General features: G+C 36.5%; 1 protein-coding gene across 4 annotated transcripts; it reads left to right on the top strand.

Moving 5' to 3' along the window:
- Window positions 1-8278: 8278 nt before the first annotated feature.
- On the top strand, window positions 8279-206247 carry TTLL7 (tubulin tyrosine ligase like 7). 4 transcript variants are annotated; one of them, XR_010622468.1, is made up of 23 exons: window positions 8279-8319; window positions 16572-16786; window positions 16958-17086; window positions 18708-18829; window positions 19264-19331; window positions 22942-23100; window positions 24374-24590; window positions 27334-27498; window positions 28271-28429; window positions 34259-34353; window positions 34556-34703; window positions 34781-34854; window positions 36724-36859; window positions 37443-37529; window positions 40281-40476; window positions 41228-41508; window positions 43793-43927; window positions 45596-45676; window positions 50301-50461; window positions 53338-53511; window positions 53867-53906; window positions 56803-58596; window positions 206231-206247. XR_010622468.1 is itself a non-coding variant. In XM_065740900.1 (22 exons), the coding sequence occupies exons 2-22, from the start codon at window positions 16762-16764 to the stop codon at window positions 56890-56892; spliced, it is 2742 nt and encodes a 913-aa protein (XP_065596972.1). In that variant the 5' UTR covers window positions 8279-8319; window positions 16572-16761; the 3' UTR covers window positions 56893-58601. The 4 variants fall into 4 exon arrangements, 1 of the variants encoding a protein (XP_065596972.1); XR_010622469.1 differs by lacking the exon at window positions 53867-53906; XR_010622470.1 differs by lacking the exon at window positions 206231-206247 and having other exon boundaries at window positions 53867-53985; window positions 56803-56891.
- Window positions 206248-243793: the final 37546 nt, after the last annotated feature.

Below are 243793 nucleotides of genomic sequence, written 5' to 3'. Positions count from 1 at the left end.
ATTTGTAAGATGTTCTCCATGCCCTAATAGGTATTTCTTAGTGCTAGTTCTATTTACAGTAATTATTCCGGCACGTGTCATCTAAAGGGCATCAATGTTCAGTATTTGAACTAGCTCAATATTTAAGCTGCAACTCTATTTAATGTTCTTAACCAAGCATATGGGTATTTCATACCCCAGTGGAATTGCATGCTAAATTCTGTTAGCTCTAATATTTCAGCTCAGAGGTGGGGAGCACTGCCTACTCTGAGTGATTTACAATTTAGTTCACATTTTAAGAAGTGAATATGATCTGCTTCTGAGAAACAACTAAAAGCCCATTCTGGAAGAGACTCTGGAGATGAGAAAAAAACATTACTATGGTACTAAATACTCTGGTATTTGCTGAGAAGTTGTGCCATAGGTGGTGATTTTTCAGCTGAAAGCAGCATCTGTTTGCACCAGCCCTCCCAGGAATCAGAAGGATGAGCTGTACCTTGGAAGTGAGGCAGCTGGAGCTGCCTCCTGGGGGGGCATGGTTATACTGAAGGGCTCCAGGTTTGCCCAGAAGGTATAACTGACAGCTGGGTACAGCTTCCTGTTACACACTGCCCCTGCTTATATAATGTAGCAAAGGTATGCCTTCAGTTTGAGGTAGGGAGACCTGGCTTAGGGTACAGAATGGGAGCATACACCTGAAACAAAGACAGGACCTGATGTAGATCTAAAGCAAGCTCTGATCTGGAGATTACATACAGTGCATGCAAGCCTTTCAGATTGCTTCATCTGCAGCCCATGGCAACATCCAAACAGCTTGAATGGAAAGAGAGCCAAACCTTTCCTACAAGTGTCCTGTAATGGCTGTGAGAAAAACTGAGAATACTTTCCTGGAGACAGACTGGGATTGTGTTGCCTCTGCTTCTATGTGAGATTTCTTTCAGTAAAATGTAAGCCTGCCCCTACAAACAGTGACCAAGACAAAAAACTATATGGATTTCAATGAGATTGCACATTTGTGAGCAGGAATAGTACTCGTTTGTTTTTTGATAAGCCTAGCAATAGTTTCAGCAGCAGATAAATGATATTTTTCTGCATATTATTAAAGCCACAATATAAGCTCTAATTAAACCCAATTAAAAAGACTGTATCTATGATAAGTGAGTGTTGCTGCAACTGCACAGTCTGCACTTTCACACTGCAGGAGATGTGTGACATCTCCCCAGTGTTCCCTGGAGGGTTTGTTTTGGGGCCTTCTGTTTGTACAGCCTGGTGTGTACCAGAAGTCTACAATCTGTTTCTGTTCACTCATCAGCTTCCTTTACAGGATGTTAAAGTAGAGAGAAAATATAAAACTGATAACTCACATTTTTAACCAACTTTACTTGCTTTGCATCGTTTTAGCAAATTTCTATTGTTGCTGGGTATTAAACACATTATTCTTCAAAATCCTCGTGTGACGAATGCTCCTCCATTTTACTGATCCTTAATGAAGCATTTATCTCCCTAGGTGCGTGTCTTATGCTAGGATGCACAACGTCTTAGAAAATGACTGACTTTCAGAGTGGCCAACCGCCATCCCGCACACGTGGGTTATCAAGCCAAATAGGAAGGAAAAAAATTAATGTCTGACAACTGCTGGAAATCAGCTTAGCGGAGCACGGACATGAGCGTTTCCGTAACGCCGCTACCGTCGCTCCGTCCCGTTCGCGACCCCGGGCAGAGCCAGCGAGGGTCGCTCCCACTCCGAGTGGGGGGTGGGAGCGGGCGGTGCGCTGCGGGCTCTGATCCGGCCCTGCACCGTCCGCTCCAGGCGCCGCCCCCTCGCGGGGAATGGTTTCTCCCGGCCTCGCAGCCGTACGCTCCCGCTCCTCCTCCCGCTAGTGCCCGGCTCGGCGGGTGCTGGGGCGGATGCTTCGTTCCGGTGGGGCGCCGCTGCACTGCCCGCGACGTCCCCTGGGAGGACCGCCGAGCGCCGTGCCCCCCCGCCCGGCAGGTAACGGTGGGGCAGTGCGGGACGGCCGCCCTCGCTGCCGCTCCGGGGAGAGGCGGCGGAGCGGCTGCCCGCCGTGATTCAGCACCGCCGCTGAGGAGGAGGGCGGCGGGGAAGGGCGGCCCGGGGCTACGGACGGAGGCGTTGCTCGGCCCGGGGGTCTCCGTGGCAGGAAGGGGAGCACCGGCTCCTCGCTGCTCGGCTCAGAGTGGGCTGCCGTGCTGCTCGGCATCCCCGTGTCCCGGCAGGGCACGCGGAGCGCAGAGAGCCGGCAGGCGCTTCCCATTTACGGGCGTTCGGTTTTCTCGCTCGGAGTTCGCGTGCAGCGTCATTTATCTCGGGTGTGTGGCCGGGCCCCTTCAGAGCCAGAGAAGGTTAAAACGGTGCCGTTGAAATCTGCTGACAGTGGTACCCAGCAGAGCCCAAAACGTAGACCGAATTAAATCTCGGGATGTGAACTTCAAATGTCCTCTCGTGCTTCTGCTGTTAGCTGAAAGCTGCTATCTGCCGGCTTTCTGTCTGTTTCTGGTGTTGAAATGAGGTGTAAGTGTATGCACCGGGGAGCACACTTGGTGAGTGTTCTGCACAGAGATGTGGATGCGTTACCGACTCTGAAACTGGTGAAAGGCCTCGGCTCTGACTGCAGTTTTGTCTTACGATGTATTTGCAGTTTGAGTACTGAAAGTAGAATGTGTTACTTGGTTATTACTTAAAAACGCAAACCAGCTGAGCAAGAAAATCCCGATACAGCATTGTTTTCTGCTTAGAAGCTTAGCTGATTTACATAACTGGATGTTGTTACTCATGTTAATAGTAATTGGAGAAATCAGATTTTTTGTATCTGGAAGGTGAGAAGTGCTGTTCTGTGTGAGTGATGGTGGTCCCCTGGGCTCTGTGAAGTTATCTCCGAGTTCCTTGGCTTTAGTAGAAGGCTTTGCCATTGATTCAAGTACTAAGGTGTCATTTTTCATAGGAATAGGAGATATATCAATGCTTTCTTAAACAAAAGTGAGATAAAAACAGTTAGATTACCAGGGGCTTTTCCTAGAAGACAAGTAAACCCACCCTCTATGCCAGCCTAGGAAACTACTGCCTTTGAAGCCAGATTGCCTGAAGGCAAATTACAATGGTTGAGAAAACTGCATCACACAGAAGATGGGAATTCTTTTTTTAAAAAAATATCCCCATTCTGTAATTCGGGGAGTTGGGATACCTGTCACACACTGCCCATCACCTTGGGAGTGCTAAGGAGGTCGGGAGATGGGGTTGTCAGCACTTTTACATGGCCATCATTCCACTGAGCCCGGAAGCAACTCAGTCATCGGAGGCTCAGGTTTGTGCCCAAGCGATGGTTTGTTCTTCCTCTCTTTCAAAGTGAATGGTGGCACACAGGCAGCACAGATCAAGCTTGAAGAACTGGGAAACAGAGTGGTCAGTGAGCAGATAGGTGCTACACCATCCTGTAGTCTTTTTTATAACTGTGATTTTTTTCCTAAGATCTTTATATCTCCTTGTTTACCATGAAAGCCATAAATATATTTTTGAAGATGAAACATGGCAGACGAACGTGCCTAAGGAAGGACCCTGCTTTGAACTGTCAGCATCAAAGGACTAAAATTTTCATTGTCTTTAAATCTCCATCTGTGAATATTTATTATCTGTTTAAAAATGTCCGTAGGATACATATGGCAAATGAGTAATTTCTTGTACATCCATGTTCTCTAATGTTCAATGTTTTCCTTTTTTTCTCCTACATATAATAATAAGTATTAATAGATAATTCCATATATATATTAACATAAATTAAGAACATGTTATGGATTTAATTTTCATTCTTAAATTACTGGAGACACTGAAATTATATTGATAGGGTTTGTATTGGTCCCTGAAGAATAATGTAGCCAGTGGGAGTTCCTTGTGTTTGGAAAGATGCAAAGGATTTTCTTAACTTTGACTGTTTATACATAGGTATTTTCAGAGGATATTAGGTTGTTGGTTTTTTTTTCCTCCTGTGAGCTATTTATCCCTTTTATTTTCTGCACATTCTGCATATTTCTGCAAATTGCACTTTATGAAGTAGGAGGAAGCTCTTCACAGCTCCATTGATGCTCACCTAAAACCCTGCCAGAATGGGACAACTTCACAACTGTTCCTTTTGCAGGCATTATGGCTTTCCTTTAAAGATTATTAGAACCTTTCTAACATTAAATATTTAAAGTATTAATGTATTTGAAATTTGGAACTGAATTCTTTAATCTTGACTACAGTGGTGGATAAGAGAAATTAATAATTGAGAGTGGATGTGGGAGAAAAACACTGACGTACTGAATGGGCAACCTCTGTATTGGATATTTGAGCAGATCTTCCTGTTCTACAGCAGTTACCCTTCTTAGAGCTGAAAGTTTTTTTAAGATCAGGAGGTTCGCCTCTGCCATCTACCAAATGCTTATCTCTCTGGTGGTATATGCAGGAACCCAGAGATTCTGAAGGATCTAAAATCTTTGCTTTTCACTTGTCCCCTAAGTTACTGCTTGCAAGAGTCTAAATTGCCTGCTGTTCATTTACATGCTAAAAAGCAGTGTGCCAACTACCACATTAATTTAGACCAATTTATAGATACTTTTCCTCTTGCCTTAAATTCTTTACAACAGGAAACAAGCTGTTGCATAATAAAATAATTTTTTGGTAGTCTTTTAAAGGACAGGCATAGTGATACTTGCTTTCAATCTCAGTTTTAATCCGGATACGGGATCCTCAAAATCAAGATGAATGTTCATAGTTGTAACTTTTCACATTCTAATGGTATAAGTTCAAATAGCTTAAAACATTAAAAACATAGGTATACTTTTTAAACAGCTTTGCTTCAAAGGTAATAATAATAATAAGAATATATCTACATGTTTTTTTTCATCCCTGGGAACACAGGAACAGTACTTTTTTTACAGTGAGCCCAAATGAGCAATAATATTGAGAGAAATAAAAAAGAAAACACCTTTCTTATTTAGGACTATTTTTTCCACACTTTTCTTTCTGTGGAGTTAGTGGCATGGCAGTTCTCATTTATGCTTGTGTATTGTTTTGAAAGCATTCCAGAAAGAATCCTCATATGCACCGCTGCTCAAATGTACTTTGGATGGTTGCAGTACTGTTAGTTGATAGAAAAATGGATCCTGGATGCTGTGCTTCACACTGCAATTCAGAATGTTCTTCCTGGTTCAGCATTACTAACAGTTGCTTTTAAGAAGAAAGAAAAACTAAATCTGCCTTTTGCTTATAATAAATGCTACAGAATTGAGTGGGGTGTGGGCTTCACAGTTAGACACAGCTATGTGTTGACAAGTTTATTTTCATCCTTGCTTAGTAGCAAAATGCTAAATATATTCTTCTTTAGTTACATTAAAGTATTTTCCTTCCAACTTTGTCCTTGGGTTGACATGTGTTTGTATTATTTTTAGCACATGAAAACCAGCATGGTAATATCCCTATAGGGTGCAATGAAAGCATTGGAGTATGTCAGAAGGAAATGAAATCAGATGCTTCATACTGAATTTGTGTGGGTCAAGAAGCAAGGATCTAGGTACTAGTTATGAACACAAAAAAGAGTGGACTAGCAGAGCAGAAGATTCTGAAATTTGTTGGGAAAATTGTTCTTTGTTATTTGCCTAAAGTGGTCTAAAATGTATAGCAGAGCTATGTGATGGAGGTGTGTGTGCTTTCTTTGATTTTTATGGGTAGTTACCGTGTGTTGACTGAATGTGAAATTTCTGTTGCTTCATCCTTTGAAGCTTTTCTGGGCTGAGAAGGTATGTTCTAAAATGCATGACATTAATTATTGATTGAAGAGGTCTTAAAAATATGCTGGTTTTTTCACCCAGGAAAAAACACCTTTCTAAATAACGTTTTATTTTGTGTGGCTTTTTTGAGGGACATAACGTTACTGTAATTTTTATCTTTTTGCCAGTCTTCAAAAGATTATGAAATACTAGCAAGCATTAGCAACTGTGCATTAATTTGAATTAAAAAAAATCAGAGTTATTTGAGAACATGACTTAGTTTGGTACATTTTGTACCATTTTCAAAAAAGAAGCATATGCTGAAAAGCATATTTCTAGGGATGGAGAGGATATATTTATATATATTCAGTGAGTAGAAGTGTTACTGCATGAGGAGACAGGAATCGCTGCTATTTTTGGGCTGTTGCAAGGACTTTATTAAAGTGGAGCATTCATATATTGCTCTATGTCTATATCCTGCAAGTAAAGAAATAGAAGAAAAATAAAATAAGAATACAGATTTAGATTTGACATTTTGTATACCTGCTGAAAGATGATGCAGTTAATGACCCCAGTCTCTTAACCTCTGTGTGTATTAATTTCCACTGTTGTTTTTAGGTCTAAAGAGAAAATGAAAGGATATGCAGCAAAAATGCAAAAACATAGAAAGCAAGTTTTCGATGTTTTCTGAGAAAATGAAGAAAGATATATGAGAAATGAAAATAAGAAATATATATTATCTTGAACAGGTCTTTTGGAATGTCTGATGCAGATAGCCTGCGTGCCATTTAGTTTCATTGATAAAGAAGATTCAGATTCCAGTCAGTCATGGGTCACACACATGCAGTGTTGTTGCAGCTATTGGAACATGTGAGATCCTCAGTCTCATTGAGGCTGGCTGTCTGTATCAGCTAGCTGTAAGAAACTGGGCACTGTGACAGTATGTGAAGCCACTGGGAGAAGTCCTCTCTGTAAAGGAACTTCAGGAAAGATTCCCGAATAGGAAATTGTACTCAGAGGCCTTTCTGACACTCAGAGGTATCCCTGAGGCACCTGCCATGTCTCTGCTCATGTATCTAGGGGCTCTGCAGAGGCCCAGCCTAGGGCTTCAGCCACTGAATTCAGCACTTCAATTTTGGAAGATGTACCTGTTCAATCGTAAGTAGAGGCCTTAATTATTCTCCTTCTCTCCGTTTATTTTTTCCCCCCAAGCAGAGAAACATTTTCATACTGAGCAACTTGGATGGGATTCCAGCACTGGCCATCCAGTAAGCTGCTTGCGAAGGCAGCCCAGAGGAATTAGATCAAACATCTACACTGTAGGGATCAGCAGTTACACAGATAAGTCCACCATTCTGCCTTCATATTTAAGAAATAAATGTTATTGCAGTATAACCTGTGGGGCTTCATTACAGTGTTTTTACCTCACGTGAAGGAGAGAACCATGTTCCTTTTGAACTGGGGAAAATAGCAACAAACTGTGATAGAGCCATTAAATTTTCAGAGCCTTATTTCTTTGTTCCTGTGGTGAAAATATGCATACTTGTTTGATTTTCTGTATCACTTGAATGTGCAAGAAGAAAGAAATTCTCTTTGTTTTAGAGAGAACATCTACTTTTAGAGTTCATAAACTGCATGGAAGCTGTTCCCAGCTTTGTTCTGCATGCATAGCATATAGGATGGCACAACAACCAGGACTACAAGCTCTTTATGTGTATGCCCCTCTCAATCACACTAGAATCTGACTCTGCAATTCTCTGTCTTTGTGGAACAGATATGGCAGAGTGTTGGCCTTGTCTGGTCCAGCAGTCTGTCATAAGGGACTTGAATGCTCTAAAACTGGCTCAAACATCATGTCATGTGGAGAAATGGCACTGTTTCCAAATTGTCTATGTTACTGCTTGGGATTTTCTCACTGAAAGGTCCTTTGTGAAAGCTGTAGTTTATTGTGTGTTAATATAAGTACACTGCCAACGTGGATAATCCTAACATTTGGGAAATTGTCAGTTGTTCTTTTGGTAACTTTAGAAATCTGTCAGTATGAAGCAGGAAGAGAAGTAACTGTTTTTCTTTTAGCATATGGGCTATTTGTGTTAGCTTGCTTCTCTGCTGCTGTTTTGTGTTACTGTGCTCTTGACCTCTTAATTCTACATTTGGAGAAGTCATTGTTCTTGTTCCTCGTGTCTTTGCTATAACTCCTTCCCGATCAGTGAGTCATTTTCTGTTTTTAGATTTAACTTCACTTTAGCTTATTGTTATGATTAAATCCTACTGACTTGCTTCCCACAGCTCTTGTCACACTCTAGGTGAAGTGGAAAAATATTGCATTCTTTTCTTAGAACGTGTATCAGCCTTTCTCTTTTCTCTCAAAACAGAGAGATAATACCTAAAAAGGGTTAAGAAATACATCCCAGAAGTGCTAGGGTGAGGCTAAATGGGAAGGAGCTGCTACTGCAGCATGTTTTTCCCTGGTGTATGAGCACTGACTGAAACTGTATCATCTGTCAGTTATTGATAGAAAAATCTGTTTCCGCAGGGTTGACTCTAACAACAGCCTCAATAATGAAACACGAACAGGTAAGTGATTACATTTTGCTACTTCTATTGTAGTATTATTTTAAATCATTTACCATTTCAGTGGGAGGTCCAGGTATGGCTTTATTTGCAGGATGTAATCTTGTTGGTTAAATTCATTATAAGTAAATATTTTTTGTTCCTATCAGTAATTTGTGTGCACACAAAGGGCTGCAAGGGCTGCTATGGTTTTTTTCCCACTATTGCTTTCTATTGCAGGCTATGTTAGGTGACATAAGCATTCAAACTGAAGCTACTGAATGTGTTTTGTACGTATTTTGGTTTCAGTTCACTTCTAGGATTCTTGTTCTTTTCAGGTGCTCTTTATTCTTTTTTCTCAATTCCTCATACATCTAATAGCTGTAGTTTATCTTTCTTTACAATAAAGAGATAAATCCATGATTGTCTTCTGAATACAGTGAAATTTTAACCATTAACTATGAAAATTATCTTTCTGGACAGCATCATGAAGCTTTTCCTACACACCTCTATGGCTTTTCCTGTATATCTGTATGTTAGAAGGAAATCCTTTACTTGGAGGCTGGTGAGGCACTGGAACAGGTTGCCCAGAGGAGCTGTGGATGCCCTATCCCTGGAGGTGCTCAAGGCTGGGTGAGGCCCTCGTCAGCCTGAGCTGGTGGGTGACAACCCTGCCCGTGGCAGGGAGGTTGGTGCTGAATGGCCTTTAAGGTCACTTCCAACCCAAGCCACTCCATGGTGGGTGACAGTGTTGATTTTTCCTTTAGTTATATACTTGAACTGTGCTTTCAGGGCAGTTCTGGAATTGAAACACTGATTTTTAAGCCCACAGCATTCAATAGAAATGCCTGCATTTACTTTATTGGGCAATATCCTGTAACATGTAGCTTATTTTCATTTACACACTGGACTTGAGACAAATATTGTCATAGGCACAGAAGAATAAACATTGTAATTTTCAGCCGAAGATTGTATGCTGAATAAAAAAACTAGAGCACTTTTCAAACGTTTTAATTCATTGGGAGTTTTATTATAGCATAATAAGAAATGACTAAAATTCTTCATTTTGAGTATTTGAAAACCAGCTAACTTTGAAGCAAACATGTATTTGCCTGTGTAAATTTATACCCTTCTGCTTCACTAAGACTATGGCTTTCAAATTTAAGATTAAAGCAATGAAAAATCAAGTTGAACCTTGCAAATGTATTTAATACCCCATGGCTCTAGCCTCTGACTGAGAATTGTTATTTCAGTACATTTCTTGAGTGTAGCTCTTAACCAATACACAATGGCTTTTTTGCTGCTTAAACAACACTCCAGAGCCAATTGCTTTTAAGTGTTTCTTTTGGGAGCTGACAAAGATGGATGAGGACAGGGCTAACTGTGATATTGTTCTAATCTTGGATCTGTGCTGCTGCTGTGATTCAAGTTGTGAAGGGAAATGGATGTGTGCTTTAGTTACCTACCTCGTCGGATTTTTAGGTATTTTAAACTACAATAAAACCTATAATACCATTGCTAATACAGCCCCTGTTTGATAAATAAATTGTTCAGTACTTAAAGTAGGGTTGAGGTTATGATTCAGAAGGTATATTATTCTGAATGTCTTGGAAAACTACTTTTTGGTCGACAAATCTCATAGTTGGTTTATTTATTTATTTTTTCCTAGGCAAAAAATTAAAGGTACTGTGTGGGACATCTGGTGCATGTGGTTTTTCTTCTGGTCATTCCAAATACTCACTTTATGTTTGAAATTTAAGGCCTGTTATTCTAGGCTTTCTGACTTCAAGCTTTATTTCTCTGTAGGTGAGCAATACAGATGCAAAACATTCCTATAATAGGATATTGGAGTCACATCTCATTATTGATAAAGACATGAATTCTTTTTAGATCACCTACAATGAATTAAAGTAGCATAACATGGGGTTTGTAAACAATTCTGCCTTGAAAGGAATTTTTATAAATCAGATCCATTGTGGTTAGAGAAGCTTCTGAGGATTCACATCCATTCCCAACTGGTGTATTTCTCCCTCTTTCATTTATAAAAAAAATAAAAATAAAAAATCAAATTAGTGGTACCACATTAAGGCCCAAATATTCAACTGTGGGGAAGAAATCTTGTTTTTGCTTATTGTTTTGTAGCTTATGGAGTTTCTCACCAGTTTATCAGCTGTTTGAAAAGTATCACTTCCACTGACTGCTGTTGCAGTAGTCTTAGTGAGGTTGTTGGCCAACCTCAGGTATTTTTCGTGTATCATGTTCATTACTGGAGGTCAGTTACCAGTCCTCATACAGGCATCTTGGTACTGCCAGTGAAGCTGAGGAAACTGAACAATAGTAGGAAGTGATAGTGTAAAATGATAAGTCAGCGATCATGTAAGAGCACATTTCTCGTACTTTCATGGTTGAAGAGAGCTTTGAATAGATGCCTCTTCTGAGTACTCTTGGCAACGTATTCAAGTCCCAATTTTTGACATTAGGTGCTGAAATTGCAGGCAGATGTCTACCAATTTATATTTCAGACTGCTGTGGGAGTATCATCCTTGTTGCTAAACATTCTTTTGTGACAGTTTGTCAGAGTATTTGTGGGCTGTGTGTGATGATTGCAGTCTGCCTTCATAAATGCTGAAATAGGTTGATGATATGTGGGCCTGGAAAATGTGAGATGCAATAGGGCAGACTTCATGTGGGGTTAAGGTGTGGCTGTCGAAATACACAGAGGTCTGTAGAAATGCCGTGTGTCTGAACCTGAGGCCAATTTCCTACTAAGCCAACAGCACCAACTTGAAGCAAATACGTAATAAGTAGGAAAACCTCTCAGTACTATGGTGAATACAGATCCAAGGGAGCGAAAAATCTTAGTTATTTAGGTCGAACTGAAAATAAAGAACTCTGATACTTCCTTGTTTTATGCTCAGCAGTCTGCTTTCACTTATTCTTTTCACGTTTCTGTGAAATTTTTGTTATTTCAATTTCCCATGTAACTGGGGAGCAGGGAGGGGAGCACTGTGCTTTGTCCTTCCGTATCTGTGGTCATCTGCCAAGTGGTGTAATTGCATCTGAAGTGCATCTCCATTGCAGGGTGGAAGCTCCTTGTGTCAGGACCTTAGGGGATTTCTTCTGAGATACTGTGTATTTCCAGGTGCTTTTGACAACACTGGGTAAACTGCAGTGATGGACTCAGATGAAAGCAGTCTGATAGTTTCAAAATCTGTATAAAAATATCCAACTGTTGGTGAGTGATTATTTTATGTAGGGAGCCCAGTAAATTCAAATAAAACTGACAATCCAATTTTTGTAGTGCTTCACCTCAGTAAATATAGGAAAAGATAGAACAGTGAGAAACTTGAGAAATGCCAGTTGTATTTGAGTTATTGTCACATGTACCACAACTTGAGCTCTGAAGTCAAGGTTTCATTTTTTATGTGTAAAGCCAGGCGCATGCATGGCCTTGTAGCTTTTCAAACTGGTTACCAAACATGGAATGATTTGTTAGTAAATGATTCTACCATTCTTAGTGCTTATTAAATCTATTAAACTGCATCTATTTTAAGTGTGCATATGCAAACTACACTCTTTTTATTTGGGCACACAGTAGTGGTTTGATAGTGATAGGATCTTCATTTCCTTGCAGAATATCACCGATTTTGAGTGCTTTTTGGAATAGATTCTCAAGTTGCACTGTTTTATTTTAAGTTTGAATTTGATTCCCCAATCTCTATTTTGATCTGATTAAGTCAACAGTTTCCTGGGATGCTTGCTCTTTTGGAAAAAAAGGGGCTTGATGATGTGCAAGATACTATTTAGAGATGGAAAAATAACCTTTTCATCTCCATACTGCATCAGGACTGAAAAAGAAGGATCATGAAAGGCAGATGTCATGTGGAAGCACTGTGGAACAAATAACTTGGGAAATGAAAGAGTGGTTTGTTCAAAAGTGCTTTTGTGTAATCTAGACTAGAAGAATATCTTTTGGGGAGCTTAGTAACTGTTTTTTTTTTTTGTTGTTTTGTTTTTTTTTTTTTTTTTGTAGTAGCAAAAAAGATCCTTTTCTCTCTCTCTCTCTCTCTCCCTTTTTTTTTTTCTACAGTGGATTACAAATTTTAACCTAGGAAACATGCAGTATTCCATAAACTATAAAACCTGGTCTTCCCACTGTACCCGGGTTTGCACCCTGGCATCCTCCTAGCCTCTGTCACTATTACCTTTGTCCAGTTTCTTCTCTGTATGTTCTTCAAACTGTTCCCTTTGATGGACTCAAGCATCTGTTCTGGTCCCTGTCTAAGTGCAACATTATTACCCCTCTAGCAAGAGTACCTGGCCTCAGGGAAGGACCTCCTTAATTCCCTGGCCTTGCTCTCTTGTTTGTTGGCTTTTTTTTTTTTTTGTGTGTGTGTGTATTTTTATATTAGTATAAGTATTCTCTCTCTCTCTCTATGTATGTATGTAGGTTGGTCCAAAACTAATGCCTCCTATTTATTTCTGTAGCAATTACAGTAGCTACGAAGAGCACAATAGCACTGTTTGACAGAGCAAATTCTCAGCTACAAAACACAGTTTTTCAAAACAGTCACGACTGTTAGCTGTGCATTTTTGCCAGGAATGAACAAGAGTCTGCATGCTGCACTCTTAACTATTTGCACCAGTGGAGGTAACCCACTGTTTTTGTCGCCACTGCTGAAATGCATGACCTACCACCTCACTGTGCTCATATCCACTGCTTGGTCTCCATAAAGTGTTCAACAAGCATTGCTGAATAGCAGTGAGTGAAGTTTTTTTTCTGCACAGAGAAATTCAGTGATGCATTACTTCATCTGCACTTCCATGACACACTGCGCCTCTGTTGCCATCTGTCCCACGGCAACAAAATGTTAATAGGATATTGATGGCAAAGTTCAACCTCTACTGCTGTACAAATACTTGCCTTTCTCTGGCACTGTGTAATCAAATAGGCATTGCTTTTGGAGCAGCCTTTGTACATGTCTTATATGTTTGTATGTGTGTATATGTATATATATTCTTCTGCCTCTTTCTAGGACAGGGCTGTGGGCAGCCTGGCTCTCTTGCTGGCTTTCTCACACACTGCCAAGCAATTATAAAGATAACATCTCATCTTTTAGAATGAGTACCCATTTGTATAAGAATGTGCTAACCTGATGCAGATGTATTAATTTCTTCTTCACGAGACTTTGTCCATTTATAGGTTAATCATTTTCATTCAGCTATTTCTAAATCAACACAAGTGAGCCACAAGCCTTCACCGATTTTTGTGTATCATGATTTCAGAAGGGAAATCGTATATGGTACGAATTACAGTCCTTTTCTGTCTGAGCACAAATGCTCAGATAGGTAAGTTACAAGGGTTAAGTGATCTCTGTCTGTCCTGGTTTGGAAACAGAATATTTTATTCCATCATATTAAAAGAAGACTCTCAGGTAGGTTACTAGAGAGATATGCTTCTGCATTGTTGTGACTGAATACAAGTTAGAGCTTCTATTTATTTTATTACTACAATATTTTATTACTACAAGCATAATTACAGGAATTGACTCAGATTTTAATGTAATCATAGTCCAACAGTGTGCAACAGTTACCTGTGTGTGAACTGGTGGGTCCCATTAAATATTTTACGCAGTAACTGGGAATTTGGCTTGGAGTGGTGGTGGTGGCTGCCCACAGCAGTGCCACTTGGGCCTTCCTCCCTCAGCACATCTGGGCTGGCTACTCTCTGGGCTAGAACCAGGGGTGCAACTGGGCAATAATTACATATCCAGAGATGCATTTAGAACAAGGTGCCTGGGGTGACCTGGAACAGAGAATGAAGTAACTTGGATGTGATTTCCTATGTATAAAAGTAAAAAAAGAGTTCTAGGCTTTCAGTCCCTACAGAAATGCACTGTTGCATCTCAGTGCTCTGTCTGTGGGCAACCATCTCCTCCTTCTATCTGTAACTCCTCAGTTCAACTTTCCTGGAGAACCAACATAAGGTGGTGCTTGCGAAAAGTCAAAATCTTGGAGTGTTTGAATATGGAGTAGGCTAAGTTTTGCTCTTGTTCTTTAAGTTTAAATTAGGATTTAACAAAGAGATGTATCTCTAAAAGAAGTTTTGACATCTATTAGGGGAGCATTCAGCTGTGATGATTAAAACTATCTCATTCATAGTCCTGTCAATAGAAGAGCAGCTACTTCAAAGATCAGTTTGCAGAGATTTTTCTGAGAATTGCTCAATCCAGTCACTTTCTTTTACAAATGGCCTAAATAATTGTCCTCCAAGTACTCCAAAGGTCACCATAAATCTTTTCCATCCACTTGTGTATATGTGCCAACAAGTTGGTTGGCTGGTAGTCAGTAAGGGTGGGAGCTGAGAGTTTCTATTATGGTATTGAACGTTGAGTCTGTAGATTAAACATTCTTGCCTGGCTGTTTCTGGTCCCTATTAAACAATCTGAAGAACAATCTACTCTAAAGAGTATAACATATAAAAGAACAAGTTAACAACGAAGTGTACATTTGAGCAGTTGGTATGGACTAGTTTCAGAGTATCTTGATCTTATAGAAACTCTGGGCAGATATTTTCCTCTAAGTTGCATCAGCTCTGCAAGCTGCTTGATTTTTATTGCTGTATCATAGCTTGTAAATTGTAGTAAAGGCTGCTATTTCTAACAGGGAAATTTTAGTCATTTTGACATTTTTTCCAAATTGAAAAGTTTTTAGCCCATACAGCTGTGGGACAACTGCTAGGAAACTGTATATATGCATACAAGTCCTTAATTGTCAAACAGACATACTTCAGTGTTATTTCCAGGAGCTAAACACGTCTTGTACTCTTGTGGCATTCTTAGCTTGAGAAACAGATAATGTGCAGCATCCAGTGAGTCATTGTGTCCAGTGCTGCTCTTCCTTAGCAGTGCTGGTAAAGAGGACAGGTGCTTCACTTTCACCATCTTTGTATCTAATTTTAGCAGGAGGACTTTCAGGGCACCTTCTCAGCTGAGGATGTCTGAAACATTAAAACCTGCCAGTTTTAGTTCAATTTGTTCTCAAACGCTGTATCTACCTCTAAGATTCAGTCTGTTCTTACCTGTTGGATAAATGCAGGTTTCAGGGTTAATTTTCACAACTCTGAACAGAGATGAAGGTGATGTTTTTTGTCTTCTTTTAAAGCAGAAATCATAAAAGAACCATTATGTATTGCATTAGTTAGCTTTTAAGGATAGCTTCTGTCTTGAAATGAAGAAAGATCTTGTAGCTCAGAGTATCTGCTTCTACATTTTCATACCACAGATGTGACTTGTCCAGAATATAATTGTTATTCTCTCTTTCTCTCAGATAAATATGCATGTAAGTAATTCTTTGATAATTTTTCCAAAGTATGTCTTGCCCAAACTTATGACAAAATTCATTTCACATCATAAGTCATGGCTAAATTTGATTTTTTTTTACAGCAATTTTCACTATATATAGCAGAAAAAAAATCCTCATGCTCTGTATGAAGTTATTCTAAGTAAGTTTTGCCAACACTGCATGCAGTAGTGTGAACTCATCTAAAGCTTGGATAAGAAACTTTAACCGCAGCTCTGTGTTTAGGCCAGTGTTTCATTCCTGAGTGTTTTTCTGATGTTCTAGTTTGTTGTTGTCATGTGCATGGGGTTTTCACATGCTGAAGTGTATTCTGAGTTAAAAAATGTGAATATTTTCATCAGTAGAGTAGATGTGGGAAAATAGCATTTCATACAAATGATTTAGAGACTAACTGTTCATAGCCTTGACAACCCAAACTGTCTTTTAAATTTCATCACTTATGTTATGAAGTGTCCTGAAACTGTGATATTACAGAGTGATTACTGAAATATCATTTCTAAAAATGGTGAAAAAAGAGAACATGGAAAAAGATTATGAAAATAATTTAATTTTTTTTTATATATCTTAAGATTTATAATGCATGGTGTCTGATTTCTTTTTTTTTTAATTTAAAAATGGTTTTAAATTCTGATAAATTCATTGAGATTTGAAGAGACAAAAATGTGCAGTCTCAGTTGAACTCAGTATTGCTTATTTTCATCCCCAGTCTTCCATATATAGATGAAAATAAGACAGTGAGATGGTATGATTTTGTTTTGTAAATGAGTACTGCAACATTATTTTTCCCAAGAACAGAATCATTGAACTACATTAAAGTTGTATATCTGCAGTAGCTTACTTTATCCCTACAGTGTTACTTTAGACATATTACAAACAGTTCCATAGTTTTCCACTGTTTACATTTTTTTTTTCAGGATTTATATAAAAGAAAGTTTCTTGTAACTTTTAACACAAATAACTATCCATTCCAGAACTAATATTTACTACAGCCAGAGACCAAAATGGTACGACTAGAGCGTTAACATCACATCATTTTGACAACTCCATCATTTTCTGAGAACCTGGAACAGAATTTGGGCTCTGCTTCTGCACTCTTAGATTATAATGCCATCCTTGCCTAATGAGGGAGGTATGCAGGTTTTATATATTTTGTCTATTAATTATTTCTCTTGGTTTGTACCTATAAAGTTGCAGTGAAGCTGTGACCAACTAGCTTAGATGTTACTTGATTTTAGTTCATTTGTATGCATTATTTAAGATGTGAATGTAATGTTGATAGTTGAAACATTATTTTTCAAAGATAACCATGGAACCGCTCCTGTGAGTTTGCGGCCGGAACTACCCTATCAAAGCACAATTAAAAGAAAAGTCAGAAAGAAGAAGAATGGAGTCATCACTGCAAATGTTGCTGGCACAAAATATGAAATTGGTAGGAAGCTACATATCTTGTTTTCAATATAATAGCCATTGATGTGAATGAATTGCTAACTAATGGGATAAATTAATGGACTTAGTAGATTGACAGTGAGTCAAGTCCAAAGGATTTTATTTTCTAAGAAACCTTATTTCTTTTTTTTTGTAAGTTTTTTGTAACATTGAATGGATGGCTTTGAATACTGTATATCTATTACTCATGGAAGTGCTTTGAAATGCGGAAAACCTAATTAATCAAAGTGGTTGTGGAAAAAAACATTTTAATTATGAATCAGATATATGTTCAGAGGTGTACTTAAAGCCTTGGAAGATGAACAGTGTAAATGCAATGTTGAATACCCTTATTATTATACAGAGGCTTCTCAATAACTCTAATAATGTTTTACATTTTAATGCTTGGGGCTACTATCACACTAAGTTTATAGTTTGTATTCTGCTGTAGAAGGAAAAAAAAGTGGAATACAGAATAATGTAATTTGGCCTGAGGCTTTTAAATAGTATGTTTGTAGGATCAACATTGTTTTTTTAGCTTTTAGTGGAATAGCAAAAGAGAATCTGGGAAGCAGCACTAATGCTGATTTTTGATTAAGAGCAAATTATAACACTAAATATAAGCACAATGATTTTGCTCTGGTAGTTGTCCAAAAAACAAAACAAAAATAAGAACAAAAACCCCTAATGGCAAAGAGTGAAGATGTGTTGCTTATTCTTCTCAAAAGGATAATTATTAGCGACTGAAGACACTTCTAGCCTTGTCTCCTTCCTACTGTGTAAATATTTCAACAAATTTTTCAGAGACTGCGGGGCTAATAATTATTTCAGAGACTTTCAGTGGCATATGTGAAGCTTCAAAATGAACTATCTAGGTGGGAAGCCAGAGGAGAATTTCTCACAGCTTCAAGTTTTGAACCAGTAGTGACAAACTTTCAAACTACGAACTCACAGGGTGCTCAAATAGAATTGCTGATTCTTACCATGTGGGGAAAATGTAAAACCTGGAGTGACTTCACTAGAGTGGTGATATTGGAACAAACTTGTTACACAGATAGCTGAATGACTAACTTAAGGCAGAAAAATATCTCTTTCTAATTGTTTTGTTTTGTAAGTTTTTCAGAAAAATCTTTTCTCTTAGAACCTGTGTTATGCCTGGCACATAATCAGGTTTTTCTTTTTTTTTTAATCTTCAAATAATGAGCGCATGTGCTTTTGTAACTGCAGTATCCTTGACTAAAGAGGCCTTGTCCTGTCTGCAGTGATGCTTATACTCACCATAGTTTTAAATTAACATATATGATGGTCAAGATGATGTCTAAGAGCTGTGTAAGTGGGCTTTCACTAGATCATTGTGGAATACCTTTAAGTTATTTGCAGTTTTCCAACAGTGATTGCTCTCTGATTTAAGCACTAGCACAGAATTCTGTAATGTTGTAATTACAGATCTGAAGTAAACTAATGAAAATATTTCAAGTTAAATAAGAGCTTGCATTCTAATATTGTTTTCAGACAAAGGGTTGAATATTACAAATGTTCAAAATCTTGATTATTTTCTTCAAGCTTTGAAAATTAACGTGTTTTAGATAACCAAAACATTCCATGAATATGTGATTTCCCTGTAGTACGCATTGTGATACAAGAAATGGGATTTGTGAAAACACGTGATGAAGATGAAACAGCTAATCTCATTTGGAGTGATTCTGCTGTGCAGCAGGAAAAGATTGCTGAACTTCGGAACTATCAGGTAGAGCCATAGTTGATACTTCAGATGTGTTTCAGTAAAGCACTTTACTCAGAGTCCTTCAGTAATACATCACTTTTGGTCAACAGCATGTGTATAGAGAGTAAAAAAAAACCTAACAAAATAAGGGACAGCAAAGCAATACTAGGCAGACTGTAACAAGGCTACACCACTATATATTTTTAAAATATATCTCTTTTCTGTAGTTACTTGTTCATACCATTTGAAATCTGTTTTTTAAATGTTTGGGGGGGCTATTCTTTCAGTCTGTCCATGAATGGTCATGGTTAATAGAAGATTTTCTTGAATGATTCATGTGTAATAGTGATTACATTTGCCTGAGCGTGGAGTTGAATGTTTTAAGTGATTATTGGTATTGGTTTTACTGGAAAAACTAAAATGTACTTGTTTACTTTCTCTTCTTACTTCTCCATCAGAGAATCAACCATTTTCCAGGAATGGGAGAGATCTGCAGAAAGGATTTTCTGGCAAGAAACATGACTAAGTAATTTTTCTTTTAATATTAAGAAGTTTCTCAGTGATATAATGCAGTAAAATGCTGAATTATTGCAAGGTTTGTTATCTTTAAGAAGAGGCTCTGAGAGGACCAAGAGTAAACTCTGAAGTTCCTTTGGCTTTTTGATATGTTGTATCTGTCTGGGCTATATTGTATCTCTCCAGTTGGCCTGAGTGGAAAACAATTTGGTTCAGTTTTGTGTCTACATGCTGCAGAATGCCTGAGGCAGCTTGGAATTATTATGTAATACATGCTATGCATGTTACACCCAGAAAAGGTTCATGTAATGCTAGAAAAGGATGAATGACAAGTATGTGAATAGATATTACTTGTTTCAAAGTAACCAATGATTATATTTTTGTGTATTTAACATTAACAGTAAAACACTTCGTATCTTTAATATAAGAAATAAGTTAGATAAACTAATTTGTCTTGTTTATACATTTCCCTTCCTCTAGTGAAATAACTGAGAATTACATTAGATTAAAATCTGTAAGACCTGTGAGAAAACAATAGTAAATGATGATTCATCATCTTAGTAATTAGAAAGAGTTTAGAGAGAAATATTTTCATTATTCTTACCTAAATAAAAACAATTTTAAAAAGTTAATCTTTTTGGCCCAAATTTTCCCTCTCTATATTTGCTCTTAGAATCCCTTTATTTTATTAATGTATTTAATGAGATATCTCCTTTCTTTTGTCCTCTCTTTCCCTTTCTGTTTTGTAAATGGTACATATCTGATATAGAATGTATGCAGATAGCACGTGCATTGCTATGGTGCTTACAGACCAGGATCTCCTTGTTCTGGTTGATCAGTACCTGCTGCTGAAGCACTTCTCACTGCCCCTTCCAGACTTCAAGTAAAAACATACAGATAGATCATGGATGCAAGCAGATGTTTGAAGACTTCTTTGAAGCAATTGAACAGTTTTGTTCAGCTTGAAAGACAGCACTATCCTTGTGTATTGCCACACTTCTGTGGTTTAAAACATGCAAAATGGGCAAAAGGTTGATGCTATCATGCATATGTTGTTTTCTAATACAGTCTCATTATGTGTCTCTCAACCTACTGAATTCAGAGTTTGAAACAGTTTAAAATTACACATTGCACATACTAGAGATGAGGTTTTCATTTTCTTCAGACTAAATCTTTTTTCTATAAGCTGTATCAGATGCAATTTACTCATTTGAGTGATGAGTGTGCTAATTGAGTGGATGCATTAAGTGTGGGAAGAGGTGCGCAGGTGGGATGGAAAAGGGATTAGAGCCATGTATGAGATATCCTTTTATGCAACACTTCTTTTGTTTACATGTTTACATTTAAATGGCTTGTGAACTGGTTGTGGACAAAGGACTTTCTCAGTCTAACTTTCTTTCAGACTTGAAAAGTGGGAAGATCTTGAAACACTGGCAGTAGAACTTGTATTATTTGATTGATAAGTAACCTACATTTTGTACAGAGCACCTTTTCTTTTGCATAGAAGGCACCTGGAGAAACGAGCAGGGTCTGATCAGATCTGTGAGTTAAACAGCACTCAAAAGAACAATACTGGCTTTTTAATTCTCAGACCTCCTAGTAAGGACTGCAAGGCTGAAGGACAGAATAGCACAGTGAGGAAACGGTTAGCAACAGTAGTAGATAACGGATGTGCTAAAAAATAGAGCTATTGTAAGAAGATAGGTCTTTGTTTGGAAAACTACTTGATGTTCCTATGTCGTTTGCAAACAGGGCCAGGCAGGAAAGAACAGAGCTGAATTCTTCTGTCAAAGGTTCCAGTGAGCACCAGAACTTGTAAACAATGATGAGTATTCAGCTTCATGTTATGAAGTGTTTGTAGTCTACCCAGATGTGTAAGATTACAAAAAAAAAAAAGCATATAGAAGTCATGTAATTGCAGTCAGAAAGTAATCTATAATACCATCAAGTTACATTCATTTAGTATTGAATTATGTGTATTAATAAAGTAGCAAGTTTTTGTAATGTAACTTCAGGATGAATATAAGAAATTTGCAGAGGAATGTGAACAGATGCAGAAGTGGCTTTTTGCCTAAATATAGGATAATTAAAGTATGCATGAATAATGATTATAATATTTTTTTCTGAATATTTATTGGCTTTCATCAGGTTAGATTTAAAAAAATGATTGTTACATTGAAGCTGCAGGAGCACTGAATCTCATGCAGTACTTCAGGACTACTTTAGCTATTGTGGTTTCTGCAGCGCTTTTGTTGGGTTGTTAGCTGAATAAGTTGGTGACAGTCTATCTATTATACCAGTAGGTCTTGGCTACAGTCCTAGTCTTACAGATGCAGTTGGCTGTTCTATTTCTTCTTGCTAGTATTTGAGTCACTTAAAGAGAAAGTGGAGGATTATTGAGTAGGTTCATAGTAGAAATGAAATATTGAAACTATATTGTAAGTCTCCTTACCACTAAAATTATACTGATGCTGTTAGCTTGTATTAGAAAAGAATAAGTATAGTTAAATCTGTAACTAATTAAAAGGTATTAAAATTCACCATAGTGCCATTTTTAAAAACTAAAGACTAGGCAGTTTGCTTTATCACTTCAGCTGGAAGCTGGATGCTTAAAAAAAAAAAAAAAGTGATCTGTGGATATTTGTATTTTAGATGTGTTTACCCACCTGGGTGCTTCCCTGTGCAACCTGCTTTAGAGAACCTGCTTTAGCTATGATTCCCCTATGATTTTGTGATTCTAAATGAATTCTCAACTGTTCTTCCTCTTCGATTTCTCTTTGCATTCAGACAGCAAAGGAATGAAGTCAGACATGATCATGTCCCTCTTGTGCTGGGGACCCCAGGCCTGGATGCGTTACTCCAGATGGGGCCTCACAAGAGCTGAGTAGAGGGGGACAGTTACCTCTTTCTCCCTGCTGGCCACTCCTTTTTTAATGCAGCCTGGGGTACAGCTGGCCTTCCAGGCTGCAAGTATGTACTGCTTTCTCATCCACTAAGACCCTCAAGTCCTTCTCCATAGGGGCTGCTCTCCTGAAGTTCTTCCCCTAGTCTGTATAAATGCCTGTGATTGCCCCAGCCCCAGTGCAACACCTCGCTCTTAGTCTTGTTGAACCTCATTAGGTTCACGTGGGCCCACTTCTCCAGCCTGCCCAGGTCCCTCTGGATAGCTTCCCTTCCCTCCAGTGTGTTGAGTGCACTGCTTAGCTTGGTGTCGTCTGCAAACTTGCTGAGAATGCACTTGTTTCCATTGTCTGTGTCATTTATAAAGATGCTGAAGAGCACCAGACCCAAGACTGACCCTTGGGGGATGACACTTGTGACAGGTCCACCCAGACCTAGAACCATTCATCAAACCATTGCTCTTAAAGTATACATTCCTGCAGTTGGTTAAGAGTAGAGTTTTGTGACATACATCATCATGGTTTTATAATTTTTGTTATTGATATTCCAGATCAATTCCATGTCCAATATTGATATTCCAACATTTTATTTCCTTTTAAAGTATTTTGCTAATAAAATTTCCTTGTCAGGTTATTGTAAATGCTGTTAAATGAGGAGGCTTGCATCCATCAAAGTAGTTAATTTTTTTTTCAACTCAGCAACTTTCAACTTTTTTGCAGAATGATTAAGTGTCAGCCTCAGGAGTATACTTTTATTCCTCGAACGTGGATTTTCCCTGCAGAATACACACAGTTTCAGAACTATGTAAAAGAACTGAAGAAGAAACGTAGACAGAAAACTTTTATAGTCAAGCCAGCTAATGGTGCAATGGGGCATGGGTAAGTTGCATGCTAATTTCAGTCTTCTTACCCAGAAAAAGTGAAATCTAGTTCTATTTAAGTCGTTAATTGAAGTTCTTTATTAGAAAGAAGTTTGTTGTTCAAGTTGTATATCAGCATAAAAAGGTCACCTATTGGAAAAATGCTTAACAACAAGAAACAGCTAAAATATAAAACTAAATAGATGTGGTATTTTCATGTCGCTCTGAATGTGGCTTAATTAGGAAATGCATTTTCTGATGATGTTCATGTAATTCTTAAGATCAAGACTATTTTTAAATTACTCAAACAACATATTTATTAATCTATTATGCTTAAACTTAGAGAGTGAGATCATACTGGGCACAAATGGCAGGGCTTCAAGTGGTTGCAGGGCTGTTTGTGTGGAAGACGACCAGGATTGTCCTTTAGCTCTGAAACCATTCCAAGTACCCTACTGCATGCCAAAATTGCTACACAGAAGTATTTTAGAGCAGCAGCCTCAAGGTATAGGAGGAATGGAGGAGACGCTGTAGGGATGCAGTTTGAGGTATGGTTTTGGAAGGATCTGATGCATTCCAGAGGAGGGGGGGGCACCCTTGAAAAGAGCAGCAGCTGGGTTGAAACTGTTCTGCCTGTGATAGGTCTGCACAGAGAAAAATGAGATGATATTAAATATCTCAATTTATTCTTAACTCTGTTCTTACTTTTACCTATTTGAATCACAGATTTTATTGCTTTAATATCAATTTGGTACTATATAGTATAGAGTTTCTCCTTGTCCTAAGTTTTTATTCCTCTTAATAAGGACAAAGATGAAAAGTAGCAGGTATTTCATGGAAAATATGGTGAAGAAAAATCGTGGAAGCTAGAGACAGTGGATTCTGCCAAATGATTTGTAAGTGCAGAGGGAATTGATGATTACTTTTTTTTTTAAATCAAAGTACAACTCCTTGCACTGGACCATTATTGAACCTCATTTGGTTTATGTAGGCTGATTTGTTAAGCTTTTTCATGTCCTTTGGGCTGGTGTTCTTTCCATCTGTTGTTTACAAAAAAACCCAAAAACATACAAACCAAAAATCCCCAAATAGGTCAGGTACCAGCTACAAGACAGGGAACTGAAAGCCATCTAAGTAAATGGCACTTTTTCTATACCCTACAAATCAGCTCTGTAAGGTCTTTCTCCCCATAGTCTTTAGTCTGATTACTGGACTGGGTGACCATAGTAATGCATTTCAAAGAGTTTTGTCTAAGTCCTACACTTTATAAATAACTTCTGTTTTTTAACTAGGATCTCTTTAATAAGAAATGGAGAAAAGTTACAAGCTCAGGATCACTTGATTGTTCAGGAATATCTTGACAAACCATTTCTCATGGAAGGCTACAAGTTTGATTTACGTGTATATATTCTTGTAACCTCCTGCGATCCATTGAAAGTATTTTTGTATCATGATGGACTGGTGAGAATGGGCACAGAAAAGTATCATCCTCCCAGTGACTCAAATTTGGTAAGTTGGTGTTAATTCCAGTTTATTGCTTATGTATGTGGGATTGTATCTGAGTAATGTTTGGAGGATTAAAAAATAAAGTGGTGGCATAAAATTTTCACTTGGTATTTGCAGTGGAAATGTTAAGTCACAGCCTGAAACAGTGACTGAGCACCTGGTGGGAAGGCAGGGCAAATCCAGGGGAGCTCAGGTGCATGCAATGTACCTGAGTGACTGGAAGGGGTGGAGCCAGGATCCTCCCCTTCCCAGACCTCATTTAAGGGTTGGCAGTGAAGGGGAGGGTATATCTTGATGGAGATCCCTGCTTACCTGAGGCCTTCTGTATTTAAGCAGCTCCTTCCTTTCATTTCTGCATCTGTGTTGGCTGTGCTTGGGCTCATTCTCACTTGCTGTAGCCAAGGATTCTGCCACCCCACTGTTGTTGCAGTACTTTCCATCCCATTATAGCATTACTGTATTTATGTGACAGAATTTTTGGATCCTCACTGAAGATGAAGAAAATAGTATTTAACTAACATCTGTACTTGTGACTTTCATAAAGAATATGTTGCTTATGAATATAAAAACACTCTTCTGACTTATATATAGGCTAGAGTTTAGATTTTTCCTGAAAGCAACGAAAAGTCCATTATTAACATTCAACTCAACAAATGGATTTATGAAAGTAACTTCAGGAACAAGTTATGTTGTTCTCAGTTTAGCAAGATGCAGGAGGAGTTACGCCTTATACCATGATTGTTTTTCAAGTCCCTGAAGTGTAAAGCTTCTCCTGAGGATCCCACAAGGTTTCAGCCATTGTTCTAGGAGCCTATTCAGGAAATAGGGCAAAAAAAACCCAAAACAAAACAGTCAGAGACGTGATGATCATGCCATGAGAGTGGTTACTAAAATCCCCAAACATCAGATAATCTGCTGATATTTGTAAGTGACCGCTGCTTCTGCAGGGAAAGAAGCATGAAATTACATCACCCGCTTAATGTTTATGCAGTACACTTGCTAATTTTAGGATGATGCAGCAGAGCTGCCTATAATCTTGCAGAGAACCAAGAAAATAGTAAGGGATGTGCTGAAAAATGCTTTAATCCTGTGCTATTGGGAGGTGCAACCTTTCCTTCTGGCACCGACCAAAGTACAGATGGCAGTAAAGAGAGGACTCAGATTTTATGCATCCAGGCATAAGTGGATTTAAATTTTTCATACCTCCCTATGTACTCTATTGCTTCTTTATCTTTCCTTTTCCAGAATGATAGATTTTTAGAACTGATCTAGTGTGATTATATGATAGAAAATGTATGGTGAGCCTTTTACTTTGCTTGTCACTTAAAACAATGTTCTTCTGAATAGTGCAGATATAATCTGAATCCCAGTAGAAATGTTCCATTTGGAGAAGTTCCAACACTATATTCGGAACAGTTTGCTTTTAATGGTTTTTATTGTTACTAGTCTCAGTATTATTGGCACTGAAATATGCTCCAAGTCTATAAACAGAGTGGCAGAACAAGCACTTTTCTCTGTGATCTTACAACTGTTCATATCTGTCTATTGTATGGAATGTCATTAGCAATAAGCCAGGTTATTGTTCCACCTGTTCTAGATAAATGCAGGCTACAGAGTAGTTTATATATTTAATTAATGTTCTAAAAACGCTTTACTTTTTCTTTTTTTTTTTTTGGACTCCAGAAAAGAATTTAATTTTCTGAAATTTAGCTACGTGGAAAGGCTACTGAAAACCATAATAGGTTTCAGAGTTATTCTAAAAGCAGAAATTGGAAGCTGTGTGAGAAATACATTGCTTGTAGTGCTGTTGTTAACTAGCCTGCACCTATATTGCTTGATTTTGTTAATTTCATTCATTTTTCTTAAATGTACATATAGTGAGATAAACGTCAGCAGGAAGGCTTGTGTTGCCTATTGTCTGTCTGGTCAAAAAGGAATTGAAACAGAAAGCTTATGGCCAGATTATAATATCAACTATTACTCAAACAAGGAATGAAATATGATAGACAACAGTGGACTGTCATCATGATAGTGTACGTGGAAAGCTGAGTTAATACAGGCACAGTAAAAGATGTGAATGTATAAATAATGATTTATAAATTGACTTTAAAAGGTTGTGTTTCTTAATGTAGCAATGAATCAATCGCTGATTAAATTTTCTTACATAAAGAAACCACAATGTTTATGTAATGTATGTTTTGAAATTTATTCCCCTCTAATGTATGGCTGCAAGCTGCTCAAAAATGAGCAGTTCTGGCAGACAGCAACATGACAGATGAATTTATATGTAAAAGATATTTTAAACCATTACCATAATGAGAACACTTCTCATAACTAAACTACAGAGAAAAATTAAATGTGGGATTGTCTATGAAACAGATGCTAGAGTGTTTTTAGTGCTTCAAAGTACCGTCTTTATTCTTTGCTTTTTGCAGAGTGTAATTTTTCACATTTTTATGGAGTTGTTTACATACACACCTGTAAAAATGCTGGATATGTTGTCTAACCAGATGTTGAATTGCACATCTACTACTACTGTTATTGGCTTAAGTGTAAGCCCAGGTTTTGTTATAACAAGGATACAACTGTTAGTATATGAAATCTTTGAGAACAGGAAACACTAAATCTGCACGTTCTGTATTTCCAGATTTGAACTGTTGGACTGTTGTTAACTTTTCTTTTAATATTATTCTAGAATGGACAATTCTGAATCATTTTAAGTTTTTTCTTTTCTCTGTATTCTTAGAGCCAACTGTACATGCATCTGACCAACTACTCTGTGAATAAACATAATGAACACTTTGAACGGGATGAAACAGAAGACAAAGGAAGTAAACGCTCCATAAAATGGTTTACCGAGTTTCTAGAAACAAATAATCTTGATGTCTCCAAATTCTGGAGTGATATTTCAGTAAGATAGAACTAATACACTTTTTGATATTTTGTTTAAGGATAATTCTTAGAAAATGTATTGCTTCTACCATGGCTTTACTCAGAATCCAGTGTTATTTTTGAAACATTGTTAACCCTGACCCTAATATTAAACAAAAGACACCACAAATGGCATGCTGTTTATAATAAAATTCTGTATTTAATCTTCATTAAGTTAATATTGGACTTCTTATGTTGGAGGGACAAAAGTCCTTTCAAGCAGTTATTCACGTAAATAATATCATACATACAAACAGTCCTATTGAAATTCTCAAAGGTTTTCCTATCTCCTAAAGTAAATTTTATGTGAGAGAATGTGCAAAACTGTACTGAGCATTGCATATATCAGTAGATTGGAACCTGCACCGTTCAGATTGGTGGGTGTGTTACAGACATTTTAAGTAAAGAACTGGACTGAGACTGAGAGTTTAGGGTACTTATCTGTAAATATGATTCTGAGAATATTTATTGGAAAGTAAATCGTGAAGTGAAATAAGTTTGGCTACGCTATGCCTTATCCCCAACGTGGCTTAACCATTCAAACTACTGCTTAACGTAAAAAGAAGTTGTACTATGGAAAGTATACCAACGTATTTTCTAGCTATCAAAAGTATCTGCTATTCAGTATGAACATTTATTTGGTAATAAAAATCTTCTACATTGTACTAAAGCATCTATAAAAGTGTAAAATATGTAAATGCACTATATACTGGTGTTGCATCTTTGATAAACTTCTCTCAAAACCCCTACAGGAGTTAGTAGTGAAGACTCTCATAGTTGCAGAGCCACATGTTCTTCATGCTTATCGCATGTGCAGGCCGGGACAAGCACCAGGAAGTGACAGTGTCTGCTTTGAAGTCCTGGGATTTGATATTCTGCTGGACAGAAAACTAAAACCATGGCTTCTAGAGGTAAACTCCTTTAAACAAATGTAAAGCAAACTTAAGCAAGCCCCAGCTGAATTATGTCTATGTAAAGCTTCCAGAGAAAATCTGTGCCTTGCAGAACATACTGGTTCTAAGTGAATACATCATGCTTTTTTTCTGCAACAGCTGTATGAGAACACTGTTTTGGAGTGATTTAGGTGACTCAGGTAAGGTTGTTTTCCTGGAGAAATGTTGTATTTTAAATCTTTCTGAACATTTTTATGAGAAATGGGTTGTCCAATTGTACTGGGTGCACTGTAGCTGAACTTCATAAATTTCCTTTGTAAGAATGGCTCTGGCAACTTCTCTGACTGTTTGGTCCTAATCTCCTTTTTTAAGTATCAGTTCTTTTGTTTTCCTTTGGCTTTAAAAAAATGCCTTCAGAGGAAACTAGTTCACTACCTATTTCAAGCAAGTTAATTATGTTAACTGGCTGGAAATGCTATACAGCTGGTGGAAAAAAAACAAAACCAAAATGTGTTTATTGGCAATAAATAATGAAATAAATAATGAATATGACTGGATACTGATGAGCAAAGTGTGCACAATTAATATACTGAATTATAACTTTCTCAGGTCGTTAATACTGTCAACAGTTGTCATGATTATTTCTTAAAATTTCAGTATAATATAAATTCACTGTCTGCCATGCAGATACAGAAATATTTGATGGCTTTGATGTACTAGCTAAAATCAACACATTGCATGAACTTCCTCTACTTCTCTTTTTGTCAAGCAATGCCTTTGATTTAACTCTACATTTTATAGATTAGGCACTTGTTTAAATGCAGACTCAAGTTGCTCATTTCATCTAACCTTGCAGCAAATCTCTCTTCTAGGAGAGATGATGAATCGAACTTTGGTAAATCCATTATGAAGGAGACTCTTCTATTTCCTTGGATGTCTACATGTAGTATCAACATTTGGGGGTTTTGGATTTACTGATTATGTTATAGGGCAGTCTCAGGAGAATTCCTGGACTCCTTGTTTGTAAAGGAGGGATCTGGCAAAATAATAAATGCTGCTTTTTCATTTTGGATTGCTGTAGAATGCTCCAGGACTTGTAAAGTGTACTTGGTTGCTATTATTTTTTAAAATATAGGAGTTCATTGATTATTTACTTTTGATAACCCAATGGAAACCTTTAACTTATTTTGCCAGGTGTTGATCTGAACTAAAAGAAATTCTGAAATTTGAGATGTAGTCCGTTTCTGCACTCATCCACAAATTTTCATGGCCTTTGTTTTTTGCAGCACACATGCATACATCCTGCATGTCTGTTTCGTGTGCAGGTGTGTGTATCTGTATATATATATATATATATATATATATATATATATATGCACATAACATTTGCCATATATACAAAATGTACGGTGTAGTATAGAACAAAGGTGCACTGAATATGTATGTAGTAGATATAATAATGTATACTCAGTGTATGCATGATACATATATAATAAGTGTGATAGTATTTATATGTAGTATGTTTTTCTAGAACAGTTCTGGCTTTTCCATCCTTCCCCTCTTACCTCGTTCGACCATTTCCCTATTGCCAAAACTCCCCCAGGAGATGTGCTCTTCCTAGCAGTGGGAACGTGCACTACTCATAAGGCTCTGAACGTTCCCAGTGAGTGGGAAAACTGCCAGGACAAGATCAGGACGGCCAGTCCGCTGTCTGCTTTTCGTAGCTCACGGAGCTGTTCTGTTGCGAAGTTAGCTCGATTATTAAATGAAACAAACTGTGCAGCGCAACGACGACGGCTTTCCTGGGGCGACCCCTGCTCAGGTTCGCCGTTATTCCCATAGCACTGCCGCCCCCTGATGCTGCCGAACTTCCGGAACCTTCCACAGCAGTGAGCGGAGGGAAACGCACCGCTGCCATCTGCTGGCGCCGGCCGGCCGTGTGCCGCCCGCGGCTGCCGCCCCTCCGCGCGTTCCATCCGCTGTTCCATCTCCACAGCGCGCACTGATGAATGCCAATGGGCGCCTTTTTTTCGGTGTGGAGCAATTCAGTGACACCCGTTTGCTTTGTCTGCGCTCCATTCTGCCAGATCACCCCTCTGCTGCCATCTGTCACATGGCAGCAGTGTTTAATGGAGCACTGATGGGAAGTTTCAACCTCTACTGCCATTCCATCAACATCTACCTTTGGGTTATGGGCCATTGTAGTGAAATGGGAGGCATTACTTTCAGAGCGGCCCTCTTCTCCTAGAAAACTTAAGTTTTACTAAACTTGACCAGAATTTCTTAATCCAGGTTATTTTGTGTAACTGACAAGGTGATACTTTTTACATTCTTGGATTTTAATGTTACTCCCTAAATGAAGATCAAGCCTCTGGCTTTTCTTTTTGGTCTTGCATCCATACTACAACTTGAGTGCAGGGTACCAAATCCCATTTGTGATCTATATAGGTGAGAGAAACTTGCCTGGTATACGTATCTGTACAGTTATTATTTAGCAAGACTAATCTACTAGCAAAAACTTCTCAGAACTTATCAGTTTCAGTCCAGTTCAAATGTCCTTGGATGTCTAGGCTAAATAAAGCAATGATTAGTAATTTCTATTAAAAAGTAGTTAAAGTTCACATTCCAAGTTTTATGATGTTTTTTCTTTTGCATGCATCTTCCCCTGGAGACCCAAAGGCCTCCCCCCAAAAAAGAAAACAAAACCCGAAACTGACAGAGGGGGTCTAATTTCCATAAAAAGGTGGGGTTAGTTGTTATGGCAAAATGTCATATAGTGGGTTTTTCCACCAGGAAGAATACACTACTTGTAATATTCCTGATGTCATCTACTTATTTTTCATTGACTGGCCAGCTGTTCACATTATTTCCCAGTTTTACTGTAACTAGTTTGCTTTATGTTTTACAGTTTCTGCTCTGTTCTTTTTCTGTCTCTAAATTCAGCGTTATCTAGTTCACAAGGTTTCATAGTGAACACTACTTGGCTGCAACAATTGATATGTATATTTGCATATATCTATGTCTCTGTATTTTTCAAGGTTTTTTTCCTCCACTTTTTAATCATTTGCTTGTAATTTTGGTGCCCCTTATACAGTCCTGTGTTTTTTGTTTGTTTGTTTTTGTTTGGTTTTTTTTTTGTTGTTTTTCTTTTTCCCCAATAGCTTCAAGATGTGGCTTCCTGATAAAATTGCTAGTGTTTTATTAACACAACCTAATCATGTATATGTCCTGGTTCTTGGGTCATTAGGCACTAGATAATAATCTTTTAGAAGATGAATGTACAATGCCTTGGCAGCTAGTTATTTTGAAGATATACTGTGATTGAATCACTGTCAAATCATCACGGTTTTTACATCACTTATATCGCTCATGTCTTGCAGATTAATCAGCAGTTCTATTTAATTGTAAAGCAAAAGTTGAAGATATCAGTTGGGAGTTATAAAACTTGTTGTGTACTTAATTCTACTATTAATACTACTGAAAGATCTGGGAGCTAAAACTGTGACATTATAAAAAATGTATGAGAAACATTTTATTCAGTAGTCTATACCAAGGGATACTGTGGTTACAAGGCAGGTGATTTTTTTTAATTTTTTTTTCCCTTGTGTATTGTTACATGCAACAGATTAGAGATTTTGAAGTTTTGATGATAGTTTATCCAATAAACATGGTATAAACTTAATACATGATGCAGAATAGGAATATCTTGTTTTTATACTGCAGCATGTTCAGAATCTTGGCCTTAGAGACTTATTTAACCTGTATGGAAGCTGCATGAAGTATTCAGATTATAGTCGCTGGGTGTGCGTGCTTGGGTCCCTCTGGAAGAGCCTAGCAGAAATCATTTGATCTTAGAAATGTCTCATCTTCTATCTACACTGGGTGATGAGCAGGCTTTTTACTTAAGGTCAGCTGTCAAGACTGCCTTCTGAAGTTTTCTGATGTGAGAATGGAGGCGTAGTGAACGGGCGAAGAAAGCTAAGAGGTTTGTTAGTACAGCATCCTTGCATGTAGATGTACTAAATCAAGAGGTAGTTCAAATATCCACAGACATTGTGAGCATGGGATAGCCAGTGAACTTTAAATTCACACCTGCTTTCTCTGTATTAACTTTCTAATATACTCAGATGCAGCCCAACACAAATAAAAATCCAAGCATCTCCTGCTGCACTAAGGCGAGTTTGCAGCAGCCATCCAGAACTGGATCAGTTTTTACTGTCCTGGTTACACTTTAGGACTGAGGTTACAGTAGGGTCAGGATTTCAATCTTTCGTCATGAATTGCATGTTTAAAAAAACAAACACAACAAATTCTCAGCAAGTCACAGATTAGTGCTCCAGTTCTAACTGTGAGTACAGTAGCATTTCAGCTTCTTAATTGGAGTGATAGTGTAATGCTTCCCAATAGTATTTGGTTTCATAACAGCATTTTAAGTGTCTTCTTACATCTTTCCAACCCCTACCTTAATTTTCTGCTTAATAAACACAGACAACACGGTTTTGTTCAGAATAGCTGATTTTTGGCAACATTCAGTCCACAGGAAAGAGACTAAATTTTATACTTTTCAGAGTGTACTTCAGAGTACTTTTCAGAGTTAACTTTTATCACCTACAACAATTTTTGTACATTTCAGGTCTGTGTAAGTGTGTATCTAGCAGCTCTGTGGGTTCAGTATTAGACTAACTCAGCATTTTACATGTTTCAAATAATTTCTCATATCTAACTGTATTATAACTTAAGGATTCAGAGTGCTAATTCTAGTAAAATATTAGAAATTAACTGGTAGGCAGTTTTAATAGCTGTATTTCTGTCTGCTTACTTGCTTTTGATGTGTGAAAAAGGTATTTCAAATCCAAATCTTTCTGGTTGCTATATGTTACTATGGGGACAAAAATTCAATACAGAATATCATATGATAAAATATCTAATAATTGAATAAGAAGTTGGGGCTTGATTTTTGCATTTCTGGTTTCATTTCAGTGAACTACTTGTGTATTTAGGAATTTGTTGGACTGAATCCGAATCATAGCACTCCATGTTGTATGGGATACAAGGCATTCATTTTCACTTCTGAAGTGGTTTGTCTGTTCCTTCCCTCACCAGCACTGCTCACTGACAGTCAGGATGATTCCTGCCTCTTATTAGCACCCATTGCTCCTGTATACTTTTTTATAAAAGCCTGGAAGGTATTCCTAGAGACATTCACGTGTTTACTTTGTTCTCCATCAGTTTCTCCTGAAAGCTATTCTTCTGCAGGGGCTCCAAAGCTTGGCTTTGATTAGATGATGCTTGGTGGAGTCTCCTCATTTTGTTTCCTTTCTTCCTCTGTATTTATAGTAATGTTGATGATGTCATGCTCTGCACTTATCCTGTTACTTATTTTACATTTTCATACCATGTACTGATATCTGTTTTTACAACTTAATTTTCAGAGAACTGTATTCCAAGTTTTTTCCAGACTAGGAACTAGGAAAGAGTTTTTTTGTACTAGACTCCTGTAGCATGGCACATCGTTATAATGTGCTTAACAGCACTTCCTGTGGTAGATTTCTAGGCATAGCAACCAAGAATGCATTAAACTTGAATTTACATTGCCAGAATTTGAATCAGGTTCATTCTGAGTGTCCAGATAAGTTGGTGTCTGAGGGGTGCATCTCCTGGCTCCTGGTGTCTGTGATGATACTTGATTCTCTAATTACTGAAGAAATACAAACCAAGATGAATATTTCAACATGTATTCTCTTATTTTCTGTGACATTTGAAAGAATGTTTTTTCTTGTTACAACAGACAAGTCACTATTAAAGCTGAACATTCCTTTTTTTCTCTTTTTGTTTTTCTTTTCCCAGATTAATCGTGCACCAAGCTTTGGAACTGACCAAAAAATAGACTATGATGTAAAAAAGGGTGTTCTGTTAAATGCATTAAAGCTTCTCAACATAAGGTAATCTTGTCTTCTTCAGTCTGGCTCTCTTTCTGTTGTTTTTTTTTTTCCTCATATTTAATTGAATGTGCTGGATATATTCTGCAATGTATTTTGTTATAGAAGGTCTTTAATGTTCTCAGAAGAGAGAATAAACCTTTTTCTCATTCTTATTGAAGTATTGTTTTTGGATTGACATACCTTAATATCACTTGTGTTTCAGGACAAGTGATAAGAGGAGAAATTTGGCCCAACAGAAGGCTGAAGCTCAAAAAAGACTGTATGGTCAAGGCTCAATGAAAAGACTGTTGCCAGGTTCTTCAGATTGGGAAAAACAACGTCACTCACTGGAAAGGAGAAAAGAGGAACTGGTAGGAAAGAAAAATGATGTTTCTTGCTCATGACTTACCTTCTCTCTGTTTAATTATCTTATGTTCTTAATTTATAGAAGGAAAGACTTGCACAAGTACGCAAACAGATTTCCAAAGAAGAGCATGAAAATAGGCACATGGGGAACTACAGGTAACTGCGTGAACTGTATCAGTTGGAAGACTTGATGCATTCATTGTTGGGAATAGTGGGAACAAGTATTTGTGGTAGATGGTAATTTTATGACAAAGATGTGTAGGCTTTGATTGAAAACACATAGATTAGACCAGGTGGTAAAGTTTTTTTGTTAGTTTTTTTGAGGTCTTTTTTCTGATTCTGTATTTTTGCATGCATCTACTTCATAAGTTCATAAGTTCATAAGGTTGGAAAGGACCTACAAGATCATCTAGTCCAACCATCCTCCTATCACTATCTCTACCCAACTACTAAATTAAATCCTTTAGCACCTCATCTAAACGCTTCTTGAACAGCGCTAGGGATGGTGCCTCAACCACCTCCCTAGGCAGGCCATTCCAGTGCCTGACCACTCTTTCAGAAAAGAAATGCTTCCTCAGGTCTAATCTAAATCTTCCCCGGCACAACTTGTGGCCATTCCCTCTCGTCCTGTCGTTATTTATCAGGGAGAAGAGGCCCACTCCCTCCTCACCACAACCCCCCTTCAGGAAGTGGTAGAGTGCAATAAGGTCTCCTCTGAGCCTCCTCTTCTCCAGACTAAACAATCCCAGCTCCCTCAGCCGCTCCTCATAAGACTTGTAATAAAAATAGTGTTTTGTAGCTGAGAATTTTCCCTTTCAAATAGTGTTACTGTGTCTTTGTTTCTGGTGTAGAATGGAAAATAAATGCATGGAAATAAATAGGAGGTGTTACTTTTGGAGAGACCTACACAATTGTTCTATGCTACTTTTTCAGCAGTGGAATCAACATCATTAAAATGTTGACTACAACTAGATTAGAGTTCGTATAGTTTGTGTTATCTTATGGAAACTGGAGCCACCTTCAGGTTGTCTAATGAGAACAGTCTTTTACCATTGCTACAAAATCATACTGTAAAACTCCTTTTCAATACGTTTGTAAAGCAAAAGGAGAGAGAGCATTGTAGAAATTCCATGAAAAATCCACCAAAACACACAACTCACACATTGACAATGAATATATAAGTAGTAGTTATTCTGCCTGCACTGTGCAAAGCATTAATTTGAGTTATTAATTGCAATATGTTATAAGTTAGTCTCCCATCTTCATTGTTTCTGTTCATGTTTCAGGCATTCATAACATGAATTGGAATGGTTTTTTTTCAAAAGCTGTTGTTGCTTGATGAGCGTGGATAAACTACTAAGCCCTCTTTCTTAGACTGTGACAGTCTCCTTCCCTATGGTAGTAGAGAATAGTGGTGTAGCTGCTGTATTGAAAAATCTTTAAATTTTTATATATTTATACCAGAAAAAAATCCTTACAATATGTATTTCCTCCTGTCTTTTATTTTAGAAGATGTAACATTCAGGTGAAGTACATGTTCAATGTTTATGTCATGTCCATTATCTCAAATAATTGTTCAGATTTTCACTTTTTAGTGTACTTCTGTTGCTAATGCAAATTATTTTGTGTCACTGAATTTTACCTGTGATACTTTGTTAATACTTCGTGAACCTTTTACACCTGGATGTATTCAGACCGACTGAAATTTTGGAGAGTATTGCAAAGCTGTGTTTTTGTATGTCTCTAGAATTAATTGCATGGGATTTTTTTTTTTTTTTGACTGGCTAATTCCTGGTTTAAAAACATGTAAGTGTTTACTAAGTTAAAATTAGATTTGGAGAGCATTGCTAGGGGCATATGTTTCATGATATAGTATTATAATAATTACAGGTGGGATACATGTGCATTACCACAGAGTTCGAATTAGCTGCATGACTTTTGTTCCTAGTCTGATAAGTAGCTCAGAAGATAGCATGCTTATCAGTAGAAGATACTATTTAAAATCTTTTTTTTTTCCTATTTCAGGCGAATTTATCCTCCTGATGATAAATCATTACTTGAAAAGTATGAGGGTTTGTTAGCCACTGCTTTCCAGACATTTCTTGCTGGGAGAGCTGCTTCACTTCAGCGGGAAATGAATAACCCTTTAAAACGGATGAAGGTACTGATGCACAGAAGTCTTGTCTTGAAAGTTATTTTTCTTGAATTCACATCCTTACAGATTACTTTCATTATATGATGTGTGGTGGGTATAAAATAACATTTGATAACGTTTCTACCATCTTATTATTATTCTTTGTATAGCTGATGGGCTAGATCCTTGAATTTGGATGAACTGTAGTGGACCCAGGGTGGGGACAGGCTCACTGACTTAAAGCTGCTTTTCCATTTCCCCAGTCTTTATTCTTGGTCAAATCAGAGGTTGGCAGAAGCTGCTTATGAGCTGGTCACTGCATCTTTCTTCCTCCAGTAATGTCCCCAGCCTATTGTACATTTGTACAGACTAGAAAAAGTGATATCATAAAACCAGCTCTGCTACTTCAAGGCATCCCAAAACTCATCTTCACTATCTACTTACCCAGTCAGAGATTAACAGTAGGAGAATCCTACTCTGGAGGCATTCATTGTCTTATTTCAGAAATTAGTAATCAAAGTACCTTCAAATTCCTATCAGCTGGCACATGAATTTTGGATGAATAGGATATGTCATGCTTTGAATTAATCAGGGAAATTCCCATTTGTAGGAGGAGGACATTTTGGATCTTCTGGAGCAGTGTGAAATAGATGATGAAAAACTAATGGGAAAATGTACCAGGCAGCGAGGACCTAAGGTATTTGACTTTTAGATGCCTTTTTTCTATTGCTCTCTATAGAGAAGTAATCTGGGGATTTTACTTAGCTGATCCTGGTGGATGCTTTCTTTTTTATGCTCCCGTAGGCCTGTGTATTTTGCCATTTTTTTTTGTGTGTGTGTGTGTGTGTGTATATAGGATAAATAAAGAGAATGATAATTACCTTTTGTCCAACTGAATCTCATTTAAAATTTTTAACTCTGTGGTATTCTTTTTCTCTCTAAGCTGTTTTGAGGAATTGTTGGGCATGGCAACAACTGTTCTACAAGAGACTGCTTGATTTCAGTGTGTGAAATAATCTTTTATATCCATAGTTTATCTCAAAAGAATGCTTTGATCTTTAGTCAATTAATGCCACTGAGGATTTTTGAGATCATGGGATAAAGGGCACTATGGAAGCTCAAAGGATTATTTATGATTATGATGTATCTGCAGCTTGCTTACTTGCTAAAAACATCATGCGATACATCTTGGAGCCAAAATCTGACTTTAAAGTGAATGTATGTTATTTTTAGCTTAATACTTTCTGGTTGTGCTCACAGTTCAACTGAGCCTTTGCCTTAAACACATTCTGTATCTCTGCAAACTGGCAGAGATTCTTGAAAGACATGACTTCCCTAAGCCTTTAGTGCTCAGGAAATTAGGCACTTTGCCTTGGGCACACTCCCTTCCTTGAAGAAAGATGCAATTAGGACTCTAAACAGCTGAAATAATTAGGAGAGAGAGAAGCATATTCCTCCTCATCTTCCTCCATATACATACAAAAAGCTTAGGAATGGAAGTTTTGTGTTTAATAAATAATCTTTGCATGTAAAAACAAAACCATATTTACTAAGAATTTGTGTCTTTTTTTTTATTTGAATGCAATTAGGAGCTCATGCTAGAAATCAAACTGAGAATTTCCCAGAGCAAAGGCAATTTTGTCTGCAATTAAAATGTTATTAAATTCTACTTAAATTGAGAAATATTATTTGGAAATGTCTGGTTGATTTTTGTCCTCTAGAGGGCACCTTAGACTTGCATACTGTGAGGTTTATGCTGCTGTAATACTTAATACACTGCAACTGTTGCATTTGAAAAAGACCTAAGGAAGTAAAATATATGCAGATATTTTAGAGGACATTTTATTTTAGTTCTTCTGATATAAAATCAAGTGACTTCAATCAAACAATGTGGTTAGGGGAAATTCAAGGTGGTAAGAATTGCTAAGCAATTTACTATTTCTTTTAAGAGGTTGCTTTAAACTCAGATCTGGATTTTATTTGTCATTACTTCTTTTTGTAATTTCTTTGACCTTTCTTTTTATTCTTCTTAGTTAATTGATGTGAAGTCCTGTCCAGGCTGTTCTTAACTATTTTTTGTATAGAAAGTATTAGGAATATGCATATGCAAGTAAGTGCAAGTAAGATCTACTTTAAAACCCATGTGATTTTTTGATTGAAAATATATAACATCAGGAATATTTAATAATAAACAAGGAATATCTTTCCATGATGCATATTATTTCACTATTAGGATAGCTATTTCTGAGAAATCAGTAGGTGTTGAGACACCTTAATTTATCTTTTTGGCAGGTAGATAGACATCATAATACTCCTGTGTAGTCTAAACAGTTGCCAGTAGCATTTGCCAGTGGAATATACCACTTTATACTTAATATTTCTTTAACTCTTCCTTATCTGTCCACACAGATTAAGCTTGCACTAACATATTGTCGCTATTATGTTAGTGGCAGAAATCTCTTTCCCTCTTTGTCGGGAGTAGAAGTTTAGGTAGCTTGTGTTTAGATATTAGATATCCCCCTTCATAGTTGATATCGGTGCATTACATTATATTCAAACTTAAATTAATCCTGGGAGCTTTTCTACTTTATGCTGATCGAAACTATATTTGGAAATTACACTATTTTTTAACGTGAGATGTAATTGTTGTCCATTAGGCAACTGGGAAGATGAAGCCACCAGCATAGCTTCTTACAGATAGAAGTTAATGGACAGACAGCATGGAGAGAGAGGAAAAAAGGGATCATATGAGACTTTTTAGGTTGATAGATATAACAGAGGACGTTTACACTTCTGTTGACTGCCCCATGATTGACTCTCCTACTTCTTGCTCTTTATCACACGTTACCCTTGGTAATAGCATGAGATTAATTACCTAATGACACTGAATCCCATATACATATGGGATTCTAAAGATGCCTAACATAGCCATAGTATATCCCTGCAGATTCTGCTTTCTATAGGGTGTTTAATCACTTTAACTTTCAGAAGCATACCAGCTGAAGTTCCCTGATGTACTTCATTACCTCAGAGCAATTGTAGTTAAAATATTTCTTCATTTATTGCAAATACCAGTAAGGGATTGCAACTGATTGTAAATGGCATTCTGTATCATTTGATTTGTGATTTTGAACTATAATTCAATGTGTTGGGTAGTAAAAATTATACTTGAAATAAAATAAAATGAAATTTTCACCTTACTGTATTATGTTGCTATTTGTGTGGGGACGTTTGAGATTGTTGTCATTAGTTTAATGAGCTACTTAAACTTTCACTTAAAAATTAAGGAAAAACTTTCAGTCAAATTAGGGAGAGTTTAAATATGTACAAATGAACCTCCCTCTCTCACAAATCTGGAGTTATAGTGCAGTGTTCTTCTTCTCTTCTTGGATTATGAAGAAAATTAATTTCTTTTTTTTTCTTCTGTGTATGTGTTGTTTTGCTTTAGCCCTTGTGTTCTATGCCAGAAATTGCACAGCCCTTAAGAAAATGTAAGAACTACAATAGTGATAGCAGCTGTGATAGTGGTAGCAGTATGTCAGGGTCAGGAGATGAAACTGAAAAGGAAGATCACAATGAGAAAAAAGAGAAAAAAGTATCATATGATCTTGAAGAAAATAAATATAAACCCTCAGAACGATCAGGTAAGTTAAATTATCATGTTTCTAAGCAAGTCTGGCATACATGAGAAATTATATAAAACACTTCAGTTATTTCAGAATATATTAGCATTCATAACTCACACTTAAGTACTGCTGTTTTTTTCATGTCATCTTTAGAATCTTTTCTAAATTAGTGAAAATGTTTTATTATGTCATCTTCTTTTGTAATTTTTTTAATTACAAGATTGCTAAATGGAAAGATATGCCTGAGTTAGACTTGGAAATGTTGTAATTGCTCCTCTTTACTGTTAGATTGCCTTGAGAAGAATTTCATCACGTACTTACACAAGTATTTCTAAAAATTTTCATAGAAGCATTCTTTATTTAGACTGAATTAAAAAGCTTTACAGTTATGTAAGACCAGATGAGGGAAACTGGGTCTACAGATGTGTCCTCCAGCAGCCGAATTCTCTTTTTCACATTATTCCATTCAGGAATCCTGAAGTAGCAGCCTCACACAATTTTTAACCTGTAAAGAATATGTGCTCCATATTAAATCTGATGCAGTTTATTAAGGGCTGAGTCAACCCGATGAAAGCTGACTAGGAGGAAGAAATAAATGTTCTAATAGTTTATAAAGTATGCATTATTAGGAGATCTGATGTGAATGACTACTACATATAAAGTATGTGACACTTTAGCGGGTGTGCACATCTGTTAGTTGTATGTTAATTACTGGTGGAAAAATGAATATTAAATGATGCAATTACTTAAATTTTTAATTTGTCTACAGGTAGAATGAACTGGAAACCTTCAATTAAAAATACAAAATCTCCATCGTGTTCATCCCCAGCCTCATCTGCAGGTCCAATAAGGCGTTCAGTAAGCTGCCCTCGTTCAATATCAATATTGTCTATGCAGTCACATGCAGCTGAGCAGCGTCCCTTCTCTGCCAAAGCATCTCTGCAAATCCAGCGTGCATCCTCAGTGAATAGATCTCGTTCTTTAAATTGCAGCCCATCATCATCAAGAGTCTGTCAGACATCCAGCTTGGGAACTGTGAACTCTTCAGGGGTGAGATAACATTCTAAAAATGTTCGATTTCTCCAAAATTCAATAAATACGTCACTAATTTTTACAGTGTCAAAAATCATGATGCATTGTAGTCAGTTCTATTTTGACAGATACTCATGAGTATAAGATCTCTAAACTTGTGTATGTCTTTCATTTTGAAGCCTGTCCCTAGTTAGGCAAACAAAACGTTTACTCAGGTGGTCCAACTAAGTCATGAATAGAAAAAAATAGATTGAAAAATTTTAACTGCTCAGTAGAATATGTGTAGCTGTAATGTAAGTGTATTTCTGAACCATACATTTTTGGGGGAATTTTTTGTTTCAACTTATACTTTAGTGCCTGGTCTGTACGCTTCATCACCTAAATAATCTGGAGATGGGGCAATACAAATTGGCACTTCTAACCCAGATTTGCGGCCTTTCTCTCCCGTGGTGAGCTTTGATACGAAGAAATCCTTTTGTAATGCTAATTAAGTTGCTTCACAGTATTTACTATCTCTGGTAGAGATGCATCTGACAGAATACACATTGTCTGTTTTTCCTGTGAGGCTTTGTCTAAATTATGAAAAAGGATCCTTTTAAAATAGTGTGCTGGCACCTCATGAAATACTCTTTAGCATGGTTTTCTATCTTTTAAAGTCAGCTAATAGAATTGGAAAGGCATTAAGACTGTGTCTTCACCACAGCGTGTTAAAGGTATTGTTTTATCACATTAGCTATCTCAAGTTTAAAATGTACTCTTTTATCATCAAGATGTATTCTGAAAGCTAAGTGAGACAGGCCTGATATAGATTTTTCTACTCGCATTAACTCTATACCAAATACAAATTAATGAAAGATTAAAACTAGTCTGTTGCCATATTATGTAAAAAACGGGTTGCTCACTTAACATTAGCAGGAAACTATACTTTTTCACTGAGAAAGCTCTTGTACAGAAATGATCTTGATATGCAGATCAATTATGTGAGGTGATAGAGCTTAGGTCATGTTTCCTATAATAATGTGAATAAAATTACTTACAAAATGGATAAGAACTACTGATGATTTAGCACTATATTGTGAATGGAACTCTAACCATAATTATTTTTACAACTAAGAATAATATACTATATATTACAGCTATAGTAAAAATGAAATTGATAAACTAGAACTTAGTAAGAATAAATCATTTGTCCATGTTAAATTAGTTTATTGATCCTTCATGCAAGAAAAGGGAGTACAATGTCATTTTTGGAGGCTGGTAAGATTCAGTAGTACTAAACATGGAAACATAAGTTTAGAATGAGCCATCTGGAGTCCTGCATTCAACTCTGGGGCCTCAGTGTAATAAAGACATGGACCTGTTGGAGTAGGTTCAGAGGAGGGCCACAAAGATGATCAGAGGGCTGGAGCACTTCTCCTAAAAAGACAGACTGAGAGAGCTGGACTTGTTCAGCCTGGAGAAGGGAAGGCTGTAGGGAGACGTTATAGCAGTCTTCCAGTACTTAAAGGGAAAGATGGGAATCTTTAACAGTGATAGGAGGAGGGTAATGACTTGAAATTAGAGTGGTGATTTAGACTAGACATTAGCAAAAAAAAGTTCTTCACAAGGATGGTGGTGAGATACAGCACAGCCTGCTTGGAGAAGCTCTGGGTGCCCCATCCCTGGTGGGATGTGTTCAAGGCTGGGTTGGATGGGGCTCTGGGCAGCCTGTTCTAAGGGGTTGGAAACAGATGATCTTCAAGGTTCCTTCCAACCCTGTGTTCTGTGATTTACGTTGGGAATTACAGACATGTTATTAAAGCAGTTACTATGAAAAGTGGATTTGTAAATTTTAAGCAATATCCTAGAAACCCTGAGACCAGAATGTGATTAAAATGTTCTTGCTTCTTGATGTTTCCTTGAAAACTTGGCACAAAGTCATAATTGGCAGTTTCTGTTGAATATTAATTCAAATTTGTTGCTGTGCAGACCTAAAATGAAGTTTTATAAGAATTATATTGAATTTAATTTCCAAATCCATTATCTTACATTTCAAGTTTATATTCTAAGTGATAATCATGATGAATATCATATATTTTCTTATCTTGTGACAAACTTGGCTTTTCTAGCATCTCTCAACAGCTAAAATAACCTTGATGGGTTAATGTACAAGGTGTCAGATATGTATCAGACATTAGATCTATACACTTCTGAAGTATATCATGTCTTCTTGTTTAGAATTATTTTTATCAAGGAAATATCTTTATTACCATCAGACAATCTAATATGCTGCATTTTTTCCTCTAATTAATATTGTTTTTAGAGCGAATCCTTACTGCAGCAGAAAACTAAAGAGCAAGAAATTGCACTGACAAAAGAGACTCTACTCGTTTTCAATGACATGAGAATGAAGTTCCCAGGAAAAACAGATGAAGAATCAGAATTAATTATTGAAGAAGTAAGTATCTCTAAATATGAAAGAAGAATTACAGGCTGAAAGTAGATAGTTAAATTTACGATTCATCGAAGTTCTAAGGCCACAGGAGCTCATAACTCAGGATAATTCAAAGATTTCAAAGCTCACAGGTTTGCATACTTTCTGACTTTAAAAGAGCAGCACTGAAAACAGTCTTATGCCTTTATAAAGATAAGAGAAACTATCAGAAAGGTTAGGAAAAATCAGTTTTTCATCGTGGAGGAAGTTCAGACTTTGAAATTAAGAAGAATGTTTTGTTTAATTAACAGTTTATAATTTATCTGTGATTGTTAGTGCAGATCTTGACGTGTTTAATTTGAATATGCTTACTGGAGAACTCAGAGAGGTATGCTGGGAGGTTGCTAGTCATAACGATCAGAATTCATGCTCTTTTTTTGGCTCCTGTAGCTTGCTATCTTGCATTTTCTCACATCCAGTGTTGTTCTGAGCCTTACCACTTGATATATGAAACAATCTTGATTTAAAATTGATTTAAAGGCGAATTAAAAAGCAGCCTCTAATATTCAGCTATACGAGAAAAAATATATGGTGCTTAAATCTCTTATAAATACCTACTGCAAAGAAATTAACATAAGCTTGGAGAAGAAAAAAATGGATACGTTTTCTCCAATCTAATAGGAATCTAATAGAGGGGTGTGGTTACTTAAATTAACCCCTATGTTCTGATGCAAGTAAGCAATCCATGGTCTGTTGGTATTCATCAGACTAATTCATTATCCAGTTGGAAATGTCCTTTGTTCTTGTTCTGTGAGCTTTTATAATCTTAGAAATATGTTGATTAAGTCTCCAATCATCTGTGCAAACACACAGTAGAAAGGAATTGTCCTGTATTGATGATTGATTCCGGTGATTCTAGAAGACAGCATTCATAAGTAGCATGTTTGGATTCTTTTCTCAGAAGTAGAAATAAAATCCTTCATTGAATTTCCTCTCTCAGAAATGCAAGAGCACATGTGTATTTATCTACATGTGTGTGTTTGTAAATGTACTCCATCTAGTGGTGTATTCTAATGGAGCACTGGCATGATTGTAATGCTGCTGCTTATTGCAGAGTTCTCTTAAAAATTCATCTGGCTTTAATCAATTTCTGTTGGTAAATATTTCATTATGGAGGTGAATAAGTAATTGTATATTAGTTGTCAAGCAGAACTGGTCATAAGTCTGGAATAGAACACAAAGATAGAATAGTAAAAACATTCAGTTTAAGCTATTTTGTTAATAGATGTCTTAAAAGGAGAATACTGCTCACCCACAGTGTTCATTTATAGGGAACGTGTATCTAATGTTTTTTATGAAACAAAAACTGTTACGTATTGTGGAACTCATAATGTTGTTTTGAAGGAATCACAACTGTGTCAGTCAAGACAGGCTTCTATCTGCTTTGTAGTGTAGGGCTGTCAAAATCCTGGTACTAAAGATGGAAGGATTAAACTGAACAGGTATCCCTGCAAATGTCTCCCAACATAAATTTGAATATACTTTCTATTTATTTTAGAGAGAACCTTTTTACATGCACAAAATCTTTAATATAGTCCACATACTAAAATTGTGAATATTTGTGAATGAAATGTCAGATTTTGATTATTTTTACATACATTTCTTTTTTCTTTTATTTTTCTTCAACTACAGATAATGGATAATTGGAAGCACCATAAAACAAAACTGGCATCGTATTGGTTAGTAAAACTGGATTCTGTAAAGCAACGAAAAGTGAGTGATATAGATCTCATTCTCTCAAGATCATCAGGTGTAGACAAATGGCAGTGTGCCTGCTGTTGGTTAGAAGTTTTTGAAAGTGACTTGAGATGTTAAAATACTGGCTAATTTCCCTTATACATATTTATTAATTCTACTACAGGTAATGATGATGCTTTGTATTTAGACAAGTGTAATTAATCTTAAATGTAATTGCAAAAACAATTTCTTAAGCTAAGCTGCTGAAAGAAAAGCAAAAAAAAAATAGCACACCTATCATTTTAGCAACTGTTCTGAGAATTGTATCGATTCAGCAGATTTGATTGATAAGGATAAGTTAGTCAGTTTCGGGCTAGGCATGTTAAAACTCCATTAGAGTTAGTGATATTGCACTTTGGTTAGTTGAGTCTTTGACCCACAGTGTTACAACAGATCACGTTAAAGAAAAAATAAGCCTGCCAAGCAAGGATTATTAACATCGTTATGATGTTCAGCTGTCTACTTTAGTCTTAGAAATGAATAAATAGATTTATTTGCCATTCTGTCTTCACTCATCTTCTGCTTAGGCAATATTGCTTTACATAGCTCCTGAAGAATTTTAATCTTTTAATAATCTGACACAGTATAGGATACCAGTCATATCTGAGTGTCATAACATATGTCATAGTCATCTTCCCATACAATATTTATTTAACTTAACGTAGAAGAAATTTTTTTTGAGAGTATTGTTGGTATTTAGGTGACCCTAAAGCAGTATTTGGGTCTTAGTTTCAGTCACTGACACGATATGTGGATTGGCATATTTGTTCCAGACATTTAATTTCTGTATTTCTCAGTTTCACATCTATTTTTATGGACCATAAAAGTAAGCAACTTAATAAAAATGCTGCACAGATGATAAATATTATCATTGGAAAAGCTTGGTTGATTGTTATGGAGGAACAGAAGAACAATTTCTGATCCTCTTCTCAACTTTTATAAAATCAGCCCTATGATTCTCAGGCTTTCAAACTGTATTTTATTGAACATTCCAATAAATGCTTGTTTTTTGTACTGGACCAAAGAAACGTGAACTTAATGTGATATAATTTGTCAGAAATATCTATTGACTATTCAAGTCAAATTATAAAGTTCAGATATTAAATTGAATGTGCATCCATACAGCTTTTAAAAATTAAATTAGACGTAACAGACTTTACAACATAGGAAGCTATAATGTTACTAGAATTCTTCTTTAACCATGTCAAATGCCAACACTATAACTTAGCAGACTTCTTGTGCCGTTGTCAGAAATCAGTAGAGCAACCATCTTCATTTGCTGAAATTGTGTAACTTTTTTTATACATAGACTTTTTCTGCTGAATATTCATTTGTCTTAAATCATCTAATTTCTTTCCCGCTACAGGAGTAAGTATTGCAATGCCAATAGACTTTCACATAGGTCTTCTCCACTGTATGCATTTGGTAGCTGTAGCCTTTCGTGCAAATCTAGAGAGAGGCTTGGTGTGGACTTGTAGTGATATGGAGGAAGAGTTGCTGGGAGGATGGGGGGATGGACAGATATATAGGCAACAATATCCTAAATTCAAGCTGTTGCTGCTGCATCAAAGATCACATTTGCAGCAGAATTCCAGGGGGCAGTTGGCGATAGTGGGGATTGTTTGGCCAGAATTGCTTCCTTTAGTCTATGCAGCTATGAGTATGGATAGGGGTTGTCAGGGGCCCATAACTGCAACTGAGATACAGGGCTTTCACAATGGACTAGTTAAGGTGATTTGTTTTTTTCCTCATCCCCTCTGCTTATTTTTTTCTCCTCCTTACCCACCTCCTTTTCTATCTTCAACACCCCCCCATTCTCGTTTTTTCCTTCTCCTTTTCAGAAGCGTTATTAGAATCATTTCTGAAAGCCTACAATGAAAGTTAGTTATGCCCTTTATTTGGCTGGCAGTCATGTAAAGCCAAGGGCACATTTACTACGTCAGAATGATACAGGTTGATGTGCTAGGTCGTTATTGGTAAAACTGCACAACCAGAAATGTGTATGTCTTTGCTGTTCTTTTGGGGACATCATTTGCTACTTGGGAGGCTAATGATTCCTGAAGCACAAGTGGGCCTTTCATCTTTGGTTGCACTGGAAATAATTTTTTTTTTCTTTACTGCTTTTAGCCTCAATCCCTTCAAGCTATCAGATAGTTATTCTTGGAAGGGTAGTTCATAAAAATGGATTAACTTTGACAATGACATTGCAGCTCAGGACTGCCAAATGTAAGCTTTTGTTGATTTGAAAGAAGTGTGTTTTATATTCCAGTGGGGTGGGTAAAGCAGAAGAGAGCTCAAGGTGAAGCATATTTATGCAAGTAAGGAATCTGTCTCAAAGGTACTTTCTACAACTTTGTGAAATACAAAACAGAAACTCAGTCCTCTTAACTATACTTCAGAATTACTGGGAAGTTTTAAGAATTATGAGAGGAAAATACCTGGGCAATGTACTAGATTTCACTATGCTTGTCCCTGACAGATGTATTTTCTTAAATATTATTCTATATAATGTAGAAAAATTAACCTCTTGCTCATATTCTTGCCTTCTAACATTACAACACTACAGCAGAGTTAAAGGAGGCGTTTAGAAGTTATGAAATCAATATGCACTAAAATGAAATTTAATCTCCCAACACTTTTAGGAAAAAAGAGACTTCTGTATGACAGGAGTTGTGACTGCTTTGTGTTACATCACTTTACAAAATTTCTTTAAAAACTGTTTTGATGGTTACCAGAGGGTCTGTTTGTCTTGTTATAAAAGAATATATTCAAAACATCTTGTTCTGTTACTCTTAGATAATTGGCTATGCTGATGATGTAAATTGATGTAAACAGAAAGATGAAGGCAATCTAGGGAAGGGAAATTAGCTTAGAAAAATGGAGATGTATGCTCCACAAAGTTCCAGCCCTTGTGCAATGCCTTGTCTCCTTTTCTTAAGTGGATGATTGAGACTGTGTTTGCAAATTAAGGACAATTAACTGTGATATTTTCCACTCTGGCGTTTTGGCAATGTCTACACAGCAAAAACAGAACAGGTTTTGTGTTTGTTTTTTTTTTTTTCTCCTTAGTACCTGTAAGTCTGTAGCTTGCTATAAGATGCAAGGCTCTATCCTTAGTTTAACTCCAGATGCTAAAGAAAAGGTTATGGAGTGGCATCTCATCTTTCTATTTCGCTCTTGGGGAGCGTCTCTGAGTGAATGCAGTGTGGTTTTTCCAAATGCGTTTGTAAAGATTCTGAGCAGATAGGACAGCATTGTGTTCCCATTGGGTAACTGTGCACTGGATTAACACAACACCTTTACACACAATCCTAGATCTTCAAAAAAGAGCTCAAGTAACATGTAAGTGACACATTTTTTTCCAGGTTGTTTTTGTCAGACATCCATAAGTATTTTTGTTTGTTTGTCAAGTCTGGTAAGACTATAAACAATATTTTGTTATGCAGATCTAAAAAACTGAAATTCTACACTGTGCTTCCATATTTTGTCTTTATTAAATCTCCTTCACTTTTTGAGACCCAGATATTTAGACATACACATCAGTCTCTCATACATGTTTGAAAGTTGCCTGAGAGAGTATTGTATCTTCTAAATTTCAAATTTGCAACATCTTATACTGAAAGAATACCTCCATCAGTTCACTACCGACTTGAAAGTGATGTGTTTTTTGGACATGATATTTTTATGAAGAGGCAATGAGGGTGCCTACATTATGGAAAATTACATGTGTGTGATTTTTTTTTTTTAATGTACCATAGGCTCTTTTAAGCACTGTTTACAGCTTCAATGAGGGGCCAAGATACTACTTCAGTACTCTGGAAGTTTACTGCTTCCTATTCCTGGTTTTATTGACAGTATCTAAATAAACAGATGTCATGACGTTCTTCAGCTTGTTTCCCTCTGGTGTGTATAGAGGGAACTTAGACAACTGACCTGAAAGAACTTACATATGTAGAAACAGTCACAATGAATCCCACTTATATATGTTTATAAAATAATATAATATCTATGTAAAATAAATCTCTTTCATTGCTACAAACATTGCTCCTTTAAATATTTCCTATTTTCTTATTCACTAGCCTATTTCTCAACTGAAAGATAAATTAAAATAGTTTGATTAGTGTAATGCTGAATTTTAACAAATTTTAAACAAAAAGCAGATTTTTTTAGTTTTTTTTCAGACATTCAATTTCTTTCTAAAGTATATGGCATTTTAAAAGGGAGGGGAAAAAGAAGAGAGAATCTTCAAGTATATAATATTTGGGTTGTTAATTATGTTGCTTCTAGTCTCTAATTGCATTCATTTTCTTTCTCTTTGAATGCTTTTTGTCATTTAATTAGCTAGTATTCAATAGACTGAAAAAAGGGGAAAGAACGTTTCTGTAATAAAAATAAAATATTTTGATTTAGTTTAGCAAAATTTTATTGACAGAAAAAGCATCTCATAAAAGTTTGCTGCTGAATGCACAGAAATAAAATGTAGACATCTGTGGGAATTTATAGCTATGCAGTCATCTGTGTGTGCAGTGAATCAGAGAACAGTTGTTTTTAGATTTTGCAATATGCCTTTCTTTGATTTGCTTCAAATACTCTTGCCTAGATTTTGGATATCGTCAAGACAAGTGTTCGTGCTGTCCTCCAGCATGTCTGGAAGGCTCCAGACGTTGAAAATCTACACCTGTACCGTCTCTTTAACCGTGTATTTAATCGTTTACTTTGGAGCCACGGTCAAGGTCTGTGGAACTGTTTCTGTAATTCAGGGTAAGCCCATTTACTTATTATCTTAATCTTCTTAATAACTTCACAACCAATGCAGGCATACTTCGTTGCTCATTTTCGTTCAAGAAAATGTTTTAATACATTGAACTCACTTTAAAACAATGTAAAGATATAGCGTAATTAGAAATCTAATAATCTAGACCAACTGTTTCAGACATTAAGATTTTTACAAATATAATAATCTAAGGAAATAATCTAATTTTCAAAATTGCTGAGCTTTTGTTCATTCTTTTATTTGGATAATCCATGATTTTTAGGCCAGGCCACTGTGGGGAGCGTGGATTTACTCTCTAAATGTCTTTGCTGTCCCAAGATTTGCAAGAGAAGAATTCAATCACAGGTGCAACTATCTCTTGCCAAAAACAATCTCTGTTCTGTCACATACATATAATGGGTCAAAGTTTTAGTGCTTGATTATGTTTGCTGGTTCACACGCAAGTATGTGTAGAATAGGAAATGTGCACACTGAGGTAAGCAGATATGTTTGGATTTCAAATAAAAAAATTCTAGAGGAGGAAGAGCAGTCAGGCCATATTTTAAGAGTTCGATATCCTATACTTCAAAATCTACATTCCTGAAATTAATGGCATTCGTGTGAGGATTGCTTTATATCTGTGGTCTGATCCTCCAAACTTCTTAATAAAATGAAAATGTGCAAGTATGAGATACACTGCATACAGAAATACATTTTCTCTATAAGTATATAATGTTGAAAAAAAAGGGATTTCTGTAGATTATGTAAGATGTTTTAAGTGGTATACTGAAAATGAACAACAAATGTAGTATGCTAATAGATACTGTGTGTACAAAAGAATCAGCACAACATATTCTTCTCTTACAGTTATTTGTTGTATGTAGAGAACACATGTACTGCACTTGTTAATTATTTCCTAACAATTGAAGAATATGCTAACAAGAATGAGGGATCTAAGAGAATCCAAAAGGTCATCAGTTTTGTTGTTGTCATACAATTATCTTCTCATTGCTGAAGGTTTGTTGTGTGAGCTGTTATCTTTTTTTTTTTTTTTTTTTTACAGTCTTAAGACTTGTTATAAGTAGCTGTTGGGAATTTAGGACACTCAAGAAGTTAACACAGAAGCCTTTTCTTTCTCTTGTTTTTCCAACCTAAAAGACTTCTTTTGCATAATCTTCAACAGCTAAAGAGTCCCTTCTTAATGGCAGTAGAGGTGTGCAAATTTTTGAGTCAAAACTCAATTTTTGCTGTCAGTAAAATATTATGATTGTTCCCTTTCAGTAATTCAGTGTTATTTTGAATCTTTTAGTATGCCCCTTTGCAAATCTTCTAATATGCATGAAAAATATTTTATGATTTTTTTTCCTTATAACTAATTCCTAATACTTAGAACTTTGTTTTGCTCCTTTTCACCAGATGTCACATGGTAGAGGAAATAATAAACACAGCTAGATTAATTTTCTTGCATTGGTAAATGTAAAAATTTCATGGTCAGGAAGCCATATTGAGAAAGGTACATTAAGAAAAGCAGTTCTTCAAAGAGTGTAATGATTCTGCTTATTAAATAAACAACTTTGCCTTGAAAACCATGTTTCTTAATTCATTATATGGATAAGAATTCATGAGAGAAATACTAATGTCACTTGAAAATTACATGTGTAGTAGAAAATGTGTAGGACTGAATGGTTTCAGCTTGCACACATCATTTAGACTGTGAATCCAGGCTGAAAAGTCAGGTATACGTAGTTTGTTTTACTCATTAATATTCATAATTGCATCCTAATACAGTGCAATTAAAAAATAATAATCTCATTAGGCTGAAGTAGGCATGCTGTCTCTTTGATTTGTACTAAAATTCATTGTTTTAAGAACAAGCATCTTACCTTAGGGATGTGAAGTCTACTACTGATCTCAGTGGGACAAGGCTAAATCATCCTGAATGCCACATTGATCCACAGAAATAGATGCAGCAAATTTTCCTCACGCTCTGAAGTGCTTATTTAATAACCAAGTTAAAAAAAACATCAAACTTAGAAAGCCATCTGTGGTACTGGGAGATATTTTGATGAAAAAGTGGCCTCAATAGCGACCACATCACCTTTAGAGTATACTTAATGGTCTGTAATCCAATCACATTTTTGCATGGAGCATAACAAACACAAGTATTAATGTATGTACAAAAGCTGTCATCTTCTGCGATAAAGCATATATGTTTATTATTTTTGTTATTATTTTTGAAAGACAAATGTCTTTCTTAAGAAAACAAAAGCAGGATGGTCTGCATTTAAAAAAGGAAGCTTCTGTACATACACCTCATCAGTTGAACTTAATTGCAGCAGACCACCTCCATGTGGCCAGATGGGATAAGTAGTATTTTAATGACTAATAAACTTTCTTATTTGGACAAGAAAGCAGAACATATGCTAATGTTCTTTTAGTGTTTATTTCATAGTATAATGAACTTAAAGTATTATTATGCCATGTAGAGATTTAGAAATAACATATTGCTTTTATTAATTTCACAACAGATCTGCATTCAGCTGGTAGCCTAAGCAATAGCAATTTTTCTTATTCCTGCCATAAGACATCATCTACAATTACTGACAGTGAATCTTTATGTGCTAAACCTAAGTAATAGCCCTACAAATGCTTGAGGAACATACTAAATGAAAAATAGATTTGGGAGATTTCACGTATGAAAATTACCTTTTTAATGTAAGATTTGGACTCTCAGCATCTGAATTATTTGTTAAATAGTATAGAACTTTTCTGTAAACAGATAAGTTAACACACTTTCTCTTGTTCCCCTACTGTTAAATCTGCTATAAAGGAATAAAGCTCTCAGATAACAGAAAACATGAAGTCATATCTGTTTCCCTAACAGGAACTCTTGGGAAACCATATTCAGTAAAAGCACAGAGGTGGTGACTCCTGAGCAGCTTCAGTGTTGCCAGCGAATAGTACAGCTTTGTAAGCACTGCCTGCTAGTGGTGTACAAATATTCATCAGACTCGAGAGGATCCCTGACTGGAATTAGTCCTAGCTGGGATGATACGAGGTATGTATTTCAGTATTCTCTTCCTAAACTATAATGATCAAAGATAACACTGGGACAGATTTAATATTATGCCACTACTGCCTCACTTCCTTTTAAACCTAGTTCACTAAATATTAAAATAAAAACAAAACAAAACAAAAGGCCAAAAACAAAAAAAAAAATCCAGTTCCATTGATCTTGATTTTTCCATCATTCTAAGCTCTCTAGCTCACTCATGAATTGCTTCAAAAAAAGTTAGGTATTTAGATTTTGTATGAAACTACACTTATTAAAGTCTGGGTTGCCTACTGCTCAAGTAGTTGCAGCAAGGCTTTCTGCAAAGTGAACTGAAAATTTCATTTCTTCCCCTTCTCAGATCCCTCAAAGTCACTGATTCCAGATTTGCATTCCTAGAGGTATCCTAACATGTATGATACTTCTGGCTTGACATCCGCAGTGGGATGCTATAGGGGCTCAGCTCCAGCCAAGGGTCAGGTAAGTGCCACCTGATTTACTGTATTGCATAGTTTGGCAAAGTTGATATCCAAAGCCTACAGATTTCAAGTTTTATTATTTCATCTCGCAGAACATAAATATATTTTCAAACCTTGCAAAACAGCATCATTAAAAAAAGTAAAAAAATCCGTAAAAAAAATATAAAATAAAACAAAACAAAACCCTCTTTGGCACTTACCCGATTCTCCATTGGCTGGTTTAGTTTTCCAACTGGATACAATAAGGATCATATTGTCAGTATGGGGATCACTGAAAATACTTCCAATGTGGGATTCAATGATCTGTAATTTAACAACCTTAGATGGAAAATTAAACATAAGTTTCAAATTACTTAGGTTCCAAATTCTATCCATAATGGCAATTTGAATTATTATGTATAGAATCTTAAAACAACAAAAAACCTCACTTTGTTTATAGGAAACATTACAAACACTATGTTGTAGAAGGGCTTTATGAGTTAAATATCATGTGAAAAGCAAATGTTTGATGTATTTTCTGTTAAATGTATTTTATGACTTAATTGTGTACTTGGTACGTCTAAGGCCAGTTATTCAATACACTAAACTCATTTGTTATTGTCGTATAAATCTAGACACGATCTAACAATTCAAAACCAACTAAAAACTAAATTTGTTTGGTCACGGCAAAAGTAGAAGTATCTTAGCCACAAAACAAATCATATTCAATACTAACATCTACTGAGCTGCAGCCGGAGTATGGTAAAATAATTTGGTTTAGTTCAGAGTAGAAAATGTTCAGGCTTGAAGTTTTTATTGCTTTTACTGTTAATACCGCAGAAAATTTTTCATCGTAACCAATCACGAACTATTCAAACTGATCGGATTACTCTGATGTACTGCATCTAACAGTCTTGCAGTTGGAAAGACATGGGATGGATGACCCAAGAGAACTTTTTTCATCTCAGGTTTCCTTGACACTGGATGAAAGTTTTGAATAAATTTTTGCAAGCTAGAGGAATCTAGGATCTTTTAAAGCAATATGCTAGTTAGCTGTAATATTCTATGTCTGTGAAATGGAAGATACGTATGGGAACAAATGCTCTTGCCCATTATGCCCCACAACATGTAAAGCAATGAACTATTATTTCTAGAAACACAGTACTATTTCACTGTTCATCTAAGTTTCTGTTTTTAAATTATGTAAGAAGCTGTACTACCGCTAATAATTTTTTATTAATAGTTAAATTTTGAAGGTGCAAGAGATCAGAGCTTAATTTAATAATGTACATCAAGTTCATTGTTACAAGATTCTAAAAAATCTAACTTGAAGAACTTTCTTTGTCTTATTTTTTCTGACCAGAAAGCTATTTTTTGTTTTGTGTTGATGACCAAAGCTTTCCAAGTTAGCAAATACTCCTTTATTTCATAAAATCTACTTCTACATTGAGAAAAAAGGTGTAATGAAAACAGGAAGGATTCTTCTTTCCATTTTTACATTTGTATTCATTTTTACATTTCCATCACAGCTTCTAACTCTATATCCACTCTGTGTGATGAACAGAATGAATAAGAGTACTAATGCAAATGGGCATTAATGCCTTTTTTTCCTCACAAAATTAAGTGTAAAGAAAATAAGAATACTCAAAAGCTATACCAAATCCTCCTCAGATAATAGCTAGGAAATAAACTGCATATAGTGCCAGATGTTTTAGATTTTGATAAAATCACAGATGTTAAAATATTTAAGAAATGTGACGAATACTAACTATTGCTAGATCCTTACAGCTTGCTAAGTGGCATTATGACATGCTTTCTGACAGGCATTAGAGCTGTTCTCTGTATCAACGAGAAAACATAGAACTTAGTCTGGTGTGGTAGTGAGCTGTGAAACACATCACCAGCCCACACCAAATCAGTCTAGAAATCAGTTGGGTTTTTTTTTTCTGCAAATTGAAAATAAGATTTTGATAATAATGTAATTCATAAGATCAATCCTTTAACTTATTCATCATTAATCATCAGTATGATTCAGTAGAATGATGCAATGATTTTTAAGAAATAATTTATATAATGTTGTGTTAATCCATCCTAACACTGACATAATTCATTACCAAACTCTGATTTAGTGTGGATGTTGTTTCTTCAGTTACTGTGCTCATCTAATTATTTCTGCAGCTATTAGTAAATGATAAAATCAAACAGATTTAAGAATGAGTATTAGACATGATAAATCATTTTTATAGCATTATATAAAATACAAACAATTTAGCAGTATGAATTTAAAAGGGTATAGTCACTCATGTGTCTTACAATGTTGTAGCATCACTGTTCCTTACTTTATAGAATTGTGATGATAGCATGCCAATTTTTAGGGAAGGAGAGATGGAAATCAAAGCTGAGAAATTGTTATTTTTTTTCTTTTTTCCATAGTAAACCTTTTTCAAAACTAGAAAATTAATAATCTATTTAACATGAACTGTAGTTTTTACCCAGTTTACTATTGAACAAGTAGTACTATAATAACAGAAACAATGAGTGAAATGTTAAATTTGGATGGCAGTGTTGCAGGATGCCATTGTTTTTATTTACCTTTTTGCTTTAAACGTAAAGAACTGGCAAAATGTTTTATTTTCATTGGTAAATTGTCCCTGATCTAAGGATCTGTTTCATGAGTTACTTATTGCCTAGTGCTCCTTTCGTTTTATAAATAGTGCTTACTGTATGTGTTTTCCTGGTTGTTACGATTGTAAATTAAGCAAATGAACAACTAATTGTTTCAGTCTTGAATGGGAGTTTTACCTCTAAATTCTGCCATATTTTTTCATATCATTTCTAGGTGTTTATTGCCAGGACCATCACAGTTCATCCTGAAATCATCCTCGTCCAACCTCAGCTGCAGTCCATCTGGAATGCCTCCTCGCCCTAACATTTTGTTCACACGCAGATACAGTCACTTGTGAAGGGAAAGAAAAGTTACTTTTCATTGTAAATAATGGCACTCCTTTTTTTTTTTTCAAATTAGATTTGTGATGGAGCTAAATACAGCACTGTTACATATAATATACTGTATTACGATAGCATTTAGCTTAAAACTTACTGTAAAAGCAAAGCTTTTCTGAAAGCATCATAAACCTTGTTAAGTTTTTTACACACATGCGAATGTGTAGATCTTGCTAGGTTTATAAGTAATTCCTTCCTACTAGAAATGTTATTTTTGCTGCAGAATATATAAGATGGAGTTGATATCCTATTATGGTGTTATATTATTTTCTACGTACAATACTTTTGAGTTGAATATTATTTATTGTAAAGTTATACTATTTATTGTTTCAGATGTAAGACAAGATCCTTTAAAAAGACAGAAGAATAAAGAAACTGTAGTCGAACAATAAAACTAATTATTATTAAAAATAACCTTACCATTTCTTGGACATGTTTAAAATAATCCCCAAAACTCTGTAAGCCAAATGTTTCTCCTCTGAAATTACAGGCTCTGCTTAAAGCTGTTACTATGCCATGTTCTTTAAGAAAAGCATCTTTTACAAAAAGCGAAAAATTTCTGTATGCAAACAGTAAGAATACCAGCTCGGGCATTCTGTTTCTAATTGGATTTTTGTAATAATACAGAAGCCGATATTTGTTATCAGGCTTTCATTCATATTAACTGTGGCCTGTGCCTTTGGGAGCAAGCAGCTACCTACAACTTGTACAAGCATGCATAGTGTGTATTTTTTCTGTTTTACTGCACAAGTGGTAAAGCAGACATTTTTAGGAAATACTGCAGCTATAATATATTGTTTCAATCTTATATTAATTGGTTTGCTGTAGTTTTTAGCATACAATCCAATACATACTGCAGAATGTATTGTTTATCTAGACAGTATTTTCTAGACTTGTGACACCTTTACATGTTGGAAATATAATTCATTAGAAAGCTCTCATTCAGATTCGGGTTCCTGGGCCTGGCTGAAGGGCACTGAAAGAAACTGAACCAGAGCATGGATGTAGAATTAACAGGGCATGTAACCTGGAAGCATCATTCAAGTTTTCTATGTAGACCCATTCATCTCATGCAGCATTGTGCCATATAAGCCTTATTCATTATATAAGTAATTATTTAAAATGAGTTAATCTAGATTTAAAAATGAATTAAGTTTTTTAACTAAGTAAAGAACAAATAGGTATTTACCAAAGATATGTTTACTTTCCAATAATATAAACTGCAAATGTGTTTGTAAATTGCCAATGAATGTTATGTAGGTTGCTCTGAAAGTAATGCCTCCTATTTATTTCCATGGAAACTGCAACAGATACAAAGAGCACAATAAATGCTATAGATAGAGCAAATTTTCAGCTACAAAACACTTTTTTTTCAGTGTAGTCACCACCATTAGTTAATCACTTTCACTGGTGATGAACATGAGCCTGCATGTCACACTCATAGAAGGCTGCATGGCTGTGCAGAAAGTGGCTTGTCTTTCATGTTGCTGTCACCATTGCTGAAATGTGCCACTCACTGCTTTGCTCTTCTCATATCCTCTGTCTGGTGTCCATAAAGGTTCACCAAGTATCAGCAAATGTCAGTGGAAGTCAATTCAGTGACACACCTTTCCATCATCAGCACTTCCATGTCAGATGCCATTCTGTCAGACAGCAACAAAATGTAATGGGATACCTACTGGGAAGGTTCAACATCTACTGCCATCCCATCACCACCCAACTCTGATATCATGGCCAACATCATAAAATAGGAGGCATTACATTTGGAACAGCCCTCATATGTGTATACTAAAAAATAATTAATGGTGGAAGCTGTCCTCAGGAGCAAGTGTATTAGAGCTTTTTGTATATCCAGAGATTTAAGAGACTTAAGAAATTTGAGACTTAAAGTTGCCTGGAATTTAATGTTTTAAACCTAGTCATAGCATGTATGTCAGGTTGGCAATTTTGGTAAGATTTTTGATGCCTGTGGTGTTGTCCATCAGTTCTTGAACTGCAGGATACAATATAGCAAAACTATTTGTAAACAATTAACAAACCTCTGAGATAAACCAGATATATGTAGTCTAGTCTGGTAAAAAAAAATCTTTCATTTTCATGGTAATACTAGTTTAGTAATTTAGCTTATTCACAATAATTGTATATTTCTTAAGATCCATGCAGTGACTATTGATAAAGCTTACTATGGTTATCTGTAACACAATAAAAGCTGTACATTCTCTCTTCCTGGAGGAGGCTTCCACTGTATTCTGCTGTTGGTCACAATAGGAAAACCAGCTTCCAGCCAAGCTCGCCATGCTCAGACAGAGCCCTGTGACAACAGGCTCACGACTCTTTATTATTTTTTAATTTTCATTTTGTTGTTTTGTTTTAAACCTCTTTTGATCAATATTCTCAGCGGCTGCTGCTGGGACAGGTCAATTTGTACAGAGTGCTCTGATAGTGGAAAGAGAACTCCTATGGGCAGATCTAGAAAAAATAACACACTTTGTATGTACAAAATTGGGCCGGATACTTGGTTTATGTTTGATGTTAATTTGTTTCTGATAACCTTTCCTAATGCGGTACTGTGTTCCTAACAATGTAGGAATCCATACATAAAATAAGTGTCATCTCAGCTTTTCTTGCCAGCTTCTGAGAGCGAGCGTGCACAGCCCTCATGGGAGAGCAGGCTGGCTGCACCTGCAGTCCAGTCAGACGGCGCGAAGTGGGGAAGCGCTGCTCTCTTCCTCCTGCACGCGGTTCTGACCCTGGGCTCGTTTGTAGCTGCACGACAACCTCGGTAACTAAAAAAAAAGTCCCTGTGGCACGAGAGGGGCTCTCTGTGGCTCACGGCTGAGCCGCGGGCTGGGCTGCTGCCAGGTCCTGGGGAACGCTGGGCAACGAGTGGCTTCCCTAGCTAAACTCCATTAAGGACCTCATCTCCAGAAACCCTCTGACACTTATTCAAAAAACCCTTGCCTGGTATTACGCTTCCCTCGGGGCTGCCCGGCAGCAGGGGCAGCATCACCCGCCCGGCCTCGCGCTGCCCCTCCGGAGCCGCCGCGCGGCGCTGCACGAGGCAGCAGCCTGCCCGGGAAGCGAGGGGCGGCTGAGGGCGGCAGCGGGTGAGGAGCGAGTGCGGGCCGGGGGGGCGGCGGCGCGGAGCGAAGTGCGGTCGCCGTAAAAGCACCGAAAAAACACCGAAAAATAGCCTGTCCTGCTAGCTGGGTGTCCAGTCCAAGGTGAGAGCTGTGTAGGTGCGTGCTGTGAGCAGGGCACCTGGGGGATGAGCGGAGGGCATGGCGGAAGGCATGGCAGGAAGCTGCTGCTGCAGGGCTGGTACAGGTCTGTTCTGTGCTGCCGGGCACAGGAGCTTCGTTTTCTGGCAAAAGAAAGAGCGTATAAATTTGCTACTTTGGTTGGTGGTAAGAAGCTTGGGATTCCAAATATGCAATCAGAGCAGCGAAGAAAGTGTATCTTTGGAAGGATTGGTTTGGCAAAGTAACTTTCAAGAAAACACTGTTGCGTAGTAGTGCCCATTCTGTGGGCCTCGGCCTCGGGCTGGCCTTGGCCTGTAGGGTTTCGTTCTCTGTGGGAATGCCAGCTGCTAATTGCTGATTCTCTGTCCAGGAAATTAAACAAATTCACATTGTCTTTTAAATCTACATCTGAATGACTTTTCACTGGACTAGTTGCTGTAGAGTACATTCATTTTTTTAACATACAAACACAAATTTACTTTTTTTCGCTTTTCCTTGAATCTTCAAGTGGAAGGTTTGAATGACATTGACAGTTATGTAACATCCAATTTAGGTGTTTGCAAATGTGAGCGTTTGCAAGTTAGCTTTGTATGCAGTGTTAAAATGGTTAACTTGGAGCTGCTGCATTTATTCCCATTTTCAGGAGAAGATCATTTGCTGTTAAATCATGTAGCTGTTGGAAAATCTTTCACTCTGGCATTTGCTGAAAACGTTTGTAATGTGTTTTTTTTTTTCTTTTTTTTTTTTTTCTGCATGTGGTGAAATTCCCATGCATTAGTTGTTATTCCTCCTCTGTGTTCTTTGTTCTCTGTCAGCCACCTCTGTGCAATTTCCTACGTTGTTCAAATGTTTTGTTAATGCAGAAGAGTCTTTGTTGGTATGTAAATAGCTGTAGCACTTAGGACTTTCAAGGAAACCAGCAGTAATTTTACCATTTATGTGTATGGAGCAAGAGCAGATTATACTTGTGGGGGAGCAAGACATATTCTTAGTGTTGTGTATATATATATATATTTTTTTTTGTGTGTGTATGCGTCCTTGTTTCTTCTTTTAAAACAAAAGGCAGCCTTTGCTTAGCAAAGAGAACTCTTATCACTGCACTTAGAACTCCCCTTCTCTCACAATGAGTGATAGTGACCATTCTACAAAATTAAGCACTTAAAACTGATTTGTATGCCCTTTAAATGCCCTGTGAATGAGTCTATCTGTTCTTAGTGACACAGAGCAAAATGGAGCCTGCTTCTGGCTGAAATGGTGGTTGACACCGAGCTCCAGAACCTGCTTTATATTCCACATCAGCTGCACAGCGGTCGGTCACCTCTGCACCTACCGCTGTCAGGAGTTATCAGCCTCGTCACAGGGGGCGGCAGAGTGCAGGGAAGTGACCCGTGCTTGCCTTGACTGCTGCACAGTGATCAAACAACTGCTCGTGGCTGCTGGAAGGCAGTTCTGCCAAGTGCTGTTACACAGCTTGCTGCAGCAGGGTGAAGGGATGCGCAGCTCGCTTGCTGCTAAGGTCTGAATTTGAAAGCTGCGAGTTGTGGTCATGAAGTACAGTGAAGCCCAGAAGGGCTAAGAGGAGTCAGGACATCTGGTAGGAAAATTCATTATCCTGGAGCTAGTTTTGCATTGAAGGTTTTCCTTGTGCCCGTTCTTGTGGAAATGATTTGCTCTGTTGCAGCAGAACAAAAGATTGCTTCGTTAAATGCTATCTGAATTTTCACTGATGGAATGGTGTCATCTGACTATTTATGCTCCTGGTTGTTCCTGCCATAATTCCCCACAATCCACTTTGTAGAAGTTTCTCAGAAGAGAGAATACAGTCCTATTTTATTCCATGAGAAGACAAAGGGAGAAAATGTCACAGTATTGAATGTTTCTGTGTATTTCTGAGCATTTCTTAATCTGACTCAGATATCAGACACCGCCCGATTGTCATTGTGTAAGGATTTGCCATGGGAGTAATTTGCTTTGAGAAGGGAAATACAGCTGAGGATACCTGTGTGGACTCAGCAGTCTGGTACGAGACTGGACAGAGGTGAAAATGCTATATGTGTTTTCATGAGGATGCACCTGCAGCATCTGCACCACCGAAGCCACTGCTGAGTGCTGAATGTTCTCAGCTTTCACTGAGGTCACTTCCCTGTGGCTCTGTCATTGCTCACTGTGCTGGGGACTTGCTGTGTGCCACAGACAACTGTGGGCTTTGTTGGTACAAGATTGTGTTTGGTAAAATAACCAATATTTAATAGCCTTTTCAAATGCAGTAAATCAAGCAACTAGGCATTGCTAATGAGAAGCAGGATGGATTATGCAGAGATCTGTACTTTCTCTGGAACCTGAATTAGTAGGTGACATGCAGCGTGATGTATTTTTAGTAACAAATGCCCTGGGTAAATGGCTAGCAATCTCAAATGTATGTCAGGTGGGAAAGAGCTGCAGCAGCTGCAGCTACCCTTTCCCTTTCAGGCCCATTAGGTGATTGCTGGCTTTCTACTAAGCAGGATAATTGGGAATTACAACCTCTGCTTGCAGGGTTTGTGCTGCTAATAGGAGTAATCCCTTCTTTTACACAATCATATAGGACTCCAGCCATCTGATTTCTTTTATTCTAATTCAGAGAATGAATAAAGTACCTGCATCGAGATGACACAGAACTAGAAAATAAGCTACAGGGCAGTTTAAGTACAGTCACATCATTGTCGATTGCTTCGGTGTTCAGTATGTTATGCCACCAGAGGCAACAGAGAAAGCTTATCAGCGTTGTGAAAAATAAGTTCTTCTGACACTTAAAATAATTTCTACAAGTGTTGGTGAGCTAGGCCTGACAGCCTTTTCCAGTAGTTAATTTACTTAACTTGTGGGAAGATCTGTCAGAATGCCCAGCATGAATTCCTGTAGCTGTGCGGTTGGGTTGTACTCAGGGTGCACTGAAGTTCATTGTATTGCACACCAGGCACGGGCTTTGTGTATGTCTTGAGTTTTGTATGCAGTTATATTGGAGGATGTGTTCCTCGCCTGTCACTGCATCCCCTGGTTTTGTTTTGAAATGTGTGACATAAACCAGAGACAGCTCTCTTCCTTCCTTCAGCCTTTTGGCATACCGAGAAATGGAATGCTTTGCTCCACCGATATGCCACTGAGTCTGACAGTGCTGGTCACAATTGCTGAATAATGGAAACATGGATTGTAATAGAATTTGGGGGGGAAAGTGGTGTACAGTGCAGCAGTTTCATACTCACATGTTTCCAAGATGTTGGTATCTCTCTTGCTCACATTATTAAAGCTTTCAGAGTAGTGTGGCTGTTCAGTGTGATAGGGGAAGGCACTGCTAACACTCAGTGTTCCTTCTGAAGTGGAAAATTTAGCAGTTATTCCTCCCTACTTTCCCCTTCTCCCCTCCAGCCCGCCCCCCAATCAGGTTAAGGAAACAGTAAGTACTGTACATATTACAGCTTCCAAACCCTAACAAATCTGGACTCGAAGCAAAGGTTTAATAGCTATATCAATTAACAGCTAATGTGAATCAGTGTTCAAACCATCCCAGTATGTGTTCTAATCTGCATTTGAATACAAATGTTCCTATACGAAATGCGTTTGAATTGTCCAAACACTATCCAATTAATGTACTTTGTAACATCCCTGGATGTTATATATGCATGGGAATCTTCATTCAAGTACACAAATACATGTATTATTAGTGGTAATAGAAAACCTATTTAGGATTAGAAAGCTGAAGTAATTGGATGGTTACTCTTCCTTTAGAAGCACCCAAATTTCGAAGAAGCTTGGCTCTCAATCAAGCTTTTGGAACGATGGGGTCTATTTCACAGTAATTTTCTTCTCCTGTACAGATTGCAACAACACGATGGGGATAGCTTTACTGGCTATTACAGTCAAGTCAAGTAGATAAAATTGCTATATGCTTTTGTTTTAGTTGGCTGCCGTATAACCTGTTCTCACATTGTAGGAGGACAATTGTATATCTTCTTTTGTATCAACAACGATAACATCCAGTAATGCTAATATGCATATTGTCATGTCAGCATTTTCATTATTTGGGAATTTGTATCTCACTTGGATTGCAGTTTAGCTTGCAGAGCCTCTGCAGGAAATATAACACCATACTGTAATTATTTAATCAACAATAAATTGTACTTTCCTGTGTTGTGCCAATGTGCCTTGTTTTTTTAAAGAAAATATATCATTTGGAAGCAACTTTTCTTTCATTGCACATCTGCTGGTGAACCATCACTCTTCAGAGTAGCCCCGTAATTGGTCTCTTGCAATGCTCCCTTTGTGCATCCATACCTCTACAAAATTTACTATCAAGTTCTGTTATTCTGCAGAGAGAAATGGTTTCACAGGTTGGTTGTGCCTGTTGTAGGCAAGTGAGAGCTAAGAATATTTCTAGCTCTGGGAAGTGTGTGTGGGAATCTGAAAGTGACTGAGCCATATGACGAAGCAGATATACTGCAGAGACACTGCAGATCGTGTGCTGTCGTGCTTAATATGCAGCGTTCCGTGGCATCGCAGCTCCTCAGCAGACTTTGGTAATGTCACCAGTTGCAGTGAAGTCAGTAATCAGCATTTACAATAGTGAAGGTGTTGATAACAGGGTCTGCAGCAAGCAGAATTTTCAGCTGCAGGGTGTTCTCTCCTGTGTTGTCCTTGTGTTAATGTCAAGAGAAGGTGTTCATGCATTTTTTCCCGTTTTGCCTTGCTGATGGTTCAGCCTGCTCATTTTTATCTTTTGAGGAAAACTAACACTAGTTATTTTTGAAGCTGAATAAGTGATTCTTATTGAGGAAGGTGAGGGCAGCGGCCTAAGGGCCGGGCACTGACGCTCCCAGCTGCTGTCTGCTGAGAGGATAGTTGTTTCTCTGATGCAGTTTCTAGAGAGCAAATGTGTCTGTTACCCGAGTGCTTCCAGCACTACCCAGAGAGCACTACAGGCAGTGTAGCATTTGTGCCCTTGAGGTTCCATCCTGTTTCCTTAGAGCCAGCCTGGCCCAGGTCTGTGTTGTTTTCAGTGAGGAAGGTAACACTGTGCCTGGCAATGCGGCAGCTCACCCACTGAACAGATGTCTAGCCAAAAGTACTGTCATTTAAAACAGAAAAATCTATGGGTATCTTAATGGAAACAGAGCTACTTTTTCTCTCTTTTTTTTTCTTTTTTCTTTTTCTCCAGCCACAATCATATGTACTTTTTTTTTTGTTTTGTTGTTGTTATAGTGATTAAACTTATGAAACATACAACAGCAGCACTCCAGCCAGAACCTAAGCAGAACCAGGGACAGACCCAGGGACTGCCTGGTGGGCCCTTAAGCATGCAGTCTCTGTTGTCAGTCTGGAGATATTTTTCACTTGCAAGAAGTCCCTGCCTGTGGCCCCTGGAGCTGGGTTCATTTGTGCTTCAGTTCTGTGACTGCGAGTAATCTTACAAACAGCACTTCTCCATTATGACAAGTGAGGTGTAGCTCAGCCTGCAGGACATGCTTGTTCAAAACACGGCCAAATAATCGTAAATCAGCATAAAGGACTGAGGTTTTCTGCCACAGCAATCAAGGAATTATTTCAGCACTACTGATGATGATTTTTCTGAATTATTATAATTATTAGAACAGTTTTCTGCAAAACTGCTGGGGAAGGGAGGGAGATTTTTCACAGCTGAACATTTTCTTGTTGCCAAAGTTGAGTGAGTGCATGGTCTGTGAATAATTGCCCCTGCCTTTTTGTGCTGCAAATTATTAGTTAGTGGGATTTTTAATTTTTTTCTGAATTCCTGTGGACGTTCTTTTTAATCAAGTAGTGCAAACTGCCCTACCCCTGTGTAACTAGGGAATGGCTCTTAAGCTAACAGTAGTTTTCTTTTCTACAAATTAACATCAAGTATCTGCTTTTCTATCTTACGCTTTTAGCAGGTGGAATACAAGAGATGGCACTATTCCTGCAATCAGATACTGTCAGGCTGTATTTCAAGAAGCATTTGCCTATGGGAAATATGAGATGCAGGCACACCCAACATCCAGCAGGTCTGTGGTCTGGCAGTCCCTTCCTACAGGGGCACACGGGGGCACAGGAGCCCTGTTGCAGGTCTGTCCCTGTGTGCCTTTACAGGACCCCAGTGGCCTTGTGAACTACGGTTTGAGCAGTGGCAGAGGATGGTGGGAGTATCAGCATTAGTCTGGGAGGGTGCAAGGTGATGCTTACTGGAAAAACCATGGGCTCTACATGGCTATAACGTTTCTCAGGCTGAGTGGTTGCTGATGTGGGGCATCCTTTCTTCATGCGATAGACAATGCTTTTCAGGATCAAGTCTCTAACTGTCACATACAACAAATTCAGCTCATTGATGACATCCTAGAATTTACTTATTTTTATGGGATTTGGTTTACCTACGTTTTTTGAATTGCATGGCATCACATGAAAATTCAATTTTTGAGTATCTCTTAATAAGACAACATAAAATATCGGTGTTACTGAGGAGTCTGAAATGTCACTGATGTGGGAAATGTTTGTATGAATGGGATTAGCTCGCATATGTAATTCATGTAACTCTGGGATCTGGGAAACCTGCAGTTGTTTGGAAGAGAAAGTGGTGGATTGTCAGATGTATAGAATAGCCAAGTATTCTAATTACTGGGGTAGTTAAGGAAGAAAAACCCATACTCTCCCCCAGAGGAATTCTCTAGTTTAAACTGATAATTGCAATTAAGAACTTCAAGTAAAGGAATTATATAATGTCTCTCCATTTTGCTATTCAAAGCTTTAACTTTTTCTCAGAATTGAAAGAGGAAAATGAATCTCAAAAGGGCTTAATTAACTACTAAACTTGGGTGTTTATCAACTATAAATATTATTTGATTTCCTTAGCAATAGGAAATATATAAACGTAGAGATTTAAAAGATCAAAGTCAAAATAATTAAGAAAACAATGACTGACTATTTAATTATTTATATTCTTATGTTTTTGTTTGCTTGTTTGTTTGTTTGTTTTTAAGCTTGGCATTTCAGGATTCCCCCTCCCAGTGCTTATTTGGGTTATTAGGATTTGGTATTTAACCTTGCATTTATTGGGTAATCTCTAAATTAAAAGGCTAAATAATGGATGTGACCTCTAAAAAGACTTAGTGGGAAAAAGTTGCTCTCTGATCCATCAGGTCTGGAAGCAGGGAGTTTCTGCCTTCAGTTCATGTTTGGACTCAACTGTAACTGAAATAGCTTAAGTTCAGGTGTGGCTCAGGTCAGTAGCTGTGCCTGCAGCTTGTCCTGGCAGACCCAGCGGGATGCACAGACCTTGGCTTGCACAGGTACAGCCTACTTTGCCCTTCCCTGGTTCTCCTGCTGCTCTGCTTCCCTCCATCTCATGGAGACTTGTGCAGGGCTAGGGCTGCTGCACAGCACGGTGCAGGGGCTCACTGAGGGGATCACAGAACAACTGATGATGTAGAAAGTTGAAAATAACCTTGCAATTTCTGGGGACTGGTTTCCAGAGGGGTACAGCGGTGGTGGAGTGCTGTCATCTTTCAAGTGTGGGGCAGGACGACCTGGTGTAATTGTGAACTGTTCTCTTTTCTGCAAGTGGGAGACCTAAACCTGTAGCAAGTTTTTGAATGATCCAGCTCTTACATGCAGTGCAGTTTTGGAACGTGCTTGCTTGGTTTGTGGTTGATTCTGCAGATGATAAGTCTGTATCTGAGGGTAGCCAAAAGCCACAAATGTTTGATCTGCAAATAGCAGGAATTGTTTAGAGTAGCACTCATGTTCTGCCCGACTCCTGGCTGGGCACAAGCCTAGTCCAGCTGCTGGCAGGCAGCATTCAAGTGAGAACAGTTACAACCTGATAGGAGATTGCAGGAGTACCCAGAGAGAGCACAGTGAAGCTGCATAGCAAACTCTCAGCTGTGACCCTCAAGGTTCATCCTTGCTGTAACCTGTTCCCATATGTCTCTTTGGTTTTTGCCCTGATGTCCTCTGTCTGAAAGCAGTGAGCTTACACTAGAGCTGAGTCAAGTGTTTCCCCTCTGTTTTGCCATCCAAGATGTTCTACAGCTGCGTCCTTGCGGACAGACAGATGCTGCAGAGGATGACTGAGACAGCTGAGAGATTGGGAGCTGCAACAGGCGGGTGGTCCTACAATGCAGCACTGTGGAGATAATTGGTTTGGGGCCAGACTTAACCTTCATGTTAGATGTGCTTGTTACAGACTTATTTAAAACTGGAATTGTCAGTAATTTATTTTGTTACTTTTATTGAAAGCATATAGTATTTTATATACAGAGGAGTTAGATCTCTGTTTCCTTTTTTTCTTCCTTTTTTTTTTTTTTTTTTTGGTGGTGTGATAATTCCTTCTGTCCTGAATTTAGTATTCTGGTGCTCTTGGTATCTATTGTACAGTCTGTTTCCATTATTAAAATTTATCTTATATTGTTTTTTCCTGAAATATGCTATTTATCTATTTATTCTTATTATTTATGTTGTTAAGGTACATATAGCAACTAAATCTTTGCTGGTGAGGTGTGGTGCTGGTAATAAGTTTCTCAGTTTATGTTCACACCATTCTGAACTTTGGTAGAATTGTTTGAAGTATGACCCCATTACTCTCTCTTCTCTATATATGATTGTTAGTTTAAATTTCCCTCACTGGGATAAGTGCTTTAAGTAAAACATCTGGTTCGGCGTGTATAGTAGGAACACTAATCCAATGGTACAATCATGGTATTATGATTACTTGGTTCTGTTGCATGGGTGCAGAAATTTAGCTCTAATAGTTCCATCATAATTATTTAGGGAAGACATTCATAAGTTCTCATTTGATTTGACTCTCTAATTTCATGGATTTTCCTTTGTTTTAGAGATCATACAGATACATCTGTATCACCAGGTAGATGGCTGCCTGAAAGATACTTTTTGTGTGCTTATGCAACATGTATTCTTCTTCCTTATTTGTTGCTCTCGGAAGAAGGACTAAGCTTTCAAACTGTTGTGGCTGAAGTTAGAGCCAAAAACATACGGACACATCTCCATTAAAAGAGAAAGGATTTAAAGCTGCTGAGCATTTTGAAATTGTCAATGACACCCAAGAGAAGTACAAGTATTCTTCTACGTTAATGAGAAATGTCTCATCTGGCTTTGCATTTTGGTCTGAATACTTTATTTTAGGTGCTTATTTTTACAAAATTGTCCAATGTTGATTAGACTTTCCCACAAACATAAATGGAGGGAAGTATTTGCCCTCCTTTAGTACTTTTAAGCCCATGTGTACCCTGAGGATTAATGTCTTTAATTTAGATTTCTTGCCCCAAATGAGAAATAGCCCGAAGGTTATTTGGCCCCACTCACCTACCACATGGAGTTGGTTATAAACATTATTGCTGCAGCTCTGTGCAGCCCAGGTGGAAAGGACAGGGATTATTATTAAACATTTTATAGCACAACAGATGCACATGCAAACAGCCTAACAGAAAGGAGACAAAAGAGGACAGCAGTGGAGGAAAGCAAGGATGTAGTGATATCCCTGGTGAGGCAGAATTTAATCCAGGTGCTTTGGGAGAGTAGAAAGGCCCAGTGAGAGCAAGATGCAGGATATGCTACAAGGTGATGTCCTGTTTATTCTGTTGCTGCACTTAAATAGCTGTGTTTACACTGAAATGTACAGCAGATGCTTTACTATTTACTGGTCTTTGTTGTTCTTGCTTTGACCTCAAGATTAGTGAAGTACAACTGCTGTTCCCTAGTGGGAAAAAAAATAAATAAATGCTATTTATCATAATCTTTTTTCTAAAATTACATACCCCTCTCAGCATACCTATTTTTTTATTGAAATTTTTGTGCATTTAAATATGATATTGATTAATTTGATGATGAATGTTAATATATAAATTATAAATAATAAATATTATATAAATAATAAAAAATCCTAATAAATATAGGATGTGCTTGATGATGGAACTGAGCCAAAACCAGTGTATTTGTGTGTGTGTGTGTGTGTGTGTGTGTGTGTTTTCACCCTTCTCTTACCTGCGATAGTGATTTAAAAAACCCCTAGCCTTTTAAAGTATTTAAAATCAGAGGCTAAGTGCTATTCATAAGATCAGTTTCAGTAGTAGTGTTGAAAAAATATTTTTTAAGTGCTGGAATTGCTGCACAGAGGAATTGGTGTCAGTACTGCCTGTTCGCCAAAAGAGAGCAACATCGGCCTGTGGTTCGTGCTGCCGGCACAGAGCCATTTTAACTTGTAAGCAGGAACGCATTGTCCTCTGCCTCAGAGTCTGTATTTTACCTTTCTCTGAACGTGATGGATGTGGTGCAATTATTAGTTGGGTTTATGGCTATTGATGGCTTATGCTTTATGGATCATACTTTTATCTTTCAGCTGTTTATGTATAATATATTTCCTCATTCATTATGATTTCATTTAGTGTAGATGTTTATATGTTTGCTGAAGTATTGCTGCCGTTTTTCCTGTTCTAAACTTTTTTCAGCAACAGACTTTGCACTCATCAATTTTCTTTAGCTGAAACCATTAAAATATACCGAATGTCCACAGTTTTATTAAACACTTTGGAATGATATCAGCTATATTTTTGATTGATTTGAAAAAATGATCTCAAAAACTTAGATATATTTTTTGTTTGTTTATTTTAGTATTAATGATCTTCAACATCCTGAGCATGTAGACTGTTCCATTATAGGTTTAGTTTCATTCTACTGAATACTCCTCTTAGCCCCAAGGCTAATAAATACACTCAGATTTCTCAGGCTAATAAATACACTCAGATTTCTCAGGATGTTTTGGTTGTTTTTGTTTGTTTGTTTGTTTTTGTTTTTCTTTAGCTAGATGTATTGCAGTGCCTGAAATCTCATTGCTGAAGTACTATATTGAGCATTAGTTACTACCTGTGAATTTTTGAAACAAAGAAGTGTCCCTTGAAATACAACAGATTTATAATGCACAAGGTTGATTTCAGACAAGAAATTTTTGATGTACAGTGTCCCAAACCTATTTAATTTCTCTTATCATGCATGTGGAATGTTTTGAATGTGGAATTATCTTGCAAGTGGGCTGTTTTCATGGTTTTCAGCTATTACTCTGCCCTGCCGTCCTCAGATGGTGTCTTGTCACTCATTTCAGTGTGGGAGCTCCTTCTACCTGTGCTGGCTGGGACAAGGACAGCTCTTGCTGCACTGGGCACAGGGAGAGGGCAAAGGGACAAAAACTGTCCTGTGCCAGGCTGAGAAGGAGGGTTTTCTCCCTCCTTGTGTAAACAGGGCACAGGATAAATGGATCTGACTCCTTTCTCCTGTGTAGTCTGGAGTTTGGAATAAAGCAAGTTGGGATAATAGTTCTTTGCTACTCTTCTACCAAGCAGTACAAATGAAGTGCTGTAAACTTTCCAGTCATTTCCAACATCCCAATAACAGACATTTCTCCAGGGCAGTGGGACCAACTGAATGCAACAGCTCTGCTTGCAAGGACTCCATGAGCCAGGGCCCTCGGGCTGTGCCCTGCCGAAGGTCCCACGCATGTCCTGGTGGTGTCCAGGGCTCTCAGCACTCAGTGCCCTCGGGCAAGGCCCCGGCTTCTGAAAGGCTCTTGAAAAGATCCCGCAGTCTGAACGGCTGCACTGGGATTTGCTTCAGGGAAATATCAGCTGAATGGCAACTTCCAGTGCAGGGGAGGATGGAGCATGCATTTGTTCTGTGACCCTTTGCTGGCTGGGGACAGCTGGGGAGTGCAAAGCAGAGGGAATAGGGAACTAGACAGGTGCTGTCATGTTTATTTGGGAATGTGGATGGTTCATAGCAACAGAAATGAAACGCAAAGTGTGTGTAAAATGGGAGTGAGTTTGAATCTAAATGTGACCAGAGGCAGTGTAAATAGCAGTGTGTTTGTAATAGGGATAAAACATACTTCAGTGCTGCAGGCAGGAAGTTCTGGTGTGGGGGTTACTGGGAGGGAAATAATTTCCTTCCGTAGCCTGGACTTTCCACGTGTGTGCCTCTGTTTACTCCTATTTAAAATAAATACTTAATTTCTGAGTTCAGTATTCTGTGACAGTTCCCTGTGAAGAACAAAAGGCCAGCTCTGTCAGATGCTTGTTGTGGGAGTGAGAGCAGGTTTGGGCTCTGGAGGGCTAAGCAAAGATAGAGCAAGTAGATTCTGCTGTGCCTGAGGCTTTGAGCCTGTGTTTGTTTGTTGTGGTGTGTCTGTAGGAAAAAGCAGCTCTTCATCTGAGACCTCCGTGCTCAGAGAGTGACCCTGAGTGTGCCATGTGGGTGCTGCCCCTGAAGGGCTGCCTGCACAGCTCCCTGCCAGCTGTGGGTAAGCATCCAGCCCAGGTCTCCTTTCCTAGCAGAGCTGGCTGCTTCAGCTGCCCAAAGTCTACATGTAGGGCCCGAATGGAGACAGGATGTATATAAGACAAGATGTGTATATATTTAGCAATCAACTGGCATGCTTGTGGACAAATTTTACTCAAGATCTTTCAATCCAGAATTCTGAAAGAATCGATTGTTAAATATAAATGTGTTTCTCACACTGCTAGCCAAGATCTCATCCCTTTTCCAAACATTTTCAGGTGAAAGAAGTATCTAAGATAGCATTCTGAGGCTGCCTAAACTTTCATGATTTAGAATGTGGTTGTTTCACATCTGAGGTGGAAATAGAGCATGTCTGAAACTGCTGCTTCAAAGGTGTGAGCTCTTGTATAAGAATGTTGGCTGGTACTCAGCAGAGTGGGGGATGCTCATTCTGTCCAAATGTGAGGTGCTCTGTGTAGCTAGAAAGTTTAATTCAGGAAGACAGCTGCAGGACCTTGTCTATTGCTTCTCTCTGTAGATCAAACTCACTTACCTAATATCGGCACTCAGTGTGTAGCAAGAGTTTCCCTCTTTCTATGGAGGTTTATTATGCATTATACAAACCGGGGAGGAGTCTGCACAGGAAGCATCCAAATAAGAGAACCCATGGATTTTTTGCTTTATGGTTTTGTACATAATTCTTGACCAAAAGAAAGTGATTTACTTGTTTTTGGTTTTCTTTTTCTTCTTGTGTGGAAAATGTTGAATTGTTGAGCTACATTGTTCTTTTGGCTCATTCTCTGTGTACAGTCATGAGTGGTATTTTAACTATTAAGTCGTGTGAATTTTTCAGTGTGAATTAAACAGATCTCAGTGTGAATGCCAGTTGTATATGCACAGGTTAAATAGGATTTACATTTCCAGACCAAGTTTGTACAATACCTGTGAATGAAAGGTGCCTATCTTTTACAAATATTGGTCAGTGTAAACTGCAGTGCTGTTATGGAGCCCTTCTCTGGCTGAGATCTGTATTTTTCACAACTGCTGCTGCTCTATTGCCTTATTTGTTCTCTTACAGAAATCTTCCACTCCTGGTGCTCTGATTTGCAGGATTGCAGTGAAACTACCAGCCCTATACAAAGAATTTTGCGAAGTTCTGGCCAAATGAGTTAGGGTGGCTGTTAGGCTCTCAGAGTCTGAAAGCAGGGGAACCTGAAGCATGGGGGTTACTGTGCATGCAGGTGGGATTAGCTTCTGAAGTGGTACTCAACTGAGTGTGCCTACACTTTCAGCCTTATGTGCTCAGCCAGTTCCCTAACAGACCCCATAGCTACGCAGAAGTTTCTTGCTCTAGACTGCAGCCTTCAAGAGCCATGAGGCCAGTGCCCAGCTGCTCGAAACTGTGACATTGTCAACAAAGTAACTGTTGAACCTTCAACAGAGAGCACTTAAAACTCATACTGCGCTCCTGTGGAAGTCAGATTTGGGAGACAAATATATTGTATATGTTTATTTTAAAAGAAAACAAACAAACAAACAAAAAAACCCAACCAACCAACCAAACAAAAAAAAAACCCACAAAAAAAACAAACCCCAACAAATATTCTGCAATCTTCCTCCCCATATTTTGGCCACGTCGATTAGTGATCAAAACTTATAGAGATGTTCCCGAGCTTTGCAGAGTTTAGTTTGCTTCTTTCTAGTTTCCATCTATTGACAACTATTTTCTGCTCATCCACCTATGCAAAGCAGTGCCCAAAATTCTTTATGCAGTTGGTAGTGGAATTTCTGGAAGAGCTAAATTGCAGCTGCTGAGAGAGAGGAATTATTGGAATGGGAGAAAGTTCCAATTCAAGTCTTGCTGTGTGTGCTTCTGTGATTTGTTTGTATAACGCAGTGCTGTAGCTTTTACCACCTAAACAGCCCTGCATCATCTGGTCTCCTGCTGTAAGGGTGAGATGTCTAAAAGCACAGCAGGGCATGAAAATTACAGAACTTGGAGATCAGAATTGACCAATACAGAAGTTACAGTAATTGTTTAAATCTGTAGTATCCAACTGGTGGATGATGGCTTCAGACTTCTGCTTCTCATAATTATTTTAACAAAGCTGCAGCTTTTAGTCATGTCTGATGTGAATCCAGAGAGCAGCCGTTGCTCTGCAGTGCTCTCAGCGACAGGATGTGGATGCTTCTGCCTCATGACTGGCAAAACACATTTCTTCTACTGAAGGGTGAAAGGTGTAACTGTGTTGCCAAAATAAAGGGTAGGAGTAATAAAAAGATATTAGATATTTTTTTCTTGAAATTACACTGGCTTCTGTTTTACCCTGAAAGGTTTTGTAGGATTAGCAGTTATTTAAAATCTTATAAGCATATACGTGAAATATAATGTGAATTATCATATCCTATTTCACTGTGCTTGTTTACATGCTGCCAGTGTTTCCTGGGTCTGTAAATTATAGCTAAGTTACTCCAGCCCACAGATCCTGATGTTTTTGCACAATCTCTGTTGTGAACAGTAAGAGCATGTGTATTCCACTAATCCATATTCAGACACAAGTGTGCAGTCAGGGCACTAAATATAGATTGGTTTTAGGCCAAGAAAAATAAGTTGTTATTTTCTCACAAAAACACACCTTGAAGCAACTAAAATATCGCCTATTTTGTGTGTTTTTGTTTTTAAAACTGTTTTAAAGTATTTTGCAGCAGACATTCTATCCGCAGAAAACAGCAGGAGAGTTTCCTTACATAATAATCTGACAGATGTGTCATGGTATCTAATCCCTTAAACCTCCAAAGCCCTCTGATAGTGGATGTTTTAAAAGGCCAGATTGAAAAGCATGCTGCTCTTTTATTGAGTCTTTGCCTTCAGTGCCCATTCCCCATTTGATTGCTTTATTCTGCTAAAGCAGAGTACATGATAACTTGAAGTCAAGAGAAAAAACATGTATGTTAAAGAACAGAGTAAAAAATGTCATTCAAATAATTAAAGCCAAATGAGAACATCATTTCAAATCTGCATTCAGACCTGGATCTTCTCATTCAGATCTCTCTTCCGTGCTTTCTCTGAGATTCTATCAAGAAGTAAATCAATAATAATTACACACACAAAATGACCAGCAGACTTGCAACTGAGCCATCGAGATTTTCACATTCCTTAACTATGCGACCATGTAATCATATTGCTGTAACTCTTGTACTCTTTCTTCTCAGGTATTTCTGTTCCATAGTGTGCTGTATCTGTGAGTATACCAAGGGCCATTCCACATTGGTGACTCCTCTATTTTGTCCAGCTAAGCACCTGGTGTACTTTAAAAAATAACCAAGTCATCAGGGCAGTCTTTGCCTCCTAGCTCATTTTCATTTTCAGGGCGCTTAAAGCTTTAATAATCCCAATGTCACATGAAATGTTGAACATGAATTCAGATGATCAGAGTTTCAGTTAATTGTGTTAAATAAGTTCCCCTGATAGTTAGGTACTGCAACATACAGCCTTATTTCAGTGAGAAGGAGTTCTAGATATTTGAGGTTTGGATAATCAATGTCACAATATTTTAAAAATCTTATCATATCCTGTCACAAGAGAGTTGGATCTGAACTCGTATCCAAACTTAAAAGAGGAAATAAAAGCTGATTTGTTGAGGATTTTTGACATTTGCAATATTGTGTTACAGGGTAGACAAGATTCTTTCAAAAAATGTTGTTAATTTCTGTATTGATAAAATCATATCTTTCTAGTTATAATCTGTATTGCTTTTAGGAGGACAATTATTTAGGGCTAGTTCATTGAAATGTGAACTGACTTGAGATATATCACCTGATGAGGTTATCAAAGAGTTGTGAAATGACACTCTGAGGCTGAGAAACTAATCATCTCTTCTTTGATGATACAAAACACTCTTTCTTCTTCATGACTGCAGCAACTGACCTTGACTTTATACATGGTCAGTTTCTACCTTTTTTGAAGCTTTCAGAAAAAGCATTTTTCAACAGACTAATCCTATAATGCAGTGATTCCTTTTTCAGTGAGGATTTCTCAGTGATTTTTAGTTCTGTTCTGGCTAAGGTTCTTTGTGTACCAGCTGTATACACATTAAATGCAAGATAAAAACAAGAGGATAGACAAGAAATGAAGATTACGCACAAAGACTTCTAGGTTAAAGTGATTCTACCAGACTAGCAAATGTGAAATACAAGGTTAAGAAAAAGACTTTGTTATTTAAGTGGCATATCTTACTTTATGGGAACATCCCTTCTTCCTGAGTCAGACCTCTTCTGTACTTCCTCTGTTTATCTTATGCAGAACTATTAATTATTACTGTGTGTATATTGAGGATAAGCTGATGGCTCAGTTAACATAAGGCTTAGAAATATAATATCCTATAAGTATGATATAATTACCAATTTTAAAAGATATTCTGCTTTTAACTTTGATACATGTTTTATGAAATCATGTATGTAACATGAAATATTTTGCCTTTGTGATTAAGGGCTTAAATTGTGGAAAAATCAGGACTTAGGTTCTTTTAGGTTCTGTGTCCTGTGTTTATTTGGTTGCTGGGTTTTTTTTGTTGTTGTTGTTTGTTTTTGTTTTTTTTTGTCTTTTTTAAAATTTTATTTATTTTAACTTTGTTAGTGATACGTTTACCAAATTATATCAGTTTGCAAGTAGGAAAGAGAATTATTGTAATTGAGTATTATTTATGTTTTTGTGGCTGTTTGCTACACTGTTGATTCTCTACAGTTAAAAATTAAAACACAGTCCCCTGATTCTACAATCCTATTACAGCACTTCCAGATGTTTGCTCATGTAACATTTTACAGTGAAGCTATGCCTTGTTTTTCATGGCTTGGTATAGTGAAGGGGCAAAGAGAAGAAGGCATAAAACAAAGGTTTCTAGAACAGATGAAAACTGAAGGACATGAAGATGGGTAGGAGATGCCTTTCAGAAAATGCATTATCCTGTTCTCCTGAAAATGGAGCACAAAACGCACTGTGCCTATTTGACCTTTTAAGAAAATTTTAGACAAGGTGTACATAGGCTGCTTTTCTTCCTTAAGCCAGGATTCCACATGAATATATAACCACTTATATTTTTAAGAATCTTCACAGGCTCACCACGTTTATTTATTGGTTAAAAAGGTTACAACACCAAACAACAGCTGAAATGTGCCATGGCACATGTTGCTACAATTAGTTTCACTATTATCTTTCTAAATCCAAAATTTAGATGCTTGGAAATGATGCAGTTAGATGGCTGGCTACAAATATTTTAGGAGAGCATGTGTGCTATTTCCACGTTGAAATTATTCATCTTTTAACAAACAAATTGTTCCTATAGCCAAAAAGGGAGACTTGAGTTGAGCTGCTTGAGCAACTGTCTAGAAAAGGAAGAGATATATTTCTGCTCTTAAAAATAGTTAATTAAAAGAGATAAGGCTTATATTCCTAATCCAGAGCTATGGATTCCTCCAGGTAATTAAACAAGATGGCTGGCTAGTAGAGAAGCTCTGCAACTGGAAAGACTGTCTCCAGAGTGGAAAGGAGCAGCAGGCAGATGTAACCTTCTGAGCTGGCAGTGCTCATATGGAGGTTCATCAGGCCAAATTCTTATATCTTCTGTGAAGAGCCTGTGGGCTTTTGCAGGTGTAGTGGATTGGAAATTAGCAGAATTAGTCAGCAATTCTGCTGGCAATTCAGATGAAGGAATAAAACAAACTATTTTGTGCGCCTAACTGAGGTGATTACTTGCACAGGGCTAATGGGAGTGAGAGTAGGAAAAAGTTCACAAATGAAGCTATTCGTTAAGAAGTATACTCTCTCAAGACTGCTTCAAGTGAAATATTAATCAGGAAAACCAGAAATACTAGTGTAAGTTTTGCTGTGTGACTCTTTGTTGTTACCTAATTGTCATGTAATTAGCCTGCTGTTTATTGGGAAGGCACACGGTATGACAGCTATCAGTAGCATCTATTTCTTTAAAAACAATATAATTAAAGTGTTCATGCCCTGTGTTGAATGGGGGACTTACATTATGACAATTTGGAGGGGCTGTTTGATGATGAGCAGTAGCTTGAAATCAGAAGGGATAATGTGTATTAGAAGCTGAGTTGTGTGGAAACTCCCAAGCTCAGGTGAGGTATGGAGCTGTTGGCTGTGGGGAGGGCTCTGAATTGTTGTCACTGTGCTTGGTAGCCAAGGTGGGTTCAGAGGATCCAGTGGCAGTAGGTGCCAGTGCTTAGACTTGCTTGAACCTTTGCCCTCCCTGTTCTTCCAGCACCCTCGTCCATAGGAGAGACAGCAGGTTCACAGCATGGGGTGACTTGAAGGTAGCACTGGATTGTGGAAAAGCCTTGCAGGTTAACAGCGTAGGATGACTTGAAGTTAGCACTGGACTGTGGAAAAGGCCTTTCTGTCCCATTATTATCAGCTCTGTTTTCTAATTTCAGTCTGTGTCAATGCTGTTAATGCTGCTTGGAAATTCAAATGCTATTTGTTTCTGAAAGGGGATGTTTTCACATACATTTTCAACAATGTTTCAGTTTCTGCTGTGCCTTTACACTTTATTTCAAGAGTTGTTATTATTTTCTGAAGTTATATTCTGACTGTGCTCCCTCCCTCACAGTTTGCTTGGAAAAAACTTGCTTCAGGATCTGAACTGGAACCAGTGGTCTGTGCTTATTAACAAATACACTTAGCAAGTGCAGATAGGTTAATTGAAGTTAGTTGTGTGTGACCAGGTTGGTTTGTCTTTATTCTCTTATGTTTAAATTTTATGTGCATGAGGACAATTAATCCTCTTAACTGCTGTAGACTTTGAATGCTTAGTAAATAAGTGGCCTCTTTAATTGATGCTGTGGTGTTTGCCTGTATAAGCCAAAATAAAAGTAAAGCTCTACACACTGGGCCTTGAGGGAATCTTCATCAGTGCAGTGAGCAGTTCTATTATGTAAAAGGCTTAAGAGTCTTCCCAGCTCATTATTTTTATAGTATTGTCTGCTTTGCTCTTTTAAGACAATGTTCCTTTTTTAGCATCAACAATTTTGAGATCAGAGATCACTTCCTGAGTCAATGCAAATGGAGCAAGTTATTTCAGCACTTGACAATCAAAGATGCACTTCTCAACTTCTCATGCACACAGCTGAACAATGCTTTCTATTTTTTAATCAAAGCCCAAAAAGGTGTTATTTTTCAAGAGAAGGACTTGTTATTTTCATACATACAGTAAAATAATAGTCCAGAGCCAATTTCATAATTGTACAAAGTAAGAACTGTACAGAATGTATATCTTGGGTTTATTCACTGTTCAACCATCCAAATTACTGGTATTCTGTACTACTGTAAATCATTTTTCGTGAGATATTCTTTATATCTTCTTCACTTTTAGTTATTAATCAGATTTTAGGCTGGCAAAATATAATCTTCAGTTTTTTTCTCTGAAGCACTTTTCAAGCACTTAGTCTACTGAATCCATGCTAGTGACAGCACATCCTTGTTTATTCCAGGTTTCAGATAATATCTATATTTCTTAAATCACTGTTCAAGTGATGCTTTATTTCTTCATGATAAATAGATTAGGGGTAGTAAAATGCAGGGAAAAGAATGCGACTGTTGGGGGCAGTTTTTCATGAGGTATGATAGAGAAAGGAATTGTTGTCTCGCTTAAAATGAAATCTAAATCGAGATGAGTTTCACAACAAATATTTTGCCAGGCTGCAAATGTCCTCGGTGCTATGCCAGCCATCAGCTGAGCACAGATTGGAGTTGTTAGTGCCTCAGCCAGGCTTTTTCTGCAGGTGTCACACTCACTCACTGCCTCAGCTTGATGCTGCATTGCTGTGCTCTAAAGTTCTCAGATTTTATCACATTTACTTGTAATTGTGTTCGTGCATAATTTGTTATTAAATTTAGTCATATGTAATATTTTTGGGGAACTAATAATCTATTTAAAGTGCAGTCTGTATTTTGAATAAGTTTTCTTTGAGGTTCTTAATTTTTAACACAACTTTTAAGGTCAGTGGTCTGACTGTTTAAATTATTCAATACTTCTGAATTTTTAATATCTCTCCCCAGCAATGCAGACTGGATTTTCTCTTCTCTTCACCATTCCTGGATGTGCAGTATGGAGGGTGATGCTGCTCAGCCTTTGCTTTTTTTTTTTTTTTTGTTTCAGATAATAGTCATTAACGTGAAATTCAAGCTCTCATTTTACCAATTGTAATGGTAACATAGAGAATATTTTGCTCCCTCACAGTGAAAATTGACCTGCTTCTTTAATCTGTATAAGGTTGCACAGTAGTATCGTGTTCATCCCTTGATTTGGATCAGTTCTCAAGACAAGGGCCAGCACTAGCCCAGAACAGCAATGCAGCAGCAGCAGAATTTGACAGTCTGCATTTCTGCCAAATATGAACCTGAAGACCCTGTCCTAGGACAGAGTTTTGTCCTCTGAAATTCTGGAGCAACATGATACTGCTCATTTTTAGCAGAGTAATATAGAGCAAAATTTTGCAAGGCAAGAAGAATTCAAGTTGAGGTCCATTTGCTCTAGCAGGTGAATTAATCCAAAGATGCAGCCGTATGTATATTTCTCCATGAGCAAGTAGAGAGAGAAGCTTACTGGGTACCTCTCAAATTGCTTTAGGCTTCCACAACAATTGCATTTGCTGTTGTCTGTCAGAGGGAGATTCCTGGTTGGAGATCCTCGACTTCTGAACGTTGCCCTTTCTGCTTTTTTTTTCTCAACTTGTGTGTGACTGAATCCACAGCTATGCTATGGCAATAGAGTGCAGTAGATGCCTTCAGTGCACTCCTCCTCTCTAAACAAGGGTCAGTCTTTATCAAATACTTGGCAACTAGTGAGAAAAATACTTACGACTGGATTTGTATGTTTATAAACCCTCTGTGTAATATGGGCTGTGTGAAGCTGTGATATGCCTCTGGGACTGTGAATTGCCTGGAGAATTTGTTCTTCTCATCCTGACCCAAGAATCCCATAAAAGCTGCAAACAAGTTGCACCGCAGGCACACAAGTGACATGGAGTGCAACTGAACTGAGCTTCCCGGGCTGGCTGCACAATTTACAGCGTGTTACTTTCATAACTCTTGAGTGGAAGAGAATAACACTTGTGTGTGCTAGCAGATTCTTTGTTTTTATTTACTGGACTGCTGTGTTTCTCATCCTTCCTGTACCTCTTCACAGAGAGTAAGCAAGTTTACCTGGTAACAGCATACTGGGAGGATAGTGATTACTCATGGGGTTGATCAAGGGATGGAACTAGTAAGTCTCAATTTGTCTGTACAAAAATTTCAACTGGTCTACTTTGTTTTGCCCAGAGAAGTTGAGAACTATCCCTTCTATTACCTTCATGTCTGTTTCCTTGAACAGATTGGAAATACTTGCCTTTAAAGCAGTTATTCTGTTAGATTAATAGTAGCTCTTATAGTAACAGTTGTCTTAATTTGGGGTCACAGTTCTCTTTCACGTGGTAAATGGCTGGGACAGTTCAAGTAGTCCTTACTTGGAGACTCCTGTTAGTGGACTTAGTGTTTCCCTCCACATGAAGTGGTTCAATTTTTATGTTGTGCCTGTGTTAATATGTGGCAAAAAGAAGCATTACAAAAATTACAAGCATTTACATGCAGTAATGAATGCCAATCTTTGCAGCCATTGCATCTTTTTGTTTGGGTCAGCCATTTGATGCTTTGTTGCTGTTATTAATATAAATTAGTGCAAAAATCTTCCCATCAGTGACAGTCACAACAGCTTCAAAAGAAGCTGTAAAGCAAAAATATAATTCACGTCTTTCAAAAAACAAAAAATATCTCCTTAGCTGGAATATTTCCCCACACACTCTAAAGAAAGCACGTTGTTCTTCGCTTGTCTAAGTCTAGAAATGTTGGTGATACAACTATTCTATCTATCCTGTGACACTCAATAAGTAAGAGAAAAATGGGCATTTTTGTTCTCTGATCCACTGAAGTCTTCTTAATGCCTTGTTTGCTCTTTTTCTTATTAAAAAGGAAATTAAAACATCAATTTCCTCTAAGTGCTGAAGGCATAGGCAATTCTCTTCCCCAGTCCCTTCAATTCTAGCTTTATCAAGGTGTTTTGTAAGTGGTTTCTGGATGTGCTTATGATAGCAAAATGGCAGTTCTGTACTTAAGAAATTCTGAGGAAAGTAGTAGACATTTAGAGCAATTTGAAGTGAAGAGAATCTAGATAAATGAATTAGTGCATAGGATGATGCTCCCAGTTAGCTCTGTAACTGGCATGTACTGATGGATGCCGTGATCTACAAAAACTAGTTCCAATGCAAAACAGGGACTTTGTTTTTGTTCTGCTTGTCTGTAAATGAAAAGCTTAATTTTATGCTGATGGAATTAGGTAATATGCAGCATTTTCTGTTGATAACTGGGCATGTGTGTAGACTGAAGTGACCACCCACTGTGTGCATCGTGGTGCCCGGTCTCCTGGCACAACTGTGCCTGGCCTTCAGGCTGCGCTGCTTGTGCTGGTGTCAATGTGAGCTGTGAGTGTTCAGCAGTTCTGGAAATCAGACACAGATTGTCTCAAGTTGGGTGCCCCAAATCTTCAAAAAATGCTGCTAATTAGGCATTTTGCTGGAGGGTGCTCTCTGAAACCACCATGAGATAGGGTTACTGTGATTGAAGTCTCTTCTATTTTGGAATCTAATTTCAAAATGAGTGACAATAAACACAGTGCCTGATCAAAAGATATGCAAAGCATGAGGTCCCCTCCTGCTGCATATTTATATGTTGCAATGTGTTATAAATACATTAAACTCAGTAGAAACCATTGTAGTTTATATAAATCAGCTGTTATTGAAGAGCTAGCCAGTTCATTAGTGTGTTTCTGCATATGAACATGGTTTGCTGGGCTTCTGGAGGGAGGCAGTTATAGAAGTATGAGACCTGTGGTGGTCTCCTGGCATCTTACACCACTTGGAGGTACCAACAGAAAGCTGCAAAGTCATGCATATGTTTTGCAAATAAAACGAACCTATATTTTCTTTAACTTTCAGTCAGTTACAGCACAAGTGAAGAAACAGATACTAAAGCTGGTGACCTGGGGAAAACATTTCCACCTTTCATAAATAAATTATTTTCCCCTTTGATGTCTATGGAACATTTTGTGTCAGTGATAAAGAAGGAATTTTTCTCTGTGGCTTTATCTATGTCAACAACCTGATGTCAAGAGAAAATAGAAACCAGTGATTCATTTTAGATGTTCCTCATAGGTAAATATTACTGCATTGTGAGAGAGTAGAGCAAAGGTTCATAAACTTTATTTGGCCTTCTTGGCATTTAGACTAATACCATGATGTGGACCAGAGGAAGTTCTCCATGGACTGAGTGAAACAGCTGCATATGACACAGCTTTCCTTGAGTGGAATGTAAGAGCCAGGATGGTTGTTGGAACTAGACAGGAATTCTAATTCCTTAATGTTCTTGAATATCAATGTTTGAGAGCAAGACTGGGAAATTCCAGAATGTATCTATGACAGCTATATATGAAAGACCATTCAGTCTGTCATCTGTCATGGTAATGAGTGCATAAAAATCCAGTAGAAGACCAGATATGTCTCTAACATTAGTAGGCTTCCCAGAAGGACAAACAAAACCAAAAGGAAGTACAGACATACATAATTATCTTATTTCAGAAATTTCCCTTTTCATAATGTGTTAATTTCTCCTGTGTATAGCTATTTATTTGTCCAGCACACACCAATGCTTTTCATTTTGTGAAGTTAAATGTTAATGGTGGGAAAATATCTGTCAAAATGGAGAGCTACTTCTTTGGGAGGGGTGATGATAAGGGGAAGGAATGTTCTTTCTCACCATCTGTTTTCCCTAGAAGGTGGCCCATGTGGAAAATTGCATATATAACTGTAAAGTCAGCTGCTAATGAGCCACTGGGGGCGATCTAGGAGTAGGAAGAGTAAGTCTTACCAGGCTCTTGCTCATTGTGCTTTATGGACATTAATGTTTGAAATATTTCACGTCTGAAATATTTTGTAAGTTAGTGTGTGTTGTTGTGCAAGTATTAATCCCCTTTATGTACAGGCAATAGAATCTAGAAACAAAATGATTTTTTCATAATCATGAAGAAAATCATTTCTGGAGCCAGGAGAAATTCTTATGGGATGCTGTTTCCCTGCTCTGCATTCACAAATACATCAGGATGATCCTTCCAAGATTTTTGTCACTGAATTTTTGTAGCATAAATCCAGCTTACTGTACATGCAACATCCTGCAACTCTGCAGATAGCTGTCCTGGTTCTTATCCTTGGCACAGATCTGGAGAACTGCAAAAACAAGCACCACTGTACAGGGTCCTCAAGTGTTTATCAAGTCCCCGACCTTTGTTTTTGGTGGGACTGTTGCCCTGTGTCAAATTGCTTACAGATCTATGCACCTTGTTGAAGAAAGGTACAGTCATAGGAAAGAAACTTTAAAAATCCAGCTCTAACAAAGTTGCTATAAAGAGGCTTGCACCTCTGCAGAAGTACAGGGCCAGAGGGCAGCTGCTACCTCTGCGCCTCATTATCAAGAATTGTGTGTTGGCTCAGGAGGCAGCACAGATCCGCTAAACTAGAGAATCTGTAGACTTACGTAATTATCAGCTTCCACTGAGCCCTGATTTGGCCACCTGGTTCCCTTTCTAGCTGGAGAGCTAGCATGTCAGTAATAGTTGCTAAGAGGAGAAGCCTGGAAAAGAAAAAATAATTCCTATTGGCAGTGTTTATGAAAGTCTGGTGGAATGTGGCTGAGAGTTGTCTTAGCCACAAACGACGTGATGGGATATTATTTGTGGGAAAATGTAAACAGCTTTTTTTCTCTTTATTCCTGTTTTCTGACTCAGATTAGTATGATGGAATAGATAAACTAGTGCAGCTCAAAGCACTTAAGTTTAGGAAAGTATTTGCTCCCTGCTCATTTTGTTTAGTTACACTCATTATGCTCATTAGGCCAATCTGGTTAGCTCCTAAACTGCAGGAAGTTGGAATTTTCAACTGGTTTGATCCCTAGGTCTTGTTTATTTAATGGGCTTTTTGCACTATTAATAATTTTACGTATGCTGTGATCACATAAAAATATTATTGGACTCTTTGTTGGTCATGATAAAGAGAATGTTTTTATTCATAAGTATGTGAGAAACACTGCATAGGGAATATTTTCTCACTTTAGGCAGTTGTCTAGTGGATTAAATGCTGTTGCAGAGCTTTGATTGGGAGTTTATGGTGTCATGCTGAAGGGTTGGTGACATCACTGCTCAGGAAGCAAGTAAAGTGCTTAATGCCAACTTAAAATAACAGTTTGGGACAGTGGCAATTTAAATATAGGCAGGACGGGAAAGAAGACCTTTAGCAGGAAGAATTTTTGACAGTAAAGACCTTGCCAAGGAGCGCTGTACTTTGTTTATATATTCCCTTTTTGTTATAGATTTCTCTTCCTTGGCAGATGAAAGGAGGATGTGTTTTTCCTCTGTTTTAAACCTAGTGATACTACATGAAGAAACTTCTTACCCACACACTGATTTAATGAATCTGTAATTTTAGGCTTGTCTATTTGGAGAGAAGGGATTTTCCAACATTTCCTGAGGAGAGTTTTTGAAAAGCAATAACTATAATATTAAAAATCTCCAAGTCACCTTTTCTCCTCATAGGAAATAACACAGCTTTCCTTGCATCCCTGGCAGTATTTAATTATACCCAAATTCTTACAGAATGACAAATGGCAGTTTGTCTCAGTGGTAGAAGGTTTGAATTTTTAGTTGTGAAATGCAGATGATGTGGGTCCTGGATTATCTGGGCTTTGCTTATATATTGGATCTCTGTCAGAGTTTTCACTTTCTTTTGTACCCTAGAAGGCACCAAAAGAAATGCTGAGCAGAGACGGGAAGTTGGCAGTGTGTCTGTAACGTCTGTGTGATACTGCTGACTGACAGTGCAGCCTGACTCACTTCCTGGCAGTGGGCAATGCCTGAGCACTGAAGGGGAGCATGCTGGGGGGAAAGTGGTGTAGATACATATTTATTTGCAGGAAGCTTCATCATTCCTTTTGTTCTTTTCTCTGTCTTAGTGAATGTATGCAGAACTCTCCTCATAATGGTGAAAGCTGGGTTTCTTTTTGGACATCACACAGCCAAGGGTCCTTTTTGCAGACAGCTGCTGAAGGACAAGGGTTTGCTGACCTCAGCAGCAGTGTAGCAGCAGCTTTTTGCCACAGCAGAAAAGTTCTTTGTGACTTGGGACCCCAGTTCTGAGCTTTTCTTGTACAGTCTCAGCATGGCACCAAAAAATTACGAGGTGGATGTTTACATCACCACTTGGGAGAGTTAATGGTGTGGATCTGACGATTTCTTTTATCCCCCAAAACAAGGCGATGAGAGCAGTGCTGGCATTGCAGCGCGGGTGTGGTGTGCTGCATCCCGCTGAGTTCTGGTGGCTCACATCAGTTACACGCAGAGCTCTGCACCCTATGGGCTTTACCTTACAGGATATCACAGCAAAGCAGAATACATTCTGGGGGGGGCTATTCTGCAGAGCTGGAGTTAGGCCACTGCAGGGACTGCATGGCACCAGCTGTGTGCCACAGCAGGCGGCACCCCAAAGCTGTCAGCACTTCTTGCTTCTTTCATGCCTCTTTTTCTTTCCTATTATTTTCCTTATTCCCCCCCCCCCACTCCCCTTCCACACACACACACACACACACACACACACACTTATCAGTTTCACAGAGCAAATTTAACCACTCTGTTTCAAAATAGAAGGGTTTCAAGACTGCCTAACCTCTCCTCTGCTAAAATTTGCTGTGCACTTACCACTTGGCAGACACCCGAAATAGCTCAGTGGGTGCTTTTTATAGTCATCATCGGAAAAAAATAAAAAATCACCACTCCATTAATACATTTCGTTTTGTTCTAACTGCTGGTAAATGCGAGTGTCTGCACAGATTGCTGCTGGCTGAAACTCCAGTCATTATACTGCAATAATATTTTTGATAGATTTTCAACAGCTCCAGAGTTTCTGTCAACATCACTTTGGCTTTTTAAAGTTCTTATCTTTAATAGGTCCCAGGACCCCTGAAAACATTCAGGTCAGTTTAGTACTTGAATCTTCCCAAGTAATTAGCAGGTAGAATTACCTGGTAGCAGTCAGTGTTTTTCCCTGTAATCCATCCACAGGAGCTGCAGCATGGTAATTGCTATCTCTGGCGGCCCTGCAAACATGTCTAATTTAATGTGTCAATAGGGATTTTTCTGCCTGTTTTTTCATTCCTGATGCCAGGCAGTGAATTTTCCTTTCAGAAGGCCAGACTCAAAGTGAGATGGATATATTGAACATGTGGATTTCAAGGAAATGTATTTCCCAGCAACTGTAAGCGTGTAAAAGCATTCAGAGCTTGTTCTCTTTTCCACATGACTTTTCAACAGGTTAAAAAAAATGTATGTAGCAAAGGAATACTCACAGATATGAACCTCATTTACTGGAGCAGATAAATGCCAAGCTGACCATGGTGTCTCCTCGCCAATAGCACAGCATTTCATCCCTTTTGGCTTCTTTGGGGATGCTCTCGTGTTCTCTGATGTTGACTCAATGATGTCAACTGCTGGTGAGACACATGTAGCTTTTAGTCTCCCCTCAGTCAACATTTGCCAGTAGTGAATGAACAGATGGGCTCAGATCTGCTCTAAGACCAGATGTGGCATGTGCGTATTTACAGGGGACTCCAAAGGCAGGCTTTCCACCAGCAGGTTCTGCATCGTGGCTGGCTCTGTGGGTACTCCTATTACTGTGTTTGGGAGCGCTGGTGGGTCAGAGGGCTGCAGTTCTCTTAATTGCTTCATTTGCCTAAATACTTCCTTTCTTGTGAGATTCCAGAGGACTGTGTGATTTTGCTCTGCATTAAAAAACCAAGATCCTATTCTTCATGAGGGAAAGCATATATTACAATGATAAAAGTGGTTATTCCCAAAAGAGAGACAGAGTGGTATGTGCATTATATATTCTCTACAGATCTATAAACAGTCCTTTGAGTCTGTTCACATCACACTGTGAGTCACTGATGTTTCCTATTTAGTTTTCAGAGAAGACCCTAGCATCTCTGTTGTAAAGGAAAAATAAAAATTAAATAATCCATTGTGAACAAACCCATTGGGCATGTTTCAGAGCAGTCCTGGATACACAGCACACAATATTCTTGCTTATTAAAGGAGAGGATTCCAGAGAAACAGAGTTATATTCTGTCAGGTTCTGTGAGCATGCAGAATAAAACTGTCCTCCCCGAGAGCATGAGCGAGTTCAGATCCTCAGGTGACCTAGCTGGCATTGCTAATCTGGAGGCAGAAAACCTATGTTGCATTAGCAGCTTGATAGTATGATCTTTTATTCCTTTCCATTAAAAAAAAATCCGTTCTGAAAAGGTGAACAGTGTAGGCTTGTAGCAGTAAAGGACTATAGTGTGCTACTTAAGTTCATGTTCCTTTTTCTTAATTTGAATTTCCCAGTTTGAAAATAAAACTTTTGAATTTTGGAATACAGTTTTCACTGGCTAGCATTAACATAAGTGCTGAAGTTATTGAGTAAATGGATATCAAAATTAAATGACTGTGGCAGAATCTATAGTGAACATAAGTAGAACAGTTTTATCAATGAGGTAAGACCATAATTAGTTGCAAAACAAAACAAAATATGTTATGTAAATTGAAAGATTCTACTCCTTTAAATACAGGTGAAATTTCATGTAATTGCTGATTACATTTTAGTATGATTTTTTTTTTGTTTCATTTAGTTTTTTTCAGGGGGGGGCGGGGGGAGGAGGGTGATTAAATTATACAATATGGTAATGCTTCAGTGTTGGTCATTTTAGAAGAAGTAGAAGTTTTATAGAAAACTCACTCCAAACTGCCTCTCTGTTCAGCAGATTAAAAATCAAGGTCCTTCTGTAGTTTAAATGGCAGGCAGTAAATCCACAGGTAATCCCTGTAACTTTTCATATAAATTTGATAACGAAAGAAAGTATGCTACTAGCATCTCTATAACATAACTAAGCTTCATTGCATAACTCAAACCATGATGGAGATTTTGACATGCTCAGTGGCAATCTGACAGATGTGTCATAGTGTCTAATCCCCCAAAGCCCCAAAGCTCTTTGAAAATGGGTGTTTCTGAAAGACCAGATTGGAAAACATGCTGCATTTTTATTAAGCTTTTTCTCTCAGTACCTGTATTACTTCCAGTGTCCTCTTGTTGGCAAGCTGACTGCATAGCTGTGCACTAACTAGTCTGGCAGTTCTGCTTTGCTAGCAAAGAGATAATATAGATATGACTACGTTATACGTAGTATAGTATATATAGTTAAATTATATATTTCATATAAATTATATAGAAATATAATACTTTATATATAGAAATACAATATATAGAAATATAATACTTTATAATTTTAAAATATTGAAATTGTGAATTTAGGGCTATTTTATCCCACATTTTCTTCTTCTGTCAGGGTATGAATCCTATACTGATGTGCCCCAGCTTTAACATTTCTGGCATTAAAAAGAAGAGGTAACATTATTATGGATTTGTGATAAATTCAGAAAGTATTCTGGAGCACTATTTGTAATACTAGAAGAAAGTATACTTTGTGTTTGAATGCAATTTTTACAAAATGGTCCCCAAATCTAAATGCAGACAGCGTCTCTAGTCCTGAGATTTGCCAGCATATCTCTAGGCCAGACTCATGGGAGACTGAAAGGGGGTTCCATTGAAACATCACTGTGTCCTATAGATTGTGCTCAGCGGTGTCTCAGTTGTTTGGATGACATCCACAGTTGGTAAAAAGAGAAAATTGGGCCAGTTTACATTCTGTTACAGAGCAGCTTCCTGGATGACAGAATAATTTCCAATCAAAGAGCTCTGGATTACTCCCTGCTGTGAGCTAATAGGGTGCTAATTAGCATATTTCATTTATTTACTTAACTGGGATAAAAACAATTGGGCACAGGTCCCATTTACAATGGTTTCCTGGGGAAGCTGCAAACTGCTGTAAGTGTAACCGTGCTGCATTAAAAAGATATAAGCTCACATAAACATAATGTGTAGTCTGAACACAAACTGGCATGGCTGCCCAATCTCCACATAGGCCAAGGTTTAGAACATTAAATAAAGCTGTATCTCTGTTTCCTTTAAGTCTTAAATGGGATAAATGAAATTAGAGCAGCATTTTTTCAATCTTTGCTGGTCCATTGGTGACAGTACTGAAGAAGTGCTGTGCTGAGGACAGCATCTTGCTTTGCCTTGTGTTCTCCTGTGCTGACTGTCACCTTCATTTCTCACGACTATTAGCTGTGCTGAGGGCTCAAGCAAGTATTGGCTCCCCATGAAACATGAGTTAGAAATTGTTGTCCTACAACTTTTTCCACAGTTATAGTGAAGGAAGCAGCAAACAGTACTTTTGTTTAAATTGGCAGCTCCAGGCTGGGCTGCGTTGGGGCTCCTGTGGTCCCTGAGGTTCTTAGGCTGGAGTTGCTTAAAACTGGAACACATTCCCAAGGTGGGATACACCTGCCCAGTGCATTGTGCTATTGGTGAACATCTCTCCAGCTGCATGAATATTCAGCCTTTTATTTATTTGCTTCCTCACCCTCAACCTACCTGTGCTCCCATTTTCCTGTGTACGGGTCTTTTTCTAAACTACTGAACATTTTAAATTCCATTTTTTGCATTTTTACAACTTAAGCAAGACTTCTACCTGCAATGAAATTCCTTATCCATTTAGATTCATATTCTGCTTATTTATGAAAATCTGGATTTGCCCTGAAGCATTATAATATCTTTCTACATCTGGGAGGCAAGTTCATTAAACTGTATGGAGAGATTTTGAGATCAAGAGACCCGAGGTCTGTGTCTGCCTTTCTTTTCTCATTGTGTGATGCTGAGTAATCTGCCTTTCCATTCTTCATTTTCCTTATCCATAAACTGGTGAGAATAATGCTTTATCCTGCCCTTTTAAACATGCTTTAGTATTCTCAATTGGAAGATGCTTTATGGTAAAGATACGTTAATGCCCAGACCTCTGCCCCCATCCCAAACCTCATCCTCATAGCATTGGGAGGATCTTGTTCTTGTTTTTACCCAACCCAGAAATACCCTATGCTGTGAAAGAGCAAGCTTTGATTGTTTCCTGGAGTGCATGTTTTCTGCACTATACTGAGTGAAATACCCCTCTGGAAGAATATTGCCCTTCCGCATCTTCTATGGTTGTAAAATGGCTAAATATAAAGCATCTAAGTGTAAAAATTTATAGACCAACTGGAGTAAATAGAGACCTGTGCATGGGGAGAGGCAGCACCTTTTTCAGCCTATTAAAACTTGTTCCAAAGAGGCACGCTTTCAGGTTTTTTTCATGTTAAAGTTATAGTATATCCCAGAAAAGCATAATCTTTTCCATCCCCTCTCCTTGGGGTTAGAAATAGTGTCCATCTTTTCTGATACAGTAATGTCTATTTGCAGAAAAAAGATGGTTCTGCTTAGGGTTGTAGGCCTAGCTGTTACAAGCAATATACCTGTGGGAATTTAAACATGAATTAAAATATCTGTTGTTTTGTTTTCCCCAGATCCACCTGAGCATTCTGAAGAAATAAACTGAACTACCCATAGAGGACTAGCCCCCAAATTTGAGAACACTCACCAGTAAATCTCATAGTTAGAATGTATTGGCACAAATTTAGGAAAAAAACCAAACAACCTACAAGTAAATATTCCCAAGGTTTATGTATTTATGACTACAGACCCAAAAATCTGTCGATCTTTGTGCAGGAGAAACTATTGGTCATGCTTCCAGGGAATTAGGATTCCATCAGGGGCCAAAAATCTGGATGATAGTTCTGTACAATTTTACTGTGTTCCATGTTGGAGAGCTCATCGTCAGTGAGTGAACCAATTTTTCAGTAATCTTTGTCACAGCAGGCAAGATAGAAATTTGTCTGTAATTTGTAATCATTACTACTTTACCTGAGATTAATCATGGATCGCCTACAGTGAAAAAAGATGCCTTCTAACCTTAGGAAGGACCGTTCTCCATTCAGACGGCCATAGATGCTTTCCGCTCACAAAGTGCACTTTGTCTTGACCATCCTTCTTTTTTATGTCAGATGAACTTTTACCTATGTTCTGCTTTTCTCTACAAGACTGAATACTTCAGATTTCTTACATAAAGTGATTTTCTCAATTCTTAGTATTGTGAAAGAGATCAGAGGGTGGCGGGAGAGATTTGGAGTGTTCCTATTGATTTATTTTTCATCAGGGACAAAAATAATGTCATAAAGCATGCAAGCAGATATGGGCAGTGAACAGAAATAACCTTTATTAACATAGAAAGGCTCTGGTTACTACTAGGTAGTTAATATGAGGAATTTGGGTTAAAGGATACTGTGATTCTAAAGATCTGTGCTGGCTTATGAAAGCAAAGCATTCATAAAGCAGCCCAGCCAGTCCGGCACTGTACTATATATAGCAAAACTGGAAAGCTTCCAATATTCAAAATGATTTCTTAACTGACCTCCTTATGGCGTTACTGATATTTTTTTATGTAATGCTTTTATTTTTATTTTATTCAGTTAACATTTGTCTTCATTTGGACACAGATTTTACTTCCTATGCCCTGACCTTGAGTTTGGGTTGCAATGTAAAATGCTTTTGAGTTGAAGTTGGCTTGTTTGCTATAATAGAGGCAGCAAAGTAGGAGATAACAGAAAGGGGAAAAAGGAGTGAATAGATTGGAGGTATGACTATGGGATATCAATACTGAAAACAGTAGATATGGTCATGGTATTTAAGAGGCATTGTGTTTCCAGTAAAGACAGCAAAGTTTCATAATTACTGTACAACTTTGATCATCCCTATTCAAGAATAATAAATTTTGCCTAGGACAGGTGAGAAAAGTCTTCTAGAGTGCTAAAAGTCTTCTAGAGGGCAGTGAATAGCCTATTTTATGGCAAACAATACGGAGGAAAAGAAATGTGGAAGGAGAAATATGAAGTTAGAATGCCAACAAATAGATATGAAAGGCCTGCAATTAAATTGGAAATGAAAAGGTTTCTAAGCATCATACGCCATCACTTGTGAATGCATGTATCCATATGGTGGTAGAAGCCATATGGTGGTATACCCGTTACTATATAATCTAAGAGGTCCTTTCCAGTATATTTCCTATGGTGATGTGTTCTTGCATATGTGTTCATGTAGTTTTCTTGGATTGGGATAAAATGTCAGAATAATGTTTTGAGATCTAGTTTTCAAATAATGAGTATGTGATTTGGAACACATAACTTAAATCAAGCTGTAGGATTAGAGATTTCTGAATAGCTTGTTTTGGTTAGCTTTCCTCTTGATCTGTAAACACCAAAGGTATTGATTCTACTAAAAAGCAGCAAAAATGCTGGAAAAAATATCATACATAAATTATTGGTCATGTCTTACTGATTACTTCTTCTATTTAATTGAGAAGCTAGATACATGTGATTTGTACTTCAGATTCAAGGCAATTCCAAAAAAAATGGAGCATTAGCAAATTAATTTTTTTTTTTAAATATATAGTGAGGCCATTAATTTTAAGTGAATATTTTTGAAGTTTCCCCAGTGGGCTGTAGATTGCTTTAAATTATCATTGGTGCTTGTGTTTCATGTGGAATGTGTATATGAACTTAACCAAGCTCCCTACAGAAGCTGGGGGAAACTGCACCATTTTGCATGTTTTAGAAACATTTTCCTTGCCTAACTGGGATGTTTCTGGAAACTAGCAGAATTGCTAATTATGATTGAGCACCTGGTGGAAAGGCAGGACCAGCCCAGAGTGCATGCAATGCACCTGAGTGACTGGAAGGGATGGAGCCAGGATCCACCCCATTTAAGGTTCGGCAGTGGGGGCAAGGGTATCTTGCTGGATATCCCTGCCTACCTGAGGCTTCCAAAGGTAAGCAGCTTTTTTCCTTTGTTTCTGTGTCTATGGCTGCTGCATTTGGGCTTCTCTTCGTTTGCTGTAGCTGAGGGCTTTGCCACCCCATTATTATTGCTATACTTTTCATCAAATTATAGCTTTACAGAGACTTTCCATGATGACCTTTATTTGTCATTATTGTATGTTTCTATTTTACATAGTCCTTTTACTTAATTATGCACTGAGATAATGAAGAAAAAAAGTGCTTCTCAGTTGTGGTAGTTCAGACTTCTCTGTACAAGTTATTTAAGCATGTCAATAAAATGGGTGAAGCTTCATGCTTATCTGCATGGGATATCCCTGTATATATTTGGAATATTATCACTTGTGGACATGTGTTTTCTTGTACATGGGATGTAACTGAAATTAATGTTTTCTCTACTGGATGAGTGCTGTAGGTGTTATTTAGTGGATGAAAGAAGGATGTCAGAATGTTGGCATAGGGAGCTTACCCCAAAATTTGTGGAAAAAAATATTCTTGCGAGTGTGGTTGGAAAAATGTTGAATTTCTGCAAAGCTGAGGTGTTAATGAATGAATGTTATATCTGTGACGTATAAAATTGAATGATGCCTGCTGTTGGATATGAAGGCATTCTTATTCTGTGCACTGGGGCAGAAACATTGGGCACAAACGTGTTGGCCCTTTGAAGAATTGCTCCTTGGCATATGTGACTGAAAGCAATCATATGTTGAACATCCTGAAGGAACTGAAACCAACAGGAATGAGATTGCTTCATGGAGTTGAGATGAAACAAGACAGGAGAAATATTTGGGTGTTTGGGAGGAAGGTATGTGGCTCTGAAAGGAACAAACTGTTGGCTTTCCCTGTGTTCTGCTCCTTGCCCTGAATGAGGTGACAGGGCAGGAAGGTTCTGCCTGATGGTGCTTGGCTGATGGTGTGTGGTGTGAATGTGTAAATAGTCTCTGTTTCCTATTCCTTTGTGCTCCAGGATCACATCGGGATCCACAAAAAATGAAAGGAAATTGTCCTAAGGGAGTTTCTATCCCATTTCTCAAAACATTTGCTGAAATGTGCAGTAGTTTTGTATGTCAGTCCTTGCTGCCCATTATGTCTGCACATCATAACTCAGGGATGAGCAGTTGAAAGAAACTGAAAAGCTCCTCCTGGCTCTAGGTGATTTATAAACTGAATATTTATATGGGGGGGGGGGGGGGGCATTGTGACAGTATGATAACTACTCAGAAGAGACAACTGGACATTTGTGAACTAATGAAGTCTGTCTGTTTCTGCTTCTATGCACACAAGAGATGTACTCAGATATATTTACTTAATTAATTTTTTTGCTATTGTCTCATTTTCTGTGTTCCTTTGTTGCCTGATCAATCTTCTTGTTATTTGAGCTTGCTCGATTTTTGTCTGCTGAAACTGATATGTGCATGAGCTGTAGCAAAGAAAGCTGAATATTTGAGATTTTGAATCTGTGACTCATTCTACTGTGAACTGAATACATTATTTTCTTACCATCTTTACCCTGTAGAAAAGCATTGAGATACATATTCACATTCCTTTACATGAGAAAACCCCAGCTCTTTTTCATGCATGTTTAAAAATATCTTTTGGTGTATTTTTAATATTTCAAAAATTGATAGTTTCTGTGAATTGCTGATATAAAAGGAAATAATTCTGTACACATTTCCTGAAAAACTAATTCAGAGCCCCCCCACAATTTACTCTGTAGCAAAAGCAAAGGGAAAAAATAACAAACAGTACAGATATAAAATAAATACGCAAACTTTCAGTTCTGAAAAAGTATTCTCAGTCAGTATGTGTTTATATTTTCCAGTGCCTCAGGGCTACATTTTCTTTCTGACCATCAGAGAAGTCTTTTTGTGGAAGTCTACCTTTGTAGATTCAAGGTGAGGCTGTGACCTGCTGCACTGCACTTGGTCTGGAAGTCAGGACACCCCTCTTTGTGACCTTGGGCAAATCCCTACAGTCTGCTTGCCTTCCTTGCTCTCTCTTGACCACCTTCCGGTGAAGTGTTCATCACAAGGACTGTCCCTTGCTTGTTCTCTGTAAGGATCTCTCACAGCAGAGTGCTGTTCTCTATCAAGACTCCAGGTTGCTATTGCTGTACAGAATACAACTTTTTGTTTGCTGGTAGATGGTGATTGGTGATAGATGGATGGTTTGGACTGTGAGTGATCTTAGAGGTCTTTTTCTACCTTGATGATCCGATGAATTATGATTCAAAAATAAAATGTAACATACTGAAAGGACATAAAATCATATCTACGATGCAGTTTAAGTAGTGAATGCATGAAGCACTCAGCCTTTGAGTACCAGCTTTTATTTTTGCATTTTTTGTTGAAGAGCTGAGCACTCTCTTCCTTAAGACACAAACCTTGTTCTGCATTTGCAGTAAACGACTCTGGCTTATAACATGTTAGCAGCTGACATTGTCAGGACTTTGATGTGTAGAGAGATTTCTAATACTCATACCTTTTATTAATGCTGGTTTTTTTTTCGTAAGTTGATGACTTCCAGTTGTATACAAGGATGTGTAGTAATTGCTATTTTTTTATACTTTATCAGAAATCTTCATACATCTATCCTTTTGTAAATATATGAAGCTGTGCAGAGAAAAGTGAAGCCACAAAGAGAATTGTTAAATCAGACTTGATGTGCTTTGCCAAACAAAGGAAAAGTTCAAACTGCATTGTAGATATAGTGCAAATGAATTTCTCTGCAGCCATAGACACTCATCCGTGGTCTAATAAAGACTATTCTAATTCTTTCATTTCTTCAAGACTTTATAGCCCTGCCTGTCTGTATGGGAACCCTTATCAGAATCGAAGCAGACGGGTGAGAACACAGACCGCCCTGGGAAGTTGATCAGGATGTGAACAGAGCCCAGAAAGAGACTAATCACAGCCCGCTGCAGATAGCCTACCAGAAATGTGGTGGATTAAAGAATAATATTATATGAGAACTCAAACATTCTTCTTTATGTGAGCTCTTCTTTTGAAAATCATCAAACAATTTAGACAGTTACAGTGTATTTGAAAGTGGTGGAAGAAGGAGGGAAAAAAAAGATAATGTTCACAGAGACTAATTGAAGTGAAGAGAGAGATTTCTTTCTTTGTGTTCCATTTATTATTTTTCACCATTTGTTTTATTAACATGCATCTAGAGTTACATGTTGCTTTAATCTCCTTGATTAAGACTTGCTGAAAGGTTCTGTCACTATTTATTGTCTGAGTGCCTCAGGTCCCTCTTTTTGTTTTACATCAGCTATGCCAATATCTCTTTTGAGTTCAAAAGGAAATATTGTTGTTTCTGTAAAGTTTAGTAGGATTGATGTTCTCTAAAAAAAAACCAAAAGCAGCAAACAGAAATTCAGATGCATGGCTAAATACTATCTTGAGAGAGAAAAGCACCTTTTTACCACTACAGTAGATATACTATAAATGTTAATTTGAGCAACTTTTCAGAGCTGTTTTCCATGCTCTTCTCTTACTACTGTTTTGCCATGAGTATCATTTTGCTGATGAAATGTCTGGTTTTCTTTCCTCTAATAAATCCGTTTTTAGTTCTGAGCTGTGCTGTCTCTTCAGCCAGAAGGAGTTAACTCTGCTTGCCAGCACTTCACTGTTGAGCTGCATTTAAGTAGTTCATTGGGGCATTGTGACTGTAAATGAGATATAGCATCCTGACAACTGTTCATGATTTTTTTTTTCATAAATAAATAAAACTGCATCACAGGACATTCTACTTCTAAGGAGTAGACAGTTTAAAGATAGTGCCTCCCCACTACTTGTCCCTAGAAAGAAATTCACTTGAGTTTACTATGATTTCAGCCAAAGAGGGGAAAATATATTTTTAATTTAGGATCTTTTTTCTTGTGACTTTAGGGAGGTACTCCACTGTAGAATGAAATAAAGTTGATAGTAAAGGTAACTAGCTCATCAGTACCACGTGCATGCTGGTCACAAAATATGTGCTACTATTTCAATTGTACTATTTTATGTTATAAACTCCATTTATTTTATTTTTTTCTCCAACTGGCTTTTTATATTCAGAAGTATGTCTGGAACTGTATAATTTAAAAAATATTTCTAATATGGTGGAATTATTTGAATGCAAATACCACCTTTGATCCTAAATCTAGCCATTAGATACTGGGTTTTGTTTTTTACTTTGTGCGTTAGTGTATAGGAGAGAGAGAGACTCCGGTTTTAAAAGAATCTGGTTATAATACCTACAGGTTAGAGAATCTCAGATCTGCTTGGAGAGTTGGTAGCTAAAAACACCATTTAAATATTCTGTGCTGTTAATGCTTCAGTTTAATACAAACTGTTGTAAGAAAATATTTTAGGATACAGATATTTAGAGAATTTGGATTACTTTTGACAACAGTGCAAGGAATCCATTCAAAGCTGATTTCTCCCTTTTGTTCACTGAGGACCTGCAGAATCTAAGATAAAAATGGCAGTTGTCCTCAGGGCACCCTGAGGCATGTCATTAAAATTGGAATTTGATCCTCTTTTCATGGTTACTTGGGACAATCAACCACAGCAAACCTGAAAACTCATCAGTTTTCAAAAATATGACATGCCCTTGACTTTGTCAGTTTGGATTCAGTGTGTAAGATTTGAGTATTTCAAAATCCCTTTAGATGTCACTCTGTCTTCAAGAATACAAACACTGTGTCTTGAGCAATACAAAAGATACAGTTCTTATAAATTTTTCTGAGGACTTACCCTATATATGAAAAGGGACAAATTAAATTATAGTCTTGAAAGGAAAGTGCTTTATTAATTGAGAATTTTAACACAGCTAATTGTAACAAATAGAAATGTACTAAGTCCGGTTCTTTTTAACTATTAATACATTTTTTTAATTGTAAAGTTAAACTGTCAGAAGTAATTTGGATCTTTCTAAACTGCGTGAAACTTATCAGTTCTACCTGGCTGTGTATTTCTATTTGATGACTGCAATTAAAAAAAAGTACCTGGAAAATGGGTGTAGCACAGTGTTTTGCCACTTATTCCTCCGTACTTGGCCTTGTACAGCTTGGAAGTGTCATCCCTCCACTCTTCCAAGCTCCTGAGTTTAAAGAATTTGCACACCCTTTCGTATGTACTTTTTATGAATAGCAGAATGATTACTTTTCTGTTTCCTGCAGCTGGGCTGCCAGAAAATTGTGTTTTGCTTACGTGGTGGAGGAGCCTCGGGCTGGCCATTTTGCTGTCGCTGTGGCTTGCCATCGGCATCTTGCTGGTGCCTGATGTGCCAGAAGCCATATGGCTGCTTCTTTCTGCTCTTCCTCTTTCTGCTCCCCTGAAAGTTGCAAGAGGAGAAGGACCAGCTGCTGACACCAAGAACAAACAGATTTTCTTCAGGAGAGGGACAGTAATGGCAAGAGACCTTCAGGTGTACTTTGGCTTCCCCCCAATACTTTTTTCTTTTTTTCGTTTTTTCCAGCTACCCATACCCCAAGAATTTCTGTAGTGTGTGCTCTCATTACTTCTGTGTTGTTTTTTTGTTCATCTTTTTACTTAATTTGTAAACTGAAGTTCTTAGTTAATATGCAGATTATTTGTAACTGCTAATCAGTCCATTTAATAACTGGCATGAGTGTTACGTACACATGGAACTGCACAGAACTTGGCAGCTCTAGACAGGCAGAGGTTTCTGCTCCTAATCCCCATAAGGCACACTGGTTAAGGTGTTTACTTGCACCATTTGTGTGGGAAGGAGAAACCTTGTCTATTCATGTGGAAATTCCTAATTGCTTTCTTCATTTTGACAGATTTATGGGTTACACAAAACATAATTGCAAGTAACATAACAAAGCAACAGTCTCATGAGCACCTGTATTGTTGCTATTATAAATAGTATAACTAACATCTCATTCTGACTATTGTGAGAGCGCATAGATCTGAAGGTCTCGTTTTCTTGCTATGAAATTGCTGCTGTTCCTCTTCTGCTTCTCTTTGCAGGAAAATTCCTCCAGCCTTCAGTCCTGAAGGGCAATGTCTGTTACCTCACTTTCCTGATTTGTTGCTCAACACTGAAACAGTTAATAACATGTGCTAGGCACTCTTGCTAGCCTGGTACTTGTCCTGATTTTTCACTTTCACGTTTTATATTTTGTAAAATAAAATAAAAAAATTAAAATTAAAATTTTGTTTTTTAAGTCTCACTCCATAGAAGAGTGCTGGACTTTGTGAGATAGAATGGAGCATGTAAAATAGAATGCGCCTTTGGCAGCTGAGAAGGTCATCCATCTACCTGCTCTGCAACATGCTGGCAAAAAGATACTCAGAGCGACTTTGTGCTCTGCTGTGAGGGGCTCCAGGTTGGTAAATGATGGAAGGAGTCATGACCTAAGATTAGAAGAGGTCATGAGGACTGGCATTTAGGACCCCTCTGCTGTCTGCCTAACTTCTTCACTGACATTTCTTATGTAAGAGTTGACAAATTACCTGACATCTTTCAGCCTTGGTGTCTTTGTAGACAGAAAATACTTCTCAATTAAAAAAAAATGCATCTCTGTCAAAACATTGTGGGAACATGAAGACTTTTAAGACACTGAAAATATCCTCAGATTAGTTGTTGCGAAGACTTACACTTCTATTACATATGTAATATATATTCATTGTATACAAATATAACCCATCAAGTAATTAAGGAATAGCTTTCTTTGTTAAAGAAAAAGGACCTTCTCAAGAGAGCTGTTCTCCAGTTTAGAACTATCCAGTTCTCCAGCCTCAGGAAGTTGTATCTCTGTGCTGCACTGGGAAGGCTTGCCCTGTCAGGTCTAAGTCCCCACTGCTATTTTGATGGTTGCTGTTCCTTCAGAATCACTTGAAGGACAAGCAGAGAGCGTGTGAAGTCCTAGTTCAGGTGTTAGACACAAGGTGGTATTCTTTGGAAGAGAATAGGGCAACATTCATATGTTACATTTCTCATATGCTACAGGGTGTTTTTTCCAGAGCTCCAATGTCAAGACTGTTATATATACAGCCTTGTTAAGTCTGAGGTCTTACATGAGCAAAAAGAAAAAATGACAGTTGTCTGGTGTTGATGTAAGTCAGAAATGACTTTGCTTGAGCCAGTTCATGTGTGAGGAAGTCAGAACTTTGAACTTCAGATTTCAAAGTCCTCCAAAAATTCTACCACCAGACTGCCCTGACATGGTCACTGTCTGCGCGTGTTAAATCAGAAAACCTGTCTGCATGAGGGCTTCATAAGTAATGCAGCTGTAATAACACAAACTGAAGTGAGATTTTTAGGATCTGGAATACCCACAGCTTTGTAATTGGCTTTGTTTTCTGTGGAACGTGGTGTCATGCTGGATTGAAGAGTTATACTGAGATAGAATTCTCCTTAGAATTTGAGATCAAGTGCACTTTATTACATTTAATTGGAGAAAAAAATCTTCTTAGGGTTTCCTAATTTTTAAAGTTGAATGCTCTGACTGTATAACATTTGAGATGGGTGAGAGGAATGGAGATTAAGTAAACTTGCTTTTTTTTTTTTCCACAGATTCTAGATTTTGATCATCAAAAGTTATTTACACATGTACACTTGTAACTACAGTGATAGGAAGCGTCAAAAACTGCCATCAAAAATCCAATTTAAATAAGAAGAAAATGTGTAACTTGTAAAAGATTTAAAGTTTTTTAAACAGTAGCTGAGTGGCAGCACCAGAGAATTGAAAAACAAATTGGTTGTCAGAGATGACTAGGAAAGTTAGTGTGTGTGGGAAGCTATCAGAAGTGATCCCCATTTTAATTAAAGGCTGGCTTTTTTTTTTTTCCAACAGAAATGCACTTCCGCTGCCTGATCGCTTGCTTCATTATGCCTCATTTTTTTTAGAATTTCACCTCTTGAGTTCATGTCGCTATTAGAGAACTTAAAATTGTTATCTATGCAAAGAAAATTTCTCGTTTATGAAGGAAAGCTTGAAAAATGGTATTCAAAAGAGAAAAATGAACCTTGAAAAACACTCAGAACAGGGAGGCATGCAAAACAAGCTACACATAAGTTTTGCTTAAATACAAGTTTTTAAAGCCAGATCATGATTGTTTTTCACCTTTTTTATTTATAAATCTTTCACTACTAGTGCTATAAATTAATCATTAGTTTTGGAAGGATTTGAGTTTACTGCAGTGAAAAAAATTCTAACAACAAGTAAATCTGGAATAAGTCCATTGATTTGTAATTCGGGGACAACAAGTGTACTCCAACACATTCTGTTTGCTGTGCCTTTTCTCAGCCCAACAGGACTGTTCTGCCCCCTTTTATTTTTTTTTTTTCAATGTGTAGATTTTTTTCATCCTAATGGCTTTTTATCATTGTGCTAATTTCCTCACAAGGGACATTAAAGGTACAAGGATGCTAGTATACCAAGTTTGCATACTTTTTATACTATGTATTGGAAATCGTCATACTAGTTTAAAAAAAATTTATATTGAAAATATAATGCAAACTCTGGATAAATTCTGCTGCTACAAATCATACATTTGGATTACACTCACTGTGTGACTGAGCCCTTACAGATTCTTAAACTTTCCTCAGGATAATTTTAAGCTCCACTCAGCCTAGGATTTTAGCTTAAATCTGTTAAACAGAAAGGTCTTAAGACCGTCTGTCAGTTTTCTGTAGATAGTAACGTAAGTACTGGGCTTACTCAAATGTTGGCCTCACTGGAATCGAAGTACCTTGAGCAAGGTGCTTCATAGCAACAGCTGAATCTAATATTAAATATAAAATATTGATTGTTTAGATTTCTTGCTGGGAAAACTCATTAGCATTTTAATATCAGTGCATGTGTATTTTCATATGACATTCTATTAATTTATGTTTGGTCAATATGAAAATGCCCTTCTTCCGAGCCTCAGACATTCCTATTCTTAAAGATATATAGTTTTAGTTCTGTGACCTTTATTACAGAAACATTGAAGAGTAAATCTCATTCAAAGCATTTAAATGAGATCAAACATAAGCTGCAGAGTAGATAGAATGGAGACTCTGCTCTGTTTGTAATGCTTCTGATAGCAAAACTTGAGTTTATCCCTTTGTTATTGAAGTACAACATAAATGTTATCCCAAACCAGACTAAGTCAGGATTGATGCAAGTGGCCATGCTCTGAAGTCACTGCAAATGAAATCCAAATCAGATGTATAAAAATTAGTGCTCCGTTTAAATTTCAGTGGAAGCATTTTCTTCACATCGTAATAGTGGAGAAGTTTTAATGTTGAATTGCCAGTTTTAGGCAGCAAAGGCAGTGTTAGTAATGTTTATTAATACCAATTACGTACAGAATTTTTAACATCATTCCAAGTCTTGCTGTGATACATCGCAACAAATAGTACCAATTAATCATCGCTGCTATGCCTTAGTTTTGGTCCATTTACTTTTCTGTTACTAAAAATGTAGACTTAAAGACATTTAATTATAAATATGAAGTGAGGGATGTTTATTATTAAAATTGAAAATGACCCTTACTATAATGGAGCATTTGTGAATTTGGAAGTTTTAGAATACGTTGGTTTGTATGCTGTACCATATTTCTGTTTTAGTTAAGGATTTCAGGATAGAAGGAAATAGTCTCTCACCTTAGCTAAAAATTGTGACTGTGGCAATTGGGTAATGAGGGATTTGTAAACTTAGTAAAATATGTAATTCTCCTCCTGGGTTCTTGTCTATCTGGATTTTTATGTCTTCAAGTACTTTTTTTTTTTTTAATGTCTTTAAGTACTTCATGATCAGTAAATAATAAATTCAATTTACTGAAGTTTTGTCACATAGAAATACTCACTTGGAATATATATTTTTAATTGGCATCAATGGCACATTTCCCAGGGAGCATAACAAAATGGATCATTTAATAGATGCCCAATCTCTCCATCCATCTATCTATCAGCACAGCACATGATGTTTTGACTTTAATATGGTAATTTTCTCAGGCTGACTTCAGAGGAGGAAGCTGCCACCCACACAGCAGTGCTTAATTACTTTAGACTTCAGTTTGCCAAGAGAAAATTTGACTTTTTTTTTGTACATTGCATGGAATTGAAATGATTTCATTGTCATTTTATTTGAAATGCAGCCTGACATCCCCATGGCATCATGGGAAAGAAAATGCAAAATTTCTCTGAAATTCTTAAAATAGGCTGAAAGCTGCCTTATATTTTAATGGTTTTCTATGAAGGCTGTGTTCACATTCCTTGAATGTTAATGATGAGCTGCTTCAGCTTATGGGAGGAATTTTTTTTTTCTGTGAATATATTTCATTTGCAAGCCAACGAATGCATTTTGTTTTAAAGTTGCCAAATACAACTAATACAAACTTCTGCATTTTAAGGGCAGGCGACTGTTCAAATTAATGTTTGCACAGCATGAAGTTTGAGCACGTAACTAATAAGATGAAAGAGATAACGAATTAATGGTAGTGTACAGGCAGCTCAGGAATCAAAGAAGTAATTTTTGTCATTGACAATCACAGTTATTATCATGAAACGAGATAAGAAAGTTGTGTTCGTGTGTAGTCTAAAACAGAAAGCTAAATTTAATATCTATGAAAATTAGCACAAGGGTTTTTGTCTGTGTTGTTAAACATGCTGCTAATTGATTCGCTGTACAAATACTGGGAGTAACCTGCTTGAATTAAACACTGCAGACAGGATTTTGTGCTCAAAAGAGGGGAGCTTGATTCCTACATGTCTTACCTCATCTGTGCTAAAGACAAAGGGCCATTTTGGGATTGATTTCCAAGGCTTTATTGGGTCTCTTGCAAGCCCTGATGCCAGTGGTGTTAAAATCATGCAAGTCTGGAAGAAAGCATAGATTTAGCGGGTCAGAAGCAGGAGGGGTCCCTTGGGATGAAGTTCTTTGTTAGGGCGGAAAGCAAAGACCTGGGTCCCAGCTCTGTCTCCAGTGGGTGGATGGCAGTGGGAGTGTGAGTAGTGTGGATGACTTCTGCAGAATACCAGATGCAATCTCTCCAGCTGTGGCCGCAGAGCCTGCTTGTGGCTGTGAGCAGGGGCAGGCTTTGGCTTAGCCTGAGGAGAATGCACTGTGCACATTTCCCTTGGCCCTGTGTGCAGGACCAAGGTGGGAAGCAGTGGGTGCATTTCTCTGTACCGTGTTCTGGAGTAAATCTTCACATAGTGAACGCTGCCAGTCTTGCTGTTGTAATTTTAACCTCAACAAGAAAATTCAATATACCGTCTTCCCAAATGGCAAATAAATAATATCAGTACTTTCCTTTTTAAGGTAAGATGTATCTTTTCTTTTTGGTTTAGACAGCTATACAGCAAAGAACCACTGAAATTATTATTTCATTGTCACATAAACTTTTCACAAAAGAGGAATACAGAGAAGCCTTTTGAAATAAATCTGGTGACACTGGAGAGTTTACAAATACTAGCATATTAATATACAGCTAAAATAATAATAAAAAACACCATGCTGCTAAAGATGTTTAGTATTATCCGCTCGCTGTGGGAGTTTATTAGAAACTCCAGCTTTCTTTTATTAAAATTTCAATTGGCTTGGTGAATGAGATCCTATGTTAGTGTCATAAAGTGAGAAGCCAGAAGGAGAGGATATTGGCATTTAAGTGCAGATTTCATTTTGAAATGGTGTGTATTATAGCAGAATATTACGTATCACAAATATTACATATTATTGATGTTAGAAATAGTTGTGATGATTTCTGTATTTGTTGAATTGTTGTTTCCTGTGCCATCTGTTAGTCTATACACATCGTTTTTAAATATATCCTAAGAGATTTTTAATATAAGTATAAAAAGAAAGAAAATCTTGCACGGTTCTAGCTGACACAGATCTCCCAGAAGTGGCTTCAGTGTCAAGGTGTCAACTTTAAACCAAAGGATTAGGCCTTTGTGAACCAATATAAGGAGGGCCAGGGATATAGATTTGCAAATTGTATCTTTTAAGGTCTGAAATTTAATAAGGATTTTGGTTTAAGACTGTCCAATGTTGTTTCACCTACCCTCACACTTATGTAAAGTATCAATGTGAATGTGAGAACTTAAGAGCAAACTGGGCCTTCTTTATCCTATTAAAAAATGATCACTAAGCTCTCAACTGCACTTAGGTGTGGTGTACTGTACAGTATAATTATGCTAAAAAAACATCAGCAAAGATTTTTGCGGCATATCAGTCCCTGTTTTTCCTGGCATCTTCAAAAGGGATGAGCTGGAACGTAGATAGTATGCAGGGAAATAGTGGGGGTGGAATATGTTCTTCCTCTTTCTATGTTCTGTGTGCTGCAGGCAGCAGAAGTTGAGTAGGGTACGAGTAACAGCCACACAGGGCTGGTAAGGGAGGAACAGCACTCTCCCATTTCTCAGCAGCAGAGGCTTACTTGAAGTGGTGGTCAAAGCTTTGTTCCACCTCAGATTGCAAAATATGAGTCTAAGATGTATGTGTGTCTATGTAGACATACACATGCACAATAGCAATGCATATATTTCAGAACTCAGTTGCATATCTATGCTTTTCAACAGTATCTCTAAACTGTTGTTCAGTTATATATTGATAGATATTTATATATATTTTTCCCCTCATAACTTTGGTGATCTCAACAGTGACATCTGGGTATGTTGCAAAGTGGCCATAAATTAGCAAACTGTTTGAGACTGATGTGATTAACTTAAGATATTTAGAATTTTATTTTTAGAGAGGTTCCTCTCTTCTGCTGGTTGTGATTGGGTAATCAGTGTTTCATTACTGAGTGAAGTGTTACTTTAGAAGTTGATGGCACCACCAACTCAGTCCAGCTGGAACTCTCCATGCAGGAAAGAAAAATCTCACATTTCCCATCTGGATTATTCAAGATGTAGCAAGAAGTTTGCACTTCTGCAGCTGCAGTTCTTTCATGGCAGGTTCTGTAAATTTTACACAAGGCTGCCTGCTTGGAAAACATTTTCCAGATTTCATGTTTACAGCATTGATATGTGGAAGAACCTTACTTCTCGACTATGGCACAAGTATTCACAGATTGCACACTAACTTTATAAAATCTGGAAGTGGATCATTTACAGCTTTCAGAAAAATCATAGTGCCCTTTGATCTTGACTCCAAGTTTCCTTAACTTTTTCTCTGTGTTTTTCCCTAAATATGGTCACTATTAATGTAGCTGTTACAGCTCTTGGAAATGTAAGCACCACATTTAATCCATTTTTGTTTGGAAGTGCTTGTCCTATGAGGAGAAATATGAATTTGGCAGTTGTAGGCTCCAAAGTGAGCACTGTGTAGATGTGGAGTGCACTTATAGGGACTGTACAAACTCAGCAAGTGATGCCTTGCTCCTTCCTTTACTTCCTTCTATTTGCATGGTTTTGTATTCACAAATGTTATCACAAAACAGTATTAACTTTGTTGGGGTAGGAGGGAGTAAGCTCTGTGGAAAACTGTAGTTACTTTGATGCAAATTAACTTATCCCATAAACTTCAATTATGTTTCTGATTCCTACATAACCACTAAACACTTTTAGTAGTTATAAACATTTTTAAACGTTGCATTAAAAATGTATGCTGTTGGAAGTGTGAAAAATCTGCAACGATTAAAGAACACTTGAATTTTAAACTATTGCATTCAGGCAGTAATCATCCCTGATGAGCTTCAAGTCATCAGATTGCCTATGTTCACTATTTTCCTTTGACCATTATTTATTTTATCTTAAGTTTTAAGATGCCTTTTGGATGCTATAAAAGTTTAAAAGGGAAAAATACAGCTTGTTGACAAAAGTCAAATGCACATTATTTATTAACATTGGTGCCAAAGATACTTTAATATTCGTTAGACATTTCTGCTTTCACAAATGTGTACTTCTGCTGCCTGACAAATAGTCTGGAAGCCATCCGTGGTACGGTGTCTTATGTTTTCTCTTAATGCCAGTCACAGTGTTGCCTGAAATATTTTGTCTTTGTAACAGATAAACTGTGGCACAAAGGACATTAAAAACCCATTTTCTGTATTAAAGGTAGACCTTGGGAAGAAAAGGCTGGGCATTTCAAAAACAAAAACTGTCTTGGAGAAATGTGAAGTCATGTGGGTTAGCAGAGCAGGTGTCAGATATCCCATTTACAAGGAAGAAATGAAATGTGTGTGGGCAGTTTGAGTGTTTTATGACCTGCGTTCAAAGAACTGAGCACAAATACAGTTTTTGCAGAGCCCCAGGTGGCCTGAGGCAGCTTTACATTCAGTGAAGTGCATTAAGATGGAGAGAGCTTCAGAAGGTTTTGTCTTGTTCATACTGGGATGTTCATGGTATAGCACTGGCTGTGCCAGCTGGAGGGATGGGGCCAGACTCCCGGCCCTGCAGCTCATCTGTTCCCTTTCCCCACAGCCCAACTCTACAGAAGCTTGGGCAGTGCTGCCCCTGACTTCACTAACTTCACCTTTTTGTAGTGGTGCCCCATGGAAGCTTCAGGTGGAAGTTCTACAACTATTGCTTTAGATATCCTTTTTGCAACTTTGTCATGTGTGCCTAAGTCACTTGCAAACAGACAAATGACTTAAAAATACTTGATGCTTCCTGTACAGATTAGAGATAATGATGTGAATAAAACCAGAACTGAGCCTTTCCCCTCCTCGCCCACTTAACTGTGAAAGTCCTCTGCTGCTGGTGGAAGCTGTGCAAGTGTGATAAAGCAACAAGTCAGATGATTTTTGGATCCACTTTCACGTGTAATTCTTGGAGATTAATAGTTAGGATAACCTAAAGGAGCAAGATGAGCTAATTAAGAGAGGTGTAAAATGTGAGCCAACCCTTTTAAAAAAATATTGCCTTATCACTGTAAATAAGAGAAATTAAAGCAAACACTTTATATCCAGTTATAGAGTACCTTCATGATAACCTGCAACGTTTCAAAAATGAACAAAGCAATGTGTGTGGAAGGAAAAGGAGTGTTTCCTTTTAGTCAGAAAAAAGACCTGCATTTTAACAGCACTATTAAATGCTCCCAAAAAACTTAATGATGATCTATAACTACAAAATCCATGCTGTATCTGCAATCCTGTGCTGTGCTAAGCTATATGCAATCATAGAATCATGGAATCATGGAATGACTTAGATTGGAAGGAAACTTAAAGATTGTTTATTTCCACCCCCCCTGCCATAGGCAGGATTGTGAGCTACTAGGTCATACTGCATAGGGCTCCCTTCAGCCTGGTTTTAAATACTTCCAGGGATGGGGCATCCAGAGTTTCTCTGGGCACTCTGTTCTAGTGCCTCACCCTCTGAGTAAAAAATTTCCAGCTAATGTCAAACCTAAATCTCCCCTATTCTAGTTTAAAGGCATTCCCCATTATCAGTATTAGACCATGTGAAAAGTCAGTTTCTGACCTGTTCATAAGTTCCCCTCAAGTACCACAGTGGGATATTCCTGGAGCTTTCTCTTCTCCAGGGTAAACATGCCCAGCTCCCTCAAACTTTCTTTGTAAGAGATGCTCCAGCCCTCTGATTGTCTTTGTGGTTCTCCTCTGGATACAATCTTTCTTGTGTTGTGGAGCCCCAGTCCTAGACTCAGTACTCCAGATGGGGCCATATGATGGCAGGGGAGGACAATCACCTCCTTCTCCCTTCTAACCATCCTTCTATTGATGCAGTCCAGAACACTGCTGGCCTTCTGAACTTCATGGACACACTACTGGTTCATGTCCAAGTTTTCATCCATTAAGACTCCCATGTTGTTTTCCACAGGGCTGGTCTCAGTGAATTCTTTTAGTCTGTAAACGTATCTGGAATTGCTGTGCTGGGTTTGCAAGCTGTTGCACTTCATTGTGCTGAATTTTATTAGGTTACTGAAGGGCCACTTTTTTCAAGCTTGTCCAGGTTGCTCTGCATGGCATCTCTTTCTTCTGTTGTATGAAGGGCACCGCTCAGCTTGGTGTCATCCACAGACTTGATGAGGGCTCTTGACCCCACTGTCTATGTCACTGATGATATTGAAGAGCATTGGCCCCAAAACTGAACCTTGGGGAACATTCATTACTGGCCTCCACATGGTTATAGAGCCACTGACCACAACATTCTGCCTGTGATCGTACAGCCCACTCTTTATCCACGAATCGTTCAACCTTCACATCCATTTTTCTCCAATTTAGAGATAAGAATGTGTTGCCTGACTACATCAAAGGCATAATACAAGCTTTTTTACAGGCCATGGTATCTTATCTCCTACTTATCTCCCATGCTGAAAGTATTTGTGTAGAGGCACTTCAGCTGGGCTATTTTCCACATTAATTTCTTGGAGGAGCCCTCCCGAAGTCTTCTGGGGCAAATCTAATGTTTTCCCCTCATCCTTCCTAGAGTGACAGTGTTCCTCTGCTCTTTTCACTCAGATGTACATGTCCTTCCCCCATCAAATCGAGTTTAGAGCTCTGATGATGAGCCCAATCAGTTTGCTGCCAAATATATTCTTGCAACTCCTGGTTAGTTGAATCAGAATTAGTGATGTCAGCATGCTCGGTCTGTTGAAGATGTGTCCAATATCATAGTGCACAAAACCCCAAACATAACACCATCCACGAAGCCATTTGTTCAACTGTTCTGTTCTCAACCAGTACATAAACAAGGCAATATTTAATTTTCTTCTACTGTGAATTTCTATCTAGTACTCTTTCATCTCTGCATAGCTTTCTGATAGTTTGATAAGTTTATCTAAAAATGAGCTTTACTGTCTTCTGTATCTGAAATAAACAGCCCTCACAGTAATGCTATAATCCAAAATTCAACAGTATAGAGTTCATAAAGATTTGTGTTACTTTATCAAGATAAACCCAAAAATCTGTAGTCTAGTTGCAAATGATTGTTATTTGAAACAGCTGTCATACAGCTTCTAAATCCTTTTCCCTGCTGCTTTAATATAGAACTTATTTACAATTTTCCATGAAATATCTTTTTTTTTTAGTAGTTTGTTGCTCTCATGGTAAAAATTCTATACTATTATACTCTTGCCATAGGAATGCCTGTAAAAGTAACTTAATAAAACTCATAATCTGTGGGCTAAATGATATTTGGAAGAAATAAAATGGACTTTAACAGGCATTAATAGTTTATAGGCTTTAATATGCAAAAGTTGCTTTTTGAGATTATAAATGCTTGTTTGCTTATAATCAGGATTAAACATAAATGTAGTGGATAGCGATTATGTGAGTGACAGTGCTATGTGGAGAAAATAACTTTTTTTTAATCTCTGTTTTCTGTACTCCAGAAGTCATAGGGTGGGAATGGTTGAAGGCCATGTGCCCAGGGCTATCTCCCAATTGAATGGTGTGGGGAGATATTTGCAGCACTGCCTCTGCAGAGTTTCTCTCATCCTCCTGATACAGTGAAGCCTGAGAACAAAAAGGGAAGTTATTTTCTAAAAGCTGAACTTTGAAGTCTATGCTGTGTTTCTTCACCACTTCGATCCTTTCCAGAGTTTCTGACTTCTGCAGTTCAGTTCCACTGGAGGGAAGTGAGAAAAAGTCATATTTCCATAATGAGTATCTCACATTGTAAATGATCTGTGTGTCATGGTGCCAGTGATGACTTCTTTTGCCTCTTTTTACTTTTCCAGCTGAAGGACCTGGGAACCAATCCAATCTGCAATTGCAGAGATCATGACTGACCAATGCCAGCTCTACAGTTTGGCATCCCTATGCCTCCACTAGGGGTAGAGCCTTCTTTTTGCTTTCTGGCTATTTATTTCTTCCACTTCTTAAAACAGGTATTTGGTCTACTAACATGTGATATAAGGAAATAGTAGCTGTGCTTGTGCTATAATAAGCTGATAACCTATGAAATCTGAAGAGAACAGGCTTTGTGACACCCTAGAGGTTGGAGGCTGAGTAACAGTGATAGAAAGATCTGCTTTGCTTATTCTGTTACTTCTTCTGTACTCTGTGACCTAATGAGGATAATTTCAAGTATTCATTTATTCGGATATTGCTGACAGAAATAATCTGTGATAGATAAGAGAACAGAAACTGCTGATCTCATTCTCATTTGGTGATCACGTTCTCATTTTTCTTCTTGGTTGTGTTTTTTTTTTTTTAGACATTTGAGACTTAAAGAAACTCTCTCTTATCCTATTAGTTTACCTTCTAGCTAAATTTACCTCTTGGCAAAATGACCATTATGACGTTTGCAATCAGTAGAAGAAATCTGTAGCATTTCAAACTTCAACATTAATGGATGAAAAGCAGTTGGTAATTAAATTGTCATCCACATGTCTTCCCTTTGTGATGCTTTATTATGCCATAAATGTTTTCAATGAGATACTTAATGCAATTAGTTGTTTTTGCTGTTTCATCATTCACAATACTTTGGGGGTTTCCTTGTAAAATGACTTGCTTGGAATAGTGAAGAATGTATGCTGAATAATCTTACAACAGTTAAATATTTGCCTTTTCTGTAAACTGTCTGTGAAATTTAGGCAATGTTTTGAATTCCAGAGTACTTGTTAGTGAGAAATTAACTTAGGAGATGCTTTAAAATTCCTTCCACATATCATAGGATGTAAAATGTTATCAATTTAACTATAAAATGAGATGAAGTTCTTTAATTTTGTCATGTGGAACGTGCTCATGTCATTCATGGCAAACTTTTCAGCAGTGAAAGTGACTGCTTGCTTGCTCTTTGAGTGGAACCAACTTCAGTGCTCTGGCACTGGCTGTGTCAACCATGGGAAAGTGAGTGGAGAAACTGAGCATAATTGGTATTATGTTTCCATTTTGTTGCAACTGTCATAAGTTTCTGCAAAGGATACTTATTTGCTATATAGCAAATGTAGTTGTTAAAATTTCAACCAGAGCCCTTACACTTTGTTGTGTCCTGAAATAAACTAAGGTTGGTTACCTTGGTTTTGAGACAATGAATCCAGACAACAAGCTTGATTCTTAGTTCTCCTGGAAATCCCTCTTGATACCATGTTTTTCAAATACTATGGTGTGAAAATACCAATAAACGTCATTAAATGAGAACAGAGATTTTTAATTTTATTTTATTTTTTCTTTCTGGTGAATTAGGTTCTTCATGTTTTATGACAATGAGAGATGGTTTTAAAATATTTCTCAGGAGAAAATTCAAGTTATTTGCTTCTGCTGGGGATAAATTCATGTGCTTTTTAGTGTATGGGGAAACTACTCAAAGAGCACAGAGATCAAAATGAGCAGTTATTTCATGGAAAGCAGTCATGAATCAAGGCTTCTGAGGGTTAAATCTCAGTGTGCCATTTATTTCGTATCTCTCAGACAAAATAAGAAACAAGCTGCTAGTATATATATTTTTTTTCTCCAGTCTTTCAAGGTTTCTAGTGTGCCCCAACAGGGAAGTGCTCTAGGGATTTTCACAGATAACACAAAGCAAGGAGTTAACTCACAGAGTGAACTTCTGCTGATTGTTGTTCATGAAATAGGAGATGACCTAGCTTGACTCTCAGATTTGAAATTGTATTTGCATGTTGGCAGGCAAAAAAATAAACAACATTTAACTTGTAAACTTAGAACTTAATTAATGCTATTAAAGTAATTGAGATAACGTGAACGTAAAATGCCAAGATGCTGTTTTTATAGCACCCTATACGAAGTAGTACTGTCGTAAGAGTAATTCATTCAGCAGAGTAGAAGACCATTATTAGTACAACAATATTTGTGTTTATGGAAGTTTTAATGGCTTATAGGGCAGTTGAAACACCAAAAAAATAATGCTGGAGACTGCCAAGAATCACAAAGGACAACAGATATGTTAGGGCATAATGTATAATTGAGAATATTTCTAGAATATACTGAAAAGCAGGCAAAGACCATATTGGCATGGATGTGATGCTCTGTAAGTTGCCTGTTTGATGCACGTGGTTTCTTAAAATAATGATGAAACAGACTCACCCGCAACACTATCTGTACAGACTTATGCTGACCTAGAGCCTGCAGGAGTTCTTGCAGTGCCAAATATTTTGTTTTGTGGCAGCTACCTAGAGACCTTCTCAAAGTCATCGCTGTTCGAGCAGCTGCCGGTCTGGAATGAGCCCCTCAGAGCTGCCTGTAACACGGTGGTGATGTTGCTACTGTGGCATGTTCCATGATTTTTTATCAGAAAAAAAAGTCTCATGCTTGGTATTGAATTCTATCTGTAGTTTAATAAAGCTACAGAAAATAGTTTTGAGTTTACAGTGTGGATGATAGAATGCATTTTTAAATCACTTTTAATTTCCATTGGCTTTTTCCAGAAGATCTTTTTCTAAGGAAAAGAAAGACCTTTTTATATTCTTTCCTTTTAGTTGTGAGCAACACATTTTATACATTTGACCCTGGCTAATGTTATTCATCCATTTTAGTGCTGAAAGAGAGAAAATATATTTGCTAGTTTTGTACCCTATAACCAAATTAATAGACTCAGGGACCAATTCATTAAAATTTTATATCTAATTTGTTTGGGTCATAGCTCTGTTATAACTAGTTATAAATATCTTATATTCCTAAATATTGCACACTGCGTTAACATAACAGACATTAAAAACAATAGCCCATTTGGAGCTAAAGGGAAAAATAGCAATAATCATTTACCTCACCAGCTGAAAAGCGACACAAAGACCTTATATGTTACAAAAGTGATTTGACTCCTTTCACCTGTAACCAAGAAAATTATAAATAATTGAATGGCCTTGGGAGGATCTATAGGAACTGTCTATGTTCCCACCCCTAATGATCCAATCCTTTTATTTACCCATTCAGGAATTCACCAAATGGTACACTAGACTAAGGCTGTCTTTTTTTTTTTTTCTTTTTTCTGAATAAATTGAGCAGCTCTTGCTATTTTACAACAAGATTAAAATAATGTTGAATCTCTAGTTTTTCTAATAAAATCTTTTCTTGCATCACTCTTTAAAAGCAGTGACTGATTCAGAATCTCCAAAAGGGTACTTGCACGCTGCAGAAGAGCAGGCACTGCTGTGCTACCCAAACCTCACCTCACAGCAGTGTGCTTGGAATCTCATGTTGACTCACTGTTATTCTTTGAATCCTTGTGATATAAACAGTACTATTCATGTCACAACCTGTGCCTAAGTGCTGGAAAAAGTGGCGATGACGTGGCACTTCTAAATCTACTTTAGATCTCATGTTCCTTGTGGCATAAACTGGAGTGGGGCGTATGTGGTTGTTGACCAGGAGAGTCTGTGTGTGTTCATATAAAGGAGAGCTGCTTTTGATCTTTGTATTTGCATAATAAAATAGGCATATTGTAGACTTAATGGTTGGGACTTTGATCAGCAAGCCAAACTTAGAAGAGCTGAACATAATCAAAGAACAAAGACTGCCTAAGGTTGCAAAAATGCTACATTTACCTCCTCTGCTAACTAAATATCTGACTTGGTTTTCTAGTTCTTCCTGATGGCTGTAAAGGGGTAGCTAATACCTGAGAGCATTTGCCCATCTCAGGCAGTCCCCAGTTAGGAGGCTGCCAATAATTGAGAAAATGTTAGAAAACCATTGATAGATTTACAGCTTCACAGGATAAAAAGTAAAAATAACAAAAAATCAACCTTCCATTAGTAAAATGGGAGAGTTGGAGGGATTGGGGAGAACCAAATTTTCTTTGACTGTGTAAGATGACTAGCTCTGACCAGATTCTTTAGGACTCTTAGACTCTTTAAGAAAAGAGAGTTGCACATTTCTATTTTCATTAACTACTTCTGTGTCAGTGCTGTGCAAATGCTAAACATCAAGGTGTTGAACTGCACAGACTACAGCTTTGTGCATTAAAGATAAATCCTTAATAGTAGTATTAGGGAAATGCAAGACTTTTGAATGCATGTTAGCAGATTTGTTTCATCAGAAGTTTCTAGATGCTGAGTAGATTAACTCAATGAAATCACAGATGAGTGCTGTTTTTACTTCAGGGAAAATTGGAGGAAAAAGTCCAGTTTAATTTATTTGTTTACAGGTGGATAGTTTGGAGGCACGGTGCCTTCTATTAATCCACATAAATATAATCTAGGGTTTCTCTAAAACTAAAGTGAAAGTAATCAGTCTGTCATTTCTAGTAATGCATTGTAACGTTAAGCATATGAAATGGAAAGCCTTTTAAATGCAAGGTGTAGATCTTTCAGAACATTGTAATGCAGTAAAATTACTGGAGATCTGTGTGATACAATAACTGCAGGGTGAGCTTTCTGACATACTCTTTAAAACATATTTCAAACCTTTGTGATATGTATTTAAAGACTAGTGAAATATTTGCGTAGAATAATATGTTTCATAATTTTAGTTACAGAATTTTGTTATTTGTCATTAATTGTACTGGTAGTCTTTTCTGTTTAGGCCAAGGGCAAAATTTCCTTGTTGATCCACTGGAAAGTATTCTGAAGTTTGCAGTGGCACGTCATTAATATTTATGCTGAACAGGTAATAGAGTAAATATTAGAGCTATGAATTATTGAAAATGAAAGAAAAGTGATGAGGTACTGTTTGTTAGTTTGGTTGTTTTGTAGTTTTGCATGTTACTGTAAGAAATGAGGGACTCCTAAAAGAAAGTATCACTTTGGTTACTGCTTACGATTTCTGCATTTACGGGAATTTTCATTGTCAAATGATATGAATGTTTAAAATACATCTAAGTGTATCTTATGATGAACTGTAGAACAAGAAAGAGTGGCAGTAATTTAATACAGCTGGTTTACAAAGGATGCCAGAGTGCCTTTTACAAATTACTAATCTCTGAAGGAGGAGTTAATTCTAGAGTACCGTCAGTCTTTACTATGATTTTCTGCATGACATTGGGCAAGTGCTTTAGCCCATGTTTTCCCCTCTGTTACAAGATAAACAAAGGCATATTTGCATTAGGCTTTCTGGATCGTTATCCTGCAGTGCTAATCAGGGAGCTGGTCAGTGGACTTGAGTCTTTGACAGGTATTTGTAAATTTCTCTCTAAATTTTAGGGAAGGATTTTAAGAAGATGTACATGTAAACTGGGTAAGTAATGCTGGTGGTACCCATGTCTGCTAGTGTGAAATGGGGAAATAAATAAGAGGTTTCTTTTTTGGGAAACAGTGATTCTATGGTGAGTTTGTATTGGTCTGCAGCTGCTGAAGTCAGAGCACTTGCCAATAGATGGCACGATGTAGTTTGAAGGTGATCTGAGCAGCTCTCTTCACTACGTGTATCTAGCTTTATCAGGTTTCTTTTTTTCTCCTTCTGTGGCACTTATTAGTGAAACCTGACCATGCAGGAGCAAGCACCATACAGGAGACTGAGTCAAGCTTAATGAAGCCATCCTTTGTTCAAACCTTCAAAGCTTGCAAGCGGTAGGGATGTGAGGAGACCCTCTATGCTTTGGTGTTGACTTCCCGTGGAATTCAAAGAAATTCTGCCCTGATGAACTAAATCCTTCCATGACCTGGATAGGATGATTTGTCTTCTGGGGTAGACCAGGAAGATGACACAATAGCAAATCAGTGCTGATTTCATAATTAGGAACCTAGAGTAAATAAAAAATTCATCAACTCTGTGCTGAGGGAATCATTTAAGCCAGAGGGCCTGCCAAGGACTACGAGCAAGTGAGGCAGGAGTCAGTAGGTGGTGGTGGAGCTAGTCAGAGCTAGTCAGGCAAGCTGTGGTGCAGGGACAGGAGAGGACAGGAATAAGAAAATGCAAGATCGATGAGGGCTGAGCACATAGGAAGCAGGACCAAAGATCACAGTGAGGAATCAAGGTGTGAATCATGATACCGAGACTGCAAATTTCTACAATGGGGCTTCTACAGAGAGCTGTTTAGTGTCTCATGTCATTAAGCAGATGCACTGAGAATGGCCTTGGCTTTCCATCACTTCAGTCACCATTGTCCAGCCATCAGAGGAGCCTCACTCCAGCTGGGCAGCAAGTTTATTACATGCTTATATCTGTTGTATGGCAGGAACTGCAGTTCCCTTTTGTCGGCCATTTTGCACTGTCTCCTGAGTTTGTAGTTCTTTAACCAACTGGCAGTGAAGCTGTTTATCAGAAATGTACGTTCTGACAATCCAGGCTGCCTGGACTTGGGAAAACTACAGGCGTATTGCTTGTTGGCATGTTAGGCTAATATCTGCCTCATCTTTACTACTTAACATGTGGCCTCTATGATTACTCAAGAATGTAGGGACTGTAATTTTGATGCCTGTGTTGCTTTGGTTTGGCTGTGAAGCCATTACTTGTAATGGCTTCCAAGGAATAGCTAGAAAAAAAATGCACTGGGAAAAATTAAATTTTTTTCTGCAAGATATTTTGTGAGTTGAGACTTGAAATGAAAACGTTGGTGGAAGGAAAGAAGGCATAGTAGCATTTGCTTTTCTGTGGTTTACACTGAAAGTCTGCTTCTGGAATAAAGGGAAAGGAAAACAAGATGATTAGCACATATGCTGTGCCCAATTCTCAATGGTACTTTTTATGATGTCTCAGGAGAGTGCAGGGTATGCAAAGGATCAAAATTCTAGTGTTCTGAAGAAAGACGTAAGCTCAAGTCAAAGTCTTCATTTGAAAAGCAACAACAAGAGAAAAGAAACAAAACAGAAAACAAAGAAAAAAAACCCCAAACCTTGACAATGACTGAAAATGAATATCAATATTATGGTTACCTGTGAGGAAAAAGTAGTTTCCAAATGCTAACAAAAATAAAGAAATTGAATTTTTCTCCATAATTATGTATTTCTCCTTGGAGAACCTCGAAGTCATTTTCACAATGGATTTCACAGTACAACATGTATTTTGATCACAAACTATTTACTAGTATAAGCAAAGTAAATTTTAATGTCAGCTACTTCCAAATGTTCAGGAATAAGACATAATGCTATATATGCTTTTCTAGGCCATACTCAAAGAAAGCAATTATTTCCATTATTTGGATCTTGCCAACTTTTTGTTTTTTGCAAACCTTACACTGATGCGTGAATATTGGAAGTATAAGACTCTTCAGTTCTGCAGCACAGCATGCTTGCTTAATGTTACCATGGGTCAGCTGTTTGTTATGGTCATTTTTAATTATTATTTTTAAGCTTTTACCTTAATAACATCTTATTATCCAATTTCATCTCTCTTGCTACTTGAGATCTTAAGGTCATCCAGTTCTTATTAAATTTTCATCTTCTAATTTTTTCATGTCTTGCATCTTTTTTGCTTTGATTGCCCTCATCTATTTCAGCAATATCTGATTTTGTTCTCACTAAAATCAATACCAATGTTTTCATCTCCTTGATCCTATTTTATATTAAAATCTTGATTATTATCAACACTTTGAATTCAACTTTCACTTAAATGGAATAACTGTCTAACAATTTGAATTAGTACTACTTAAATAAAAATTACAGTGATGAAAGTAATATATGGAGCTCAGCCTCTGACTTTTATACCTTATCTGGTTTGGCTAGTATTTTTGTAAAAGTTCTTCCCTTCCAAAGGAGCTTATTCCATTTTTATTTAATTTTAGTTTTGTGTATAAAAAGAGTTGCTTTTGCTACTGTTGTTTCATACATCTTTTTATGCAAGTGCTATGGAAATCAGGTGAGCCTAAGATGAAAATGCATGAAGCTTCAGTTCCTTCAAAGAAATATAGTATTCAAATACTCTTTTTTTTTTTTTTTTTTGTTAAGTATGAGTGAATCTGGGACTCATGAATATTTTTAAACATTTTTTTTGTCTGTTAAGTTGCTCCCGCTGCATGTGTAATCATAAGAGTAAAGTGTGTATTTCATCTTGCCTAGTAGAGTATATACATAAAGGTAGAGCTATTAACAAAAGAGTTACTGAGGCAAAAGGCATTTCTTAGCTCTCTGCTGATGCATTTCTTGTGTGCTTCGATCCTGAATGAAGTAGTGAGGAAGTATGCTGAATGTATCATTTGAGTGATACCTTACGTTTCGAATTTGAATGACAGTTCTAGGGTTTTTTGAAGAGCTCTGTTAAAGGGTTAACACCAATTCACTTCTTTATCTGTGGTTACACAAATTGGTAGTGAAACTTTCTGTGGAAACTGGTAGAGATTTGTAGCGACGTAATTGCTTTTTCATGGAGACTGAACCTTAGACTTCTTGCTCCAAGGCCCAGACCTCTGCTGCTGAGCCAAAAGACTGATCTCCTCACTGTGAACACTAACAGTTGGTTCTTCTCTTTGGGTCAGCCTCAGCAGGAAACAGGAACACAATATGTTAGTGTTTAAAAGCGTTTCTTTTTGAATTTTTACTTTTGGAAATGGGAATTATGTAAGTCAGCTACAGAGAGCCTCTGCTTAGCTACAGCCGGCGTCATGCTGATCATACTGAGCCAATTAGGCTTCCAGAAGTCTACCATGAAACCTATACCAGTGACTGTGCAACAGCCACAGCATTCAACCTGTGGAGGGGGAGGGGTGAAAAGTGAAATAATTAGCCTCTAGAAACGTGTACAATTCCAGATAGTGCTAAAAATTAACTTTCTGGTTTTAATGATAGGTACTCTGGCTCAATAAAATTTAGAGCAAAGCTGGTTCAAATTATTAGCACACACCTTAGACCTGGTGAGTTTTATATAGTTTCATGTGGCCCTTTGAACATTTTGCACAGCTTTAGTTCAACTCTATTGACCTCCATGTAAGAACCCTTTTATAGACTTACTTACATACAGATGAAATTAACTCTTAAGTAAAAGTATTAACGTGATGGGATTTCTCATAATATTCTTTGGAGGTGGGGAGGTTTTCCAAAACAGTAGTATGCTTTTGAGTGGGGAAAAAATTACAGGTTTGAGGTCCTTGCAGTTTAATTTAAGAACAGTAATATTCCAATAAAATTAAATGCCAGGAGGACAGGATTGTAATTGCGGTGTGTCACTTACAGTGAAGTGTATTGAGAAAGGATAGTTCTGGCTGCCCAGCTGGCAGAAACTTTGCCCCCCCAGTTATGTTCTTTTTTAACTTGCTTAGTAGTGCTATTGTCTCATCATTATTTTCTGTCCTTCTGTGTCACACTGCTGCATCCTAAATGCCTTTTCAGTTATCACGTGAAACAGTCTGACCTGACAGATATTGATCTCTGTGGCTTTTTACTTTTGGGTCATGGGATTCAACAGGTGGGAGAACGAAGCACAACTGCAGTTCATTTAACCCCCACATTTTAAAGCCTGTTCAGGACTGCTTTGATGACACATCAGAAGGGAAGCTTTCAAAACAGTGCTGAAGCAGTATAAGTTTTCTTTCCTATAATTAGAGAAAAAGATGGAACACTTGTTGTCTGCAAGCTTCATGGCAGTAAGTTAGATAAGCACAAGATAAAGGAAAAAAATTAACTTCTATGAAGAAAAAAAAAAGGAAAAAGAAAATCTAGTTTTCAAATAAATGTATTAGACATCCTCTGTATTCATTTTCTGCAGAAAATCCAATCGTGGATTACAAGAGAAAATAATTCTTTTTTTTAAACAGTTAAGTTATTTATCCTTTTAAAATTATTTCTTCTAATTGCTGATTTCTTAGTATGGAAGAAATGAATAGGCACCAATCAGCTATGACACCTCTGATGAGCAAATCGAGGAGATCTTCCTGTTTATGGCATTGAATATGCAAAGCTCTTTCTACTGTACCAGTTCCGTTCATGGTTTCCAGGGTTGTTTTTTGTTTGTTTGTTTGTTTTTTTGTTTTTTTTTAATACTCTGCTCCTTTTAAAATGATGGCATGTTTCAGAAAAAAATCCTGTCAATTTGTTCTGCATAGTCTAAATGTGCTATGTGAAAGAAAATGACAGATATTGTTTCTTCTAGAGACTTCAGTGAATGAACAATATAGTATGAGTGAAGTCCAGGGAGTGTAGGAATTTGACCATGCAATGCTTTGTTTCAGATTACTGACGCTTTCTACCAGCTCTTTGTAGTGAATAGGCTATCAATCCCTTTTAAAGGCTCAGAGTACGCAAGATAAACTTCTGGAAAGGATGAAGACTTCCATCAAAATAACATCATCTTGATTGAGTTATTAGCCATTACTTATGTTAAGTCTTTTATTTCATAGAGTGTTTGTAACTACTCGTATCTTAGGTGAAGTAACTTACAAAATATCTGTTGTGGATGAGTACCTCAAACTGACAAGATTCATTCCAACCAGTATGTGGGAATAGTGGATGTAACATTTCCTTCTTTTACATGCAACAGCTAGCTTGACTTGAGCCACCATAATTTACAGCGGTTGTAATGGTGACATTACAGAGTAATTCCAATTATTTTTGCATATTGCATATTGCATTTTGCCCATCCTCTACATCTGCTTGAACTGTGACATACTGCTGATGGTTTGAAGAATTGAGGAAGCACATCAGTGAGGTCTGAACTGCTGTTCAATTCTGATGAAGCTGGCAAAATTGGCAAGTGAAAAGTAAGGAGTCTCCTTAGTGCTGAAAATGACAAAGATTCACTATTCTGATTGACTTTGCACATATTGAACACACTAGTGTTCTATTAATCAAAAGTCTTCTCATAATGCTCTACTCAGTGGAGTCAGTGTTCAACTACATTACAAAAAACAGAAGCAAAATTTATATTTCTAGTATTTTTTTCTGTATGTATATGACACAACTTGTGGCTGATAGTATTCTTGAACCTTATGAAATACAATCACTTTGATGTCCATCTGACTGATTACAGTTACACAGTTATAAGTTATCTTGTTGATTGAGAAATGTGACATGGGAAAACTTATTCTTTTTTCATATCTGATTGTTGTGGGACCCTGTATAATGTCATTTAAAAAAAGAAGCAACATAACAATTGTTCTGGAGATATGTCATTATTGCAGCAGTGGTGGATAAGAATCAAAAATAATTTCCTTTCTAGAGATGGACAAAGATTGTTATTGTTATGTTTTAGAAGTAAATTGGGTATTGATGAGAATGTAATAACAATTATATGTTTGTGGAACTGAAGTAGGGTGACAGGAGACTAAATTGAGTGTGGTCAACCGATAGATGCAGTTCTGAAAAAAAAAAGTGCCGCCAAACATTATTGATGTAGAAATATAATTCTTGAGATATAAGTCCTGAGTAAATTCAGACCTTTCTATGTATATTTACCTTTTTGAAACAAAGACCTACTTTTTCAAAAAAGACAGAATAGCTTGAACTTCCAGTTTGTAGAACTGATGAGTTGGTGAATGTGAGATGATTTGTGAAATTATTCCTTTCTCTGGCATAATTCCTCCCAATTTTCTGAATATTTATTTAATTCTGGTTAATCTCCCTTCTTGAAGAACGTCTTCAGTAAGAGAGGATTCAGGGAAACAGAAAAGAAGGAGAAGGACTCTGTTTTTCTAAATGTGTCACACAAGGGATTAAGTGATTTTTCTAGAAGTTGGGGTGCACCAGAGTTGCAGATTACAATCAGTTTGTTAGAGAGTATCTTAACTGTAAAACAGTACAGATGTTTTGCCACTAAGTCTCAGAGCACTCAAAAAGTGAGTATTTTGCTGTTTTTAAAATCAAAATATGCTCAGAAAGAAACTCATTTTATTAAGCAATTGGGAAGCGAATTGTTAAGAGTTCAGCACTGGATGGGATCAGCATATTAAAGTTAAGTATTATTAGCCTAATATTTGGTATAACAGCACATCTCATATTTCATCTGGGAAACAAACAAACAAACAAACAAAATACCTTTGTGTATACTCTTAACCTTCTAATGAACAGAGGCAGGAAATGCAGCCTTTTGCAGATTTGTTTCCAGGTTCTGCTCTGAGAGGTGCAGTGGCACTCAAGTGCCTTGTTTATTAAGAACTCAGATAAAATGTAGTTGACTTGATATTTGAAGCTTAGTGCTGCTACTGAGTTGTAAATCTTTACGGAAAAATAGCAGATGTAAATGAAGAGTAAAGAGGCAACAACAATATTTGGAGGTTAGAATTTAGCAGCAGGTACTCTCCCAAGTTATGGTGTTTCCCTGCCAAGAAATTGCATGTAAAGTGTAGCCTTCTGAAAAACAGATACACCAGATATATCAAATTTATCAGAGTTTACATTTCATTATATTTCATTTGTAAAAGTGAGATAATGAGTGTGATTTGAGTTTTATGTGTGAACTTCTGGAATCTACAAAATGACAGATTCTTGTCTCATTACAGTTTACTTAAAGGAGCGTTTTTTTTCTTTTGGGGGGGGGTGTGCACTGGGAGCTGACAAATTGTACATACATATTATAGAATCTATTATAGAATCATAGAGTGGTTTAGGTTGGAAGGGACCTTAAAGATCATTAAGCTCCAACCCCCTGTATTAGGCAGGATTGCCACCCACCAGATTAGATTGCCTGAGTCCCCATCCAGCCAACCTAGTCTTGAGCACTTCCAGGGATGGGCATCCACAGATTCTCTGGGCAGCCTGTGCCAGTGCCACACAATGATATCTCAGTTTCTTTTTCCAGGAAAGAGTTAAAAATTTAAAACATATTCCATTCATCTGAAGAAAACACATGCCATTATCAGACCCATGGGGGTTCCACAGTTTATAAACTTGCTTTTGTTCAGGAGAGGAATTCAATGTTTCTGTGCTTATTCTTGCCTCAGCTGAATATTCTTATTCTCCTCTACCCTTACCCAGTCTGTGTTATTCCCCATGGATCCTTGTCCCCTCCATTCACAGCTGCCACAAGTCAATAGACAGCACTTCTATAACTTCTGCAGTTCAGTATCAGGCTCCCTTATTCCTTTGAATATTGGATCATGAAACTCAGCAGTTCTGAATTATTTTCCATTTAAAAATGTAGTAATTCTGTCACTTGTACTGTCCTCATGTTCTGGCTTGAGTTCACATACTTTAAATTATATCAGGTGGAGATATTTCCCATTTTATTCTAAGCTTCTGCATCTGTTTAACTTGCTTAAGGCAAAATATTTTTACCGTATGATTAGGAATTTAATAAGGATGCAGTTCTGGTGCATGATGCAGTTATTCACGGTGATTAGGAATGTAGATGGCAATTGGCATCTATACGTGCACACACAAGCAGCCACATACACACATCCATGCATTTTAGCCCTCGCCACCCTTGCAATTTGCTGGAATATACAGCCCAGTATGCACACACAGGCTGTTCTGCTGCGCAGTGAGACAGTGACACTAACGTGTCAGTACAGAAGCTGAAGTCTTGCTTTGTCTTCAGAAAGCATCTTAGAGAGAGGGTGAGAAAAATATTACTTCATAGAGAAATTTTCAGCTGGGAAGGGATAAAGGTGCGGGAGAGAAAAAATGTATTGTGAAAGAGAGATAAGAAAGGGGGGAAAAAGGGAAATTCCTAAGTGTGTTGTGTTGAATATGTGTGAATGGTGAAAATGTAAAGGCTATCACAGACAAAAAGAGGAAAAGAGAAAAGATAGTAGAAGGGGGGAGGAGGACATGAAGTATCATGAAATAGTTTGGAAAAACGATGTGCTGGGAGGAGAAACAGAGCATAAAGGAATGAAAAGTATGAAAATGGGTGGGTGGGTAGGGGTTGTGATTTGAGCAGAAAATGATCATGTAGGGGAGGAGTGAAAAATGAATACAAAGTAAAAGGAAATTACTGAAAAGGGAATAGCAGTAGTGCACTTACTACTAGAATTCAGGCAGTTTTGATTTTATTGTATCACCTGTATTTCTTAGCCTAAAGCAAGAACCTGATAAAATTAATAGTAAGTTAAGATGAATTAAGGAAATGGAAAAATTGATGAGAGAAGTGTTGTAGAACTGGTTGAAATCCAGGAGACTGCTGTCTCACTCTTCAAAAAAAAAACAAAAAAAAAAAAACAAAAAAAAAAACCAGAAGAACCCTAAAAGTTGTATCAATGTCTTTGATACTTGACTGAATTCTCTATTTTTAAACATTAAAAAAAGAAAAAAAAAAGTAAGAAAGACAAACGAATAATAACTTGGTTTTGGATTTCTATATTTTGTGAAATGTCCTTTTCAGGTTTGTTTGGAAAACTTCAGTACAAATTATTTACAAATAATAAAACAATCCTACTTATTTTCATAAGCGTCTGTATTAATAACATTCTTACTTAGTAAAATGAATTAAACATGACCAGCATAATAGCTGAATATTTGTCATGGTAATCTCTTTTTGTGAGAGATGAATTATTCTGAGGAGCTCAAATCCTGGAATGTGTTATTATGAGGTAAAATGAAAAAATGGCTAGGACTGTTACTTTTATGCAGTGAAACCATAGGAAAAGTAGAACGTTCTCCCATCCTAATTGCATACAGTCTCTGTGTGTTTTCTTTTCACGGTACTGGTGTATTATTGTGTGAAGAAGAAAGTTTTCGCATCATAGAGGGGGGCTTAAATTTTTGAACACTTACCAGAAGTGACCAGGAAAGTCAGATGTGGCTGTGAGCTGCCAGCCAGGTGACACAGTCTGCTTTTCTGTGTATGCTGAATATTGTGTTCAACTATATTAATACGTGTATAGAGGTTTTGAAAACTAGGTCATCAGTGGGACAGCATCTTTTTATTATGATGTATAGTCTGAATGTGTGAGCAACCAAAATAATATCTGCGCATACTGTGAATCATATCCCTATTTTATCCTTAGTTTTCACTTTTTCCTTATATAAGCAAACTCCTATTGATTTCGAGCAGATTTTACTTGAATAAGGACTGAGGAGGGACTGCAGTATTTGGCCCTAAGGATTTTTGGAGCAAGTATGAATCACAAGAATTTGGAGACAGTATATTTTAAAATGATTTCCTCTCAAGTGTATTACTACATACTGTGTGTTACTAGGAGCCATGTGAATGTTGTTACCATATGGCTAAACATTCTCTCTTTCCCTGTTCGCTCATTTTTCAGAGCCTCCCTAGCTTTCTTGGCAGGTTGTTGTTGCAGAACCACTATTGATGGCACTCTTCAGCCCTGTGCACCTTGACTCTAACGCTCTATCTGAAAGCCTGGCATCCAGCTTTTCATTTACCCTCAGACTTCTTTTGAAGACAACCCCCCTCTGTATAAATCCTGACAGCCTACATCAAGGCCTCAATCTCCTTTCTCCTTGCCATGGAGTTTGTGATCAACAGCAAGAAGTCAGTTCTGTCTCCTTTATGTCTCTACAGTTTTTAGAACTCTGAAAATACGAAGAGTGTGACCTTGGGATATTTTTTTTTCCCAGAAAGTGAACAAAGATGATCTTGTCAGTCAGTCTTTTTGAAAGCTAATTCTGGCAGGGAAGATGCATTCTGTAGCTGTCACTGGGCTAAAGGTATAAATATGGCCCAAACGTGAGGCACACTGTAAAGCAGGGCTCAAATGAATGCAAGGTGTTGGTCAAAAGCTTTCTGACCCTGAACAGTGGCTTCCTTGAATCAGGATGTATGCCTGTGCTCAGCTGTCGTGTACTGCTTGCTAACCTTTCCAAAAGGGGCTCTATGCCTTGGTGACTTTTTACTATTGTCACATCTGTGGGAAAATAGGTATTTTTGTCTCTCAATCAGGGTCTGTTGTATTTCCACAGGTTTACATTGATTTAAGGAGAAAACCAAATGATATAACAATCTAGATTTTAAATTTCCAGACAAATAAAGGTATTTCAGGAACTACACATTTCCTTCTTCTTGAATTGGTTAAAGTTTTTTTTTTCTCTATAATTCGTATGTTTTTTTATGGGTATTTCATTTTCTTTTCCTTCCTTTTTTTTTTTCTTTTTTTTTTTTTTTGTGAAAATGTATAAATTATAGATTCATGTGTCCAAATGGATTCTATTTTCCAGTAGAATTCTATTTTGAATAGAATTTTATTATGCCTTAATTGGAAGTATATGGTATATTAAGAATTAAGAAATAATTGAGAAGAAAAGTAAAACAAACAAAGGAAATTTACAACCTTGTTTTTTATCCTTATGACTTGGAGGTCAGTGTAAGAAGAGTTAACACCTGTAAATTGCAAATACAGGTGGAAAAAAACAATGTTATTCTGATAAATTGTTTTTGAAAAAAGTAATTACTATTCAAGAAGTGAGAAGGGAATATAGTATACTGCTTACTAATCAAGTACTTCATATTTGTACACCACTCAAATTATTTTCTTTAATGCCTGTGAAAAAAACATCTTCTCAGATGTTATCAAATATGCAAAACAATGTATTAAAAAAAATCTTCAAACCTTTTGCGTAATTACTTCTGATAGCAGATGTAGATACTTTATCTACATAAATTAAAACATTGTTTCAGAGTGCTGCTGCATTTAAAGTTATGTCAGTCAAGGGCAATATGAAAGGTTGCTTGGCTCCCAGTCTCATTGGACAGGGTTATTTCTAGAGACACATCCTTTCTGAAATAGATAAATTATTTTCTAAGTGCTTGTTTTTTAACTATAATTAATCCTTTGCACTGCTATATCTTTCCATTAAAAATCTAACTACTGAATTAAATCTGACAAAATCCCATTGGAGTTGCATTTACTTTATTAGCTTTAAAATTCTAATGGAAATACCTATAGGGGTGCAAAGGATTCAGGATTATTAAACTAGGAGGTCAATAAATATTGCATCCGTTTTACAGATGAGTAAACTGAGGCAGTAGGAGGTTAAGTGATAAATGTCATAAGAGAAAGGTTTAGAAAGATAGAAATAGAATTCAAAGCTTCCATAATGCAGTTGCACTAGATGAAAATGTTATGGATTTGCCCTGTTTTGTATACATCAGAATTTTTCTGTACTTGAGGGATTCAAGACCTGTAGTTCGGAGGTTTTGCCTTTAATTAAAATAATGGCATAATCCCTTTGAAAAATGCCAACATCTGAACTGTCCTTTTACTAAGTTTGTTTCCTTCTTCCTTATCCCCAGTTTGTGTGACATTTTGGAGGAAATGTTTTGTTTCTTTAGGAAAAACTGGAAGTATTAATTCAATCTTTTAACTTTGGAGATAGAAAAGAGTTAATTGAAACATTAAGAAGTACAACCTTAATAGGATTTGAACTCCCAACCTCTGAAATATGAATTAGAAATTTATCTGGTAGTCTACACAGTCTTTCATTAGCAGCTATGGGAATTTACAGGTGTTAAATTAGTTAGAGAAATGCTCCACTATTCCATGAATGCAATAAAAACATAATGAGAACTACAAGGAAATAAATTAATTCTAAAAAAGAAAATCTAATATAAGGGCAACAAAGTTCAAATAAAGCCTGCTCTCTAGTTTCTAACAAGATCTGTGAAATGTCACCAATATTAGACTTAATATTGCATTGTTATGCTTCACTTGTTAAAATATTTTCATTAAATGCAAACTTCACTGAATTTTTGCCTCTCTTTCAATATTTTTTTCTATATTTTGAAAATTTCCATGTAATAGTTTGCCAGTTGAAATGATAATGTATCTTAATAGGGTAGAATTACAAGCCTTTGTTCTTAAGCTTTAGATAATAGGAAACTCAATGCTCACAGGTGTTGATGAGCTACGAAAGATGTTAGTATGGAGCTGCTGGAGGTAGGTAGAGCACAGCCACTTCCTTTGGAGGGGCGGAAGAGTAAAGCTCTCGATTAACCAAGCATCTCTTCTGCTTGTGGTATGTGACAACATTAGAAATTTTGAGTAAAAATATGTTTTCACTTTGAGGGCATTAGAATCCCAGTTGTCTAAAGTAAGAAATAAAAAATGTGACCAAGTGTGCAAAACCTTATGACTTCACAGCGTAAACGCACTGGAGTGTGTAGTAGGGGATTTAATTTTATTAACTTACTTTTAGTTCTCATGTTCCTTTTCTTTCTTCTGATTTTCGAAAGTGACAACTTGGGTGTAAAGTGGATTCATGTATTCTGTCAATAAATCTAGCATTTAGCATCTCAGAGAGGAAGAGCAAAGAAACTCATTAGAGGCATTTAGAAGGCTGTTCAGAGAACATCTCTATTGCAACAACAGCTGATCCATGTAACGCATCCATGTAGGACATTTTGCTCCATTACACCCTTAAGTGTCTTCTCCAGTGTATTACTACTGGTGTGTGTTACTAATACAGCTGTAATACATTAAACAAATTTTTCCTCTTATTGGAAGGAGTGTTTCATAGTACTGTAGAATAGCCTCTGCTGAGAGATTTGGCATAGATGGCTAAAATCAAATCAAAGATTTCCTGTCAATTTTTTTGGTCTCTCTGTTTCTTTTTACAAGAAATAAAGGCTGAACAGTGAGGCAGAATGTAGTGCAGTGCTTGGTGTTATCTGAGGGAGAAGTGTGGAAAAGACACATAATTTGTTAATGAATCTTACATTTCACATTTCTTTATTGAAACTGCCTGTGTTAAACTCTGGATGCTAGTATACTTTTTGCAAAAATAGACATACTCAATTTTTAGTTCATGAGCTGCTGAATCACGAGCTTCTATGTTATCTCTCTACTTTGTTTCTCACATATTCTGTACAGAACTAAATATTGTGGGGATAAATAAACAAATTAAGGTGTTCTACACAGACTGCTATCAGGAGAAGAGAAAGAATAACAAAAGGCTAAATGAAATTCTGGCTTTGTATTTCTATCCATTCTTGATTAAGGGGGAGTGGAGAAAACTCCTGGATTGTAGTAACCTGGTAACTTTTTTTTTTTTTTTCCTCTGAATTACTTCCAAAGCAGCTCTGATCATTAGGGAATAGATAATAATTTTATAGTTCCATCCATTGAATATTCTTCCAGAATACTTAACTAGATAGAAATTTGTTAAGTTCAGCTTCTCTACACTTATCCTGAGAGTTTCCTCTCTCCAAGAATTCTTGACCATCATTTACAACACCTAAGTTGAGCAGAGTGAGGGTCTCCAACCTTGAAACAAACTAGGAAGAAATATCCACCTATGTTGGGCCTCTTCTAATGAGGTAAAGCAGACTCTGCTGCCAGGAGGCTCTTCTTCTTATTGTGAGCAGGCAGCTTGCTTTGGTTGTGGTAGTGTCTCATCCCTCCTGCTGCAACATTTATGGAAATCAGTGAAAGCTGAAGGAAGGCAAGTTTACATGTATGGTTGTGTGTTGCTTTTCCTTCATTCTGCATTAGTTATCTTCTTTTTCAAGCTTTTTCTATTTGTTACTATCTGTTTTATATTGTAATACATCATCACTTGTGGCATCCTGTAGTAAATACAGTGAAACTGAGACTTGAGAATGCTACTTAGAATGCAGTTGTGAGCCTTTAGTTCAGTTGTACTGAATGATGTAAAACGGATTAGAAGTCTTCTCTGGACCTTTAGAATTACATGTCTCTTACTATAGAAGTATGATGTTTTGATGTATGTAAATATATATGTTAAACTTTGTATGTTCAGTATGAATATTTAATTTAATACCTTCTGGGAACATAGTTGGGGAAATGACACTTTGTGAGCTCTCACTAATTAAGAATGAAATACACACCACTGATTCCTATGTTATTTAATAAAATATACCATTTCAATTTGTTATATCAGTCACATAGTGGAATTAAAATAATTAAATGTTCATAAGCTTTGTGCATAAGGTATCTTTTAATTCGGTAATTTAATATCCTATAACTTCATTATTTTAAAGCAGAGCTATAGGCACGCACATCACTGTGTCACTTTCTGTGAAAAACAATGAGGAAGAACAAGTTTATTATATTAATTATTAGAAAAAAAACCCAAAACTACTATAAAAATGCAGCAATTTGAAAGATCTATAAGTTCTGCTTGATGCTAGTAGGTGGTGTTTTTAGAGAAAATAAATGTAATAGTTGCTTGGAACTGTAAGGATGGTTCACATCTGTATAATTAAAATAAGTAGACTGAGAAGTCAAAACCAACAAAAATTATTTCAACATTTAAGATATATCCTGCATTTCTAGTGGGAGTTTCTTAGCCCAGACTTTATGCTAGTCTGTGCTGCTGTGCTTCTGTATGTTTCATCAATTGGAAAGGTGTCTTTATGTCCTTTAATCTGATCTTTCTAGTTTCTTTCCTAGTTTCTGAGACAGTTCTGTTGTTACCTTTCTGTGAGGTACATGGGGGTTTCTGGGTTTTGTTTTTATCCTTAGGGCTGAGGCAGGAAACTTGAAAAGGATGCATGTGTCTCAGGGGTTGCAGTGTGCCCCGAAGATGGGTTGGCTTTCCCTCCTCAGCACGGTCTGCCAGATGGCTGCTGGTTTTAACTTTGGTTCTAACCTTTTAAATTTTTGGCTGAAGAACATTTTGTGGATATATATGGATCTAACTCGTTTCTGTTATTGTGTTCTTCCATTTTGCACTTCTCTTTTCAAACTCATTCATGAATTTTTGGTCTGGATTTTACCAAGAGTTTCAGGCAAACTTGTGTCCAGTATATCGTCATCCCTTTAAAAAAACAGCTTTAATTTGCTGCATCATTTTCCTTGGCACGGTGTTTCTAAGCATTTTGCTAAACATCCTGTGATATTTACCAACTTACACCTGGATTTTCCTCTCAGTTATAGTGGTGCAGACCCTGTAACCTGGATTTTTTGGTTGTTGTTGTTTGTGGTTAAGGGTGTGCGACAAGCAGTATTCACTGTTCTGTTTCATCACTACTGATCTCTAATTGAGCTGCCTCCTTCTCTCGCATGCTCTGTCACATAGGCATGTTAATTCAGTTCACATAGAATGAGCTTTTCTCCCTTCCCGGGAGGAGCTCATCTCTGCCTTATGAACTCAGCCTATTATTCAGCCTGTCTAGCTACCTGGAAAATCTCTGATTTTAGTGATTCCTGTCATACCCTGCTTTCTGTCTCATACATTCATTTTATTGTTTTCTTTTTTTTTTTTAACATGGTTTTCTTTCATAGATAATATTCTTGCCCTTCTCATACACAGCCTTTGATTGATTTTATTTAAAAACATTTTTCTCTTCTCATCTCTTTATAGTTCCATCTTTATTTCAGAGTTCTCTCGTGATTGGTTTATGCTAGTCCTATAATACCACCATGTTTTGATCCAGCAGTGATTTTTTTTGGATATTTTCATTTATGTTCCTGATGTGAACAAAATTTAATTGGGGTAGTGTCAACAGTTCACCGGGCTGGTTCGGTATATTTGGTGTATAATATTTTGGATGTTCAGTGCAGCTGTTAACCACCTGTTTTATGGAACAAAAGGGAAACATCTTTCGGTTTTGATGTAGCAGCCTTGTAGAACTGAGTTCAGTGGTGGAGATGTGCGTGCCCTACCTACGTAGGTCAATTTGAATGTTACTAGGTAAGCTTTCCAGTATTTTTTGTGTTGGAGTCATTCTTGAAACACATTTAGGAAATATGGCAGAAAAGTATTGAAATCAGGTAGAAGAAAAGGAATGGGAAGAGACTTAAGTGTCTTACTCATTTCTGGTGGTTGCAGATAATGCCTTAGACCTGCAGACATCCTTTAGTGCCTAGTATTTCCAGTCTTGACAGCCTTACTTAAATATGGACCTGCTGTCCTACAGAAGGTTACTCTGATGCAGCTGAATGGTGGCTGTAAACCACAGTCTATTACAGGAAGGCCTTACTCTGCAACATTCCTGAGCAACTAAGCTGAGCTAAACCTTTCTGAAAGCAAATTGGACAATGATGCAAAATCTTGAAAAGAAGTCAGATGGTTCATATTTCCCACCCCTGACCAGACACAAGCAGGCTCTTTTCTTTTTTCATTTCATTATGCAGAGTAGATCAGTATGTCTGATAGTATTACAACAAGGATCAGAAAGTCCAAAATATGGTTAGCACCTGTCCAGGTAGAACTTACACAATACCACTGAGATAACTGCTGGAGCGAGAACAACACTGAGGTTCCTATTTTCTGAATTTATCCTACATCTTAAAAGGTACTTTTATCCTGAAATTTAGCCATCCGGTATTCAGCTGTTGTAAAATGTTATTGTGGTTACTGGGGTTTAATGGTATTTTCTTCTTGTAATATGTGAAATATATTATAACTTCTACATGTAAATGACAAAACACCAAATTGATTATGAGATAAGTAATCCTCCAGTAGCTGCCTTGAAATCTCAACTTTTTTTCCTTGACCTGTTCTGCTGCTTGGTGATGTTTTCAGGATGGTGACATCTGGTGGGATGGCATGCTGTATCTTGGGCTACTGTAAGGATTTATTTTAAACTCTTACAAAGTAGTAGCAGTGCTTCTCATGCTGAAAAGTTAATATGCTTTTCATATTAACTTTTGTTAATATGCCGCAGTAATGTCACAGCATTGATGAATGGCAGCCTGTTAGCCCAATATATTTATTTATTTTTTTCCTGGCACATATACTCTTCCTTTTGTAAAGGCCAAGAAATTAATGAATGATTTTATTCTTCCCCCTTGCAGCCTGCACAGGGTAATTATATATTATTAATAATGCAGCAGTACAAATGATATTAAATGAACTACATTTGTTAATGTAGATCTTATCCTACTGCTTTTTCCATCAGTGGACTGTTTCTCATCAGGGGGTACTAATTAGCTGTAATATGTGGAAAGATGGGACAGAAATCCAATCGGATAAGTAGGATAGATTTGGGAAAATTCAGTAAGGAGGAGTACCATTTAAGGCTGTGAAAGTATTATTAAGAGGAGAGATGAAAATTTTTGTTTTTTCATACATTTCATAATCATTTGAAAACTGGAAAGTATCACCTCTTATTCTACCAGAGTTATAAGGGCTCATTTCATTTGTCAAATTTGTAATGTTGTTTTCTTTTGCAATAACAGAAGTGCTCAAAAAAGCTATCAAAGTCTTTTCTATTCTTGCTTTTGCATTTAAACTAATGCATTAATGAAAATTAGTGATTGTATATTGCCGTTAGAAATGTATTTTTAAGAAATTACTACCCCCCTGGTAAAGTTTATTTTCCCTCTGTTTGAATAACAATCTCTTAATTTTTGCAGTTATACTGTCATATAGTTAAATGTGGCTATATAATGCATAATGCATAGGCATAATGCATAAACGTAAGGGATTGTTTTGCCTGCTGTTAAAATCAATGGATAGATTGTTGTAGGCTCCAGAGGGCATGTTATGAGACCAAATAATTGTTCTTGCAGTTAATGTATAGTTGAGATCCAGTCCATATCAATATGAAACCAACATAATCTCATTTGAAAACAGCTGTTCACACCTGTGTTCATAAGATGGAAATTACATTAATCTCATTCATTAGGAGGCTTACTACACATTTGCATTGTATAAATTATTAGTGGAGTCCAGTGGTTCTTGTATGCTTTGGGACTATCCCCGCCAGCTACAGTTTCCTTCTCTTGTCCTTTGTACAGCTGCTTTCTTTCCCAAAAACTTCACAAAAACATCCTTCCATTTAGAAAATCATGAAAATAGAAACTTTTTTGAAAACTCATGATAGCAAACTTGACACTGTGGCACGCCATGCACCACAGTAGGCACTGTTCAAAGTCCTCAAGTGAGGTGAATTGCCTCATAATTAAGAAAATTATATTTATTAAATAGGGTTTCAAATTCCTCTTGGAAGTCATAGAATTTGCTTCTTTTCCTTATTATTTTAATGATTGTGTGCATGAACGTCAGCTGCCCCCTACCAGGCAGCAGCACATCCCATTGCCATTAGGCTAAGCAGAATGAGCGGTATGTTGTAGGGGCAAGGATCAAGTGGTGAGACTGCGCAGCCGGGGCCTGTGGTCCTGCCCAGCTGGTGTGCCTGTGCTATTACATGTGGCAGCCTCAGTGTCCAGGAAAATGTTTAAAACCCTTTGTAGATATATGGAAATTCAGAATGATTTACATTTTCATACAAATATGTCATATAATTAAAGTAAACAGATAAACAGATCAATATGTTGAAACAGATGTAAAAATATATAGACAGACATATTGCACAGAAACCTTAATATTTCATCCAAATGAAATACTCTATTCCAAATATGCCCTGTAGGAGTTTTGCTCAAGGCTATGCTTAGGTATACTCAAAAATTCCCGAAAGCTGGTCACGAGGGAAAATATGTTCTCTTACAGATAATTGCTACTGGCAGCTAGAGACCTAGAGAATTTGATGTGCAATAATGTGACCTGACTATGTATTAAACTTTTTTGAAGGACATGTGTAAAGAAATTTTATATGCTACTCACATTCCTTAGGTTTTTTTGATTTCTCTTCCATTAGCTCATTTTTAACAACTTCCCTATGTTTAATGTCTGTTAGGGTTCATCCTAATTGTTCTCAGACTTAAGATTGGAGGGTTTGGGTTTTTTTTTACCCTATAAACATTTATTTATTTATTTATTTATTTATTCCAAAATAAATGAGGTTTAGATATGTAGGATGGAAAGGTGTAGGACAGAAAAATAAACCTCCTGTGACATGTAAGGAATACATAAACAAAGCAGAATTGCATAACTGATGATAGAACTGGAAAAAATAAAACCAGTAAATAATTTTTCTTTAATGATGAATGAGAAAAACTATCCAAATGCTGCTCATTTCCCTGCTTTAAATCTCAGTGTTGTCTTCTGAGCATCTACTTTGTATCTATATATATGCTAGTTATCACTCTTTTATTTCTTAGGAAAGCTTAAGAGATGGTTGACCTTCTTTATTCAAAACTGTCTATAGTCAACACCCACTTCTTTTCTGCATTGGAAAGTACATAGCAATTGCATACACACAAAAACTATTCAGTGTCTGAACTGCTTGTTAGACTTATTTTTTCCTTTAATGCTGGTTAGTAATGTTTGTTTCCCAGCAAAATTTGAGTTTTTGTGAACTATGAGAAACTGAAAATGAACTTCCAAAAGTTACAAAGTGACATGAGTCCACTAAATATATTTATGCAGATAATAAAAATTCTTGATATCATCTAATTTTCTTGTTCGCAGATTTTAATAGACTGTAAATATGGGCCATTGTTCACAGGCAAAGATAAGATGGATATAACTGTTTTACTCCATTATAATCTCTTTCAATTCCTCTTGTTTGCTAAAAACAAACAGCAACAAAACAAAGGAAAAGAACATACCCCCAAATTCCAGATTTAGATATGAAGTCAGTAGAAGTCACTGAAATACTGATTTTTATATTTTTAATTTTTATTATTTTTTCTATTCTTACTTTATATTTTATATGTGAGTATAGACAGTAATGTTGTGCTTGTGTATAAGCTATAACAATATTTTGATATAATGCAGAAGTTTAGATGAAGGAATATTTGATTTTGTTTATATAAAGGAATCCTGATTTATTTTTTGCTTAAAGCCAATGAAAAAAAACTCAACAAAATCAAACATAACAAATAATCTCATGTTTTTGTTATAGTTTAGGTTTTACTAAGTGGTAGTGTTGGAAAATATTAGACTGTGTAAAATAATAACTAATCAGAAATACGGACTGCATTTCTGTTCCTGGAAACTGTGGTTTGGGCAGTTCCTGGGCTTCCCTTGGTGCAGCACAGATGAGTCTCAGTAAGTCTGCATCCTGATCATACTTTCTTCTGAAGATCCCTTTGTGTGTTGTTGCTAAGCAATAAATACAACCTTTGATAACCAGAGTTACACTGAAGGATTATAAAATTGTCACGGTTTTGTCAGGAATGAAGTCCCACAGCACAGTTGTCAGTGGGATGCATGTAACTCTGCTTTTTGACTCTCTCCTAATATGCTGCAAGACCGATCTTTCTACCTTCTGAAGATGCTTGAATTAAAGCTGTTCCATTTGGGCCCTGAGAGGTTTGTTGCAGTGCTTCTTTAGCTCCACGAGGAAGCATCTCACTGTTGAAGCAGCGTGGCTATAAACACACTGTGAGGGAAATTGTATTCCAGTTTTCTGTGTGGTGGAGTGGACCTGGGCTCTATTAACATACTGTGTGAGGTAGCCAGGTGGCACCAGGCAGTTAGCAAATGCAAGATGAAGGCGGCAGCAGCAAGTTGCAGTCAGGGGCTCAGTATAGTTGGCTTAGCTGCAGCACGTCCAGGCCTGGGGCAGGGCAGCAGGGCTGGCTCCTGGAGGAGCACCAGGCCTGTTTCCAGTGCTGCTTGGCTGTGGTTGATTGCCACTGTAGGGCTGTGAATGCCAAGTGCAGCTTCACTGTTACAGGTCAGCTATATAATCTGTGACACCCAGCTTGCTCCTGAAACCAAGAATTCTCCAAGAAACACGAATTGGGTAAAACCTGAGCCCTAAATATGTTTATTGGAAAGTGCATTATGAAATCAAATATTTCATGATTTAAAGGGGTTTTAAATTTGAATTTGTGGAATGTGAGAGATTTGTATAAGGAAAGAAAGTGTAAACACAGGTGTACTACATATGTCAATCCTGCTTACCTGTTGCTGTTGGGTGGTGAGTTGCTCCCGCTGGATTAATTGTAAAATCTGAGGAGCATGGGAGGTGAAAGCACACAGGATTAGCAGAATTAGTTGCTCATGAGAAAAAGTATCAAAGAAACAATTATTTGCATCAGCCTTTAAGAGAATCTATATTCAAGCCAATATATATATATATTCCCCTTATGCACCTTCTCCTGGTAGAAGGTTGTTAGCCCAAGACCTTGCCCATTTGTCAAATATTGGTCTAGTAATTATTTTCTTTCTCTCTGTAATGCCACTCTTGTATCCTTATAATCAATATTGGTTATAACATCTTTACCGGTACTCTTTCAAACAGCAGGTAAATGGTCCTTTCTTTAAAAAATAAAACAGAGAGAGGTAAGCAGAACTTTCCATCTTCTCAAGTTCAAATCACAAGAGATGAATCCCCACAAGCAGAAAAAAACTCCCAGCTCTTTCTGAATAGACAAGGCCAGTTCTTGACATTGGGGCAAGGGAGATAGCATGCAAACAGAATCGCAGATTAAATCCAGATGAAAAAGTGATCTAAGTTGCACGGAGGAATAACCAGCTACCTATAAAGTAGTGGCTCAGGAAGAGTGTAGATGTGTACAGACCCTTATCACATCCCTGGATGTGCTGCTGTCCTTCCATGAAAGTGTGGGATTTCTTCTAAGGTGATGTCCCCCCAGCAGAGCTAAGATTGATTCACTAAGCACACACTATTTGGACAACGATGCAGAGGGCAAACCAAACGCTGCATGCAAACTAAGTCACAGCAGACTCACCAGGTTCATTGTTAACAGCTGTTGTGAGATATGCTGTTTTCTTCACTGTGGTTCTCTAAAGGACAACTCCTAGTAGAGGTGGCTTTGAACTGGAGTAAGCTGTACTGAGTCCAAGCTTGTAGCTAAAATATTAGGTTGGGTTCAGTGGTGTTTTAGCTGTGACAATGAAAGTTTTAATCACTTCAGATTGCAGGCAGAATGAGCTCTCACCTCTCTGTGGTTATGATGTGCACTCATATACAGTCAAACTTGTCTTCAGGCACTCAGTGCTAGAAACAACAGGAATCTTTCCATTAATATGAAGTGAGAGATCAATCCTGAGAACAGAATTTTTGTAAGGCTAGATGTAAACAACAATAACAAAGAAATGTGAAATGTAATTTATAGAAATCAATCGATGCATTGATCTTCATATGCTGATGGCAAAACCTAAGAATGTGGTGTTTTTAGCAGTATTTTGCTATACAGTTTCAGATGGATGAAGAAACAGAAGAAATGTCTTGCATTTTGTCTTCTTTACACATGAAGCTATTCCAAAATCAGTGGCAGTACAGTCTATAAAACTACTAAATTAAGCACTGCATCCAGAGAATCACTGTGTCAGTGTACCAAGAAATTTTCTCTCTTGCCACGCGTATTTGTATCAGTTTGAAATAAAATAAACTTGCCTAGCTGAAAATCAGGTTGTCCATTTTACAAAGGAGAGAAATGAAAAATTACTGGTCTTATCAGTGACCTTAGATATTTTAACAAAGAATGGCATAAACTGACTGTCTAACTGTATAATGATTTACATCAGTGACAGACACCTTGTCTGAGCTCATCAGTGGCAATGCTTTCCTGTAATTTCTAAAGCAAATGCTGACATCTAAGAATTCAGTGTGGCAGAAAAAAATAAATAAATCCAAGGGGGGAAAAAATCCTTTCAATTAAATACCAGTTTAAAAACGGCATAGTTACTGAATAATTCTTTTTTTTATTTTTTCCAGGGAAATTATCTTAAATTTTTTAGTAATGTACTTCTGAAGCAGATGTCTCCCTGACATGTTCATTCAAGCTGTTGGTGGTGACCTTGTAGGGTGAAGTGGTTTTGAAAATTAACTTTTCCTCCCAATCTGTGGAAATAATGCTGTAGTGAAGATTTAATACAAGTCATAGTTTCTCATAGAAGCCTACTTCAGGAAAGTAAACTATTAATTAAAATAACAAATGTTAGCTATTTCTCAGCTTGATAGTTAATACAATGCTGCTTTTGCTTAGCATGACGTTTGGAATGTATGGGAGGTGTACGTATAATTCATTTTATCTGTGTATGGTTCACTTCTTATATTTTAATACGGTGATAAATTAACCAGAAAAATGCTCCAGCATTCTTACTTGTATGAGAGCTTGGGGAAAGCCAATCTGGCATGTAAACAGTGAATGGCAAAAAGGGTTAGAAAAATAAAGTTGGGGAATTTTTGAAGGGTTTTAAGCGTTGCCAAACAAATAAGAAAATCTGTAATCCCCTTCCCTTGTCCTTTATATTCCATTACCTTCTGGGGTGTAGCAGAGGCAGATGGATGGGAAAGGAAGGTGTGTGTTGTTGTTAAAACATGCTTTTTGCCTAAAATGAAAGAAAAAGCAAGAGGGAAGGGTTATGGCTTTGAGCGCTGGGTTAAACCACCACAAATGTCACTCAGGAATTGAGGGATAAGGCAGCTGTGGTCATGTACTTTTAGAAGTTTACATCTGGCAAGAGGACCCACTGGATCCTATTGCACATCAAAGCAAAACCCATTGGGGTTTTGACCAGTATTGCCATGTCTTGTGCCAGATAATATCACCAGGACGAAGCAGCGTACTTATGTGATTTACTTTGCCTTTGTACAGCAGCTTTGCAAAGAAACTGATGTTGGCATTTCTGTGGATGCTCTCTACCTCTGCTATGCTGATGATTTGGTCCAAAAACATAGCATCTGAGTTTTGCTTTCCATTCTTGACTTGCATCTGAGCAACTATCTAAGCTTTTATGTGAGAAAAGCAGGTCGTCAGTAACCTCTTTCAGCTCTGTGTCTTCATGAACAAACCTCTAGTTGTCCAAGTACTTGTAATTTCTGCTTCAGCATTACTTGTTTGTGTTTTCGGATTTGCTCACCCTCTCCTGCTGGAATCCCAGAACTGGAGAGTTCTCTTTGAAAAACTTGTCCTTACCCTCTGCAAGTAGTTTCTTACCAACAAGTTTTTTATGTTTTTTTTTTTCTTTCAGTTGGAACGTTTTGAGAAATATAGATAATTCAGCATTTGCTGTTGTTGTAGTTTTAATGTCCTTCATGGCTGAGAAGGGAAATCATGGAGACAAGCAAAAAGCTGATGTCCAGTGTGAATAAGATGATGGACTCAGGGAAGTACAAACCCAAAGACAGTAAAAAGGCTTATTAACCCTCAAGAGTCAACATTTAAAAGATTGATAGTCAGTGACTAGGAATTTTAGAAGTCAAAAGCAGTGCACATATTATGTTCTGTTTCAGGAGCGAAGGGCATTACTTGCTGGAAAACAGTAACTTAATCTGCAATTGTGTGAGAGAAGAGTTGCTTTCCTTTTGCAGTGGAGTTATTAAAAAGCACTTTTTAAATACTTAAATATATGAGCAACTAGATTCTGCTGTCTCTTGTTTTCTGTATTTCTAAATTGTTTTTTATTTTTTTTAAATTCTCTATTCTGCCTGTCAGAGAAGGAAAGAATGTGTTACATAAGCACATCATCAAGATATTGATAGTGCAACTCTGAAATTTCTCCATAAATAGTTGAGAATGTAGCAGCCATGAATGGGAAAAAAATATCCTCTTTTCTCTCTCTTTCTCTTTTTTTTTTTTTTTTTTTTCTTTTCTCTTTTCTCTTTTTCTCTTTTTTTCTCTTTTTTCTTTATTCTTTTTTCTTTTTTCTTTTGAGGGGAGGCTGAACCTATACAGAAATCTGGAATGATTTGTCGTAGTGTTTAAGCAACACTACACTCAAAACTGATCTGCTAAAACAATGATTTTTTTCAGTTGGGATTTTACAATTAAATTTTTTTCTAAGTCAATACTCAATGAATCAGAGGGAAAAGAAATCAGAAGTTAGATATTATAGAGCTGCTAAAACAAAGAAACTTCATCTGTCTGTCAAAAGACACTCAAAGAATTGCTACTTCTGTGATATAATTTCATGCACATAGGTATGGTAGCACTATTTAGTATTTGAATTTTAGCAGACACTGGCCTTGATGCCACACAATATATTGCATTAAGTAAAGTGTCTGGCATAGAGTAATATACAGCCTTTTCACATTAGCTTCCTTGCATCCTTGTTCTTATTTTTAACCTTGAGATCTTGTGTAAAGTGCTGGATATTGAGCATTATTAAAAAATAAACAGTGCTTGCAGTAAAAACTTTTTTTTTTATGTAGTCAAAGGTGGCTTTTGTTGCTCTAAAAGTTTGCTTAGACTTACTAAGCAAGCTTGAGTAAAGTAATGAATCCTTTGCTGAATCTAATCAGTGTACCTGAAGCTGGCATACTTTATATCTTGGCACTGGCTGGCAATGGGAAGGAAGCACTGCTATCTGGTATAGTTGGTCTGCAGAGCAGTTCAGCAAGAGGAATCCAAGAGTAGTGTATAGTAGGCATGAGTCCTGTTTGGCAGAAGTTTTTGATGTTTTCACTGGGAATTTTTGCATTGTGGGTCTATAGTCTGCCAAGTTCTAGGAAAGGCTTTACACAAGATACTGAATATAACAAATACAGATGTTAAAGGACAACCTGTGAACTCAGTGTCAAGGGTTGTGTCTGTGGAGAGAGCTGTATACCAATACTTGCATATCTCTGGTTAGAAATGGTTGTTATTTCAACTCTGTTCTCAGAAGTTGTTCATTTGGTGAGTATTTGGTTCTCCACTGCAGACTTTTGTATTGGACAGGGGAAAATTTCTTGAAAGCTAAACAGGCTGTAGAAATTTCACTTAGTAACTGCTATTTTTGATCGATGAATTTATTTCAAGTTAAGTCACAGAGTAAAATTTATTGAGGTAGAGAGTTGAAAATTTTTTAGCAAATGAGTGCAAACAAGCAAAACAGGTGTAGGTGTGGATGATCCCAAGATATCGCATCTTCACAAGTGCCAGATAAGCAGCAGAAACTACTGTTGTAGTTTCTGTGGATATAAATAGGAGACATTACTTTCAAAGTGACCTGTGTAGTTGAGAGAATGTACAAGTTGAACATTTTCAAGCCTTAATTATTATAAAAGCTCGTGTTTGAAACCTGCATATAATTTGCAAATAAAACCATTATTGTACTTTGGGTTCATGTTTCACTTAATACTTTTGGCTCTTTCTGTATATATTCAGTTACAGTTTCACAAAGAAAATATGATACTCTTTGGAATCCATTGGAAAGTGCTGTCTTTAGCTGTTCATAATTCTGCATTACACAAGTCTGTTGTAATTGTGTAATGCTTTCATAAAGGGAAAACTGGCCATGTCAAACAGTGATAAGCAGCAAGAAGTGAACTTTAATGCTTGTCTAATGCTGCTTTTGCTGTGTCCTATATCAATATATGCACGTCAGAGTGGGTCAAATAGAATAAGGACTAGCTAAAACATTAGTCTTTGACATAAAAAGAGTAAGACTGTCATTGTGTTGTTTTTCAGAGGTTTTAAAATGTTGAGCTAATAATGGCCATTGCAGTGTCTGCTTTCACTTGATATGTTCAATTACCTTTGCTGTGAGGGAATAAGGAGCTCATATTCCATTTTCCTTTCAAGAGGCTTGTCATATGCTTTTCAGAGTTGAAATTTTGGGTGCTTCAGACGAGTAACTTTTTTGCCTAGTTTTTTTCCTATTTTAATGTAAAAGCTGAATTAATAGGTCTGATCAGGTTTTATCTGCCTTTCACCAAGGATGGTAGATATTTATAGTGTAGCAATATCTCCAAATACTCATTTAAAATATTTTGATTTATAAAAATTTTTTATACTTGTCATAAACAATTCTAATATGTAATTTCCCTGTAAAAGAGTAATATAGACAGAACTCATATTGGTGGCAAACTGTTTTTATGCATAAACCTGTACCAGCAGGAAAAGTTACTACATGAGAATATGGGGAATGTTCTCATATTTAGTTTATTTTGAGGAAAATTAGAATTTATTCATTAAGGCATAATTCCTTAGTACTGTCTGGTATCTAAGAACTAAAATGTACATAGTAACAATAAATATTTATCTTCTGACACCAGATCCATAGTGCTTCATAAATCAGCACAAAGCGTATTAATTTTTGGAAAAAGTTGTGTATATAGTGTTTGTTTTGACTTTCTAGCAAGAGTTTTGCTGATTATGTGAAATACAAAAGTGGCTTTTCCCACAGGTAACAAAATGTGTAGTATTTATAAAGCTATTTCAAGGTATTGGTAAAATCTGAAGCAACCCATTTTATACGTAACATGAACCATCTTCTATTGAATCAAAAACCCAACCTGACAAGTAACGATCAGCTTTCATCTAATTTTATTTCTATTTATGAATACACTTATTTCCAACTCTCTTTAATTCACCCAAAGAAGTGCTTAGATCCAGCTGTGAAGATGAGACTCTCTTTAGAAACTGGTATCAGGCATTCTCTTTATGTAGGATATTAACCACTTCTTTCCTGAAACTGCCTTTAGAAACCAGTCACTGCTCATAGTGTGATGCAGCAGATGAGGGTTCTGGAGAGAATTCTTAAAGAAAGTTGAACTAAAATGTTCTTTATAGGATGCTGTTATAGTGTTTGTGACTCCATCTTTCAGAAGTGATACCTGATTCTGAAATTCAATATGAGGTATCGGTGATCTCTGGAGATTCTAGTTCAGCATTCTGGACTTGTATTATAATCATTTCTTAGTATCTCTGAAAACCAGTCTGTCTGCTATGTTGGTGCGTATTGCATGTGTAGCTTCTAAGGTTTTTAATCTTAATGTATGGTTTCTTAAAGGTGGTCCAAGACAATGTGCAGGTACTCTGCACTTCTTAAAGCAGGCTAGGTCTTGATTTTCTAGGATGCTAAAGCACCCTTTGTGCTGTGTGAGTCAGAGGCAGCTCTGCTTTCTCAGCAAATTGCAGTTTTCAGTCCTTGCTGCAGATGGGTGTAGTTGGAAATACTGGCACTTTTCCCAGCATGAATCAGGCTTAACACTGTGCAGAAGAGGAGAGCTTGTCTTACCTACCCTTTGTCCTCATGCTCACAGACTACTTAGATTTAGTTGATATTGCTGGTACAGAATAACTCATTTAGATGCAAGAGCCCACTCTTCATGCTTCAGTCACTCTAATGGCCTCCCTAGCAAGCAGCATGGTTGCTCTTTTGTAGTGATGAGAGCCCTAAAAACTATTTAAAGCATATATGAAGTGTCTTTCTTGAGAACCACATTTTATAATGCTGGCTAAGTGCTGCTTGGTTGCATCTGGTGAATCAATATCAGAAGTGGTTAACAGCTGATCACTTTGAGAAACTAGAAGAAAAATCTCATTCACTTCTCTGTCTTTGATGTGGGCAAAAAATGTTTGTAATTCAACTCCACTATACTGAAGTTCTACTGTAGGTAGTCTTCTGTGCTGACTAGAGGAGTTTGGAATGTTATTTTGAGTAATGATTACTGTAGCTCCTGCCTTGTGTTCTCTCTCTGCTGTTGTCGCTGGCACTTTATTCACTAACTCAATGGTTTTGTCACAAAATAGCAAAAGAAGCAAAAGTAATAAACTAAAATTAGGAGACCTAGCTACCCCCACCAGAAATTCAAGCTCCATAAATTCACCACTTCACAAAGAGGAATCGTTAGCTTTTCATAGCCAGTTACTTTTCCTCCTATTTTAGAACATACTTCAGGAATATCATAAACATCTCATGCTAAAATTGTGTAATTTATGTTTATAAATTGAACAGAGATGCTTGCTGGGAGGCTGCTCACTTTACAGAATAGCTGTCTCCCTAAAAGTAATGAATCTCTGTGGTCAGCATATATTGCTGATTTCACAACGATTATAGATTTCTCGTGCTCTAAAGATTAAAATTTTCCAGCTACTAGACAAATCAGTCATTCATTTTATGGATTGCTTATCCTGACAGTGACTATTCCTGTTTCAAGAATATAAAAAAAATTAATCTGATAATTGGCTCTATTTACTGGTATTTTTCTAGCAAACTTTAATATATCTTCTATAGATATTGATTTCAAATGGTGCGCATGTATTGACTGAAATTAAAGTTTGTGTACTCTGCAGTCATGGCTTTCTGACTAGCAATAGTAATAGTGGATCTAGGTAAAATATACTGTTTTATGTGAAACTGACTACTTAGTTTCAGATAAATGTACTTGCAACTTCGCTTGCCACAAGATATTGGTAGACAGACTGTCTGAAAAGAGACATGGATCTTTCTCATGTGAGGACAATATCAGGAAATTTTCTTTCATTTTCCTGTAACTGCAGGGGAGTCAGTATTAATGGACTTAATTATAAAAGGCATTGTTGGTTTGTGTTTAGCATTATGCAGCAGCAGTAAGAACAGAATGCTTTGGTCATCCAGAAGCAATTTAGAGTCTGGGTTATACTGTAGTACATAACTCAGTATCATTTTCTTCTTAAACTAAAATTATGAAACATAAATGCATCTTGGAAACTTTGTCCATATTTATCACCATCTCTATTAAGAAATGCATTATTAATTTTTGCTAAATGATTAAGCACAAAACAACTAGCTTTTATTTTGTTGGTCTTAAAAATATATCTGGATCTACTTGCATTGCCTGGTGTGGGGACACAGTTAAATTCTAGTGCGATTGTGGTTAATGAATTGGCTAGAATAAATCAAGAGTTGTCTGTAATTTGTCTCTCCTGATATGTGTCATTTTATGCTGTGTTTAAATTTGCATGAAAACAAAATACAGCTGCCACTGCTGGACCATTCACAGCATTAAAGGTAATTTTCTTCTCCCCTTGGCAATTACTCAACAGGATTTTGTGTTCAGCCTGAGCTACAGCGTACGACCAATGAGCTTGTTAACCCATTTGTTCCATGCCTCTTTCCAGGTGCAGTATTCTTGAGAAGGCAACTGCTAGTGGCATTGTGACATATCTAAAGCTGGGCATTCCCTCCTGCTGTTAGTGGTGAGAGGGGTTCTCTGCTCTTGTCTGTAAAGTGGTAGATTTTGGGTCACCTTTTAGTGGCCAAAAACAGCTGTTTCAGCGTGCCTTTCAGCTACCTGGGGACTAGCAGGTATTGTTGCTGCTTCATTGATCACAATAGTAATAACAAAAGTATCTTTTGAGGTCATCTGCCTCATGTCATAAATCATATGCTTGTTCTTGTTTCAGGATATTTTCAAATAAATCTTATTAAGTACTTGAAGTCAATTGTCCCTCATTCAATGTTTTAGGGCATGTTCTCTCGGTGCTTTTGTTTGTTGCTTAACATTTTTCATTTCAACATCTAAAAAGTCTTAAATTAAAAGCTGATATTGAACAGCAGCAAACAAAAGTAAAGAATCACGTTAGCCTTGCAAGGTATTTTTTAAAGAGGGAATGTTGTATTTTCAGGCATAAAATGTGTTGTTGTTTTTTTTCTTAGATGGTTCACTGCTTTAGTCTCCTCTAAAATAAGGATAATTTAGTTCTTTTTTTTTTTGCTACCTATTTTGAACATGCAGTCTGTGGAACAGGAGCACTCCTCCATGCTGAGCAGAAACACCAACAGCAGCATTGAGTCCTACTGTGCAGAACCTGTTAGAATGTCATGAGATAGGGATTGCTGAGAAGAATCAAGCTGTTTGATGTTCATATTCTGTTTAGAGGTTCTGCATGATGATTTGTGTGGGGATAAAGGAAGTATAAATAACATTTGCTTGAGCATCTGTTTTAATTTCCCCTTTTTCTCTGTCTTTCAGTGAGAAATTTCTTAAAATAGAGGCTGGAGGCTGTGGGAAATGGATGTGAGCTTGACTGAGGCTGTGAGAAAAGGGAAAGCAATTAAGGGTTCTGTGGGCTAAAGATAAGGCTTAAAGTAATTCAGAGGCTGGGAAAGGTGAAGAGGTGGGAATAGGTTTAATTTAGATTACAGGACTTCCAGGCAGGATAAAGACTCAGGACAAGCCTTTGAGCATTTCGGGAAGGGGATGTTAGCAGATAGCCAGGCTGAATATAGATGCTCTTTTAAAGTAGAACAGTCCATTAGCAAAGGTGTTGTGTAGTCAGTAATGGAACCACAAAGGTCAGGTGCATCCAGCTTCAAAGGTTCTCTGTGTGATCAGTGTTGGGGTAAGAGCATGAATAAACCAACAAAAGAGCTGCATGCTGTGATGGCCTTGTTTTTAACATGGTTCCCAAAGGACGCCTCAAAGGCCGTGAATCCTTGCTTAGGTGAAGCTGGTAAGAATATTCATTATAGGAGCCCTTTGGAGCTCAGTAGTGATGTGTGAGGATACAAAACTGTTGAGTAGCTCATTAACAGCTTTCTTGCCCTGCACTGGAATTGAAAACTGACACTGGCCTTGCCTGGATATCAGTCCAAGGTTTAACCACTATAATGTTGACTCTTCTCTTGCCTTCATTCTTCCATAAATGTCATCAGTATGAAATCACTAGAAGTTTCTACCCAGGAAATAAGAGTTGCTTATCTGCTTTTTTGAAATACGCCACTTGCAGTAAAGCAGACCAGAGTACTGCAGATTCAACATAATTCTGTTTAGTTCTAGTATGTTGAAGAGGATCAACATGAATCCATTTTGAAAGTTGATCCAAGTCACTCAGTGCTCTGATACTTAATTCTTGTGTGTTGTTTGTTACTGAGCCATATACTAGTTCTCATGTCCTGAACACACTGATGATAATCTCCTAAATACAACTGATAAGCTGCAGCGACAAAAATGCTAATAAGAAATTCCTTTTCTCAGTCTTTCTTAGTAATATTAGGTTTTCCAATTGAATAAAAATGGTCAGTGTGGTCACTTTTTTGAAGATAGGAATAGGAATGTCTTTTGATGTTAAGTAAGCTTAAATTTAAAATTATTGCAGAAGCCTAGTTTGGGAGTAAAATAAAAACATGAAGAAAAACACAAAACTTCATTGCTACTTTTGAAAAGTCTTGGATGTTGACAAATATCCACTCTGGTAATAATAAGTCTGTGTGTGGAACTTTCTGCTTTGAAATTCAAGACAAAAAACAACCAACTATACAAAAGCAGTTGCTTATTTACACATGCAAAATAAAGATATCAGATGTTTGTTGGCACATGCATGCAAATAAGCATTTTAAGTTAGTTTCTTGTAAACATTTTTTTTTTTATTAAAGCAGCTATGCTGACCTGTCAGGTAACTTGAACAGAATTAGAAAACACTGTGAAGAAAATTATGCACTCTCTCAACTGATCAAAGCATCTGAGTACAAATTTACAGTAATGAATTGAAAATATTACCCTGTGAATTCATTGTTGCAGAATTGATCTAGGGGAGGCAAAGAGCCTGTTAATGAAATTTGCAGATGATACTGAATTAGTGATAGTTGCTAGCAACACTTTGAGTGGAAGAATAATTTAAATCATCCTAATGAAAGCAGAATTATGCAGGAAAAAAATAAAATGAGATATACCTGGGGAAATTTCTACAGTACTAAAAGAGACCAAAGAGGAGGCAAATGCTTCAGTGCTGTAGTTTTTAAAAGTAAATTAATGAAGGTACTAGAAGACTCCAGGGAGCGATCTTGCATAGGCAGAGAAACAGTCTGTAGATGACCTAATAGGTCTTAGTCACCTCCAACCTTGGTTGTATATTACATGATTTGATTCATAACAGTCTGGGAAGGGGACATTTATTTGTCATACAAAAAATAATCTCTAAGCATCAAATGAGAATTTTATTACAGGCAGTCTGTAATAGCTCCTTTGAGAGGGGACACAGAAGTGTCTTCTGCTGTGCTGACATCACGGTTATTGGCAAAAAGGGGAGATACTTCTTTCCACATCCTGCCATCTCCTCACGTATATTAAATTAATCTGTGTAGCTGTAGTAAAGGCCTTGTCCCTGTATGTTGGAGAGGACATGGAAGATTAAATCAGCCCGTACCCTTTTGGACTGGGGAGAAGTTTTGGAGTTTCTTTATCAACATCTGAACTTCACTGAATTTTATATCTTTCATCCAGTTCAATGCAGTTCTGGTTGAGCATGGCCAGCCTCCGTGTATGAGGCACTACTGTGTTGTTCATAAGTTCATAAGTTCATAAGTTCATAAGGTTGGAAAGGACCTATAAGATCATCTAGTCCAACCATCCTCCTATCACTATCTCTACCCAACTACTAAATTAAGTCCTTTAGCACCTCATCTAAACGCTTCTTGAACAGCGCTAGGGATGGTGCCTCAACCACCTCCCTAGGCAGGCCATTCCAGTGCCTGACCACTCTTTCAGAAAAGAAATGCTTCCTGAGGTCTAATCTAAATCTTCCCTGGCGCAACTTGTGGCCATTCCCTCTCGTCCTGTCATTACTTATCAGGGAGAAGAGGCCTACCCCCTCCTCACCACAACCCCCCTTCAGGAAGTGGTAGAGTGCAATAAGGTCTCCTCTGAGCCTCCTCTTCTCCAGACTAAACAATCCCAGCTCCCTCAGCCGCTCCTCATAAGACTTGTGCTCCAGGCCCCTCACCAGTTTTGTTGCCCTTCTCTGAACACGCTCCAGGGCCTCAATGTCCTTCTTGTAGTGAGGGGCCCAAAACTGAACACAGTACTCGAGGTGCGGCCGTACCAGAGCTGAGTACAGGGGGATGATCACCTCCCTGCTCCTGCTGGCTACACTATTTCTAATACAGGCCAGGATGCTGTTGGCCTTCTTAGCCACCTGGGCACACTGCCGGCTCATGTTGAGCCGAGCATCAACCAACACCCCCAGGTCCTTTTCCTCTCCACATTCTTCAAGCCATTCTGCCCCAAGCCTATAGCATTGCATGGGGTTATTGTGGCCAAAGTGCAGGACCCGGCACTTGGTCTTATTGAACCTCATCCCATTTTGCTCAGCCCAGCTGTTCAGCCTATCCAAATCCCTCTGAAGGGCCTCCCTACCCTCAGGCAGTTTGACACATCCTCCCAGCTTTGTGTCATCTGCAAACTTACTGAGGGTACACTCAATTCCCTCGTCTAGGTCATCAATAAAGATATTAAACAAGATGGGCCCCAAAACTGACCCTTGGGGGACACCACTCGTAACAGGACGCCAGCTGGACTTAACTCCATTAACCACTACCCTCTGGGCACGGCCCTCCAGCCAGTTCTCCACCCAGAGAAGAGTGAACCTGTCCACACCACGGGCTGCCAGTTTCCTTAGGAGAATACTGTGGGAGACCGTGTCAAAGGCCTTGCTGAAGTCCAGGTAGACTACATCAACAGCCTTTCCCTCATCTACCTGTCTGGTCACCCAGTCATAGAAGGAGATGAGGTTGGACAAGCACGACCTGCCCCTGGTGAACCCGTGCTGGCTGGGTCTGATCCCTTTATTGCCATGCACGTGTCGTGTGATCTCCCTCAATAACATCTGTTCCATAACTTTCCCTGATACCGAGGTCAGGCTGACAGGCCTGTAGTTCCCCGGGTCTTCCTTACGGCCTTTCTTGAAGATGGGAGTCACATCGGCAAGCCTCCAATCTTGTGGGACCTCTCCAGATAACCAGGAATGCTGATAGATGGCAGAAAGTGGCTCGGCAATCACCTCTGCTAGCTCCCTCAGCACCCTTGGGTGGATCCCATCTGGCCCCATGGACTTGTGGGAGTTCAGATGGAGGAGAAGATCTCTGACCGTCTCTGCTTGAATCACAGGGGGTGCATTATGCACCCCGTCCCAGACTTCCAGGTCAGGGCAAGTACCATTTGGATAACTGTCCTGTTTATTAAAGACAGATGTGAAGAAGGCATTGAGAACCTCAGCCTTTTCCTTATCATGCCTTTTCCTTATCATTATGTTCTTGAAGATAACTTGCAGCATGGTCCCAAATTGAGCTACAGCTCTGCAGTCTTCTGTTATAGGAAATAAATGGGGCATACAGAAAGAGACACTTCACCTACACCTTTCTCCCCCCACCCCTATGCTGTGTATTTTATCAAGAAGAAAAGGACTTTCCCCAGAATCTGTATGGTCATAAATGAAAAATGTCCTTATATATGTATTTCAATAGTCTGGGGAACTGTTTGTTTAGTAGTTTCTGAAGTTTTACTAAGAAGGAAAATTAAGCAGAGAAAATTATTTTTTCAATTATAAAAATTATACATATATATATATAATATACATATATAATACATTATATATTATAATATAATACATTAATATTATATATTAATATATTATATTATTATAACCGTTTATTATAATTATATTATATGTATTATTAATATATATAATATATTGTATATATTATATAAGAAAATTATATTTTTAATTAATTATTTAGATAGCTGTGTGACATTCATTACCTTTTATTTCAGTTTTTAATTATTAACCTTTGTACTTAATAAAAAAGTTTAAAAATCCATCTGCAGAACTTTTGGAGCCTATAAATATCATGTAAATTGGAAGAATGGATAATTATTCTATTTCTGTCAAGCAGTAATATTTATATCAACTAGCTACAATGTGATGTCCTGTTAAGAATACTGTCAGAGAAATAATTGCTCTATGTTTGAAAACCAGTAAGCAGAGATTCTGAATACTTCAATTTGGTCTATTGTGCTTTGATTTGACCTACTCTCAATCAGAATTTGTAAAAAAACAAAAACAAAAAACAGATTTTTCATACTTGCTTTCCTTCATTGGAATTTAGAAAGTTTATTTGTCTTTAGATTGGGTACAGAGAGGAATAGTACATTATTTTTCCTCACCTCAACAGAAAGTAAGTGCAGTGCTGGTTAGCAAGGTTTCACAAGCACATTACTTATACCATCATGAAATTTTCTGGCAATATGTGTACTTGCATTACATGGATCAATTTGAAGCAATTTAACGAGTTCTGTAGTTTCTTATGAAGTAGTAGGACAGCTTGTTTGGCCTTAGAATCTTCTAACTTTTGACCAACTGAGTCATAAATGAGTGGTGATCAGGAGTACTTGAAGTACTGCAACTGAGGGACCTTAATGATCAGCTTTATTTAATGCGTAGAATATGGAATATGCCATATTGTGAGACAGCTATCTTTATATGGGCAAGTAAACACACAGTGCCTCCCACATGCTATTTTTCTGATCAGTTTGATAGGGTACTTCAAAATGGTTTTATATGTTTTATAGTTATTTCTTTGGGTACATAACAAATATTTATTTATTAAATTTAAAAAAATTGAATTAAGTAAAATTCTCTTTTTGTTTCCTCATGGAAATGCATATGTATTTCCTGCATGTAATTATGATCCATTTTAACTTCTGTCAGCAGCTACTGTACCTCTTAGGAGCACTAACAGTAGAGTTTAACTTGTAAGTGACATTAGTTGATGCTGCTCTGTCTGTAGAAAGATGAAAGATCATAATTGTGTCATCTTCTGAACTTTTTTGGGATAATATTTCCTCAGTTTGTATGTATGTGTATGCTTTGTGTTTTCAAGTTATAATTTCAGTTAAACATTTGAAAGTTTCTCTTTCAGTGTTTCCAGTAATTTTTATACATAGATCCTTTCAATGTTTACTAAATATATGACTGTGCCTCTGCTGGGCTTGTTCTTGCTGTTTTGATCCATTGTTGGCTTACTGCCACATCTCATGCTCTAGTCATGCCATGTTAAAAGTTGTGTAAAATATGTCCTGCAACTTTACTGTATTAGAGGGGTTCTAAACAGCTGTAAGAATTACCCTGTCACCAAGGAACAAGTGAATCAGTTGTTTGTTTTTAAATATGAACTTGGAGACCTAATAGTTACAATTATGAATTTTCCATTGCAAATTATATTTGTGATGTGTAGCATATTTTTAAGTCAACCATCATATTGTGGCATCCAAATATGAAGCTTGTTTAAAACCAGTGAATAGTACTGTGTTACAAAACGTGTGCTGCAAGTGAAACATTTCATGATAAATCAGTTAATTTAGAGGACTGGAAACTTGTCCACCTATCACACACAGCTTATCTGTACTTTAAAGGTCTAGTGATTTGTGCATTAGCCTATTGGTGTATGTAAGGCCTCAGTTTAGGACACTACAAAAATAACTTCTTCAAAATTGATTATTACTTGATGGGTGCTAGAGTACAGTACAGGGGAAACTGAACAATATTGTTTATTTCTGTAAATGTCTGAGTACTCTATACTATCTAAATGGTATTGCAACTGTTTGATTTCCATCAAATCACTCCAAATTCATGTAACTAGAGTGTGCAAAAGGAGACATCCTCTGAAAATGCAGTGTGTGTGCCTTTCACCTTTGTTATAGAAAAAAAGTTTGTAACTGTTCTTTTTGAATGTCTGTATTTAAATTGTTCCATGTCAACAGAATTGCTGCTTGTTTTCTGTCTTTGAAAGGTATTCAGATAATTTTAGTTGTATTTATTGTTTGAATGATCTGCTTCAATGGTGCTTGCTGCTCGCTTTGTAATTCACTGCTGCAGGTGGCTCTGACTTTCAATTGTATCAGTCTTTATTTGAACAGCATTTTTTTTAAGCAATCTGAAACAACATTCAGCCATTCCAACTATGCCCCCATATTTAAAGCAACAAATTCCTGATCTGCTTTGTCTGTTCTTCAGTGTAAGCCTAATCATTTGTTCTTTATATAATACCTCCTGCAGTTGCTTTGGCATTTTGTGTGCTGTCTTAGATGTAGCTTATCCACAAAATTCTGGCTGTGGCTTTAAGTTTATAATGCATTTATGTTAAGGAAGCCAGGATCTCAGCTGTTGCAAGTTAGTATAGCTCTCCTGAAATCAATAGTTCTCTGCCAGTTTCCACCATTTGATGATCTGGCAGTAATAATGTAATATTACTAAAGAGATAAGGCAGTGAAAAGGAAACATATAGAGAATCAGCTGGGGCAGCTATTAGATTGGAGGACTGCTGAGCACATATTGTCTAATATTCACTTAATGGTTGATATCTATTTCATGGGATCCAATTTTTGAATCTCTACTAAGCAGAAGTGATGAAGTTAGTTTTCCAGTGTTTTTACCTCCAAATTTTTATCAAAACACATGGTCTTCTGTTGGAATAAGATTCTCTTATAAGCTTATAAGATAAGCACATTATAGTAACTTTTGCCTACTTGTCTGCTGAGTATCTGGCACCAAGGCTCTTTGTTTTATTAGTATAATTGGAATTGAAAAGTTAATTTTATGAATGCCCTTTGAAAAAACCCTTTGAAAATTTCGAAAAATGTCTCTCCTGCAACTTATTTAGTGTGTGCGTGTGTGTGTGAACAGCCATCTTCAGAGTGTGATTCAGTATAAAAAGCAGCTGGTTTAGGTGATAAAGAAAACATACGTGATATTTCCAGACTGGTCTGTAAAATACACATACATTTCCTTCCACTTCTAAATGCAGATCTACTCTCATAAAGTGTAAACTGAGATTGCTTTGAAGAAAGTATTATTAGGAATATAGTGAGTATGAAAGCAAAATAGCAAGTTTCAATTCTGAATGTAAAAAGATTCATAATATATTGGTGTAATTGTACTACATCTATAATTTTCTCGTGTTTAATACAGAAAATTAACTGAAATGGTCCTTTTTTAGGTAACTTCTTGTAGCACTGTGATATTAAGTGCAGATAGTATTATTGTCTCTTGTTTGGTATGGTTTTAAATAATTTTTAATCTTTTCAATTTCTACATCCAAATTAAAATGTCATAAAGTAAATTATTAATTGAACTCATTCTTTTTTCCTCTGTTCATTTCTAATTTAATGTCAGTCAAGAGGATGATTTAATTTTCTTGCTTTTAACTTCTAGCACATGCTAATACTGAAGCCAGTGCTTTTATTTTAAGATCTAATGTCTTAACATGACTACACTATACTCACAGTGCTATGTGTAAGCTCTTAGGCAAATTCCTGCCAGCAGGGGCAGTCACTTGCATGTACAGCACTGGATGAAAGTCTTAGGAATATCATCTGTGATTGCTTAGATATATCTTATTTTCAGAATTTATTCCATAAGTCTTTTTCCTGAAGTCATAGTAATAAATGAAATGCTGAGTCTCTACATTTATTGGATGTCACTGTTTTGGTTTTTTTTGTCTGATTGTTTTTCTTAGCCTTTTAAATTGAGCAGGAAAAAACAGTATGCAAAATTAAACTTTTTGAATTAATGACTTTTCTGTTTTCTTTTCCTCATAATTAGAAATCTCCTAACCAACCATATTTTGTGAAGCTGAAAAAAAAAGTTTCACAAATATTACCAACTTTGAAAAGATTTTTTTTCTTTTTGTAATTAATTTCAAAACTGAAGACATGAATTTTTCTTTGCAACTTTTTATTTGATATTAAGAGATTGCCTCTATTGTCACTTCTTTGAGTGTTATTTAGAAAGACCTTGATGAGCACCTTGCAATGCTCTCAGTTTAGCAGCAGCATGCAGTTGAACAACTCAAAGAGCTATAAGTTGCAGTTCACCTGTACTTAATGGAGAAATAAGCTGGAATAGTCTTCTCCTTAGTCAGCTAAGTTCTCATTTCTAACTCTGCCTTGCTCAGCTCACATGTAGGGAGAGCACTTCGTACTGCTCTGCTTCCATGTAACAAAATGATTGCTAGTAGTTATTTGCATACAAAGCTTGTGTCCCAGTAGTATCATTAATAACAATGAAGCATTGTTGGACATACATAGATGAAATCATAGTAGAATAAGCAAGAAAAGTCAGCTGTATGCTTTATTGGCTTCTGATTCTCACTTTTATTCCATCTCCATGGAATATGCTTATGTATGACTGTGAAATTTCAACTTCTACTGAATTCTTTGAACATAAAGTTGTCTAGTTGCTGGACTTTAATCTTTCAGAAGTTTTCAGATGCATTTTTCTTGTGAATCATAAAGAGTAAAGCATGTCATTTATCCACACAATCAAAGAACAAAACCATATGAAGGCATTTGTAGTAGAAATACTACCTGTTAACATACTATATCTTGATAAAAAGATATTTTTATGATTTTCTTTTCCTTCCCCCTAGGTAGTAAAATGGTGGCTACAAAAGAGTCTTTACACTTTATAATCTTTCTTAACAATTGTATATAACAACTGATATTAAAGCATATCAAACCAAGATGGGGTGATTCCCCATCCCTTGGTTTTGATATACTTTCAACTACTTTAAAGGCTCTTGAGATCAGGACCCCTACAGAGACTTTGAAGTTTGTGGTTTTTCTTTCACTAGAAAGTGAAGCCTTGGCTTTTAATGGCAGCTCAGCAAATATCTCATCAATATTTAAAGTGTCAAGTGTACCTCTGTTAGAGGTACCAATAGCAGATCAAAGATACTAGCACAGGGGTGCAGCGTTTCCTTCAAAGGTCTTCACGGTTTAGCTTTCCTTTTGTTGGAAAAGAACTTCTCTTTTTAACATTCCTTGCTTGCGTGAGTCTTAAACACGTTGTTTAAGAACTGTGGAGAATTAAATGTGTTGTTACAAAAGCCAGTGTGAATGTTGCAGTAGTTTTGAAGAGTCCTTCATGCTTGTTGAAGAAAGGAGAATGCTTGGAAAAGTCTTTTGCTTACTGTTTCCACCTTTCTTCAGTTGACCAGAATCCATTAATGGTAGCAATGACATACTTTTGAGGAGGTCAAGGGGAATTCAAGATGAATGAAAATTCAGTGGCATGAACGAATAAGCTGTAAATGGCTCTCCTGGTGACTTTCCTCATTCACTGAGGATTTAGGACCTTTCTTCTCTCATTTTTTCTGTCACCCGCTCCTTTGTTCTCCTTGTTATTTAAGGCTTATGAATATGGCTGTGAAATCTAATCCCTTTATTACTCTTACAGCTTTTACTGTTTCTCTTTTTTTTATGTCTGTTAGTACAATTACAACAGTAATTACAGTAATAAGGATTATGAATATTTTTTACTTTTGGTTTATCTATTCCCATGTTGTGATTTTCATTGGCACATACCCATAGTTACCATGTAATGTCAAGGTGTTAAACAGAGTTTGAAAGATGAATGATAGAAATGCTGGCTCTTCATTAGAGAGCATTAGATATGCTTCATGATTATGTGGAAAGACAGAAAATTAGAATTAAGAAACTTACCAGATGACTTCTGTAGAGTATACAATATTTTGATTCCATCATTTGCCACCTGATTCTCTTCAGAGTTCCCTAATAGTAACAGTGGTTTCTCAACTTTGCATCACCAAAGAGTGTTTTTACCCTGAAGGCTGATTTTAATTGAATAATGTACCTTCCTGCAAATAAAGAAAAATTTGCTTTCTTGAGTCAGTTTGTGTTTCCCATCTCAGACCCTCAGAATACAAATATTGCAATGGGGGGTAATTGTCTGTTTATACTTGTCAAAGCTTTTTAGTTTCTGACTTTTGGATTATGTTATACCTCTTTCTGATAGACAGTAATAGACAGAGATATCATTATAACTATTTGTTCTTTGATTTCTTGCTCACTAAGAATACATGTACTTGTATTTGCCATTTGCAAATTGTATTTTGAGACCTTTTAGTTAACAAATTTGGAATCTTCTGCCAAACTTTCCTAAATCTTTATTAAATGACACACAAGTGGCTCTAGCATTGCCTCTCACTGAAGTTGTATCCACTCACAGACAAACTATTCTCTCTGTCTTGGATTTGAGTTTTCTGTCTATGCTGTTGGATTTTTCTTTTGTTTTTTCCTTTTTTAATTTTTTTTTCTTCTGTTTTTCTTTTTTCTCCTCAGCACAGTAACTACCCTGTATTATTTACTTAAATTGCTTTTGGATCATAGTGTGTTTTCCTGACAGTATCAGATTGAAATTTTCCCAAATTCAGAAAAAAAGCTACTAGGAGACCCTTTGTGTTGCTTGCATTTTAATGATTGTTCTACTATATCAATCTGTTACTGTACTAATACTACTGTTGGAATGCATTTTGTTGCTAATGTACTTTGAAAAATCCTTATTGTTCTTAATTGTGCTGGCCATTGATTTCTCATTGATGTTAGCCTAGAGCACTCTAGCAGTCTCCTGGCTCCTAATTTGTATTAATTGTTATCAGTGTTCCTCTTTTTGCTTTCAGTATTTCTTTTTACGTGTGCTTCAGCTTCCCACTGTAAGTCTTTTTCCTCTAAGGATGGTTAATTTTAACATGAGCTCTCACTCCCTGGTGAGGCACCCCAGACTCTTGAGATGTCAGAGCTACATCTGAACTCTGATGTTTGAATAAACCCAGCAAGTGACATTGTGACACTGCACTGTAGAGCTATACAGCTGCAGAATGTGTCACTACTGCAACAGATAATACAAGATAAGAGAAAATATTATATTTAGGTTGCCTAGAATGAATTTCATATTGCATTCTTGAGGAGACACTTGTGAATATCTCAGGGAATTTATGAATTCATGCTGAGCTCTGTACTAACTGCAGTTATACTGGTAGTTACAATGAGTCTGTAATTAAAAAAAAAAAGTAATTTTGTATTGCTACTAATTTTTTGCTGTGGTAGAAGCAAAAAATGCTATGAATTAGTACAAAAGCACCAAAAAAGCAATCTCTTTTAGCTATAGGATTTGACATGCTGTAGTTGATGTCTATGATGGATGGATGCAGTGAGCACCTCTCTGCCTTACAATTTTTGTGCGATTTCATTTGGTCAAATATGTTAATAAACCTAACTGAACAACCGCCATATATGTCAATTAGTGTAAAGCAAAGTCCCTATGTCCAGCTTTCAGGGGAAAGATTACTTTTAATCAAGAGGCATTAAGAATTCTGCCACAAGGACTTCACACCTTTTTATATACATTCCCTTTTGTTATTAAGGAAGGTGCATTTGAGCAAGAAAAGTCTTTTTCTCACCTTCAAAGCTATTTCTTTGTTATTTTTATACTTGAGTAAGGTTGCAAAACTTTAATAAGTGATAACTGAGTTAGACATCCTAATAGATAGAGGTCACCTGAAGTTGAACTCCAGCTGAAGTATCAAAAGGCCACTGAAGGCCTGTAGGCTGTTGTTAAAATACCATAGAAGTAGAAGGTAAAAGATGGTAGAATGGGTTAGCCTTTAAAAGTTAATGTGTAAATGCTAAGTCTGAATTCTGCCATTTCTACAGGAGTGTCGCTCATTCATGAACAACTAAAATGTTATGCTTAAGAATAAATTTATATTTAGAATCTCTAAAGTTTAAGGAGTGGTGAAGGTTTGCACAGTCATGGAAAAACAAGTGCATACAAATCTGCACAGCTGTCATATACCTTTCTTCTGTACTCTCCTCCCTTTTCTTTTTTTTTTCTTCCATTCATTCTTTCTCCAGTCTGCTTTTAAAGAAAAATATCAGAGAACTAATATAAAAAACCTTCCATGCAAAGAAATGCTGCATCTGTCTTTACATTGTTACTATTCATGTCTGGCTAGTTTTACCTTGTCTGATCAGTGACTGGCACTGCAACCAGGTAACCAGTTACTTTTAAGGGCAGCAGTGAACTGTCTGGAGGTCCTGCATTATTAATTTTCTGTTCTTCTCTATTCAACTTTTGTTACCATTTATGGAGTGTGTTGGTTACAGGAATTACGTGAATACCTGGATAGTCCTATATGGAAAGGATTTGAGGTTGAATATGAAAATCAGGAAATATGTGGAAAAAATCCTTCTTTCCGTGCATATTGTCAAAAACAAGCTCTGTATGAAGCAGTTATATGGCTGAATTTTCACCCAGCATTTCCCTTCTTCACTTGCATTCATTTGAGAAGCTCGTTACCCAATTTAGGTTATCGCAAGGCATTTCTTCTGTTGTCTCATCTTCTCTCCAGAGGTAACAAAATACACTGGTAAGAATATCTTCTGTATATAAGTTACATTAATGCTGACCAAAATTAATTTCTGGCATTTCAAAATGAAAATAAAATACTACAACCATTATTCAAGAGGTTAGTGAGAAGCAGTGATGCAAAAGTTCAATCTCCCATTACAGTGATAGCACTTCAACTATGAGATTATCTCTTCATCTTGCTACATGGCACAATTTAGTATAGAGATACCCAAGTTAATTTTAAACAGGCCAAACTGGATATCAGAAGCAGTCTGTCTGTGACAGCATAGAGCTTAGCATCATCTAATCAATTTTTCCATGAAATCAAATACTTTAGCCCATATGGAACTTACACTGTCATGTTTAGATTACTTTTGATGCACAAGTTAATTCCCACAGATATCCAATACCAGGTCAAGTGTCCTTCTCTTACACTGAAGTGTGTTGTGTAAGCAGCCCTGTTGGTTAATCTCATTCCTGCAGGGTTAGAATATAGATGTGATTACTCTGAGAAAATTGAGATGAAGTTGTACTAATGTTAGGATTTGGGTAGCTTCTACTCTCTGAGTCAGTAACTAATCCTATGCTTGGTGAAATGATACTTGAAGAGGAGATGGAGTTTCCCTTTGATACTTGCTAATGAGAATCTCCATTTAATGTGCTCAGGGGCATTCTTCAACAAACTCCCAACTCATTTTTAAAAATTTGTGAAAAACAGCGGGGAATCTTCACTAGGCGGGACTTGAAATCATTGTACAGAGGAGATGCCCTAAGGGTAGAAATGACAGCTGCTATCACATAACTTCATGACCATTAGTAATATCTACACTTTGCATGAGAAATGCAGGGGTAATCTAATAACTTGCTTTAGAATGTGCACTGATCATCTCAGTGACTAAAAGTTTCCACTTTCCCTCAGTGTAAACACTGCTTCTTTGGGATCTCTATACTTTCCTGTAGGCTCCTCTTTCTCAGAATAGTGGGAAACCTCAGATACACTAAATAATGGAGGAATCCACAAAAAAACAAAGGTGGAAAATAAATCTTCAGAGGCTTTTAATGAACTAAGTCCTATTCTATAATGTCTGTTACTGGTTTTGCCAGATGCCTATAAAGCAATTCAGAAACTTCTTTAAAAAGCTTTATTAATGGGACTTGAACCAAACCGTATCTGAATCGGTGTATTTGGACTGGCAAAAAAAAAACCCCACTAGATAGAGTAAGTCTTCAGCAACATTACTTTTCAGCATAGTCACCACCATTACCTGTGCAATTTCATCAGCAATGAGCAAGAGCCTGCATGCCACGCTTGTAGAAATCTGCATGGCCATCCATAATGTGGCTTGTCTTTCACATTACAGTCAGCGCTGCTGAAATGCATCACTCATGACCTTACTGTGCTTGTATCTGCTGTTTGGTTCCCATAAACGTTCAGCAAGGATTGATGAATATCAGTGTGTGCCATTTTTGCTGCATGGAGGAACTTGGTGACACTCCTTTGCTTCATACACACTTCCATATCAGATCCCATTCTGTCAGACTGCCCCTCTGCTGCCATCTGTCATATGGCAATGAGATGTAAAAGGTTATGGTTGGGAAGGTTCAGCCTCTCATGCCATCCCAGCAACAACCAACTCTGATGTTGTAGGCCAACACAATAAAATAGGAGGCATTACCTTTGGAGCAGCCCTTGTATATAGCAACTGTGTTATTCTAATAAGAGATTTTAACTTTTTTTTTTTTGTCAATTTCCCAAACACATGACACAAGAATATCTGTAAATTGGCAGAAATTTTCAACAATGGATTGTAACTCCTCTATGAAACAGTGAGGCTCTAAAAGAGGGAAAGAGAATTCTAATATCAACCTTGCATCAGTTTTTAATTCGCAACTAATTTTCACAACTTAATTAAACAGTATCCATAGTGCTTGAATTTGAGGAAGCTAAGATTTAGAGTTTCAGTTAATCACACTACTGAATAGACAATGTAAAGTACAGGGTTTTTTGGTCTAAACATGAAATTATGGATTTTTTTTCCCAATTCAGTCCTTTTTTTGTGACAGTAAATATTTCCATTGTATTGTTGGAGCAGAACTCAGTATGGAAATTGGAGTATAGTTTACCAAGACCATGTTAAATATTTTCTTTGGGTTAGAATTATTTTTGTGTATCAGAAGCTAAGCCTCAGCTGGTTCATTGCCTTCACTTTGAGTCTCCACATGAGTAAGATGAGCACATCTGAAGCTGGAGAATTACAGTTAAATCCACTATGTGATAAATCTTGTTTTTCAGCAACTTCTCTGTGGACACAGAAGGTGCAACATGGCTTGTAGACTTATGTAGTTACATACACCATTACTTCTGGATTTCTTACAGTAAAGCTCAGCATCTGTTTTGTGATTTGATGAATGGGTTTGATCTGTTATTTTAATTGCTTCCTAGTAAGACACTAATGACCTTTTTTGTTCCAATAAACACTGTTTTGCTTAGTTGTAAATTAAATTTAACTAAACACTTGGAGCTTTATTACTTGTTTCTGTTTGATGACTAGTCAAGCAGTGTGCTAACTCCATATGTAAAGACATGGTGTTATCATATCTTTTGCTGCATTAGGGGAAAAATCCTTACAATATCCTAAACAAGTAATAGAAAGTACAGATAGATTTCACTTTCATGTAAATAACAGATACACAGCTAGGATCTAGTTACTGAGTAAAGCAGACATATTTCTATTATGTTTTATTGATTTCCTTAAAAATAATGATGTTATAAAATTTTTGAAAGAAAAAGAATTGATAGAAGAGCTAATCCAAAAACTTTTATGCTATCTTTGTCTGATTCTATCCCAAGAAAGAGATGAAATGAAGCTTTTGTATGTCACTGACTTTGTTTTATGGTAAAATAAGAAAAAAAAGTATAGTGCTAAAAGAAGAGGTTGAATGAATAAAGAAACTCTCAAAACAGATTTTAAACAGCTGACCTTTTGAGTACCATTTTTTATGATTTGTGATGAGATTGTGCACTGTGAAAAGAGACTCTCTCTAGGACTGTCATGGAAGAGAGATTCTTAAAACATTTTGCATAGTGACCTAAAAAGTGTATAATGAAAGCCAGTTCTGTTTTTCGCAAAGCTTCTATGAAATTGTTAAGGATCCCTTGGGGATGAAGACGCAGATCCTACTGTTTATAATATGTTTCATTCCATTTCATATTGATAATCCACCCAGATGTCCAGTTTAGGGTGCTGTTTGGTGATAAGTTCAAGCAGATTCAAGTCAGAACTGCATGTGCTGGCCTCACTGCCAGCTATCTGTTCCTGCCTCTACTGCTATTCTGCTTGTTGTCATGCTGTGACTTGGTCTGGTAAATGATCTAACTAAAAGCTCTTCCAGAAAACAAGACAGTCAGCTGTACTAACTCATTACATAGCTTGCTAGGCACAGATGTAGAATTGTCTGTTTGGCAGTGGTCCATAGTTAGATCAATTTAAATTGATCATCAAACCACACCTTAAGAGTCTGAAAGGCCAAAAGTAATGTGAGCTACTCAGGGTGAAGGTCTGCCATTTGAGATTTCCAATTGATAATAGGTCTCTTGAAAGAGTGCATTAACAGAGTTTGCTGCCCTTGAGGTACAAGTGCTGACTACAGTTTTGCTCAAGGAAGATTAATCAGAGGTTCAGAAAGTATTAGCAACATCTAAGAAATACAGTTCATCCAAGACCAATTTAGAAGCTTTGTCTTTAGCCTACAAGGTTCTTGTAGAGTGAAATAGGATCCCTACCAATGTGTCTGAGAGTATAAAGACTTGCTTTGTTTACAGGGAAAAATGGAATGAACAGCAAGATTATAAAGGTGCTGTGTTAGCAGGCACAGGGAAATCCTATGGTTTCCTTAGTGATGATGGGAAAAAAAGAGATCTTGAGGAATAACTTCAGCATTCACCTGACGTGGCTGCTTTTCATAGTAAATGCCAGTTTTGCAATTTTCATTATTCTCAAGGGGAGGAGTCTTTTTCAGTAGATTAACTGCGCTTGCACTATCTCTCTGACAGAATTGACTGCATTTTAGCAGCTTACTTTACAATTTTCTTTTTATTTATTATAGCCCTTTGTGCCATTTTGTCACCACTCTTGGATCTTTGACTTTTCATATACCTTGTTTCCCTAGTCTAACGACTCCTTTTATTCAGGAAATTTCTACTTGCAAAATGAATCATGTTTCTATTGTTCTTTTTTATTTTATGTGGAACATATGCGATTATTCCTAGTGCCACTTTGTGATAGCTTCTGTAACACTGATAGAGAACTGTGAAAGTTGCCAGTCTAAACTCAGCAGAATCATTTGATCTTATTCTTCAGCAGTATTAAACAAGCTAAACTATGTATTTCAGTTGTAACTAAAAAACTGCTTTCTGATGGGATGTTTATGTTGAACTTCATGAGAGATGCGTTCCAGGGGACGGAAATGTGTGTGGATTTTACTCTGGGACTTACATGTTCAGACTTTCTGTAACTTCTTCAACATAGATAATTAGGAACCTCAGGAAGTTGCTCAGAGCAGATTTCTGAATCAGCATTCTCCAAATAAACTCCAGTGTTTATTTGTCCAAGAAGCAAAAACATGTTAATGCTGTGGTGCTGTAAAAGACATAGTGTAAACTGTTGCCTGAGAAGGTGGTTCTGAGAATTCAAGGTTTGTCTGGTAGATGAATGCAGACAAAGCTAATGTTACTTCAGGGAAAAAATAAGAGCTAGAGACAAAGTTGTACAAGCTGAAAGTGAGAAAATATTCAGCTTTGTTCATCAGCAAGGAGAATACATGTGTTACAGACATTCTGTCTATGTTCTCATTTAGGGGTAAATATTTTTAAAGAGAAATTTTTCAATGATAATGATCTGTTTCAAGATCTCTTTCAGCTTCCAATGATGAGCAAGGCGAGTAAAGCCTGGAAGAACAGTAGACACGTTGATATTATTGCAGCTTATTATTACATGGCTGGTAAAGATTAAAGAGCAAGTTATTTAGTGGCACTATGAATCCATTTTAATTAAAAGTAAATTTTATCTTCTCTGTTTTTGCTGTTTTTGAGATTTAGTATCCCTTTGCTTATTGTTATCTTCCCTACTGTTCAACTATAGTTAATACAATGTGTAGCTTTTTAAAGTATTCTGGCTATAACTAGTCTGTATATTTTTTTTTTTTGCTGCCCCTTTTTCTTCCACCTTACCACAAATTTTGAGATTTTTCTGTTTTTAATTTATATATTCATTTGTAGTTTATTTTCCAGGCTTAGATTCCATTCATGCTTACCTTCTAATCAATTTTACCCCAGTCTTGCAAAGCCTTCTTCCTCCAGAGCCCTTGCTTGATTTTGGATTATTCGTGATCATAAAGTAGGCACAGCCTACTCTCCTGAATTAAAAAAAAAAAAAAAGACAACCTTCAATCATATCACTTACAACTGTTCTTTCTCTGTTGTGATTACTGTTCAGAGTCTCAACCTCCTCTCTGGTAATCCAACCTGGATTCATCCTGAGTCTTAGTGTGAATGCAGACTGGAAAGTCTTAGAATCTACTGTAATATGCAGTATGAGATTACTCAATAAAATATTTCCTGATGCATCTCTCATTCCTTCTCTACCAGACTTTGTGGTTCTGACCTGCCCTTTGGACATCAATGACTTTTAGACATAATACCATGTTCCTGATCTCTGCTTTGTCAACACTCTGTCAGGTTTTCTTTTTCAGTTTGTTCTTGTGATACCTCTTCCATTCAAAATAGGAGTTAGATTGTTTGCATGGGGGAACCAGAATGGGAACCTGGTTAGAGTGCATGAGGACTCCTGTAATGTAAAAGTGAAATAATCACAAAAAGGGAGTGGATTGCTAGTGGTGGTGCCTCATTATTTCAAACAGCTTTTGTCTTGCCTCTGCTCTGGTGTTCAGAGACACTTCTGTGCAGTCAGCTGTGGACCATGTAGCAGCTGAGGTAAATTCCATTCATCTTCCCGCAGGAGAGCTCACTCAGGGAGGTACACACCCAGACCAAGCTCACTGAGGGTGGCTGTGCTGCTCCAAGGATGCTTCCTCAGCTTTCTTTTATTTTATTTTATTATTTTTATTTTATTTTATTTTATTTTATTTTATTTTATTTTATTTTATTTTTATTTTTATTTTTTATTATTTTTATTTTTATTTATTTTTTATTATTTTTTATTATTTTTTATTATTTTTTATTATTTGTTGTTGTTGTTTTCTGAACAAGGAAAGCCCCAAGAAAAACCTACTATTTCTCACAGGTTTGTGTGAAAGGAAGGGGATATGAGTTTTTTCTTGCTAGTCCTTTTTTTTTTTTTTTTTTTTTTTTTGTCTTGCCTCTACATTATAGAAAATTAAGGGAAAAAAAGCCTTTTTTTTTTTCTTCACAAATTCTGACTAGTGGACATAGAATCCTGGGTCACTGATACCTTAATTTTTTGAGGTACTGTGTTTTGTTATTTGTTTAATGCCAATAGATATTATGTCTTTATTAGAAGTTCTTTTCTTATCTTCCTTTTGAGATGGAGAAAAGCTTCCTTTCTGCTCACTCTCAATGTCTTTATTTCTGACATGCATGTTACATTATCTGGAAGAAAAGTTATTTTTTGCCAAACAAAATAACATAGAAAAGGACACTAAAGAAGCATTGTGAGCAAGAGAGGTGTGAATTGGTGGCTACTGAAAAGTTTCCATTGGTAACCTCTGATTTCCTTAGGGAACCTTGTAATGACAGATTCCTTTCGGACCATTGCGCCATTTGAAGTGGTTGTGGAGCCTATATGCACTAGTTGGTTGAATGCCATTATATTTCTTATATGGATTCATGCTATTCTTCATAGTAGTCTCAGAAGAGGGTCTCTGAATGAGTGGAAATATAGGTAGATAGATACAGGTATATATATAATATAGGTAGATTTTTTTTTTAATATCAGCCCTGCTGACATCAGTGTAGTTAGCTCTTGCAGGATAAGGGGAAGTCTCTCAAGAGTAGAGCTGGATAAAGTTCTTTTCAGTATTTTACAGTATATTGAAAAATCCTTTGCTCTTCTATATTGTTTTATTACTGTATTGAATATTTCTCTTTTTTAAGTCATCTTCAAGTTAGTTGATCAGTCGTGCACTCAACTGCAGTGTAATGGCCTAACATTAAGGAATCCTGTGGTTTTAAAGGAAAAGTTAACTGAGTTTCCACATCTTTTAGCATTTGAAGTAGAATGATGACCAGGGTAGTGGTGAGAACAGGGAGGACAAGAACATCTTAGAATGGTCAAGAGAACAAAAAACCCAAGTTCCAGGATGGTCAGTTTTGATTGCTGTTCTTGTTAAATGCAAATAATCACAGGCAGGAGTCTGGATTACAGGGTTACAGAGGAATAGTCTTAACTGTATTTAAAGGCAGTGTTGATCAGTTGTCAAATGAAATCCTTATTTCTTGGTATGGATCTTATTACACTGGTTATTACATTGACATAGTACTGATTCCTCAAGAAGAACAAAAGAGCTACAGAAACCACAAAAAATATGTTTTTGTTTGTCTTCCTTAGCCAAACCCTCTGACTCTCTACAGCTGAACTGATTTTTCTCTAATTAAAATATAAATCCTTCTTGGAATGAGCTTGTTTGCTACATTTTTTTGCCAAGATGACATTTTTATAATGGTGTTTTAATTGTAAACTTCTGAAAACAGGACTGCAAGGTTGCAGTCTCTTGCAACAGAGGAACCAGTGTGGAACTGTGATAGATACTACATGATTTGTTCTGCTTTCTCTGCTCCCTGTTTGATCTCCCTCTCCCACAAGGCTGGCCCAAACAGAAATTGCCCTTGATTGCATTTTACCGTAGTGCTTACTATATTGAGAAAGCTGTCCTGTACAAAGCTTTGAGACACTGCAGACCTACTAGACTGTGGTATGGAATATTGTTTGGAAAAAAAAAATAAAAGGGAGGGGAGGGGGCAGCGTTACTGTGTCTGGATGCTAAACTAATCTATCCAGTATGGTTGTTTCATATGGTTAAGCATATTACAACTTGGCTTGTTGTCTTTCATCTTTGTTGAGGATATAGGGTATCATTAACATTACCAGATGCATTGTTTTCTTCTAATATCAACAACAGAGAAAAAAGAATGGTTCTCTTTTTTCCACTTATATAGCTCTAGTATTCCCAAACAAATGTGAAGCAGGCTTTTATAATAATAGTATTTTCCCCAAAGCCCTGTTAATTTTCAGTAAACCAAAATAAAATGTGTTGTTGCTTATTAAGGCAGTGTGACCCATATGGATTCCAGATGATACGAGTTTCAATAAAATGCTGCAATTAGATGTAAGCAACTTGAATTTTTTTTCAGTTCAAGCACCTATATGTAACTCAGGACAGGAAATGGTCATCTAAATCGTGTCAGAGATTGTATTTTACTGACACAGAATTGCAGGGCTTGGAAGAGACCTCTGGAGATCATGAATTCCATCCCCCCCAGCACAGATGATAGTTCTCTTCACATACATACCACTTTTCGCTTGAACCTATCTGAGTGGACTTGAGCTGTCATTAGTAGGTTTAATGCGGAAATGCTGTAGGCACATTGATATAACTGAATCTACCAAAGTACATCTTTTGTCTTTGTAAAAGGTTTTAGGGCCTTTATTGGCTATGAATTCTGGGGAATTTGTCTCTGTATGATGTTTCCTAATAGTCATCTTGTTTGGATGTACCACTGCTTATTGATTTAGACCTCAATAACAAGGTGGTTTTTTTGTTTTGTTTTGTTTTTCCTGCTAAACAAAGTGTGATAAATCAACAAGACTTTTTGCTAAGTAGCACTCCTCTTATTGTTTTTGCTATGATAATTTTTATTTTTACAGAATAATTGTCTACTTAAAAAATGGTGAAAATTATTCAGATATGTCATATAGAAATCAAGGACCCATCGGAGTCACAGCTGAATTCTAAATGTGTGTCTTCATACAACAGTATACTATAATCATAACATAATCTATATTCTGTCCTCGTATTAATTGTATTAAAATGATGGACTGTTAACAGTATGAAAAAGTTGCATCTTAGAGACAAAATTGAAGAATTTTTTTTCCCCAGAAAATACAAAGTTGCTAACATTTTAAAATATTGATGAGATTTTTTGCAATTCAGGCATGTAACAGGAAAGTTATTCTTGAGTATTTATGCTGCTGTGCATTATTTGCAATTGGTTGACTTACAGGACTGTGAAAGAATTTTCATCTGCATTTGAACCGATCTACATGGTCTCCAAAAAGTAAATCTTAAGGAATGTACATCATCTGATGATCTTTCAGTCTAATGAATAATAATACACATTTGGACAGTATATGTCTAATGACGTTTTTCAGAGGAAAAATATCTGTTTCTCTGATGGCAGTTTGGGGGCAAATTTACACTTGATCACAGTGGCCAGCTGATGCATTAAGCAAGTGGCAGTGACAACAACCTTCTGATGAATCACGTTCTCAAAGCTCCATGAAGATTAAATTTAGATAAACTTCACCTGTTGTCCTACTATGTATCTGGCAAAAGTGAGAATGTTTTGAGATAGTAAGCTGTCTTGGGAAGAAATAGGGTTATCTCCATAGAGACTATGAACGGTGATTTCTCAGTGTGTTCTGAACAGCACGTTCAGTCAGGGTAGGTGGATAGCATTTCCAGAGGAAAGCACAAGGCTAAATGTTTCATTTGTCTTTGTATTAATTTAGTCAACTACTTCTCTGGATAGGGCATCTGCGTAACACTCTTATTCACTATAGTCCCCTGAGTATTCATAGAGGCCACAGATTCCCAAAGAATATACAAAGAATGTTTTGCAAATAGATTTTTATAACAATATTAAAGTAGAGACTTTGATGCTCATTGTTCTATATTCTATATCTGTATGTTGTAAAGTGATGCTTGTAGAAAAATATATATTGGAGAAAAAACAACAATCTCTAATTTCAGCTTTCTAATTTCAACATTGCAAATGTAATAACTTAAACAGTTGAAGCATTGGTAATCCATTGAGCATTTTCAGGGATTTTTCCAGTGGCCGAAAAAAAAAAAAATTACTTGGAAACTTAATAAAGGTAATCTTTGCTCACAGTGCGTACAGTTGTAAATCTACTGAACACAGATTTGGACTTCTTTAGAACTTGCGAATTTTCAGAATAAAATAAAAATAAATGTCACTTTCATCACTTTCATAGTTCTTCCTTCCACTAGTTGCATGTTTTAGGTGTTTCAAGGTTTTTGTTTGTTTGTTTTGATTATTCTTTTCCTTCAGATATTTACTTTTTAGCTCTTGAAACTGGTAACAATGTTGGGTAGTCATAAATTTAGTGGAAAGAAAAGGATCTGCTGTTTTTGTTCAATAAGTTATGGGAGTCAAATTGGATTTCAGTTTTAAAATTTATTTCTTTTTATATTTATAATGTAGAAATACAGAACTGATAAACAATGCTAAAGTTTTGTTACACAGATTTAGTGAAGTTCCATGTATGTTTTTACAGTTTAAAAAAATATATATATTCTTCTACTTAAGAAAGACCCCATTTGGATTTTGATAAAACAAAGGCGGTTGGAAAAGCCAGTTGTGTGCTTTTAGATTAGTAGAACATACAGTTGTCTGGTCAAATGTAAAGTTTTAGAGTGAAGGAGCTATTACACTTCATTGTGTTAATGTCCTGTAAAGCTTATAAGCTTCTGTGCTTGCTGCTCTGAATCCTTTTGTTAAGTCTTTATCAACTACTTTAGTTACAGTTTTCTAATGGTGTGAACACTTAAGCACCGTTCTGATGTCTAGAACATCTTTGGGAAGTATGTGCATGATGTGAAACCTTTCAAAAGTGCTCAAAGGCATTTTGAGTTTTAGATTACAAGCTCCTTTCAAAATTTTTCATACTAAAATTCCTTAAATGTCTGTCTATTTATTTGTTTATTTATTTATTTTCAGAGAATGGTGGAGATACAGTCCTCAGCTGTACAATTTTGCAGCCATGTTACGCGCCTGGAAAAACTACCCTTCACATTAGACTATCTGTCACTTGCAGCTTGAAAGGTAATCTGTTACTTGAAAACTTCAGCTGAAATTTATACTTCTGTCTACCCCTCTTTCATCATTACTGTCTGTCTATGTAATGTCCTCTCGATATTTGGTAGTACTGCATGATGCTTGATGACCATATATGATCCGCAGCTTAGATTCTGTTCTCTCTGCAGTCTATGTTGTTAAACCTTGAATATATTAAATTTTTTATGAAATTTGACATTAATAAAGGCCACCACCACAACAAAAACTTTTTTTCCAGGACTGAAACTATTCTCCTAGTAAAAATACTGTATATAACTCCTAATTTTCTGTATACTAGTTGTATACCCACACATACCAGTCCAGTAAATGCAACAGTTTCAGTTGCATTAATTACATGTTGAAAATCTACTACTTCGAGATCTCTTTGAAGAATTTTTTATTACTATTAAGTATCATCAGATTGTTATAAAATATCAGACAAAGCTAACAAGATACTTAGACTATTTTATGCTTGTATTGCTGCACTTGCTATAAGGTTCCCTTCCCATGATATGCTATTTGTTATGCTTCAAATTGTTTTGATTCCATATTTGAAAAATAGTATTAACATTTACCTTCCTTTCATACTTGAAATTAAAGTTGCTCCCACAGTTAACTATTATCTTACTGGTGCTATTTACAAATATTCTAGGTAGCAAAGGTGATAATATGTTACTAGTATTTTGATCACTTTTAAAACTAATGTTGAGTTATATGCTGTTTCCAAGATTGTTTACTTATTTCTTAAAGACAGGGGAGATAATCTTGTATTTGTGCCTTTCTTTCTGGTGCTTTTAGTAGAGCACAGGCCCTTGGTTGCATATTTAGCAAAGCTAACAAAATGCTTTAAGCATAATATTTCCCTCTAGTGCCTTTGAGTGAAGTCTCCTTGTGTCTTAACTGCTTTGCTTATATAAAGCTATGCATTTCATACGATTAATTTTAAAATGCTTGTGCTTTATTTATTTATTCATTTTTGTCTTCAAGTTCCTCTTTTATGAAGTATTTTGTCCACTAAAGTATTCAGTCCAAATGCTGAGATTTAGAAAGGACTCCCTTCAGAACTCAGTTTTATTAAATATCAGTTTTGAAGTATCAGTGATAAACTAAAGATCTTTGTTGCCCATCAGTTATAACATGCCGGATGTTATAATGAGGTAAATAGTTCAGCTGTTCATACCACGTTATTTCCTATTGCATGACTATTGAAAAAGTGAAGCTCATAAAAATTCTATTAGGCTTGAAAACACAGTGCTATTCACATTAATGTTAAACTCTTAACTGATAAAATTATATAGGCATGGGTAAACTGTGTCAACAGTTAAACAGGGAAAAGAGATTCAAAATCTTTAGAGGAAATGGAGCACTATTGAAGTAAAGATTTTTCAACTAAATGACAAAGTAAAAGGAATACTTACCCTCTACTCTGAATAATCTTGTTTGGAATCTCTAAAGTATACAGTATAGATAAGAAGAAGAATAAAAAGATATTTAATGATTTTAATATACATGGGTAAGAAAAAAATCTTTGAAAGATAAATATTTAATATAAGGACTTGTTGAATGGTAATATTAGAATCCAATGAGATACTTAATCATATTCTCATATACTGCATTACATACTTTCTGCTTCTTAGGATACCAATTCTAAATATTTTTCGTAAAAATCTAAAAAGAGGTCTTTCTCCATGCTCAAGTGAATCCTAAGGACATTACAGGGTTCCAGGAAATGATCCTTTGTACCCTGAATGTGCACAGTGGTTGGGTTCAAATAAAGGCTACTGTTGCTGTAATGATCATTCACTATGAAGACATCTGCCATTCTTTAAGGTTTCTGTTAGCCTGTTTTGGTTCTACCTGAACTCCACATGGGAATCTATGAGTGCATATGGTTGTTCCTGGTGCTGTTTGGCAAAGCTCTTAAGAGAACTTTCAGGCTTACATTGATCTGGTTCTGAATTGAGAAGAAAAGTATGATTGCAACACAGCTTTTGCATCTAAACTTGAAAATATTCTGTCTTTGGGAGTACAATTGTGTTTTTTCATGCCTTCCTCTGTGCTACTTATAGGATTACCTATTTGGCAGTGAATAAACTAAGATCCTCTGGAATAGTGTGGCGGGAGGGTGTTACTATCTATTTTTGTCTGGACTAGATTCTGTCATGACTTCAGGAGAGTATGTTAGGATATTTGCTGTATTGTAAGTGCTACTTGAAAGCAAAATAATTTGTGTTTTTAGTATTGCTTCTCTTCATGTACATTTTATTTAAAGTTATCATGGGAGAAGAGAATCTTTTTGTGAATAGAGGGGGTAGGAGATGAGAACAAATAATTACTTGGGAATAGGTAAGCAGTACACTATTCAAACTGTAGGTGTTCTGAGTAGATGATGTATCAGAAACTTTTATTTTTTTATATCAAAGTTGTTGGATTTCATAAGGAATTGTATCTTTATAAAGTGTTCCTTCAAGACAGGTAGAGCTAATTTGTAAAGTCTTTGAATCTTCTTGCAAAGTACTCGTACAAGACAGATGTCCTCTATTCCCTTATCAAATCCACTGAGAGAACCTTTATAAAAGCATGTTTGGTCTTTTGAAAAGTGATTATACCAAAAAAAAGTATTACTGTTTATTTAAGTCTTTTCTTCATAAAAGCTAGATAGGAGAACTTTGGGCTCATTTTTTAATTGTTAATTGTTAACTTTGGGCTCAATTGTTTAATTGTTTTTGTTAGTAATACAGGTATATATATATATATATATATATTTTCATTCAAATTTCTGATAATGAGGACAGTTATTATGAAAAGTAACATAAACATCAATGATTAATTGCAGATTTCTGTTCCAGTAGAACAATTTATGTATACTCATGCACACGTACATTTGTGCTCATGTCTGGCATAGGTAGAGGGCAAGTGAGTGGCAGAGATTCTGTCATCAGGCTGTGGGCTTCACCTGTGGAAACAAAACACCTGGTAAACAAACTTCATGTACAAGTAGAATTTCTAGTGGGTCTCCTGTACATTCTGTTGTTTCTTTTCATCCTGCTCTAAAGCTTCAGATACATTGTTTCCTGACTTTCTGCCAGAGCCTGGCATAAAGTCTCTGGCTACAAAGTGTAAGAGATTAAAAAGAGAACTACTTTTGAATGAGGAGGCTGCTTTAAATTATTCAGAGATCCTCCCTCTTCCTCTGTTCCTTTTCTTGATGTTTTGGATCAGCAGCACATCTCTAGCTGTAAGTGTCTTTAGAAAATATGTTTTAAAGGAACAACTTCAGTTTGTAGGATACTTTGAAACTAAAGCACAAAGCAGTCATTTCTGTTTCATTGCATGTAGTATAATAGACAACTGTCTCTGTCTCAATTGGAAATATGAAAAATCTCTAAATACGCAGTTCTGCATAATCTTTTAAAATCCTTTCTAAGGAAAAAAAATCCTTTCTAAGGAACAAACATGCAATTGAGACTTGTCACAGTAACTGCTTTAACTTCAAACTTTTGGCATCAGGGTCCATTTGCTGATCCTTTTGTCAGTTAAAAAATATGCTTTTCTAAGAGCTCTCTAGGAAGTGAATACTCCCTGAGGGTACTAAGGCATCTTGAAGAAAATAAAAAATGAATTAAATCTTCGCCCAAAACTTGAACTGGACCCAAACTTAACATTTCTTGAGGCTTGACAAGTTTGGAATGCTCTTTCCTCTCCACCCTCATTACTTTTCATTTACACGCTGTTCTGCATTTCCACTTCTGGCCAAGAAGTGAGCTACGCATTGCCAGAATTCTGCACCAAGAAGGGGCAATATTTCTGTGGTATATTTTGGCATGCATATAAGAAAAGAATTCCCACAGAACTCAAGGGAAACATGTCCTTGTTGGAATGCTGGACAATTTTGGGAAAAATCAAAAGGATTAGGTAATATTTTAGTAATAACAGTGATTGTTTATAATTTTAGAAAATTGCTTACATCAAGTTCCCCTTCTTTCCCTTGCCAGCTGCTAACATCATTACGAGCATTATTTTATGTATTTAGGATTTATATAAATGAGTGGACTATAAAAAGGAATGAAGATTCAATTAAAATTAAATAGAATAAAAAAATCTGTATTTAAAAAGAGAAAAAAAGGTTTTAAGACCTTTTACTTTGTGTCATCATTAATGGCAACTTGAACATTACTAACACAAGCCTAAACTATAAGTTAAGAATTCTGCATACTTGACTGAGATGTTTGAGTACTTTTCTTGTAACCTTAAATGAACTTAGAATCTGACAACACCCTTTCTACTTTTCTCTTACATATTTTTCTCAATACGTTCTCTGCCAGTTTCTGAATGCAATAAAATCTTCAACATGTCAGACATTGAGTGTAAACCTAAATAGCTCTGGCTTGCAGATATCAAACCAGTGAACTAAACCCTTGAGAAATCCACCCTATAAAACTTGCCTTGATACCTGGAGCTTTTCTGCTTCAGAGGTTCAGTAGCATGAGTTATTACCACTAAGGACTTCCACAGTTATGTTGTGATGATACATTACTGTTCTAATGAAAGATCAGAAAAGAAAAAGTTACAGAAAACCACAACAACATAATAAAAAAGAACTTCTGTCTGAGATTTGAATAATTTTGTAAACACTGCTTGTTTAGGGACAGCATTCTTCACAGCCAGAAGGTACATTTGCTTTCTGACAGCCTGTCTTACTCTTTCTGACAGCAGCTACCCTGAAATTGCTGTAGGCCTTTAGAAAAAATTAACTGATTCTGTTTTATTTGTTTTTAAAAGTATTTCCAACAGCTAAGTAATTTTGTGATTAGAGATGATTGCGAGCTTTTCTATTGCTTATCAGTAATGTACCTCCAGAAATTATTTTTATTAGGAATGGAAAAATACTTCCAACAGGCAAAATTTTAACTTAAAAATAAAATAAAACGTTAGAGATGGAAGATAGCATTCTGGGTTACTTACTTTGATACTATGCCATTGCTTTCTTGTATTGGGTGGGTGAGGTTTTGGGGTAAGGGGGGCAATTTGTTAGTTTCTTTGTGTTAACTAATGTTACCTGATTAATACATTTTACTTACTGTGATCTTTCTGCTCTGATGTAGTTTAGTCATCCAGTAGAGGAACTTTTTGTGTTTGCAATTTTTGATATGTTACTTACACGAGATCTATAAAAATAAATGTATGAATACATTACTGTTTTGCTCATTTTCTGCATCTGATGAAGAAGGGTGGATGAGATTTAGCTCATAAGTAAATTTTCTTTTCAACCTTTTATTTGTTTAGTAGTAGATGAAGAAGGGCAGTGAGAAGTGCTGAGTTCTGAAGGGAAAAGTGGTGTGGAGTGAAATCTCAAGAGAGTTTCTTTGAGTATTGCACATTGAAAACAAATAGAGAGTTTGCTTTATGTTTGGGTATTTTAGAACTGGAAATCGAGATTATTGTATGGCCAGTTATAAAACTTAATAAGGAATTAAGGTTGCATAATACAACTTATTTTTAAAAATTCATATATAGTTACAGTGGATTACTCTAATGGCTATTTTACCTGTGCATTTTGGTGAAAAAGGGCATAGACAGTGCCTGCCTGCTATGTACCAGGCTGAATATATGTTCTATATCATTTAATAAATGATAATTAAGTATTTATAGAGAGGAGAACAATTTCAAATGTTACCATATGCTCAGAGTAATGATTAGGCATTTACCTTCACTCATGTGAAAATGTTTTGGAGCTGAACTTGTTGTACCATATGGATATAGATGAGAAAAGAAAACAATTATGTGTGTTTCATTGAAGTGTAAATTTTTCACTTCATTCTGGACAAAAAGAAATTAAAAATTAATCATGTAATCAGATTTCTCAAAAATCTTTCTCAAACTGAGAAAGCCTCATTGCCTTTACTGTAATGTGAATTTTTCACCTCTGACACTGATACCTTGCCAATAATGTACCTCAGGTAGAGTTGCTGTTAAATATACTTTGTCATATTATTTTAAATTTATTTGGGTAGAAAACTTTTATTTTCTTTGAAACTGCATGATTCAGAGTGGGAGAATTTGCAATTTATTCCTTATTAATTTTATAAGAAAAGTTTAAGGTCAAAGTCTCAGCCAGTGTGGAAATTGGCAGAACTCCACTGGAGTCAGAAGAGCTTTGCCAGTTCACACCATCTGACATGTCACCATTTATTTTATTCTTTACTAATGATGTTGTATAAAAATGTCACCACTGAATGCAGATAAATTATTGGTAATATAATCCCAACGTTTGGTGCAGAAAATATTTCTTTTATATCACACGAAGTCTGTCTTAAATTGCTCAAGTTAAGCTGAAAGTGAAAAAAACATGAGATGGAAAACCCTAGAAATAGAATTATTCTGTTTTATTATCTGAGCTTTTAGCAGTTTGCCTGAATGATAATGTTTTTCTTAATATATAAAGCATAGTTTCTGGATGATTTCGATTGTCTTTTTCTTCTTAGAAGAGAAATGAATATTTGGATAATTTAGTGAAGCGATAAGAGGAACAAAAGAGGTATTTTTTCCTCTTTGGAGGTAATGAGGGAAAGCAAGTGCCCAAAACCAAGTGTCTCTGTCAAGCAGTCACTCTTTTCAGGTCCCAAGAAATAATAAAAAGAAAAAATGAACAAAACAACTTATCGAAACAAATTCCAAAATTTGTCCAACTAAAATAACAATATAAATTTAAATCCCAGAGAGTAATATAATGTTTCCAACTTTCCAATCTGAATGAGATGTGAAGTTTTGTATTTCTATAAGTCAATGATAAAAAACATTCAAATGTATGATTTGTGGAAGATGTATAGAAATAGCATAAGACAAGAAATTCCATCTGTCTTTTTTTCAACAGCATCCTTTTTCAAAAGATGAGTTAATGGAAATTTTCAGGAATTTGCTTGTGTCTATCTTCTATCTCACTGATAACAACTGAGTTGAAGTCTTAAGAAAAACCTGAAAATTGCTCTGCTCAGAAACCAAAAAGTGCTTACAGCGCAAAGATGGGTCTCATAGGACATAATCATAGGGCTGTCAGCTCTCTTTTTTACCACAAGGAAGTTGTTAGAGTAGGAGCATCTTTACAGATTAATCTGAAGTTTAAATTTAACCAAACCTTACAACACTCAGGGGTTTTGGTATGGATTCAGCAGATACTGTGACAGCCAATCCCTAACGTACAAATTGCTTAGCACCATAAATATATAGATATATATTCTTTTATACACACAGGCATACATTCTTCACACTTTACCATGTGTTGACACATCATATATATTTTCTCTGCACTGAATAATGCAGCTACCATTCATTTCCTCTCACACCTGCCTGTAAATTCCATGCTTTTGCCATATGTATTTTGTTATGGCTAGAAAAACTGCCTTACCTTTTCGCTTCCAGGTTGTGTCTTTATGGGGAAGTGTGGGGTGTTCATGGTTTAGTCATTTTGAGTAAATCGGTAAGAGATACACTTCCAGTCAAGATGAAACAGTTTGTCATTTTCTTATCATTTATTTGGTCAAATTTGTGCTTATATTTCATGGTTTTGCAGCAGAATGTAAACTGATATAGGAAGATGATAGTTACCATGAAAGGTCAGCCAAAGGTACTATGGCCGTGTTATTATCAATTCCTGAGGTAGAAAGTTGGAATCTGGCTTAAATATTCTTAGACTATGCTACAGATGTGTGAAATATTCAAAGACATGACTTATGCTGCTAAACATATCTCAAAAAAAGTCATGGTGTTTCCCAGTGAATATCTATTCTGGTACAGCCTGGGCTATAAGCACACCCTGAAAACCAAGGCTCTAAAGGAAGTGTTGGCTTGCCTGGACTGCGCTGAGTAAAGAGGAATTACCTTGGGCCACATAAAGCTACAAAACCCTATTTTTCAACATAGTCACCACCATTAGCTATGCATTTTCTCCAGCAATGAACAAGAAACATCATGCTGCAGTCATAAAAACCTGCACCAGAGGAGGTGATTCACTGTCACCACTGTTGAAATGCTCTACACACTGCCTCACTGTGCTCACATCCACTGTTCTTTGTCCATAAACATGTAGCAAGAATTGATGAATGTCAATGGGTGTCATTTTGTTCCATGAGGGAACTGAATGACGTACATTTGCATTAGAGGAACTCTCATGTCAGACTCCATTTTGTCGGACTGCTCCTGCCACTGTTATAGCATGGGGAAGGGGGCAATCACATTGCCAGCTGTGCTGCACCACGGATCAGGCGTGCCTACTCTGGAGCAGGAAATATGACAGCTCTGACAGCAGAGTTCAGCTGAGGTTATTAGAGCTCCATTGTGCATTGTTTGAGGTGTAGGAGCTGTGATGGTTCTGAGGTTGGAACATCATCCTGTCCAGGCTCCTGCCTTCAAACATTGAATCTGGAGTTACTGGGAGCTTCTGTTTAGATCTGCATCAAGGCATTGGCACTTTCCTGTAGGAAGCACTCCTGTTAATGGGACTTCAAGGGTTTTTAGTCTCTTGACTCTTAGAAAACCCCACATAGTATAACTGTCCACAGGTGCAGAGGTCTGGGTCCTGTCCAGGCAGTGGGCAAGCCCTGGTGGGTACTCTGCCAGCACACTGATGAAAGTTTGTTGTATCAGTGATATTTGTGCAAAACATTTCAACTTTAACAAACTGTCATTCTCAATTTAGTCAGAAAATTCCTCGCAAGTACTATTTATGAATGTCTTGTGTGTATATTTAGGTATTTCTTGGTGTGTAATTCAGATGATGGTTTTGTTGACTAACTTATTGGTATGTGCTTTCAACTTTTGCTTCATTACCATCGTTCTGAGTGTTCATGTCTGCTAGAGAATGCCTAATATCAAATTTTCAGCTAGCCTTATTAACACCAACTTAGGCCAATCATGTCTTAACAAGAATATTTATTTAATACACTGGAAAAAAATAAAATTCTCTTTTTTCTTTTTCTGATAGAAATAGACTTATTTTTTTTAATCCTTGTTTCAGAGATTCAATACATATATATATATATATATATATATATATATATAAAAGAACATATACAAAAGAAACAGCAGGAATGGAATGCTAGGGATGTTTTTAACTCAAGAGATATCAAGCCACTAATTTTTGATTACTCAGAAATGCACAGAAAATAAATCCAGATAAGATTAAAGAAGCCCCAGAGGATGTGAAAGAATATTGTCTATACTAATATGTTGGCTGAATAATGAATAACACTAGCTTTGAATCACAATAAACATATTTTTAAGCTTAGATAAGAAAGCTTCCTTGGTCTCTCTTTGACTGCATGCTTTGCAAACATGTTTGTCAGAGTTTTTATATGGAACCACTTGAAATTATTTGAACACTTTTATCTTAGTCAAGATTTAAAAATCTAAATTACTTTTAAATTCATTAGTCTCATATCTGTATAATTATTCAGTACTAATTAGATGTAATTGGATCTGATTTTACTTTTAACTGTAGTTTCCAAATTTTTGGTGCTCCTCATTAGAACTTACTTGGGTACTTTAGTTGTTTTTTTACTTTAGCTAGTCCAGATTTTGCATGGTGGTCACTGATACAGCTTTCTAATATAGCTTATTCTTTGTATTTCTCTTAGTAATATATTTTCCTCTTTGTACATTACTCATTTTCTTCTTGAATACTATTGAAAGAATAATAGTGTATTTTAGCCATTTAATAGATAATTGCAGACAAAGGTCTCAAAAATCACGTATGCATTTACATTGAAATGAACTGGTGGTGTGAATGTTTTTTTGCCGGATAACAGTCAGATACGTGTTGCCCATCTCTGTCTTTTCAGGTGAATGTCTCACTTCAGCTTCACTTCTCACTGAAATTTCAGTACTGTTTAACAATTCGCATGCTGTATTTTTAGCTCTAAATCTTCAGCCAGGTGAATTACTCCCCAAAAGAGTAAAAATTCAGAATTCTGTTTTGTTTGGAGAATCTCAGAATAGATAATGTTTTCATTTTTTAAATGTCACTGTATAGTTCTGGCATGAGCCATTCTTTTTAAGAACACAAGAGCATGTTATGAAAACAGAAGCAGACACGTTTGTACCAAATGGTTAAGGTTTTTTTTGTTGCAATTATTCACTGTTTTTTGAGGTGAATACCACATGCTTGTTTCCACAGATGATATAAAAGACTTCACATATTTTATTAAACTTCAATTTTATGCATTTTATTGCAAGAGAGTACTCACACCTTTGCTTTTTGTCCACAGTTATGCTTTTTTTCAAGAGCAGCACTCTGAACAAACTGGCATGTGAAAATAAGGTGTACTGTCTCATGAGTGAAATATTACACAATTCATTAGAGAATTTGAAGTTCCCCTGAGAACTTAAGGGTTTCCTAAAAAAGGAAGAAATTTTGCTATCTTCCTTGCTTTCTCCACTGGTATCTCTTTTGTCTGCTCTACTGTCAAGCCTTTCTCAGTCTTACATATAACCGTAAAACTTTTTATATCTCTGTGCTGCTGTTTCTTCTCCTGTCTTTTCTATGTCATTCTTTGAAGAAAAGTATGATCTAATGGAATAGTAGTTATCAAAAGTTTAGATCTTCACCTATCCAGATTCAGTAACCATCTAGACTCTGTAGATTCTGGTCCTGAAAGAAGCATTTAAGATACACAATATAAAATTGTTCTTTATGGGTTCATAAATTGTGATAGATCAGTAAAACATCTGTGAGACTGAGAAAGATCAAGTGTTGTCTACTATTTTTTGAAAATCCTAATTTTGAAGAGTCTGATATTGGTTGAAATTGCTATAGCCTGGCCTCATGTAAAACAATTACATGATCTGTGTCATAGTGTCAATTGCTTTTAGAGACTTGTGTTCATTTACTGCTTGTTTTATGAAACAGAATATTCTAAGTCTGTTTTATTTTCAGTCATGGGCAAAAGTTTGTGCTTGTTTGGGATCTTCTTTTTTTCTCTTGAGGTCACACCCTTTAAATTCTTAAGAGAGAGGTCATTTAAGGTAAGATTAATCCTGATTCTGGACTTCAGAATCTGTTAGTTGTTGCTGCTTTTGTTCTTGTTTTTTAAGTCTTGAGGCACATGATGCTTGGTGGAAGAACAGAGGAAAAGTTCCTGCTTTTTTCTCCTTGACGTTCTTTGGGACACTAGGTGGTGTAAGACAAAATACATGGTCTTAAAGGAGAGACTTGTTGGAAATAAGTTGGCTTTATATATATGAGGAAGTGCATTTGGATTTTCAGTACAAGTTGTACTGCAGATCGTGAAGAAATACCAGACTTCAAGCAATTACCTGTTTGTGTGTGTGTTTTTGTGGTTAATTGCTGGTATTTTTAATACTTTTATGTACAGACAATAAATTTTAATGTGGTAGTACAATTTTGAGAAAATTATGTCCACCTTATAAATATAATAGTAGTTATTTTGTGGCTGTCATCTTTGAAAATAACTACATTTCCATGCTGATACCAGTTTAGAAAATGGAGGCAAATTATTTCGTGTGATAAGCAGCGACTGCCTACATGAGAGAGGAAAGTAACATTTTGTTTGTAAGTAATGAGCTGTTGGAATCAGGTTCTAAGACAAGTTGGAAGTGACAGATGTACTATAAATATACCACAGGTATTAAGATTTTGTTTGAAGTCTCAAAATATGCTTAAGGGCCATGAGAGAAATAGAATTTTTCTGGCAATTTAAGTATAGCAATACATGTAAGAAGATGCACTATATATTTTTGAAGAAATGCCAACTCATTGTACCATTGATAATTGCCATAACGAAAGCTATGAAGAAATGGAGAATCAGTATTTGTACAGAGTGTTAAAACATATTCTGACTCAGACAACTGAAAACTTCTGAGTTCAGGTCTAAGCGCATGCGAGCAACATTATATTTATGTTTACTTTCCTAGTAACTAAACAGCAAATTTGTGGCCAAGATCCATCAAATCACAGAAGAAACTTAATATTTCCTTTCTTTTAAGTATTTAATGATACTCCCTTAATTTGTCCAGGATGTTTAAGCACAGAATTAATCATAATGAATGATGTTACCATTCTGCTTTTAAATAAATCCTATTCCCCTAAAGTATGTCTCTGTGGATGTCAGAGAGTGAATTCTGTGGGTGTTGATAGCTGTGAAGAGATTATTACTATGATTCTGAAAATCCTTCCTTATGCTAGATATATTATCCTGGCAACTGGAGCTGTCAGATCTGCTAGCAGATGTAGAAAGGGTCACTTCTAGCACAGAAACAATTTGGACTGTTTTGCAGAGATTTGGTCCTCTTTTTGAAACTGTGATTTGTTTATATCCTTCCTGACATATATTTACAGCATGCATTTCCGTGTGTTTCTTTTCTGGTATAGATTGGTTGTCACCATTATTTTTGTGTTATGACAGCAGAGATTATACATTTTCTGACCAAGTCTCTGTCTAGGCTTCACTTCTGATGGAAATATCTTCTTTTGTCTTCCCGCATATATTTCCACCCTAAATTCTGTAGGGTTTATTCTCTTTATCTTTAAAAAAGAGAGAATATTCAGTTCAGTATTTCATAATCCCTACCAGTGTGGATTTTGTCAGTAATTTCCATTTTGTGTTAGGTACTTCTGTGCACTCTGCGATAGTGCCACATAAATTGTATATCAAAATGGGTAGGAATTTAAATCCTCTGAAATTCTGTCATATTATTAATGCAGCATTTAAAGATCCTTATCTGTCGTCTTTATTTTCTAAAACACTAATATCAGTCCCATAAGGCCCTCATGTTGACCTTTTAAACCCATTAACACCACTGAGGTCTGAAATAAAGATGTCTTATATTTCCTTGCAGTTTTATGAGATTTAGATTACAGTTTCTTCTTCTATTAAAGTTAATGAGCACCCAGGAGGCAGTGTAATCTGTTGGTGTGCAGTGTATTCTGCTTGGTTGTCTATCTATTGAGGTTTTATGTATGTATGCATGTATATATTTATTTATTTACAACCCCAGCCTACAGAGCGACATCTTTTCACTCAAGCTTTAGATTGTGCTGTTTTTAGCACTGTAAGGGCCCTTGATGTGCCTCTAAAAATAGTAGCCATCATAGAGGGGGGAAAAAAAAAAAAAGAAAAAACAGTAAAATTACTATCTTCCTGATTTGCCAGCTCACCAGACTTTTGTGACCATGGAACGTGCATATCTCACAGGGCTCAGAGTCTTTACATAATACTTAAAGCACTAATTTTTGTATTAGTGTCATGTCATTAACGTGAGCCCTCCCTTCTATAACAGAATTCTGAAAACTGCTGCTGCTTAAAGTGACCTGGTTTTTATTAGAAGTGACTAAAAATCCATTCTCTTCAGAGACCTTTCAGAGTAAAAATTTCAGAATCCAGAAAACCGAATAAGCCATTTCATGTATGGAGTTCCTAAAGTTTGAACAGGAAGTCCTCTAACCATGTGTAGTTAACGCATTTAAGAAAAACAGTGGAATTTCATTGAGAGTTTGTAAGTCTTTTTTTTAAAAACTTGTTAAGTAACAAAAAAAACATAGGTAAATAAGACTAATGAACAGGGAAAATTTAAATTTTTCATAGGCTGCAGATAATTATTGTTACAACTGTACATTAGAAGATAAATCTATTGACCCATTAAAGTTGCTGTTGTTATCCAAAGAGATTTACAAACATGAAATGCATCTTCTTGTATAAAATAAATAATGGAGACCCATTCTGACTTTTCTGAAAGTCTCTATGAAACTGAATGATGTTCATTAATAGCATTTTTGGCCTGCTTCCACAAGCTGAAGGATTTTGAACAAGGTTAATTCCTTTTTGCAAGAGTGTTACTTAGCCATTCTGAATTTCTAAATTTAGAAATTCTGTTACTGAGAGGGGTTGAAGCTTACCTGGCAGGTGAAGATATTGACTATCAGAGCAGAGATGTGGGACCTGGTTATACAAGCATGTAAAGCAGTAGTGGTTGTGATCTGGAGAGTATCTCTAGGAAGCTGTGTGATTTGGTAGCACAGAGAGTGATAGTCTAATTGTAGTCAAATTTAAAAAAATCATTTGGTGGACAAATTGTGTAAATAGCCAACATCTTGTCTTCAGTGTAAAAGGTGGTCCATTTCCTGCCAAGCCATTTCTAGCTTCTCTGTGAATGTCTCCAGCTTCTCTGTGTCTGCTATCCTCACACAGAAAGAAGAATGAGAAGAAAAAACTTGTCATTTTTGAAAGACTATTTCACATCTGAAAATGAATATAAAAGGAACATTCTAAGTGTCCTTTGTTGAGCAGAAAATAAAAAGGTCCAGCAAATAATGAAATGGTGGAGTGGTATTATTATTGTTGTGTTAGAGATGGGAAGAAGTGTTGGTGCAGCTGCTAAATATAACAGCCACCTTCTCTTTAAGTTGGTTAAGGGAACAGTTAAAGGCACATGTGTTTAGAGATAGTTGAAAATACTGAAAGAAACCCTAAAGAACAAGACTGTGTATAAAGCTGTTCAATACTGTGCTGGAACAGTTACTTGGTGGGCTGGAAGTTGGGTGCAGAAGTAAGGGAAAGGCTTTGACTGCAGCTGAATGTCGGTATGTGTGAGAGAGAGGTCAGATGCTATGGGAGCACACAAGAAAGGAACAGGGAAAAATACAGGTGCAGCAAAGAAGCAATTACACTGATCTTAAGAAAGAGCTGAGAGAGTTTTACCTAAAGCATTTGCTAAAAAGAGTCATGAAGCTGGGAGCAAGGAAACTGCCTCCTGCAGCTCAATTCCTCTTGTGTTCAAGGAAATCAGGCTTTAACATACCATTCTCTGTAGACTGCACCAAAGAAATTCTAGACTCCATCATCTGTTCCTCCTCTTAAGAAAAATGGTTATTAGAGCCTGAAGTTTTGATAGACTTATAGGTCAAAGGTGTAACACCATTTTGTTTTAATGATAGTATACTTGTTGTAAAATTGATTAAGGATTTTTCTAGGTGGACACTGTGCCAGAACAGTTTTACATGGGCAAGATAAACAGAAGGATGTATACAATGTACAAGCAGAGTGAGCACTGCAGATTTTGCAGCCTTTCTGACTGTCTGGAGTCTGTGCTTCCCTTCCTTTTCCTCACAGCTTCTCCTTTGCTTTCCACCCCATTTTTTTTTTTTTCTGGGAGTCCATTCACTGAGGATTGCTACCTGGCTTCTTGTGTTAAGGAAACAGTCATCAACTGTAAGTGCTGCATTCCAAGTCTGAATTTATGAAAATAATTGAACTGATCTTTCTACTGATGCTGCAATTTAATTATTTAATATATTCCCTACAGATTTATTAGCTTTTCACAATATAACTAAAAATGAAAGGAAACCTCTTTTTTTTTTTTTTAATAGAAACACATTTCAGATATGAAGAAAACTGTAAGTCCCTAGGTGGAGTGGTTCAGCCCCTCCTTACATATGATCTCAAATGTGCAATGCTGTGGAGCTTGCTTGTTGCCAGTGTGGGAAGTAAACATAATTATGACTTTGCAGCTGCTTCTCCTAAAGAAAACAAGCAAGCCATGAAACTCACATGTTTTATTGCAACTAGAAAGGAATATGCTCAAGGGGAATATACTTATGCCAGAAAGAAGAAGCCACAACCAAGGTAGTACTGTCCTATCAAGTTACTTCCAAGCATGTTCACAAGTATGGCATAAAATGTGTGGGGTAGGCAGGGAAACAAAACCACTAACATTTAGCAGCTGTTACCAGTGTAGACTATGCTGGAAAAAGTGCTGTGGAAAGAGTTTCAACTCAGACAAGTCTGCATTGGTACATACAGGTAATAGTGGCCTTTGCACAATACTAGGTCAGTCATAGAATGCTCACTTAAATTAAAAAAATAAAAGCAAACAACCCAAGACCAAACAAAAGAAAAATCAGAACATCCTTCAGATCAAACTCTCAAACAGAAACAAAAACATCTAACCTGAATATTTATTGAAAAAAGCTAAATTATTTTATTTTTCTACCCTTCTTCTTTTGCTCTCTGTTACTTGTTTCTGTTATCCATCTTCTGATTCACTGAGAACATGTATTTACTTGATTATTTCTTAAATAAAGTATCTTAGATGGCAGATTAATACTTTGCTGATGCAAAACTGTCAGCATGTCATTTTCTAATGTACCTACATGATGTACGGCAGTGAAGCATTGATACTGCATGTCAGAATAGTCGGGACAAACAGTATGCCACCATTATAGTTTGTGCTGAGAGACTTGGGAAGGCTCCTGGGGTGAATAAAGGCTTACCAGGTTGGTTTCAAGTAACCTGGATTAATCTTTACATGAGCATATTTCACTGTCTTGGTTTGAAGCATGCAATGTATATAAATTCCTTATCCTTCCTGCTTTATATGCTTGTTGTTCAGCATAACTTCACTCAAAATACCCAGTCAGCTTTTGTGTAATTTGATGTCAAGAGATACATAGAAGTCAGAAAAAAAATATGAAGAATATTAATTTGCATGAGTCATTCATAAAGTATGTATTTTATTATGTTTTGGAGCACTTACCATAGGAATTCTAGGGACAAAGATGTATGTCTTCTGATGAAAATCCGTTATTATAGTCACCTGCAGTTCATACAGTGTTATCATTAAATACCATGAAACAAAACACGTACAGTACAACAATACATTCTTTATTTGTAAAATGAGCCACATTGCTTCCATCCTACTTCCCACAGATCAGAACTTTAATAGGGATATAAATAAGAAACTTAACATATGTGACCTTCTGACCACAGAGTGTTAAATTCCAGGCACTATATTGCTCTACCACTTTTTTCTTTTATCCAAATATGTATTCATCATAGTTCTTTCGGAAATTGCGTGATTTAAAATTGATATTAGGCTATGATATGAATTAGATTCTGATACATGGAGAGGAAAATTGTGGAGAGTCAATCCTTACTAAGGATGTTGAAAGCCATTTCCATTTAACCTTGAAATGTAGTGGAAATGACATGATTGTATTTAGAAGCCATTTTATATTTGGGGAACATCTGCTACTGTACAAAAACTTTATCTTTTTCTGTCCAATACAATGTTTTTTGTTAATGGTTTCTGAATCTTTAAATGTGCAATTCCATGAATGTATGACCGTTCTGAGTTGACTAATGAAGTCTGGCAATGCAAATATTGTTTATTCTGGGCAAAGAGACAAAATAAACTTGCAGAATGTTGTACTGTGATGTGGATCCAAATAGTTTTTTTGTAGGTTGGAAATGTTCAGAGATTTATTTAAAAAATGTACTTTTACCTTGACAATATCTGCACTTAAAACAGGTAAGCTCTTTCAAGAGATCTGTTTGCTCTCCTTGACTATTAGTAAAATAGTGATTCCATTTCATTTTTAACAAAACATTTCTAAGAAAATGAACAAACAAAATACATTTGTGCTTCAAGCCTAAAATCAAGATGTACTAAAAATACTTTAAAAGAAACAATTATCTGAGATTTCTAGTTCCATCCTGCAAAGCTCTGAATCCCAGTGATTCCAGTTTATTGTGTTTGATGAGCTGTTTCTTGAATCTATAAATTTTTGGTGTTTCATCTAAACCTTCTCCAGACACAAAGTAGGCTTTCAAATTTCAAAAGGCTTTTCAATTTCAGCACGATTATTGAGATCATCACAAAAATACTAGCCATAAGAATCTAAAATATGCTTATTTTAAAATATCCCTATTCAGTGGCCACTATTAAATAAACCTAAGACCAACCGAAAAACTCACTTGACCTAGGAAATATCTTTCAGTCACTATACTTGCAACTCTTAGATAGTCTTGAGCTCACATTTGCACAATTTGGAATACATTTTCTTTTGAGAACAAGCATAGTGTTTTCTGAGGTCCAATCAGAACAGTATGTCACACTGCTTAACATATACTGATAACAGAAACCAGAAGAAACATTGATCTTATGACTATGTTCTGTCTATGTGTGTAGGGAAAAGAAAGACCTAAAATTGACTAAAAGGTACTGTTGTCAGCTTGGAGAGATGTGCAGAGCATAAAGGATTTACTATTATGTCTGCTTGTAAAATGAAAGCTTACATTAGGGCACATGTTTTGGAATCAATATCATGAGGCTCAAAGTCTGCTTACCAGATGGCTTTTAATTCTCCTAATAATTGTGCCTGCAGTATATAAAGTGTGTGAAGAAAGACAAAACTGCAGGAACTGTTAGCATTAAGTACAATGGCTTATCAACAGATGTTCTAAGTGTTTACAGAACTGTCAGGAAAGATGTTTAGGATTTTTCTAGTTTCTCAAAACTGTTGGAGAAACTGGATGGTGAAGCTCTCTTGTTTAAAGATACAGCAAGAGACAGTGATTTGTATAACTTTTATAGGTTTTGTAAATTTTATAGATGTGTAAAGTAGGTATTCTTATAATTCTTATAACTTTTATGATTTAAATATATATATATTTTAATGTTGTAAATACTCATTAGGTATACCTTGACAAGTTGGGAAACAATGCTTCAAAATAGTTTTTGCCAGTTAAAGTTTATATCTCTATTCTGTATAAACACATAACTTTTTTGTCATATGAAGAAAGGGTATGTTTTTTGTTTATTGTTTTTTAAAAAATATTTTACATTTGAGTTGACTGAATTTTGTTGTGAAAATAATCTCAGTAGGCTACATATTATTGCTAGAGAAATCTACTGTCTTCACTGTACTTAGTATTTGAGAGAAGGATGAAAGCTCACTCAGGATTTTCCTTTGTACAAAAGTTTACTTTTGAGTGAAACTAAAGTTACGGCATTCTGCTGTGTAGTAAGGTGGATTAGAAGCATTCTTGATCTCAAGGGTATTGAGGGAGCAATCCAACTGAAAATGGATTCAAGCTTGTCTCTCATCTCCTATAAAGCAGAATGATGGTATGGCTCTTTGTGATATATCATGATCATTAGAAAGAAATGCATGAGAAGGTTGGGAAAGGCATGTTTTTGTCAGTGTACTCTGGGCTTCAACTGTTGGAGTCAGAGTTGTCTCAGTTTTATACAGCCTACTATCTATATTTGTTCATATTATTTCTGTCCAATGGGGTTCCCAAAGGTTTATTGGATGTTCTGTGCTTCAATCCATAATCTTAAAACTGTCTTTTTACTCCTGTCCTATCCTGACATCAGTCTGAATAATCAAGAAGTAACCTCAATGACATTGCTTAAAATAAAATAACACTTTCATCTGTGAGAAAGGTTTTTGACATTATTCAGTGTTCCTCCGGAACACTGCATAGACACATTTTTTCCCTGTAGTATCAACAAGTTCTTAGCTCCCAGTTTCTAAATATGGAGATTAATAGTTCAGCTGAATCTGTTCTTTTATCCTGAAGAGCAAGAGCTTGTCCTTCATTGTTGCTAATGCCAATATTGGATCGTAGGGTAATATTTCTGTTGCATGAGCTGCTATTGCTTGGTTGACCTTTTTTTTTTTAATGTTAGCTATTCAGTGTCAGTTCCTCCTTTAGCTCCCAGCTTCGTGCAGCAATCTCTGCTCTCCATATATGGACTGAACACTTCATACTGCTGCATCATATTTTGTAGAATACAAGTAGCGCAGCAATGTCAAGATTATAGTGTAATGCAATCGCTTCTCTAAATATTTGCATAGCATTGAAGTGTAAATAACCACTTATCAATATTTTTATCCTTACATTTCCTAATGCAATTTCACTGCTATTAGTTCCTCTAAGTCTGTCCTATCACATCAAAAGTGGAGTTGTTTCCCTTACTCTAATCAATCTTTTTTTTTTTTTGGGAGGGTGGTCTGAAGTTTGCTGTAAAGTTTAGTTTATTTAAAGTGAAAGAGAAATGAGGAAAAAAAGTTTGTCTTTAAGAAATTGGTGAAATGCTGAATTTTTGAAAAGAAATTTTCATGTTACTTAGTATTGCTAAATTCAACACATCCATAATTACTTGTGCAAAATTGCTTGATTTAATTAATTTCTTTGAATACTCTTTTTTTTTGGACCTTTCTTTCTCGTCTACCAATGTATGCATTTAGTATTTGATGCCTCTTTGAAGCTCTTTTTTTTTTTTAAAAAAAGGTGACTTTATCTCTTGTCTGCTGAAGATGTTATTACTGATTGTTCTCTTGGCTGTCTTTACCTCTTTGCTATATGTGCTTGCCTCCAGCTATCCCCATGTTCTTAAGTTCTTTATCAATTTTTCTTATCTGTTGAACAGCTGCTATATAAATAATTTATGGAGGCTTTCAGGTCTTTGAGGATATATTCAATTATATATGAATAAACTGAATGTCTATTTCAATAAAGGTGGATTAATGATTTTATAAAGTTAAATGTTGGTGTAGGTGTATGAGTATTTTCTGGAAATCATTGCCTTAATCAGATTTGGAAAGTGCTTTGAAATAGAAAATTATTCTTTACAACATTCTTTTAAAAAACATAGTAGAAATCACTTCAATTGTGTATCACTCCTTTGCAGATATCTTGGCTTCTTTTGGTTACAAGGTATTCATGAGCTGTTGACATTAGAAAAAAAATGAGTAGAAGTACTCTTAAGAAGTTTTTAGTCCTCATCTTTTGAGAGATTGTAAGAGATCATTAAATGTGATTACTTGTTTGCCTTGAAGATTCTTCTGTGGAAGAAAAATTCTGACCTGTTATCTCTGTTCTACCAAGAAACGCATGTAATTGAGCTTCTGGGTAGATAAGAAGTACCTCTGATAGATATTTATCTTTCCAGACACTCCTCTTGGCAAAAAGTTTGGAACATTCTACTGTATTTCACTCTGCTAGTAAATATCTGTCATTTTGTTGCCTGAAAGCTGAACATCATCAGTACATGCTGTCTGAACATTGATTGAGAATTTAAATAATTATTCACTTGGAGAGATCAGTGTTCTAAAGTCGAGTCCTTTGGTTGTGTGCTCATGCAGTGCAGTCACACACTCAGCAGTGTGGGAGGGCTGGGCTATGGGAATGTCTTCACATCTCTTCTTCCAGGAATCTCTGTCCTCCATTGATATTGAGGTTGTGTGGTTATCAGTTTTAGTTGGCACTAGCACATTACACCTGAACTCAAGGATATCTTTTGGTTTCTCTTATTTTATTGGAGTACATGAACAGGTGTTAATTTTGATATAAAAACTCAAATAAATTTTTGATCAACCGGATTTTATTCCAACAAAATGTTCGTGCAGACATCTTAGATATGAAGGAACTAACAGGAGCTGCTGTCTTGCAAACACAGATTGTCAAAACCCAAAGCTTGTATGTTTTCAGTCTCATTATGCTTCTTAGTATGGTAGCTAGAAAGAGACTGAAGGTTCAGATGTGGTTTGGAAATTACTAGCATTGACAAGCTAGGGTTAGGGAGAATCATAATTGTTATAGTAGCTATTAAATGTTGACATTCAGAAATTGGACATGCTTGCAGTGGACAAAAGAAAACAGGCAGAACTGTTAATAAAGTAAGAAATCTAAATAATACTTTACCATTATCCTTAAAAGTTTAAAGAACTCTAATGTTTTTTGAAAAAGAGGAGATGGTACATTGAAATCCAAGGGGGAGCAGAGCTGGACAGTGAGGATATGGGGCTTGACCCTGCATCACCTGGAAGTTGCAGCAATGCACAAGGACTTTACTGTCATAAGTGATTTGAGTTTTTAGTAAGTGAGTGTCTTGAGTATTGTTTATGCTGCCTCCCTGATATTTCACTGCCAAGAAGTCAGCTGATGTATTTGAGCACAGATGAGAGTCACTTGAAGACGAATCCAGGTCTGGACACCTTGCAGAGAGCAGCACTTAAGGTCTGTGTTAGTAGCAGAACTGCTTTTTCTTTTTTTTTTTTTTTGCTGGATATTAGATAGCTGCCTGTGATTGAAACTGCCACAGACATCGTTGATGTCTGAGTAGAACCAATCCTGCCTGAAAATCAGAGCATGAATCAGTGATTTCTTGGCTCTTGACCAAGGGTGTGATAATGACCAAACTGGATAACAACCATCAGCTCCTGAATCATTAGGATTCCAATCTGCAAATGCTACCTGGGGGCTGGTGATTGAATAAAAAATAGTTCTTTGACTAAGAAAGGCTGGAATTAAGCAATGTCTAGTTTTCTGAAGGCACAGCATCTTGAAAACCGAAAAAGCGATTTGATCAGCTATCAGAGAATAAAATGCTGAACTTCTGTAACACAAAGGATATTAGAAGTGACTGTAAACATATTTCTAATACTGGAGATTACAACAACAAATTAATGCATAACAAAATACATTTTGTGAGGAGAATGCAGGAAAACAACAGCATTTTTGTGAGCTGCTTCTTGATCCCCTAGCACATAATGTCAAGCGTTGCTAGAATCTGGGCACAGCTTGTTTTAACCAATGCCACTTAATTGTTCACTGAAATCAGAGATTAAATCAAACCTCTGGATTTCATTGCAAATTTTGATAATTTTTCAGAATTTCAAAGATGTTTTGGCCAAAATTAAATATAAGAATAAATTTGAGATCAATTAATAAACTGGAATTTACAGTTGAGCTTGTTTCTGTGCACTTGCATTATTGCTAAGATCTCCCAAATTGTCTACCCCAGTTTCTCAACTTAGAAACGGACAAGATAATGATTCTATCTTTTTCACACCTTGTTAAAATATTTATTTTACTCAAAAAAGATCTAAGTAACCAGTTAAGAGAAAAGTACATGTTATCAAAAACTGAAAAGCTTGGATGAACTATGAACTGTAGCTGCTAAAATTTCCTTTTGACTTCTTTTTGTTTCTATCACAAGGGATTTCACAGGAAGGTCTCAGTTTCCTACACGTAATAATTAAGATTCATATGACTAACGACTTAAAATTCAGTAGAATGCTCATATAACCCTCTAGCAGTCCCCAAATCCTGGGTTATTAGTCTGAAACTGGCAAGTACAGAATAGTAGAGAGAAAACTGGGACAGATGTGTTCAATATTAATGCAAAAAGATACAGAGAAACTACACTGAAAAATAAAAATAAACTTTCTTTTCCTATGCATTGGAAGTACGTCAGGCAAAAAATGTTATTATAATATATAGTGAACTTAACTGAAATATAGATCTAAACCTTTAAACCTATTTTCCTGTTTTTAATGGTATAAAATATTCACTGTAGTTCATAAATTAGGTGATGATTGAAGATGGAGGCTATGAAATTTTGTACTATTTTTATATAAACATGGAAAAAAAAACATTTTTTTTTTTCAGTCTCTTCTCCTAAGTGCCCACTAGGAGTAACTTTTATTTGCAGTATAAAGACAGATAGACACTTTCAAGACAAGACTGTCTAATATAAGTAATTCAAACATTTTAATTATCCTCATTTTTTTATTACTTCTTAATAGAGAAATGTAAGGAAAAGAGGCTGGTTTGTCCATTCCAAAGTAAACTGCACAACTTAGAGCATTAGAATGGTTTTATTCTTCGCTTAGAGTTATTAAATAGTCAAAATTATAAATGCGTTTACAAGATTTTATTTATATTTGAAAACAATTGTTTTACATTAGTGAAACTGAAATCCTCTTCATTTCTTTCTCCTTCTACTCCTAACATTTGGGTCTTTATGAAGTTTTTTTTTGTTTTTTGTTTTTTTTTTTGTCTTTTTGTTCTGCTCTGCTGATTTACATGCACAGGAAAAAAATAATTCAGCAACTTTGTGAAAGTAAATACTCAAAACACTTTCTTTGCTTTTACCACTGAGCTGTTTTTCTGGCTTCCATAATTATTAATTTTTCTGCTCTCTGTATTTTTTTTCCTTCTTCTACTCTTGGATGCTCTTGTTTTGAAAATTTTTCTGCTTCATATTACTCTCCTTGTGAAGAGCACAACTTCTAGCATTTTTTGGAATTTGAGCTGCATAGTGATTATAAAGCCATGCAAGGGAGTAAATTAATGCGAGAAAGAAGAGGAAATGTGATGCGAAAGCTAGATATTTAATTCAAACTATTTTCTTTGATTTCAATTCATAATTTTCAGTTTATAAAGTTTCCTATAAATAACTTTGAGGAATTTAAAAAAAGAATTCTCTCTGCTTTTACTTTTGATGTTGAGACAGAATACATTAATACTACCCACAGAATTTTTTTTCCTATTGGTATTTCTAAATCCTGCCTTGGTTATTTGTTTTGAGTTCTACCCCCTCATCCATTTTCCAAGTTACATAGAGATCAAAGATGGCTGAAAAATTCACTTAAGCCTTTAATCTGAATTTCCATGATCCAGACTATGAACCTTTTTATGGAAGGCTCAGATGGTTCAATATTCTACAAATCTGTGTTATAAAAAGCTGGTTTCTCTTTGCTTACAACTTTTCATTGGATGATAACCAGTTCTCCTCTTTGTTGTTTTTTTCTCTTTTTTTTTTTTTTTCAATCTGGAATATCTAAAATATTCTGTTTTAACATATCCAGGAAAAATAGTAACAAACCAAACCAACCCCCCCCACCCCAAACAAACAAACAAACAAAAAAAACCCCAAACAAATAAACCACAAGACCTGTAAATGAAATAATTCTGAGGATGAGTTTCTAACAAATATAAGTTAGAAGACTACGTTCTTTGTTGAATAAATGCATATGGTAAGGGCTTTGAATCAAGTCAGGACTAAGAGAAAATGATCTGCAGTCCTCTGCTTGAGCACGTGTTTAGATGAGATTGTTTTAAAAAAAAAGAAAAAGGAAGAAAGGAAAACCAGATTTAAAGGCTTTATTAGACCTCAAAGTGGGAAGCAGATGTAAAGTTTAAGAGTAGTAATACTTAAGTTCTCATGTAACTGCTCAGAAACAGACATGTAATGTAAGACAAATGGCATCTTTGAAATTAAATGCCATTATGATTTCAGTGTTGCCACAAAATCAATATCCTAGCCTAATTCACCAATGCCACAGCAAAGAAAACAGAAAGAAATAACAAAAATCTGTTCATGAGGTCGACATGTCAAACAAACTTATTGTACTATGTGATTTTATGTTCAGTGGCTTACTGAACAACAGCTTTCTTTTATCTTTTGAAGTCTGCACTAGGTCCTGAGAGAAGTGAAACACCTAATGCATGAAGCCCCTATATCAGCATGTGTCTCTAAGGAAAAGCAGAATGACATTTTAACAATGGATTATTATATACATTTTTCTAGTGTAGATTCTCTCATTAATTTCAAAGGATGAAACTGTGGTGACCTCTTAAACTCAGTTCTACATCTTTTTGAAGGAGGAGAAATTTTTATTTCGAGTCAGTCAACATGTTGTTTCCTTTTGGGATAAAGGCACTTCTAAGAGGAACCATCTTCTTTGTCTTGTTTATATACATTAGAGTGAGAGAACTCAGTTATGAGCACATATGTAGAGTGTGTGGGTCATTTACCAGGTATTTATAATAGCACTGCTACAGAAGGTGTTCCTTCATATAATTAGAAATATTAAGAATTCATTTACAGATAGAGTGACCTGTCTGGTAAACACACAAGTGCTCAGTTACAGAATATCCATAATAGTCTGTTTACTACAGCGTCTTAAATAGTCTTCACAATAAAAATAGTTTTTTAGTTAGTGCTGGACAAATCTAAATTGTAATTTTAGGGCTAGTTTATCTATCAAAAATTGACTGCACTTAATTCCTTAGCAACTTATAATCCCAGAGGTTTGAGAAGTAGCTATTACAAGATTGCCATTGTGCAACTTTCTAAAAGCGTGTGATTTGCTTACAATTTTCTGCTTTCAGTTTCACTACAGAAATAGTTTGAGTCCAAACTCTGAAACAAACAAAAATCATTAGATCAACACCTTGGTCTGAGCAGAACAGAAGCTATTTCTTGAAATACATCTATACAGAGTGATGCTGTGTTAGATAGAGATGGCAGTTACTATCTCTCTTTCAGTTGAACACCACAGTAATCTAGATGTTCCACTTATAACAAGCCTCTGTGAGCATCTTTACATGGCAGTGCATTGTGCATACAATTGTCTATCGTCAGGAATTCTATTTGTCACTCTCAGTCAAGTGATGTTGCTTTTACTTCTCTGCAATTCTGTACTGGATGTTGATAATAAATGCTGATAAATGAGTACTTAGTATCCCTACAAAAATGACATCAGCAAGTGCTGAGAGGTGCAATATTGATAATTGTGACAGTGGTTGATTAAAATGCAGGGTATTCTTCAGTTACATATTTATAAATGAAATTTATAACCCTTATATTTAAAGGCCTCACCTGATAGCTGCTAATGTTGGTAAAAGTTTTCATGTTTATTTCAGTAATAAGTTGGTGTATGGATTGCATTTCAGAGGTTGAATAAAAGATGTGGCAAGGTTCAGCAAGGATTAGAAAAATGTAGTCTGATTAGAAATTAAACTGTTAGTACAGAATGAAAAAAGAAGCAAATTGCTGCTGGAGTATTCATGATGACAGCTTTCCCAAGTTAAGACACAGAACATTGTGGAAAAGTTTATCCATAAATACATCCAATTGGCTGGGAGAAATTTCTGGATGATCTGTGTCATGCAATGCATTAGTATAAAAAACTGGATGAAAAGAAACCTACCTTAGAAAAGAAACAGAAACTGCCATGTGCTACCGCTTCTAGGAGACACCAATTTGCTGCATATATGTAAGGTAATGAGTATATTTTGTATTATTTATTTCTGACTGGGAATGTTTTGGAGGTTGAAGGCCAGCATACATGAGTAAATCAGATAAAGCTAGAGATATTCCATTGTTTTCTTCTTCTGAAGCATATGAATGGCAGAGGTACAGGGATTAGGATATCATAAAAGCAGTTCCACATAATCCCTGACTAAAGAGATAGAAACATAATCAGTTACTCTTCAAGTTCTAAAAAGGAACAGAGAGAACTTTAACAACTCAACAATAATAGGAAGGTGATTTGACAAGTCACAGTTAGAAACACAAAGATCATTCCCATAACGTTTGGGAAAATGAAACCTACTCAGTACTCCTTCATTACTGTGCATGCACCCTCAATTAATGCAGTGCCCCTGATAGCAGGCAGTATAATCTGCATTTTATTTCACTCATGAGCAAAATAACAAGTTACTCAGGCCTGCGGCACTCATGAGTGATATGGGCCGTGTAATATTCTCTCCATTGAGTTTCCTATTATTAAGCTTGAAATAAGGAGTTCAGAATTAACTGTGACAATGATTTTATCTAGTGTTGGCATCACCATTAGCTTTTGCAGTTTACTGCTAATAAAACTTTAAATTTGCTATTACTTGTGATAACCTTTTTTGTCACCTTAGCTGTAGAAATTAGACAAAGAACACTACCAAAATGTAGCTAATGATATTTTCTAGATGCGTGGTAGAATTAACTAGAAATAGTATTTGTTTATTATAAAGTGTTAATATAATAAAGAAGCATATTTGAGGTTTCATTTGAATAATCTGAAACATGTACTTTTATCAGGCATCAGTGTTTCATGGTTCACATATTTAGCTGACCAACATTACGTGCAGTGTGTCAAATGGATAAGCACTCTTTCTGCAGCTGACAGTCTGTTTTAAAAAACAGACATACAAGAGGTTACAGATAATTTCATATTTCTGAAGTACTGACAGGGTCTTCTACAAGAACTGAGGTTAATGAGGAGAAATCCTGAAAAAGTTTCAGATCCTAGAAGTAACACCCAGAAAAAAAATTTGTAAAGTGCTATCCTCATCTTTCCTACACTGAAATCAAGAATTGCACTCAAGTACTGCTGTATTAGTTGTGGAACAGAAATCTCAGCTCAAAAATCCACTTTATTAACCTGTACAATATTGATTTATCCTTTTGACATCTTTTCTGAGCTATTGGCTTTCAAGCTTCCTAGGTGCAATTTGCATTGATTTCATTGAGGCAGTGGTTTGAGCCTGTCTTTTTTTTTCTTACATTACACCATCCAGAAATATAGAATGTTAATTACCAGTGAAAATCACAAAATAATTAGGTATAGATGTATCAATGAGGAGGCAGAAATTCCGTATGTCTGCAGCACCAGTCATGTCCTAATAGGATACAGAGAAGGCATGAAGCCATGATGAAGCTGTGCAAAATAACCAGCATGGCTGATTGTATGTCAAATACTTCTTTTCATGTAGTTTTCCCGGCTTGGTATATTGACGTTAATCTATATGCCTATGTATTTCCCACTTTAAAAATAAGACATCATTTCTAAATAATGGTTAATGCAGTTATGCAGGATATGAATCCGTGTTCACATCCAAAGCTTTTTGTGTCTGGAAACTGACCCAGCTTTCAGACTACTGTTCTAAAGAGATGTCCTCTAAGTAGAAAAATAGGGTTAAAGGCTGATTGGATAGGAAAGAATTGAAAATATCATAGTTCTGTAGCTTAGGGATGTGACAGTCACCAGAAAGTGGGAAAATTCATGTTTCACTTGCTGCCCCGTGGTCTATTCATGTGTCCCATATGACTGTTGACGAACATACGTAATTTCTGGAGCGTGGACTGGTAGCTAGTATCTCAGCTTCCAGAGCAAAACATATTAACCATTCTAACTACAAAAAGTCTGTGCTCTTTCTTATTACCTTCCAGACATAAGTGCTCTTTAGTTCTTCATTTTGCACATGGAATAACTTCTGGAAGAGGTAGCTCATTTCCCTTTCCTCCCTCAATTCCTTCCCTCCACAATTGGCAAGCTTTGCAGGGAGATGGGTGAAAGTAGTATGAATTTCATGAAGGACTGATATTAATAGAGTCACAGTTTTCCAGGTCTTCAGTATCAGCTAGATGTGCATCTTTTTGATCATCAAGTGGCATTAGAAAATAAGAAAATGAAAGCAGAGAATTGTCAGGAAAGCAAGAAGAAGAGAGATCTTACTTATGCTCATCATGTGCCTGCTGTTCTAATTTTGTTTGCTTATTTTCTCTTCCCCCACTGTCTCATCATTACTACATAGGAACCAGGCACTAATGGACCATGTGAATAGCAAAAAGAAGTTAATTTAATGGAAGTTAGGACTGAAGCATGATCGGATGAGTTGAGAAGGAGAAATCAGGTGACTGCATGAAATCGTTTAGAAAGAGAAGAGCAAGAGGACTGTGGAAAGGATAAACAGCATTGGGCTGAGATGTTGTTCTCTCTTCATTTATTATCTTTCAAATTGTACTGTAGGTTCTGGCTACCAGGACAGTTCAAGAGAGAAAATTATGGCTGGATGACCAAAACCAAATTTATTTTGAAGAAATAATTTTTAAGTAATATCTATTCTTTTTTCATGTTTTCTCTTTTTTGGAATTTCTGTATGTACCTTTCTCTTGTATGCCTTAGTCTCCCCATTGGGATTTTGCAGTTAGTATAAGGCTTGCTTCATTAATAGCAGCCCAACTTACCCTGATGATACTACCTCCTCTTCAGAGTGCTTGGTCAGTATGGATATTATTTTGATAATGATGCACTACACATCTTACAAATAGACAGTTTCAGTTCTTTGAGCAGCATTACAGTTTTGGTCTGTTTTTTTTTTTTGTTTGTTTGTTTGTTTGTTTTTTTCCTCCTACATTTTAAATTAGATTTTTATTTTAATTAATTTAACTATCTTGCTTAATAACATTGCAGAGTTGAGACATAGGTTCATTACCTTGATGCATCTTCTGATAGAAATCCCAACAGTGAGGATGACAATGAAGGAGTAATATATTATTTTACAAAAGGTCATTCTGATGTTGCTTTCCTCAGCACTGCTGTCAAGAAGTCAGTGCTCCCAGCAATATGCTGATAGCACGTGGGTGTAGGTGTTGATAGATAGGATTGGATGCTTATTCAGATTCCTGAAGCAGGAGAGAAATATTTATAATTGGTGGGGCACCAGCTCTAGTCTTGAAGCTCTTTTAACACTAGTTCTTGTAATAACATGTTGAATATATTGTGAGGCATTTCAAACTGACGCAAGGCAATGCGCTCGTCAAGCTTCCATGTTTGAGGAATTTCTTAATTTCCATCTGAAAATGCTGAAGTTGTTCTTGCACATGATGTCTGACAAAGTTCTAAACTGAGGATAAAAATCCCTGTCCCTAGGTGGTTAAAATGTTAAAAATATGTATTTCTCTGTCTGCTGCTTCCTCCCTAGAGGAGAACAATGTGGGTAGGAGAGAGAGGGTGACGTTAACGTTATTTTATCACCAAAATTATGGTTTTCAACATATTATTTTTCTACATATATTGATATGTTATTGAAGTTCTTTTATTAGACCCCATTCCTGAAAATATTGTTATTTTAGACGTGGCAAGAGAAGCCATGATAATTGTATCTTCATCTGTGTTGGATCTTTCAGGGTGTATCAGATGATGTCCAGTAACTTTTGCAAAATACATTTAGACCTTTATGAGATTTATCTTACTACCACTACAGATTACGTGGTGGTCCTGCCTGTTGGATTAACTACAGTTTCTGCAAATATATTCTGATCTGATATGCTGCGGTCATGGTTTCATCTCTTTCATTGTTTCACCTGCAGAAATGATGTCTTTAACTTTTACTTAAAATGTTTGTTTAACTTATCTTCATCCCTATACAAAGATGAATTCTTATAACATTATACTGCCTTCTTCTCTTCCTTCCTACCTTCTCATTTTTGCTTTTTTGGTTTACTTTTCAACCTGACAGTTTATGTTAAAGTTAGGATTTTTTTTTTCTAAGGTGCACTGTAGAGTGAAAAAATGTGCATAGAACAGCTTGAAATTGAGTGAGTATTCTAAATAAAATTTAATCAAGATTTATGATAATCTCTCTTTTAGATGGAAAGCATTACATTAAGTCTCCAAGTCTGTCAACTATTCCTTCTCAGCAGTACTTCTGTTGCGTCAGTGAAAAGAGGAAAGCAGTAGAGGAGGAGGCCAGTGTGGTTTGCTGATGTCTTCAGCATGCAAAGAGGCTTCTGTGGAGGGAGACCACTGCATTGCCTGTTGATCACTGCAGCTTTTGCTTTCAACTTTGTTTCCTCTTATTGATCTAGGGCAGTCTCTAGCTGGGCCAACCTGTCTGCTGTCTATATTCTTTCTCAAGTTAAAAGGTGCCATGTTAGCTGTTTCATCTTCTTGTGTAGCTTTTATCAAGAGCAATTAAATTTTGTTGTGTAAGTGGAAAGGAAATGAGGAGGAATAATATGAAAAAGCTTGTTACAGTGCAACATTTATTTTGGTAAAGTTAAAGTAGCCATGGATATATGGTTGCTTTGAGGTAAGGATAGAAACCATTGCTTTTAGCGCAACTTAATTATATTAATTGATTTGACAGTTTGAGAGAAAGGGTTTTTTGAATGGATGTGTGTTAGCTGGGGAGAATTCCTGTTGATTTGAGACTCTAACTGCTGTTTAGCACAAGTGAATGAAGACAGATCAGTAGGATGTACAGTAAGAAGGTTGTAATGGGCCATAAAAGTAATGTCTTTATTGAGTTCATGATTTTTAGTGTCCATTAGTTACTGAGTTCCTGAGTTAGCTCTAGAAAGTATTTTGTAAATCTTCTGTATAGTTGAAGGATGAAAGGCCATTGGGGAGTGGCTGTTTGGTGAAAAGAGTTTCTTGCTTTTAGCTTTTAATTAGATTTATTAGATTTTTATTGATCGTATGAATTCACTTTGACACAAAATATCTGAATTGTTTTTTAAATGATTACCATGAGGAAGCTGTTCTCCATACAGAGTTCAGAAGATGTTAAAATAACATCTCATACTGTAATCATCACAGTGTGTCTTAAAAATGTATAAACCCACAAATTAATCCAGGAGGTTTTTTACGTGAGCATATACTTTCTCATCTTACTAGCAGATATTGAACTTGCTGTAACAGCTAATGCCTCACAGTTATTCAACTACTACATGCTATTAGAAGAATAAGAGTTTTGGAGTACTCCATAGAAATAAGTTTCAAGGAAAGTTAATAGATTTTCTTTGGACTTTTCATCAGATTAAAAAATGGAGAGAGAAACTTCCAAGTGAAGTGCTATCAGACTAGTATTGGCAGTTGGTGCTACAGCTGTGCCACTGGCAGGTCTGCTCTGCCCTGATGGCTTGTGCCCTTGCCTTTCTTTGTCACCTACTTGTCTGAGCTGAGGCACCTTGGTAAAAGTGACGGAAAACTATTTGCATGTCTGTGAGAATTTTTTCCAACTCAGTTATTGAGTTTCAGTTTCTATGAGCATCTGTTAATGATATGTCATAGTGGCCATTCTGGCAAGTGAAAGTGGGAGTGCAGGGTTTGGATGGTTATGAGTGACTAAGCCACCAGAAAAAGAAGAGCTATACAAGTATTAGGCTGTGAAGACCTGAAGAAGCTTAAAAGATAGTCCTATGCCATTGCTAGCAGGAACTGAAGGAAAATTTCTTTTTTTAATCCTTAAAACACAATTTGTTGTTTACAGTGGTTCTGTAAAGCTTCAAGAGGAATTGCACACTTTAAATCCCCAGAAGCTTTTAGCTTGTACTTTAAGGTTCACAAGGCAAAAAGTGCTGGCAGACCAACCACAATGAGCAATCCTTCAAGAAGTACCAGGAGAAATTGTCCTCAAACATTTTATCATTTGAAAAGCCAGATTTCCTCTCAGGGAGGACAGGCATTCCATTAGTTCTGAAATACAACCATCTCAGTTATTGCAACAAATCAGGGGTCTGGCAGTATGCACACGAAACTCAAGCTTGTGTATAGAGTCTCAGCCTTTGGGGTAATTGTAGTTCATGTAAACACCTAACATAGTGCTCAAGTGCTGTCATGGCATGAGATGTTACTCTGCTGGTTAATCACACTCACAGTGTGTTTTTTCTTTAAAAAAAGAAAAGAAAAGGAAAAGGAACAATGGAAAAAAAGGAAAAAATGAAGTATAGTTAAATACAACAATTAAGTTTTATGAAAGTGAAAGACTGGTTGAAACTGTAATGCAACAGTAACAAATCGGGTTGTATTTTCTTGGCTCTTTAAATAACCTGAAATGGAAATCTTGAATGACAGAGTTTGAACTGGGCAGCTCACAATTTCAGAGTCCCATTTCTTTAGTGTCTCTGTTCTACACAGAGAATCTTCAGAGACTTTCTGTGGAGAGACAGAGGCAGGCAGGGTCTTCTGACATGTGCAGGCATTTCACAATGAGTAGCAGCTGGGTTATGTCCTACCTATTTTTAAAAAGAGAGGGAAAACTAACTATTCCAAATAAGTAGGATGCATCGAAAGTAATACCTCCTATTTATTTCCATGGAAACTACAACAGATACAAAGAGCAATACAAATATTGTTATAGAAATAACACTGTTTGATAGAGCGAGTTCTCAGCTACAAGACACTGTTTTTTCAACATATCACCACCATTAGGCAATATGTGAGGAGGAGTTGACCAAGAGGCTTTTCATTTTGTGATGTGACAGCTATGTGTGGCTGTCTGGAACATGACTTCTGTGTTGCTGTTGCCACTGCTGAAACATGCCACCCATTGCCTCACAGTGCTCACATCCATTAACATTTGGTCTCCATAAATGTTCAGCAAGCACTGATGAATGCTAGTGAGTACCATTTTTTGCACATGGAAATACTGAATGACACTCCTTCGCTTCATACATACATCCAAGTCAGATGCCATTTTGTCAGACTTCCCCTCTGCTGCTATCTGTTGTACAGCAACAAAACATAATGGAATATTACTCCCTGTTTATTGCAAGGAAGTTGGACTAGATAACCTTTAAAGGTCCCTTCCAACTCTAAGGATTTATGATTCTATGATGTTGGTAGGAGGGTTCATGCTCTACTGCCATCCTTAGAGGGTAGGGATGGTGATAGGAGGATGGTTGGACTAGATGATCTTGTAGGTCCTTTCCAACCTAATGTACCTATGTATCTACGTATCCTACCAACATTTGCTTCTGACATTTCAAACTGACACAATAAAGTAGGAGACTTTACTGTCATAGATGTATGGAAGCATAATGCCTCAGGGCAGGGAGTTTGCATTTATATTGATTAAGAAAGACCCTTGGCCGTAGCCGTGGAAAACCTTAAAATCATGGTTTAGTTATATACAGGAAAAGTGTTTTAGATAGGCTTCAGGAGCATGTTATGTTCTGTCAGCATAGAGTACAAGAAAACAATGTTATTATGTTCATAATAACAGGATCTTCATAACATATTTTCCTCTTCATATTGCTGCTAGGTTTATAGTATTATATGCTATCAGAACAAGCAGTGGTTCTGTGTTTAAAATATAGATTTTGTTGTATAATGACTTACCACTAAATCCTAATGCATTTTTGTTTTGTTTTGTTTCATTTCATTTTGTGGCTCATTTCTTGCTCTGCGCTACCAAAGATCTTCAACTCTCAGCTTTCTTTCTGAGTCACAAATGAATTTTTAAAATAAGCACTTGTACTGTGAACCATAAGGCAAAAATACAGAGATGGAGTCAAAAGAAGAAGGTAAATTACTTTTAGTGTTCTGCAAAGAAACTTTCACTTGGCTTTTCCTGTTGCTCTGAAACTGTGAAAATCAATATAGAAACATATATTCTGAAGGCAGGTCATCTGTGCACTGGATGCTTGTAACAGTGAGCTTTGAAGGGGATACTTAAGCTCTACCTACAGCTCTTTGCACTAAGTGTCCCCATGAAACAATGTTTTAGCTGCGGCTATCCATCTCGGTCGCTATTATTTTTTGCTGTTTCATACTCTTATCTTTTATTATGGATTTACTGATAAATCAATATGACACAAGCAAGATAAAAGTCAGTTAGCTGTACTTGTCTATTATAAGCTTGAAGCCTCAGAGAGCCTTTTCAGGATAGAAGGGATCTGTCATCCTCTGGAAGACCCACAAATGCTACTTCCCTGTTGTCTAAACCTGAAATTGCCTTTTAGTTTCTCTCCAATCAGCCCATTCCTGAATATCTTTATTTTGTAATACTTCTAGCCATTCAACATCACTGAACTGAGGAAAACAGACTTGAAAAGTGAGAACAGAGCTTATTTGCCGGGAGAAAGAAGCGGTAGATTGGAGTGCTGACAATGTTCCATATCATAACACAAGAAAATCTCAGTATATGTGTTCTATTATAAACTGCATTATAAGCCAGGTTAAAACTTGCCAGTTTTATGCTGATGCATGAATATAAAGTGATTCATGGGTTTGTGAGGAGATTTCACAACTTGTGAGGTTGGGTGGAAATTACCATAATAAAATCTCTATTAAAAGAGTGCCAAGCAGAAAAAGAAAATAACCTGGCCCCACTTTCTGATGTGGACAGGAGAGCAGAAGCACAGACAGAAGCAGATCACTGTCAGCACCGCAGGCTACAAAATCATCTTGGAGGTTGTTAGGCTGCTAGAAGTTGGCAGCAGATAGAAAAAATGATTAACAGGGAATACATACGTACAAATATGATAAAGCTGTGCTAATATGCATGCTACTGGCCCTCACTGAACAAAGTTTTCATGCTTTCACAGGTTTATCAACAGATTTTAATTTGGATTTCTCCTATGTTTTGCATTTCTCTTTGTGAGAAGAAAGAAGTCATAGAAAGTACTAGATCTTTCCGTACTTTATTTTAATTTTTATATCTTTTGTGTTTGTTCTTAATAGTTTCTTTTTTAATCAGTGCCTTGAAAAGAAAAAATGACTGAGGTCCTGAAATAACATGTCCGAGTTTCCTTTATCTCTATCAAACCTATTTTCAATTACTGGTACTGTAAGTTCAACAGGAGTGGTAATAGCAATGTTCAAGTCCTATCCCGGAAGGACTTTCAGAAGTATTTCATTTCTAAGTCCTTATAGATGCATTAATTGCTCTGTCCTAAAGACTATCTACAGCTGAAATTAAAGGTAAATTTATATGCATAGAGAGTGGCTAGGTGTAATTCTTCCAAGAAGTGCATGGAGCCTGTTTTCACAGAATGAACATATTTTAGTGGATATTAGTTGATACCACTGTTTTTTTACATGCCTGGATCTTTGTTTCATTGTTTTTGTTTTTTAAGTAAAATGAAGGATCTCCTAATTTATTTATTTTTTATTGATTATCAAAGTCATATTTTTGACGTGGCCCTTAGTGCAGAATTGGAGAGGCAAATTACTCTACTGGAACTATGCATGAGTTGGGTGGTCTGCAAAGATGGTATTAATTTTCAACTTTGAGCTCAGTCTCTGTGATATTTCTGAATATTCTGTAATTTCTGAATGTACATATTGAGATATAGGTTAATATAGGTAAATATGCAGATAAGTAGTAATTACTTGAGTAAGAAGAGTGAGCAATGGAAGTGATATAACACTAGACTTTTTTTTTTTTTTTTCAGGGATATACAATACATGTCCTAAAAGATTTGCATAATATAAGTGAAAGCATCAGCATCTTTTTTGTATTCAGGTCCTCATATTAATGGTAATTTGAGCTGCATCTTTTTCTTTAAGGAAAAATAAAACTTTTTGTCTGAATATTTTTAAGATGACAAAAGACTAGTGGCAGCGTTTGAAAATTCCAGTGGTGTTGTAATGAGATTTCACATAAACATTAGATCGAGCAAGCTCAAGCAGCCTGTGAATTATTCTGGGAAGTTTTTAAAAGTGGGATATATGACATTATTTAAGTATTTATAAATGTCACCTCATCTGTTATAAGGGAATCTAATAGACTGTTTTGCAGACATTTCAGCTCTAAAAAGCAATTGCTTCTCTAATCTATTTCCATAAAATGGGCAAAAGTGGAAGCAGACATACAATGGGTCAATACCAGTGAAAGGCCCCTCTGCAGACAAAAGATTCACAGTCCATTAGGTTTCAGGTCTGCCTTGATATGGATTCCTCTGATATATTACTATTATATCCTATTTTTGTTGACTCAGTTACTATGTCAGCAAAACCAAACATTTTGGCTTGTGTCCCAGCATCAAGCTGTCTATTGAGGATATGTGTTTGCCTCCACCACCATGACAGTAATGAGAAACTGGCGTTAGTTTGATTTGCATAATTGTATGGTTCTAACTTGGACTCTGTGTCAGTAGGAGACAACTTATTGTTATGATGCTCAGTGCACAGTATTCGTTTTGTGCAATCAGCATTTATTTATGCAAATTTCATTATTACAAAGGGTCATTTTCCAACCTTTTACCATGAAATCACTTCCTCTACCTATGAATACTAAGAAAACACCATAAGAGTGCAGCCAGGTGTATTTTTTCTTACACATTCTCTGGCCAAGATACTGTAGAGAGTTTGTTGCGTGTGTGCATATGTTTTTAAAATGATATTTTATGAAAGATTGACAGCTATGATGACAAAACTAAAATTTGATTGACCACATCTGATTGTTTTAGACAAATGCTGTCAAAAAGACACAGAAAACCCAAAACAAAACCAACCCACTCTCTCACTAGTTCTGAGAATTTCTTTAAGAATAATTTATAGACTAAAAAAAAATATTTTGTGTTCCCCAGATGATCAGTGGAATGTTTTCTGTGATAAGAAGCAGAACCCTTTAATTTATTCATGTGAGAGATAAAAAGACAGAATAACAAACTAAGATGTCCCACTTGTAGCAGAAACCTGAAATAGCAATAAATGTTGAAAAAGCTTATCAGGATCATTTGGATCTTAAGGATTCAAGAACTAAACTTCAAGGCTCTCTTGACAAAAATGTTTCCAAGGTCACATTGTTTATCTTACCACTAGTGGTAGAGGGCCCTCCTAAGGTTTAGTTTGCAAGTATCTGTAATGACACCAGAAATTGCACTTTTCCCTAGACAATCACTTCTAAGTTTAAAAAGAGTTAGAATATGTCAGTGCTTAAAAGGTATCAGGAAATTACACAGAACAGGTAATTTGGGGGCTAGCTGACTCTGACAGAGCGATGAGTACTTAACAGACTGTTTCTTGACAAGAGGCACAGACTGTGCACCGGACTTACTACCACGCAAACTGTTACTGAAAGGAAAAGAATGAAAAGCTAAATATGGCTTTACCTTTTATCTTCAGAGAAATAATGAATAGGAATCTTAGAATTCCAAGCAGAAAATAAATGGCTATGCCTTAACAGCAGTTATTCTAAAGTCGTATTATAGGTATATAGAAAACAAACCCAACAGGTGGGACACATTTACAAGAAGCGATTGAGTTTTTAATGGCTCTTTTATGCCAGAAAAATCTATAAATCAGGTGCTGTACCACACAAGAAAATAAGTACATTTTGAAAAAATATAGTTTAAATCTGTTTATATGCTTACTAAAAAAGAAGCATACTAATGCATATAAATGTTTCTAAATTTTTATCCACACACGTGATAACTAGTTCCTAAGTATTTATACAGTTCTTGCTTGATTTTCAAATATAATCTTCTGTCCCAACATATGCTGTTCTGTATTTCTTGAGTGGAAAGCATTTTAAAGAAAACTCAGTTGGACAGCCAGTACTGCTTGATCCTCAAATAATAATGTAGGAATTTGTGCGTTATGTTCAGTAAGAATCTTTGTATCACTTAACCACATTTAGCTGACATGCTAGGTTAAGGTTAAAAACAGTATAGTTAAGACTTTCTGTTTTTTTTCTGATTATTTCTTTTTGTGATCATGAGCTAATTCAGAAAGGAGTACTGGAGATGAATTGAAAGAATCACAATGAAACTAAATTCAAGAACGGAATGAGAAATGGAAGGAGCCTCAAAAGATAAAGGAAAAAAATACCATGGAAGGGAAGTGAAGAAAAAAATTAACAAAAAATTCTGCAAAACGCAAACAGTCTCAGTGAGGCAGAAGAACAGAAAAAATGAATTTCAAAATAATAGTCAGTGAACATGGAAGAAAAGACCAAAATTCCCAATTACCTAGAGTAAAAGAGGGCCAAAAAACATGGACCTATTGGATGCATATAAAAGACAGAAATACACATAGTGGAAGTAAAGCAGATTTTCATCTACAATATTTGCTGGGTGTTTATGCCTGCCAAAGTACAGGAGATGTAGCCCTGAACTAGCAACAAGATGAACTCTAAGTACAATGAGTGGAAGATAAAGAATGGAAAATGTACTTATTACACTTATTTGTGAACAGAGAAACATCAGGAGTACCGAATACTTTTGGGAAATTATTTGGAGAACCTGAGACATAGAAAGAAATGCTCTCGTGAGGGATATTTGCAGGACTTTAGAAATGCCAAGTGAGTAGCTGAAGGGCAGAGGTAGGAAAAATTGTCAATAGCAGCCCGAAGAGCTAACAGTTGCATCTGGAAGAAATGAAGGGCAGATTTTTCTCTAAAACTTCACTTTGAAAATAGCTTTCTTCAAACAGAACAAAAGCTCTAACAACAGTATTCTTTCTAATTTCACTTTTATGTTACAAAACTGCTTTAAGTAACAAACAAGAACTTACTCCCTTTGTTAATTAGTTGGATGTATCATATGCAAAACCATTCCTTATGGATGCTTTGATTTCATGAGGTCTTACTTCACTTATGAGCAGCCTCAGGCATAGCAATGATAGCTAATGAATGCTTTTTCTGCATTACTTCTGAGCAGTGTTTTTGTCTATTTATCCTTCTTGGACAGAAGAAATCATAATGGAATGAACTGGAGAAACTGGAGTGTGTCCTTTGCTGGTAGATGACAAGGAGCACTACTGCAGTTTGTTCTAAATCTAAGAGATTCTTCTTAACTTTCAGATTTTAATCTCATGTCACACTGCAGCTAATATAAGTAGATGGTGAATTACATAACCTAACTTCCAACTGTCACATCCCTTGCCCAATTAAAGTAGTCAGTCTGGAGTTTCAGCATGGTTCTTGTCTGTCAGACTTGCTTGACAGAATTTGGGGGAAATACTTCTGCAGATGACATGATATAGCTGAGTTAAAAATTTCCAGGGTTTTATTCTGTCTAAGTCTTTGTTTCCTTCCACTGTACCTGAATGGTGGAGTTTCACTGAATCACAGAGTGAGGTCACATGTAAGTATCCTAGTACTTCCTGGCTGTGGTTGATCCAAAAAAGAATAATAAAAAGAATAGTTTGGAAAAAAAAAATTAGAGATTTGAAGTGGTTAAATCAGACAGAACAGATTTGTTCAGATGAACTGTTCACTGATATGTACAAAAATATATATCAAATTCTGAAGCTGCATTTATGCCTCAACTCCTTGCAGTAACTGCTGAGATTTTCTGATAATTGGGTATGGATTGTCAAGCAAATATATGGAGAACTGGAGAAGACGATAGGGTTTTGAAGTTGGGTTTTGATGTCTGAAGCTGTGTAGACTCTGATCATAGTCAAGTGTTTCAGGCCTGGTCTGTCCCTAATTTCATACCTGCTCTGTGTGCATGTAGTATAGAGTATTCTTTCCATTAAAAAGCATCATGTGAGGTACATATTGCTTAGCAGTCATCCAAACTGTGCCAGTGGGTTTCTTTTATCTAAATCAACAGCATGTGTGGATGCTTGTTGCAGATTTCAAGTACTCTATGCCAATGTTTCACACAAGGCAAAGGCCTGTTTGTTGAAAATAAATCTATGGCCATGGCAATTACAATGGAATTGAACCATTCTAATAGTGAAGTGTCTTTGATTCTATATAATAAAAACCATGCAGCCTTGGAAATATATATTAAAATGTTTTAAAATATATTATAACTGTTGATTTGTGGATGGGCAGAATGAAAAATGCAGAAACATTATACAAGATTCAGGAGAATGCCAGCTGCTTTGAAGTCACATTTTAACTTCTGCAGTTACCTTTCCAAATTCTGCTGGTGCCTGCAGTGGCTGTGATTCAGATGCTATGTTTCAAGTCACCTTACCTGTCTTCAGCCATCATAAGGCACTATTAAATCCATGTTTATTACTGGAAAAATTTTCTGTTCAATGAAGATGGGAAGTCATGTCTATCTTTTGTTGTCACCTACCTTATCCTCCAGAGATTCTTTTCCATCTTTTCACAGATAAAATCTAAATAATTAGCTGACAGTAATTGCTTCACTTTCATATGTTTGATGTTACCTTAGGTAAATCTGCACCAAAGCAGAAAGCACCACACATACGCAGTACGTCATACATTTTGCTTTTGCAGAAAGGATTTTAAAAAATATTCTTTGGTTTCCAAATGCTAGGACTGCAACTCAGGTTTATGCAGATGGATGGCTTAATCATAATTTGCTACATTAAAAAAAAAACAAACAAAAAAACAGAAAACAGGGAAAAAAAAAGAATAAGTATAGAACTTTACATAGGGAAGTGAAATGGGGTAAAAGTGTTCATCCAGAAAATGCCTAACATGAGTTGGATCTAGGAACTGAATATAATTTTTTTCATCTTTGCCTTTCTCTATTTCATTGGCTCTCATAGAGCACAATAAAAAAACATCAAAAATACTTGCCATATTGTAAGTTTAAGAACAACCCTCTCATTTGGGCAGAGCAGTCCCTGTAATGTTCACGTGTATGCTTGTGAATGAAGAATTAATTCACATCATCATTTCACTTCTGTAATTTAATACATACAGACAGCAAAACAGGGTGGTCCATGCTATAGAGTGCATCACCACAAGCTCTGACAGATAAAAGTTCCCACTTTTTAGCTAGTACCTTCACTGGATCATGACAGATCACTATGCTCTGGAAGCTCTTGCTTAATGACATGATTTACAGCTCACTGAAGGGAGCAGAGGAGGAAACAAAGGGCTGTTATGGAGCATGCTGCTGCAAGAGAGTAATATGGTGTAAATGTTGGCTGCTACTAAACTACATTGTCATGGGCATTTGTAAAATTGTCGATATCCATCAGTTAACAAATCAATGTTTTCTGGTTCACTGAACACTGGTAGATGAGACACTTTACTCGTCAATTCTGTATCTTCATTAAAAGGTATGTTTGCTTTGTTCAGTGTCACTGAACAGAGTGTCATATATGTTAGCTGTCCTTTTAACTAATATAAAAAATTTACTCATATTAATTAAAAAAACACAAGGTTTTTATATAGAGAGAACTCAGCTGAAGGACTCAAGTTCATTACTGTTGATATGTTTTCATTGCTCCAAATATGCACAAACTACATTGTAGGGAATTTTTAACAATGAAACTTCAAATAAGTAGTTGCAATAAAAGTATAATAATAAATATTTCATTCCAACTTTGCAGGGAATTGAAAGTCATTACTTAGAGGCATTCCTGAATTCTGTTATCTTGAGCGTAAGTTTAGTATTGGGCAGTTCCTCTTTTTAAAAAACTACTCCATCCTTTTGCAAAAGAGGTTCAATGTGGCTGTTAATGTAGAAAAAATATTATCACTTAATTCATGAATTGTCAGAGGTATTAGGGGTTTCTGCCTTCTAATCTGTTTTCAGTTCTTCAGGTATTGAACAATATAACAATCTTTTCTAGGATAAGTTACTGAAGTGGTAAAAGGACATTCTTTGTGATCTTTAACCCTTCAGCTTGAAGGACAAAGGGAAAAGTCTCCATTTAAAGGATAGGCATCTGATAGAGTTCATAGGAAAATATGAGATTCTGCAACACTTTGTGTGAATTTGCAGCAAGTCTTCTTCCTCATGTATACTGCCTTGAATTTTGCTCCAAGTTCCAGAGGCATTAACAGAGGCTTTTGATATTCACTGGTCCTTGACTCTCTTAAATGCTGATACAAATTCCCGCAGTTTCCACGTTACTGAGAAGGACCACAAAAGATGTTGATTCTAGTATCACATAGTTCTGCCAGAACAAAACAGTTTCTTAATGATTTACCTTTAAAGACCATGACTGTTAATGGATATCCTGGGACAAGGGTGTCATCTTACATCCAAGGCAGCTTTCTTTCATGTCAAATTCCAGATGAATATCAGAAGAGGTCATATTCTTCAAATTTTGAGACGTTATTGCTGATACAAACCTGAATTGCTAAGAGGAAAGGAGTGTAACTTCATAAGAGCAACATCTATTCCATCCCATTATAGCATAAACACTTTTTATTTGTCTGTTCTCTCTTACTTAATTACTTTGTACTTTCATTAGTTCAGTAGCAGTTAGTGCCACATGTTATCTCAAAAGTTAGTTGATAAGTTCTGAACTCCCTTGCCTCCAAAAGGCTTTGCAAGACTTTTTCCATCACCAGCACAAACACTTCCTCATTCTCATGCGCTCCTTGCTATTTCGAACTGTTTGACCAGCTAGTAATTCATTTGCTGTTTCATGTTCAAAGTATGTGGCCTCAAGTTGCTCCATGGGATATTCAGGCTGGACGTCAGGTAATATTACTTTTGTGAAAGAGTGATCAGGCTGCCTAGGGAGGTGGTGGAGTCACCAACTGTGGAGTTGTTCAAGGAACATTTAGATGTTGTGTTGAGGGGCATAGTTTAGAGAGAACTATTGATGATATGTGGGCAGTTGGACTGGATGATCTTGTAGATCTTTTCCATTCTCAGAGATTCCATGATTCTATGACACCTGCTTAGGTAGCAGTTCTAAAGCCTAATGGAAATGGAGAGATGCTCATGGTAGAACCTCATTCTTATGTAATTTGAGAGGTATGCTTTAAGTCATAACTCAAATCCTTAAATCTGATAATTTCATGTTCCACTTAAACTAAGTAATCAATTTCTAGAGGTTTTTTTTAAGCTATTTTCTAACAATGTATTTTTCTTGAAATTAGATTTAGTGTTACCTTGATGGTTGAAATGTCATCCTAATTTAGCAAAGAAAATAAAGCACTGGTCTTCATGGCTGTTTTACCAATGAAATGGAACAATTGTTTTAGACAATTACATCTCTAAAACATACAGATGATCTGTTCTGAGCCTGTCTGTGGTATTTACCTGCCAATTTTCAGCCTTATGGAATTCCTCTAGGTATTAATCTAGTTTTGGCTAACTGCGCTTTACTTAATTTCTCATTCCCAGTAGAGGTACTTTCCTCCACCTGCTATTTCTTCTTATTAGGTCACATGCACTAGGGTCTTAGTAATTCCAGGTTGGAATCTTGACAGGCAACACTTGCTTCCACCTCCATGAAAAAGAAAATAAATTCCCATGGTCTAAGAGGCTGCATAAAAGTCAGCAGACTTAGTTTGGATTTATTCTTTTATATATGGAAATGTATTCTTTTTATAATCAATAAAGACGATATAGAAGAATTCTTATCAAACCAAAATCTTGTAATTTCTCTTACTTTTCCCAGTATAATTCCCATTCTCCCTTGAGGTGCTGATAACAAATCATGATTTGAGAGACTGCTCTTGTGGATTCCATGACATGAGAACTACTGGACAAAATTACTCTCACTGAATCAAGGATTTACCTAATTACTAACGAAATCTAGAAATAATATACATCAGTGATTTTTGAAATTTTCTTCAGGTCCCTTCAGGTCTTGAGATGAGGCCCCATCCTACAGAAAAATTGCATTTTTCAGCAATGACCAAAGAACAGGATGCACAGAAAGTATTTAATGGTGTTGCAAGAATAACAGAGAATATCTTAACTCAAAAGATTGTGGACTCAATTAGCATTTCACAGGAAGCACTCAGCATCTCACAGAATCATACCATAGGTATGTGGCTGATGTCATAGGAATTCCACACAGTACCTATTGGAATATCAATACAAAATTGTAAATGACTAGTTCTGATTTAAACATGGAATTTCAGATAAGATCGGCTCTTGTTTGAGGAATGAAAGCACTTGAACTGATGGTGAGGAATGTAACGGACATATATTAGTCATTAAGAATGTATGGAAGTAAAGGAAATTTAACACCCAGAATAGTCAGGATGTTTAAGCTATTTGAAATTGAAAGTCTGGAGGAAAGTTTCCACTGAGAATAAAATCATAAAGCAACCCCTCAAAAAGGACATTAAAGAATATTGATTATATAGCTTATCACATGATCAGTTGATTTAAATGTTTTAATCATGGATTTACCGCAAAGCCCACCTTCGACTGCAACTGGAAAATGATTGTTTTCTGAAATGTAAGGTGATTGCAATTTAATTTTTTTTTGCATCCTATTACATTTGTAATAAAGATGATGATAAGAACAAAAAGTATTATTATGTCTTCAACAAGAAATCTGGTAGTTCTACCCCCACATACTGAGCATCCTGAAGAAATGTTCTACTTCCTGAAGGTGCTTCAGGCTCAGTAATCCTGTGCCTTGCTAATGCCTATGAAGTGTTTAGAATACATTTTGTTGAAATTAACTGCATACACACAATCAAAAAGATTTGAGAAATGTGCAAGGATTTATGAATAGCAATGAATGATCAGAGCACACAAAACCTTAGAAGCTTTCCATCTTATCTTACATATGAGTCTCCTTTGATTTGCCTCTCAGTCTTTTACATGGCCTTCTTGTGCTATTATAATTGTTCTTGTAATATTGTAGCAGAATGAAAGAATTAGTCAAATTCCAGCCAGGAGGTGGTAGGGTGCAAAAATTAGAATATCTATTTAATATTTTATAAAAGTATAATATTGTAAGTCTTTAGTAATTTATTGGTATTAAGTTAAATTGCTTGTACAACTTAAGAGAGTCGAACCTTAAACAGTCATTGGTTAAGGAGAAGTTTGTATGACTATCTCTGTAGGCATTTCTTTTTATGACTAAATGAAAAGTTAAGGATTAAAAATGTATCCAACATAAAAAAGAGATTATTATCCACCTTAAGAAAGTAATTTGTATGCTTAATGTCATTTATACTACTCTGTCATCGTGAGGCCCCACCTGGAGTTCTGAATCCAGGCCAAGGGCCCCCAGTCCAAGGACAATGTGGAGCTGTCGGAGTGGGTCCAGAGGAGGCCATGAAAATTATCAGAGGTCTAGAGCACCTTTCCTATAAGGAAAGGCAAAGGAAGCTGGACTTGTTCAGCCTGGAGAAGAAAAGGCTTGTTGAAGACGTCATTGTGATCTTCCAGTACTTAAAGGGAATGTATAAACAGGTGCAAGATCAACTTCTTACATAGTCTGATAGTGATAGGAGAAGAGGGAGTGCTTTAAAACTAAAAGCATTGAGATTTAGGTTAGATGTTAGGGGGGAAATTTTTTACTAAAGTGTGGTGAGGTGCTGTGACAGACTGCCCAGAGAAATTGTGGATGTCTTATTGCAGAAGGTGTTGAAGTCCATGTTGGATGGAGCCCTGACCAACCCTACCATTTGTTAGTAGGTATTGGAACTAGGTGATCTTTAAGGTTCCTTTCAACCCAAGACATTCTATGATTAGTGTTTGTTTAATTAAAAACAGACTGAAAGCCGTAAGTTATTAAAATCTTGTATATGAATGTAGTAATTTTATTACTGCTGTATAATATAGTAGGAATGAGACATGTTTGCATAGACTAAAGTTGTATGTATAAGAACTAAAATAACATCTCTTGCTCCACACTGTCTTGCATTTCAACAAGATTAAACCATCTTCTTTTAGAGTTTTTGAAGGCATGCTCATCTAGAGTTATTAACTTCATAAAATACTATCTTAATATAAAAATAAATTGATAGATCATAGATTTGTATGAGAAATGTATGGCTTATTTGACTAATTCATTTAACTTACTCAGGAGGTGTGGCTTGTTAACATTAGACATTAATTCTTATGGAACTTATAGAGTGACTCTAAAGAAGCATGAGGATGGCTTTAAGTCAGTAGTGTTTTATCTTATTTCTACCAAAAGCACTAGAAACTTCTCAGAATAAGGTTGTATGACAGTTTAGATTTTATATTCCTCTTTTCATGCGTATAAAATGTCAACAGCTTCACTTTAACATTTTCAAAGCATAAACACAGTATCTATACATTGGTCATGATTAATATCGAGAATAAAAAAAAAGTTGAAGGCTGCAATTTGTAATTGATGCTACTTTGGACTGATTGTAAAACTATGCCTGTCTTTATCCTGCAATAACTTAGTTTATTTGTTCTTCTTACTAATATTCTGTTACTTGTACTACTGTGGTCATGAACAATTGTATCATACTGAGTGCTATGTAGTCATAACACCTCAAACTGGTCCAGACAGTTTATGATTATCCTGCTTATCCATACTTGCTGTGCTTTGGTTCACATCACAGAGTTCAGAGTGTGTGAACCAGATTCCTTTTCAATGAAACTAAACCACAGGATATATTCCAGAAGTAAGCTTTGTACCCTCAAGCCACTAATAATCATTCATCCCACAGCACAAATATAAGTGCAGTGAAGTAACCCTCTTCTCCTGTGTTTAATGTGTTGACAACCTAGTGCTGACAACTCTTTCACTCTGCAGATTCATTTATTTTGTCCTACAGTACTACACCATTGGGATCAAATATATGAGAGCATGTAGGGTGTGCAAATGAGGCAGGATTGATCCCTTTAATAATGATTACATCCCAACTTATTGTAAATTTTCTTTTAATCACGCACACGCACAGAAAATACAAAACCCAAGAGCTTTATGCAGGGATTTGAAGGAGATTATAAAAAAAAAAAAAAAAAGAAAATCTGGTAGAGAGTGAGTGAAGAGTTCTGTTGCATCATATGCAGTGTGCATTGAGTAGGTTTGTACATGGATGATCTAAAGAAACAGCTGAAGCAGTTAAGTGTGCTTTCATGCAAATTTATGTATGGTTGCGTCTACAGATTTTAGATACAATGGAGAAACATGGAAAACTAGTGAATTTACCTGGTACTGCTACTTTAGTCAGTTATGGAATTGCTGTGTCAGTGAAGTCTTGAGAATGTTTAGGAGATATGCATCACTGGTCCTCGGGGAGGATGATAAGGAATGCATGCAGAAGTTATTGAAGTGGGATTTACATTCCTTAATGTTGATTGATATTAAATTGTTGCTTAGAACCCAAAAATCTTCTGAAGACGAGAAATGTTCCTTGAGGAACTTGGGATCCAACAAAGAAGCTAGACCAAGTCTTCCAGTGTTCTCTCAATACAGCAGCTGAAAAACATGCTGAAGAAGTTTCATTTTGAGGAGAGGATTTTAATTAATTGAGCAATTACAGTATTGTCATGAAACAGCTGAACAGTCCTCTTGAGCCTTGCCAGGTTTCCAAAGAGCTAATCTCAGAAGCAGTTTCTATTAAAAACCATAGGAAATGCTGTAATAATAGAAAGTTTAGCTTTCATGTTAAAGTATGCAGACGGTGTCCAGATCTGCAAATGTAGGTCTGTATACTTATATGTATGTGCAGCAAAACATTAGTATTTATTTGTAAGGTCCAGAGCTTTTTCTAAGGGCAAGGACACATGCATACCAAAACATAAAGACAACACCCATTTTTTTACCTACAACCTTAAGATGTATATTGAGCATCTTTTGAAGTACCAGCGTATAATGTGATCATGCAACCTCATAAATTGCTATGGAGTTATAGTTCATTTTCCATTTGCCATAGTTGTGCTTCAACACAAAGCTTTCATTGCAGAAGTAATTAAGCCTCTAGCCCTTATGATTACAAAGATAACCTTCAAAATGTCAAATGAACCTAAGCAGATGAGTTGATGTCTATCTGCATTTGCAGACAGCTTGAAACAGTAGCTTCAAGAAAATGATACTGTGTCCTGCCTCTTCTTTGCACTGAGTCCTGTCTCCTTAGGAAGCCTAACATGAGGAATTTTGTTAACTGTTTCAAAACCCTTGGGTTCAGCAGAAAAAGAAAAGTCAAACAAATAAAAGTCTTGCTAGTTTTAAAGATACTGAAAATTAAGTACAACTTCCCTTGGTGCCTTTGATTTTTTAAGCTTATATGTGGAAGGGAAGAAATGATTAATTTGTTAGCTAAGAATTTAAAATCACTCATCATGCCCAAAATATTGAATGAGTGTGATGAAACAGTTTGCCCCACATGCTTGATAATAATACCAAGTAGTGAATTACCATCTCTGCTGTTCCCCATCAAAACACTAGAAGTTCTTCATTCTCATCATCCATTGTCATATAGTTTATATAATCAATTTTGGTTTCTTTAAAATAAATGCTTTTCTGCCTTTTTTTTGCTATCCAGTTGAGTTACACTTTCAGTAATATAATAACTACAATAGGTTGATGTGAAAAATGCATGGCCAAAATACCAATCTTAAAGAAGAGGGCATATATAAAAAAAATATTATAAATTCAATAAAGTTTTCTGGGAATTATTGTAACATAGCTACAGTAAACTCACTGTAATACAATATGCCTGGATATTATTTGTAACCAGATTTGTATTTTTAAGTGTATTATATGACTACATAGAAAATATTGTACTGTTGCATGTCCATAACTTATGTAGAAGAGGTCCAGGCTTGCAGCCTGTGCTCAGTTTTTACAGAATGTTGGCTGGTAACAGTACAAGCAGGATGCACTGCTGAGCTGTGTTTTCTCTGAAATTGAGTAGAAGCACTGAAGATCCAAAAGCTTCTGCTTGACACTGCTGCTTTGGAAGCCTAGCGAAGACTCGTGAGAACTATTCATCTGTTTCATGACAATACTTTAATCTTGCAATTAATTAAAATCTTTTCCCAGGAAGCAAGCCTTTCTTCATCAGCTTGACATTCTGTGCATGGAGAATAACAAGAATTGGCAAAGAATTTTACAGATTTGTGACAGAATTCCAAACAATACAGTGTTGTGTATTTAGATCAGCACAGGCCTGAGCTTTCAGGTAATGCAGTGCTTAAACAAAAAAAAGAGATCCACCCTGGAGAAATCTCCTGGAAAGAATTCTGAGCCTGCATTTTTATCCTGACAGTTTTAGGACAGAAGAGTGTACAGTTGCATGAGAATTTATGGGAGGGATGCAAATAGCACTATAATGTAAGTAAGATACCTGCAGATTTTTTGCACGAGACTGCATGCTCCTTGAGCTATGCAACATAGTCTTTTTCAGAATAGTTTATCTTGTTCATTTGAGCTAAATTTGATTTTTTTCTCCAGTAAGAAGACATAGCTGATATTATAGCTTAGCATCAGACTGGTATAGAGTATATTTGACTGTACTTTCCCCATTTTAAATTAAAAGACTGTAACTTCTTAATCCTTTGCTGTTTGTATAGATGCACTGAGAGAAAATAAGACTGCTCATACAGTGAAAAGGTCATTTTTTCTCCTGCCTGTCAAGAGTGTAGTTCTTAATTGCATTTTTTATTTCACTACTATAGGTTCTTCTAATGTGAGGAAAAGCATTCCCTAGTGCTGCACTTCATTCTTCATCAAGAGAAAGAAATTCACTATGGAAAAAAGTACTGACAATGTAACACAGATAAAATCCTGAAGGATTAAGTTACTATATGATAAGTTATATTATACTATGATTTCAGTAGCTCCTTCTAAAGTTTGATTTCAAATAGAGATAAAATCTAGAGGGTGTAGTCTCTTTTTAATATACTACATTTCCACAATGTGATATGATTTTACTCAATGAAAACCTCAAGTGAGCAAATAATTTTTTAGTCAGTGTGAGTTGTGTGGTGGTTATATTTCCCACAGGAACTCTGTGAACATGAGAACACTTTGACAAATTTTGTCAATAATAGTCAGAAACTAAGTGAAATTGGCACTGTTTTTGGGGTATTTTCTTTTTCAAAGTTCAGGACAAGGCCCTATGTAGTTGAGTTTAGGCTAGTGATGGTGATGGCCATAAAGCAGAAATATTTTCTTTAAGGCACACCTTGTTTCTGTAAGAAACATATTTGGAAGGCATGTAGAGAGTGCTATGAGGGTGAAGCAGAGAGTTGAAAGTACAGAGAGAAACAAAACAAAGAACGAGATGGGTAGATTTGGTAAGCTTGCCATGGTATTCATTGCTGACTGAATAATTCCATCTCTAAGCTTGTGTTACACTGCGAAGATGTGATTTCATTAGATTATCTCTGTCCCATACAAAACATTCAGTGTTTTGCAGTTCGCTAGATCAGACTTTACCATTTAATGTGTTTTTCAGATGCTTTGATATGTTTTGCTTCAGTAAATCAACTCCAGCAGTTTTCAATTCTTCCCTCTCATCTCTCTCTGAAGTATGATAAATGTTGCTTTCCAGCAATAAAGAGTAAATGTTTGGGGGACAAAATAACATGTAAAATAAATTTTGCCATACCAGATAAATATAATTTCATTAATCACTAATGCCACAGTCTAGAATATATTATACTGTTGCAGCAATTCACAAACTGTGAAATGAAAGAGCAGCTGAAAAGCAATACTTTACAGACTGGAAAATTGAATGGGGTTAAATGATTTGCTAAAGGTCTCTGTTCTTCACTCTATTTTTCTGTGTATTGTAAAATTCATATTTTTTTTTTTCTCAGAAGAAAACTTCAGCAGTCTATCTGCATGTTCCTTTATAGTACACATCACCAAGAAATCAAGTTGCTTCTCTGTTTTGATGAATACACAATGGTCATTGATAATATAGAAAAATGTAGAATTTGAACCATTGTAATAGCTACCAGGTTTTCTGCATTTGTTGAAAGAAGGTGTTTGAAACATCAAGAAAAACCACCAACCTCTACATTAGCAATATTTTCTATTTCACATTTTATCCTCAAACACAAAATAAGTCTCATTTTTTTCTGTCAAAGGATTCTAGGTCTTCAAGCAATTTTTTTTTCCTATGGACATTTACCTCAAAAATTCATTTCAGCAATGAATATAAATAACATCTGATTGTAGATGTGCATTTACCAATAAATTCTTAGTACTCTATTGTTAAACATGTGTTTTTCTATAAAGATATAAAGTAACTGAGCTTTGTAAACTAAAAGCATGTTAATGAAGGTAAATACTCTGGGTATTATCCATTTCTCCAACAACAAATTTCTCCCTTCTGTTCTTTTTGTTGCTCATTATCATCTGTTTGTGAACTTAATTCCTTTACATAAGTCTTATTTTTATACAAATATTCCTGAAGGCTTGCATGATCTGGTATGGGTTTTTGTGTTTTGTTGTTTTTTTTTTTCAGTAATTGATGAAAATGGTTGAGAATGATCCTTGAAAATTTCTTGCTGTGCCAATGGACATTGCCATGATTTGTGTTTGATAGGAGATTATGCTGTAAGAGAAAAACAAGAAAGCTATGGGATATAAACAACTGTTTACCCATATTCCCCCTGAGAAAGCTTAAAAAACAAGCTCAGAAGTTCCAATAAACAAGTCAAATTGTTTTAGATTCATTCTGTGTTGTTTGCACAGCAGAACACAGAGGTCTTACAGAGTTTCCAATAATATTGAGATATTGATATGAAGAAGAAAGCATACTTCATGAACTGAAAGTGATATTTTTAAAATGCAATTGAAAGCGTGGACTGTTTAATTAATTTATACATATAAACAATGATAGGTAAAAATCCCAAGACAGAAAATATCTCAAGTTAATTTTTGTGTCTCCGTATATGCCATTCATAGCATATTGATAATCTCTGAGATACATTAGTATGAAATATGAACTTCAGAGGTTCACATTTTGGCATGAAAATGTCCTATTTTTTTATGATATTGAGAACAGTTCTTCATGAGCAGAGGAATTTACTGTTATATGATGAACTGAGGGGATAGCATCTCAGTAAGGTTCAGTTATTTGTTAGTGACTTGTGGAGTCTACAAGGCGAGATCTAGAACAAAGTAAAACTTCGTACTGTAAGTACTATCATAAATACCAGCTTCCAGGTGCACTACTTGTCAAGATAATTTTTGCTGTTGTTTTAAAAGACGTAGAAAGAAGGACAGAGAAGAAACCATGTCTGTATTCCTACTTTTTTTTAACTCTCCCCCCCAAAAAATCAAAAGGCAAGAGTGAGCCTTCAAAGTATAATTAAATTAATGTTTCAGAAAACTACATTAAATTGTCTGTAATAATAATGTTTTGCAATAGCATAATACTGTAGCAGGGAAATGAAAAAACATCACATGAAATTACCATAGATTATCTTTACTGTAGAATCTCAGAAACTTGCCTTATTTCATTGTTCCTGGGGCAGACCCAGTCACTTTTCTACTGGACATGAACTTTCCTCTTGAAATTAATAGAAATTTCTACTTAAAGCACACGGGAATATTTGTCTCTCAATTGGCAGCAGAATATAAGGTAGGATAAAGACAAGTTTACTTTATGTCTGAATTTCCTGGCTTCTTTCATTTAACAGTAGATTCTTAAAATAATGGATTATATTGCTTTGCATCAGAAAGCTTCCTCCATTTTCATGAGCATCTATTGCAAATGTGTATTCTAGTAATCCATAAACTGTAAGTATCCACTTGTGGGCCATTATATTGTTTGTTCTTCCTCACAAATGTCATAAATGGGAGTATGTCTTGATAGGTTTAAGTGACAAAAAAATATTTTTGTAGGTTACAGTACAGCAACATCATTGTAATTAAACTTGTCTGTGATTAGGCCAAAGGCATCAGAGGATTTATGTCTCATGTTTTTCATCCTCTTTCCAAGTTATTTTATTAACATAGGGTGTCTTTAATTATGCAGAACTGCAAACTGCATTATTGATATTCTATAAACATTAACTACTAGTGTCTCTAATGAAGCAGGAAGAAAACATGCTTTCTTGTATTTGTCAGGTCTTGCAAAGTACTAAGTGTTTCACATGCTAACACAACATTGTATAATGTAGATCTGGGAATTATAACCTACAAGCTCAGTATTTATGGTTGGCAATATCTACATACATATAGATTCACACACACGTCTATGTATACATCTCGCTCCATACATAAATGTACACATATATGCATATATACACATATTTATATGTAAATGTCTGTACACATACAGTGTTTTCTAAAGTTTACTTTATTCCTGTTAGCAGATATTGCACATTTTAAAGACGGTACTGAAAAATACTCACTAGTTGAAACAGCAGTGTAAGTCAGAAGAAAACCAATGATTTACCCAAACAAATTCACAGTTACAAGACAATTCTCTTCTATATGAATTCAAATATATTCACACTCCCTGCATTCAGAATTGCAGAACTAACTTGTATGATAGTGTGATTATAGTCTGCATAAAAAAAGGTCAGAGGAACCATGAAAGAGACTTTCATCTTCCCAAATATTGAAAAACAGATGTAGTAATTGGTGGACTAATTGATGAGTGACTAATTGAGGAAACATGACAATGTAAGAACAGATTGTCAGTATAAGCTGCACAATCACAATTAGACAACAGTAGAGATAGAGATAAGGAGCATTTTACAGGGAAAAACCTATAAAACTATGGGTAGAAAAGAGATTTTTAAGCTGATCTATGATGTTAGCAGAAGAATGAGTATGCATAAACAAGCCATGGGCATGTGGAAAGTAAGACACTTAGAACAATCAAACAATCAAATGTTCGAGAAACAGGCTAAAGTACAGCTGTGGGGGAAGAAAGCTTACTGATTTCAAGAAGAAGCAAAAGATGAATTTTTTTGAAGAGATTAGACGATGTGACCACAGGGAGACAGGCCTAGGAGCTCCCTGAGCCCTTCCACATATGTTACTACAACTTTTGAAGATAGGTGATTTTTTTTAGGTTATGTATTTTATTTGTTGAACTTAAAGGTAAGGAAAATTGGAAGTGTATGTAAAAGCAGAGCAAGCAGAACATGTTGATGCAGAAAAATACTAGTGATGCTGGTGAAATATAGCAGGTGTCAACTCTATGAAACCTGCTGTTAGCAAATGTAATTTGAGTAGGCATTTTCAATCATTGGAAATTGCAGTCATATCATAGCTGGATGCCATCTCCAACTTGAATGAAATCTTTCCACTGGAAAGGATGGAGATTATATGATCTTTCTAAACTTTTTCTTAATAGTGATGAATTTAGTTCAGCTGTGGTTTTTGGCCTCCAAATACTTTTTTCTTCATTTACCATACCTATTATATGAATAAAAGACTAGTACATCTGTGACTTGAGGAAGAAAACATGTTTACCTCTACTTCTGCCTGCAAAAAAAAAACACGGTTGTTTTAAAAACTTTATTACTCAATTTGAGAGTGATCAGCTTATTTACTTTGAAATAAAATAAGGACATTAAGAAAGCTTTATGAAAATTTAAGATTCCATACAAAAAACATAGATTTTCATTCGATTGGTAAGTTAACTTTTTGCAGGATATTCTTTGATTGCTAACCCCAAATACTAAAGGCTTCAAATTGATATAATAGATAAAAAAAGAATATAATAGAATAAAAGGAAATAAATGCAAATTGCAGAATGTTAAAAATTAAGTGACAGCATTGCATTTAAAAAAGCAAGGAAACTTCCACTCATGTTTAGTTTTGTTGTAAAGCAAATTTAATCAAGTAAAATTATTTTTAAAAGGTAAATAGGTCTAATAAGCAAGGAACCCTGTCCTGTTACGTAATTGCAAAAGGTAATAGCAATGTGATGTTGTTAGCTAAAGCAGTGTATATTAAAGCCCTATAGCAGGGATTTAATAGCTGCACTCATACTCTCAGATTCTGATTAAAACTCAGAAATAGTAGGAAAACTGAAAGTGCCTTTGAAGAAGAATCTCCCTGGGAACTGTTACTAATCAATGGAGAAAGTTTGGATGAGGATCCCACACTTATTAAATGTATACAAAATTTAAGTAAAAGCAAGAAGACTCTGGCATCTTAGTTGCTGCATATGTTGACAAAAAGTTCTTTGGGAGGTATACAGTTCATTTTCTGATGGAAATAATTTTGAAAATAATCTAGATGTATTTACATCATCTGTATTCCCTAGAAAAACAAAATAAAACACATAGAAGATACCACACCTTAATTTGTGTTGAATAACCTATGAGACATTAGCACAGGGTATATTTCATTTTAACAATGTAATATTGTTGGTTGCTCTGGCTGTAATGCCTCCTATTTATATTTCCATGGAAACTACAACAGATACTAAGAACACAATGACACTGTTTTGTGACCAAATTCTCACTTAAAAACAATATTTTTCAACATAGCCCCCACCATTAGCTATGCATTTTTGCTAGTGATGAACAAGAATCTGCATGCCATGCTCATAAAAATATGCACCAGTAGAGATGACCCACTTGTTTCACAGCTCATATTGCTAAGAAAATATTGCCCATGCAGTCCATAGCTCATTCACCCTAAGATGTCTGAAGTCATCAAATTCTGCCTTGCATACGGTGTTCTTTCTGTTCCTGTCTGAGCATTTGTGGGACCCACCTGGTGCAAACTTTGCTATGTTTCAGTGTTGCAACATATTGAAGCTGATTTTCAGCCTACAACTTTATGGCAGTAGTCCACCAATTCATGTGGATGAGTTGATTGAGATGTTCTTTATTTTATGGTGTGACAGCTGTGTATGCCCCTACAGAAGGAGGCCTATATTTCATGTCATAGTCTCCATTGTTGAAACGCACCACCCATCTTCTCATTGTTCTCATATCCACTGTTTGGTGTTCATAAATGTTCAGGAGACATCAATTAATGTCATTAATGTCATTAATGTGGCACATTAATGTGCCACTTTTTCCACATGGATGAATTCAATGACACACTTTTGCTTCATCTGCTTTTCCATATCAGATACCATTTTGTCAGATTGTTGCTTCAGCTCCCATCTGTCACATAGCAACAAAAGATAACAGAATATTGGTGGGAAGGTTTGGCAGTTACTGCCATCCCACCAACATCTGCCTCTGACGTTAAAATAAAATAGGAGGCATTACTTTTGCTGCAGCCCTCAATATTTTAGGCATTGCTAACAGAATCTTACCTGTCCCTGACTCATGCAACATATTGGTGACCGTGTTAAAATCCATTTTGAAATCTAGGCATGTTTTTATTTTTGTAAGTCAGATGGTGGAAGGTAAGAAAGCCTATGTGATTGCACTTCACTAAGGGTGATGTCTCAGGAAAAGATGAGTGTGGGTGTTGAGATGATCCTCACTGTTTTCATATAAAGGCATTTGAAAATTAATTGCCAGTAAACTGACTGTAACTTCAAAAGTATTTAAAATAGGCTACACAGACATATTGAAGGGTTGATTTCTGTATGTATAAATAGAATTGAAAATCCTTATCTTAAGGATCTTCTTACACTACTGGTTTAGCTGAGATATGACAGTTTGTTCTCAATGTTTCATTATGTCAGACTTTGTGCATCCAGAACTGATGTATCCAAATGCTGGTGAAACAAAATAATATAAGCACTGTGGGGCACTGACAGGCTGACTCTTCATGTCCTCTGTCTTCCACAAAACACGAAAGCAGATTTAAATCATGAAGAGCTTATTCACATGAAAATAAATGCTGTTGGTATCCACAGCTGTTTGGCCTTGTATGTTTCAAATAGAAACTTACAAAGAAGCACAAAGCTGGATCAAGAGCCTGCAGTCTGTCAATGAACTGCTGAGGGATGAAACACGACAACATAATCAAATCTAATGTGTCTTTCCAATGACATACCAAGACTGCAGAATTTGAAATGGCTTAGCTTGGTGAAAGTCATGGCTAAAACATGTTTTTCCTTAGCTGGAAATACTTGGAAGATATTAAAGACGTATTTTTAAATTAAATACTTTGCTACACAGAAAAAAAAAAAAAGGTTTCTGTGATCCAAATATTTTTAGTGGTACAGAGCTTGAACTGAAAAAAATTCAACTCAACCAGATGTCTTCTTGAATTTCCTACTAGAGCCTGAGGCTGCAGGAAGGAAAAGACACCTATGGTATATTAATTAAAATCCAGGTTCTTGATTTTGTAGGAAACTTCCGAGAAATCCATTAAAAGGAATATTATGCATTTCCAGTGTAGTATAACACAACATGTTAGATGAAAGACAGTCTGGTTAGCAAATTGGAGGCAATAACAGCAAATCTCAAATACTATTGAGATTTGAGTTAATATGTTTTTAAATAGTCAGATTTCACATACTAATTCCTGGTTTTCTTCTTCCTTGGTCTTTTCAGTATGCTGTCCTATGCAAACAGTGTTTGATTACATACTTCTGGCATACATTTTGCTCTCTGGAGGTGTACATATTAAATGTTTCTCTTGTAATTTCTAGTGCCATATTTTTGTTTGGTTTTATCCTTCTTACATGCCTTATAGTAAGTACTTCTCCTGTAATTGCCATATCATAGTGCATTGTTTTTCTGTAGACTAATTGGTAAATGCTGGCTTTTTATGCCACTATTTGTTCTCTGTAGTGTCATTTATGCTATTCAGTATTCTGCAGCATATGGTATTAACAGTATTTTCTGGAGGTTTAAAAGTAATGACTTGCTGATTGTCCTTCAAAAACCTGTCTCTAAACAGATATTTCTACTTCCACAGTCTTGTGTTACTGTACTTATTTAGAACTGAATTTTATTTATATTGCATAAAATGTGTGCATATTTGTTGTGCTTTAGAAATCATTCTGTTACATTCATTTAGTGCAGGTCAAAAATATATCTGAAGAACCACATTAAAACTTAAATCAAGCAAACAAACAAACAAAAAACCTGAAAAAAATGTTCTGTCTATATAAAATCTAATGTAGATGTGCCCATGGTAAATATCCCTACTAGCATTCTTTGAAAATTGCCAGAGCTGCTTTTAGTCAACAGACACATTTAAATTACAGAATGATATTTTTCAAAACTTTTCCTACATACTGATGCTTCCTCCTCTGAATATTTCTAAGTAAAGTTCTCAGTTTTGAGACAGGAATGTCTAATTTCTGTTAGTCCCACAACTTTAGCATATTCCATGCCTGCAGCAGAGACACAAACAGGGATTCATTCACTCATAGCTTGGAGAACAAGCCCCAAATGAATTTAGTCTCTTTTTCAGTTTTTTGTTGTTGTTTTGTTCTGTTTTTTCCTTTGTATTCCCATGAAATGTTGTACAAAATGTCTGGAATTGGTTACTGACGGAGATGTTCTTTTAAGCCTTTCTCATCAGCCTTTCTGTTATGGAGGGAAATAAATGGAACAGTGCTAAACAGTGAGTCATAATTCAGGGCAGATATTGATATTATTCTTAGTTACCTATAAATATCAAGTGATCATTACAATTGTTACTAGCTGGATATGCTGGAATCTTTAACAAATAAGATTTTGTCTTTCAGGTTGATATATGCAAAATTTAGACGCATTTGTAAGTGTTTGAAGGATCAAGACTGAGCACAGTTGCTCTGTTTTAACACACTGTAATTTCTGTAGTATGAGGAATGAAATGTTTGCTTTGGTGCAAGATTTGAGGTGCCTGTGTATATTTTGTTTTTTTGTCATCTATCAGCTAGTTGTTTTTTTTTTTTTTTTTTTTTGTCTTAATATAGCATTTATTTTTATGAGAGTTTTTGCTATTATACAATTACTGTATTTAGGCCTTGCTTACATCCGTTAGTTTTATTGCTGAAACAACTCAACCATGCAAGCAAAGTAACATTTTGATGGGAACTACAGCTACTTATGCAGCTGTAGTTCATTTTCATTTAGAAAGGTAAAACAGTCATAGATAGGCTGATGCAAGCAGGTGGCTGTAATGAGAACACAGGTGCCAGCTGGCTGTGTCTGGGGTGTGGGCCGGCTGTGGGAGGCAGCACCACTGGTGCAGTATGTGAAGGGGCTGCGGAAGGTGGGAAGGGTGGCCAGGATCTCCTCAGGCATGGGGAAACTGGTTTCTGTGCTGGACTGCCCTGTCACCGTTGTTTGAAGGAGATGAGACACTGAGATGCAGGGAGAGTGAGAGGAAAATAAGAGTTCAGCAGTAGATGATGTGGAGCGCACAGGTGAGGAGGTAAATAGTAGTGTGCAAATGGTTACTTGCAAAATCATGCTGAGTTAACTTGTCCTGGTGGATTCAAGCTGATTCTATGGTCTGTACCAGATGCTTTCTGGGGTGTTATTATGGGCTTTGTATTGTCTCAGCTCCCAAACCCCTTGCTGGAAAGTGGAAAGAAAACTGTCCCCTGTGTGCATAGGAGTAAGTTGCAACCCAGAACTGAGTCAGCATCGATGGCAGTAGTCTATAATGTCCTACTTATCTGGTAATTTTAGAAACACAGAGTTGCTGCATTTACATGAGTAGTGAGACCTCAGCTTGTGGGTCTCTTATTTTCAGTCATTAAAATGGTCTTATTCTGTGACAAAACATGCTGTGGTATGTTTATGTCCTTCAGGTTTCCATCCATGTAGCAGTCACTTTGTCTTGTACGGCCTGTGCATGTGGAAAGCAGCTGAATTCTCTGCCTTAACATGAATGCAAACATCCTTTCAAAGAGTTCCCTCTGGGAATATGCACAGTAATATCAGAACGCAGGCTGGCCTGAAGTCACAGACATTTACAGTCACTGCCTATGGGGGTAGAGAGGTGTGTGAAAGATCCTGGCAAATACTGTATGAGCCTTTTGTCGTTTTCCTTTTGCAGGACAAGTGTGGCACAAGGGATTCCAAAGTCAATGGCTAGTTCCTATTTAAATACCAAATGTATTTAGAATGATTTCCATGGAGATGGGAATCAATCACCTGCTAATGCTTTAACTGGCTCAGCCAACAGTTAGAAATATGTACTGTCATGGAAGTCATGTTTAAAAAGGTGATGTTTAAAATAAAATGAAATTGACGTATTGAGGAAACATCAAATAGTCATAAAAGGCAACACACAGCCATAATGATAGATATTGGTATCTAAAGCACAAAGTAGTGATACATTCTTTTTGAATGCTCAGAGGATTTAAGGAGAAAGATAATGTTCATTTTAGGGATTATGTATTTTTGGTTGTGAGTAGAAGGCATTATTCATAGCAAGTCAGTGTAGTTTTTTTGGTGATTCATCAGTTTGATGGCTTGGGTTTGCAAAGCTACTTCAAACTATTGCCTTCATATCAAATGTTTTGCCAGAGAGGCTGGCAGCTGATGTTAGCTGATGCTGTTTCACTTTTATGGAATTTGATCAAATACTCATAAATTCATTAAAGATTTTTGTGATTATGCTTTAATCATATTCTATTCAAATTTTTATTGTATTCTATTTTTAATCATGTTCTATTCAAAAATTGTTTTTGCTCACATAAGCAGCAATGTCATAAGGTTTTCTGCAACCTTCCAGTCTCTCTGAAGAGCTGTTTGTCAGTGGCTTAAGCCTCATCTGCTACAACTCTGCTTTACCTTGTTCAAATTTTTACAAGAGGTGTTTCTGTATTAAATAGGAAATTTGTTTGCTGTTCCTTGCTTAACTTTTGTTAGTCTCCATGCTGACGCTTCCAAGTGAAAACAAGATATAACAAGGAATAACAAGGAGCTGGATGGCCCTTGGTGGTCTCTCCCAGAAATGAATTCCTGTCTTTTCTAAATCTCTCGGGATCTAGTGTACAGGCATAAAAATTAAGTATTTGTCTTCCAAGAAAAGCATCTCAATTCACTGAAAAAAAAAATTATTCACAAATTTGCTGTGGAAAAAAATGTGTGGTTATTTTTTTTTCCTCAGGCATATTTTGAAGTTTACAGCATTTAGAAGCTTAAGAAAATACTTGGCATATGTTTCTAAATGAGCTGTATTTGTGATTGTATATAGTTTTGTTTATTTGTCTCGTGGTAAGAAGAATCTTTTACTCAACTTCATTACAATTAGGTCATATTGTATTTTTAGATCCAATATAACTCTATCAGGAGTCTGTTTTTAAATCTTCATTTTACACTTTCTCATGGTCCAGTCATTGAAACTGTAATGGATAAACGCTGTAGCTTTCAATGCTTACCTCTGGGACGAATACTAAGAAAACTCTCAAACAGATGGAGTGGGCTTTCTCATACGTGTTTTCCATTAATCTCAACAAGCTACAGAAAATGTTTTTAGTGTGCAGGTGAAAGAAAGATAATAATATCACCTGCTTTCAATAGTGCCTACATTCACGCAGTTTAAATTTCACTTTGTCCCTGCACCTTATATTACCTGTTTGCTCTTATCTAGACCTTAAAAGGTGCTGAGCCCATGGGAAATCACAGACACAATTGTAGGCTTTAAAGGAATTCAGGCCATGTGAGTATAGACCTATCCATATTGCTTTCATATTGCAGACCCAATGTTCTTCTTCCCTGCTATTCTGAGGAGGCAGTATTTCTTGCTTTCTGAGATAGAATTACCATTTTGCAGTGTTAAGGGCTTGATCCTACATAGTTGCTGGCTTAACTTCAGAGATGTCACATAGCTTATGTCAATTAAAGGTTTTTAGTTTTGCTTTGTTCAACAACAATCATGTTATTCTGTGTTGTGCTGTGCAATACATGTACATATATATACATACATTCTTTAAATTTATTTCAACCTATGTCTTTGGTGTTCAGTGAGCATAAAATAATTTTATTTTAAACACTTATGACCACTGTCTTGAAGTATCGTTGTTTCATTGTTGGTATAAAAATTAATAACATAAGCTTTTACTAAGCATATCCTGTATATCTGAGTGATCGTTCATTATTGTTTCTTTTATACATGCAAATTTCAAAAGATATAAATATGTCAAAAGATATAAATAGCTGTCCTGTGGGTAAAGTAATAGTCAAATATGCTGCCCTTTGAAAGCCTTTTGATTGAGATGAAAGATTACCTTTCTTCATTAACGCGAGACATTATTTTATTACAAGTGTTGGGATTCTGTAATTCTGATGTTGATTAGATAAAGTAGGTTTAGCAACTTAGGTGTGTATTTAAGGGTTCTTTAGGACAAAGACGTGGATCTCCTTGAAAGCATCCAGCGGAGCCCTACAAAGATGATAATGGGCCTGGAATACCTCTCATATGAGGAAAGGCTGAGAAACCTGGGTCTGTTCAACATTGGAAAAAGGAAGACTCAGAGGGGATCTGATCCATGTGTATAAATATCCAAGATGTGGGAGGCAAAGGGATGTGACTGGACTCTTCTCAGCAGCGTGTGTTGGTAGGATGAGGGGAAATGGTCACAAACTGATGCATAGGAAGTTCCACCCAAATATGTGTGGGAGCTTCTTCGTAGTGAGGGTGACAGAGCACTGGCACAGGCTGCCCAGAAAGGTCGTGGAGTCTCCTTCTCTGGTGATGCTTAACATCCACCTGGGCTCCTATGGGTGCAACCTGGTCTGGGGAGCTGCTTTGGCAGAGGATTTGGACTTGATGAGCTCTAGAGGTCCCTTCCAACTCCTATGATTTTATGATTCTGTGATATTTCACATTTTGTACTTTAGAATGCTTTGCAGTATAAAGGAACCTCTTAATCTAATGGAGATGTGATCCTGTTTTAAACTTAACATCGTACTGATAGATGTTTTTTAACTACACAATATGTTATTGCAATGGTTAAGTTCCCCAGAGCCAGGGTTAATGAAACTGTATGGGTTTCAAATCTGTCGGAATGGGCTGCCTGGGAGACTGGTTTATGCCTTTCTTCTAAAGGAATGCCACAACAAAAAACATTCCTGTGGGTTTTTTCTTTCTTTTTTTTTTTTTTCATGCTAACTGTTAAATGTGTCTAGTCGCACAGACAAAAAAAAAAAAGGTCCAGCTTTGTTGTGGTATTTCCTGGTAAGGGTATTTTCATAGTAAGTGCTTATTCATGAAACTTTGTGCTGAAAGTATTGAAGAAAAAGATACTGAAAAAAAGAAATTCTTATGGTAATTACAGATGTAAATTATTTATGTCTGTCTTTGGAAATTTCATGTGACAGAAGTTTCTTATGTTACAAAATGGAGTAAAAGCCTTGAAGACAGGGCTCTTTAGAACAGGAGAAAGAAATTGAGGAGCTCAGAGAGAATGAACCAAAAAGACACTTTTCAGTGTCCTTTTCTACTTTCTCTGTATTGATTAATATGGTGGTTATTACTATTAAATAATTAAAAAATAGAATAGCAAAAACATTGGTGTAAAATGGAGAAATGTCCTGAATAATGTTTTTTTTTTGTCAATCTGTTTCTTCTTTATGCTGATATTATAGTTAATGCAACTACATACTCAACTAATTCTCTCTTATAAATCTCAAAACAGATATGTTTTTTCACCACTAGATAACCTTTGTTCATACGTATATTCTTTGGCAACTCCTCTGTGCAGCACTACCTATCACAGTACCCCCAGCAGGATTCTTTTCTTGGAGGGTAGTGTTCTGAAGCTTCTGAGGAAATTATTTCTGAACATGCAGAGCTCATAAACTGCAAATCTGTTCTGCCCCATGGAAGATAAACTAGGATCTCCAGAGGACTGTTGCCAACGTTTCTAGTTTTTGACTTTTCAACTGATATAGGTTCCTAATTTTTACTATTTTAATGTGAAGCAATAAAAAGGTAGAACTTCAGGGAAGTGCAGGCAAAGTGTGATCACTGGGAAAATGTTGACTGTCAGATAATTTTGTCATTGTTATGTTCTCAGAATGTCTCAGTAAAGAGGGAAACTGATAAAGTTATTATTCTAATAAAATACTGTCCTTCTTTTCAACAAACTAAAAAAGTTGATCTAAGTTTTTGAAATAATTGCAAAGATTATGTTCTTTAATCGTGAGTATTCTATTGTAACACCATCTTGAAATATGACCTTCAAATACTAGGGAAAGATATATTGGACTTCAGACCAGATAAACATGTTACTCTAGTTTCAGTCTATGAATAATAATGAAAGGAGCTCTGAAAGACCGAATCTACCCATGTGTTTCATAGATTTGAACAAAATATTTCACAAATGTCGTATCTGGATTTCTTAAAATATTGTTATGTAAAAGAGAAACAAACACATGATCAGGAGTTCACTTGAGCATGTAAGAGCCCATGTTTCAAAGTTGTGGTGGTGTCAAATAGGAACGCATTCTGTCACCTCTGCTTTGTGGCATGGCTCTCAATTTTATTACAAGAGGAAGAACAAATAAACAAATTAAATACAGACCTGACAAGTCTCAACAACAGTGCAGTGACTGATCTAGACTTTGTTCATAGCTGACAATTCATGTGAGACCATGGCACACATACTATGACTGGGCAGCTGGAGAGATTTTAAAAGTGACCACGTGGAAGTACGACTCCATCCAGAGGCACTTGGTGTGAGACTTGGTATAGCTCTTTAATGTAATCAACATTCACACAGGAACAAGACTGAAAACATGACAAAGTTTTTCTGTGTCCTAGACGAGACTACACTGATGAAGAAACATTCAGTTTGTTTCTACATGAGTTAGTCATTTAGTTGACCTGTTGCTGGATAGATTAAAAATTCCCCCCAAATTTTCTATTAGAGATAGTAACAGTTGGGAGGAGCTGCTGAGCAGCAGTGAAGGAGGGTGATCTCTAACACAGGGGGAATGGGGAATATGCCATTTGGTTAAAGCCTGTTCATTTTGGTGTGTTTCAGTGCAAAAAAAAAAAATATATATATATATAAATTAAATATATATATATTATTTTTCCTCTCATGTTTTTCTGCCTTTGATTTGAGAACAAGTTTTATTTGCAGGATCCAGATTTCCTAAAGCAAGGAAGCCAAACAAAGGATTTATATTTTCCTATATTTTAAAGCCTTTTCTTTAATGAGATATGTGGCAAATCTGTGCTTTTTGTGCAGTTATACTATCCAGTCACTGTTTCTCTGCATGTTTAGAGATTTTCTCTGGGTTCAGAAAATACTTGTGCCGTGCTGCTGGCAACACAGGAGCTGCAGCTCCCTTGTCTCTTTGAAGCAGAAGTATGCTGAATGTCAATTGTTTTGCAATTGCAGGTTTCACATTGCTTCCTCAGTAAGCAAAAATTTGCCCTGCTGCACTAATAGTCTAGTTAGGTAATCTGAATAAGAGAGATAATCAGAATTTTCAATAAAAAACATGATTGTTAATTAATTGAATTTTAATTGTAATTGAATTTTACACAAAAATTACCTTATGGACTGGCAGACTGGCAGAAGGACCATGCCGAGATAGCAGTAGTTCTTGCAAAAGCAAGTCAAATGAGGTGACAAGAGAACAAGGAGAACACTACCTTCTTAGAAAGTTGCTAAATATCTGAAACCTTTCCAGTAAGGTTTATATTTAGTTAGTGGAGCAATGTAAGTTCTGGGGTTCCTTTCTGTGGCTCACCCAGTGAGAGTACAGGTGTCCACGTAATAGCTCAGTGAAGGAGAGCTCACTTCAAGACTATTCTATGCACACTGTTGCTATCACAGTTTTGTTCTAGCCCTTGCAGAAGGCTAATACCTGGGATCCTACTGCGATGACTAGAGAGACTGGGTCACTGAATGTTCTGGAGTAAGATCTGTTCTTAGAAACTATTAAACTGTAGCATATCTGACAACTGTGAGTGCTGTTGAGAGTATGTGTAGTTTTCTTGAGCTACACATGCCTTTTCTAAATGTCTAGAAAAGCAGCATTCTATTGACTTTGAATTTCTTTTAATTTGTGTACATGTATGTGCAATGCTTTTCTCCTGCAGTTTTCTAAGAGTTTTACGGCCCATTACTGAGTAAGTAAAATGTGTGCAGATTTTGCAAGTTTCTGCCTGGAAGTGTTTATTGCCATCATCATTCTTACAAAAATCATGTTCTAGCAGGTTCAGGCAATGCACTAAATGTGGCATGTGTGCTTTGGCCATTTCATGCTAGCCTTATAATATTAGCAGCAGTAATAAAGCCAGGGAATTCTCCTTAGGGAAGGGGGGAGACCTCATGTTAATTTGATCATGGAGCGCTGATATGTGATCTTTGCTGAACCTGAAGGTGTAAAGAAAAGTTAGCTATTTTTCCAAAGTTGCTATCAATTACAGGGATGAGCAACAAGCCAAGATGTTATGTGGAATAGCTTGCTAGCTTGTCCACGTATTGCCTGTTTTGGGTGTGTGACTTTACTCTGTCTCAAGGATTGGCTTATTGACTGAGAGACAGTGCTTTAAAGATACATTTAATGTTGCATTGACAGAGGTGTAAGATATACTTCTGACAGTATTTTAAACTTCTCATGTATAGCAATGAGTATTGTCAGTAAGTGTAACACAGTCATATGGCCAGTGTGAATTTTTCTGGCATGCTGATAAAATAATTTCTTGTCATGAAAGATCCAAGGTACATCTCTTTGCTCTGTCAATGGTAACTGCACTGGCAGCATCCCTACAGTTTATCTTCTTCATGTTGTTCACAGTTACTGCTGCTTGTCCCTATTTACTTTTCATTTATCTTTGCAGCTATACAGCTCTTTTCTCCTCCCGCTATTTCTGTGCAGTACCTTTTCAATGAGTTCTGTTTAAGATATGGAAGACTACAGAGCTTATGATCAATTCTTCTGTTTCAGTTTGATTTTCTCGGTGTTGTTGTTGTTTGTTTTACCTTTTAGGAAATATCTTTACCATTGCTCTTACCTGGGCATTTGCCTTCCTCCTAACGTTCAGTACTTAGAAACAACCTATAAACAAATTTTCTAATGTTCACTGGGTGTTATGATTGGCAGTTTTCCTTAAACTTTCTTCTTCCCATATGTAAATTTAAAAAGTGTCACCGCGGTGCTTTGAGGAAGAGTTGACTATCACCACTGTAGGAGAGCTCTTCCTCCTGGTGCAAGAATTTTAACCCTAATATTTTTAAACCTAACTTTTTAACTCTAGATTAAATTTTAACCCCGTAATTCCAATTTACTGTAAAAGCAGATTTCACTTATGTAACTGTACAGAAATACTGGTAAGGAGAGGAACTTTTATTAGTCATGTGCTTCAAGAGAGTATTCTTCATTTGAATACTTGACAGAAAAATTAAAAACACAATAAACAGGTAATGGTGTGGAGAAAACAGATAAGAGATATAGTGAGTTCAGTCCAGAGTATCCAGTAGGCACTGAGTCTGTTGAACATTTATCCTATATTGAAAATTCTTGTCTTCAAGTTAGTATCTGATCTATGACATTGTTTGACTTCAAGATCAAGTTTGTTTTTTTCTTTTTTTGTCAAAAGATTTAGAAGCTTATATAAATATTTTCCTCATTCAGTTTTGTTTACAATCCCTAAACTGCTAAGAAGATGACAGTGACTCATATTCCTTTGTAGAAGCTTGCTTATTTTGTTTTGAACATATTTAATTTATTCTGGTTGCAGTTGCTTCAGGATTTATTATATTTTGGAAAAAAAAACCAACAAAACTTAACTTGTCTCATTTCTAGAATCACCCCTATACTTTTTTGAAGGATAAACACAAATGAGCAAGGCTCCCAGTCCCCATTAAAATCATAGTAATGATTTTAGGTTGATAACTTTATGATGTTCAGCTCAGCCATGTTATTCTAAAGTTCATTTTGGATATCTGATTGAAATTTAGCCTGTCTCCATGTGCTATTGCACTTTATATATATTTCCTCCTGTAACCATCTGTAATCTATGGATGTAGCTAATTGTTAGATCATAATCCTATGCCCAGATGCAGCAGACTGTATTAGCTGCATATCTGGAGCAGATATTCATCATCCCAAATCGTATATGAAGAAAACATACATGGAACACTGGAGTTAGAGCTGTTGAATCTGCTGCAGAGTGCATTGGCTCCTACAATCCAAAAAATATCCCATTAGGAATGTCACGTACAATATGGAAAGCTAACGAAGGAAGTTATAAGTGTAACAAAGTATGTGTGACCTTCACATAATATTTCATATGGAACACTATATGTATAATAAACAGATTACATTGAGGAGAAGCAGCCAATTGCCATGTATAAAGTAGGATTAACAGTTTTGCACCTGTGATTACCAGGAAGAAACCATTAACAGGTTTTTTAGAGCCTGTGTATCTTTTGACTGACATGTAATGGTAGAGATGGTGTCCAAGACAGCTGGTTGGCAGAGACAGAGAGAACATTTATATTTGCATTTCAGGCTCGAATTCAAAATGAACATACGCTTGGGTACAGTATGATAAAATTGCTGATTAATGAAAGTAGCATTCAGGAGGCAGACTGTGTTTGTTAACGCTGATCTTTTGTCTGAAGTGTGTCAAATACATCTTGAAATCCTATGTAAGAGTAAGCAATTAGAAAAGTATTCCATTGGTAAATATGAAACTTTAATCGAAATGAGATTAGACTAAAATTGGGTTTTACTTGTGACCTTTTATAGTCAGTGCTATAGCTAACAGTCTGATTTTGAGACTGGCCAATACTTTTCTTGTTTTACTGCAAATATTTCATCTTTTTTTTATAAGGTTTTTCACAATGAAAGTTGCATCCTTGGTGTTTTCTTTTCTCCAGGAAGGGAGGAAATAAAAAATGGTCTGTGCAGGCAATAGGATTATCTTCCTTGTCAATATGCACCATATTTGTTGTTTGTGTTGTCAAATACCTACTCTTGCAGGAGAAGGGAAAGTGGGAGACAGTCCCTGGTACACCTCTTTTCATAACATTGATATATTAGGCTCATCCTTTTCAAGTTACCAGAGAGAGTGTGAGATGAGATAGGTATTGCTCTAAGACAGTGTCATGCCAAAGGTAATTCAGTTCTTTAGCTTCTTTCCCTTTTTTTTTCTTCTTTTTGCCCTTGGTTTTCTATTTCTTAATGATTTCACCAGTGGCAGATCGTGCCTGACCAATCTGGTGGCATTCTATGATGGAATGATGGCACTGGTGAACAAAGGAAGGACAGCTGATGCCCTCTGCCTGGATTTGTGCAAGGCCTTTGGCATTGGTTCAACACCATGTCCTCATCTCTGAATTAAAGAGAGATGAATTAGGAAGTTGGACTATTAGGTAAATGAAGAATTGGTAGAGTGGTCTTAGCCAGAGGGTTGTTGCCAATGGTACTCAGTCTAGATGGTTTATCTTGAGAGAGAGAAGGCTCAGGGAGGTCTCGTTGCAGTCTTCCTGTACTTGAAATGAGCTTACAAGCGGGAGATGGACCAACTTTTTACATGGTCTTATAGTGATAGGACAAGGGGAGATGGTTTTAAACTAAAGGAAGGTAGATTTAGCTTAGATGTTAGGAAGAATTTTTTTACTTAGAAGGGCAGTGAGGTGCTGGAACAGACTGCCCAGAGGAATTGTAGATGTCCCATCTCTGGAGGCATTCAAGAACATGTTGGATGGGATCTTGGTCAGCTTCATCTAATGGTTGGCATCCCTGCCCGTGGCAGGGGTATTGGATCTAGATGATCTTTAAAGTCCCCACTGGCCTAAAGATTTCTATGATTTTATCATTTGTCTGTTGCATCAGCCTTTGTTTTGTTGTTTCTTAATACTAAATTATTTATTCATAAATTATATCTTTAACTATTCAGTATTCAAATTTAATTTTACTTTTCTTTGAGCCCTTTTTTTTGTATCAGATTTTTTTTCTTCTTTTTGCTGACCATGATTATGGACAGTTGTGTCCCTTCAGAAGACAGCTGAAAAATCTCTTTTCTAAACTCTCTGAATATTCAGTTGAATTTGTCCAGATTTGTTAGTCACAGGGCCTGCCTCCTGGTTCCTGGTCCCCTGGTAAGCTACTGCAGAGCAGCATTAGGAGCTCCCAGCTGGTCTTCCCTGCTGTAGGAAGACAACAAATGATGGCTCAGGCTTTAAGCACCTGGTCACACACAAAGGCAGAAAGCTGTGCACAGATGGAGTTCTGCTCATCTTCAGGCTGTAACAATATTAAGCTACCTAATTTATAGACAAAGGGCTGAAGTTGCCTGTTACTGCTGTTTTATTAGACTTGGTTTTCTCAGTGGGGTCCTGCTCCATGGCTGGGAATTGTAGAAGTTAGAACAATGCTCAGAATAAATTATGTGTAGGAAAAATATTCAGACTATAGCGATGCACAGCAGCCTTATTTGCAGACCGTGCTGTCATTGTACTACTTGCTGTTTAAACACATGAGGAGAAAGACCTTATATAAAATACCTTGTTCAGTCAGAGTTCATTTCCCGATCAAGAATTGATTAACACAGTGACATTTCTAACATCTTTGTTTTCTGTCATTTGGGTTTGTATCACTGTGTGTACAATAGTCCTAAATAGCTTTTACAGAGCTGTATTTTTTTATTTATGTCTATAAAATACTGACCTTTCCTCCTCGCCACCCCAACTCACCTAATATGGCTTGTGTTCCCTGCTGCATCGTAGGGATAGCCAGCTCTGATGTAGGGCTGCTTTGCCATTTCTGTAGAGACATCTGTGTTTCCCTGCTCCTTCAGTTCATCAACTCTGGCCTCAAGGTGCTGTACGAGTGCTTTGAGGGCTGTTAAATGCTTGCACCACAGTTGGATCAGACACATATATCTAACCTTATCTTTGAAAGGTCTGGAGAAAA

This window comes from Cyrtonyx montezumae, unplaced genomic scaffold, assembly GCF_038088225.1.
Source record: "Cyrtonyx montezumae isolate F1298 unplaced genomic scaffold, pur_monq_1.0 scaffold_1, whole genome shotgun sequence".
NCBI classification, from domain to species: domain Eukaryota; kingdom Metazoa; phylum Chordata; class Aves; order Galliformes; family Odontophoridae; genus Cyrtonyx; species Cyrtonyx montezumae.
The sequence above is the reverse complement of the archived record's forward strand: the minus strand, read 5'-3'. Positions and strand labels throughout refer to the sequence as shown.

Excerpts from the sequence above, each read along its gene's own strand:
- TTLL7 (XM_065740900.1), top strand. The coding sequence starts at position 16,762 with ATGCCATCCTTGCCTAATGAGGGAG. Across the intron at positions 34,354-34,555 it reads TTAAAGCTTCTCAACATAAG|GACAAGTGATAAGAGGAGAA; the intron begins GTAATCTTGTCT and ends CTTGTGTTTCAG. Across the intron at positions 40,477-41,227 it reads TAAACCCTCAGAACGATCAG|GTAGAATGAACTGGAAACCT; the intron begins GTAAGTTAAATT and ends ATTTGTCTACAG.